We start from the raw sequence: 263,200 nt of genomic DNA, 5'->3' as shown, positions 1-263,200 counted from the left end.
TAGCCAGGATGGTCTCGATTTCCTGACCTCGTGATCCGCCAGTCTCGGCCTCCCAAAGTGCTGGGATTACAGGCTTGAGGCACCGCGCCCGGCCTCTTTTCACTTTCTTAATAGTGTCCTTTGAAGCACAAAAGTTTTCAATTTTGATGAAATCCAACTTATCTATTATTTCTTTTGTTACTTGTGTTTTGGGTGTCATATCTAAGAAGGCTTTGCCTAACTCAAGGTCACAAAATTTACATCTATATTTTTTATAAGGGTTTATAGTCTTAGCTTTTACATTTTGATCGGTTTTGAGTTAATTTTTAAATTTGGTGGAAGAAAGTGAATTCCACTTCATTCTTTAACATGTGGATATCTAATTATCCCAGTACTGTTTGTTGAAAAGACTACTCTTTCTTCATTGAATTGTCTTGGTACCCTTGTTGAATTGACTGTAAATTTGAAGGTTTATTTCTGGACTCTCAATTCTATTCTATTGATCTATATGGCTATGTTTACGCTTGTACTGTAGTTTCTCACTTATAGAAGCTTTGTGGTTTCAAAATGGGTAAACAAAAGTCCTCCAACTTCGTTCTTTTTTAAGATTGTTTTGGCTATGCTGGGTCCTTTGAATTTTAGTATGAATTTTAGGATCAGCTTGTCAATGTCTGCAAAAAAAAAAAAAAAAAAAAAAGCCAACTGGGATTTTGATAGCAATTACATTGAACCTTAAGATCAATTTGGGGAATATTGCCATATTAACAATATTAAGTCTTCCAATCTATGAATATGGGATATCTTTTGTTTATTTAGCTCTTCTTTAATTTTTTAAAATAATGTTTTAAAGTTTTCAGAGTATAAGTTGTACTCGTTTTATTAAATTTATTTCAAAGCATTTTGTTCTTTTTGATGCTATTGTAAATAGAATTATTTTAATTTCATTTTTGAATTATTCGTTACTGGCATATAAAAATAATTTGATTTTTGATTATTGATTTTTGGATATTGATATTGTACTCTTCAAATTTTAGAACTTGTTTATTAGTTTTAATACTTTTTTAGTGGATTCCTTAGCTTATATACAAGATCATGTCATACGCAAGCAGAAGTAAATTTTACTTTTTCCTTTCCAGTTTGAATACCGTTTATTTGTTTTTCTTGCCTAATTTGCCTGGCTAGAACTTCCTGTCTAACTCTTTCCTCCTAGCCTCCATTATCCTTATATGTCATTTACACATGTCAATGTTGAATAGACATAGGCAGAGTAGACATCCTTGTCTTGTGCCTGATCTTAAGGGGGCATGGCCCTTTAATGACCCACCTTTGGAAGTCACACAGTATCATTTCTATTGCACGCTGTTAGTCAAACAGTCACAAGCCCATGCAGATTCAAGGAAAGCAGATACAGACTCCACCTCTTGATCAAAGAAGTACAAATGAATCTCCACCCATATTTTAAAACCAGCACTATTTAGTTTCTTAGACACCAAGTGAATAATGTATTTCAGAGAGGAGAGAGTGATCTATGTCAAATGATACCATTAGATTATCTGAAATATGAGAATTAGCCATTGGATTCAGCAATGCAAAGGTCACGTGTAGCCTGGATAAGCCCAGTTTTGGTTATATCTGTGGTGAAAACCCATTTGGAATGAAGTCAAGTGAGTATGGGCAGAGAGGAATGGGAAGCAGAAGACAGAATCAACTCTTTTGAGAATTTTGTTATAAGGAGAAACACGGAAATAGTGTGGTAACTGTCAATATGGGTTTACCAGTGTTTAGTTTTAAGATGAGAGAAAATAGCAGCATGTTTGAATGCCCATGAGAACAAATCAGTGGAGAGGGAAAAAATGATAATGCTGGGATACTAGGAGCAATTGCAGGAGTGATGTCTTTGAGAGAACAAAAGAAACTAGCATATCTCCTTTCTCTTGTATCTTCAGTCTAACTTATTTCCTTCTGCCTCAAATTATGCTAGATATTACCAGTACTAAAGAACTCCCCCACCCCAACCCTGTTTCTTATTCCACCCTATAACTCCTATTTAGCTTCCATCCTATTACTGTTTCTCTTAGTTCCAGACATCTTGAGAAATTCTGCAACAATGATTCCCCAGTGCTGGTAATTAGCAGAATCACAACTCAGATCTTAGACATACTGAGTCAGAAGTTCCCCAGGTAATTCTAATACTACTGACTCTGGGACCCTCTGAATCCTACACTATGGTCGTTTTTGTTTTCTTGTTTCTTATTCACAATTATGCCCCCTCTTTTATATTCTGATTATTTGACTTAAAGTGATTCCCAAGGGTGCCCAGTAAGCTCCTGTTTACCCCATGCCATGACCTTTCCTTGCTCCTCATTCTTCATGGCCCCTCTTTGAAAGATTCTACACATAACTATTTTTCTCCTCCTAGAAAGTTACTTTTCCTGGCTTCTGAGTCACCATGTTCCACTGCATTTCAATGGTACTTAAGAGCTGCTTTTAGGGGAGAGGTAAAAGTGCAGATCCCCAGATCTATCTGTCTTAAAATTCTGATTTAGTAGGTCTAGGATCTCGCCCAGGAATCACCCCTCTAACAAGCCTTCAGATGATTTTTTTTTTTTGTACATGGAGTTTCACTCTTGTTGCCCAGGCTGGAGTGCAACGGCGCGATCTTGGCTCACTGCAACCACCACCTCCCAGGTTCAAGCGATTCTTCTGCCTCAGCCTCCTGAGTAGAGTAGCTGGGATTACAGGCGTGCACTACCATGCCAGCTAATTTTGTATTTTTAGTAGAGACAGGGTTTCTCCATGTTGGTCAGGCTGGTCTCGAACTCCCAACCTCAGGTGATCTACCTGCCTTGGCCTCCCAAAGTGCTGGGATTACAAGTGTGAGCCACCACCCGAAGCAGGTGGTCCACAGATATCACTGCCATGAATTGAATCTTTCCCTAGGTCTCTACAGGCCTCCCCTCATGCATCATTCATGGGACCAATGCCTTGTTAAGGACCATTTCCACAGAGTGGCAGTGCATGGAATAGACACTGAGGAGTCAAGCAAAAACCTGCTATTCTCAAAGAGTGCACTGTCTATGCTGTCTCTTATTTATTGCAATCAGCCCTTACTTCTAGACTGATTCTTCTCAAATCAATTTATCTATTTTTGGTCTTTCTGCTGAGTTTGAAACTTTCATTGCTAAGTGGCTAGTGGATGTTTCCACTCATGTTTCCCACAGGCCCCTCCACCATGTCCAAAGTAGAACACATCTTCCTACAAAACCTGTGTATCTCTCACTTTCCCCTCCTGAGTTAGTGATATTGCTATCTTCCCAAAATCCCACATTCCCCTTCTTCTGGCCTCTCGTCTCTCCCCCAATATTCGATCAGTCAGCAAATCTTGATTCCACTCCTGTATTATTAGTTTCTTTGTCTGTCCCCTTTCCCTGCCTGCTAAACCTGACTTACCCCATGCTCCTAGACTCCATCATACCTTCCTCAGCCTGGTTCTTTAAAGGTAGGTGTACCTCAATGCTCAGGCCTCAGCAATATCTTTTTACCAGCCATCCTTTGGCTGATTCCATCCATTCCCATGTTGGCAATTCCTAAACTCTCTATCTTCAGGCTAGAACTTTCTTTTGAACCCTAGACCCATGTATCTCCACTCTGTCTTACAGGTTCCTCAACCCTCAACATGTCCAAAGCTCAACTCAGCACGTTCCCCATAACTCTGTTTTGCTTCCTGAGTTCTTCATCTTGATGAATGATACCATCCCCAACCCTGTTGGCCAAACCAGAAGCATGGCCATCATTTCTTATCACTCCTCTTTCATACCCTCTTCTAAATATCTTTCAAGTCTTATCTTCACCCCTGCCTCTCTCCCCACCTCCATGCTAGGCTTCTCACTACCACCATTAGATGACTTTGTAGCCATCTCCTAGCAGTCTCTTGGCCTCCTGTTTGAGTCTTCCCATCATACCCATTCATTCTCCACATCCAACCAGGTAGCTCTTTATAAAAAAACTAATCAAGTTACTTCTGATTAAAACCCTTCAGTGACTCCCATTTACTGTCAGGATAAAAGTTTAAATCTTATCAAGCCCTTTTCTGATTTTGCCTCAGTCTATATTTGCAGCCTCTGTACCTTTGTTTTCCCCTTTCACACTCCACACTCCAGCTAGTCTGTACCATTTCCATGTGCCATAACATACCATGGTTTTTATTTGTTTTTTTCTTTTTTTTAGAGACAGGGTCTTGCTCTATCACCCAGGCTGGAGTGCAGTGTCATAGTCATGGCTCACTGCAGCCCCGAATTCCTGGGCTCAGGTGATCATTCTGCCTCAGCCTCCCGAGTGGCTAGGACTACAGGCATGTGCTACCATGCTACCATGCCTGGCCTTTTTTTTTTTTTTTTTTTTTTTTGAGACAGAGTCTCACTTTGTTGCCTAGGCTGGAGTGCAATGGCGCAATCTTGGTTCACTGCAAGCTCCGCCTCCCAGGTTCAAGCGATTCTCCTGCCTCAGCCTCCTGAGTAGCCGGAATTACAGGCACGTGCTACCATGCCCGGCTAATTTTTGTATTTGTAGTAGAGACAGGGTTTCACCATGTTGGCCAAGCTGGTCTTGAACTCCTGACCTCAGGTGATCCACCTGCCTTGGCCTCCCAAAGTGCTGGGATTACAGGTGTGAGCTACCATGCCTGGTCACCTGGCTATTTTAATTTTTTTTTTTTTTTTTTTTTTTTAGTAGAGACAGAATCTCACTGTGTTGCTCAGGATGGTCTTAGACTCCTGGCCTCAAGTGATCCTCCTGCCTTGGCCTCCCTAAGTGCTGGGATTATAGGCATGAGCTACTGTGCCTGGCCAATATAACATGCTTAAACCCATCTTAGCACTTATCACATTGTGTGTTATTTGCTTGTTTAATTCTCTCTGTCTCTCAGTAGACTAGAAACTACTTAGGTTAGGAGTTGACTTGTTTCTCCATGTATTCCCATTGCTTTGTACAGAGTTTACCATTTAACAAATATTTGTGAAATGAATAAATGAATCTTAAAAGTATTGAGGAATCACTGCGGTAATTTTAAATACAGCAATATAATCAGATTTGTATTTTTAAAATATCAGTATGGGAAGTGGTTTGAAGTGTAACAGTCTACAAAGTGATGTGTGGGAAAAGTATTGGAACTCATATTTATTTTTAGCTACATAGAAAATTAAATTTTACTAATATTCAATTAGCTTTAGGACATGTCAATCATTTATCAATAAACGTACAAATTTGGAGGATTGTTTAGTATTTGAATTCGGGGACACTAGAGGTAGGAAAGTTAGGATCAAGATGCCACTACAGTAATACAGTTGAGGAACAGTAGGGCCAGAAGACTTGATTTTTGATAATGGAGAGGAGTGACTTAGGATAATTCTTATGCTTCTGACTTGGGTAAGGTGAATGATAACAGTCAGTGAACCTTGGAGCACATGTACACTTTTTCCATTAGAGTGTTGCTCCCTGGAGGCAAGACTGTCTTAGTCATATTTGTGCCTCTCTCCTGAGAACACCCTTCATTCATTCATTCAAGCACTCATTCATTCATTCAGAAAATACTTTGAAGGTCTACTTTGAATGAGCTGCTGTCCTTGGTGCTAGAGAGAGAATGAACAAGATACCAGAGGTCCCAGACCTCGAGCAACTCACATGGATGGGTAAGGGTGAGGGGAGACTAGCAATAAACAGTAAGCAAAAAATATCATGAAGACACCATGAAGGAAACAGACAAGTCAGGGAGTAGTTGTAGATAGGAGAGTGTCAGGGAAGGTATCTCTGAAAAGCCTTCAGTTGAGCTCAGCCCTCAGGATTAACAGAAACCTAGCTTTGTCAAGAGCCTGTCTGTAGCATTTTGGGTGGAAGGAACATAAAGTACAGTGGTGCAAAGTGGAAAAGAGCTTGAGGTGTTAGAGGAACAGAAAAGAGGCCTGTGTGACTGGAACTGAATAAACAAGGAGGATCAATATGGATGGAGTTGGAGAGAGGACAGGTCTTACTGGCTGTGGGTAGGAGTCGACATTGTCTTCTATACAGTGGGAAGACATCGGAGAGTTGAAGCTGGGAAGTGACCTTTTCTGAATTCCACTTTTAAAAGACTGAGAAAGAAATGTATTTGGAGGAATCAAGTGTTCAGTTTCAGACATGTTAAATGTGAGATGCAATGTTGAGCCTACCTCGTTTATTTAACTAGTTGAACCTCCAGGCATTTAATTTCTTCTGTCTTTATCATAGCTAGGTCCTCTACAATTCTGCAGATACGTACCAGGTGTAAGACTGAGTTAATGAGTCAGACTAGGAGGAGGAGGGGGAACAGCCATCATGTTTTCTCTGCTCTAAGCACTTTGTGTTTGTGCCAGTGGTGCAGCTCCAAACCCACCTGTCAGCCCCAAACCCACCCTTCTATACTTTGCTTAGTGATGCTGGGACTAGGACTCTGCAAACCACATTTGTGCTTTCCCAGCTGCTCCTATGAAGCTTTACAAATCAGAGCAATGGAGGGAGACTGGAAGATAGATAGGAGGAAGGAGGGATTTGCTCTTTCCTGTTTGTTTCCCACGAGCTTCCTGTTTGCTTCTCATTCCTGTGAGCATCACCCCCCAGCCTCACTTCTGTACCTTGGCAGTTGTGGTTGATTCCAGGAGCAGCAGCTGAATCCAGGTTGCAGTTTTTCCAACATTTGCCAAACCTGCCTCCTCACCCCCTCCCAGGACCCAGCCCCAGGCCCAGCAGCACCCCCTCTTCAGAGGTTTCAGTGTTTCAGATCTGTCGGGCTCCTCCAAACTTCTACGTTTTTGTAATTCCAACTTCACTTTGTTTCCCCAGCTCTGTGGATGGTAGCCGCTTCCTGCAATTGCTACTAGTGTTATACCTTAGTGTTTTCCTTTTGATTTTTCAGTTAACAACTCTTTGTGTTAATCTCTGATAAAATAATTGGTGTGTTTTTTGTCTCCTGGCTGGATTTCAATTGATATAATTAGATATTATCTCCTATAATTCTGGCACAATTTCCTAAAGTAGACAGAAAATTGAAACCAAATTAGGTTAAATAATTAGCTCATATTACAAAGCTACAAGGTGGCAGAGTTGGGATTTGAATCCAGTTTTGTTTTGCCTGAAGCTTGTGCTCTAAAAACTAGTCACCTTCCTACATTGCCTGAAAAATACATGGTTTTTAAACATCAAACTGTAGGTATAATTTCCAAATTCTTTCATCATTTTTATTGCTTTTCTATAACCTATTATCAGACTCAGCATTTCCCAAAATATATCCCAAGTGACAATAGCACTACAAGAAGACCTGTGAAATGTAGATTCTGGACTCAAGTCAGCTTAAGAATGATCACACGGTGTACTCTTCAGAAGAGTCACAATGAACATTAGCATAAGAAAGCCTCCGAGAAATCTTGGAATAAAATTTAAATTTGCTCTCAGTTTCTTATAAATGTCCTGACTGGGAACATCCCAAGGATGTGGAAATGGGAGTTAAACAATATCAAATCTCATGTGTCCCGTCCAATAGTAGTGCCTGGTTAGGAGAAACCTGATGGTGCCAGCTATTGTGGGATGCTCTCATCATACAGAAGTTGCTTTTAAAAAAATCTCGGGGAAGGGGATTCTGGTCTTTGTTTAGGTTACAAAAACATGATGTTGGATTGGTACTTGTTTGCATTTAAATTATTTCAACCTGTGGATACATTTCCATTTCACCTTCAGTTGAAAAAGATATAAGCACTTCTTGGATCAATAACCAAGGTAAGAATAGGTATTTGATGACTTCCAGTCTAAGCAACTTTTATTTCATTTCTCTCATGTCAGCCTGGGAGCAGGTTATCTCTGCACAAGATCTGAAGTCCCACTTTTGTAATCCTGACCTGTATAAATCCTCTAAATAGGAGTGATTTTGCAATGCTTATATTTAACTTTCTGAATGTATTTACTTGAAAATTTATCTATGATACTTTGAGACATTCTACTGTAAAAACAAAAACCCTATAATTAATACTTCACACATTTGCTTATTTTTAAAAAGTGAGAACCCATCTGCATTTCTGTTTGAAATTGTGGTTCATTTTATATTTACATTGTATTTGAATAACTGTGTCAGTTAATTGGTTTGAGTTATTTTGATTATTTAAATTTTGATTTAAAAATCAGTCAAAAATACAGTGTCCCTGACTAAAGCAAGTCCAAAAAGTTAGTTAGCCCCTGTCATCTGGGGCCATTCCAGAGAAAGCTGCCTCGAAAGTTTTCTTCATGGAATATTACTCTGCCTTAAAAAGGACTGAGGTACTCCCTGCAGCCAGACACTGCTTATTACTGCATGGGGGGTGAGCACATCTTCATTTACTTAATTGAGTTTATTGAGTATCTTCTATGTGCCACTCACTGGGCCAAGTGCTACAGACAACAACAACAAAAGGAACCAGGTGTGGTGGCTCACACCTGTAATCCCAGTTACTTAGGAGGCTGAGGTGGGAGAATAACTTGAGTCCAGGAGTTGAGTCCAGTCTGGGCAACACAGTGAGAATCCATCTCTTTAAAAAAGGGGGGGAAAAAAAGATGGCCAGGCACAGTGGCTCACGCCTGTCATCCCAGAACTTTGGGAGGCTAAGGTAGGAGGATTTCTTGAGGCCAGGAGTTTGAGACAGACTGGGCAACATAGTGAGACCCTGTCTCTACAAAAAATAAAAATAAAAATAATTAGCTGAGTGTAGTAGTATGCACCTGTAGTCCCAGATTCTTGGGAGGCTGAGGTGGGAGGATCGCTTGAGCCAGGGAGGTCGAGGCTGCAGTGAACCATGATTGTACCACTGCACTCCAGTCTGGGTGACAGCAAGACCTTGCCTCAAAAAAACAAGAAAAAGAAATGAGGTACTGATACATGTTACAACGTAGATGAACCTTGAAGACTTTATGAGAAGTGAAATAAGAAGCCAGTCACAAAAGAACAAATATTATCTTTCATTTACATGAGGTACCTAGAGTATTCAAATTAATAGAGACGGAAAGTAGAATGGTGGTTGTCAGGGGCTGGGAGGAGGGAGAATGGGGAGGTACTGCTTAACGGATACAGAGTTTCAGTTTGGGATGATGAAAAAGTTCTGGAAGTGAATTGCGGTGATGATGGTACAACATTGTGAATGTACTTAATGCCACTGGAATGTATACTTAAGAATGGTGAAAAGGGTAAGTTTCATGTTATGTGTATTTGAACACAATGAAACATGTATTTTTCTTCATGGATTCAGCATGCTTGTCTAATTCACATTCCAATGTGACTCCTAAAGAATAAGAATCACAATTGCTCAGGGCTGGGTAGGGTGGCTCATACTTGTAATCCCAGCACTTTGGGAGGCCAAGGCAGATAGATTACCTGAGGTCAGGAGTTCAAGACCAAACTGAGCAACACAGTGAAACCCCATCTCTACTAAAAATATAAAATTAGATGGGCCTGGTGGTGCGCACCTGTAATCCCAGCTACACGGGAGGCTGAGGCAGGAGAATTGCTTGAATCCAGGAGGCGGAGATTGCAGTGAACTGAGATCATGCCATTGCACTCCAGCCTGGGCAAAAAAAGCGAAACTCCGTCTCAAAAAAACAAACCAGGCCGGGCGCGGTGGCTCAAGCCTGTAATCCCAGCACTTTGGGAGGCCGAGACGGGTGGATCACGAGGTCAGGAGATCGAGACCATCCTGGCGAACACGGTGAAACCCCCGTCTCTACTAAAAAATACAAAAAACTAGCCGGGCGAGGTGGCGGGCGCCTGTGGTCCCAGCTACTCGGGAGGCTGAGGCAGGAGAATGGCGTAAGCCCGGGAGGCGGAGCTTGCAGTGAGCCGAGATCGCGCCACTGCACTCCAGCCTGGGCGACAGAGCGAGACTCCGTCTCAAAAAAAAAAAAAAAAAAAAAAAAAAAACCAAAATTGCTCATGGCCTTTGGGTAGTGGCATTCTATTTACTTAAAACTGGGTTTAAGGAGTCTGTTTTTCTGGAAAAAATTCTCTAAATTGAGAAACTGAAGACAATTTGAAAACTATCCTCAGAATAGTAAGAACTTTAGTGAAAAATGAAAACAGATTCCCCAAGGGTCCCAAAGCTTCACCTGAGGCTCACTCTGGCCTGGCTTTGCCTGTGCTGGCCAGCAGCTGTGGTTTGGGTTTGGATTATTAGGCCATGACCCCACTAGTGTAAAAAGGTGATAGAGAATCAGAAAATTGGTGCAGGCAATTACTGCTCTGCCCTGGGCTAACAGAATGCTGGCTTGCTATTCAAATGTGTGCCCCTGCCGACGCCAAGATATTTCTGATCTCCTTATAATGAGATCTGAACTCAAGTTTAGTCCTCCTAAGCCACAGTCCTAGGCCTTCCCAGCTTGCCTTTCACTGTTGCTATCTTAGCAGACCTGACTCCTGATTTAGCCTTCCCACATACCATCTGTCACCAGTTCTGCAGTTCCTTCCTCCCCTCTCTCTCTTCATCCCCTTGAATCCTGATTCAAGCCCTGGCAATCTTCTCATAGGCCTTATGACATGGCTTTGAGAGACCACGTCTTCGAAGACTGAATAAAGCATCTCTCTGTGCGAGGCAGAGCCACATTGCACATTAGCCAAATCAACACACTTAAATTTGTGTCGAACAAGAAGGAAAATTAATGCTTATTAAGTACCTACTATGTTCCAAGTAATGTGCCAGTTACTTTCAAACCTCTTAACAAGCTTAAGAGAGCAGGCATTACAATTATTTAATATTTTAAATATAGACACTATGTTCCCACAGCTGGGCCCACTTTTCAGGAAACACACTAGATCTTAGTGGCAAATACAGAGAAAGAGGTCTAGCTGACGCAGATGCCACCTGGGCCTGCTTCCAATTGGTCTTCTGTCCTCAACTCTGGGCACTTCTGTTCCGTCACCCAAGTCCAACCTTTTACTAGTCAATTCCTTCTCCACGTCCAGATCTGAATAACCTGTGCTCACTTGCAAACTCTCATTTGTCAATGGTTCTGCACCTGTCCTGAATCGAGTCCAGAGAATCACCTGTGCTGGTCTCCTTCTAGGAAGGAAATGGTCTCCCTGCCTGCTGGCCATGATTCTAGCTCCCCTGAATCCCATTCCTCCCAGATTACTCCCTAGTCATCTGCTCCTTGGAAGGTAGACTTTGCACTAAAATTCATTTTACATTAGACTGTCTGATATCACACCCTGATAACCCTAAGAATCCTCCAGGTCCTTTAAAATATGCAATTAAAAATAAAATCTACACTTTTGGTCACTTTTTGTTTGAACATATAAAATGTACTTTTGTAGCTCAGAACAGCCTTTGAACAGTGTGGTTTTCTCATAATGGCAGCCAGCGGGGGACAGGCCTTTACCATTTAAAGAGCATCAGGCACCATTAGGCACTTCACATGTTATTCCCTTCAAGTATCCCAGCAACCCTATAGGTGAGTAGTAATATCCCCATCTTACAGATGGTGAAATAGATTAACTGTCCATAGTTGCACAGCTGATCAGATCACATTTGAAATACCTTGTCTAGTTCCTAGAGTCCCTGTAAGCCAAGGGATAAGTTAGTTCAGGAAGGTTCTTGAACTAGCAGATGCCAAGAAGAGATAGACATGCAAGCCATTTATTGGGGGAAATACCTGTGAATGTTGAACAAGAGAGAGCAAAAACAGGTGGGGAGAGCCGTCAGACAAGGATGCAGGTATGGTACATGTGAAAGGAGAGAGGAGGAGAATGATTGGGTAGCACTACAGCACCATTCTGAGAAAGTCTCTGCTAAGTGGATGGAGTGTCCCTCCTTTGATGCCCTTGGAGGAATTTCACGTTGGTCAGGGATGGCCAAGCCCTAGTACCCATGCTGTGCTCCATCACTGGCTAGAGGCAGCCCCAGGGAGGCATGGCCTTGACATGAAAACTATGGTTAACCCAAAGGGCAACAGCTGGAGCTGGCTACCACACAGTGGCAGACTCTCTGAGAGGAGAGCTGAGCAGTGCACCTCCATGCCACAGGTGGAAGTCACAGGGAGAACAAAAATTTAAAGAAAGCATAGACTGGGCACAGTGACTCCTGCCTGTAATCCCAGAACTTTGGGAGGCCGAGGTGGGCAGATCGCTTGAGCTCAGCAGTTTGAGACCAGCTGGACAACATGGCAAAACCCTTCTCTACAAAAAAAAAAAAAAAAATTTAGGCAGGCATGGTGGTGTATGTGCCTGTGGTTCCAGCTGCTCTGGCAGCTGAGGTGGGAAGATAGCATTGAGCCTGGGAGGATGAGAAACAGTGAGCTGTGATTGCACCACTGCATTCCAACCTGAGTGACAGTGAGACTCTGTCTTCTCAAAAAAAAAAAAAAAAAAAGCATGCTTTAATAATCAAAGGTAACCGGGGAGGCAATGGCCACTTCAGCATCATCGAAATAGTCATACAGAGGATGTGAGACCAGTGGCTTCAACATCATCTAAATAGTCACACAGATGGATGGATGTGAGACCAGTGGCTTCCAGTACTCTCAATGTCACAAGTCAGAGAGACCAGAAGACCAGTTAAAGTCACCAAGGTTTTATTTTTAGTTTTCCAAGTAAGGACATTAAACAGTTAAATACCACCTATTATCACCGCAATGTAATAGAAGATACTTTAATACCTCCCCAAAACAGGAAGAGCATAATCTTAGCATAAAGTCCTTTAAGTTGAATGAAGTTAGAACAATGAAAAAGCACTGTTCTTACTAGTTTTGTTTTGCTGCAGTTTAGGTAAAAACACCCTCATGAGCTGGGTACCAGTCCATGAAGCAGGTCTCAAAATTGTTCGAGGGCATTTCATTATAGGATGGGGATACACCCGGGCTCTTCTAAGATATTTTCCAGCCCTGAGACTCATTCATTCAATTCACAAGTATATACTGTGCACTTCTACATGGCAGGTCGTATGAACATATTGAGGATCCTAGGAATAAATAAGGTGCTTGTAATAAAGGTGTAAAATCTGGTAAGGGGAGAGAAATAATAAAGAGATAAGTGAATGAATAAGCAACATCATTTCTGTTTGTGGTAAGTGCTCCCATAAGAAAGGGGCCACTACTTTAGATAGTGTGGTCTAAAAAGTCTTCTTTAAGTAGGTGGCATTTGAGCTAAAACCTGAAGGAGTCGCTTTTTGAGGCTCAGGGTGAGGAGTAGGAGAGACACAATTCTCCAGGCATATCAGCGGAAAGACCTGGAGAAGGGAAGGAGCTGAATGCGCCTGAGGAACTGAATGCAGGCTAGGGTGGGGAGTGGGGGCCCTGTAGCCGGCTAGGGGAGGCAAGGCATGTTTCTAGCATGTCCAGCTAAAAACCCACTTTACTGCTCCAAAAACCTGACTTCGCCAACAGACACTTCTCTTCGTCTAAATATGCTGTAGAAGTCCAGAGGATAGTAGAGTGTGAAATTGCTTGGAAAGAAAGGGATGTCTGGGTGTTTTCCCAGAAATCTCCAAAGGGACACATTTACCTTAGCAAATTCGCCAGGGCCCTCCTTTGTGCAGGGAAAAAAAAAAAAAAAAAAAAAGGATCAGGCCAATTAGGCTATCTTTCAGGAGCTGACATACATTCAGCAAGATTGTGAGACTGTTGCATGCATCTGACATGAAAGAGAATTAATTTACAGTGAGAACTCTACTACTGAGGGCACCCAAATCCTGCACACTCCTGCCAGCACATTTTCTTCCTGTAGCTACTCCATATGGGACGACATCTTCTAATCAGGCTTTTGGGATTGGAATATGGGGACTAGGATGCCTTAAAGATGGGCCCAATGTGGTGGCTGGCACCTGTAATCCCTGGGCGACAAAGCGAGACTCCATCTCAAAAAAACAAAACAAAAAAAGACGGGCCTGAGTGGCAGCGAGATGGCTGGGATGCTGTCTTTCATGTAGAGAGGGCTTGTGTGGACACTGCATGGGCATCCCCTTTTCATTCCATCTGTTTGTAGCTGGCCCTATTGCTTCTCTGGGCCATCCTTTCAGATGGCTTTGCATAACTGTGCTCTGATGTTTCCCAAGCTGTCTGATGTCAAGAATCACCAGAGTCTCTTGATAAAAATACAGACTTCCATGCCCACTCCCAGAAGATTCTGTTTAGAAAGATTTTGTGAGGTCCGCAAATATGGGTGACTTCCATGAGCAGCCCAGGTGATTCTTATCAAGTGTGTTTAGGAAACTGCATTCAGTTTTCATTTATTAACTTCATTTATTTATTTAATTATTTTATTTTTGAGACAGAGTCTGGCTCTGTCGCTCAGGCTGGAGTGCGATGGCGCAATCTTGGCTCACTGCCACCTCTGCCCCACGGGTTCACGAGATCCTCCCACCTAAGCCTCCCAAGTAGCTGGGATTACAGGCGTGTGCCACCATGCCTGGCTAATTTTTGCATTTTCAGTAGAGACAAGGTTTTGCTATGTTGGCCAGGCTGGTCTTGGACTCCTGGCCTCAAGTGATCCACCCACTTTGGCCTACCAAGGGGTTGGGATTACAGGCATGAACCGCCACACTCGGCCTGCATTCAGTTTTTAAACAGTGTTTTCTAAACTTGCTGAATCATACAGTTGCCTAGAGCATTTGCTGCATATGCAGATGCTCAGCCCCAGCCCAAGTGAATCAAAATTACCAAGCCAGGGGCCTGGGAATCTGTATGTTTAGTGAATGCTTGAGGTGCATCTTGTAACAAGGAGGTTTGGTAAACACTGTAATTGAGACTCACCTGGAACCTCTAGAAAAACCCATTCACTGTAACTGCAGAGGAACTCAGGGATCTGCTTTTTTTCATTTGTTTGTTTTGAGTCAGAGTCTCACTCTGTCACCCAGGCTGGAGTGCAGTGGCATGCTCAGAGCTCACTGCAGCCTTGACTTCCCACGCTCAAGCCATTCTTCTGCCTCAGCCCCCAAAGTGGCTGGGACTACAGTCATGCACCACCATGCCCAGCTAAATTTTTTTTTGAATTTTAATGAAGACGAGAGCTCACTGTTGCCCAGGCTGGTCTGGAACTCCTGAGCTCAAGCAATCCTCCCTCTTCCGCCTCCCAAAGTGTAGGGATTGCAGGTGTGAGCCACCGTGCCCAGCAGGGATCTGCATTTTTAATGAGAGCCCAGGTGATTGTGATGCTCAAGGTTTGTGAACCCCTTTGAGAAACACTGCATTAAACTCTGATGTTGCTACAATTCATGTCTTTGTTCTTAATGCCAAAGCATTGACAGTGACAGTATTTACTAAGAATTTGCACATCTCCTGTGTTTGCAAATGTTGTTCACAACCCTCCATGTCTGTGTTTTAAAACTTTCTACTTAACTCTGTTTTTTAACTTTCTATTAAGAAAAATCTCAAACACACAGAAAATTAAAAATAATAGTTCAGGCCAGGTGTGGTGGCTCATGCCTGTAATCCCAGCACTTTGGGAGGCTGAGGGGGGAGGATCATTGGAAGTCAGGAGTTCGAGACCAGCCTGGCCAACATGGTGAAATCCTGTCTCTACTAAAAATACAAAAATTAGCTGGACGTGGTGACAGGCACCTGTAATCCCAGCTACTTGGGAGGCTGAGGCAGGAGAATCGCTTGAACCCAGGAGGTGGAAGTTGCAGTGAGCCGAGATCGCACCATTGCACCCCAGCCTGGGTGACAGAGTGAGTCTCAAAATTAACCAAACCAAAACAAAAAAATAATAATAGTTCAATGTAGACCTATTATATTCACCACCTGATGCAACATTTGCCACATTTATCTATGTGTTTATGTATGTGTTTTTTGCTGAATTATTTCTAAGTTGCAAACATCTTGACCACTTACCCAGACACCTCAGCATGAACATCTTTTTAAAAATGAAATGAAAAGGTACTCTGCTTCATAACCACAATACCATGGTCACACCTAACAAAACTAATAATAATTCCCTAATATCAGCTAATTTCCAGCTTATGTTCAATATTTCCTCAATAGTCTCCCAAATGTCTTTTATAGCTATTTTTTCAAACCTCAATGCAATGAAGGGTCATACATTGCTTACGACTGTGGTGTGCCCTATGTCTCTTTTAATCTGGAGCAGTCCTGCTGTCTTTTTCCAGGCCAGTTATCTTGGAGAATGTCTTTCTTTCTGGATTTCTCTGATTGTTTCCTTATGGGGTTGCATTACACTTAAAAACAAACAAAAAAAATAATGTCGTGTGTGTGTTTGTGTGTGTGTGTATATATATAACATATATACAAAGTTTAACATATATACACACACACATATGTGTGTGTGTATATGTGTGTGTGTGTATATATATAACATATATACAAAGTTTAACATATACACACACATATATGTGTGTGTATGTGTATATATGTGAGTGTGTGTATATATAACATATATACAGTTTAACATATATACACACACATATGTGTGTATGTGTGTATATGTGTGTGTATATATAACATATATACAGTTTAACATATACACACACATATATATGTGTGTATATGTGTGTGAATATATATGTGTGTATATATGTGTGTATATATAACATATATACAACGTTTAACATATATACACACATATATATCTGTGTGTATGTGTGTATATAACATATATACAGTTTAACATATATACACATATGTGTGTATGTGTGTATATGTGTATATATAAAACATATATACAAAGTTTAACATATATACACACATATATGTGTGTGTATGTGTGTATATGTGTGTGTATATGTGTGTGTATATGTGTGTGTGTATATACATAACATATATACAAAGTTTAACATATATACACACACACACATATGTGTGTGTGTGTGTGTGTATATATGTGTGTGTGTGTGTATAGAGAGAGAGAGAGAGAGACAGGTTTGCTCCTTCCCACCCGACATGTCCCCTTTTTTCCTCTCAATCACAGCTAATAATAGTATTTATTGAATACTTGCTACATGTCTGGTACTGTTTTAAGAAATCAAGTGTATTATTTATTTACTCCTCATAATAACGAGGTAGGTTAGTTTCCAGTAACACTAAACCAGAGTGGGAGTGGCGTGAGAAAGGTCACAGGGCTGGTAAATCACAGGGCGCTAGGCTTGAAGACTCAGAACTCTTGCTCTAGAGCCAGCCTTCTTAAACCATAAAAATAGAATTATACTAAAGACACTTTTAAAACTTATCTTTTTAGGCCAATATGTGGGAACTTGAATCATTCCTTTTTATCCCTAATAATTTATTATAAACATTTTCAAACATACAGAAAATTTGGAAGAATTAAACGGTGAACACCTATATCCTCACCACCAATATGCTACAATTAGCATTTTGTTGTGTTTTTTATCACATTATCACGTTAATTTATCTATTTCTCTATAATATCAGTCTATTATATTTTGATGCATTTTACTCAAGTATAACTTTTTTTTTTTTGACACGGAGTCTTGCTCTGTCGCCTAGGCTGGAGTGCAGTGGCGCAACCTCTGCCTCCCCGGTTCAAGCGATTCTCCTCCCTCAGCCTCCCGAGTAGCTGGGATTACAGGTTAATTTTTGTATTTTTAGTAGAGATGGGGTTTCACCATGTTGGCCAGGCTGGTCTCAAACTCCTGACCTCATGATTCGCCCACCTTGGCCTCCCAAAGTGCTGGGATTACAGGTGAAGTATAACTTATTTTTAAAAATAAGTGCATAAGGCTGGGTGAGGTGGCTTATGCTTATAATCTCAGCACTTTGGGAGGATTGCTTGTGCCCAGGAGTTTTGAGACCAGCCTGAGCAACATAGTGAACCCTGTCTCTAAAAATATATATATATATATCTAAAAAGTGCATAAAGTTCACAATATGGCAGTTTAATACTTTATTTGCTCATTACCCTGCAGATAGATATTCTAGCATTTTGCCATTACAAATTGCTAAAATTAACATTTTTGTATTTATACTTATATTTTAGTATACTTTATCTTATAGCAATGGTGCTTTTACTTCAGTGGGGTAGAGTCCTAAAAATTGCATTCTCCGGTAATGTGAAAAAGGACACATAATAGCTTATTTAGTAGATGGTGTTACTGGAGGATCACTTTCCACTAGCATACAGCAAAGACTGGGAGGACCTGCATTTCCTTCCCTTATTTTACTTATAACTGTTAGAAGAAATATGAACTTAAAATACACAAACATGCAGTCCTCAGGATGCTTTCTTGATACAAATAATATCTAGATATCCTGGTCCCCATAGGGTGTCATAAATGTTTAAAATTTTGCCTATCTGTGTTGAAACTATTTATCCAATGAACATCAGCTAAAAAGGCAACAGATCCACAGCATCTTCCTTAATTTTCTAGCAGAATTGCTGCCTCTTCTTGTCTCTCTCAACACTGTATGTTGCCTCCCCTCAGACCCACTTCACATTGTACGTTTTTGTGAAGTGTGGGTGCGTGTGCATGCACATGCCAAAAACATACTTTATGCTACCCACTGGAGGTTCAAGAGAGCACGGTTCTTCTTCTACCTTTGTCTCTTCTAATTATCCAGCACAGTGATTTATACTCAACAAATACTTTCTGTGAATGAATCAGTGAATGAAATGTAGAAGAGACGTGCAGAAGGGCAGATAGTATCTGAATCCTGGAGTCTTTGTATGCCAGCCCAAATAGCCTGGAATGTATTCAGTGTCTATTCAGAAACCACAGAAAATGTCTGAGCTAAAGAGTGGAGAGATGAGAACTGAGGAAGGGAGACGCAGTAATGAGTCAAGGACAAGACCTAGGTAGGAAGTGATACAGGCTCAAACAATTCTTGGGAGTTATAGACCTCAATTTTATAGTAGAGTTTTAGTTTCTTTTAAAATTAAGTTTTAGACAGTAGGCCTGAACTCATGTGGTGTTTTGGTTTTAGTTTTCCTACTCATAGTAGAAAAGTTAGAAAATATAGAGAAACAAGACAACAATCCTCAGAAATCCTACCATGCAGAGAAGTTCACCATTAGTTACCCTTTTGGTGTAAATCTCTTCACACATTTTCCTGTGGCACATATATACATTTAAAAATGTGTAATGAATATATGAAATTTTATTTATATATTTTCTTGATATATAATATAATCATATATATGTTTGTTATATGGGCTTTTGTGTTAGATAAAAAATACCAAATGTCTTAACATTTTATCTTGAGGACTTGGCACAGAACAAGTGTTCTATATATTTATCAAATGATTAAATGAATGGCAATTATCCATTGTCATTTCCCTTTATGTAGAGATTTTAATACTTTTGCTCATTTATAAAGCAAATAATTAAAGCTTATAGCTCTAATGTTTTTATATCTAATGCATTTCTTTTGTTTTAGATTATTCTAGAAGAAATATAAATTTAAAATAAACATGAAATCTTTGGGGTTTCTTATTGATGCAAATAATACCCAGGCATCCTCTTAAGCAGTGATTTATAAATATGTCAATGATTTATCTAGAATTAGTAATCTTTGGAACATCTGAACATTTGAATTATTTGATCAAAAGTTTTATTCACTCAGAAAACAATTTCTTCCCTTCCCAGATTCCAAGGAGGAGAAAAGCAAAATAATGTTGGGAATGTTAATTCATTTGACAATCTGATCTGTGTTTTATTCATACAGAGTATCTCTTGGTTAGTACCCCATTGTGTACTCAGTGCCTATACTTGGTACTCAGAATACTCAGGGCACTTATTGCCTAACCCAGTGCCTGGCACAAGGTGGCACAATAAGTATTTTTCAAATGAATAAATACGAATATAGTGAACATAGACATAGTAATATCTTTTAATGAAAGGATATTTTCATTCATTTTTCAAGTGATGTGAATATTTACTAAATGTTAGGCACTTATTTATCAATAATACTGGGTCCAGGTTGACATAGGAAAAATCCACACTTAATACAATAACTTATATTTAATGAATGGTATTTTTTTTTCCTTTAGAGTGATGACTTCACTCTGGGGAATAGCAAGGCCATATCCCTGGGTTTCATTTATACTGCCTTTCCTTTGCCCAGAGGAAAGGAATTGTTAACAAACAAATACAAGAGTACTGACAGCTCAGGTCATACTCAACTTTATATGTCTTACAGAGTGTCCTGAACAGTAAGAATTCAAAAATCAGATAAATTAATGTCTTTTCTTAGGTCAAAGGCTGTTGTAAGAACCACACTCTTCCAGTAGATGGCAGTATTTTCATTCGCCAACCTAAGTGTTTTGAGGTTTTTCTTTTTTTTTCTTTTGTTTTGTTTTTAGTTTTACTATACCTTTAGTAAGTTGCAGGTGAAAACACATGTTAATGAAATTTCTGTTTCTTTCACTTTCTCTTAAAAGAAATTCACTCTTGGGAGCTTCCAAAAGCCCTGTAAGAACATCTGCTTTTCCTACAATTTATAGCAAGATATATACTGAAGTTGACCATACTCTCTAATCCTCCCTATTTCCTGATATGTTATTACTAAGAATTAGCTAATTGATAGTAATCTCTTGGACAAAATCTATCAAGCCTTCCTGCCTCTACAGTAACAAAATAAAACAAAAATAAAACACTGACTCCAGGTTTCTTGTTTTCTAAATAGGGCAAAATATTCATTAAATTATGCGGATACTTTACCTGTATAGTTAATAATTAACTTTTTAAAAAATCCACATTTTTGCAGCTCGACAAGACCTTTCAAAAACCCTAACAGATGGTTAGGTGCTGTCACCTGTCTGAAACGACCTATACGCCGCAGAAACTAAATTTGAGGAGGAAGGGAAGAAAACATTGAAATTCCAGGGACATATGCTGGAGTTGGAAAACAAAAGCGTTAATTAGTGGAATAATATCTCAGATACTTTCTCTTCAAAACAGTGGATTAGCAGGAGTAGGAAAGGCTGGTCTGAAGCACACGTTTCATTGCCTTCTCAGAATTACTCCTGTATAAACAAAGCCTCAAGTTGCTGGAAGGAGCAGTGCTTCCTCTGAAATCACGGAGATAGACCAGATTTAGTCATCAAGTCCTCCTTGCGATTATTCAACGCATATCAGGAGGTACAGAGGTTTTTAGGGTTTAGGGTATTTTTAACCAAACCTTTACTTGCAAGACTATCAGGCACTTTCGCAGCCCACCCTGCACCACTCAGCCTCGGCGCCGCGCCGTCCTCGCCTCTCTCGCGGCAAGGACCTGAAGCCCCCGTGTGGCCGCTGCCCTGCGTACTCTCCAGATCCAGGTGAAGGTTGTGAGGCCTGGCGACGCCTGAGCGCCGACAGGTGGCCTCGCCCCGCCTCTTTGTCGCCCAGGGCGGCGCTCGCCTACGCTCCAGGCCCGAAGCCGCAGCCCGCGCGCCAGGCACGGCTCCAGCGACCGGTCTCAGGAGTTGGGCCGCCTCCCCGGGGAAGAGTGGGACTCAGCCAGGCACCGGGCCGGCCTCTAGGAGCCTGCGCCAGAGGAAAGGGCATCTGGCACCCGACCCGGGCCAGGCCCTTGGACTAGGGCGGCACGGAGCCCAGCGCCTGGGCACGTCCAACCCTGTGCATTGCCCCTCAGCCTCTTGAACCCTTCGCCTCCACGATCCCCGGAAACCATCCCAGCATCTGCTGCAGTGACCTCGGGTCTCACCGCCCGCGGGCCACACAGCTCGGCCACCCCCGGGCCCCAGAAGGGCCGAGGGTCACCCGAGCTGACGAACCACATTCCCAAGGACGAGCAGCGGGTGGCAGCACCGCCCCCGCACGAGCGCCCTCGGGTCCCTTTCTGTCGGGGCTCCAGTGGCTTGAGTGTCCCGGCCCCTCCAGAATACGCAGGCGGCCGCGGGAAGAAATTCACCCGGACCCGTCCTCTTCCCCGAACTTCTTCGCTCCTCTCCGAGGTTCCTTCTACCCGACCCCTCTGCGCCACCAGCTCCTCCCACTCCGCTCCCCTCCCCTTTTTCTGGTCCCCACTTAGGAATCCGTCCCCCCTCCCTGCGCCGGGTCCGGGGTTCTTCCCCCCGGCTCCCCCCGCGTGCCGTCGCCGCCGCCCGGGTTCCTCTCCCCCCGCTCGGGCGCTCCCTGCCAAGCCCATGATGTAATGGTGTATGTTAATCAGTAGCATGTGGGGAGCTCCGGCTCGGGCGACTCAGTCCTCCGCGAGCCGACACTGGAGGCAGCAGCAGCAGCGGCTGCGGCGGCCCCAACTCGAAGCGCCGCACTCTCCCCGCGCCGCCCGCCCCGACGGCATGGCCGGCGGCCCGCGCTCCGGGCGCCCCCAACCCCGCTGAGAGCCGCCGCGGTCCCGGACCCGCGCAAGGGCCCCCGTGCCGCCGGGATGAGCCGCGCCGAGGTGAGCGCTCCCTCCCTACGGCCCCCGGCGGGGGACCCGCCGGTCACTGGGGTCCCCTCCCCGGGGGCTTCCCCCTCCGCCCGAGAAGTTCTGGGAGTCGGAAGCAGCGTGTTGTTGGAAGCGAGTCGCCCCTTGAAGGCTGAGCCGCTGTGCTCTTCTCCCCGCCGGCGGCGGCCACCAGAACCGAGATGGGACTGGGGGAACCCCCGCAGCCGAACTTTCTTCTTTGCTGTCTTTGGGGGGCGTGTGCCTGCGGCGTCGATTCGCATTCCCCGCGAGGCCGCCCCGCCTGCCGAAGAGGGTAGCGCTGCGGACCCCGGCAGTCCCTGCGCGCGGCGTGTGCCCGGGGCTGTGCCACCCTCGGCCTGCGACGCGCGGGCGAGGCGCCGGGCCGGACAGACCCGCCCGTAGGCGGCGGCGGCAGGATGCCTGCCACACACGCGCGCACACACACGCACACGCGCGCGCACACTGACCACTCCGGCCGGAGCAGGCCCTGGGAGACCTCCCGGGTGGGCTGGTGCGGCGCGGTGCGGGGGAGCCGGGGCTCTGGGTTGCGCCGCCGCCCGCTGGGCGCGGAGCTTTGGGTGGGGAGAGTTTATTTTTGTCTCGAGCTGCTGCCGCGGCTGCTCACGGCCTAAATCCAGAGGGGCGCCTGGCGGTGGAGATGCTGGCTGTTGCTGTAGATGGAGCTGCAGCCACTCGGCTGCTTGTCTGGGAGGAGGAGGAGGAGGAGTAAGAGGAGGAGGAAGGAACTCGGGCTGCCGCTGCCTCCGCCTCTGCTTTGCATTAGCTCCCACCCCCACCCCCGCGCCCCTTCGCAGCCGCATTGCAAGTTTTCTGCGCGGGGAAGATCTGTTGCTGGTGCTGGCGTTCGCAGGCACGGAGCCCGAGGCCACCCCGGGCGGGGCGTGAGGGGAGCACCAGCCGTTGGCAGCGGCAGCAACAGGAAGACGCGGGGTCTCCCCCCGCACCTGGGAAGCAGGCTTTTCGCTATTCCCCAGCCGGGAATAGCCCATCTCCCGCATCGGGTGCGGAGGGGGCGGCCAGATTTCGGGGAACCCAACCTTCCGCGGGACGCCCCCACCCCCGGCCCCCTCTGATGCCCTCGTCCCCCAGGGCGCGCTCCTCCGCTGGCCAAGATCTCACTGCAGCTCTTTTTCTCCTTCCAGTGGTGATCGCCGCTCGGGAATGCGGGCGTGAAGGGTCCGAGCTGCCGCCCAGTGGGGAGGAGACCCCAGGACGCCGGAAATCACCATCCCGAAGCTGCAAGAAGGGGGGAGAAAGCATTCTTCATTCAGTTGTGTGCCTTGTGGGGGATTTTTAAAAAGTCGTTATTTTTTTTAAAGAAACATTTCCGTGCTACTGTCTGTCATCGTCTCTGGGGAAATCAGCCAGAACCACCGGAACGTAACTGAAACCAGACGAGAGAGGCAGGAGCCCAGGCAGTACCTGCAGCGTCCGGGCACCAGAGCCACCTTGGAACGGGAACGCGTCTCCGGCTGCGGGGCTGCGGCTCCGCCAAACTTTGGGGCGGGCGGGGCGGTCTGGGGCGCCCAGGGGGCTCTGTAGACCGAGGGCGGCCCCCTAACCATGATGTTTCGCGACCAGGTCGGGGTGCTGGCGGGCTGGTTTAAGGGCTGGAACGAGTGCGAGCAGACTGTTGCGCTGCTGTCGCTGCTCAAGCGCGTGAGCCAGACCCAGGCCCGCTTCCTCCAGCTCTGCCTGGAGCACTCGCTGGCCGACTGCGCCGAGCTGCACGTCCTCGAACGCGAGGCCAACAGCCCCGGTAAGTGCGCGGCCGCCACCGTCCCGCCCGCCCCTCGCTTCCCTGCTTCGGGCCAGGCCGGGGCCCGCCCCCGCCAGCCGTTCCGCCAGGACCCGGACCGCGCGGCCCCCGAGGCCCTCGCAATCCGCTCCCTCCTTTACCCCCCCCTCCCCTCCCACTTACCTCCGCCGGCCGCTTTGGGGTTTTGCCCACTGTGAACTCCATCAGCCCCTTCCGTGTGGTAGCTACGGTAGCATGAATGATTGATTTTTCTCTCATGCAGTTTCCTGGGAAATAAGTAAGTCAGGTCACGTAGAGTCTGGATTTTCTGGGTGTGTGTGTTTTTTCCTTCCTCCTTCTTCTTTTGGGCAACGTGGCTCGCTGGATTTCAGCAACACATGATAGATGCCCGGGACTGCCCTTCAGAAGCCAAGCTTGGATAAGGCTATATGGGGAGTACATGAAAATCCAATTTTATTATTCGGTTTTCCCCACGGATATTCTGGTTTTAGAGCTTCGTCTTCAGAATAATATGCAGGTGACGCTACAGACTAGTAAAATGACATTTGCAGTATGTGTATTATGGGGTTAAGCTTACCGCTCGTGACATTATCCATATTGATACAGATCTTGTAGAAAGGGTCTTGGAGAAAGGACAGGCATGAAGTGGGTTCCCTAATGCTTCTCGTCAGGAAACTTTACTGAATAGAACAGAATCGTTTCATATTACCCTGCTAGTATTTACAGACACCTCAACTAGTATGGAAAGTGAATATAGTCGAAAGGTCCAGCAGTTTCCTATTTGCTAGCGTGGGTGGTGACAGACTGAAATTATATCCTGGAGGGTAGGAGGAGGCTGGGGGATGGGGGAAAAGTCTGATGGTTGTGATTTTGGATAGGGGAAATTCTTTAGTTCATGCGGCTGCAGGAGGGTGAACAGAGCCCCCAGTGTTTATGCAGAGAAAAGAATGCAGGGTCCTCTTCCAGCTGTTCCATGTTGAAGCTGCGAGCCTGCAAAGCTCAGCAGAGGTCTGGGCTGCCATTTGATGACAAGGTCCAGTCCAGGGCAGTGGGGCCTGGGAGACACTAAAGTGAGTGTGCCTTCAGAGCAGCAAGAATCGAGCCGGCCTACTCATTCCTCCTCCCTAGTATGGTGCGCACGATGGTGAAAACACTAGAATGGGATGCTTCCATATATAGAATCATAGGGTGGAAGTGACCGCTGGAAATCTTCACAGTTCTTTTCCTGACCAGACAGGACTGCACCCGAAAGATCCTGCATGGCCAAGTATGGAGGGCCGTACTGAGGGAGATTCCATTGAGCCCGAGCCTCCCAGCTCACACCCAGACTCACTGGGGTGGCGATGACAGGGCCCCCTTTGGTTGAGCTCCACGTTTATAAATAGCTGGAGGGCCAGCCTCCTTCACTGGGGTGTGGAAGCATAACTAGGGTAATTGATGATCCACCCTCTTTGCTTGTGTTCTTAATTTCAGCGGGAAGCCTGGTTTACCTGCTCCGTTTTACTTTCTCAGGTTTGACAAACAGGGTTATATAAACTTTTGCATTTTATAGATTGCAGAGGATTTACGTAGAGCCATTTAGGTTGAATGCTTGATTTCAGTGCTGGTAGGGACTATTCAAACTCATCTTTAGGTTATTCAAATGTTGGAGCAGCACTTTTTCCCTTTGAGTAATGGAGATGACTTTTCCCAATATAGCAGCCACCAGGTTAGTAAGTAAAACAGTTAAATGTTAAAATGAGATGGCCTAATTGAAAAAATCTCATAGTTAAAAACACTGAACTGTGAGTTTTTTTAAGTCATTTGGTAATTTTTTCCCTTAAGAAATGTTTGGCCATACTTATTTGTATAAGATACCCACCTGTTCATGCTGCTAAATGATGTAGATATACAAAATATAGAACTGTTATGTAAGATAGGAACTCTTCTCCAGTTTCTGGATTAATCCTTCAACCTAGACATTTCGCCTGCACGGAAATCTTTGCACTTGTTTTGTTGTGTGGCCAGGACAGAAATTTCTTAGGTCATGTGATGATTTGGTTTACATTTGGAGTGTGGGGATCATAAAGAGCATCAGGAGTCATCATAGCATACCTGAGTCTGTAGTGTGGCTCTCTGCGTATCCGGAAACTAGCCAAGAACCAGGAAGGGGGCAAAAAGTCCACTCGCAACCAGAGTAGATAGTATGAAAGTCCAAGAGAATATTTCAGGCCCTCTCTCAGTACTTACTTTTATTCTAGACACAATCCTAACATTTAAAAAATTTGACAAATAATCCATAGTGTATTGGGGGTAACACTTTTAGAATGGGGTGAGGGGCTGCTGTAATCGGTAGTAAAAGGTGACCCCTGACAGCCTGACAACTAGGAAAAAGACAGAAAAACTGTAACTTTAGGCAAGAATTGGAGCAGAAACTTTGAAAGTTTGGGAATATTAGAGTAGGAACCCTCCATTGACCTTGCAGGCACCACTCTATAATAACATAAACCAGTAATTGCTATTTACTGTTGTTAACAGTGAACTATGGAAAGAATACATTTTTAGACACACTCTTTAAGAAGAGAAGGAAATGTTCAATATACTTTGGAAATATTTACACCCAGAATAATTAACCTCCGAGCTGTTTTCATGTGCAAGGCTCTTACCAATTCAGAAAACTAGGCTGTGCAGAATGACTCATTCATTGGATGGCTGAGATTTCCTGTACCGAAGTCATCTTGTATCACTTTATTTTGTAATCATCAATTAAAAAACCCTCACATTTCATCTAGTGTTTAGAGATTTTAAAACTTGGTGAATGGGAACCAAATTCATATCTGGGACTCGATCTCAGTATAATAAAGAAAAAAATAAATAGTGAGATATCCTGCACATTAAACATGATTCATTTGAGATCCACGGGATGTAATTTGGTGCTTTCATTCTTTTAAATTTACTGAGAATCTAGTGATTCACTGGTTCATCCTTTGCCTCAGGCTCGTGGTCATTGGAGATTCTGAGAAAATAATTGAATTGATCCCTATGGATTTATTTGTGGGTGTGTTTTTCTTTTAACAGATACAGTCATGATCAGCTCTCTCGTACAGTCTTGTTTCCAGAATCCTTATAACCTTAGATAAGTCTCTTCAGCTACTGCCCCAGTTGAACATTGAGACTTCTGGCCAGTCTCAATTCTGGGACTAGCAGGTCATTTGATACCTACAAGTGGCAAAAATGCAACCCACTGACTTTACCTGAAGTTTCCAAAAGAAAAATAGGTTTTGTGGCATTATTTATTTATGGCTTTTGTCACTTGGACTTGAAATATATTTTTCATAGAGATTTATAAGTTAATCCACAAAAACGTAACCCACAAAATATACACGATTTGTGTATGTTTGTGGTAAGTAAATGGCAATAAATTCCTATACTTATAGTTAAATACAAGAGAAAAGAGTATCCAAAATCGTGATGTTTGAGACAAAAAAAAAAATTGTGGAGATGGAAGACTACCTCTCAGAATGTACTTACTCTTATTCTAGACACAATTCTAACTTAAAAAAAAAATTTAATCACAGTGTATTGGGTGTAACACATTTAGAATGGGATGAGGGGCTGTCAATTTCACCCCATATTTGTGTAAACTTGCTGTCATTAGAGGGTAGGTATGTTGGTTCCATGATTTTTATGGTTTTGGTTTCTGAAGTACAAGTATGCCATCCTGTACCCTGCGTTACTTTTTTTTTTTTTTTTTTGAGAGGGTAATCTCACTCTGTTGCCCAGGCTGGAGTGCAGTGGCACGATCTCGGCTCCCTGCAAGCTGCAAGCTCCGCCTCCCGGGTTCACGCCATTCTCCTGCCTCGTCCTCCCGAGTAGGTGGGACTACAGGCGCCCGCCACCACGCCTAATTTTTGTATTTTTAGTAGAGATGGGGTTTCACCGTGTTAGCCAGGATGGTCTTGATCTCCTGACCTCGTAATCCGCCCGCCTCGGCCTCCCAAAGTGCTGGGATTACAGGCGTGAGCTACCGCGCCTGGCCCCTGCGTTACTTTTTAAGGTTACAAATGGAATAAAAAGAAAACAGCAGAAGTTGTTTTCCTGATGATATGGATAAGATCTTGTTTGTAGTTTTTTCATTCATGTATTCATTCAACAAACATTTTCTGACTGACTGCCTGCTATTTTCCTGAACCAGTGTTATACAATGGAAATACAAAAGTAACTTACTGTAGTCCAGTGCCTAGTACATGATAGATATTCTCAGTGTGGGGTAAATGACTAATATAAAATCATAGGTGCTGAAGCATAGATATGGGGATAAAAACTACCAGGAGAGGCATACCGGGAACATTGTGAACCTAGTTGCTTATTGCCTGGGGAGTCAGGGAAGACCTCCCTGAGGAGGAGATACGTTTGAGCTGAGTCCTGAGAGGTGAATAGGAGATGGTTCGATATATTAATGTAAAAAGGATTGTAAAGAGGGGGCAAGAAGGTATCTCCCATGCAGAATATAGTGTTATCCCCTTTAATGTATGGGCCTACATGCATGATCCTCTGAGAGGCATGAGTGGAAGAGCCAGTTTAGTTCAGACAGTTTCCATTTTGGCCACATGGTGGCATTATCTTCTGAGGGCAGCTTGGTTGCTGTCTGCATTCGCATATGCAGGGGAAGGAAGGATGGAAATAGAGAAAAAAGTATTCTCCAGGTGGCCACTTACTTATAGCCGTAGGAGGGCATAAGTTGTAGCAGATTTTTAGAGTATAGATTTTTAAATCAGCCTGGGCTAGTTAAATAATTTCTAAGCCTCAGTTTTCTTATCTGAGAAATGGTGATTATAAAACCTTGTTATTGTCCGAAAGTTACTTGTTAATGATCCAGCAAGGATCTATTCTATCCCTCAGGTTTAAATTTGCCTTTAATTACTATAGAATTGATATAAATAATATTATTCTAAATGATCAGAAATCTTATCAGAAAGGATTATGAAGAGGAGATTGAGAATGACTTGGAACCCTAAAAAGATATGAGTCTACTGGGACCCACCTTCTATGTTTTAGCTTTGTTTTTTCACTGTCTCTCCTAAAAATATGCAGCCCTGACCCAGTTTTCCCAAATAACTTATCAACACTTTTTCCTTCAGTTGGTGAATGTGAAAAGAAGAAATCGTTTTGCTGAATGAAATATATAGGGGCTTTATATACGAAGCACTTTTCACTTAGGGTTTTGTAATTTTCTTTGGGTCAGTCTGGGATGACCCTGCAGTTTACTGCTGATTGTAAGTTGTAGCAGGTCATACATATTTGTACTCTTTTTCGTGAATAATTTGGGTTTGGTTGTATCACCTGGGTGCTCACGGCCTTCAACAATTGAGTATACATTATAAACAGTCCCCGTCAAAGCAAGTAAAAGGCAGACAAACTTCACAGCAAATTGGCTTGTTTTTGTTTAAGTAAACAAATGAGGACACAAGATGACGGTTGAAGGGGCTGAGAAGTAACTGAAAACTTCCCAGACTGTCGTATAGAAGTCTAATTCTGAAGAGAATTGACAACACCAGAGAAGAGGGAAAATATTGCTTCTCCTTGACCCGAGGAGAAATTTGGGGTTTTCATCTGTGGGTGAAGTGCCTTGTGTAACTCATTTGCTAGGAAAGGTATGGTGCTCTTAGAAATCTTTTCTTTTCCTTTATAAAATATACAATCACTACTTTGAGATTTTAATGTGTTTCTTCCTTTTCATCTCTCCTGATCATTCCTTCCAAGGCCTCACTGAGCTCATCCAATTCACATAGATTAAGATGCAGAATCAGACATCTCTTCTGAGCTATTTTTGCTTCCATTGAAGCTGCCTGAGGCAGGATTTTCCCAAAGAAAGCAGAACTGTTAGAACAGGGGCCGAGAGTCCAGGCTTGGGCCTTGCTCTGCAGCCTGCATCCCAAGAGTCAGCTTGGAATTCAGAGGACCCGTCTGCTTTTATGTAGGAACATGGGACTCCCTGGAACCCGGAAGCTCATTCTAGGGTTTTGTTCCCATTCCACTTATCAACATTTTAAAATAGATTTCTTGTCTTAGTTTACTAGGAAAAAACAATCAAATGATTCAGTGGTTTCTTTTACACAGTAGATAATACAGTGCTATTATAATGGTACCTGACAAAGTGTAGCTGGTAAGAAAGTGGGACTGAGTTCCTCGGCACATATACATTTACCAAATACCCCAGCAGAGAGCCCAGGGCCCGTCAAAAGCTGAAATACACATTACTCCTCTCAAGTAGCTTATACTCCAGTTGCAGAGCTGAAACAAACATAGGAAAAGATGTAACAATTCGATCATACACAGTTGCTAAGTGCTGTGGTTCTGATTAGAGAACAAAACTGAAATTGAGTGAAAGGAGAGAACAGGGTGGATTGGGCAGTCGAAGAAGCTGAATGGAAGAAGTAAACTTGACTGTGTCACGTGAAGTAAGTGCTTTTAGGGCTCAGAAGATTCTTGCTGTTGTAGTACCTCAAATGCCAGTTTCATCAAGGAAACCACACATGCAGGGGACTCTGTGCATGTGCCATGGAAGGGGCAGGCTTCCTGGGCCTTTGAAGGATGAGTGTCAGTAGGCTAGAGAGAGGGGAGCATGAGGGATATTCACCATCATGAGTGATTGCTTGGTGAGTGGAGAATCAGTCCCAACACTCTATGATTTCCAGCATATTTAAAGATAGGGAAATGGAACATCTGGTCACCTAGTATTTTCATCCCACTTAAGTATGCATAACATTATAAGACTTAGTAATAGTTCTCTTGGCTTCTCCTAGTGGGATATTTTTGTAGGATGCTTTGACTATAACTAGTGTAGAGCAATAACATCTGAAACAGTTAGAGGAAAAGATAAAGAGTCGTAGACTAGTTCTCAAAATTTAGTTGCATGCATATCACTTTGGGATCTTGTACTGAAAACTCCGATTGAGGAGGCCTGGGGAGGTGGCGCTGAACACCTGGGGTTGTAACAGGCTCCCGGCTAATGTTGATGCTGCGTATCTGCAGACCATGCTTTGAGTGTGGACTGTTAGAAATGGAAGGTAATTTAGAGGTAATTTGGTGCAGTAGCTTTCAAGTTTTATGGCTATGTGTCAGAAGGTTTTTGTTTGCAAATGAGAACTTAGATGAAGGCTTATGGGAAGTGGATGTCCCCCCAATCCCCTACTCCCCAAACCTAACTGTCCTAGGAGAGCAGTTTGGAAATCTGACCAAGGGCAGTGGTTTTTCCCAGGCTCTGAGACAAGACATTGGTTGACAAGGCTATGGCCAGAAGATCTGGGATCAGAATCTGACTCTCCTCAGTCCAATGCTCTTTCTCCTGTCTCAGCCCCTATCAAATGGCAGTAACCTGTTAGAGCCCTTGAACTTGCTGCTATGAGGAAGGTCATTTTCTGAGTCTCTCTATAGTTTTCTGTTGACTTCACATGCAGAGCAAAGCAAATCTTTCTTAGCTCTGGTGGCGGGACCTCTTTGGAAGGCAGGGGAAGGAGAAAGACAGGACAAGGTGGACACTGTGGTCAGTCCTAACTAGTAATGTGCAAAAATGCATGCTAAGTGTCTACGGGCACTTTGAGGTCACTTTGCCCTGGAAAATCCCCATGGATTGCTTTAGTCAGAGAGTATCCTAGTGGTACAGGTGTGTTTCATATGATGGAATTATTGACTTAAAAATCTGTTCAAGTTTTACTTACGCATGTAAGCACTGAAATACGCTTTTTAGTTTGGTAATATGGTCACTCATTAAATTATTTGAGAATTTTATATACTGCTTTCAGCAATAATTCTCTCACTGGTTCTTTGAACTACCTCTCACAGCCTGCACTGAGTTTGGGTTTGAAGAAGGCTGGAGAATTTCCCTGAGCTTTTTGGATATGCTGAAATTTCCAGGCACTCTAGTGATCAGTGTCTTATGGAAAATGAGGCTCCGGGAAAGACTTCTTTCTTTCTTTCTTTCTTTTTTTTTCTTCTGATGCTATGGGCTGTAAAGTTGAGCTGGAAGGAGCAGGAATGTTCATTCCAGAGACTGAATGGGAGAGATCTCTTCCCCTGCTTCCCCAGAGCACTCCCGTAAAGTGCCATCATTGGAATTTCTGAAGCAGCTTATCCTGATCTGTCATAGAATCCAAGCATCTGTGTGTGCAGCATAAATACATACACAACATTGACTTTCATTGTATATGTTTCTATCTGTGTATGTGCACCAAACATGTGATTTAAACGCAGTTAAAATGCATGACTAAAATGTCAATGCTGAACCAGTTTTGAAATTTTGAAGAGTGGTAAATGAATGGGAGAAACAAACCGTCTGACTTCAGAACCACTCCATGTGCCTCAAGAGAAATAACCTTGTCTCCGTTTGAAAAAGGAAAAAGGAGGGAGAAACCAGGTTTTGTACATTGTAGGCATCTCAGAGGTTAATGTTGGGCCTGTGCAAGATACCAGAAGAATATTTAAAACATGATCTGTGAGCATATGGATGAAGAAATAGGAACCAGCATGGTTTTGCTAGGAGTGGGAGGATGGACCATGGAGAACTAATGCCGTTTCCTATCTGATGGGGCAGTGGGAAAGGAGGGGGGATAGCATTTGCTGAGAGACTTCTGTGTTCCAGGCAGATCACAGGGAATCCCATCTCTAAGTTTCAGCATAGGCTTTGACAAAGCCTCTTATTTCCTGATGAATTAATGAAGAAATAGCAGTAGGTGAGAATCTAGTTGTGTGGCTTTAGAGTGGTTTCAGTGACTGTTACAGGCCTGTCTCCAGCCACTGTCTGCCTGAAGGGAGATCTCTGGTGCTGTACATTGAAGCTCACGTGTTGGACATTATCACTAGTGTTGATGGAGTGTGACTTCGCCTGGGGTCCCCAAGAAGGCAGAGCCTGAGGCAAGGGCTGGTGTGCAGGTGGCTTATTTTGGGCACTGATCCCAGGCAACAGGAGAAGGGGCTAGAAAGAGAGAAACAGGAAGGAGGAAGAGTCAACACAAGCCTGCATTACCAAGCTGGTCACTGCTGTGGGCAGCGGGGGCTTAATCCCACAGGGATCCTCTGAGGAGCCACACAGAATGTGCCTGGGAAGTAGCTGAAGGACAGATGAGGTAGGCACGTATCCATTATTCCCCTCTTCCCTTGGCCAAGGGTTGTCCCGGAGGTACCGAGTCCCTGTACTTTCAGGTTTGTACATGTTTCTGCAGGTGTCTCAAAGATGCCCCAAGGCAGAAAGCTAGAAAGACATGGTGCAGCCAAGGCAGGGTGCTGTCAGGTTATACCTGTGTGAAACTGGGGGCCACAGCAAGGGCCTCAGTGTAATCCAAGCAGAGAAGGTGTTTGTCAAATCTATGGATGAACCTAGAAGGATAGCTGATGGCTTGATGACAGAATCATGATCAAAATATTTGAATGTAACAAGATGATATATAAAGCACTAAAGTGTAGCCCCTACATTGGCATCCCCTAAACCTAAGCTAGAGAAGGCCTGGTGCTTCAATAGCATGCATAAAAAGGGACTCTGGCTTTTAACGCACTTACAACTTCATATGAATAATGTCACAATGTGGTTGCCCCCAAAGCCACTAAACTCTGTAATACAGTCATTGTACTCAGAATAAGTCTGTGCTACCAGCCGTACTCTTCCTGGAGTCCAGGAGGCAGTTCTGGGTACACACTCTGAGGGAGATGGACAAATCAGGATGTGACCAGAGAAGACAGGATGGTGGGGGGCACTCGAAAGCCAGGGTGACCTGAGAAGAAGATGAGCAGAGAGCTGTCACTGCTTACTCGGAAAGCTGGCTTCGAGTTGAAGGGTTAAATTCTCTGTCCATGTAGAGGGCAGTGGGTGGAAGCTGCCGTTCATTTAGCTCAGAGCGGAGAAAAACTTTATCATAATTAGGGCTGCCCAAACAATGCAGTGGCCTGGGCTTCATCAGAGTTGGACGAGCCTTTAGCATTGAGCAGAATAATCCTTGCGAATAAGACTGGCTCCTGTTTATTGAGCACCTGCTCTGTGCCAATTGTTTGCATAACATGATCTCATTTATTCTTCCCAATAACCCTATGAGATGAGGGGGGAACTGCCATTATTCCATTTGTCAGGGAGGAAACAAGCACTCTGGCTTCGGAACCACCCCATGTGCCTCTCTACCGTAGGGATTTAGTGTCTATTTGCTTAGAAAAGAAGCTCTGATTTCTTGGATGACTTCCAAAGTCCCTTCTGACCTTAAGATTCTATGATTTCTATGAATCAGGAATGAAGATAGGAACACAAAACTATTGACAGCAGAGGAGAAAGAGAGAGAGAGAGACAAGATGAGTAAATGAATGAATGAGTGAATGAATAAGGGTGGTTTTTAAAGTTTTCTTGGTGGGCCCACTGGCTCACGCCTGTAATCCCAGCATTTTGCTAGGCCTAGGTGGGTAGATCATTTGAGGTCAGGAGTTCAAGACCAGCTTGGCCAACGTGGCGAAACCCCATCTCTACCAAAAATACAAAAAATTAGCTGGGCGTGGTGGTGTGTGCCTGTAGTCCCAACTACTCGGAAGGCTGAGGCAGGAGAATTGCTTGAACCCAGGGGACGGAGGTTGCGGTTGAGCCAAGATTGCACCACTCCTCTCTAGCCTGAGTGACAGAGTGAGATTTCATCTTAAAAAAATAAAAAATAAAAATAAAAGTCTTCCTGATTTCCGGTGTATTCCTCCCGCACTTCTTGGCCTGTTTGGACCACAGATTTGTGACTTTTTATGAAATATACCTGTAGATTAATTTTCAGTTCTTTTATGATAGTAGACAGTCAAAGGCTAGATCACTGTGATGAGTAGGGCTTCCACATTTAAGAAAAAGATGTCAGCCGGGCGCGGTGGCTCAAGCCTGTAATCCCAGCACTTTGGGAGGCCAAGGCGGGCGGATCACGAGGTCAGGAGATTGAGACCATCCTGGCTAACACGGGGAAACCCCTCTCTACTAAAAATACAAAAAAATCAGCCGGGCGTGGCGGCGGGCGCCTGTAGTCCCAGCTACGCGGGAGGCTGAGGCAGGAGAATGACGTGAACCCGGGAGGCAGAGCTTGCAGTGAGCCGAGATCGCACCACTGCGCTGCAGCCTGGGGCACAGAGCAAGACTCCGTCTCAAAAAAAAAAAAAAAGAAAGAAAGAAAGAAAGAAAGAAAAAGATGTAATGAAGTGAATTGAATCTTGCTTCTTTTGGGTCACGCAAAAACAGTGAAAAGTGCTGAGTGTGTTAGGCACTTATTAACAAAAGTAACTCAGAATTGCGGTCTAAATCTCTGTATCTTTTTTGTTCTCTCCGTGTAGATCTAAAAATGACCATATGCTCTTCCTTGAATGGTAAGAGCGTCCATTCTTTTTTCTTAGCATGTTCTGTATGTCGCACAGTGTGCAGACAGCAGCATACATACACAAACACTATCTCCTGTTATTGAATGGATGAATGATACAAAGAAGCAGAACAAGTGGTTGTGAAAATTAAATGCAATATATTTCAATAATTAGATAATGGGCTGACCTCTCAGAGTCAAGCACACTGTAAGTACTTAATCACTGGTTTCTAAGTTATATAAATCCCACAATGTAGATACTATCTCCATTTTCCAGATGACGAAACTTAGGTTTACAGTGGTTGGAAATGTGCCTAATGTCACCAACATCTTTCTGATCCCAAAACCTGTGTTGAATCCTTGCTATTGCATGAATGCTGAAGATAGATTCCAGTTCTTAGGTAAATGAAAATGTTGGCAATTGAGCGAAAAATATGTATTTTTAATGGTAGTTTTAATAATTCACAGTAACATCGTATATGTTTCATCTTGGAAAAATTCTTTTCAGCTTGTCCATTTAAATATTCCTCTTACTTATTACATTTTAACTCTCCATAGCTTGGTATGGCGTAGCTTTGTTTTTCCACTGGCTTTAAAAAAAATTAAGTGAAAGGCATTGATTTAACTATCTCTCATCCTTCAAGGAAGACTCATGGAATGGATGCTTCTCTGGCCTCTGCATGAATGGACTGGGCTTGGGGAGGGAAACAGGCCTTGCATGCTGCAGAAAGGAAAGCCTAAGGAATGTGTTATCTAATTGCTCATGACGTCCTTGACTTTGACAAACTAGGAATTGATGTGCTGGGTCAGGATCTCCATAGGATCTGGAATTAGACAAAGCACCAATCTGAGGGCTGTAAATTAAAATGAGCTCTCCTGTTGTTTGTAAGTGGTGGAAAATTTCAGAACATTAGTTTAGGAAAACATATTACAGTTGGTGTAAGAGTGAGTTATACTTATTTCATTTACTAGCAACATGCAATTAAGGAAGTGGAAGAGACCTGACGTACTGCAGCCCCTTTGTTGAAGACTTGAGAAGGCTGAGGTGTACTGGGGTCCACTAAGGTCACCTGTTAGTAGGGGAAGGGCTGGTGTTACATCCAGTCGCTTCCCGACCATCTATGACCTAGACTTTGGTATCACAACTTTCTCATGGCTGACTTGGCTGCCACAGTGAATGACTTTTTGTGCTGGAAATGAGAGAGGCTCTATTTACCTGAATTTCAAAGACTACATTCATTAAAATTGTCCCCTCAAAGTCATTTCCAGGCTCCCCCAGCCCTTTCTGTTTCTTTACTCACGATAAAGCACAGATTTGTTTGGATTGGAAAGTGATTAGCACTAATATTTTGAAATTGCAGAGTGTTACAATGTAGGAAACGTATTATAATCACTGTTCCAGCAATGTCCTCTTGGTTTATGCAGAATCTACTCTGGAGTTGCCCTAAACCCTAGTGGAGCACTGGGTGTCCTTCATGACTGCTCACTGCCTGTGGGGAGAAATTTCATTCATTTGTTGGTTAAACAGTTCCTTACTGGGTGTTAATGTGTATGGTGGTGTGGACCAACCAGGAGTCTCCTTGTCTATGACAGCTCTTCCTGAGGGTCTTCCCCAGTCTCTCAGGGCTTGCTGGTGCCCTGCTGATACCTTTGTATAGCACTAGTCACAGGCTACTGGTGTTGTTCACCATCTGATTACCCTGTGCCTTAGTCACTTTTATCCTCCAGTGCCTGATAGTGTGTCTAGCACATAGGTGATCTCAGAACGTTTTTGTTGAAAGAGCGGGTGAATGAATTAAAAAAAATTTAACGGACGTCCGTAATCCACAAGGGGTTTACCATCTAGGTTGTGAGATAAATCTAAGTGCATACAGATTGATTAACAAAACAGGTCAAGATGATAATCCTCACGCTGTTACCAAGATATATGTGATAAAGGCCAGAGGAAATAGATGCTCGTTTCCCCTCAGACCCTTACAGAAGACCTGGGTTAGGGTCTTGGTGTCATCACGTGTGTTACCTCGTAAAAATTATTTAAGCTCTCTGAGTCTCAGTTTCCTCATCTGTGAAATAGAGTTACCACTACAGAAATTACAAGGCTATTACCAGGATTATGGATGTGTAAAAGTACTTTGTAAACTGTATCGTATTATACAAAAGCAGAGTGACATTATTCTCAAAAGTACCAGTTGAAACAATGGGATACAAATTCAGGAATGTGGGTTTTAAAAGGTCCAGGAAAAGATGACCATGGTTTCTTTTTCAGAGCTTTTGCACTGTTAGCAAGAGCTGAAATAAACACATGGTTCTCTTGGCGAACAGCAGGCCCCTCTGGGCCTGAACGAAGGCCTGGATCCGATGATCCAATTCAATTGGGACTTTAAGCCTTGTGGCCCTGATTTCTGCAGGCTGGACTGTCTATAACATCAAAGTTAAGTTTGTGTTCACTTTCATCCTTTTAATTGATTAGATCATTGAATGTACTCTCTTCAAGTATGAAGGACTCAGGTGTCCATGCTAAATAATTCCTTTTGGAGAAAGTTACATAAAATCTTGTGTTGTGACCTCTGTATCCCTGCCTGTAAAGATTCCAGTATGAGTGGTCATGGAGCCATTCAAAGCGTGCCACAGGGATTCTATACCTATTTTGATAGTATGGATTCTTTAAAAATTTCTGATAATTTTTTAAAATTCTGTTTTTAAAGAGGTAACACTGGATAAAATTATTATTAAACTTAAACCCATTCAGTGCAAAACCTTTGAGTATTTTTGTATACCTCAGCTAAACAAGAAAATAATTATGCTTTGCTTTTTGCTCTTTAATATTATTTCCACTTTTACCTTTCACTGAACAAGCGTTAGTTGGAAAAAGAGAAGGCTTTCTTGTCATTGTTCTTTGTTGTTATTATTTTAACAAAACCTCCCTATTTTCACATTTTCTTTTTGTGGCAGAATGAGCTGTGTTAGCACATTTTCCAGATTATTGTGGTATTTGCAGATGATCTGAGCACAGTTAAAATATTGAAATTCTGAGCTATAAGGTCAAACTGGAGCCTCATGTGATTCTGATATTAAGCTGCTGGTAGGTTTTATGGAAATAATTGTGGCGTATGTATGTTTAGTTCACAACATTTTAGATAGGAATAATTTGGACAAGAATTGCTGCTGCTGGTTTGGTTTTTTTTTGTTTTTGTTTTTGTTTTTTTTTTAAAGACCTTCCTGCCTTCTCATTGAGAGAGAGAAAGATGCCCAGAGTTAAAATAGAAGGTGCTTGGGTATTTTGTTGAACTTCACAAGTTAAACTGGCAAATGGTGTCCATCAGCTGTTATTCAGTCCTTGAACAGAGCAGATATGTTTGTCCGAGGACAAAGAAGATGCCTCGAAGACAAAGAAGAAGATGCCTCATCATCCCCTAAGCTCCCACACGGCATCTGCATATCACCAGCTCAGCACTTAGCACACTGGATTGACACTGCCATGTTAGGTGAGGTGAGGACATGCCCCAGAGCGAAGGAATCTACAGCAATATGATAGCTAAACGCCACATGAAGTTCTGGATTGGATCCTGGATTGGGAAGAAAACATTGCTCTAAAGGACAGTATTGGGACAATTGGTGAAATTTAAATGTAGTCTATATATTAGGGGATAATGCTGTATCAATTATAAATTTCCTTCTGTTATAATTGTACCTTGGTCACACCAGGAAATGTCCTTATTAGGAGACGCATGCAGAAGTCTTTAGGGATGAGACTTACATCTTATTCTTGCATCTTGCAGCTTATTCTCAAATGTTTATATGTAAGGTGACACAAATTAAGAGTAGGTGAATCTTGGTGAAAAGTTTATGAGCATAAAGTGTGTTGCTAATTTAACTTTTGTATAGCTTAACTTTTTTCTTTTCTTTTTTTTTTTTTTTTTTGAGATGGAGTCTCTCTTTGTTGCCAGGCTGGAGTGCAGTGGCGCAATCTCGGCTTACTGCAACCTCCGCCTCCCAGGTTCAAGCGATTCTCCTGCCTCAGCCTCCTGAGTAGCTGGGACTACAGGCGTGTGCCACCACGCCTGGCTAATTTTTTGTATTTTAGTAGAGATGGGATAAAAAGATAAATTTTTTACCTTTTAACAAATCCTACACTGGAACATTGAGTCCAGAAGGAAGGGACTGTGCTTTATCTCCCTCATGTAGGGTTGCCAGAGAAATGACAGGAACCCCAGCTAAATTGAACTGCCAATGGGGCATACTTATACCACGTATACTAGAAAATTATTCATGGCGTATTTGCAATTCAAATGTAACTAGGGGTCCTATAGTTTTATTTGCTGAGTCTGGCAACCTTGTCCTGAATTAGCAGTGCCCCAAGAAGCAGCAGGGTGGCCTGTAGGAGGTGTTTATCTGTTATTTGGAATGATTGGTGCCTCTTCAGAATTCTGTTCTGCAGTCTTCTATTAGAGAAAACCCTTTGTATCTGAGTATGGAGTTGGGACATTACCTGTAGTTGGATATGATCTTCTCTTATCCTTCTCCCTTTGATTGGTCTTTTACTTTGAGCTGATTTGAGCTTTCCCCTTTTCTCTGTAGTTGGTGGAATCAGCTCAGTTACATTTTTACTAAGTTACCCACATTCTGACACTCCTTGACAGTTTTAAGATCTTCTTCTAACACACTTGAATAGAATGGATACTGGAATCTATTTTGACAGCTGTTGAACATCTATTCTGTTGTTATAGGAGGTTAAGGAGGTTATTTGTAACACTGGGATTATTTAATGAACCTTTTGAAAAGGTGTGCAGACTGTTCAAGCAAATAGTGTTTTTTAGAATTTAAATGATTTTGGTTTTCACAGTTAAATTATCAAATGTAATGCTCTTTAGAATTATACACCTAGTAATATTTTTCATTAATTTTCTTCACCAGTGTAGTAATAGTACATTACAATGTTCTCAATTACCAGTGCCTTCTAAAATGCAGGTGTAGAGTCTTTAAATACAACTAGTCTATTGCCAGCTGTCCCATAGATAACCTTCTCTTTAAAAGTGACCTTTCAGTAATTTCATAAAGAATGAATATCTCTAGTTTTTTGGTTGCTGAACTGCTAAAAGACGGTTCTATGCATGTAACAGGTGGCTTTAGTTGGCTTACTTTCACTGAAATTTGATTCAAATAAAGCATTGCATTATTTTACCTTTGGAATTATGATTATGTGCTAGACTGACTTCATTTTTGGCACATTGCATTTCAGTGTTGAGGTTTGGGTTGAGGATGGGGTGTCTTGCACGTGCAGGAGTAGGAGAGCTTTGCAGATAAGACATAGCAGCTGAGGCATAAAACATCCAGGGTCTTCTTTATGCATCAGAGGAATTTCTATTGGAGGAGCTGCTGCTCTACGGGGCTTTAGATTTAGGGACAACTGTTCAGATTAACCTCTTAGACTTGAATTTTCTTTGATCTCAAATCCAAAGCATTAAAGAAGACTCTGTCAAGTTAACCATCAGTACAGTGCTTAACACACAGTAGGTACACAAAGTAAAGTTTGTTCAATGGAATAAACTAGACAATTATTGTTTGGGTTATTGTTTAATATTAAATATGATTTAATTACTTGAAATAGACGATCTTTCAGTTCCTGCCCTTTACCGAATTGCTTGGCAACACAGTTGTTAACATGTTTTCTGACTAAAATAAATGTTCTTATCTAAGTTTATGCTAGATTATAGCATAAAGATTTAGAAGCATTAAATAGATGAAATAGAATTTTACACATAGGCTATTTCGGAGAAGTCTATTTTATTAAGTATACTTTCTCTTGTGCCTAAAAAAATTTATCAAATTGTCCAAATCAGGTTCTAGCAAAGCAGGTAGAAGAGTTTTTAAAAAGACAATGTTCTTAGAAGGATTGTATTTCTATTGTGGAAATATTTTAAAAACAGAAAGTTACATAAATAACACTTACAATCCTGTTTTTCATTTTGTTGGATATATTTAGTGTCTTCTACCATATACAAGTTTTTTTTTACACAAATATACAAAATTAGGTCCATTTGAACATATTGTACAGTAGGGTGTGTGTGTGTGTGTGTGTGTGTGTGTGTATATATATATATATATGCGCCACTTGGTGAAAAAAACCTGCCTTTTAAACTTAATGTGTCATTAATATTTTAATGCACCATCATAAATTCTTTTATAACAGTATTTTAAATGACCATGTAGTGTTCTACGTATGGCTGTGCCATAATTTATTAAACCAAACCCTTACACTTGTACATTTAGGTGATTTCCAGTTTCTTACAATGCCTTGGTAAACATCCTTTAAAGCACAGTTCTGACCTCAGGTTAAATGCCTGTAAGTGTAGTTTCTGGATCATGCTTCTCTAAAATTTAGCATATATAATACGTTAACTATGACATCATTCTTCTTAAAAATTTTTAAATTTTTTTATTTCAATAGGTTTTTGGGGAACAGGTGGTATTTGGTTACATGAATAAATTCTTTAGTGGTGATTTCTGAGATTTTGGTGTACCCATCACCTGAGCAGTGCACACTTTGCCCAATGTGTACTCTTTTATCCCTCATCACCCCAACTCCTTCCCCCGAGTCCCCAAAGTCCATTATATCATTCTTATGTCTTTGCATTCTCAGAGCTCGGCTCCCACATATGAGTGAGAACATATGATGTTTGGTTTTCCATTCCTACATTACTTCACTTAGAATAATAGTCTCCAATTCCATCCAGGTTGCTACACATGCCATTATTTAGTTCCTTTTCATGGCTTAGTAGTATTTCATGACGTATATATTACATTTTCTTTATTCACTCATTGATAGATGGGCATTTGGGCTCATTCCATATTTTTGCCATTGCAAATTGTGCTGTTATAAACATGCATGTGCAAGTATCTTTTTCCTATAATGACTTATTTTTTCTGGGTAGATACCTACCCGGAGATTGCCAGATCAAATGGTAGATCTACTTTTAGTTCTTTAAGGCACCTCCACACTGTTTTTCATAGTGGTTGTACTAGTTTACATTCCCAACAGCAGTGTAAAAGTGTTCCCTTTTCACCACATCCCCAACAACATCTATTTTTATTTTTTTATTATGGCTACTCTTGCAGGAGTGAGGTGGTATTACATTGTGGTTTTGCTTTGCACCTCCCTGGTAATTGGTGATGTTGAGCATTTTTCCGTATGCTTGTTGGCCATTTGTATGTCTTCTTTCAAGAATTCATGTTCTTAACCCACTTTTTGATGGGATTGTTTGTTTTCTTCTTGCTGAATTGTTTGAATTCTTTATAGATTCTGCAAATTAGTCCTTTGTCAGATGTATAGATTGTGAAGATTTTCTCCCACTCTGTGGGTTATCTGTTTACTCTGCTGATTATTTCTTTTGCTGTGCAGAAGCTTTTTAGTTTAATTAAGTCCCATCTTTTTATCTTTGTTTTTGTTAAATTTGCTTTTGGGTTCTTGATCATCAGGTCTTTACCTAAGCCAATATCTAGAAGGGTTTTTCCAATGTTATCTTCTAGAATTTTTATGGTTTCACATCTTATATTTGTCTTTGATCCATCTTGAGTTGATTTTTGTATAAAATGAAAGATGAGGATCCAGTTTCATTCTTCTACCTGTGGCTTGCCAATTATCCCAGCACCGTTTGTTGAATAGAGTATCCTTTCCCCACTTTATGTTTTTGTTTGCTTTGTCAAAGATCAGTTGGCTGTAAGTATTTGGCTTTATTTCTGGGTTCTCTATTCTGTTCCATTGGTCTAGTGCCTATTTTTATACCAGTACCATGCTGTTTTGGTGACTATGGCCTTGTAGTATAGTTTGAAGTCGGGTAATGTGATTCCTCCAGATTCGTGGTTCTTTTTGCTTAGTCTTGCTTTGGCTATGTGGGCTCTTTTTTTGTTCCATATGAATTTTAGGATTGTTTTTTCTGATTCTGTGAAGAATGATAGTGGTATTTTGATGGGAATTTCATTGAATTTGTAGATTGCTTTTGGCAGTATGGTCATTTTCATACTATTGATTCTACCTATCCATGAGAATGGGATGTGTTTCCATTTGTTTGTGTCATCTGTGATTTCTTTCAGCAGTGTTTTGTAGTTTTCCTTGTAGGGATCTTGCATGTCCTTGGTTAGGTATATTCCTAAGCATTTTATTTTGTTTGTGGCTATTGTGAAAGGGGTTGAGTTCTTGATTTGATTCTCAGCTTGATCACTGTTGGCATATAGCAGAACTACTGATCTGTGTACATTAATGTTGTATCTTGAAACTTTGCTGAATTCATTTACCAGTTCTAGGAGGTTTTTGGATGAGTGTTTAGGGTTTTCTAGGTATACAATCATATCATCAGCAAACAGTGACAGTTTGACTTCCTCTTTACTGATTTAGATGCCCTGATGTCTTTCTCTTGTTTGATTGCTCCAGCTGGGACTTCCAGTACTATGTTGAATAGAAGTGGTGAAAGTGGGTATCCTTGTCATGTTCCAGTTCTCAGGGGGAGTGCCTTCAACTTTTCCCCATTCAGTATAATGTTGTCTGTGGCTTCTATGCCAATTTTGCTGAGGGTTTTAATCATAAAGTGTAGCTGGATTTTGTCAAATGCTTTTTCTGCATCTATTGAGATGATCATGTGATTTTTGTTTTTAATTCTGCTTATGTAGTGTATCACATTTATTGACTTACATATGTTAAATCATCCCTGCATCCCTGGTATGAAACCCACTTGATTATGGTAGATTCTCTCTTTTTTTTTTTTGAGACGAATTCTTGCTCAGTCGCCCAGGCTGGAGTGCGGTGGCGCGATCTCGGCTGAATGCAAACTCCGCCTCCCGGATTCACCCATTCTCCTGCCTCAGCCTCACGAGTAGCTGGGACTACAGGCGCCTGCCGCCTCGCCCGGCTAGTTTTTTTTTTGGGGGGGTATTTTTGGTAGAGACGGGCTTCCACAGGGTTAGCCAGGATGGTCTCGATCTCCTGACCTTGTGATCTGCGTGTCTCGGCCTCCCAAAGTGCTGGGATTACAGGCGTGAGCCACCGTGCCCGGCCCAGATTCTCTTTTTGATATGCTGTTGGATTCAGTTCCCTAGTATTTTGTTGAGAATTTTTGCATCTATGTTCATCAGGGATATTGGTCTGTAGTTTTCTTTTTTTGTTATGCCCTTCCCTGGTTTTGGTATTAGGGTAATACTGGCTTCATAAAATGATTTAGGGAGGATTCCCTCTTTCTCTGTCTTTTGGAATAGTGGCAATAGGATTGGTACCAATTCTTCTTTGAAAGCCTGATAGAATTCAGCTGTGAATCTGTCTGGTCCTGGACTTTTTTTTTTTGTCGGCAATTTTTACAATTACCATTTAAATCTCGCTGCTTGTTATTGGTCTAGTCAGAGAGTCTGTGTCTTTCTGGCTTAATCTAAGACGGTTGTATATTTCCAGGAATTTATCTGTCTCCTCTAGGTTTTCTAGTTTAAGCCTGTAAAGGTATTCATAGCCTTGAATAATTTTTTGTTATTTCTGTGGTATCAGTTGTAATATCTCCCGTTTCATTTCTAAGTGAGCTTATTTGGATCTTCTCTCTTCTTGGTTAATCTCGCCAATGGTCTATCAATTTTATTGATCTTTTCAAGGAACCAGCTTTTCCTTTCATTTATCTTTTGTATTTTTGTTGTTGTTGTTTTAATTTTATTTAGTTCTGCTCTGATCTTTGTTATTCCTTTTTTTCTGCTGGGTTTGAGTTTGGATTGTTCTTGTTTCTCCAGTTCCATGAGGTGTGCCCGTACGTTGTCCATTTGTGCTCTTTCAGACTTTTTGATGTAGGCATTTAATGCTAACCATGACATCCTTCTGAAAGATTGGGCCAATGAATGCTCCTGTGAACATTTAAGTATTTTTTTTTGTACACTCTTTTCTACAATGGATATTGTTAAAAACAAACAAAAGAAACCCTTGTTGATTGAAGAGACTCTCATTATTTTCAGATGCATTTCTTTGGTGATAGTTTTTCATATATTTATGGTCTAGTCATTTTTATTTTTTCTTCTGTCTCCTTTTCCATGAGAACATTTGTTTTTTCTTATTAATTTATTAGCACTCTTTGTCATATATATGGATTTCCCCCCATTTTGTGTATTTGATATTTGGAAGTTTACATTTTTATGCAGTCGATTGACAGGGAAAGGAGTTTTAAGAGCAAATGATGTTTCTGTTAAAAGTGTATTTTCTTCCCTTGGGTGGTATTGTTAAGTTTAACAGAAGGAAGGAAGGAAGAGGAACTGCTCAATTTTAGTTTAATCCTGTCAGAAGAGTTTTAAGTTATTAAAATGTATATAACATATATATTAAGAATTATAACACTTTTGTACTTGCATTGTCTGTTTAAACAGTATGTCAAAAAGCTCAAATTAGTACTCTTAGAAAGTTTTACATTTGGATTTTGGTCTATTTTATTTCAACTTAAGACACATTTGAGGTGGGACAAGAGTTAAAATGGATAAACGATTCATTGTGGGTGAAATTTTCTGAAGATGGAGTAATTTACATGCTCATCTATCAGGAATGCCTAGAGATGAGGATGGAAACAGTGACTGCTGTGAGTTATTCAAAGCTGATAGTTCTCTGATTCACAGATACCTAATGGGTCAAAAAGCCTCATGATTTTACTCCCATGAGTCTAAATTTTATGGCCATGTGTGATATAGATATTTTGGTTGGATTTTCCATGTTGATTTTTTTTGGACCATTCTGCCTCAAGTTTATGTTAGCAATATAAGTAGCAAGACTCAACTATGAGCAAAATTATTTAATAAGCCTAGTGATATTAACATCTACTAGAGCCAGTGATTCTCTGTGTGGGAAACACATATGTCTTTTGGGGAAGGAACAAGGTGGCTTGTGTTATTCACTCATTCATTCTTTCACTAATTTTTATTTTGTGCCTATACGGAACTATGTTTTTCATAAGAACATATACTGTGTTAGAAGTTGAGAGTCCAGCTGTATACGTGACACAGTCCCTTCCCTAGTTTGAAAGTAAAGTCCATTGCCCTGATTTATCTTGCGTGATTTGTTAATCATGATATCTTTACTTTAATTTTCATATAAGGCAGGATTTCCTTCTGATCGACTGCCTCAATGTCTGCGTGGTTTACTTCACATCCTTCAGGTCTCTGCTTATGTGTCTCCTCAGAAAAGCATTACCAACTATCCCTCTAAACCTCTTGCCCTGAATTATTTTATTCATGCTGTTTATCACCACATGGCACATTACATTACATATCTGTTTATCATCCAAACCGTATGCTAGAATGTAAGGTCTGTGAGATGAGGGTGCTGTCGATTTTGTTGACTGCTTTTTCTCTAGCATAAAAAAATCGTTTGTGGGATATAGTAGGCACACAATAAATATTTGTTGAATGAGTTAATTCACTGAATATTTGCATGCTTGTGATGTGTCTGGCACTGTAGACGGTGATAAGTGCTATAAGAAAAATAAAGCAGGGGAAAGGACAGAAAGTTATCATGGTTCACGTCTCTAACCCCAGCATTTTGGGAGGCCAACATAGGAGGATCACTTGAGCCCAGGAGTTCAAGACCAGCCTAGGCAAAATCATGAGACTTCATCTCTATGGAAAACAAAACAAAATTTGCTGGGCATGGTGGCATGTGCCTGTAGTAGTCGCAGCTACTTGAGAGACTGCGGTGGGAGGATCTTCCTGAGCCCAGGAGGTCGAGTCAGCAGTGAGTCAAGATTATGCCACTGCACTCCAGCCTGGGTGACAGAATGAGGCCCTGTCTCAAAAAGTAAACAGAATATTTAAGGATGGCCTAGGTTATAAAAGGTGGGAAGATGCTATGTAGGCAGCTTTATCTTCCCTTTTCTCTTTCCTGAGTGTCTTTGAATCCCTCCCTCTCCTCTCTCTCCTAGCTGGTGGTAGTCTCTCTGTCAGCTGTGCTGAGTCCTTCTAAGGAGTGACATTGCATTCTTTTCATGACCTTCCCATGAGTGGCATGAAAACCCAAATGTGCTCCACACATGAGCTGTATATTCCCCAGACTACCAGGTAGCATGCTTTCCAGCACCTAGCTTTCTTCAGAAGTAGCCAAAGGCCACCTTTGGGTTTGAGAAATAGTCAAATGTTAGTAAATGTTCAAGGGTGCTTTTATTATAGCTTTCTTTTTCTGCTTTAACAATCACATGATACTGAAGCTTAGCTCTCTGAAAGCTGCATCATAGAGGGATTTAAAAGTTTTTAAAATCAGAGTTTCTTATCTCAGACTTTTACCCTCAATTGCTGAAGCAGCTTGTCATTCAAGCCTTCCAAGATCTTGGTCACCGTCTCTCAGAGGTAGCATGCAAAGAGGATGAATGAGGGGCTATTTTTCTGGCTGTCACCATGATTGGCTTTTAGCACGGAATGATAGGGATACATCGTGCAATACATGAGATCTGTCCTACCCAGAATGATAGTGGTACCCCTGGTGAGAAAGGCTGACTCTAGCTCTATCCCTGGGGTTCTCAGCAAGGGTGTTCCTAGCCTCTACGGGTACCTTAGAATTCTGTGGGTGTATTCGTGGTTTTCACAGTATTAAGGGGGTGATTTGCCATTGGCAATTAGTGGGTGGTGCCAAGGGTGCTAGAAATCAAGCAATGTATAGGGCAATTGCTCCACATCCCATTTGACTTTCAAATGCCCGCCAGGCAACAGAGAAATGAAAAATCTATTGGTAGTCATCAGAGCCTAAATGATCTCTATAAGCAAAAGGTGTTTTTTGCATAATTTAAATGGAGGGAATCCTGTATTTTTTTTTTCTTGAGACTTTACCAGGAGTTGTTTCCCATGTTGGTATAGTTACTTGTGGTTTTGAAATTGGCCTATCAGTCAGCATGTGTAACTGCCCCATTCATGGTGACTGTAGCCTAGGGGCAAGAAGCTGACCACCTCATTGTGTTTTCTACAGCTCCTATGCCTGAACATCTACATAGTGTAATGTATATTGTATCATTATAAGTTCTTTCCCTTTTATTTCTCCTTTATATTGCAACTAGGTCATAGCATTGATTTATTAAAATTATATGCAGATTAGGTTATATTGTCTGTGATTTCTCATTTCAGGATTGCAAAGGAGGCCTGGAGTCTGATGGGGCTGAAAGCCTTCGCTCTAACCTAGTTTTGCAGCCATATTTCTCACCACTCTTCTCCATGAATCCTGTTTCAGGCAAAGTGACTTGCTTTGTGTGCTGTTTTCCCTTTTCCTCCATGTGTGCGTGCCTTAAGCTTAAACTGCCCTTCCTCCTCAAAGCTCCCCCCATCTTTCCCCTCACCATGGGCATCCCAGCCATCCATCAGAGCCCTGTTCCCTGGCAGCTGGGTTCGGTCATCGTTCATTCTTCGTCGACCACCATAGCTCTGTGACTTTCTATTTTTTTGAACTACCCTAGCAATTGCAAGAACTCCTTCAACACTTATCTATATGCAGCCTGGTAGCATTGAGTACTGTATGTTTAAGTTGTCTCCTCAAATGGCTTGTAAGCTCCTTTCCTGTGGTAAACTTGTCTTAGTCTTCTTTTCATCCCATGCAGCGTCTACAAACACTTTGCATCTGGAAAGCTCACACACATGGTCTGCACTTTCTTCTCTTCTTTCCTTCCCCAAATATGTATCCTTTAATGTCTATCATTCTGCTTATTACCGAAGTGAAACAGTTTCTGTTTTTTTTTTTTTTTTTTTTTTTTTGGAGACGAAGTCTCGCTCTGTCGCCCAGGCTGGAGTGCAGCCGCGCGATCTCAGCTCACTGCCAGCTCCGCCTCCTGGGTTCACGCCATTCTCCTGCCTCAGCCACCCAAGTAGCTGGGACTACAGGCGCCACCACCACGCCTGGCTAATTTTTTATATTTTTAGTAGAGACGGGGTTTCCCCGTGTTAGCCAGGATGGTCTCGATCTCCTGACCTTGTGATCCGCGCATCTTGGCCTCCCAAAGTGTTGGGATTACAGGCGTGAGCCACCGCGCCCGGCTATTGTTAACACATTTTTAAATACAGAGAAGTAAAAGAAGAAAATCGTCATCATTGATCCTGCCACCCAGAGCCACTCATTGCCTCTTATTTTAGAGCATTTCCTTCTTGGCCGTCATCTTTATGTTTATGCGTGTTTTTAACAACGTAGGAATCATGTACTTTATACAGTTTGTATTTTGCTTTTCCTTCACATTTCGTTTAATGTTATATTATGAGCATTTTCTCATGTCACTAAATAGTCTTAGAAAACATGTTTTATGGGAAATTTTAGACATAGAAAAAATAGAATGATATAATAAACCCCTAAATACCCAACATTCAGCTTCAGTAATTATCAGCATTCTGCCATTCTGAATATGCTATTTGTAATGAATGCATGCCATTCATTGTTTGGAAAATATATAAGTTATTTAACCATTTCTCTGGTTACTGAAAATTTAGATGATTTCTAGTTTTTTATAATTACAGATGCTTATGTTTTTGTTTTTCTGGTCATAATTACTATTCTTGCTTCCTGGAGAACCTAATTAATTTCTTCATCATTAAGTAATTCTTGATTATTATTAGTTTTGTATTCTGGGGTTTTATTGTATTTCATATCTGTGGCTGGTTTCTTTGTCATTTTCTTTTCTCCACCCATCACCTGTTTCTTTTGTTAGCCAGAATGGGTCTCAGTGAATTACAACAACAGGTTTTTCTATTCATTTTTTAGATTAAACTGAAAACTGGCAATGTAAGAAGATGATATTTACTTCTAGGTGATTTAGGGGCAAGTACAAGAAGGAAAGAGGAAATGATTTCAGGAGAAATGAAATCCTATAAATTATCATCTGTGCCCTATGAAAAATGATTTTACAAATGCTTAGTTTCACTTAATTTTGATTGAAAAATGGCCCCCCTCTAAAGGCTGGAATAGTCACTCTCTAAGCTAAAGTGCACTTGAAACCAATAGGTACGAGTGTTTTTCTCAAGCTGATGTAAATGTATATTTTGATAAGTATATTTGGTATTTAAAAACACCCAGCAGCTCCTCTTTTAAGGAGGTGCATTCTCAGGCAATGGGGAGAGATGGCCTTCTTAGGTCTGGCCAGGAGAGAGGCATGGGAGGATGAGCCAAGTAGGGGAGAATCAGAGCGGTGGTATTACTGATGCCTTGTGAAAAGGAAGGAAGGATTGCTGTTGCCCTAGTTCTGATGGGATTTCTTCTGCAGTATTTGTTGAAATTTTCAGACCAGATCATATACAGGAAGATGACTCATGTGCCTACCTACCTACTCTAAGAAAAAGTCTTTGTTTCTTCTATTGCAGAAGCAAAATATGATTGCTATTTAAAAAGTAGATTTTCATAAATGTATGATAGAGGTAGATAACATAGACAGTAAAAGTCTTCCATAACCACAGCCCTCCCCACTAAATGAACACTGTTAACAGCTCTGTTTATGCTCTTCTTGGTTTTCTTTCTGCCTATTAAGTGTATGTTATCTGCATAAGGTACAGAACAAAAATGCCACTCTTTGGCTGAGTGCGGTAGCTTATGCCTATAATTGCAGCACTTTGGGAGGTCAAGGTAGGAGGATTGCTTGGGCCCAGGAGATCAAGGCTGCAGTGAGCCATGATCATGCCACTACACTCCAGTCTGGGTGACAGAGTAAGACTGTCTCAAAAAAAAAAAAAAAAAAGCTACTTTTAAAATTGCCAGTGTTAATTAGATAATCAGTGCATGTTCAGACCTTTGAAGTATACAGACCACATGCAGTTTCTCCTGGCTAGAAGTAAGATGATAAGTACAAACAGCAGGACAGAACTTGTTGGGTATGGAAATTGTAGTGGAAGGGAAAACTTAAGAAAAAGGAGGTGTAAAAGCCCAAATTTTTATTAGTATTCAGAGGTTAAATTTTTATCACTGAATCAGATTTAATTGGTGGTTGTACTTTTTCCCTTCAGAACACATTAAAACAGTCACTACTACAAGATGACTAAATCATGAATGAATTTAAAATGTTAAACTAGTCTCAGCCATACTAACATATCAGCAACTTATTGGTACGTAATTTTTGTGTTGGAATTTAAGTGACAGAAATATGCATGGCTGACATTAACATTTTTTTCTTTTGATTTTGGAACCACTTCAAATAATACATCTTACAAGGCCTTTTTCCAGTTTAGGGCCAACCATGAATGATTAATTATATTGCTACCCTAACAGGACTTTAACTAATGAAGACAGTGACATTTTTGCATGTGAAATCCCATTTTATTCATTCATTGAAAAAATACCATGAATATTAGGAGTACAAATTTGTAAAACTTGCCCCTGACATTGTTTGGTATTTCGCAAATGCTTTTCCATTCATCTGGAACACCTTCCTGTCTTCTATCTGACCACATCTCTCTCAGCTTTCATTTCCCAACACAAGGTCACATCTCAGGTATAGCCATTTTAGCTCTTTCTACAGACTGTCTTAGCAAATCTCATTGATATTCTTCTCACATTTGAAGACATCTTCACTAGAGTTTTATGTTACTATCTTATACGTATACAATAACATACATGTTGAATTCCTTGAGGTCAGAGTCCTCTTATCTTCATAGCTCCAGAGTCAAAATGGGTACAGGGCTGGTGCCATATATATGTGTGTATATATATGTATTTATTTATATATGTATATATATTATTATAATATATATAAATATATATAATATATACTTGCATGTATTTGTTGAATAAATGATTAAATGAACTAAAAAGTCTAGTAAGGCGAACTAATGTCCTTACACTCCTAACTACAATACAAGGAAAGAAGGAACAGCCTTCAGAGGGGAAGAGGTTCACTCTAGTGTCCCTCTTAATACAGAATTTTAGTTTACGATACTTACATGTTTAGATATACTTGGATTAAGCAGGGTACTGAAAGTGTTGAATGGGGTTAACTGAGAGGAAAAGCTTCAATATAACATATTTAAGTGGCATTTCTCATTCAAAAATTGTAAAAAAATTATTAACATTCTTATGTGGGCATTTTAGGAAAGCGTAAGAGAAAGATCTTTGTCCCATGGAGCATACATGGTTTCCAAATTTTATTTTTAATAGGATGATACTAGTTTTTTGCCTTTCATTTTAACTGTTCCAGAGTGGGACTGATAGTCTAAGAATCTTAGTAATACAGAACTGTGATTTGGAAATTAGAGTTCATGAAAGATTCAAGAAATAGTATCTTTTCAACCTAGAAAAATTAGAATTGAAGTGGCTTCACTAGTGGATCTCTTCCTCTGTGGAATTAGACTCCCAGGTCTGGAAGAGAAGGATCTCGGTCTTGTCTATTTAGTGTGGTAACTAGATCATGGTATGTGGTGTGGGAAGAGTATCAGTCAGGTCCTGGCAGGAAAGAGGTGGTATCCTCAAAGGAGGTAATTGAGAAGACCTAAATAAAGGAGCTACTAACAAAGATGTAGGCAGGAGTCAGGGAAATCAACAAGAGTTGGCAAAGCATACCAGAAATAACAACAACAGAAAGCCATCACCACTCCTAGTCCTAAAGAAACAAGGAAAGGGGCCGGGCGTGGTGGCTTATGCCTGTAATCCCAGTACTTTGAGAGGCTGAGGCAGGTGGATCACCTGAGGTCAGGACTTCGAGACCAGCCTGGCCAACATGGTGAAACCCTGTCTCTACTAAAAATACAAAAATTAGCCAGGCATGGTGGTGTGTGCCTGTGATCCCAGCTATTTGGGAAGCTGAGGCAGGAGAATCAGTTGAACCTGGGAGGGCAGGTTACAGTGAGCCAAGATCGTACCACTGCACTGTAGCCTGGGTGATATAGTGAGACTGCATCTCACAAAAAAGGAAACAATGAAAGAGCTGTAAAAAGGGCCTTCTTTCCTAGGAGCTGAGGCCTTAGGCAGAAGATCAGCTGTGACAAAGCACCCTGCCACGGAGGGAGCTGAGTGGGAGATGCCCCAGCCTTTCTCTCCTCAGGGTCTTGCTGGCCATCCCAAATGAACCCCAGGGAACCACGAGATGTAGTCTGAGAGGGCAGCCTTCCAGGGCACACATCAGGGTGAGAAGGGTGGAGAATGGTTCTTGGTGGGGGAGGGGGTAAATGCAGAATATCCAGCCGGGAGAGAAAAGCTTCAGGTTCTGAAAAGTAGCCTTCTCTGTTCATAGCCTTCCTGTGTTCATTTGTTAGGATTCTGTTGCTCGTAGCCAGACCTCTAAATCAGATCTCATGAAAGGGAGCCCATGAAGAAGTGTTTTTGTTTCATGCCCATTGCATTTTATTGAAAAAGAAAGCAAACAAAACACCATATATCTGTATTAGCTTTGGGGAGTGACACCTCAAAATCTGAGTTTCTTTTTGGCAGTACCAAATATGCATTCCTATGTGTGTACAATCTGCTTAACATGTAGGAGCTGTCCTGTCAGACAGGTAGGCATGCTTCAGTTTGCCTCAATCCCCACATCTCTCTATCTCTCTGTTGTGGTCTTTTTCTTTTTCTTTTCTTTCTTTCTTTTTTTTTTTTTCTTTTTTCTTTTTTTGAGACGGAGTTTTGCTCTTATTGCCCAGGCTGGAGTGCAATGGTGTGATCTCGGCTCACCGCAACCTCTGCCTCCCAGGTTCAAGCGATTCTCCTGCCTCAGCCTCCTGAGTAGTTGGGATTACAGGCATGCACCACCACACTCAGCTAATTTTGTATTTTTAGTAGAGACAGGGTTTCTCCATGTTGGTCAGGCTGGTCTTGAACTCCTGATCTCAAGTGATCCACCTATCTCAGCCTTCCAAACTGCTGGGATTATAGACGTGAGCCACTGTGCCCGGCCTTTCTTTCTTTCTATCTTTTTTTTTTTTCTTTTTTTGAGACAGAGTTTCACCCTGTTGCCCAGGCTGGAGTGTAGTGGCATGATCATGGCTCACTGCAGCCTCGACCTCCCAGGCTCAAGCGATCCTCCCATTTCAGCCTCCAGAGTAGCTGGGACTATAGGATGTGCCACCATGCCCGGCTAATTTTTGTATTTTTTGTAGAGACAGGGTTTTGCCGTGTTGCCCACGTCTCGAACTCCTGGGCTCAAGCAAACTGCCCACCTCTGTATTCCAAAATGTTGGGATTACAGGCGTGAGCCATCACACTAGTGCCCCCTGTTGTGGTCTTAAGCACACATTGCTTCTCCCTGGTCGTGATAGACATCTGAGTTTATGATCCTTGGTCTCCATAAAGCAGTTTAGAGAAGGAAGGACAGATGAGTCATGCTAATTTAGAAAGAGAGTGAGTTCTGTCTTGGAAAATGCACTTCTCTACAAAGGGAAGAAAGAGACAGGGAGACTAATCTTGTTGGGGACACAGTCTGAGCATTTGTTAGACTAACTAGAAGAAGGTTTTACAGAGATAAATAATGTGAAAACTGAGGCACAAACACAGTTAACATGGTCCTGATTAAATATCTAGAAAATGACACAGTCAGAGTTCAAACTTAGTGTGTTTGTGGGTCCTTGCGTAACATAGCTATTATGTTATACTATCCACCAAGCTAATCCCATATTGCCATAGCCTTCTAAATCTTTTTCCTCTACAAATATATTCATGTAGTTACATGCAGATACACAATGAGGTAATACTGTATGCATCCTATTTTATAATTGGCTGTCTTTATCTCAATAATAAAAGCAAGTATCACATTTTAAATAACTGTGTAATAGCTAATCCTATGGACACGTCACACTTGGTAGATATTATTCTGATTAAAGAATTTAGTTTTGTCCCAACTCTTCACTATTATAAAATATTGTATACATATTTTAAAACACTCATTGGACTCTCTTCCCTAAGAAAAAGTAGATTTGCTGTGTCAAGAGTTACTATTCCTTTCTCTCACCCCTTTAAAAAATTGCTTTATTTTTCTGGTTTTGAAGGAAACATAGGCTCACAGCAAAAAACAAAAGTCAGAAAATAAAGACAAAGTAGAAAATAAAATAGACAATCTGTTATTTATTGGTATAAACACCACTATCGGGAACATGTGTTATTTACATTTCTGTGGCCTCTCCCCTTCCCTCCTTCTCCTCTCTTCTGCAGGGTCTCACTCTGTCACCCAGGCGGGAGTACAGTGGTGTGATTTCAGCTCACTGCAGCCTCAACCTACCAGGTTCAAGTGATCCTCCCACCTCAGCTTCCTAAGTAGCTGGGATTATAGGCATCTACTACCACACCCAACCAATGTTTGTATTTTTGTAGAGACGGGGTCTCACCATGTTGCCCAGGCTGGTCTCGAACTCCTGGGCTCAAGCGATCCTCCTGCCTCAGCCTCCCAAAGTACTAGGATTACAGGCATGAGCCAGTGTGACTGGCCCTGTCCTTATTTCTTTAGCAAAAATTTCCCAAGAGAAGAATTGCTGGGATAATGCACATTTAAATTTTTGATAGACAGTCCCAAATATTATACCTGTTTTTAAGACCTTTAATTCCTGTTGTCAAATTCCCCTATATATGGAGTAATAAACACAATTTAAAGAAATTAGGACTAAAAAAAGATTATATGTAACCCAACATAAAGGCAACCTGTTAGGTGTTGACAGAGACTGACAACTTTTTATCTGTGGGTGCCATCCATTATAAGTAACCTGAGCACCTTACTTTTTCTTTTTAAACTCTAGGTAGGATACCCGAGGCCCACAAATTTTTCATGAGAAATATTTTTTTCTCTGCCCTATGAGAAGATTTTTAAAAATATTATACTGCTTCAATTGCATCAAAAGGAATGGACCCTAATATCTATAATGAAGGATTTGGAGTTAGAAGACCTGAGTTTCAATTTTGGCACAGCTGTTTGTCTAGCTCTGTGATCTTGGACAGGTCAGTTAACTTGTCTTAATCTTCTCATCCATTTAGTGGAGACAGCACCACTATTCACAGGACTGTTGTCAGAATTACATGAGACAATACCATAGGTGAAAATATAAAGTACTTTGTAAACTAAAATGTTACACAGATAAGCTGATATCATTGGTAGCAAGAGCAACCCTATTCCGAAGTTTTTGTAGTATAGTCCTGACTATTCTTCATACTGCAGGCTAATTAATTGGGTAGACATCCTCTTAAACCTCTGATCCTCTTTTCTTCTTAAAACACTGAGATCTCTTCATCTGAAATACAAATTTCGAGACAGTTTATAGATTTGTAGTCTTGGATCCTGGAGAGAAGAGACATGTATTCCTGTATACACCCAAATCATTAATCCTACTTTTAATTCTACCACATCATTTCCTACTGCCAGGCTGGAGTGAGTAATGACAACCTTTTGGCAGATCAAATTTCAGTTTTAGAATTCAGGAAGCAAAGCTGTGTCCTGGCCTTTCTTTCTTCTTTTTAAATTATAGCTAAATGTCCTTTTCTGTTTGGGGGCAAGTGAGATGCCTGGTTGTGCCAGAGCAAACGAAAACCAGGCACCTTCTCCTGAGCATGTCACTGTCATAAACCCAGGCAGTCTGGTGAGGCAGCTGCTGAAGAAATAATATTCCGCCATTAACTGCCCCACCCCTGAAATTAGCATCTTTGGAAGGCATTATCCAGGGTTTTGTTGCTGTTACTGTTTTTGTTTTTCTGTTTATTCCGAAAACAGATTTTTATTAAGTTCATCCAGTGCTTCCATTGACCCAGCTGCTTGGAATTCAGTGAACTGTCAACAGAATATAATTTCTTTCAGAATTTGTTATTCTACTGGAACTACACTGCAGTGTCTTTGTGATTGAGTTAGCCACCAGATAACCTTTGCCCTCAATTTTCTAGACTGAAATTGTTTTCTTTGTTGTCCAGAACTTTGAGTTGGCATCTCCCAAGTAACTGTTTAGGATGGAAAACATATTGAGAGCTTGCTATTGAAAAATAATATGGGTCTTGTCAGTAGGATCCATTGTTGAAGGTGAAAGCCCCTTTACCAGGAGGCTGGATCCTTTGATTTTCTGACAGAACATTGGCCAACAGTACTGACACACTGCACTTGAAATGCTCACCAACAACCTTAATCCCTTCTTGGGGAAGATAATCTGCAGGGCGGGTTAGTCATGAACTACTCTAGGTTCTCCAAGAGCTAGCATTTTATCATATTAGCACCAGCAAACAGCATGCTTAGACTACATCAACTCAGCTATGCATAGCTATGCCTTTACTGAGCTGCATTTCAGTATCTGGGTTTTGGCTTCTACCAACAATTAAAGGGAGAAATGGCCATCTGGCTTCAGCTGAAATTGCCATTCCTTGTTTCTTAGTGTATTTCATGGAGGGGACTAGACCATAAATTCCTCTTTGAGCTCAGCAGTAGAAAATGGACGGTCCCTCCTGACGAATCCATCTGCTTCCACATTTCAATTTCATTTATGAAATTGAGAATTCATAACCTATCCTGTTTCCTTTTTAGCTTTGGTTTCCGAAAGCTTGAAGCCAAAATTAGTGCTTCATTACAATAACTCTCATCTCTATTTCCTGGTAGTTGTTTCCCCTTTCTTCCGTGTGGATTAGCTCTTTTTTTTCTTTATTTCAACTATCCTGCCCGTGTGATTATTTTGAGCCATTTAAAATCCATTATGGAAGTAGGTAGAGTCCAGATTGTAAATAAAATGGTATCACTCGTATTATTGTCACAGTCACATTATTGGTTCATCTTTGGTGTTAGTCTCCTGCTTCCTTCTGGACTTCTCCTTTATCCTTTTTGATTCATTCATACTGGGTGGGGATGAAAAACAGGAATGAGTCTCAACAGAAACCCAGCGACATTTTAAAGCCTAAATTTTAATGCCTATGGTACAAATATTTTTATATTCATGTAAATCAAAGGGCCACCACTTGGCTTAGGTATGGTAGGGTTAGAGTAATCAGTGGAATTTGTTGCGGTTAAACAATGGACTCCATAGCCAGGACCTCCCCTGGAGGCTCCAGTGTGGGAATTTATAAAGAGCTTTTTAATTGAATCTTGCGTCTGTGTGTAAAGAATTGCTGTTTGAGGCAGAAACCAAGGCTGATGACTTGGACAGAATACTCTAACCCCTCAGACACTTTTATATCACTATCCTAAGAACTAATATGGGTATTAGGGTTGTAAAACTACAGTCTGGCTAGAATGACTTAAAGACTTTGGGATAAGTTGATGGTGCTAAGTCATTAGAGAAAGAAGAAAACTCCAAAGACATCTGGCAACCATGATGGAGAGAAAATTGAGGGAAGCAATGTAGAAACAAAGGAGAAAGCAGGACAGAAGCAGCAGGGTCCTAGGATCTGCCTAGTACCAAAAACAACAACTTTTCTTCCCTCACTTGGGCTAGCCCCAGAGACGGGGCTTCTGGTTTAGAAGAGGAATGTGGGACTGGCTGGCCATGGATTAGATAACTGTGAAATCAATGCCCTTTTACTTGGGACATCTTTCCAAGTCTGGATTATTTCCTTAGGATTAACTGGGAAATCACTGTACAAAGAGGAAGCATACCAATAGGCTGCTTCCTTATTTTCAACCCATAATAATGTATTTTCTCATTGCTAGAGGACTGCCTTAAAATACATACACACACACACACACACACACACACACACACACACACACATGCACTAGAAACACCAGGATAGCACAGACAATGGCTTTCAGGGATGAAGATACTTCCTTTCCTGTCTGTTCTAGTCTCTTCTGGTTGCATGGAACAGAAACTAGTACAAGCTAGCTTAAGGAGATGGAGCTTTATTGCAAGAATATAAAAATGTTCTTGTGTGAATGACATGAGTAGCCCCATGGACAGAAACCTCAGCCCCATGGGGGCTAGGATTGGGAAGCTTTGGCGACTTAAGACTTTCGCTTTCTTGCATTCTCTCAGTTCATGCCTGTCAGGCTAAATGTCTGGATCCTCATTACTTCAGGTGCACACTGGGGCCGGCATCATGGACATCACCTGAGATCTTGTTGGAAATGCAGCTTCTCGGGTCACACTGCAGACCTACTGAATCCCAGCCTACCTTTTAACAGAACCCCCTGGTGATTTGTTTGCACATTAGAGTTTGAGGAACACTGGTGTAGGTTTCTGGTTACTCGTAGAGTTGTTCCCCTTACTTATGTGCCCACCCCAGTGGTGGATGGGGGAGCGGGCCGGACCATGTGACTTGGCATGAACATGTTAGGGCCACAAGAGGTACATCTTATACATAATCTAAGACTGCTGGGTTTTCTTTTTTTTTTTTTTTTTTTTTTTTTGAGATGGAGTTTCACTCTTATTGCCCAGGCTGGAGTGCAATGGTGCGATCTCGGCTCACCGCAACCTCCGCCTCCCAGGTTCAAGCGATTCTTGTGCCTCAGCCTCCCTAGTAGCTGGGATTACAGGCATGTGCCACCACGCCCAGCTAATTTTGTATTTTTAGTAGAGACGGGGTTTCTCCATGTTGGTCAGGCTGGTCTCAAACTCCGACCTCAGGTGATCCGCCCGCCTCGGCCTCCCAAAGTGCTGGGATTACAGGCATGAGCCATTGCGCCCCGCCATGACTGCTGGGTTTTCTTTTAGCTCATAGCATTTCCATCAAGGGTGTTGGTAGTCTTCAGTTGTGGAGACAAAGTGAATAGATAATCTCATAATTTATTTAAAAACAAAACTAGTTGTAGTGCCATAACTATTTTAGTATGTCCCCATTTTATTTATATGTTACTTTTTATTAGCCCAAAGATAATTAAACCTGAAAATATGTAGACTCTGTATAATTTAGGCAGTTTTATGAATATGGATTTTAACTCTGACCTAAATGAGCTATCTAGTGACTTAACAATAGCTTCCTCTTGCTTCAAGCTAGTAGGAACTGATCGGCTTATAAAGCTTATGGTGCCGAGTTCTGTTCAGAGTCCAGTGTGCATAGCTCTGGCTCCCACCATGCCCATTAGCCTGTGAAATTGATTTTTTTAAATGGTTGTACAGGCATTTGGCCTATAGCCAAAGAAATGAGTGAGCAAGTGAGTCTTGTTTCGGTACTACTCTATGAATAAGTAGTTAGACCATTCAAGACTGCTGTACGTGGGTCATTCATTCCCAGGGACACTTATAGTTCTTTTACATTTGGTGCATTCAGCATCCTCGAAGGCCTTTTTAAAAAATAAAAATAAAAGAAGAACTTTTGTATATCCATTATTTTATTTATTTGTTTGTTTTTTTGAGATGGAGTCTTCACTCTGTCTCCAGGCTAGAGTGCAGTGGCACGGTCTTGGCTCACTGCAACCTCTGCCTCCTGGGTTCAAGCAATTTTCCTGCCTCAGCCTCCGAGTAGCTGGGACTACAGGTGTGCGCTACCACACCCGGTTAATTTTTATATTTTTAGTAGAGATGGAGTTTCACCATGTTGGCCAGGATGGTCTTGATCTCTTGACCTGATGATCCACCCACCTTGGCCTCCCAAAGTGCTGGGATTGCAGGCGTGAGCCACCACACTCGGCTCCATTATTTTATTGTATCCTTAATTCCCTTAGCTCGCCCTTGCTGAGCATAGTTGTCTGCGGTAGAATTAGCCATTGGCTCCTTGCTTTGCTCTTCCAGTTTTTGGTGTTTTAAGGTATTGGAATCCACCAGCAAGAATGGTGGCTTCCCACAATGCCTTTTAACAAGAATGTGTCTCTTCAATGCACATTGTAACTCTTGTTTGAATTTATTGAAGAAACACAAAATAAGTCTATACCTTTATTGAAGCAATTCAGGTGATGGGAAGAGGCTCTTGAATCAAGAAAGAAAAGAAGAACCAGGAGTGGTGGTATTAGGTATGGAGAGATTTAGGATCACTCTTCTGCCACACAAAATGAGCTTCCTGTGCTAAGAAAACTCACAGCCCTGAATAAGGAGTTGATGGCATGTCTATGCAAGGTAGAATTTTATTCCTGGGACGTCTTTGGAAAACCATTATATTAGATGATCTTCAATCTTTTGTAGTTCTGAAAATGTATGAATGCTTATATATGTTGCTTACAAATCCTAAATGAAGAAAAAAAGGGCTCCCTGCCTTAAATTTATGTTCTATCTAATATGCACTTTTAAAGTTTGAGTTTCCATTGCACTTCTGATCTTTTTAAAATTATAAAACCTATCATACATACAAAAGAGTATATAACTTATTAATATACATTGTTAAAGTTTAATAAGATGAATGCCCCTGTGCCTACCACCCAGCCTAAAAAAACAGAACATTACCAGTGTCTTTAAAGCTGTCTCTGTTACTGTGCATTTCTAGACTGCTTTAACGTATTGGATTTGTGCATTGCAGTGTTTTATTTGTGAGCAGTTATATCAGTGAATACCAAGTGAGAGTGGCTCAGCCATTTTTACCTTATGCTCAAACTCCTTTCAGATTTCCAATCTGTCTGATATTGGACTTAAGAACAGTTAAATCTTACTGCTTGGAAACTGATCTTTAACAAGCTGGTTTTCCTGCTTTAAAATAATAGTGTAGTTCGTGATGTTTATTTCCCTGTTTCACTTGACAATTATAGCAGTGGTAGCTTCCCTGAGCACAGGATGAGGATCAGTCAGCTTGAGTATCTGCTGTGCAGAAGGCAAGCTGCCTGTGCACCGAAAATCCACTCAGGCCCTGGAGAAAGCAAAAAAACCAGCAGAGCGTAACTAATGGAAACTATCTTTAAGTCATGAACATTAAATCTGGTTGAGGTAGCAGTATTTCCTGGGTACATGATTGGGGCGTTGAAGTACTATGCTTTCATTTCTGATGTGAATTATATGTTGCCATCTGAAGTTCCAGAGATCCAAGATTGGATGTATATATTTTTTAAAATATGTGCTTTGGTGAAAAGCGAAGTTTTGAAAGGGTAGAAGACTTTCAGTAGCCATCAAATGGCATTATTTTAGAATGAGCAGGGAAACCCCACAGGGATGAGAATACCTAAACTGACAATTCTTGGGAGGCCCTGTCAAATGCCCATCCTGCTAGGTTTGCGCTTATGGCCAAAGGCATTGTTTTTTTTTAAATATAATTTTAATGGCTATAATAATTTCTGTATTGTTCCATTGCTTGGTATTTAACTATTATAGTTAATGTTCTCATAAACATATTTGTGTGTAAAATTGTATTTTCTTAAAACATATTGGGGCATTAAACATACCTACATATATATATATATATGTGTGTGTGTGTATGTGTGTGTGTGTATATGACTTAAAAAATTATTTTACAGACTGATCACTTTCCATTACAGACATTTTAAGAAACTCATATATTTACAACATCCTTGTTAAATAGTCAATATTTATCCTTATTCCTCTGACTGCCCTGGTAGAGACAGACTGGAGCCTAACTTAGAATTAAACAATAATCAACCTGTTTCAACAGGTATTTATTAGGTGCCCATTTTTACCTTCAGATTGTTCTAAGTACTAGGAAAGTGAGGAAGTTGCAAAAAGAAGCTTAAGGGGCAGCCCTACCTTTTAGAAAATATGAAGCATGTTATTTCTGTTACAAGGAAAAGAGCTCAGACCTCTATGCCTTACTTCTGGGCTGTGTGTGTGTGTGTGTGTGTGTGTGTGTGTGTGTGTGTATGCGCGCGCACGCGTACACTCATTTTTGCAATGCTACTTCCTTGCCATGGGTCTGCCTCATCTGGTTTCCAATAACAAGAGTTCCAGATTGGGGAGCACCCTGCTATCCTGATTGGCCACCACAGATTCATATGGCATTGATGTTTACAAGCTGTTTGCAAAGTGTTGCTTGGTGCTGCCTAATCTGATATGCCTGCTTCCGACGCGTCCTTTGTGGGAGGCAGAGCTGAGATTGGGTGGGGTGGGAGGAGTTTGCCCCTGCCCTGTCAGGCTGCAGGCCACTTGTCTGAGGCAGGCACAGTAACCTCAGGAAGACGAAGGGCACAGGGGTCCTGTTTGGTCTCCATGTTCTAGAAATCATCACCGGGTCTCACCATGTTCATTCAGCACCTTTCTTTGGGGTTTTCTAGGAAATGTCTCTATATAGCGTATATTTCAAAAATTTAGTTTTCAAAGTCCAATGAGATTTGGTGACTCAGAGAGTTCTTAATTTAGCAAGCTACATGGTATGTGGCAGTTAAAAGTATTTTATACTCCCCTCCTTTAGTTTGGTGACTGAGAAGAATCTACAGATTGCCTGTCTTATTCACTGTGGAAATTTTGTGGTCAACACATGTTCACTTATTTGCCAACACAGTCTTCGGTGCTCCCTTTGGAGGGAAGATCTTCACTGGGCTGTGTCATGGCTCTTGGTTGGTGAGGAGGCAGAGGTGGAGTTTGGAGAGCAGGGTGCAGCCTGCCAGTGGAGATTCTCAGGGAGTGGCCTCACCAGAGCTGGGATTACCACTGGACTTGGAACAGGGCCTTGGCTGAACGGGGCATAAAGGAGAGACAGGAGTTCAGTGCTTTCAAGGTTATCAGGTTGGAAAGCAGTGACAGGGAGGGAAATAGGGAATACAGCTGAGGTCAGAGAATGGAGCAGAACAGCATGAGCTATGTCATTCCCATGGAGGGAGGACATTCCTGATGCGCTGCTGGGGAGAGATGGGAATGTGCCCTCTGAGGAATGAAGATCCAGAGATCATGGCAGGTAGATTTTGTTTTCATTTTAAAAGGGGAGTTAGTTAAGGCTGTGAGAAGACAGGAATGTATTGGAAAATGCCTCTAGTCAGGAGATAGTAAGAAGTATACAGGATGGAAGGGGAGTCAAAAATTAGGAAAAGTGGCACTTCGGGAGGCCGAAGCAGGTGGATCACTTGAGGTCAAGAGTTCAAGCTCTCATTTTAATGGCTACAATAATTTATGTGTTGCTCCATTATTTGGTATTTGACTATTATGTATGGGCAACATGGTGAAACCCCGTCTCTACTAAAAATAGAAAAAATAGCCAGGCATGGTGGTACAAACCTCTAATCACCGCTACTTGGGAGGCTGAGGCAGAAGAATCACTTGAACCCGGGAGGCAGAGGTTGCAGTGAGCCAAGATCACACCAGTACACTCCAGCCTGGGTGACTCCATTTCAAAAAAAGAAAAAAAAATCGGAAAAGTAGCGTGCCATCCCAGAAGCCAGAAAAGGAGAACCCTCAGCCACTAGTATTGAGAGGACAGAAGCCAAGAGAGCAAACTGTTTGGACTAAGAAGACCTGAATTTGAGTCCTGGGCTTTGCTACCTACTTTATGGCCTTAGCTGAGTTACTGGAGCTTTTTGGACTTGAATTTCACACCTGCATGTTGGGGATGATCATAATATTTTCCATACCTGGCCCAGTTGTAAGTGGATCAGGGAGGTGGTGTATTGGAAAGCTCTGTGGTGTCCTGTACAAAACATAGAAAATCTGCCTCCATTCTCTGTCTGAGTCCAGGTCCTCACCTGTCATAATAACAATTGCTTTTTATTATATACTGCCTAATTGTAAATATTCCTGTTGCATGTATGTTTTGGATCATGTGCTCTCACATATGTATTGAAAGGAAATGGAGCATAAATAATAGAAAATAGCTTGCCTCTGTATCCCCACAGGAAATATTGGAAAATGCCATGCTAAGCCCAATAAGAGCAGGAAGTATGCCACTTTTGTTCAATACTGGACATGCTGTGCTGGCACATAGTAGGTATTGAGTTAATATTTGGTGAATGAAGGTCTCGCCAAATTCAGCAATGGATTTTGCATTTACACTAGCTGGAGAAAGGGAGTTACATTCAGAGCAGCCCAAGTGTGTATTTTTAGTGGGAGAAGAAGGCTCTGACTTTCTTAGTAAGAATATAAAAAGAATCATAGATATAGAGGTGGAATGGACAGAAGAAGCAAGAGCATGGTCTCCATACTAATCCCACTTTAAAGGTGAGGGTGTGGAGAAACCATGGCTGGACAGTTAGCACCAAAGAGAGCTATGAGTCCAGATCTTTTAAGATGATGTTAAAGTCACTTAACAAGAATAAGTAAAAGGTGCTTTTCATGTGTCAGAATGTTTTTTGTTGAAAATTAATGAAGGCAAATGTTCATTTTATTCTTGGTGACTGTGGTAGGCAGAATAACAGCCTCTCAGAGATGTGTATGTCCTAATCTCCAGAACCTGTGAAAATGTTATGTTACATGGAGAAGGGGGATTTAGGTTGCAGATGAAATTAAGGTTCTTGGTTGAGTTTAAAATAGGAAGATTATCCCAGATTATCTTAGTGGGCTCAATGTAATTACAGCACCTTTATAAGTGGAAGTGGGAGGAGGAAGAGTCAATGAGAGAGATGTGATGTGAGAAATACTCAACCAGCCATTGCTGACTTCAAAGATGGAGAAAGGGGCTATGAGCCAAGGAATGCAGGCAGCCTGTAGAGGTTGGAAGAGACAAGGAAAGAGATTCTCCCCTAGAGCTTCCCAAAGATGTGAAGCCTTGCTGACACTTTGATCTTAGTCCAGTAAGACCCATTTCAGACTTCTGACCTTCAGAACTGTAAGATAATAAAAGTGTGTTATTTTAAGCCACTAAGATTGTGGTAATCTGTTACAGCAGCCAATTGGAAAGGAATACAATTCCAGCATAGCCTGCTCCTGATGGTCACCTTGTGAAGAATAATGTACTGTTTGGCATTCAGTTGCTTTAATGGAGGGCTAATTTATGACATCTGGAAAGGAAGGTACATTTAACAAGACAAGTTTGAAAGAAATAGCTGTAATTGACGAGTGCATCATTATAGGTTTCTCTTGGCCACATTGCCCTTTTTTCTCTGCCACACAATTCCACTGAGTGGACCCTTCTTGATTGTCGAAGAAAGTAATTAAGTCCTTTATGAGTCAGACTGACAGCAGAAGTTAGCAAAATCATTCAGAATATCTTGTTACAGTATTAAAACTTGCTTACAGGATGGTCTTTGAAATAAAAGTAAAATCACCATCTCTCTGTGGTTTTCTTTTCACAATGAGGCATTGATTTGCTTTTGGAGAGGTGGGAGCCCATTATGATTTTACTTTTCTTTGTTGGCACTGCTGATATTAAGTCAGCGTACCTCAGGTGATGAGGTTATTATATATGCCGTGTTTTTAACTTTCATCTGGTTAGTGAATTCCTTTTGTCTTTTGATGTCTCTGCAACCTGGTTTTTGTTTTTAATTCTAAATATGACGCCGCTTTTCCAGAACTAGATCACTTTCATTCTGTTTTGAATATTTAATAAAAGTTTCTAAAACAAACACAAGTTTTCGTAGCCTTTTTTCTTCCAAACAAGTGAGGGCTCATTTCTTCCAATTAGGATGAAACCAAAATGCAGCCAAGTCAGCATTTTCATTGGAAATGTCAAGAATGTATTTCTATAAAAATATAAACTGAACTTTACAATGTAAAGAAGGAACAAAGTCATCTGTCGAAAAGCAACTCCAGGCCCCGGAGCTCACAGAGTGCCCATTATAGTCGTCCCAGAAAAGCGTTTTCTTTACCAGAGACCTTACCAGCTAGCTCGGCCTGGCACCGCAATGGGCTGACACTAGCTCTTACTATTCTCTTTGCTCGGGGTCTGAAAAGTATTTTTTGGCACATCTCTCTGATCTTTGGTTCTCTGCCTCTACAGCTGGGGGTTGCTTACGACTAAATGTTTTCTGTGATAAAGTTAATTTCTGAAGCTTTTAATTTTTTATGAGCCTAGTCGCCTGTAACACTAAGTCACTGTTGATAAAGTCTTGCTACTATAAAAGTCCATGCTGAGTTTTTTAAAAAGTCAGACAGTTCAGTTCTCCTGTGAAATAGCAGATAGTCAATGATATAATCATTGGAATCTGACACATTCTTACAATAGCTCAGCTCCAGTGCATTTTTTAGGGGTGAGTGTGGAAAAAATAAGCTATGAAAAGCACTCATAGCCAGATGGAAAAAGAGAAGGTTTTGGTTTTCTCTCTCTGAACAGCCAATATGCCCAAATCTGTAGAATTAAAATAAAAAGCTGTTAGGACTCATGATAGGCTTAAATTTTTTTTAAGGTTTCACCTAATAATAATAATGATCAAAATCCTGCATGATGATCATTAGAGTTTATGGCATGTTTAATTTGTACATTAAAAATCATATTAATTGTGATTACTCAAGGCTATATATAATAATGACATAGAAATATTGTACTTTAGTTTATAAAAGGAAGCCTTTGAATCTTGGCTGGGCTTGTGTATCCTAAAGAAAAAAAAAAAACTAAAAAATTCAAAGATTAGTTAATGAAGAAGAATTAATGTTAATAATGTCATAGCTCTCTCCCCTTTTAATCCATAAAGCCATGTTTATTAATAGCAACAGCAATAACAAGAATGAGCATATTCCTTCTTTCCCCCCACCAGTGGCCTTCACAGCTTCACAGAGCGCTTCATTCTGGTGAATGAGCAACACTCTGGACACCAGTGGCCTTCCAAGTGGGCAGAAATTCCTCGGGCAACTCCAGGTCCCAGCAAACCACTTAATCAGTCTTTACATAAAAATTGTAGCCTAGAGAAGGCATTTGAAGAAACTCTTCCTTACGCTGGCCTTTTCCCCTCCATTGTGGCCTCTTGAATCAGTAAGGTTGAAAAGAGAACCTGACATACTAGATTCTGCCAGCACACTGAGTTTGATAGAAAATAAGTCAGTTGGGGCCAGGCGTCGTGGCTCATGCCTGTAATCCTAGCAGTTTGGGAGGCCGAGGCAGGCGGATGACTTGAGGTCAGGAGTTCGAGACCAGCCTGGCTAACATGGTGAAACCCCATCTCTACTAAAAATATAAGAATAAGCCGGGCTTGGTGGCAAATGCCTGTAATCCCAGCTACTCAGGAGGCTGAGGCATGAGAATCACTTGAATCCAGGAGGTGGAGGTTGCAGTGAGATGAAATTGTGCCACTGCATTTCAGCCTGGGTGACCTAGTGAGACTCTGTCTAAAAAAAAAAAAAAAGAGAAAAGAGAAGAAGCCAGTAATAACTGTTATCATTGCTACTGATTAGCATAGACAGATCTACTCAAACTGCAGATAGAAACCCTCTGATCATGCCATCACCCTGATTGACACCAGAGCCGCAGTTCTTTGCTGAAGGGGGCCAGATGGGCAGTGATGGGGGCCTTGCACCACTGGAATGGAGTTTCTGTTTGTTTCTGAATTGCATTTATTTATTGCAGTGGATTTGAGTTGCTACTTTAAAAGCTGGTTGTTGATGTTTGGAAAATAACAACTAAAAATTTACATGGGGAAATTTTTTTTTTCAAAGAAAAGCCTTTCCATTTTGGTTTAGGTTGTATATAGTTAGCCAGTTTCTTCTACTTTTTTGCTTTCCTTCAGTCTGTCCCTTAATGTCCTTATTTTCATGATAGGATACCATCATTTTTGTATTCACTTGAATATTATAGACTAATCTACATATGTCTCCAAGTCTTCTTTGAGTCATTAGAAGCTCTTTCCTGCTTGATAGAGTTTGGACTATTATTAATTTGATTTCTTATTTTAAAATCTCATCTTTTTTTGAATGTGAATGTCTTCATTTCCCCTAATGCCTATTCAGTCAATTCTAATTGCTGTTTCTTCAATCTAGGGTCATCTTCATTAGTTTAATTACTGTAGAAGCCTGTTTCCTAAATGTGCTAATAGCATGAAAATGACTTATTTCCATGTTCTCTGTTGTGCTATGCTAAGAAACAGGCAAAAAGAAAAATTCGTACAAGAAGACTGAAAAACATCTGTTTTTTTAAATGACCCATTCAAGGCAGTTGCACCCACCCTCATCCATCTGCGTGCTAGGGCTTGGGTGTAAGGGGCTAAAACTGGCATAGAGGATGGGTGGAAAGACTACCCAAAGCAGTCAGTAGCAGAAAGAGCCATGGTCCTCATAGAAAGTGAAAGCCGGTCGGGCGTGGTGGCTCATGCTTGTAATCCCAGCGCTTTGGGAGGCCGAGGCGGGCAGATCACCTGAGGTCAAGAGATCGAGACCATCCTGGCCAACATGGTGAAACCCTGTCTCTACTAAAAATACAAAAATTAGCAGGGCTTGGTGGCACACACCTGTAGACCCAGCTACTCGGGAGGCTGAGGCAGGAGAATCGCTTGAACCTGGGAGGTGGAGGTTGCAGTGAGCCGAGATCACGACACTGCACTCCAGCCTGGTGACAGAGTGAGACTCCATCAAGAAAGAAAAAGAGAGAGATTGAGAGAGAGAGAGAGAGGAAGGAAGGAAGGAAGGAAGGAAGGAAGGAAGGAAGGAAGGAGGAAGGGAGGGAGGGAGGGAGGGAGGGAGGAAGGGGGGAAGGGGAAGGGGAAGGAAGGGAAAGGGAAGGGAAAGGGAAGGGAAAGGAAGGGGAAGGAAAGGAAAGAAAAGAAAGTAAAGCCAAGGAGAGCAGAGATGCTCACTGATTCTGACAAGAACAGAAATGCATGCAGGATCAGAAGGCCTGGTGCAGGGGCCGGGTGGAGACCAGAGGGAGGTGGGAGCAGGTTAGGGTGAAATGAAATAGGTAGCAGGCATCACCTCTATTGGTAAATAGGTTCATTGTGCGTGATATGCCAGGCTGGTTTAAAGGGCTAGGGCTGGTTATGAACAGTCCTGATACAATAAAAGTATCTTGACAATTCACTTAAGGGTTCTCACATATTGTTGAAAAAGTTACCTTCTCTGAGATGTTTGAGCCATTATGGTGCAACCACTATTCCAAGACTCCAGCTAAGGCCATTTCTCTGCACTCCTGACATATAGTGTCTGTCTTCCAGTTCCCAGAATATGAAGATAGATGATGGGATGAATGATTTGTTTGCATTTGTTCTTTCTTCCATCCCTTGTTTGCAAGGTTATTTCACCTTGTTCCTTAAGTTTCACATGGTATTGCTTTTACTCCACCGATTACACATCATAAGACAATTTGTATCTTTAAAGTGAGGTTCTCAAAGTGTGATGTGGACTCAAAGGTCCCTAAGTTCCTTTCAGAGGATCTGCAAGGTCAAACCCATTTTCACAATAACGCTAAGACATTGTTTGTCCTTTTTTGCTCATGTTATCTCATGAATTTACAGAGTACAAGTTCACCCGTAAGATTTTAGATTCCATGCCACAAGTAACCTTTAAGAAGTGACCAGTTGTCAAGTTTTAGTGTCCATCAAAGAATATCAACAATTGTCTAAGAAGGCTATCGAAATACTGCTGCCTTTTCCAACTGCATTTCTGTGAGCCTGGATTTTCTTCATATACTTTAACCAAAGAGCATATCATAACAGATTGAATACAGAAGGAGATATGAGAATCTAGCTGACTGCAATTAACAGATATACGAAAGAGTTTTGTAAAAATTTAAAAACTGTAGCTCTTCTCACAGAGTTTTTTTCTGGAAAAGATAATTATTTTTCATAAAACATGTAATTTATGTTAACATTTAATAGGGTTATTGTTATTTTAAAATAAATTAATGAATACATATTTTTTAAGTTTCTTGGTTGTAACTTGTAATATGGTTAATCTCAGTTTTAATCCACATAAACAGAAACTCTTTGGTTTCTGTTTCAGTAATTTTTAAGAGTTTTGGTATCAGTAATTTTTAAGAGTGTAAATGGGTCTAAAGACTAAAAAGTTGGAGGACCATGGCTTTCAAGTAAGCATTTGTTTGGATAATGGAAAAATTCTGTTTGTTAAAGACAAATGCATACCATAAACTTGGGTATTAATAACAAAAGGGACTTTTAAGAAGCACTTATCTGGGCCTCTTCTTTCTTCTGTGCCAGTGGTGGGCACCTTTCCCTCCTCTTTCTATCAACATGAGAAACATTTAAATACTATCTATTTTCTTTTCATAAAATGTTTCAGGTTGCCTATAATAGTTTAATAAAAGCAAATGGTTTTGCCCTTTTTTGCCTAAGGAACGCAAAGCTTTACAACAAAAATCTCATTGATTCTCAGTTATTTATAAAATAAAGGCCAAAGTACCCGCTTCCTGAGAGGAAGACTGGAGAAGCCCGCTAGTTTCTCTCGATTTAAAGAGAGACCCGTGACATGGGCAATGGCTCTGTGATTGTCTAACGAAGTCCTCAAGTCAGAGGGGAGACCAGGATGGGATCTGGTTCTTTTGAGTTCAGCTTAATCATCTCAAAATGTGCCATTCTTAGTGCACCGTCTTTCTTTAGTAGTATGCCCAGTGTGTGTGCAATTAAGACTAACTACCAAAAGGGTAGTCAGATGCCATGTATCTAGTGAAGAGGAGATGGTTGAGAAGTTCAGTCCTGGCTCCTTCTCTTGGCTTCTCACAAGTTCACCTGGAACCTTGGGAATTTGCCCGGCCTCCCTGGTGCTCTTGGTCATCTGTCATTGAAGACTGACCCACCTGGAGAGATGGGATGCAGCTTTATAATTTACATGGCAATTTTTGGCTGCTTTACCTCATTTAATTCTCACAACAAACCTCTTGAAGTAAGTAGGGCAGATGTCATTACTTCCATTTTGCAGTTGAGGAAATACCTGAGATTATGTGATCATTAAGTGATGACACTTAATTCTATTCCTTTTCCTAACAATACAAAACCTCTGCCAATGTTTACATGAACCACAGTCTCTTGGTCCACGAAAAATACATGTTCAGAGCACAGGAGATGTATTTGACTCCTCAAGTTGCAACTCTGAATTATTTCACATGGAAATACCTGTGGTCCTTTAGAACTGATGGCACTGTAAGTACTATGTTTCAGGAACATCCTGGGCTACATAGGTATTTGTGGGTTGACCTAGGTCCCTGATCACCTCTTATAGCATGATTTCTTAAAAGAGTGTTCCAGGTTCCACACAACCTATTTGTAAATGAACTTTTAGAGCACAAATCATTCTATTGTTGAGTTTATTCTTTTTATTTTGTTAAATTAACTGCATTTACTCAATGTACTCTATTTTAATGTTTACCATTTTTGTTTTGTGACTTTCTTGAAATAGATGATATTACTAATATTTTAAGCATTAAAATATTACTTAAAGTGAAAACACGGGCTCTAAAAATATAATATTTAAAAATGCTTTACTTCATTATTTTATTACATATAGGAAGCCTCCCCTCCCCCAATAGAAGACAGATTTAATTATAAAATAGAAGTGAGTGGGAAAAATTCTCTTACCAGAAATTTCCTATGTAAAAATGAAATTTTGCTGTATTCCATCCCCTTTCAGGTAAAATTTACTTGTATTTATAAGTGGCTATCTAATTTGTGGTGTATCCCATGTGACTCTATAAAACCAGACACTATTTCTAGAGAAGATAACTATAGGCAAATAGCTTCCTCTATTTAAGTTTCATCTCAAGAATGGAAACATAAACCTTCCCATAGGAAAGATTATAAATTGCCTTGCTCCCTCTGCTCATGCACATTTTATACCTGTCTTTATTGTTCTCTTTAAAACTGTTCAGCGTTAACCCCACACTTTCTTATATTCTGGGGGAAATACTTTCTATAACTATTGAATTATTTGACAATGCCTTTTGTTTTTCTTTTTGATTCTTTAGAAGTTCTTAAAACTGTCAAAAACAGGCACATCTGCAGAAAAAATCACATACTAATACACGACTCTTATTTGCCTTTTCATTGCATTAGAAGCCTATTCTGCCAGTGAGGACTCCATGTCACTGTATATAGCTGTGTATGTCTTGATGGTTGTGCCTGTCAGTACTCTTAATTTAAAGCATGGGAACGTGGGAAGGCTCACTCCTGGTTGAGGCCCCAAGCTGGCAAGGTGGTATCCCACATAATCCCAAACAAATTGTTCTATCTTTAGATAACCAGATATAGTCATAATTGCCATTATTGGCTCACTCCATTACTTAATAATATGGGAACCTAATGGTTGTGAATTCCTTTGATTAAGCTATGTTTCTACAGAATTCAACTTATTGATTTATTAATAATTATTTTGTTTGGACAATTTAAAGTCTTTTAATGCCTATCTGGTCACCAAACTTGTAGTTTTTATTTTCACTCCAATTTTCTGAAGTAGCAATGTACATAACAGGAATTCTGAATTTAAAAACATGGAAAATTCCATTTTATGGGTAGTAATGAAGAAATACTGTCCTTTAATTACAAAATAAGAATTTTTTTTTTTTTTTTGTTGTTGTTTTTTTTTTTTTTTTTTTTGAGACGGAGTCTCGCGCTGTGTCACCCAGGCTGGAGTGCAGTGGCACGATCTCGGCTCACTGCAAGCTCCGCCTCCCAGGTTCAGGCCATTCTCCTGCCTCAGCCTCCGAGTAGCTGGGACTACAGGCGCCCGCCACCACGCCCGGCTAGTTTTTTGTATTTTTAGTAGAGACGGGGTTTCACCATGTTAGCCAGGATGGTCTCGATCTCCTGACCTCGTGATCCGCCCGCCTCGGCCTCCCAAAGTGCTGGGATTACAGGCTTGAGCCACCGTGCCCGGCCACAAAATAAGAATTTTGAATATGAACTAGTGAAAGCTGAAGAAGCCAGGACCTCAAATTATTTCCAGCCAATTTACCTTTGAGGGTAAAATTTATTCTTGTTTTACTTATGTGTTAAACAATTTATTCAAACACCGATGAATTACAAATATATATTTAAAAACCATGGGATTTTTAAAGGTTTCAAAATTAAATATTTAATTAGTGTGTTTGTTTTAAATATGGTAATATTCTTTACAATTCTATGAGAATAAAGGAAGGAAGATGGAAGGCTCTTTCATTTTCTTGAAATAATATATTCCATAGAATAAAATATGATATTTCTTTCTCAACTGTATATGGAAGGATCATGATTCCTCAAATACACTGGATTCTTTCAACAAAAGTAGATATAACTATGCATTAAAACATACAAATGATCAACAAATTATATTACAAGAACATGCATATGTGAATTCCTATTAATATTGAAAGCACTAAACCATTTTCTTCAGTCAAAGTTCAGGGTAGGTTTGCTAGAATTCTGTAAGAAAGAATCTGTAAGGAGGAGAGAATTCTTCCCTTTTTTTTCAGAGAAAAGTCGGGGAGCAAGGAAGATATTTTAGGTTGGCCAGGTCCCTAGTGGCTTCACATTTTTGTCTTCTTTGAAGTTCAGAAAATGAACAAATGTCTTGTATTCCATGTACTGATATTGCATGCAGTCAGTTTGATGAGTCATTAGATTTCATGATTAATTTTAAGAAATCTTTCGACCTCTTCCTCCATGGGAGTTCTCACTGCCACTACTCACACTACAGAATTAGTACTCAGGCCCTACTGATGACAACTTTAAAGTGAACCTGGATCGCCATTTAACAGGTGTTCCCACAACAATTCATTTCTCTGCACTCATAGCCATGCCTAGCTTGTGAATTTCTTGAAAGTTGGGTGCCTTCTTTTAGCCATGATATAAATTGTTTTCACAACTTTATTGATAACTACACTGGTTGGAAAAAAAACTCAAAGCCTTCCTGACATCAAAATGGATGATGCCTTTTAGGCCTGGCCCTGAGTTAGTGGAGATTAGTGTGATAGAATTTGTTCTTTAAGAAGCCATTCTATTTATTACCATGTTTTTGCCCCAAGGAGTTTGCAATTGATGGTGCCCAAAATTACCAATCTTTTGCTGACAGACTTTGTAAGAATAAAATATTAAATACTCTCAACTTGAGTAAGGTGGCTTCTGGTGCAACTCAGATTAAAATTGGCATAGAGTATATGGTATTGCTGATGTACTTTATTTCCAGTGGTGTGCTGGAGCCAGCTCCCGCCAGCTTCTGTGAGCTGATCATGCACAGCTTTTTCCAACTATGCTTTCATCATGTTAGGAGTATTTACACCAAGGAAATTGGCATATGCTACAAATCCATCCCTCTGCCCCATGAGAACCAGTTGTTAAAATATTTACCAACACACTACTGCTTAAAAACCAAGAGATAATAAATTTACAGTTTTTAGATGTTTCAGCAGTATCTACTGAGAAGCAATCACAAAGGAAATATCAAGTTAAGGTCTTCGACTTTAAGAAATCACAGGTTTAGCCAAACCATCTCCATCTAAGCATTTATCAAAATTGTCTTCAAACTTGAAAATCAACTGGAGAATTTAAGTCAAGTTCAGAATAGATAAATATGTCTTTGAGTATATTTTTAAATGTCTGTCTGATTTAGTAGATCCTTCTGGGGACAGGTCTTTCTAGAGTTTGGAGAGTTACTAAGTTACTAAGGTGTATTTCCTCAGGGCTGCTTCTTGCTTGTTCTCAGAGAAGTTGGCCAATCACTGACAAGATGCTTTTCTTTTTTACCCTTTTCCTGTCATTTGTTTTATTTTTAAGCTAACACTTGTATTTTGGAAAAATTACTTACTCAAAGATATCTTGGGCAGGAAAGAAAAATGTTTCACTTCAGATATTTATTGGATCTCTGAAAAAGGAATATACCTTCTCCTAAGGCTAACTATATAATAGGACTAGCATCATAAAAAATCATGTCTTTAAAAATGCCGAAATTTTGATTTTTTGTATAGAAAGAAAAAAAGAATCCCTTTATTAATCAAATATATGTCCCTTTAAATATGTTTTGAGGGTGGATTTATAGAATCATTTCCAATGTGTAGACAACTGCCATCAAATGCATTCTTAACAATGATTTAAAATAGAACGACCTGTAAATGGGAAAATTGCTAAGAATGATAATCTCCTGATACAACTAATAGGTCATTATTTTAAGTCAAAATGTTAATTAATCAAAATCAGTTTCTTAGTTCAGATATGGTTGTTATCAAGACTTTGAAAATGATAACTTTCTTTTCATCCTATCCAAAATTCTATTTAAAATTCTTTAAACCCTCAGGGGTAGGAGGGGTAATCTTGAACTCTTGCCTTCTCACCTACATTTTTCTTTTCTGACTGTGTCTATATGCTGTAACTTAGTGCTCAGTCCAGTTTACACAGCAGGTGTTCTTTCCCTGTGTAACATATACTCAGAGGGAATGACTATCACAAGTTTAACCAAGGACACCTTAAGAAATTGGGGAGGGGGCCAGGCGCGGTGGCTCACACCTATAATCCCAGCACTTTGGGAGGCCGAGGTGGGCAGATCGTGAGGTCAGGAGATCGAGACCATCTTGGCTAACACGGTGAAACCCCATCTCTACTAAAAATACAAAAAATTAGCCAGGCATGGTGGCAGGCGCCTGTAGTCCCAGCTACTCGGGAGGCTGAGGCAGGAGAATGGCGTGAACCCGGGAGGCGGAGCTTGCAGTGAGCTGAGATCGCCCCACTGCACTCCAGCCTGGGTGACAGAGGGGGACTCCATCTCAAAAAAAAAAAAAAAAAAAGAAAGAAAGAAAGAAAGAAATTGGGGAGGGGACTGTGCCTTGGCTAGGGATAACCTTTTTTGTTTTAATTATTTTTTTAATTTAATTTTTTAAACTTTTAAGTTCAGGGGTACACATGCAGGTTTTGTTATATAGGCCTAGTGTCCACTAGTTATTTTTCCTGATCTTCCCACCCTCTCCACTCTGATAGGCCCCAGTGTCTGTTGTTCCCCTCTGTGTGTCCAAGTGTTCTCAGCAGGTAGCTCCCACTTACAAGTGAGAACATGCGGTATTTGGTTTCTGTTCCTGCGTTAGTTTGCTAAGGATGATGGCCTCCAGCTCCATCCCTGTGCCTGTGAAGGACATGATCTTGTTCTTTTTCGTGGCTGCATGGTATTCCATGGTGTATATGTACTCAGCCTATTTTGTTTTAACTGAAAGACAAAAACAGAGTCAGGTAAGTCAGTTCATTTTTTAAAGTATTGTTTTCCTTTGGACTTGAAAGACTTTTTTTTTCTTTCTTTTAATTGATCCCAGGGGAACTGCTATCATCTAGATGACCTTAAATTTAGCATTTCTTCTACCAGGCATCCAACTAAAACTGATGGCTACTCTTGGGTGAGTGTTACATACATTCTAGGCCTGTGTGAGCCTTATATACATTATTTCATGAGGTTGGCATTATTATAACTCTTATTTGTTAGATGTTGAAACGGAGGGCTTGGGAGTTTAACTAACTTGCCCCAGGTCTCATAGTTAGCAGCTGTTGAGCCAAAACCCATCTGCAAAGGGGGCCTAGTGTCAGTACCCCCGTCATAGGGTTGTTTTGAGGATTGAAAGAAAAAGCAAACAGAAACTGTCCAGAACAGCATCACCAACAAAAATAGGCACCATGTTGGAGCCATCATCATCATCATCATCAAAAATAGGTCAGTATGATCCCCACAGCCATGCTGGTAAGGCCTGCATAAAATGCCAGGTGAACAGAATAGTTGTGGCATTCCTTCCCGCTCACATGGCTGTAGACCCAGATCTCCAAATGAGGCAAATGATAATAAATGCCACAGATTTCTATGGCTCTGGCCCTGCCTTGTCAGGTTAGGAACGGCTTCTCATGGTATAGGGCAGAGTGTTTTAGACTGTTTTTAGGTCTGAGATCCTTTTTTAAAATTAAAATTAAACCAGGCAGGAAAGAAGTCGTAAAGGACATGCGTTTGAAACTATGGTGTTTTCTGAGCAAACTTATCTGCAATTTAAAATTGAACCTAGAAAAAAAAAATCATTGCTCCATTTATTTATTTATTTATTTTAGAGACAGAGTCTCACTTTGTTTGCCAGTTTGGAGTGCGTAGCACAATCATAGCTCACTGTAAACTTGAACTCCTGGGTTCAAGCCATCCTCCTGCCTCAGCCTCCCAAATAGCTGGGACTGCAGGTATACACCACCATGCTGGCTGATTTTAAAATTTTTTTGTGGCCGGGCGCGGTGGCTCAAGCCTGTAATCCCAGCACTTTGGGAGGCCAAGACAGGCGGATCACGAGGTCAGGAGATCGAGACCATCCTGGCGAACATGGTGAAACCCCGTCTCTACTAAAAAAAATACAAAAAACTAGCCAGGCGAGGTGGCGGGTGCCTGTAGTCCCAGCTACTCGGGAGGCTGAGGCAGGAGAATGGCGTAAACCCGGGAGGCGGAGCTTGCAGTGAGCTGAGATCCGGCCACTGCACTCCAGCCTGGGCGACACAGCGAGACTCTGTCTCAAAAAAAAAAAAAAAAATTTTTTTTTGTAGAGATGAAACATTTTTTTGTCTTGCTGTGTTGCTCAGGCTGGTCTCTCAAACTCCTGGCCTCAAGTGATCCTCCATCCTTGGCCTCCCAAAGTTCTGGGATTATAGGCGTGAGAGCCACTGAAGTTTGCTTTCGAGCAGGCGGAGAAAGGAGAGAGGAAGGGCTGACATCTTAGGGCTGTTTGGTAGGCATGACCTTTAAGGCGAAGGTTTTGTACATTTCAACTCCCTGATTTCCTCTTTCAACTTTTCAAATAGCAACTCTTGAATTCAAACATGACAATCACAGAGTAGTCTTCCCTCACTAGTACTCACCACAGACAGTCCAGATGTCACAAAGCAAGACCCTCCTGGTTAAAAACGCCTGAAGACTGCTTTGTAAGTGTTTGTTCTCAGAACATATTTTGTTTGTTTTGTTTTGTTTTTTGAGACAGGGTCTTTCTGTGTCCCCCAGGCTGGAGTGCCATGGCATGATCTCAGCTCACTGCAACCTCCACCCGCTGGGCTGAAGTGATTCTCCCACCTCAGCTTCCTGTGTAGCTGGGACTATAGGCAGGCACCACCATGCCCGACTAATTTTTTTTTTTTTTTTTTAAATAGAGACAGGGTCTCACCATGTTGCCCAGGCTGGTCTCGAACTTCTGGGCTCAAGCCATCCACCCGCCTCAGCTTCCCACAGTGCTGGGATTATAGGGTGACCACTGTGCCCAGCTCAGAATGCAGTTTTGATGTACAGAATGCAGTTTTGATGTACATAAGCATTCCCATATTCTAGACCAGATCCTTTCTTTCCTGGTCTCCTTTACCCAAAGAAAATAAATCTGTCCCCTAATATTTACAGAACATTGATGCTTTCTTATGCATTATGTGAGAGATAAAAGGCAAAATCTTCTGGTTTTGGAAAGTGTGTCCAAGTTCAACTAGACGCATTTCTGTTATGCCAGCGAAGCAGGAGGGGGCAGTGTTTTGGGGAGAAACAACTCATCTTTTAAAAATATCCTTACTCATTGTGTATTTTGTGTTACTCAAATTATATGAAATTTAGGACTAGAATAATAAACATTTTTCTCTAGAGCAAAGGAAGTATTTTGCTGATTTTTCATGTATAAAAATGTCCTACCTACTCACAGTCTCGATGATTTTCACTCAAGAAACGAATTTTATTGAATGGGAATATTTTGTGGTAGTGACACTAGGATAAGGCTTGTTAATGGGTAGAAAAGCATTTTTCTTTATATTAATGTTATATTTTGTATAAATTAGAAATTAATCATTTAGAGTTTATTTTGTTACACCAATTTTGATGTTTTACTGGAAAGCAGTGGTTATAAATGTCTCTCTTCCATTTGTGTTCTTATTATGTGGTCATTCTTAGAGAAAAATCTTCTCGGATAACCAGGCAACGAATGGAAGGACTGTTCAGGGCCTATCTAGCGAAGCAGGATGTAGGATTATGATGGGCCTCAGAGGCAGGCATGTGATGTTATCTTCAAATGAGCTTATACATAAAGTTGTGCTTTGTGTTAAAGGCACTGACTTGATAAATGTGAACATTTAAAATATGCCACATTTGAGTAATTCTGCTTTAGCACTGAAGAACTTTGAAAAAGTAGAAATAGCCCAGGCCTCTGTAGAAAGAGCGTTGTTGATTTGTTCCTGAATGTGAAGAGCAGTGATTTGGGCTGAGAGAGGACTCCTGCCCCTGGATACGCATCTGGGCCTATGGATCTCAACTGTGGCTCCCCTAGGAATCCTCCTGGAGCTTTGACATCACTAATTTCTGGTTTCAGCCCTCATGGTTCTGATTTGACTCATCTGTCGTGCAGCATGGGCATGGGGAGTTTTGCTCCTCAAAGGGTGTCTCTGCATCAGCACGGGCATCACCTGGGAGGTGTTAGAAATACAGATTCTTAGGCCCCACCCTAGCCCTGCTGAATCAGAACCTTCATTTCAGCAGGAACCCCAGGTGTACACGTTAAAGTCTGAGAGGCACTTTTTATAGCCGTCTTAGGCTGATCGGTCTGAATGTCACCTGAAAATGAAAGTGTTCTGGCCAGGCGCAGTGGCTCACACCTGTAATCCCAGCGCTTTGGGAGGCTGAGGTGGGCAGATCACGAGGTCAGGAGATCGAGCCCATCCTGGTTAACACAGTGAAACCCCATCTCTACTAAAAAAAAATACAAAAAATTAGATGGGCGTGGTGGGGGGGTGCCTGTAGTCCCAGCTACTCAGGAGGCTGAGGCAGAATGGCGTGAACCTGGGAGGCGGAGCTTGAAGTGAGCCGAGATCGCACTACTGCACTCCAGCCTGGGAGACAGAGCAAGACTCCATCTCAAAAAAAAAAAAGAAAGAAAATTAAAGTGTTCTAGGATTGGTTGTTTTCCGTTGCCCTCACTAGGCTGTCAGCCCTGTGAGGGCAGGACCTGTTTGGTTTAGCACTCTTCTCCCAGCTCCCATGAGTGTACCAGCCCTGCCAGGGCTTATGTGGGTTCTGCCAATGTATCCCCCAAGGACTCTCCTCACTCTGTTCCCATGTCAGGCCAGCTCTCTTTCTTCTGGGACCCTGATGGCCTTGCTGCTCTGTGGTCCCATGAGGCATCTCTGCTGGTCTGCCCATCTATACATGGTATTTCTCCTATGTTTTTGCTCTCAGAGGGCCATCTTATTGCTCCCACTTCCAGCTTCTCAATAGAGCCTCAGTGTAATCCTCATGAACTTTCCAAATTGTTTTTAGTCTCACAAAGCCCACTTCCACTTATTAAAGACCCTGAGCAGGTTGGAGAGCATTCATAGTCACAGCTAAGTCTGTGACTATAACCAACAACTGTGATGACCCCTCTGTTAATAAATAACCTGGACATCAGCAAAAAAAAAAAAAAAAAAAAAAGGAGGAAAGGTATAAAAGATTATTTTAAAATTCTTGGCCACTGGAAAAATGATGGCCAATTCTGTTGGTGGAAATAAAGAAGCCAAGGTAGGGATCAGTTGGGGAGGGTGGGGACAAGGATGTGCCTAATTTGCACTTGCTGAATTCGAGGGAAGGACAGGTATCCATGTAGAAATGTTCTGAACGTAGCTGGCGGGGGGAGGGGGTAACAACATGGGCGGTCCCAGTTATTACTGCAAAACTTCTTTTAGAGTCTCTTGACCTAGAATGTTCTCATTCTTTCCACTCTTCCTGAAACATTAGAAGGAAGTGGACTATGGCTGCCCAGGGCCCCTTCTCCTCTAACTTAACCAGAAAGAAAAAAGAAGAATGGTTCTGTTTTCATAAGTTGGTGTGAGGGGACAATCTAACAGACAGTATCTGAGAGGAACTGGTTTGCTTTCATCCACTCTTATTGAATTCCTTTTTTGTTTTTTTTTGTGTTTTGTTTTTTGTTTTTTGTTTTTTGTTTTTTTTGAGATGGAGCCTTGCTCTGTTGCCCAGGCTGGAGTGCAGTGGTGCGATCTTGGCTCACTGCAAACTCCGCCTTCTGGGTTCAAGCGATTCCCTTGTCTCAGCCTCCGGAGTAGCTGGGAGCGCAGGCGCCTGCCACCGCGCCCAACTAATTTTTGTGTTTTTTGTAGACACGGGTTTTGCCATGTTGGCCAGGATGGTCTCGAATTCCTGACCTCGTGATCCACCCACCTTAGCCTCCCAAAGTGCTGGGATTACAAGCGCAAGCCACTGCGCCCAGTCCACTCTTATTTAATTTCTATTATTCCCTCTCCGGTCACGTGATAACTTATATGTCAGTGTGCGATGTGGGAAAGAAAAAGAAGGCATCAAACATCACGGAAGGGCTCTGTATTTCTCTTTCGGAACCACCTCCACTGACCCTTATTACACAAACCCTGACTGAGCCAAGGAGCCCAAACAGTGCTGATCTAAGAACTTTCGAAGACCACCTGCCCTGATATCTATTTCAATGCTAGCGGGGAATTTCAGCAACAACCAGTTTAACTGAGCACAAATGATGTGCTGACTGAGATTTGGTAAAAAGCATGTAGTTGAGACTCAAAAGTAAATGCTGTCTTCTCTCTGAGCTGCTTGTGATTGTTAATAGACTGAGAACTGACCAAATTGGCAAGAAAGCAAATAGTTTTACTTATATGGCTGTACAATTATCCTGAATTACTAAATTCAGTTGATGAGCACCATAATTACTTTGTAATATAAAGGGCAACCTGGGGAAAAGAGATTTTTTGTTTTGGAGGGAAGTGGCCATAAATAACTAAATCATGAAGGATACAGCACAGATATACAGTTTTTTTGTTTGTTTGTTTGTTTGTTTTAAGTATCAGAAAAATAAATACAACCTTTCAGGATGCTTTGCAAATGTAAAGGTTTTGTCACTAATAGAAGTCTTTGAAATATGTATCTGGAATGACAGCAATAGTCAGTCAGTTTGTGCTTTAGGATGAATTATGACCTGAATTTTGTTTCCCATGCTTTCTTTAACACTATACTACTGGTGGGGCATGGTGGCTCACGCCTGTAATCCCAGCACTTTGGGAGGCCGAGGCGGGCAGATCACGAGGTCAGGAGATTGAGACCATCCTGGCTAACACGGTGAAACCCTGTCTCTACTAAAAATACAAAAAAATTAGCCGGGCGTGGTGGCGGGCACCTGTAGTCCCAGCTACTCGGGAGACTGAGGCAGGAGAATGGCGTGAACCCGGGAGGCGGAGCTTGCAGTAAGCTGAGATCGCCGCGCCACTGCACTCCAGCCTGGGCGAAAGAGCCAGAGACTGTCTCAACAAACAAACAAACAAACAAACAAACAAAAAATAATATACTATATGGCAAAATGATCATTTTTTTTAACACCTAGCCTTTTTTTTTTTTTTTTTCCCTTTGGTGGATGGCTTCCTATGTCCCCCTCCCGCTAGCTCTCTCCCCACACCCCATAAAAGGTTCTCAGGAGATTAGGCAACCCCCAAAACTGCCAATGATAGTATTTTGCTAATTCTATAAATATTTCTGTAGACTTGACTCCAGTGAGACATAATTTCAGCAGTTGGAGTAATGGGCTTTCCTGCTGTTGCATGCCTTCAGATCGAAAGCTCTCTGACTTGCTGCACAATTACTCCCACGTTTCTGCATTTCTGCTTTGTGACATTCTGTCATTAGTCTTCCCTGCACTAGGTGTGAGGTTGTAGGGAATGAAATGTAAACACTGTCATTCTGAGATTAGCTGCCTGAAAATTCAGCAGTGAAAATAGCAAGAATAAGTTTCCTTCCAGAACCTGGCAAAGCCATTTCGATTCGTTTGTGAACCCAGGTGGGGCTTGTTTATTGACAAACTGTGATTCTTCGGATCTCCAGGTGATGTTTACAAAATGAAATGTTAAATCCCTCCACACCTCTTTAAAAACGTGTCCCCATATTTGCAAGTTTCTCGGAGAAAGGGCCACATAGTTAAGCAGTTGCTGGTTTGAAATGTAAAGTACTTAGAAAGTACCTAAGAAAAAGAGCTTTATAATAAAATTTTTAATCAAAAATTTGAACTTAGCTGTGCAGCTTTGCTCATGGGGCATGTTCAGCTCATGACTAATGGTCACTCTTACTTAACTTTGTCTATTTTCTTCCCCACTTCATCTCCCCCATGCATTGTACCTTTAAATTGTCCCACTCTAATTATCTCTTGACTTCTGCTTCAAAGCTTTTAGTTGTTTCCGAAGCACGCTAAGCAAAGTCTGTGCTTAGTGCCTGACCAAGGCTTGACATTGACTGTGGGACATACTTACGGAATAGCAGCTCTACTGCTAGTTGTGTGTGTGTGTGTGTACATGCGCGTGCGTGCGCGTGTGTGAGGGACAGAAAGAGAGAGAGATCTTGTTTTTTTCAGACTCTGGCTTCCAAGAGGTCAGGAAAAATAGTGGCTCTACTTTAACATCCTATTTTAGCACCAGTTACAGGGTCATTACCACACTAAATGTTAGATGTTAGAGTTTATCTCTTCTCCATCAGAATTTCACTTTCCACAGGATACTGTATTTCTTTCAGGCTAATCTATATTTTAATGACCTCTAAATTGTCAATTGACATGGTAATTAGTTCTAATTTAGTGACAATGCTGTGAACATGGAGTAAGAAGCTAATTGACATGGCGTGCTACCAACTAGAATTTTATGAACTAAAACTTCTTATCTCTTGCACAACAGTGAGTGTTCTCATTATGAAGGTGCCATTCAGGAAGGCAGAGTGGCTTTGCCCACAGGTGTTCTGTACCTTGTGAATCCATTGCTGATTGCTAGGTGATGGCCAGCTTTGACTTTCCAAGTTGAACAGGTCTCCCTTAAACCTGCTTTTGGAAACTTGTTCTAAAAACCCTTCCTATATGCATATTTAGTTAGCACATGTTTGTTTCCAGTTGCATTTGTTTTTCCCACTAGATATAAGGAACTCCTATGGAGGCTGAGGGATATACAAAGCAGGAGAACAGTGATTCTCTGTTCAACACATCTAGATTCTGGTAGAATAGCAATACATTCACTGAACAGTTCTTAATAGTTTACAGAAGACTTGCACATATGTGACTTCATTTGATCTCATAATTGAAGTCAGGGCAGGCATTATTATTATACCCATTTTAGAGTTGAAGAAACAGAAGTTCAGGGAAGTTAAACAGCTTGTCTGTGATTATTTGGGTAAGTGGGAGAGCCAAGCCAAGGACTGGAATCTTCTGACTCTTGCTTTAGGGTTTTTCTACCAATTACATCTTATTTCTCTGACCTGTTCATCCATATAATCTTATTCTATAATTCTAAGCAATTGCTATTTCCTTAAAAATTAGGAAAAATTACATAACTGTAACTCAACTAACTCATTACCTTTTTACCTCCAACCCCCAGACTCTGGAATTAAATTTTCCTTCAGTACTTACCCTACCCTAGCTCAAGCTCAGAAAAACTGTCTTGGAAAAAGAGGTAAAAAGGACAGAAAGTAAAGAGAATCAGGTTGAGGGGTGCTTCTGACTTTTTTTTAAAGGACATTTTGTCATACAACTCCCCTGAGATGTGAGTACTAAGGTTAACCAGAGTAGTTTTTCAAAGATGCAGCTTGTCCATTCCATTTGCTGCTCCCTGGCTGATCCTGTCCCGGACTAGCCTACCAGAACATTCTTTAGCCCATTCATTAGATGATCTAGCTCCTGAATATGTAGCACACAGACAGTCTTAATCCCTGATTTGTGTTTGTGTATGTGTTTGACTCTGATTTGCCTTTCAGCTAGATTCCTTAGAAGCTCTACCAGAATGTGGACAGGAAAACAGTGGTGTGAGACCCTAACAAGTCAGCTCAGCTTTGTGTCAGCGGCTGTTACTGCATGGGCAGGGTAGAAGTCATTGTTGAAGATGAGGTCTTTCAGTTACCAGGCAGTTTTTTTCATCCTTCCTTGCCCTCCTCCTGCTCCTTTAAACCAGTGGGAGATGAGAAAGCCGAAGCTTTATCTATGTCTCTCTGCTAGTTTATTTGTAAACTGCAGGTCAAAAAGTAATATTATGTATAAAATCCAGACCAGACAATTGCTCGTTTCATGCAGAGAGAGGGTTTTAAAGGAAATCAGCTGACTTCCTGACTTGCTGAATGAAGTGTGAGTTTTAGTTTCTGTCCTGTTAGGAAATGACATGTGAATAGAGTTCTTGTATAAGCAGGCTTTTATTTTTGTCAATGGTTGGAAATTTGGGAAAAAGAGAAGAGAGGTCTGTTTATTTTAGCATATCAAGAATCATTTCTGTGGCACACAGGCAGAAATGGGTATTTCTGAGTCTTGGTGGTCTCGGGCCCTGAAATTCCATTTCCTCTCCTCTCCTTCTCCCAGAGTTGTTGGATTGCCATAGCAACATGACTCCTCCCCCACAACCCTGTAAGAGTAACTGGTTACGGATTTAGCAGCAAGTCAGGCCGAGATCAAAATCCAAATATAGGGCCCTGATCACAGAAGGTGGGAGGACTGAGGCCGAAGACTGCTCTGTGTCCCTCCCTGGTGCTGCATGTGAAGTAACAGGCGCTTTGCCCGGATGGTCTAGGTGGTGCTGCTAGGAGACTCCGCTGGCCTTCATGAGCTTGACTGCCATGCTGCACAGGGGGCTGCACCCAGGAAGGGAATTGAATAACGGCATGAATGAAGAATATTTACTGCAGCAGTGTAACCCTGTATCAGATGAAATCGCTGATGCTCTGAAAGTCAAGCATGAGATTATTGGGGAAGCAACTATGGAAATAGGCCTTGAGTAGGTTCTATAAAAATAAAGGGTGCTCTGTCCCCAAGAATGCTTTCTAGGGGAGTCTTTGGGTTGCTGAAAATGGTGATAATCATAACAACAATTGCTCATGTTGATTGAGTACTTACTGCATTACCAGGCATTGTGCTAAGCACTTGATAACTCATTTAATCCTCCTGACAAGCCTTTGACCTATGTGCTGTTATTTTACAGATAAGGAAACTGAGGCACTGGGAAGTTAATGAACTGCCTCAAAGTTATGTAGCTTGTAAGTGGCTGAGCTGGGATCTGAACCTCTACAGTGTGGCTCCTTGATCCAGGTTCTTCATTCTCATAATACTGTCTGTATGGGCTCATAAATAGAGTGTTCAAGGAACCTTAACTGTAGTTTTGTTTTTGTTTTTTTTTTTTAACACAAATATTGTTATAGGTTGAATTGTGTCCTGCCTCCCCCAGAATGTCAAAGTTCTAACCTCCAGTATTTATGAATGTGACCTTCTTTGGAAATAGGGTCTTTGCAGATGTAGGCAAGTTAAGATGAAGTTATGACATGATGGTGGGCTCTAATCCAACGTGCCTAGTATCCCTGTAAGAAGCCGACAATGCCATGTGAAGAGACACACAGGAAGAGCGCCAGGTTTTAATAATCACAGAGGCAGAGGTTAGAGTGAGGCAGCTGCAAGCCAAGCAATGCCCAGGATTGACGGCCACCACCAGAAGCTTAGAAGAGGCGAGGACGGATTCTACTCAGTGTCTCAGGGAGAGCATGGCCCTGCCAACATATCTTGATTTCGGACAACCTGATTTGTTTTCAGAACTGTGAGAATAAATTTCCGTTGTTTTAAGTTACCCAGTTTGTGGTATTTTACAGTCACCCTAGGAAGCTAATATAGATATGTTTTTATTGTACCAGATTCAATCAATAAGCCTCAATATGGCACACAGAGTGATACATGAACATTTCGCTTTATCTGTCCCTTCCCATCTTATTGGTAACTGCTAGTGACAATTTGTCTCCTTTCTATGCATGTATATTTATGTTAGTTTTTATATACTGAACCTATATTATATGTGTTTTCTATTTTTTTTTGTTCAAAACTTACTGGTATATCCTGGAGATCGCTAAGTATTTGGCTTAAAAATTTTTTTCAATTGTGGTAAAATACAGTTTATCACCTTAGCCATTTGTAAGTGTGCAGTTCAGTGGCATGAAGTGCATTCACATTGCTGTACAGCCGTTACCACTATCCATCTTTAGAACTCTTTTAATCTTGCAAACATGAAACCATATGTGTATATTAAACAATTCACGCCCCATTACTTGCTTCCCTTGGCACCCACTGTTCTATTTTCTGTCTGTATGAATTTGACTCTTCTAGATACCTCATGTAAGTAGAATCATACAGGACTTATCCCTTTGTGTCTGGTTTATTTCATTAGCATAATGTCCTCAAGCGTCATCATGTTGTAGCTTGTGCGAGAATCTTTTTCCTTTTGGAGGTTGAATAATATTCCACTGCACGTATAGATGACATTTTGTTTACCCACTCATCTATCAGTGGACACTTGGGTTGTTGCCACCCTTTGGCTGTTGTGAATAATGCTGCTATGAACAGGGGTTTACAAAGATCTCTTTGAAATCCTACTTTCAATTATTTTGGGTATATAACGAGAAGTGGAATTGCTGGATCATATGGTGATTCTATTTTTAATATTTTGAGGAACTGCCATACTGTTTTCCATAGCAGCTGCATCATTTTACATTCCCACTAGCAATGCACAAGGGTTCCAATTTCTCCATATCCTTGCCAACCCTTGTTATTTTCTGTCTTGTTTTTTAATAGTAGCCATCCCAATGAATATGAGATGATATTGCATTGTGGTTTTAGTTTGCATTTCCTGAATGATGGGTGATGTTGGGCATCGTCTTATGTGCTTATTAGCCATTTGTGTATCTTCTCTGAATGTTCATTCAGGTCATTTCTCAATTTTTAAAATCAGATTGTATTTTGTTGTTGCATTGTAGGAGTTCTTTATATATTCTGGGTATTAACCCCTTATCAGATATACGTATAAGTCTTTAGCTTTTAAGCTGTTGTTTCTCTCTGCACCAGCTGAGAATGCTTTCATGGTGGTGGTCATGGGGATATTGTATTCTCATTATCAGGCTTCTAGTAATAGGTTGTATCAAGGAGTATTTCACTCTGGTGAGTTTTCTAACAGAGGAAGCAACATGTATTAGTCAGGGTTCTCCAGAGAAAGAGAGCCAATAGGATGTGTGTATGCATATATGTATATATTTTATAATAAATATAACTATATATTTATAATTACATAGCTATATTTATTACACATATAATAAATCTTGTGTGTGTTTATGTGTGTGTGTGTGTGTGTGTGTGTGTATATATATATATATATATATATAAAAAATGAGAAATCGGCTCACATGTATATGAAGGCTGACAAGAGCTCAGGCAGAGCCAGCAGGCTGGAGATCCAGGAGAGCTGATGGTGTAGTTCCAGTCCAAGGGCTGATGGGCTCAAAACATGGGGAAAGCTGATGTTTCCATTTGAGTCCAAAGCAGGAAAAGGCTAATGTCCCAGTTCAAGGGCAGCCAAGCAGGAGGAATTCTCCCATACTCAAGGGAGGATCAGCCTTTTTGTTCTGTTCAGGCCTTCAGCTGATTGGGTAAGGCCCACCCACATTATGGACAGCAGCTTGCTTTACTCAGGTCACTGATATAAATGTTAATCTCATCCCAAAACAACCTTATAGAAATGTTCAGAATAACATTTGGCCAAATATCTGGGCACTTCGTAGCTCAGCAAAGTTGACACATAAAACTAACAATCATGCAGCACTAACAAATGATGCTCTCCTCCTCTGCCTCTGCTAATTAGTTTGAAGATGAAGAACATTCTCAGGGTCATCATTTTCCTGTAGGTTTTATGGTTCAAGTCTGTTGTTGAGCTCTTCCTTTTCATGTGAAGGTATAACAAGACAAAGCAACTTTGGAGGGCTCCAGGTGGTCAGTTCTAGGGCAGATGTTTCCCTTAGCATGATATAGCCTCAAAGAAGGAGTTTTCCTTTTACCAAATCAACAATAATTTTTATAATCCCAAATTACTAAAATAGTAACTGAAACTTTGTACATGTCCATGTAGCTTTTCTAAATCTCTCCTGCTTTTTAAGCCTTGAGCTGTTTGCTTTTTCTTTCATAACCTCACTGCTTCTTGCCCATTATCAGCATTTTTCTGACCCTGTATAAGCCTAAGTGAAATCCCTTGGGACATATATCTTATCATTGTGAGTATCACTTATTCAGAATCTTGACTTTGAGTATTGGTGTTAATAGTATAGAAGTATTCTGGCCGGGCGCAGTGGCTCACACCTGTAATCCCAGCACTTTGGGAGGCCAACACGGGCAGATCACAAGGTCAGGAGATCGAGACCATCCTGGCTAATGTGGTGAAACCCCGTCTCTACTAAAAATACAAAAAATTAGCCGGGTGTAGTGGCGGGTGCCTGTAGTCCCACCTACTCGGGAGGCTGAGGCAGGAGAATGGTGTGAAGCCGGGAGGTGGAGCTTGCAGTGAGCTGAGATTGCGCTACTGCACTCCAGCCTGGGAAACAGAGTGAGACTCCATCTAAAAACAAAACAAAACAAAACAAAAAAGTATAGAAGTATTCTATAAACTAAGATCTTAATTTTTTATACTGAGAAACTTAAGTGTTGGTCTAAAGTATTAATAATTTTTGTGCATTTTTGGTAAAGAAAGTTCCTACAGTTTTACTCTCTGATTGTCACACCCCTAGATTTTTGGGCACTATCATTCATTCATTCAGAGTTACTGTACAGCAGGGAGGGTGCTAAATGTTGGGGCTATGGCACTGAACTGTACACACAGAGTCCTTGCCCTCATGGAGCGTACATTCTAGTGGGGTCTAGTGAGCTTACAAAGCTAGTACAATAAACATGCATTGCCTTCGCCACACTACCACAGCCCCACCACGAAGAAAAATCTAACCATTTTAGAGGATGACTCCACTAGAGTCAAGTTGCAGATGCACTAATAAACAAACCACTTACTATTAGATATACAAAGAAAATACAAACAGTTATATGGTAATGATTTGGCTGTATCCTTTTTCCTTTTGGGAATATCTCAATCTGGTAATCTTTTTGTTTTTCATTATTAAGTGTTTGAATAGTCAGTATGTGTAGGTTTGTGCATACACAACAAAACCAAAAGGGACAAAAAAGTACCCAGTAAAATGTAAATCTCCTACCCCTGCCCTGGCCACCTATAGTTTCCCTTTCCAGAGTAGCCACTGTTTTTACATAATTTCCCACTATTCCTTATATGTCTTTGCATAGAAGTATGCAAACATATACATTTGTATTCCTAGAAACACCCCAAAACTCCAAGAGATTAAGCTCTACCCACTTGTTCTGCACTTCACTTTTGTTTTTTTCACTTAACAGCATGCCTTGATGATCAGCCCATATCATTCTGTATATAATGCATCATTCCTTTTTTGGCTGTGTGGTATTCCACCACAGGAATGTGTACTGGGAGGCAGTATTGCATAGAGACCAAGAACCTGTGGTCTGAATCCTCAATTTACCACTTATTAGCTATGCATCTTGGGTAAGTTTAAGTAACACTCTGTTTTAGCTTTCTTATCTAAAATAGGACTTAATAACAGTCCTTAACTCATAAGGTTGTTGTTAGGCACATAGAAAGTACCTAATGTATTTTATCTGTCACTATGTACAATAATTTATTTAAGGAGGACCCACTGATGAATAGTGAAGTTTTTGTCAACATTTTGCTTTTAGAAGCATCACGGCAGTGAATAATCCTGTAATATATTTCATTTCACACATGTACAAGTTTATATTCAGAATAAATTCTTAGAAGTAGAATAGCTGGGTCAAACAGCTAGGTATGTGATTTAGGTTCTGATGGAAACTGCCAGCTGGCTGTCTGAAGAGGTTGTACCAACCTGCAGTCCTAACCATATTGTATAAGGGTGGGCATGGGGAGTGGAGGCTGGGAGATTATTTTAGTTTGGGTGGTCAAGGATATGACATTGGGATTAAATCCTAGATGGTGAAACCGAGCCAGCCATGTAAGATCTGGGATCACAACAGCTGGGGCTATGCTCCACAGCAGAAACAGCCCTGCTGTGTTCAAGGACTAGAAAGCAGGCCGGTTTGGCTGGAGACTGGTGGGTAAGGAGGAGAGTGCAGGGCTGTGAGTAGACAGGAAGGCAGGATTCATATAGACCCGATTTAGGATTGTGTTCTAGGTGAAATGGAAGCCATTAGGGGGTCTGAACATTGTAAGATCACTCTGGATGTGGGGTAGAGAGTAGTTGGGGACAAGTAGAGGGAGGCAGGGAGATTGGTCAGGAGCTAATGCCGTGCCAGTGTGCCAGGCCAGTGAGCCTGGTGCCTGGGGGGCAGTGGGGATGGAGGAGGTGGAGCATGCTGGTTTTGCTGATGGATACAAAGGATGGGGAGGGGGCGGGAGGAGACAGGGAGAGTTAGGACTCAAGGACTATGTGCCCTCTTGGCTCTGCCATTTACTAGAGGTACGACCTTGGGCAATAATCTCTCCTCTCTCTGCTTTACTATCCTTTATAAAATGAGGAGACTAATGTCACATTCTCATATGGTGGTTATGAATATATCACTTAACATATGTAAAATGCTTGGTACATGCTAAACAAATATCAGCTTTTATTACGTATTGAGATGGGGAAGACTGGAAATGTTGGAGGCGGGATCTTCTTGTCTGTCTTATTACTGTATCCTCAGCATTTGGAAGAGTATTTGGCACATAATAGATAGTCGCTAAGTATTGCTGAATAAAATTATGTATATTCAGCCGGTGCGGTGGCTCACGCCTGTAATTCCAGCACTTTGGGAGGATGAGTTGGGCAGATCATCTGAGGTCAGGAGTTGGAGACCAGCCTGGCCAAGATGGTGAAACCCTGTCTCTACTAAAAATACAAAAGTCAGCCAGGGGTGGTGCATGCCTGTAATCCCAGCCACTCAGGAGGCTGAGGCAGGACAATTGCTTGAACCCAGGAGGCAGAGGTTGCAGTGAGCCCAGATCGTGCCACTGCACTCCAGCCTGGGCGACAGAGCAAGACTCTGTCTTGGGGGCGTGGGGCGGGAGTTGGGGGAAGTATTGTTGAATAAAATGAGTGAATGAATAGAAGTAGGACCCACTGGAAGGGGAATGGGATTGGGTGATTGACAAGGATAGCTTTACATGATCTATATCAGCGGTCCCCAACATTTTTGGCATCAGGGACCGGTTTCATGGAAGACAAAGTTTCCACGGGCCAGGGTAGGGGCTGTGGGGATGGGGATGCTCATAAGGAGTGCACAACCTAGATCCCTCACATGCACAGTTCACAATAGGGTCCGCGCTTCTATGAGAATCTAATGCCACTGCTGCTTTGACAGGAGGCAGAGCTCAGGTGGTAATGCTCGCCCACCGCTCACCTAGTGCTGTGCGGCCAGGTTCCTAACAGGCTGTGGACCAGTACCAGTCTGTGGCCCAGGGGTTGGGCACCCCTTTATCTATCTATCTATCTATCTATCTATCTATCTATCTATCTATCTATCTATCTATCTGCCTACTTGGGGTTGGGGACCCCTTAACCTACCTATCTATCTATCTATCTATCTATCTATCTATCTATCTATCTATCTATCTATCATCCATCATCCATCTCTGAAATAGTGTGAATATACTCACACATTATTTATATAGTTAAAAATAAATTCTAAAAATCTACTAATGCTGTAATAAACTTAGCAGTATCAGCAAGACTTTTAAGTTAAAATGTGTCTTTGGGGTCTGATTCCCAGAACCACAAGTCAAGAACTAAAGTTTGGGGATCTGCAGGTCTTGGTCTCTGTGTCTTTTTGTACATCCAGGGCACATCAATTACATCGTTTTGAACCCAGGAACTTGTTTTTCAAGAACATTTGTAGATAAAAGTGAATCTCATTTCTTAATAGTTCACAAGTCACTTTTATAATTAAGAGCAGTGCCTGTGAGACATAAAACAATCTCAAAACTTATCCGGCTGGGCACGGTGGCTCACACTTGTAATCACAGTGCTTTGGGAGGCTGAGGCGGGTGGATCACTTGAGGACTGGAATTCAAGCCTGGCCAACATGGTGAAACCCCGTCTCTACTAAAAATACAAAAAAATTAGCTGGGCATGGTGGTGGGCGCCTGTAATCCCAGCTACTCAGGAGATTGAGGCAGGAGAATCACTCGAACCCAGGAGGCAGAGGTTGCAGTGAGCCGAGATCATGCCATTGCAATCCAGCCTGGACGACAAGAGTGAAACTCCATCTCAAAAAATAATAAAATAAAATAAAAAATTATCCAGTGGGCCAGGTGCGGTCACTCATGCCTGTAATCCCAGCACTTTGGGAGGCCGAGGTGGGCAGACCATCTGAGGTCAGGGGTTTGAGACCAGCCTGGCCAACATGGCGAAACCCTGTCTCTACTAAAAATACAAAAATTAGCTGAGTGTGGTGGGTCACACCTGTAATCCCAGCTACTTGGGAGGCTGAGGCAGGAGAATCGCTTGAACCCGGGAGGCGGAGGTTGCAGTGAGCCGAGATTGTACCACTACACTCCAGCCTGGGCAACACAGCAAGACTCCGTCTCAAAAAAAAAAAAAAATTATCCAAAAAATGAGAAAAATAACATCAGAACTGCAGGTTAAACCACCAGGACTTGAAATTTCAGTGATCCTATTTTTGCACACCACAGCCCAGCATTCGTTTATTCAATCCGGAAATAGTTATCAAGCAACTGCTATGTGCCAAACACAGGTCTAGACTCTTGGGACACATTGAATAACAAAACAAAGATCCTTACCCTCTTGGAGCTTACATTCTAATGGGGGGAGGTGGGGAGACAGACAATAAGAAGCAGTACGTAGCGTAAAATAAGTAAATCACAGAGTATGTTACAGCTGATAAGTCCTGTGGAAAAAATGAAAAGTCAGGCAAGCTATGGTTGCTTGGAGTTTTGCCAGGGGTTGTGATTTTATATAGTGTGGTGTGAGCCCCAGCTAGAAGGTGGCATTTGAAAAGAGATGTTAGGGAGGGAAGGCAGTTTTCATTTGCATTTGAGGGGAAGGTTTCATGCACTGGGAACAGCCATTACAAAAGCCCTTAGGTTGGGATATACGAGGAGGCTGGTGTGACTGGAGAGGAGTGATCAACAGGAAGGGTAGTGGGAGGCGAAACCTCAAGAGGTAAGTGGTGGTGGGGGAGTCGTGCACTGAGAATCACGCAGGGCCTTGTAGGCTAAGTGTAAGCCCTTTGGCTTCCACACTCGGAATGAATTTTGGAGACATCACAGGTTTTGAGCAGAAAAGTGGCATGATCTGACTTGTACTTTAAAAAGAGAACTCTGGCTTCTATGTTGAGAACAAACTTGAGGAGGGCAGATGTGGAAAGCAGGAAGACCTGTTGGAAGGCCGGTAGAGTAAGAGATGATGGTGGCTCACACTTAGCTGACAGCAGTGTAACTGGTGAAAGTGGTCATGCTCTGAATATATTTTGGGTACATCTTGAAGGTGGATTTCCTGACAACAGAATTTCCTGGCAGATTGGATACAGGGTGAGAAAGAAAGAGAGGAGTCAGGAATTATCCTAAGCTTTTTGACCTGGGCAACTGAAAAGATGGAGATGCCATCACAGAGATGGGGAGGGCATTGGACTTGGGGGGGAAGCTCAGGAATTCTGTTAAGAACATGCTGAAATGGAGATATTGATTATACCTCCAAGTCCCATTGTTGACTAGGTGGTTGGATATATAAGTCTGGAATTCAAGAGAGACTGATCAAGAGGGGAGACACACATTTGGGAGTTTACTTTAAATACCAACTATATGGCATGGAACTGCATGAGCTCACCAAGGGAGTGATGGCAAATAAAGAAGAGACATAGACTAAGAACTGAGTCATTTCAACATTAAGAGGCAAGAACAGGCTGGGCCTGGTGGCTCATGCCTGTAATCCCAGCACTTTGGGAAGCAGAGGCAGGTGGATCACCTGAGGTCAGGAGTTCGAGACCAGCCTGGCCAACATAATGAAACCTTGTCTCTACTAAAAATACAAAAGTTAGTCGGGCATGGTGGCAGGCACCTGTAATCCCAGCTACTTGGGTGGCTGTGGCAGGAGGATCACTTGAAACCCAGAGGTGGAGGTTGCAGTGAGCCGAGACTACGCCATTGTACTCCAGCCTGGGCAACAAGAGCGAAACTCCATCTCCAAAAAGAGGCAAGAAGAAGAGTAGGAATTAGCAGAAGAGATGAGAAGGAGACACCAGTAAGGTTGGCAGAAAGCCAGGAGAGGGTAGAGCTCTAGAAGCTAGGTGAAGAAGGAGTGTTAAGAAGGAGAAAGTGATGAAATGTGTCCAAAGTGTCTGAGAGGCCAAGCAAGAAAAGTCTGACCTCTTTCCATCTGGAGAAGAGACCTGGGAGTCCACACCATGTGTCAGCACAGGGAATACTGAGAAAGAGCCTCATGGACACAGAGCTTGCCAACAGCAGCCCCAGAAGGAAAGGAAAGCATCTTCCTCCATCAGGTCTGGCCTCACAAGACAGAAAGGAATGAGCAGGGGTGGAAGGTAGATTTTAAGTGACACAGTGATGTACCTCTGACCCTATTTTGATACTAGTTACATTAAATCAGTCCTAAATGACCTGTTAGAATCCCCAGTTGATGAAATTTATTTCTCCTTTGTTTCATGTGCCACTCAGGATCTCTTGAATTCTTGAAATTTTTATTAAGAAAGCCTCATACACCGATAAACAACTTGTGCACAGACTCCATAGCCTCTCTGCTAACACATTGCTCTTGTATATAAGGAAGGGCTCCAGCATCAAAGTAAGTCAATTATTGCACAGAGTCCCAACCTTGCCAGCTTTTTGCCAAATGGTCACCATCCTGTACATCCTTCCTTCCTATAAGTGATAGAAATCTCTATGACTATTTTTGCTACAAGGAGATTATGGCACAACATATGGAGTCCTCACTCTCCAGGAGCAGAAGAAAAGTCTTGTCTTTGCTTAAGCGAGTCACTCAGTAGATGCCACAGGCTTAGGGCAACTGTGTGGCTGCGTGATTCATGGGGGACTGCACGGGGGAGCCGCAGCACACAGAGCAGCTGGTCTTAGCAGCATACTAACCTGATGTTTCCCATAAATGTTGCACATGGAATTTCCCCCATTTGTCATGCTGAGTTGGCTCTGTCAATCCTATACAAATCCCTGCGTGCATTAATATTTTCCCTTGAGCCAGAGCAACGGAATTCTAGAATATTGGCATTCTGAGGGTGAATAGTGGTGGATATTGTAAACTTTTAGCATTATGGATATTGTCATCTTAAACAAAATAAACATGAAAGAGAAGTTATGATAAGTTATCAAAGAGGCTGTTTGTTAAATTCCCTAATTTGAAAGCATCTTCCTCTATAAGTCCTCAGTTTAAAAACAAGAATCAACAAGGAACGAGATTTGTCTATAAGTAAAACAGTTTCTGTTGCTATTTTTTGAGCAACAAGAGACATTTCTCTAGGAGATTAAGCCAGTCATTTATTATGTAGTTTCAGGAAAGAGAATACTCTGAGTTATAATGTAATACCCAAACTAATTTATCTTATCATGGAAACTATTTACAATAATTTCTGGTATAGCTAGAAATCGAAAAGTTCATTTTATTACCTGGATCCAGTGTATACCGATGTTCTAAGAGAGTGGACATTTGGCAGTTAGTACTATTTTAAATAGTGTTGTTGAAGAGAGTTTCCTACCTAAATTAAACAGGTTGGTTTTGCTTCTTGGCATTTATTATTTTTTTTGAAATCTGACTAAGTTTAGGTTTATTAACCTTAGGGCACAGAAACTTATTTGTCTCACTAGATGCCTGAGCAAGGTTGGCATGCTAGAGAGAAAGGACATGGTTTAGCAGATCCACGGACCGTGCCATTTGGTACTTATTGACCCCAGCAAATTACTTTAATCCCTCCAAGCTTCTATTTCTTCGTCTCTGTTGTGGGGAAAATAACCTGCATCACAGAGTTATATGAGAATCTATAAAATATTATATGTAAAGTTCTGAGCACAGTGCCTGTTGCATGGGGGCATGAAATAACCGGCAGCTGTTATTGTTGCTGCTGCTGCTGTTGTTATGATCTCTTCTAGTCTGCAATCATGGAGATGTAAGAAATGTGGTGACTGAGCTTGGTGAAGTTTCTCAGCATCTCTGTTTCTTGTATGTGTCTCACACCCCTGTCTAAAATGCCTTGCCCTCATCTAACCCAGCGTTCTCCCTCAACTAAGGCAGCAGGGTTGGAGTGAAGGGGGCAAAGGAGGGAGGAGGAAGGGAACCAGCCTCACAAGTGGGGGCCACTCCTCACAGCCGCCAGCAGCTGGGCCACACGCAGCATTGGCAGCCCAGGTGGCCTGTTAGAGCGGGCAGCATTTCCCTTTGCCTCCCTTCGGAATCTCTCAGCACTTTTATGTGGAGCCTTCATCCCATGTTCAACCCTGGGGTTTTAAGGTGTTTCTCCTTTGCTTCGGGATTTCAAACATGGCAGCTCATAGCACTGTACTTTCATTTCTAGGGATGCCTGCTACTTGCCTACCTCGAGCAGATGTTCTGAATGTCAAGTCAGTGTTGCTTGAAACACACACACACACACCCCTACAGGCCACCAGTTACTAGTTCTGCTATGTCTGGCTCATAGACAAGGATATAAAGAAGCAGTCTAACATTCTGCCATTGACAAACTACTCCTTTTTAAAATGCCAAATCCTTGTAATTCTGCTTATTTTCAATAGGATATGTCTAGCCAAAATGTCTGCTTTAATTGGCTAATTATGTTTGATTAAAAAAAAATAGCTTTGGAATTTTGTTTGCAGTGTGCCCTCAAATCACCATCTGCAAGTCTGTTACTCCAAGCAAGTCAAGGAAGAGTAGCTTCTGTTGCCTTCTCCGAAAAAACAAAACCAAACCAATAACCAGGCCTTTACTCTTTCCCCAGAAATGGTTTTCCCTCGTCCTTCAACTCCCAGCCCCCTCATGTCTCTCTCCCAACAGTACCTGGAAGTTTCATGCTATAAGATTTCTATGTTTTACTCTGGGTTTGTAAATCTGTTTCGTAACTGTGAAGATCTGTAGCTTATCTCTAAAATCTCTTATCTGTGTTTGGGATATAAGAGGTCCCTATTGACACAGAATCAATTATTTATTGATTTAGAAGAAGAAAAATGCAGAATCGCAGAGACATTGTCAGGATTTATAGATCTCATTTTGGTTGATGGGACTCACCGCGGGGGAAACCTGTACCCAGTGGAAAGGGCTCCTTTTCCAAATTGATACCATTCTGGTTCGATTCTGGAGAAGCCGGCAGTTTTGTTTGCAGACTTTCTGGTTTTCATTAGCAGTCTGGTGGTAACAGCTAGCTTTAGCTGCTTCTGCCTGTCACTGCTCACGGGAATGGCGCTGAATGCTCAGAGGTGGCACGAGGCTGTGGGGATGGCAGCAGCTTCATCAGCATGCCTTCACTCCAGCCCTCGATTGTCACAGCAGCAGGTTCTGCCTCCGAGAATGAGAACATTGCTGATTAGTGTGCCTGGTGCATGGGGCAGGCCGTGGGGAGAGAGAATGCCGTGGTATATCTCCACTGATTTCCCAACAATTACATTCTCTCTGCTTCCTACTGGCCTTCCCCTTACACACAGGCTGCGTTTTGTCTTCCATTATCAAGAGTTTCCTTTTGGTCTTTCACACTAGGAGTCTCACAGGTTTCTTCTCAGTGTCTGTAACTTCATTCCACCTCCTGCTCTTGAGCTTCACCTCTCTCCGATTCACCCTTTCAGTCTTGTGGAATAAAAGCTCGGCTGTTCCTCCTTAATGCTTTTATCCTCTCATTCAGCAGTCTGTTGAAAAGTGTGCGCTCAGAGGGAATTCCACTTAATGATGACTTGAACTCTCTAGACTTTAACTTGTTTTCTCATCTGTAAAATGGGGATAATGGTATTGCACACCTCTCAGGGCTATTGTCAGGTTGAACAAGATAATACACATAAAGTGCTCAGATTAATGCCAGATACATAGTTATCACTTAGTAAAGGCATTACCATCAGTTTCTTCTTCATCACCAACATCTCTAGGCATACGTTGGGTCTATAAGCAGGGACCACCTGTACTTGCGGTGTTATGAGTGTGTGTTTACCCCTACAGATCACAACCTAGTCTTCTCTGAAACTCATTTAATGTGATGCCAATTTCCTCTCCTATCTTAATTCTGGATTCTCAAAGAATAATCTCCTTGTGTCTTTTTTCTTTACTGCTTCACTATACTCATGCATTCACTACATTAGATTTCACAAAGCAGTATTAAAAACCTTGTTACATTTGGTCCACATAGCAACATATGAGACATGGAGCATTTTACATATGATAGCATTATAGACCCAGAGAGTACATATTTTGCTTAAGACAACCCACCATTAAGAGGCAAACCCAATATTCACACTCAAGTCTTCTGACTCCAAGTCCAGTATAGTTTTTTTCTATGTGGAACAATTTTTCTGTGGAGAATCAGTGACCTTTAATTTTCTACGTAGGCTTTTATCAAGAAGTCAGTAAGGTTGTTGTTGTTTGAGATAGAGTCTTGCTCTGTTGCCCAGGCTGGAGTATAGTGGTGCAATCTTGGGTCACTGCAACCTCCACCTCCAAGGTTCAAGCAATTCTCTTACCTTAGCCTCCTGAGTAGCTGGGATTACAGGTGCACGCCCCCACGCCCAGCTAATTTTTGTATTTTTAGTAGAGACTGGGTTTCACTATGTTGGCCAGGCTGGTCTTGAACTCCTGACCTCAAGTGATCTACCTGTCTCGGCCTCCCAAAGCACTGGGATTACAGGCGTGAGCCACTATGCTGGGCCAGAAGTCAGTAAGTTTTAAGTTCTTGGAAGGTAGATATTAGTTCTAAGTCTCTCACTAAAATGCTTATATCTAGTCATGTACTAGCATGATGGCTTGAACTGATTTACTGGATTTCTTTCCTGACATCTCACTGAGGGCGGGAGACTGAGGTCATGATAATATGGAGGAGGCTTTCTCTAGACTGGGAAAGTGGTCCTAGGGGAGCATGGACTACTGTGTTCACTGAAGGGGACTTTGTTCAATGAAGGGTTACAATGTATACTCTGGGAATTGGTGGGTGGGTAGAGGAGACACAAAAGTGGAAGCTGGTGTTGCAAACCTGAAGTAAACTGCTGCTATCGACTCTCCATAGAATTATTTTGAATTCATCCTGACCTGCAACTTGTTGTCCCTGACTCTGCCCTCAAATCTCCAGGCAAATCCTTGCCTTTTAATGTGGTTTGGATAGCAGTGGGCACTGAGTTCATTTATCAATTCATTTACCCATTCATTTACTGATTTATGGAGATTCATTCAGTACCAGCTATGTGCCTGGTACTGTGTTCATCACTGAGATAACAGGAATGAAAGATCCTGTTGAGTGGATGATCCAGCTTCCTGGTATCAGGTTGAGGGGATTGGGGGAAGCAGAAGGGATAGAGAGTCAGACGAAGAGAAAAGCGTTCTTAGTCAAGAGGAAGCAAGTCTGCTATAACCCAACCTGCAGACCCTGCAAGCGTGAACACGGTGTGATCAGCCTGTGAACATTTATAAACGCTGAGAGCTGTGTTACACAGTGTTCCTGGTTCACCAGAACCCCTGGATGACAGAGAACTCAGCAGTGAGCCCAATATGTGGGGTAATGGTGCTTGGAAAGCCCTGGACTTTGTGGGAAACAAACTCCCTTTCCTCAAAGGTCTCAAGGCAATTTGCTGATTCAGCTCCGTCTTTGCTTCCTCTAACATTTGGATAGAAAAGCAGATATTCAATAAGAATAAAGAGTTGAATCAACAAGGAACGAGGGGGAAAGTCTTTAAGACAACAGGCAGGGGCTGGGAAGTTAGAACCTGACTTCAAGCACGCCATCTGCTGTTTACTCGATTTACTTCTCTTCAAAAACATCTTGGTTTGAAAAAGAACTCTGAGGGGGACAGAAAAAGCATATACCTTTCAGAATGGTCTTCCCTGATATGGAGCTCACTGAGTAGCCTCATGATGGGCCTAACTCAATACAAACAAACTGCCTGGGAAGCTTCTCCTCCACCCAGTTGTTGGTGACAGCAAATGCATACCTCCCATCTTTGATGCTTCGGTTTCAAAAATCCAAAGCTGTTCTTTTGACTTTGTCGCTAAACCACATTGGCAAATGTCAGTCCTTTTATGGAAGTACCAGCCTCGAGCTAGGAGGTCTCCTAGGCCGGGAGATTCACAGCAGCCCGCTCTCAATAGGTGGTTGTTAACAGTTCCAGTAAACATTTTTAAATATCCCGGAAATGCCTCAACAATGGGCCTAGATATTTCCATTTAAGCCGGTAGGCAAGAGTTGGTATGCTCTTTGAAGTTTTGCCGATGTTATAAGACACTCAAGAAATATGTGTGGTAAAGTATTCTAGGTATGTTTAAATTGTCAGTTATTGCTTATTCTGTTTGTGCCTTCAAAGAATGTTTTTGTTAAGGAAGTCACAGGGATTCGACTTACCTCTCCCTGCCTGAGGAGAATAGTGGAAGACTGCCTTCAGATTTGAAAAGAAATTAGTCACAGGTTTTCTATGTGTGCTTTCAGCCTGCAGAAGAGACGCCTTTCCACCAAAGAAAGAAGAAAAGAGGGGCTCTACTATAGGGCAGGCGGGGGAGAAGGGCTTCACACTGGTAGGGAAGACTGGAGGTCCAGGAGGGACTTGGTAGAACAAATGCTCTTTGCGGACACCTGGGAGAAACAGTCAAAGGTCATTTGGGTGATCTGGAAATTTCAGGGCAAACCACTGAGAAGGCCTCTTGACTACCGGCTGTGATTCAGGGTAAGCTAAAAACAAAGTCTACCTTTTGTTTAGGTAACTCTGCCATTTTCCAGCGTTTTCACACACATTTCTTGAATCTGAGCATCTCAGCCCTTACTGCTAAGGAGAATGGGACAGAAAGGTGTATCTTGTCTAAGGTTACTAACTTGTGGTAAATGTAAATCTTCTCAAAGATGGGCACTTCTCATCAAATTTGGGGGTTAAATACCATACTTGTAATAGATTTAAAATAGAAATGAGAGAGATTCTAAATTGCACCTAGTTTATTAATTTAAATGTTGATGGGTAATAGCTGACTTTTATTGGGCACTTGTTGTGTACCAGGCACCTGGCTATGTACTTGACAGAAATTAGTTCATTTCACCTTCACAACACTAGTAAGTAGGCAGATGTTTTTAATCGCCACAGCACAGGTGAGAAAAGAAGACATAAAGAGGCCACACGCAATTAGTCACACAGTTAGTAATCAGAGGAGTCAGATTCAGGTAGAAAGTCCCAAGTCCAAGACCCTTCCATCACTGCCTCTGTGCGGAGCCTCTACATGGCCCTTGGTAAGGGAAGGGTTTGATTCTAGTGTTCAGCTTTAATTCTAATGGAGTTATGTTTTTGTAAAACCTGTAGTAAGTTAGTAAGTATGATTCAGATCTTAAACGTAAGTGGTGTTGCAGGACATGTGACGGCAACATGATATGATATTTTTAAAAAGCATAAATTGAGACGTCAAAGGACTGAGGGCAAGCCTTGCCTTCAGTATCAGTAAACTGCATGGTGTGGGAAGATCCCTTAATCTCTCTGGGCCTCCATTTCTTCATTTGCAATGTGGCTAACTTCTACCACTACCAGATGAGAATCTACTAGTATCTGGTGATAGTGTACTCAAACTGTTAAAAAAAAAAAAAAAAAAAAAGTTATCTGAAATGGCAACCTGAAGTCTTTAAGTGACATTCAGCGTAATGTGTACCAAAGGTTGATGGTGTAATAATATGGATTTATTATGTTTAACTTATTTCTAACTGATGTAGTTTTTAAAATTATACAAAATATGTACAAAAATAAATTTGAATAGGACCCAAGGACTTAAAGTGAAAAAGGTAAAGTTTGGCCAGGCACAGTGGCTCATGCCTATAATCCCAGGACTTTGGGAGGTTGAGGCAGGAGGACTGCTTGAGCCCAGGAGTTTGAAACCAGCCTGGACAACAGGGTAAGATCCTATCTCTACAAAAAACTACTTTTTAAAAGTAGTCTTACTTCTCTACCATGCCTATCTCTATCCCACTGTTCAGACATAACTACTGTTAAGGTTCTCCTTTCAGAAATTGGAGCCATATATAACTATGCAGTATCTTTTACATTAATTTATGAAAGACTGTTCGTTTCTCTAAATTATCTTAATTACAAAAATATGTGACGGATGCTTGTTTAAAAAATACTTCAAAGCCTGTTTTTTAAAAAGCATAAGACCTTAAATTTATGCATATTGAATTTTATTTCCTTCCACTAAAAAATGAATAAGGCACTCTGCTGGAGAATATATTTGAATTGTGAAAATATAACTGTCAACATTATGGAAGCATCAAAATATTAAAATGAGCTTTCATTTTGTTTTGGATCTTTTAAAACATGACAACAAAAGTCATTTAAGGCATTGTTGCTTATAAGTCATTTTGCGTGATTATTCACGTTTTGAGATCCAGAATACTTCTCTGTTTCCCTCTGAGTTTTGACTGTTAAGAAATGTTATGTCTTGAAAAACATCTGAAGAGGGTTGCCTGTATGTCTTTCCTTGTCGTTTTTTATATAGTCAGTGGGAATTTGTTATATAATTCTGTGATTCTTTTGCTTTGCAAAATTTTTTTTTTTCAAGAAAGGAAGTGTTAGAGGCTTTCCTAAACTAACTGCGATACTCCATCTTTTATGTAGTTATTCCATCTCTCATTGTAGATCAATAACTCTTCCTACAGAGGCGAAGAAATTAAACCATACGATTTTGGGCCAGGAGTTTTCTTTGGCCAGTTTTCTTTGTGATTGACAAAATGAATTAATTAGGGTTTGCTTTCTCCACATGGCCCAGGTTTGTCACAGAGGCCCTACTTCCTAGGCGCTGCTGAACATTATAAGTGATTCCATTAATTTTCATATCAGAGAACTGAGTTATAGTGAGGAAGGCTGAGTCCATATTATGTGTCAGTGCGAATGAGAGCCAGTGGAAGCTTTCTCATTACTACCTAAGAAGAGTCCTAATGGCTTCTCTGCGGAAGCTGCCCCCAAACAGAGGGCATAAATGCAGCCCAGGTGTACTTCCCATGCTCTGGCACCAGAACATCTGTAGGGATTGTTCAAACACATTGGTGGGCCCCACCCTCCGAGTTTCTGATGCAGTAGATTGGGAGGTCCAAGCATTTGCAAGTTCCCAGGTAGATACTGCTGCTATTGATCCACGGTGCACACATTAAGAACCACTGGCCCATTTAGAAGCCATAGCAAGAGAAAAATGCATGGCCAGTTAGGCAGAATTAAGTACTGGCTTTGGCTTTTGAGTCCGTGTAGCCACTTCTGAATTTCAGCTATTGAAGGTAGGGAGAAAGATCTCATGCTCCAAATGCGTGGACTGTTTGTGCCTATTTTATCAGTACACTGGGAGAATGGGCCTTTAAGCACTAATGCAAAATAATGCCCACATGTGCTTTGAATTAGACATCTTCTTGTTTTGTTTTTCAAATTTTTAAAAAGACTAGTATGATTAGTTGTATCCTGCCTGTTTAACCACTTTCACATTTCACTTTTAAAATGAAATCATCCTGCTTGCATTTAACTAATGGAAACTTATTCAACCTGCCAAGCAAAGTTCCACTATCCCTGAGACAAATTTTCCAAAAGACTGGAAACTCAATGCAGCTTTTATACAAGAAACAGAATGGAAATGTTCAAATTTATGTTACTTTGATACCTATTTTCCAAGGTTTGATATTTAAGTAATATCTGTTACATTGTATCTGAAGACATTCATTTGATTCTATAAGACAAGTACTTACATTTGGGATATCTTTTCATGTTGCTTTTAACTTCCACAAGTATTATTTAAGTTTATCTTGTTTATAATGATTTTAAATGATTGATACATTATTATCATCAACTAATATTAATGAGTGGTCATTATGATTTGCAGGCATGATCACGTTTGATTGTCACTTCTCTATAAGGAGGACAGTTACCATTTTCTCTTTTACCAATACTTAAACTGAGGATGATGAGGAATTAAATAACTTGTCCAAGGTCCCTGGCTAGTAAGTGGCAGAACAGTTCTAGACCTGGGTAACTCCAAAGTCTAACTGCTTCCCCACTATGTCATCACCCTTATGAAAACACACTTTTTAAAGAGCTTTCTGTGCTTGGCACCATTCAATATTGATTCTGCCCCCAAAACCATTCCGTCTAAAATAGTCAACATGTTGAGCACATTTACTATGTACTCACACATAACAGCTGAGTAGAATTGGAAAAGGTATACATTGACTATTAATATGTAAATATTTACTCTGCATAGAAGAGAAGTTTTATGAAAGGGAAGTCATGTTTATGAGGGAAAGGGAGATGGGTGTGTAATATACCTTTCCTTTAAAATTGGACGGATCTCAGGGAGGAACATTTTAGGACCTCCTTAAAATTGAAACATGAGGTCTTAGTAAAAAATCAGGTTCAAAGGGCTGATTGGGTATGGGATCTATTCTCAAAGATTTTGTTGTGGGACTTGAATAGGTTTGCCAGAGGGGATAGGTTCTGTACTATCCAGTAGAACTTCCTGTGCCCTACAGCTGCACTGTTGATAAAAGTGTTGGGTTGATAAATGTATAAAATGTTGAGTTGATAAACGTATGGGGGATAAATGCATTAAAGTGGAATGCCCTGCAGCTGCACTGTTCAGTAGGGTGACCACCAGCCACTTATGGCCCTTGAGCACTCAAAATATGCTTAGTGCAGCTGAGGAACTGGATTTTTAATTAATTGCAGTAGCCACATGTGGACAGTAGAAGACAATAGGAGGATTAAGTGGGAGGGGAATGGAGGCTGACTCCCTGGCACCTGAACACGGATATAGACAGAATCTTTTGTGAGACTTCTGGAAGGATACTTGTTATAGCCGTAGGAGGAAACTAAGGGCAACTGGAAGAGGTGTGGGGTTTCAGTGAGGAGATGACCAGGATAAGCACAGGACTCTGAATAGAGGAAGGAAGAGGAAAGGGCAAAATGAGACTTCGCGCTGGGGAACCCGGGAGGATTTGGCAGCCAACTTATTGTGGGTTGAAGTACAGTGAAGGTTGGCAGCTACTTCAAGGCTTCCAGCCTCCTGATGGGGGAGCAGCTCCTTTTTGCATTGTCTGATTTGTGCTGGCATAGGAACATCTAGCTTGAGACACCTTGTAGACAGAATGTGTATCCTGAGGCTGTATCAGAGAAGCAGGTTGGTAGATGGATCAATTTAATGTTTGCAGAGAGGTAGTATTTAATTCATGTGCACCAATGATATTCAGAGTTGTGTGTTTGAAAAATAGTAAGAAAGTCAATGTGACTGGAATGGATTGAACAAGGCAGAGTGTGGTAGGAAATGAAGTTGGAGATGACCTTGTAGGCTCTGGGGCTTCTAGGAACTGTGTGGGTCATGTAAAACTTTGGGTTATGTTCTAGATGTGATGGGAAGCCTTTGGAAAAATTGAGAAGGCAAATGAAAGAGCTTTGTAGACCTTTGAAAATGACCCCTCTGAATGCGGCACAGAGAGTAATGAAAGAGTAAGAGAGGAGGTGGGAGTTCATTTAGGTTGTTTCAGTATGCCAGGTGGGAGAGGTGGTGGCTCAGACAGGATAGCAGTGGCAGCTGTGGAGACAAGTGGTTGGATTCTGGATAAATTGTGAAAGCAGAGTCGCCTGAATTTGTTGTTGAATGAGATGTGTGGTGTGAGAGAAAGAGGGGAATTGAGGATGATTCCAAAGTTTTGTCCTGAGCCATTTGAGTGGTATCATTGATTGAGATGGGAACACTGAATGAGTATCAGGTTTCCAAACAAGATCAAGTTTTGGACATAAGCTAGACATGCCCTTTAGATGGCCTAGTGAGGCTGTCAAGTAAGATTTGAGCATGTGATCCTGGAGTTGTCTCATGATTTGGTGAGTTGTGACTTATTAAGGTTTTTAAAGGAAGGAAGGAGCCAGAAGAGAAAGAGAAGCTAAATGACAAAAGTATTCAAGAGTGAGATGGAGATTTTAGGGAGTGGGAAGTTGCAGGATCCTGTTGTGGAATGGAGGAGTTGACCCAGGAGAGGAACACGCCATTCTGCTATACTGTCGTTGAAGCTGCAAAGCTGTCTTTCGAAGGGATGTGCATAGTGTGGGGTGGTGATCACTGCAAAGAATCCCGCACTTAGAGGCTTTGTGATAGTCCTCAAAGGAAGGAGAAGGAGAGAAGGAGTGGGCCACAGAGAATTTGAGGTTTAGTACCTGATGACATAGCAACTGGGTAGAAGTCAACCTGTAGGATGACTTTGTCATGTTGCAAGTCAATTGATGCCTGCTTCTTGTGCATGAACGTATTTTGGGACCATTTAAGAAAAATTGCATTCCTTGGGGTTGAATAACAGAGTGGGAAGTGTTGACTGAAATTGTTTTTTCAAGCAGGCATAAGTGTCAGAATTTAAGAGAATTGTATGCTGTAAAAAGATTATTTTAGAAGGAGGAACTTTTTCTACTTTTTCTCATTTGCCTGTAAGTATTTGTCACACATTATCATTTGCCTGCTTTTATAAATGTGGGATTTCTATTTACATGTCATATTTCATATTTTTCCCATTAAAATGGCACATCTTGGTTTATTTGGCATTTGTTCTTCGTCTGTTTAGACTTTTAGGCATTGGAATGTTTAGTTTTAAAAAAACAAGATTTTCTGTTACTGTTACTGACTTATGATCTACCACTAGGGCAAGATAAGGGCTTTTGAAGAACTCTAAGGGAATACATATTCCAGAGAGTATTCTCTTGAATTCCACTTACCTCCTCTAATTCACTGATCCTTACCTGCCAAAGTCAACAGAAAGGAAGTGAATGAAAGAAATTAAATCAGACTCACAACTTGTTAGCAATTCTGATAAAAGACTTGAGATAGAGGATTTACATATAGTTGATAAACCTTTACATCATTTATCAACTCATAGTCCCCTCTGTTTCTGAACCTGCATGAGTAACCAATAGTTGCTTAAATGGATAAAATTAGAATTCCTTCCATGGGATTCCTTGCTGTTTATAGGAGAGGATCCCCATGTTATTGGCTAGTGATTTTTCCTTTCTTGCATTTGTTGGAATGGCCCATTGTTGAAGATCAACAGGCATTAATCAATAGTGGCTCAGTCTTGCCTCCTTGTCGTCTTGTTATAGCAGCTCCTGTGACTGGATTGTGGTCATGCCTCGTGGGTTGGCAGTAGGGAACAGGACTTCCTTCCGACACTCGTGCTTAAACAGCTGTTTCTCTTTCTCCAAAAAACACTGGTTTCCCCAGCCCCCAACTGGTTCTTCCCTGCTGAGAAGCCAAAATATGCCAAAGTCACTGCTAGACCAGTTCCATCCCGTGACAGTGCAAATGACTCCAATGCCTTTCCCTCCCACCCAGATGTTCCCAACATAAGCTTTTCTCCTCTTTGTCAAGAGCTTATTCTGTCATCTTGTTTCCCTTTCCCTATAAATAATCTATTTTTTCCCACCAGACTCACGGAACAGAGGCGTGCCCCGCGTTGTATGCTTGCACTGAACATTCTTTCAGTGTTCTTTACTTGCTTGACCTTTTAGTTATTTTCTTTCATCCCTACCGAGGTCTCCAAACTCAGGTCGTGGAAGGTCAGAGTTTTAAAAATATATATCAACTGAATGCTTTTCTTCAGAAAACTGAGCACTTCGCTTTCTAGATACTCGCAGAGGTTCCCCAATCTGCAGTGACCCTTGCCACACATTTCTTCACTATTTTCACTTCATAGTTTAGATACCCTGGTGATAGTGAGGAACTGTAAATAAGCATGGTCTGAAAATGTTAGGAGGAGCTCAGATGATCCTGAACCCTTTGGCCTTTTTCTTGGTTTAGAATTCCTCAAGACCTATTGTAGTGACTTTTTTTACTTCACTCAGAATTCCAGGGGTTTGGTGCTCCTTAAGTCACAGAAGGAACCCATGGTTATGGTGTCTGTCAACTTGCTGTTTATTGAAATACCTTTTATTGTAATGCACCAAGTAAAGAGGAGGTGATGTGGGCACTAACTTAATGATATTACACAAACACACTTAATTGCACTTAGGGAGTTCAGCATGACATTAGTGATTTCATACAGTGAGTAAGTCTCCTGCTTCTCTTTTGTTTGACAAGTTCTGTTGTCGTTTAACAGATTTGCTTCATGGGAGGTAAACTTATACTTTCTATGGATGAATGAATGCTTTGCAACTAATGGGTCATATGTTGGAATTTAAACATATTAAAGAGTTAATTCATTTCCAGAACTTACTAGTAAATACGCATTATCCACAAGAGATTTTTAGAATAATCTCTTGAATGATTAATATTTATATGTAATCATGTGCATATTTTATTTGAGATTTTTGGGGTATAAATGTCAATGCAATTTCCTCTAATAAAGGAATAATATATATGAGCCAAAGTAGTGATATACTCATCGTAGATAATGTCTCACTATTTCCATTTGCCCCCAAAGGCATCCCAAATTTGGAAGGGCCATTGATGTTTCATAGACTCCTTGGCTATGACTCTTATATAGACATTTGAGGAAATGCTATGGCAACTTTCTTGTACCTACTTTGGTAATTGTAAAGCATCCGGAACCGTATCCTTTAGGTGTAATTTATCTTGCTCCTTTTTGCTCCTCTTTTCCAAGGGAGGATTTAGAAGTGAATTACACTCAAGAGTTAGGTTTCTCCAGATCAGACCACAGGCTGTAGAAAGCACACCAGAACCTTGCACTTCTACCCTTTATCTTAATTCCTAGCCTGTACTTAAAGCCTTTTAGGATCTGTCTACATCCACCCCACATAATCATCTAGAATTCTCCCAAAATCTTTTGTTTCAATAGCCTGGGAATCATGGCAGTTATAGCTGCATTTGTGTGTTTCCTGGCCATATAGTAAAAATGGTAAAAAGAGATTTATATGGTCAAATCCCTAACCTTTCCATTCCTTTGCTTTATAAATGAATAACAGTGATCTAAAAGTGAAAGAATGTAGCTAACCAGTGTCATTTGGGATCTTCTGAAGTAGTACGGAAACTCCGCATTCTTCAGACCAACTTGCGGCATGCCAGCACATTCCTCTCCGATGAGATGGAGGAATACTGGTGGCTGGCCTGGGACTTGTAGGACTGGGGCGGGGAGCTGCTGTTTAAAAATACATTTAATTATATTCCTTCTCTGCAGTAACATTGATACCATTTTTAGCCCATTACAAATACTGTGATTTTCATTTAAATCATGTCCATTATCTTATTGACCTAGTTTTTATTTTGTAATCAAAATGTTCTATTTCTGGATAGCCTAGCCCAGAATCATTTTTTTTTTAAAGGTTACGGACCCTTTGTGCAGTTTTTTTCCTTTCGTATCTGCGTGCAGATGGGTTGCATCTGCTTTCACACAGCAGAAAATGGTACTACATTGTTCTCTTAAAGAGTGTGGGTTTTCTCTACTTAATCTCGGACTCTTCATGGAGACACAGCTGGCAGGATGCCACGAGACCTCGCATTTGGTAACTGTTTTGGTGAATGGATATTGGGAGAGTTAAGTAATCCTGTTTCTATTTGAAATGAGAATCTTGATTCTCTTTTCTTCTTCCATTTTTGCTCTTTCTCTGTTCGTCTGCTCGTTCCCTCTGTGAGCCTTCTCTTTCCTCCCCGCCTCTCCAGCCGTCTGCTATGAACCTTACGTAGCCCTGTCTTCATTCATGCCCTCTCACATGCTCCCTGCTGCTTGTCAGATCCCACTTATTTTTGGCCTTTGCTTTTTCTACATTTCTTTCTCTCCTGTTTCCTTCTTTCCCTCTTACCTTCTCTTCCTTGCTCTCAGCAGTGTAGGCCCAGTTCTTCATTTCCGCACTCTGTTAGGAAGCTCACCCTGCAGAGAACCCCCCTGGAGATGTTTCCAGGGCTCAGCTGTTTTTCACTCATGTCTAGGCAGGGCCTTGAGGCCTCTGAGGAACTTTCAACTTTGCTCTCAAGACTTCCTCTTAATAGTATTATTATTATTATTATTATTATTATTTTGAGGCAGAGTCTCGCCCTGTCACCCAGGGTGGAGTGCAGTGGCGTGATGATCTCTGCTCACTGCAACCTCCGCCTCCCGGGTTCAAGCAATTCTTCTGCCTCAGCTTCCCGAGTAGCTGGGATTACAGGCATGCGTCCTGACGCTCAGCTAATTTTTGTATTTTTAGTAAAGACAAGATTTCACAATGTTGGCCAGGTGGGTCTTGAACTCCTGACCTCAAGTGATCCACCCACCTCAACCTCCCAAAGTTGTGGGATTATACGCGTGAGCCACCACACCTGGCCTCTCTTAATATTATTTTTCACCATCCTTCTTGACACATGAAAGTAGCCTGTGATTCTCTCAAGGCAATAATTGGATCAGAATTTTAGGATTTTTGCATGACCAGCCATCTTATTTTGTAGGCGAGGAAGCAGAAGACCTGAAAATGACGTCCCCTAGGATTCTAAGGCAATGGAGTGGCAGGACCAAGTCAGCCACCACATCTTCCCCCTCCCACTGTGCGGTTCTCCTCTTACTACCCTCTGTCTTAGCCAGGGAGTCTTACAGATGTTGCATCTGGTGCTTCCTAGTGTTCATTTCTTCCAACCACCGTTTGTCCTTGCAAATACCGTTCAGTATAAAAGTATTTTAGAGTAACTGAGTCTTCAGCGTGTCGCTTTATTGCCAAAAGAAGACACAAACGAAGGAGTCCAATGGTAAGCGTCTCTGGCTGGGCTGTCAGGGATTTTCTCAGGAATTATGTTTTGCTCCAAGTCATTTCAGTTGACGTATTCATTCCTCAGAACCGGTAGATGACTATGACATATAATACCCAAGCTTGAGCTCCTTCCTGTCTAACTGGAGTCTCCCTTTTAATCAGGAAACCACATTTAAAGCTGTGTCCTGAACTCTGCCCAGCATGTCAGCTTGGCCAGGAAGGACAGGGAATTCCTACTGGTAGTAGCCACTGGGGACTGTGGGAGTGACTGGAGGTCAGATGGGAGCTTATCAAGGAAGACAGCAGCAGCACAGAGTACATTCAGGCTGTTAGGGTTCTCTTTTTGTTTGGGGAAACTCCCTCCCTGGTTGAGCTCAGGAAAAATCTAGCATAGCAACCCCCTGGGCCAGTGACCCCACACTAGGATTTTTTGATTTAACCTTTAAAAATAAAATTGTTTCTAATGGAGGAGGTTTAACATAGTGTTTAGCTTTGATCTTGAGAAGTAAGGATATTAAAAACAGCAATGTTGAAATTGTCATGTAATGTTACAGTCCTTTCATGAAAGAACAGGCACTTCAGCATCAGAAGTAGGAAGAATAACATCTCAGAATGAAGGCTAGTCCTCTATCCTGTACACATGTAGCTTCAGGAAAAACTTGTACTGTGTTATCCAGATTTTTCCTATTTAGCCACAGGTCAGCAAAAGTTCTATCACAGAAGCAGTGATACTTGGGAACCACCAGCCTTCACTCCGTGGTTGGTGCATCCCTGCCCCTCTCCAGGAGCAGTGTGCATGAGGAAGAGGGCATGACAGCCCATCAGTGCCTGGCTCATATGTCATCAGTGCTCAGGAAATGGTGTTGATTTTTATTCTCTTAGATGGTCCATATAGCAGAGACATTAATTAGGCTGCTTGACCATTTCTGGTTGGATTTCAAGGGACACAGCTCTTCCTTGGCATTTTTCATGGGAGACTAGGATCTGAGCCTCAGCTGTGCAGATCTGAAGCTGGATTTTTATCACGTATTTTATGGATGACCTAGAAATACTTACACATCCAAGCTCACAGGAGGCTACCCCATAAACGAAAATATCAGCTCATTATTTTGTGGATGAAAGATAGACTTTTTCAGAGACCACACTGATGGATCAGTCTGCCTCCAATCCCATGTCCTTCCCACAGCTGGGAATAGGGAGTGGATGCGAGGGCAGTGGTTATGGTGCACACTTTCCTTGAAGAACACAGAATCAGTGCAATGGCAATTGGTTGACTGAGTTTATTCCAGTTAAGTTAAGGAAGAGCCCATTCTACTTCTTTGACATTGTTTTCTCTTTGTTGAAAGACATTAAAACATAGTGGTTAAGAATATAGATCCGGGAGTCAGAATGCTTGGATACAAATTCAAGCCTTGCCTCTTACTAGTTTTGTGGTATTGGGCAACTTATTTCACCACTCTGTGCCACCATTTTATCATCTGTAAATGGGGATAATAATATTTGCCTCATAGGTTTGTTTTGGTGAGGAAAGGAGTTAATACATGGAAAGTGCTTTAAAGAGTGTTTGGCATATAATGGCAATAAATATTAAATATTAACACATAATATTAATATTTAATATTATTATTAATATTACCAAGGAAGCTAGTTTTGTGGTGGATATAGAAAAACGAACACAAATCAGACAGGCAGAATTGGTTTGAGTCTTACCCTTTAACTTTCCTTATTGTAGAATTCACTCTCCACTAACCTATGGTTTCCATTTGTTATTCTTCATTGTTTCAGTGGATTTTCCAACTGCGTCACTCTGTCTAGATTGTTCTTTAATGATTACATTTACAGTTGACTATTCCTTGTCGACATATGGAGAGATGCTCTGATCTGAAACCATCAGAGGTTTCTCTCTCCACCTCACATCTTTGGAGAGGCTTCTAGTCATGGTATGTGGACCCATGTCAGCTTCTCTTTCTAGGTCACCACCTTTTTTGGCCTTTACCCCTTGAGTTTGAACTTTTACTTATTTTGTAGTGGCAAGAGAAGCCCCATGGCTCTTGATATACCAAGTACCAACCTGTCTGCCAGATACTGAGAGATGCCGAGATACTTACACAGGTGTTCTTTAAAATAATAAGCTGCACAAATAATAGTAAAGCTGATTCTGAAACTAGTTTTTTTGTTTGTTTGTTTTTTGAGATGGAGTCTCACTGTGTTGTCCAGGCTGGAGTGCAGTGGCACGATCTCGGCTCACTGCAAGCTCCACCTCCCGGGTTCACGCCATTCTCCTGCCTCAGCCTCCCAAGCAGCTGGGACTACAGGCACCAGCCACCACACCCTGCTAATTTTTTGTATTTTTAGTGGAGACAGGATGGTCTTGATCTCCTGACCTTGTGATCCGCCCACCATGGCCTCCCAAAATGCTGGGATTACAGGTGTGAGCCACAAAACTAGCTTTTTATGTGATTTCTCATATTTTGCCAAACCTATAGGGCAAAGAAACCACTGACGTGATTTTTTTTTTTTTTTTTAATTTCCCCCCTCCACCCCGCCGGAGAAACTTAACAACTATTTTACAGTGGAAGCCAATGGCAAATTGACTGGTACTCAGGATGCCTTTTATAGGAAGGCATGCATTCCATCTTATCTGTAGATATGTCTAACACCTGTAATATCATTTTTCAATTTCCTCACTAAACTTGCAGTGATAAATTACAGTTAATATTGGCCATTAAAATATTCTACTGTAAAATATTCCAGGTACCTTGGCCACTGAAGCAAATTAATCCACCTACCACCTATCTGTGGCATAATGAGAAATTTAAAATGATAGTCAGCTGAAACTTTCCTTCTGTAAGTGACACTGTCAATTCCTACATCGAAGAATTTTTCCTTAAAGCTCCATTGCCTTCCCATCTCTTCAAGGACAGGTGTTTCTTCCTTGACTCCTGTCTCACTTTCCAGGACAGCTAGAATTAATGATGTAATTGGGCTGTTTAGTTTTTTGTTGTTGTTGTTGTTCATCACCAGATGAGAAGTCAGAGATGCTAAGTTTCTGAGAAGAGAAGAGGTAGTAGGCTAGAAGCACTGACTGTTTCCAGCTTTGCAGTCACAGTTTTCTACTAAAGAGTATTGCAGCCTGTTGTCAAGACTGTGTTGGGTTTTCTGCTTGAGGTGTGGACATCTCTCCAGTCTTCTGCAGTGATGTGGTCCATGTAAAATGACCAGCAGTCTCCTTTCTAGGGGTCAGCTGTGCTGTGTAAGTGGAAATTAAGATTCTAATATAGGGGCTGTCCACATCAGCCAATGAAGAGCCAGTCACCCTTCCACTAATCCCCTGGAGGTGAGACTGGCCTCCTTGGGTTCTACTTTGCATTTGTTGGGCCTGGATAGTCTAAAGACTACTTGTTTGTGAGATCCCATCCATCCCAGGAGCTGAGGTGCTGGAGGTGTAAAAATACCTTTAACAGCCACAGAGCAGCTCAACTTTAGGTTCTAGGACCTTGTAGTCAAGAATATTCATGAATTGAACTCCATGAAGTAGATGTTAGAGAAGTTTTAAAAGAGAATGTGGCCGGGTGTGGTGGCTGACGCCTGTAATTCCAACACTTTGGGAAGCCGAGGCAGGCGAATCACTTGAGGGCAGGAGTTTGAGACGGGCCTGGCCAACATGGTAAAACCCTGTCTCCACAAAAGAAAAAAAAATATAAAAATTAGCCAGGTGTGGTGTCGGGTGTCCGTAATCCCAGCTACTCGGGAGGCTGAGACATGAGAATTGCTTGAACCCAGGAGGTGGAGGTTGCATTGAGCCAAGATCGTGCCACTGCACTCCAGCCTGAGTGACAGAGCAGGACCTTGTCTCAAAAAATAGAAAGAGAATGTAACTATTTGGCTTTCCAAATAATTGTGTTAGGCCAAGGTATCAGACCACCCAGACCTCCTCACGCTGGCTCAGTGACCCCCTTGTGAGACAGGTGCTGTGCTATATTCTCCTGCAGTGCCTCAGTCAGCCTCAAAATTTTGACCTTCTTTTCTGAACAAATGACCACTGAGTCCCACCTCTAGCTAGGCCCCCATCCTAAGGGGGATGTATGTCACCCTTTGGAGTATATCCCATCCTTTGGGACCTGTATGTCCAAAAGCTTGTCTGACATCCTGCTCCGAGTAGCCCTCTGGCCTCATCACAGTCAACCTGTACAAGAGCCTCTTCCTTACTCAGCCACTTCATTGACTTCTCTGTGCCACTTGGGCTATTCCCACAGTCACTCTGGCTGAGCACCTTGGAACTTCTCCGAGTACTGTGTCCACTCAGTCTCCAAATGAGGGTCACTCCATCTCCCCAGTGTTCCTCCAAGCCTCTCTACTCATATCCCATCCTAACGTCCTTACTCTTGACGCTCTTGCATAGCCTCATATTATTATTGTCACTCATTAGAAGTCAGGCTGAGGATTCAAGCATGCCCCTGGCTCGGCACCTTCTCCACCCTTTGTGGGGGGCAGAGGAATCAGGGCCAGGCTTGTACTTAGGCAGGATAACCTGGCCAAGTCACTTGGCCTCTCTGAGACTCAGTTTGCACCCCTGTAAACCAAGAATGCCTGGCTCACAGGACACTTCAGAGCTTGACGTCATAAGGAAGAAATCAGGCAAGGAAGGAAATAGACAAAACCTGGAATCCAGTACTACATCCTGTTTCTGACTGTTGGTAATATTAAAAGGATATGTGTTTTCTTGGTCCCTTACAGAGGTTTCTCCCAGCCTTTTTTATGCCCAGACACAGGCTAACATGTGTTCAACACACTGGGGTTACCCGGCTATCCTGGGCCCTGCTCGGCTGCATGAGGACTGATGAGATCAAAATCTCTGTGGGTGTGGAATGCATTTGAAATATGTCATAGTTGGGGACTCAGTGTAACAGTTCCTGAGAGATATGCCATCTTCCCTTGGTGGCATCCATTCATTCTTATCAGAGCTCTGTCTCTGTGTGTGTGCTGTGTGTGCATGTGTGTGCGCGCACGCACATGTCCGTCTCTCTCTCTCTCTTTGGTTTGTTTGGTTTCGCAGTGTGGGTTTTTCGTTTTTGGTTTCTGAGGGATTTTGATTGTTTATTGCTCTTATATAACCTTCTTTTACCTGGAGCATGAATAATCAGTCATCAGATGACTCCTCATCCTGTGTCTCATTCTTCAGCAAATATTTACTGTGGTTATTCTACTTGGTGCTTTGGGGGAACAAAGGTAGATGAATATCCCTCCTCCCCAACCTCGGGTGCTGATAGTCATGAGGCATAATGTGAAACCTAAAAATGAGGGGAAAAAGGCCAAGGAGTCCAGCTGTTAGAGTGTGGGATGTCTCTGAACTCTGGAAATTTAGTTTGGAAACTACCCGTGCTGCAACATTACCTGACCAACCTCAGAACTCTGTACAATGGCACACGCGGAGACAGAGTTTTGGTGGCCTATGGCCTGATGTCCTCACTGCAGGTCAGCGGGGCTTGGTGCTGGGTGGTGAGGGAGAAGTCAAACAGACCTTTTGATTACCTGGGCATGGTGGCGCATGCCTGAAATCCCAGCTACTCAGGAGGCGGAGGCAGGAGAATCGCTTGAACCCGGAGGCGGAGGTTGCAGTGAGCTGAGATGGCACCACTGCACTCCAACTTGGCAACAGAGCGAGACTCCATCTCAAAAAAAAAAAAAAAAAAAGCAAAAAACAAAACAAAAAAAGGGCCTTTTGTCTCTCGTCATTCTCTTGTTCCAGGGGCTTGATGTATCTAACCTCCCGGACATCAATGATACCTAAAGCCTTCTTTCTACGGTGCTGTGTTGTTCACAACTTGCCTTATTTCCTTTCATCCTCATAGGAACGTGGAAAGTAGGCATTATTTTTATTTTCTCCATATTTGAATTGATGAAACCAAGAGTCCTCTGAGAAACTAGGTAGGGTAGCTTGTCCCAGAGAGTAATGGGCCAGGGACATAAGCCAGCCCAGGCAGTTGCCACTCAACCATCTGCTTTTCTGGAGGTCCATTTGCCCCAGCATAAAGTTTTGTCACAAAGTCACTTCAGTGTGCAAAGAGAAAGGTTCCCCTAATACTGAGGAGTATCCCCTTGTGGGGAGCAGGAGTCCAGGGAGCTTTGAGTTTCCAGAACAGGAGGATGAGCGGTCACGAAAGACTGGAGACAGACTTTCTTGATGCTACCAGTGGTGAAGAATCCAGTTATCACAACTCATTTTCCAGCTTGGCTGACTTTGATATTTGCTGTGCTCTGGATGGAAGGACTGGAGAAGACATCAACTTGAAAGTTTAAAAAAAAAAAAAAAAGAGAGAGAGAGACTGTTTAGAATCTGATTATGTCTTTTAACTGCAGTCCCCTTGAACCACATTTATACAGCTATTTTACAAAGTGAGATCCATGCATAATTTTCCACCACCAACTTTGGATGGCTTCCATTAGACTTGGTATCCAAGCATATATCCCTGCAGTCCTGTCAGCCACAGAATTGTTTGCCTGTTAACATCTGAATTTCTGTGTGTAATCATTGAGAGCTCAGGGAAGCCAGTTAATCATACACTATTCAGGCATCTTTTTAGTTCTCTGGAGGGTATTTCCACCTATGGACTTGATCAGCAAAGTCCTGTTTCATGAATGGTGTGAACATAACAGAGTGACAGGCACTGCAGACTTTGAGTTCTTGACCTCGGGCAAATCACTTGTTTTTTCCAAGCCTCAATTTCCTTATCTGTCAAACAAGATCATAATGTAGCTTTAAGAATTTTGGGGCCGGGCGCGGTGGCTCAAGCCTGTAATCCCTGCACTTTGGGAGGCCGAGACGGGCGGATCACAAGGTCAGGAGATCGAGACCATCCTGGCTAACCCGGTGAAACCCCGTCTCTACTAAAAAATACAAAAAACTAGCCGGGCGAGGTGGCGGGCGCCTGTAGTCCCAGCTACTCTGGAGGCTGAGGCAGGAGAATGGCGTGAACCCGGGAGGCGGAGCTTGCAGTGAGCCAAGATCCGGCCACTGCACTCCAGCCTGGGCGACAGAGCGAGACTCCGTCTCAAAAAAAAAAAAAAAAAAAGAATTTTGGAAGTGCTTTATAAATAGAAAAGTGTGATTCAAATGTCATCTTTTGGTCCACATGCATTTTTATATCTAGGACAATGATATAACTTTACTTACCTTGACCTATTAGATTAAAATAATGTAGAACAAAAATTCTTTTTCATACCTATATTTTAGATATATAATGTGGATTCTATAGATTTCTTTGATGCCTTTTTATTCCCAAAGAGTTCGAAGCTGTGCCTCTAGTGCACCTGCTGTATTTATAAGTCTGTGACTGGTTAGTCAGGTGGTTAGAACAGAGGGCTAATTAGCTAGATGAAAGCTAGCCCCTAAAGTAGACCATTGAGGAATCTGCTATTCCAGAGTCTCCTATTCTGTGAAGATAGTTCCCATCCTAGTTAATGCCAGCATTTGGATCTGTGGTCTATGCATTAACCTCCATCCTTATTGAACCTTCTAGTGTGGGTTATGGATTCCTTCTTTGTGCATGCAAATTGGCTTTGTGACTATTCCACAGTCACAGATCACACCCAGGGATTCAACCAACTATTCCCAGATGTCTGATGTTGGTTGCAAAAAGGTTGGTGAGAAGGTGTGGATGACTTGCCCCAAACCCATCGCCACTACTAGAGAAACACCTCTACATGGTCTGAAGCACCTCTGTTCTGAAGACAGCGCTTTACATTAATAATTGTTTATCAGGTGCTGCATGTTTATCCTCTGAGAGAGCAGAACTTACAGGTGTGTAGGCTAGGTAACAGGAATATATGCTTGAAAGCAGTGCTTTATCCACTATCTGGAAAAAAAAAAAAAAAAAAAAAAAAAAAAACACATGTTGAGCAGGTATTGAGATTGGCAGCTTCCATTCACACAAAGAAGAGCCAAGAGCAAGGGGCTGGGAGCCAGAGAAGGTGATCAGATTTGGCAGATAGAAGTGACTCTCGGACACAAGGACATTCAGGGCCTTTTTACAGCAGCTACATGTGGGAGCTCTCACCTGACGTTCTTCAAACATGTCTCTCTCTGGAAGGGGTTTTCATCACTGAGTTACAGATGGAAAACTCTAGCATGGTTAAGTTAGGTGACCTAGTCAGCCCAGAGATCAATGGCAGATTGAAATAACACCTGTGGATATTTTGCTCCATTTAGATGAGACTTGAAGGGATAGAGGTCCACAAGGAGCTGAGATTGAGGCTGTGCCTTTCTCTTGTTTCACATGAAAGAGCGTATGATTATTGTACTTATTGGCAAAGACTCCTACTGGATGAGATGCTTATTTTTTTCTTTTCTTTTTTTTTTTTCCTGAGATGGAATCTTGCTTTGCTGCCCAGGCTGGAGTGCAGTGACACGATCTCAGCTCACTGCAACCTCCACCTCCTAAGTTCAAGCGATTCTCATGCCTCAGCCTCCCAAGTAACTGGGACTACGGGTGCATGCCCCCACACCTGGGTAACTTTTGTATGGTTTTTTTTTGTTTTGTTTTGTTTTTGTTTTAGTAGAGACAGAGTTTCACCATGTTGACCAGGCTGTTCTTGAACTCCTGACGTCAAGTGATCTACTTGCCTCGGCCTCCCAAAGTGCTGGGATTACTGCATGAGCCACTGCACCTGACCTGGGTGGGACACTTATTGATGTCTTACATCCCTCACAAGGGAGGGTCCTTGTGGCCACCTTTGGCTCCCTCAGCACAGGGTGTGGGGCTGCTGTGGCGCTGTGAATCCTACATGGTCTGCACACCCCACATTGTCCCCCAGAGAGGTCTTGGGCATCAAAGGGGATGCCCTGGGAAGTTCTGCCAGGGTTTCCTGTGCTGCTGGGCCGCTCCCTGCACTGGGCAGTAAACCAAAGGTCACAGACTCTGCAGACGCACAGCCTTTGTTGCACAGTGGAAGTCCCAGACCACAGGGGTCCAAGTTAATTAATCACACTGGGGACACTACTCCATTGAAGTTGGACGTAGCAGGATGAGAGAGAAGTGACTGAAACTGATTAAGAATGGGCTTCACTGAAGAGCTAAGCTGCCTCAAATCCTTCATGGAAGTTGACAGGATGTAAATAATAAATTATAAATAAACAAAATGTAAGAGCTAAATAAAGGTCCTTTAAATATACCATCCCTCACAGATGCAAATGTTTCAAGGTGGAATTAGCCAACTTGTGCTTGACATTGAGAGTGGATCCAGCCTCAGATACTTTTCATCCTAATATTTTTATCCAAGCCCTGTAGAGTAGCAATAGTGAGTAAAATGATAGACTGCGGTCTAAAGTACTGAACCAAGGCAACTAGGCTGATTTTTCAACCTAGCCTGAACTTGAGGGATTAAAGTTTTTGGTCAAAAGATCTTAGACACAACGTGAACCTTCACGCCACATGAGGCATGAGTTCCATCAGGTAAGCATACATTCTGCCTCATAGTTTTTCTCTGCTTAGCTTGACTACTTTTTTTTTTCCTGTCCTATTTATAGCATTATTACTGAACCTTAGGAGGGGATTTATCCAATAGTCAAGGAGACAAAAACTTAGCAGACAAAATTACTCTTCCAATCCCTAGAAAGGCATCAGGTTAGAGACTGTTAGGTCTCACGTGGTCATTCTTTCCCCTACAGTATTGGAATAGATCATTAGCTGTTTCTTTGGTTGAACCTAGGGGAGGTACTGTGGGAGCTCACTTAGTCCATCTGCCAGTTAACCTGTTCTTTGTCTCTCCTGTGAATGAACGCGCCAACCTCTATCTATGGCAGTCAGTTAGTGGGCTGCTTTCCAGTGAGCCATCCCACCCATTCTATCAGCTCAACTGGGGGCCTGGTGAGAGCATGTGCTCCCAAACCTATGTATGCTAGTTGTACTTATTCTAAGACATGTAGCTAAGTTTAAGTATTTAAACAGATTAAATATGTGTGTGAAAAGGAGAGCTGTCTCGAAAATTACATCGTTGCCTTGAAAAGACTTGTTAATGATGAATTTGATAAAAAATAAATTGAGGCCAAATTAAATACAAACAAGACAACTCTAAAAGATTAAGGAGAAAGTAAAAAATCTAGGCAGATTCTGTGGTCAGATGGCTTTTCAGTTGCCTTTGGTTGTTTTTTTGTTTGTTTGTTTGTTTGTTTGTTTTTTAATCTTCTTTAAAGAAAGAGAACCTGAAAATCATAGCAAATTTCCTGGTTTATACAGGAAAGATAATTGGGAATTCCAGACAGTGGACCCATCTTCAAAGATAAGGCATGGCCCCTATACCTCTACCAAGTTTGAGATGAGTATACACTCATAGTTTGGATTAAAGGATGTCTTTTGTAGTGGCAGCAACCGGCTGTGTTGTATAAAGTATACCTGTCTAGTGAGCATATAAAGATGCTGTCACTCAACAGGTTACCAGAGAACTGAGCCAGGCTGGGGAGAGCACAGACACACATCGCCCTCGACGTGCTCATGGGGGACACAGACCAATTGAGGGAAACTGGGCAGAACCATCTTTATACTTTCTCACAAATGTACTTCCTCCCTCTCTCCCCGCTTCCTTCTCTTCTTCCTCTCCCCCACGCCCCCCTTCTTCTCTCTCCTTCTTACTCCCTAAACAATGTAGTTGAGTTCAAAGAACTTAATGCTCCTATGATATGGCTCTGAAATAAACAGGGAGAAACCATTTGGAGTTGACCAACAGAGTATATTTCAAAGTACTTGTTCCATGAAAGATCTGATCTTTGGCTTTAAAAGGTTTTGAATATGTTTAATTATGTGAATCCAACACACACACACACACACACACACACACACACTCTCTCTCTCTCTCACACTCACACTTCTTAAAATAATAAGCTTTAATTTTTTAATGTGTGACTTAACATTAGATAGTTCAGGAAAATACTTATTTCTCCTAAAGTGAGATCAGGTTGTAGTGAAACAAATCTTATTTGAAGTGTCCTAAAATACAGTGTGTTTTAAGTTGTCCTCTGTTCTCTTTGGTCCAAAAACGTTTTGGAAAGACCTTCCTCTGTCTCTGTGTCGTGTCTAGATTCTATAGCGGAGCACAAACAACTGCAGGAAAAAATGTGAGCGTGCCTGTAGATACTGGAACATGTTAACAGAGGTATTTGAGAACCCTCAGGAAGAATAATATTTTACAGTGAGGTGATTGTTATCTTTAACAATAAAAGCCATATGAATGTGCTATAATTTAGGCTAACATAGAATGCTTAAAATCATAAAACAGGTATGATCATTGGATTCCTAGTCACCCAGGAAATGCAGATCCCAAAGATAAGTATGCTGGAACATGAACTTCGTGGGAAAACAAGAATCCACCCACCTCCAATAAATAAGAGACTGTCCTTCATTTCAGTTATAGCTCTTCAGGGTTTGATTTGGATAGATGTGAGGTGTTTTATTCTAGAGCATAAACTAGATGCTTCTCTCAAGTTAATGGGGAACAACTGATGGCTGCCGGATTAACTGGAAAAGAAATGTTCCTCTCTGCAGTTCTGGACAATACCACAATTTAAATGGCATTTTACCTGAGTGGACTTTTAAGAAGGATAGATTTGTCTTTTGCCTGTCAGGGCATAGATCCAAATTCAGAGCTGCTGGTGGGAAAGATGGATGGCCACAGAGATCTCCAGGTAGAATTGGTTGGATTTCCTCAATCCTCATTAATTCCTGATTGATAGTCATCCATTTCCATCTTCCCTAACCATCCCTAATGAACCCTGATTTCTGAGGATTTTCTGGGTCTAGAATAACCAAGATGTGCTGACTAAACTCAGAACAGATAAAATAACTACCTGCCTGATGTTTCAGGCCTTTGGAAGAAAAGGGCTTGTCTCAACCTGAAACCCCATTTTCCTTACATTTAGCAATACAGTCATAGATTTTCTGTTCTGATAATAAGGAGACACAAATGGGCAGGATGTGAACCCCAAAGCTCAGGGAGAGTGTTTAAGAGACAAATTGCTTCTACGTTGTTCAGGTAAAACCTAGTAAAAGAGAGACTTTCTGGTTCTTAGATTGTCTGGCAAGAGACTCTAAGCCATCCTTGACCAAGCAAGAGTGACAGTTAGGGGGTCACCCCAGCTATGGGAATGAGGCATAAGAAGAAGCTCATGATTGTGGGGAAACCCCAGAAGTGTTCTGGGCCACTGAGGTGAAGAGAGGGCCCCAAGATCACTGGAAGGAGGGACCCACAGGAAGTACTGGATATAGCAAAGCTCCATGGATTTAAAACAATGCCTGTGTGGGCGTCTTGATTAGTGGCTTGATATTCCTCATTTATTTCCATATTAGGGCAGCCTTAGTGACATACAGTTGTCCCTCCATATACGCCAGGGTATCGGCTCTGGGACCCCCTGGATACCCATATCCATACACACTGAAGTCCCTTAGTTGACCGTGCAGAACCCACCTATAGGAAAAGTCGGCCCTCCATCTGTATGGATTTCACGTCCTGCAAACACTGTATTTTCAATCTGTGTTTGATTGAATAAATCCGAGTATAAGTGGCCCCGCGCATTTCAAACCCTTGTTCAAGAGTCAACTGTAATTGTTTTTGCTTATCCTGGCCATTCTGCTGCTAACCAATTTATATTATTATTTTGATTATAATTGTATTAGCTCCCATTCTGAGCCAGATGCCATCAGCTTATAAATAGCATGTATTGTCAGAAACACTTAACTAAGAAGACAAATCATTCCCATTTAGGATGGGAATTTTTGTGCAATTGACAGGGAGCATTAACCCTTTGATTACCATAAGCCTATAGACACATAGGTACCCCCAAATGTTGGAGGAATGGCACAAGCTACCAGACCAAACACTGTCAAATCACGGGAGCTTAAGACCCTAGAAGAAAGTGCCCAGGAGATGGACTCTTAGTTTTAAGAAAAGTTAAGTAAGTGTAACATTTTTGATGGTCCTTTTCTTCACTTGAGCAGAATGACAATATTTTACTAGTCTACCAAGAGATAAATCGAGATTTAAACCAACTCCTCACCTTTTGTGCAAGGCCTAACCTCAGTAGTTATTAAAAATAAATGGGATTTAAATAGATATAGAAGCACCTATTTAATTTTTAATTTCATGCTCTTGTATTTTGCAGAGCAATTTTAGGTCAGCTTGTGAGTTGAGGGCTGGTTGAGGGGAAAACGGCCCTAAGAGACAGCTGGGAGGGGAACAGGTTTTCAAGTGCAAGACAAAGTCCTCAGCTCAGGGTTCAGCTGTTACCAACTCTGCAAGTGACCTTAGCTCAATGTCCTTATCTTGAAAATGGAAATGATAATGCTTACTGTGTCTTTATGAGATGTGACAGTATCTATGATTGGTGGCTTTGAGCTGAAAGTTTGAGGGTGGAACTTCTCTTTTCTTCCACAGGGGTCTCCGTGTTTGTAGGTCAAAGTTCCAGGTACAGGGAAGGCATTGGTTTTGCTCTCTCCTGTGTCTGTGCCTTTGTTATACGTGATGACCAGGACAGTCAGCCACAGTGTCCAGTTACCCTGGGTCATCTCATTGAAGAGCCAAGGAGAGGCAAATGTCATTCCTTCACATCCTGCTATTTACCTGGGATCACCAGCCCTCTCTGTTGTCTTCTCCCTGTCACCCAGGGCCAGTGACTTATGGGGATGGCTCTTTGGAACCCCTCTCTCTCTTGCTGTCACGTGCGATTTGTTTCACCAGTAACTCAGGTGAATGGTAATTTTTCAATCACAGCTTGTCTCACACCCATTACTTTATTTTCTGGGTCCTGCTTACTGAGTCTGTACCATGCACCACGCATTCATGCTTAGCCTTTGCTTATGTTGTCTTCTTTTTAAATGGAGAGAACTGTGGACAAGAGAGGTTATGTGAGCGCCCCAGACTGGACAGCTGTTCAGTAGTGGGCCCGCCTGCCTCGGGAGCCCTGAGGGCTCTGCCCTCACCCTCTGTTTCTCATGCCTTCCTGGCGCAGTTGTCTTCCAACTGTTCTCTCCACCCCGGCCCTCCCTCAGGCTGCCACCAGATGCATCTCCACACACTGCCATTCTGATCAGATTTCCACCTCAAAAACTGCCCATTGTTTTATAACTCACCAGCCTTCTACAAGTTGACCTTGTGAGTTTTTGTCCCTCCTGCTTTCCCAAAACCAGTTCTCAGATACAGCCCCATGTTCTGTGGCCTCATTCCTACATACAACTTGTGCCTTTGCACAGTATCTTTCCTTCACTTGAAACAGCCTCTCTTCACCTCCGTCTTCCAATCTCCAAGCCATCCTCGAGGGCCGAGCACAAATTCTGGGTCTCTGATGCCTTCCAGGACTGGCCCAACTTGAAATCGTTTCTCTCCTCTTGGAGTTTAGGGGTGGTTGTCATAGAATCACTCCGATGGCATGGTATGTGAGGCCTGGCAGTGAATTCATTTTCTATTTGTCTAGATCCTCTAAAAGGATCTTGGAGTTTCCAGGTGAGAAAGCCACAGAGGGGTTAATGACAGTATTGGGACCAGCATCCAGTGTCCCCAAATGCCAGACTGGTGATTTTCTTCTACTGTAGCTTTCTATCTCTGTCCTTACTTGGAGGGCAAGGACTGCATCTTGCCTGTATTTATTTGTATTAGCTAGTGGATATTCAATAAACATTTGTAGAAACCAAGGAAAAGAAAGAAGATAGGAAGGAAAAAAAAATACTAGTTAATACCTATGTGGCACTTATTGTTTTAATTTAATCCTCCTCCTGGTTTTCTCCCTATAACATCCTTATGAGATAGATACTATTCTCATCATCTCCATTTTACAGGTGAGGAGACTGAGGCAAGAGAGGTTCAGTAACTTGCCCAAAGTCACAAAGCTGGTGAGTGACACAGTCAGGTGTGAAGCCAGGGAGTCTGACTCCTGAGTCCGTGCTCTTCTCTCTCCACCATATCACGCTGCAGGGTCAAGAAGGAATGACAGACAGGAATTCTGAAATGTTCACAAAGAAGGTTGAACCTCCAATCAGTGCCGGAGGCCATAGAGCAGAAGACATTTAGGTTAGGCTACCATGCTTTATCTTTAATTTAAATTGAGGAGAAATACCACCGTTAAGCCATCCATGGGAGAAGGAGGTGCAGCCGCAGGGCTGTGGAGTCAGTGGCTACAGCCTGGATCATCATGAAGCTCTCTGAACACTTGACCCACATTTTCTCCCTTACATCCTACTCATTAGAGGAGACATAGCTAAGGTACTGTTCAGTGGTTCACATGCCCCAGCCTGGAGCCCATTAGAAAAGGGGAGGCTGCTGCTGTCCTCCTTGGAGGCTCTCCTTGAGCACCTGCTTTCCACGGAATGCTCAGGAAACAAAAAAGTCACAGGGCTGAAATGTGTACCAAATGTGTCCAGTTTGGCTGAAACAAGCTGATAAAGAATATTTAAGGAGAGCTTTATTTTTAGAAGTACCACTTCTTTCTTTCTTCCTTTCTTTTCTTTTCTTTTTTTTTTTTTTTTGAAGACAGAGAGACACAGGATCGCACTCTGTTGCCCAGGCTGGCTGGAGTGCAGTGGTCCAATCATCGCTCACTGCAGCCCTGAACTCCTAGGCTCAAGCAGTCCTCCCGCCTCAGCTTCCCAAGTTGCTAGGAGTACAGGCATGCACCACTATGCCTGGCTAGCACTCCTTTCTTTAGTCCACTGATAGTGTTGGTTTTTAACTAGGCCCCCACTAGGTATTGCTGTTTCTGCTTATAATTAGCACCTCTTTTCTCTTACACGCGGTAGAGTCTGTCTTAAACATATTGTGAGCTTCAGAGCATGTTAAAGAAAGTTGTCTATCACTTAGTAGCATGGAAAGATGACGTTGCCAGCATGCAGGGGACGCTTTGCACCAAGAATCCCGGAGTGAATCGAATAATATTCCAGATTCGATGAATCAGAGCTGAATCATGTTTAAGTGTGTGCTGCATTTTGAGGGATTCCCTTCTGTACCCACACCACCACCCCACCCGCCCCCGCCACCACCACCCAGGGTGAAAAGCACTGCTTTTCCTGTGTGAAGAAAAAACGTTTACACCCAGACCAGTAAAATGTTTTTGTGACCACGTTGTGAACGCACTGAGGGTTTGTTGTGGCCCGACTAAGACAACTTTATAGATTAATGAAGAGTGATGTATCCTTTCTTCTGAACAGAACATTTAGTTCTCACTCTGCCTGTCTGACTCCAAGCAAGTCTGTCTGGCCCCATCCTTCATTCCCCGCCCCCATCTGCACCACCCTCTTGTAAATCTCTTGGTACATTTTTGTGATTGTCGTCCAGTCTGTTCCTAGTCATTAAGGACTCTCTGAGCTTTGTGAAAGTAGGTTACCGTTCATCTGGTTTCTTGGAAGAAATGTGCATGTGTAAGGGTAGCTTTTCACATAAAAGACCAAAACCACAGAAAATCCAGGAAGCCAAGAATGAATGGGCCCAGGTGACTTGCCTTTCTTAACTCCTACAGAAAGCTAAGCTCCTTCAGGGTTAAGAAAGGCATTGCTGTGTAGAGAATGGAGCCAGACCAAGCCTGGGGGAGGCGGAACTGGGTTCAAGCCTCACCGTTATGTTTTACCAGCTTTTGACTTTAACGAAATGACTTAACCTTTCTGAATCACAATTCCTATCTGTAAAATAAGGATAATAAAGCCTAACTTGCAGGCTTATTGAAAGAATTACAAATGTAGGATATGAAGTGCCTAGCACATGGTATGTGATTGATGGTAGCTGTTGTTATTGCTGCAATTGTTGTCTTCATATCATTGTTACCACCTCCACAAGTAGCTCTTGTATGTGGGAGGAACAGAGGAGAACTTGACTGCTGTTGCCTCCCATGCTCATAAGACATAGCTTTCACCTTCAAGACTACCTGCTTTCCTTACCAAGAGCAGCTAAAATTCCTCCTAAAACAACAAAAGTAAATATAAACATTGCACCCACATAGAGATGAACACAAAGAAGGAAGTGTTCCTCACTCCAGCAGGAGATCCCTTAGCTGAGTGAATTCTTTTTCCCCTCCTTCCACCCACAAATATTGACAGGCACCCACCGAGCATGTGCAGAGCTCAGGCGTGGCTGAGGGGACCCAAGTTGAATCAGACATGGATTCTGTCTTCAAGAAACTTACCATCTGCCAGGAAAGATGAAAAATGAAAGATACGTATGGCAAAAGTTAGGCAGAAAATGGTTAGACTGTAAGAGAGAGATCACTGAAGGGCTCTGGAACTTGGAAGGAAAAATTAATTTTAGCTGGAGTTAGACATGGGAGTTTTATGGAAGAGGCAGCTCAGCCCAGCAGCATCACTGTTAGGGACACAGATTCTGGGGTTTGAACCTTGGCTTTACTACTTATTTGTCCTGGCTTCTTGAGCAAGCTAGGTCCCATCTCCATGCTTCTGCTTCCTCATCTTTAAAATTTGGTTAATAATAGTACCTAGGGTTGTTGTAAGGATTAAGTGAGATATGGAAAGTGCTTAGAACAGCACCTAGTGAGTGCAGTGGGAGTGGTGGTTAAATGAGTTTGTTAAAGGACGGGTATAGATTTGCCTTTCAAGAAGAGGAGGGCAATGTTTGTCCAGGAGGAAGCACAGCCAAGGAAGAGGCTGGGCTGAGTGAGGCACAGGGTTAGAGAAGGTGAGAGGTACAGAGGGCAGCTTGGGACAAGAGTGTGGCCGGTCTTGAGTGTCAGGCCTCAAATCTTGGACTTTACTGAACACATGGAATGAACTCAGTCTTCTAGAATGCTGTAGTCGGTGTGTGTGAAGCCTGAATCTGAACCTGTCTCAGAGCAGGTTTCTACATCTCAGTGCCAGTGAATGTGGCAATGAACCAGTTGCCAGCAGGCATGAAATCAAAGCTTGGATTATCGGGGCTCAATGCATAGGCCTGAATTGACACCTCAGGGAAGAGGTGTGACAGGGCCCTAGCAGGAAGCTGAACTTTGGGGCAAGAGAAGGGGATGTGCTGCAGAGGCATCGGAGTGGGGACAGGAATGGGGAGTAGTGTTATGGGGAGATGGAGAGATGAGGAGAAGGAAAATGTCACACCATTACCCCCATCTACTGCTTCCTTTTCTGATTATAGTTTTTTTTTTTCTTCAGGGTATAGTCAGCTGTTCTGTTTTGGAATTTGTTTTTGTTTTTAATTTAAATTTATTTTTTTAGAGATGGAGTCTTGCCATGTTGCCCAGCCTGGCCTGGAACTCCTAGGTTCAAGCAATTCAGCGTTTGGAGTAGCTGACACTACAGGCGTATGCCACCACATCCAGCTGTTTTTTTTGTTTTTTTTTTCTTTTAATTTTTTTTCGATCCCTGTGATGCCTGTCAGTCACTTAAATGCAGTCATCTTTACTCTTCCTAAGCGCAGAGGGTGTATGAGGGTGGAGGGAAGGTGGGATGATTAAAACCAACCGTGGGAGACTATTTTCAGTCATCTGCAGACGTCTCACTTTGTCATGATGTGGAATCTGTCACTCTCTGCCTCCTCTTCTACCCATCTATAGCTGGAATTCTGTAGGACTTCAGAAAGGGCTGACCAAGGTTCACAGGTCCCCTGAGAGGGTGCCCTGTCATCCTGGGACTTGTTTTCCAAAGTAAAAATTGGAGGATTTGAACACTAGGTTTGATCTGCTTTTAATTTTAGCTGCATAAAGGTTATGATGAATTTCTGTAAAATCTAACTTATTAGACAAGAAGAGTATTATTTTTTAAGGGTTATAAGGATGTAGGGAAATTTCTAAGGCCACATGTAAGTCATTTAAAATTCTTTTTGGAACAAGGCAGCGCATAAATAAGTCTGTATATGTACTAAATCAAGATCAATTACCATAAAACGTCTGTCTGTAACATGGGAACAATGAATGATGAAGTGCAACTATAAAGTAATTTGTTGCTCTGAAACCAGCTATGCATCTTCCCACGAAGTGGCTAAGAGCGAAATATCACCGTATTAAGTTAGGAGAGTGATCTTCTGCCCAAGCTACATTTTGCCAGCATTAGAGGCTCACCGGAAGAGATCTTGAATGATCTCCAGAGAGGTACCTGGGGCCCTTTCTCAAAGGTTACCTTGCAGGCTTGGAAGGTAGACAAGCCTATCTGTAAATGATGGGAAGTATTTGCTGATTTGGGCTTTAAAGGGATTTGTTTTCATATTCCTCCTGTGGCTCTTTTCCAGAACACTGTATTCCATGCTTGGAAACAATTCTTTATCCATCATATCCTTGCTGAAGAGTAAAGTTTGCCCCACAGCTGTCTGACAGCGAAGTCACCCCAATTTCAATGGGAGCAGCACATGTTTGTCCAGAGGCATAATTTGGCTCTTTCACACTCAGACCTAAAGGGCCTGTTTAATATATTATGTAAGAAAGAATGAGATCATATAAATAGTCCTGGCTCCTACCTTGCACCAAAAGTCATCCTTATTTGGTGCTTCCAAAGTTAGAAAACAATACAGGCAATAAAAACATTCTCAGGATCACAAATAAATAATGGCTGCCTTGTACTCAACCATGGGTTTTGTGACGGCAGCGTCAACATAGCGGGCTGCCTGCTGCTTTTAGCACTGGAAATTTGGACTGGTTTCATTTAACCTCTCAGCTACTTAGAAGGAACACTCTGGAAGTCCAGTGAATTCTCACCTGCTATCAGGATGCCCAGGCATCACTGGGACAAAGCTGTACACCGAGACCCTTGGGTCCTGTGGGCAGGGGTGGGAGGGCCCTGCAGCCCTTAGGAGGGAGCAGCAGCCCAGCCCCAGCAGGCCGTCCACAGAGCCTTAGGCAGCTGAATCTAAGGAGAGGTAGCCTAGCACTTCTCCCAGTCATCTTATTGGCTGAGCTGAAGGGAGATCAAATTTCGGTCTTCTGTCTGTGTAAACAGTAATGGCCATCGGTCTTAAACTTCAGACCTTAGCTGATGGATCTGGTTTGGTTTATTTTTGAGAGGTGAGCTCTGGAGGCCACTCTTCCCTACTTTCTGAAGCGTTTGATGCCTCTATCTGAGCATGGAACCTGCTCTGAGTCATCAGATGCCACGCTTGGGGCACATACAATTAAGTCGGGGGAGAGATGAAAATTCATTCACTTCTCTCCTCTGGGACCTAATTCCATTTTAGCATTCCACTTGAATCCAACAAGGAATGCCAAAATATTAAAGTGTGGCGTTCTCATTCTTTTCTCTGGAAAGAAGTGTTTATGCAAAGGAGGCCTAGGTCCCTGCAGAGTCGGCAAGAAGCCTGGCAAGAGGTTTGTCTCATTTAAGAAGTAAATATATTCAGTGGCAGCAGAGATACTGCCAAGTAAGTTTATTCCATTTTTAGGGAGAGAAGGGCAGGAGTGTTGCTGCTCCTTTAAGTTGCTTTTTGCTTTTACATTTTTTGCATGAGGTTCCCTAAAAAAGTAAGACTGTAAAAGCAGCTTGTTCAAAACTTGACCTCTTCAGCTGCCCAATAATTTGTGAAACAAAAGAGAAAGGCAATAGATAATTGATTCTGTTCTCTAAAGGCCCTTCTGACACTGAGTAGTTACTGGTGTGGTTTCTACCGTGCAGGTGTTTAGTCTCTGCCAGCAGGAGGACACAGATGGTGTCTACCTTTCTGCAGGTGTCTTTAAATGTCAAAGACTTGAGAAGAGAATCTATTGACATTCTTATCATTGTGACAATATAGTAGATCCCTTAGCATTACCTATGCCCTAAATGATACTCAAATAAGTGGGTTAGGGGAAGATTCTATTTTATTTTTGAGACAGGGTCTCACTCTGTCACCCAGGCTGTAGTGCAGTACCATGATCACGGCTCACTGCAGCCTCAACCTCCCAGGAATCAAGTGATCCTCCCACCTCAGCCTCTTGAGTTCTGGGACTATTAGGCCCGTGCCATGATGCCCAGCGAATTTTGAAATTTATTTTTTGTAGAGATGAGGTCTCACTGTGTTGGCCAGGCTGCTTTCGAACTCCCAGGTTCAAGCGATCATCCCACCTCAGCCTCCCAAAATCCTGGGATTACAGATGTGAGCCACTGTGGCTGGCCCAGTAGGGAGAGATTTTTTTTAAAAAGGCAGAAGGCCAGGCCTCGTGCCTGTAATCCCAGCATTTTGGGAGGCTGAGGCGGGTGGATCACCTGAGGTCAGGAGTTCGAGACCAGCTTGGCCAACTTGGTGGAACCCCGTCTCTACTAAAAATACAAAAATTAGCCGGGTGTGGTGGCAGGCACCTATAATCCCAGCTACTCAGGAGGCTGAGGCAGGAGAATTGCTTGAACCCAGAAGGTAGAGGTTGCAGTGAGCCGAGATTGCGCCATTGCACTCTATCCTGGGCAACAAGAGTGAAACTCCGTCTCAAAAAAAAAAAAGGCAGAGAATCCCCTGCCGTGGAGAGCAGCTTATTTGATGACCAACAAGTCACAGAATCTTTGAAATTTTTGCTTGAGAGTCAAACTTTAAACTTATTCCTTAGCCATGCTTTAGGTCTGACTAAGCAATAGTTATAAGAACATGAGAACCAATGTTTCAGCAGTGGAGAGCTTCAAAGTCTTTAATTTGTTACTAAATGTGAGATTTAGGAACTGTGTGATTTAATTGAAATGATTGCTTCTGGTGGAATTCAATAGAGTTGTCATATCAAATTAAGTTTTATCAAATTTCACCAGATAGGGATATTCACCAGCTTGGATATCAACACGGTATGTGCTTACCACATTTTTGAAAGTGAGGCGAGAGTCACCCTGCAGTACAAATGAGATTGCCTTAATTGGCCTGTTTTAATACTCTCTGGTTATGGTGACATCAGAGCTCCCGCGAACAAGTGAGTAGTTTGTTAGGAAGATCTCATGGTAGAGAATCCTTGCTCGTGAGGTTTGGAAAACTCAGTTCTTCAGTCAGTGTCTTGCACAGGCATAAACCTTAGCCTAAATATAGAAGGCTAAAAAAGAATCCTTCCATGGGAGGGCTCCCTTAAATTAGCTCAGTTAATCTATTCATCTGTGTGTGCTGACTCGTGCCTAAACATTAGAGGCCAAATCCAAAAAAAGAAAAAGCAAGGCCGCAGCTCGATACTAGGAAAGATGGAGAGCAACTGAGTATGATCCTGAACAACTGAGTATTCAGGAGCCCCTGAATACCACGGCAGCTCCATGTTAGATCTGAGATATACTGGCTCCTGACAGTCACCCTAGGTACTTTGCCTCTCATTTTGGTATTAAAAGTGCCTTTGGCATATTCAGATATCTCCATTTTTCATGGTTGCATTCAGTTTTCAAATGTTGTATGGTATTGGTTTCAAATAAGATCAGAAGTTCTAAAAAGATGTTAACCATTTGATGCTTTTAGTACTTTCTTTTCTTTTCTTTTCTTTTTTTTTTTTTTTTTTGAGACAGAGTCTTGCTGTATCGCCCAGGCTGGAGCGCAGTGGCACAATCTTGCTTGGCTCACTGTGACCTCCGCCTCCCAAGTTCAAGCGATTCTCCTGCCTCAGTCTCCCAAGTAGCTGGGGCTACAGGCATGAGCCACCACACCCAGCTAATTGTTTTTGTATTTCCAGTAGAGACAGGGTTTCACCATGTTGGCCAGGCTGGTCTCAAACTCCTGACCTCAGATGATCCGCCTGTCTCAGCCTCCCAGAGTGCTGGGATTACAGGTGTGAACCACTGTGCCTAGCCTGCTTTTAGTACTTTCAATCTTTCCCCTTTGCCAGGAAATTGCTAGCCTTCTAATATTGCTGATTTCTTTATTTAGTAGGTGGTCCAGGATGACACTGCTTTAGGCCTTCATCTCGTAAACACAGTAAGCAATTCTCGAGAACGTGTAGGGTTAAAGAGATTTGGACTCCAATTTCCAAAACCGAAATGGCAGCAGGGAACATGACAGGATGCAGAAGAGATCCCCACAGTCTGGAGCCTTGCATTATGCATTTTGCTTCCCACTGAAGCCAGAGATCCATTTTTATAGTCAGGTTTGTTGTTCCTGCTGAAACACGGCACATGCTCTGCCTGAATTCTGGCCATGTGTTTCCCTCGTTTCGTTATCTAACTTGTTATCTCCTAACTTCCCATTTCTCTATGAAAGTCAGGTGGTGTAAGACATCCAAAGAAGAAAATCAGAAAAGGAGAAGGTGTTTGGAAGTGGTTCAGAGGTAGTGTTCTGTGTGTTAAGGGGGCTGTGGAACTGTCCTTGAAAAGCTATTTTTGATCCTAGCAGTTTTACTACACTTTGTAATGTTTGGGCAACCAAATTGGTCATGGTGTTAGAATCCTTATAATTGGATGGATCTAAGTTATTTTGCTATCTTCAGAGAAATGAATTTTATGAATATTTCTATTTTAAAAGAACAAAACAACAGCAAAAAACAATCCCTATTACCCTAACTCCTCCACGGACATAGTATTCTAATGTGGTTTATTCCTGAAACTGACTCATTCAGCTTTTCTCCTGGAAGTTGTCAGAATGTACGCCTGGTTAATGGAGAAAATCAGTGCACTGCCCAGGCTGCACAATGCCATGACTCATTCCTGGCATTTCAGAGGCTTTGTAATGGAAATCGTAGTTCCAAGCTACAGTTCTTACCAAGTGGATATGTGAATGTTAATGAAACAAAGCCAAAGTCTCCGAGGATCCTGCAGAACTCTCACCATAGATGCGGTGTTTGCTTGATGAAACAAAGATTTTTGTGGGGCAGATTGTTCCTCTCCATAACCCACACATGCTCAAATAGCGCAATATTGTTTTAATTAGCCTTATGAAGCATAGTAAAATATTTGGCTTTGAAGAAAGAGGAAAATTCTCTCCTATGTTGGAATTGTTTTGTTAAAAGGGCATTTTTGTCTGTTGAATTAGTCTTTTGGGGTTTACACTAGTATCTGAATCCTTTCTAAATAGCTTCTAATGTTCTTCAGCAATTTGCATTCATTCTTTCTGTCTATCAATCGTAAAGGAAAAGAAATATCTTTCTTTCCCAACACTAGGTTCATGGCTGAGGCTCCTACAACAAAAGACAGATTTTAACAAGAGAAAAGCATACAAATTAATTTAAATATAAGTTTTGCATGACATGGGACACTTCAGAAAAGAAGACCCAAAGAAACAGAGAAATCTGCATATTTTTATGCTTAGGTTTGATAAAGAATGCACAGTTGTGCAGAAGTATGATTGGGGGACAAAAGGATGTGATCTAATGGTAATAAACTGAGGGGAACTTAGCAAGGCCTGTTTGTTCAGATTCTTCTTGGCATCTCTGTGTCTTTAAAAATAAGGATGTTCCTTTCCTCCAGGTATAGGGAGGGTACCTCTAGAATGAAGGTTTTAGGACCTGCCTCAGGGGAGAAGGGAGGAGAGTTTAAAAATGACCTTCCTAATTCTGCTGTTTTCTCCAATACCAGTGTGTCGTATTTTGGGTAATCACCATTTATCATTGCGTGTGTGTGTGTAGGTCAGGTGGGGAGGGATGTGGAATATATGATCTTTAGGGAAAACATGGATAATTGAAACCCTGCTTCATCGCAGCCTTTTATGCTACCTTCTTCTGGACTCGCTCTTGTCTCCAAACTTCATTCAAATGCCATTCCTCTTTCTCTGTGCTGTGTAAGGTTTAAAAATAGTAAATAGCCAAGAGATAGACAGCAGGGAGAAGTGGGGGAAACAAGGAAGACAGACAGTTCGAACACTTATGTTTTATTGACTCGGATTTGGATTTTTGTGTATGACAGACTGGTAGGACTTTGGGGAAACTTGCAGATACGCTGGGGTTTTTTTTTCTATCATTTTTGGAGATTGGAGCAGGAGGTCAAATATTTAAAGTTGTTTTGGGTGATTCTAATGTGTCTACAATGCATTGGACCAGGAATATTCTGGAGCTGCTATAAAGCAGACATTTAGAAGCAAGAGAAGAGCATGAGCAGTGTCCCTTATCACTTAGCCACTTGATTCTGATCCTGGCTTCTCTAACAATAGCTCCTTGCTATGTGCTCTTAAAACACAAGTGCTAATATGAGAAATGAATTATATGAAAAACAGTTTAGTCTTTTCTAAAAATGCTGAAAATACCAATCTGCAACCAAGAATGTGTAAGCACCTTCTCCCCTTTCCAGATGATGCGGGATGCCAGGCAAAGACCAACTTTCCGTCGCTACCCTGACACCTGCATGGGAGTGAAGGCCTTAGCTTATAGGAGTGAAGGTCTTTAAACAAGGGCATCTAAAGTGAATGTCTCTTGTTGTACCAGTGCTAAGTCTTTAGATGTTTTCCATGTCATTCTTTGGAAGTGGCGGGTGATGGAAGAGCATTATGTGTATTTTTTAATATGAGGAAACTGAGGCATAAGAGATTACATTCCCAGAGCTAGAGCCTAGTGCTTGTGTCCCTGAGGTCCTGACTGTAGTTGGGAAACAACTCTGAACTGACCCCTTTTGCATTCCTGGTCTCTGCGCAGTAACCCTTCCCTCTGCTCATCAAATCCATTTCAGAATGTGTATACAGTAATACTTCTGTTTGAAAGTCTTCAAGATTTGACAAGAGGATTCTGTCTGGGCCTAAGATAGGACATGATGGGATAGTGACCTCGAGGATTTGGAAGCAATATGATCGTGGGACAGGTGTGTGCATCAAGAAAAGATGGAGCATGTGTGCTCACAGTCCTACTGGGTCTCCACTCCCTCATCTTCAGATCATGGGTGGCTCATGCCCTGTTCCCCCCACCATTTATTCCCTTGTTGTGTCTGTTGGAAAAATCTCGCCAGCTTGCCTGAGGTCACTACATTTTTCTTTATACAGAAATCTTTTCTTAGGTTTCATGTAGTTGTAGACTAAGAACTATACAAGTGAAAATTAACAGTATTGGTTTTAATACAACTGCCAGATTTTCTATTTGAAAAAAGTCACTGCTCAGAAAATAAAAATTATTAAAACAATCCATGGTGAATTGGGCCTTAATTGCCACTCATCTTTTAACGCATCTGCAGCGGAGTTGCTTCTTGTCAATGTGGTGTAATTTTCAGGTCTGCTACTGAAAAACAGATTGCGTATGTTTCTGGACTGTGAATAGATGATGTTTACAGTTGCAATATGGGTATTGGGACTGTTCTTTTCCTGTGTCATTACTTTTTGATATGTTTGTTTTAAGGGAAAATTAATGAAATTTAAGTTACTTAAGTTTGGCCATATTTGTTAAATATCCTTTTCTGAGAAATTGAAAAGTGACTATTAGTTGAAACAAGATCAAGAAACTTCCAGCATATTTCAGCACATTCCTCAGTTTATAATGTTAAGGTTTTAAGAAAGCTTAAAGTAACCAGCATCACTGGTGGTTAATAAAGCAGTTTATATTTTTACTTTATTTTCTTCAGAAGCTTGTTGCCATGTAGAGTAAAAGAAACCTCATGTTGTTAATCTTTTCAGAGGACACTGCCAGTAAGAGTGTTGTTATTGTTAGATAATCATAATGGTATGTTCTGGAGTCTCTTCTCCCCTCACCCGACACACCCAATTCACTCCCACCCTGCCAGCGGAGCCAGAGAGAGAAGAATAAAGCAGTATCTTATTTGCTTTCAGAATTTGATTCTGTATTGCTTTGGAGACTTGCTGGGATTTGCTCTTAAACTATTATTAAATTTCTAATGTCCGTCAAGGTTTAGATTCCTTTGTAAGAGAACCAAGAACATAAGGGAAACTGTCAGGCTTCGCTGTGCAACCCTTCCTTCCAGCAAGCATCAGCTCAGCCTCAGCAGTGAGCCGACGGGGGACCAGCTGTTGGGCTGGGAACCAGGAGTTAGGCTACAGAAAGGCCTCCCCCAGGCCCCCTAACCTCCCAACCACCATGTGTCACTTAACCACGAGGAACCTCAATTTCCTCACCACAGTCCCACTTGTCTTGCATTTGAGATGTGATAATGTTTAGAAAGAGATTTTGCCACCTTTTAAAAAAAGTACTCCACAGATGATAGATACTAATAAATCAGATGTGAAAGCAGAGATTAAGTAGGTAAATGTGATTGTGTATGTATGCATTGATCATTATGCTCATGAGACACTGATTATTTTACTTTATTTATTTTTCTTTTTGGAGATGGGGACTCACTCTGTCACCCAGACTGGAGTATAGTAGCGTGATCATGGCTCATAGCAGCCTTGAACTCCCTGACTCGAGCAATTCTCGCACCTTGGCCTCCTGAGTAACTGGGACTACAGGCACGCACTACTATGCCTAGCTAATTTTAAAAAATTTTCTGTAGAGATGCAGTCTCCCTATGTTACCCAGGCTGGTCTCAAACTCCTGGGCTTAAGTGATCCTCCCACTTTGGCCTCCTAAAGTACTGGTATTACAGGTGTGAGCCACCAAGCCCTGCCTTTTAGAAAACTTTTTAATTTTAATTAGTTTTTTGATAGAGCCCCAAATGAAAAATATGCAGGGAGATGAGTTTAGCAGGGCTTAAGTTTAAACACAATAAGAGTTGGAACGCTCCCAAAAGATAAGCAGTGTAAGTAAGCAGTGACAGACCACTGCTCCGGAGGATGGAAAGATTTATGACTGCTGCAATATCCCACTTTAGGAGGAAACACAGAGCCATTGAAGACAGACCACAAAATAATTACGCTATCCTAACATGCAGTACCTGGGTCCAGGACTGGCCTTACAGACAGAGTGTAAGGATGAATATTATGAACATGTGCCTGAAGTAGGTATGTCATTAAAGTAGTGTGTGATTCAGAAATCTCTGGATGAAGAAGCAGCCCTGTTCTTATCCCATAATGTTTGGGTTGTGGCCTTTAATGTTTGGGATTGTGGGGAGTCTGCTGTGTGCATGGAAGAATCTTGAGGTATGAGTTTATAGGGGAAGAGTCCATACGTCACATTCCCCTGAATCAAAAAGCAACAGAAGTAGCCAGAACTAGCTCAGTTCCATGTTGGCCTCCCGTCTCTACTGTTTCATTCCATTTTCACTCCTCTGAGACCTTTCTATCTTCCCTGAACCATGCCTATGTAGGAGGCAGTCACAGAATAATAAGGTTTCCCTGTGGCCGTTGAACACTGGTACCAATGGTAGCCACGTGACAAGCACACCACCCCATCTGGGTCCCAAACTCTCAACCAGTGCCCCTCTTTGCACACATCCCATTGAAGGCTCATTTTGTGAATCTGATATTTCCCAGTTCCTGATAACCCCATTGATAATAATGGTTGCTAATCCTTGTCCCTACCATATTTGAAGCATTTACTTATGCATACCTCAGCTTGTTCCAAAAAATATTTAAGAGGGGAGTTTCTGAGCACATAATCAAGTCTCCAAGGTGTTCTGCTCTGGATCTGCACTCTGACTATGGCTGTGTCCTCAAAACAGTAAAAAGATAATGCAATGGAAGATAAACATGTACCAAATTAAAGCATAAAAGGAAATAGAGGCCAAATTCCTACACTATCAACATAGGCCAGTCCTGTTTTTCAGGCATTCAGTGACTTATGCAATGCTGTATGTAATAGGCCTGCTGAAAGAAAGGAAATGAATGAACAAGGATAAACACTGATTTTGGTGTTGCTGGTACCTGAATAACCAACCCTGTGTTCCCCCTAGCCAGCATATTGTTCTCTCCCATTGCTGGCTGCCGTGCAGTGCTTCCGTCACGTGCTCCCGGAGGGGGCCCTCCCTGGAAAGCTGTGTGCCCCAAGGGTGCCCTGCCTGGTTCTTGAGGGACAGAGTGTGTACTGGCACTCTGGGTTTCGTGGGCTCGGGCTCCATTATGTACAAGTCTGTAGGATACCAAGGGAGGGCCATCATCTCGCAGTTGTCTCCTTTCCAGGTACCCCTGAAGGGGATGAAATAAGGGGTGGCATTGGATCTCAGGATGATCCTTGTAGGGATGGCTGAAAATGCAGGTGCAAGTCATTGTGAGACAGGATAGTGTCTGAGCCACAGGACCATGCCAAGGTTAGTAAGAGTCATGAAGACTCTCGTGTCTGTCTCAGAAGACCCAAGTGGTTGGCAGTGATGCCTGGAGCCCAAGGCAGTCACATAGGATTTCTAAGATCATGACTAAAAGGGCTAGTTCCAAGAAGGGTTGAGGAAAAATGCTGGTCATGAGATCAGGAGTCCAGAATGACTTTTTTCTATCAGATCTCTAACCATCCATTCGTGGAGAATCACTCCTGAGCTTGATGTATCCCTACATCAGAACCTCCACACACACAAACTCATCCCCTTACTGGCAGCGCTCTGAGTATACTCCTCTGTCTCCGTATTTTGGATCAGAAAATGTAGATTCCTTCATGACGACCGCCTGTCTCATGAAGGAGCAGAAGGTGGCACAGGAGTCTTTTTAAGAGGATTTTAAAGTGATCGTTTGAACCATAAAGAAACCAAGTTTTTATTCCTCAAGGCAAAAGGCTTTTTCAAGCCAGGTGATGAAAGTCTAAATTGCCCTACACAGAAGAACAGGAGGCATGTCTCCAGATAGATCCAGGTGGGCACAGTCTTAGTGAGGGGTGGATATATGAGATCATCCGTATGGGATCCCAGAAGCCAAAAGACTCACATGAAAGGGAGTTTTCAAACTCCATCATTTCAAACTCCCAGCAAAATATTGCCATAGAAAAGAGTTTTCCAAAGTCAATCCATTACTGGCTCAGATATTAATAGAAAATCAGGAGTCAAGAAAAGGAAGAAGGTAGGGATTTTAAAGTCAGGCCTGGTTTTAATTTATTTGTGGTTATTCTAACTAGTAAGTGAAAACACTCCCCGTCTGGTGCCCTGTCCCAGGCATAAACTGCTCACCCATCAGAAAGGAATTAATTTTTTTCAAGGGTGCTACCTTAAAGCCATCAGTTTAGCAAATTAACTGATATTCCTAGAAAAGCTCCATGCTTGTGCCAATAAATATTTACTGAGCTAGTGACACCTCTAACAGCACCCCCAAAACGCTGGGCCACTTCCAAAGGGGGAGCAGCTTACTTTCAGGAAATGGATTACTCACTTGTGGAATGAGACCAACACCCAGGCTACTCAGTTTCAACACACTTTAAAATGCAAAAGGGAACTTTCCTGCCTCAAGCTTTCAAACCTTTTCCAGATGGACCGAGGGAAGCGGGTGAGCCCATTGTGGTACCCAACAGGCCTGGCTTAGGCTGGGGCTGCACACATCTAGCTGCGCCTCCCATCCCTGCCCTGCACACCATACCATGAAGGGAGTTACAGACTTGTGGTGAGTTGCTGATAAGAGGCATCCCTGAGGGCCTGCCCTGTTTCCATTGGCCAGATGCCCCCAAGAAACGGGAAATCTACGGAAAGGGCGTAGTGTGCTCAGCTGGCTGCCGCCCCCTCCCCCAGATGCTGTCGCTAGTTTCACTTCTCAGCTGCAGCTGCCCACAGCTGTCTGGGGGTGGAGCAGCAGCTGGGTAGTAGGGTGGTGGCATGCTTTTTATTCTTCTAGAGCGGGCAGGCAGCAGGTCTGCTCTGTGCTGCGTTTGACTTGGGGGTTAAGCCAGGTGCCTCAGGGCAGGACCTGGAAGGAGAAACTGAGCTCAGTCCACCATTCAGTTCTGGGTATCAGGTTTTCAAAGAGGCATTAAGTGTAGCAGAGGAGGATGGCCATGAAGCTGCAGGGGGCTGGAAATCATACCACCTAAAGATTATTAGAAAAAACTGGGGACTGTTAGCCTGAAAAAGATTTAGGTGAATGGCTATCTTCCCCTAAAGGGAAAGTAGATTTATCTTCTTGTATTTTTTTATCATAGTAAAATATATATAACATGAAATCTGCCATTTTAATCATTTTTAAATATACAGTCCTGTGGCATTAATTACATTCACAATGTTGTGTGACCATCACAGCTATCCATTTCTAGAACTTTATCATCTTATTAACTTAGCACAGTGTCCTTGTGGTCCATCTATGTTATAGCATGTGCTGAAATTTCCTTCCTTGTTGAGGCTGAAGAGAGTTCCATTGGATGTATATTCCACATGTTGTTGACCTATTAATCTGCTGATGGACGTTTGGGTTGTTTCCACCTTATGACTTCTGAATAACGCTACTGTGAACATGGGTATGCTAGTACTTGTTCATAGATTTTTTTCTTTGTGGTTTCAGAAAAACTGATCTTAGCCAAATGGTTAGAAGTTGCAGAGAAGCTGATTGTGGCTTCAGTAACCCCAGCTCTCTTCAGTGGTGGAAAGGCTTCCTATGGTTGGGAGTGGTGTGTGGTGAGAACACTTACCACCAGAACAGAGAGAACCAGAAAATCTCTGAGGTCCCTTCCATCTCCAGAATTCTATGATTTTCAGGCAGATTAAGGTATGCATCCGAAGGGTAACATCTGGAGAAAAAGGAAGTGGTGTCAGATCAGCTTCAGTTTCCTGAGGGAGACAGGAGGGAAGTGGGATGGTAAATTATCTACCAGTCAGGAGAGGTTACTTGCTAAACTATCTCTGGCCTGGACTTGAGATCAGAAACTGATGCTGTTGTGAAGCTCATACAAAGGTCCTGTGTCGTCTCAGGGAGATCTTTTCAGAGCTCCAGTGAAAGCTTTCTTGTACTCTAGCTTCCTGGTGGGTAGGGTGGTGAGTCCAGATTTCTCAGCACAAATCCCTCATGTCTGCCTAGAAAGAAGGGATGCCTTTAGGGGACCCGAGCCCTGTCTCCATGCAGGTTACTCTGAATGCAGGTGAGGGGGTAGGTAAAGATGGGGAGTGCTGGGTTGGGAAGTTTCAGGAGTGAATGTCAGCTGAGGTGGGGATGCCCTGGCTCCCAACACAATTAGCTTCATTCTGCTACAGTTGGGGGTTTTCTTATCATTAGTCGGGAAGGCCTAGCCAGAGAATTCCAGTATTCCAGAGCAAGTTTAATTGTGGGTGATTTCATTCTGCCCTTTTTATGTTGAAGCCAGGGCCTTGCGTCATATAACAGTGAATTCAGGGAGATTTTTATTTGCATGTGAATCATAGCTTTTCCAGCTGAATGTCACTTACTTGGAATTTTTGTCTGATTTTGTTTTTGTTTTTGTCTCTTGGTGTTTTTCCATCGGGCTCTTTGGCTAACCAGAAAAAAAAAAAAAAAAAAAAAAGAGGAAGGGCTCAATCTGACTGAAACAGGGTTTGAGTTGGCAACTCAAAAGGAGAGTATTATGAATGTGAAAAAAAGAAAACGGATGCTTTATTTTGCTTTGAGGGAGGGACCGAAGCCAAGTCCAATTGAGAGCTCTAATTTGGGAATAGTGTTATTACAGGTCATTGGGAGTTGGTTACGCGCTAAATTGGGAGGCCAGTCACATGAGGAGGCAGCAGAGGCAGATCACATGGGGGATGGTTGGGGCCCTTTTACAATGAAATTTTATTTTATTTACTACACAGTTGAAATGTACTTATGTCATTTTGAGAAACCAAGTCAACTTATTGGCTGGGAGTTGCTCCCTGCCCGACCCATCAGTTGTTTGATAAATGAGCCAGTTCTTCCCATCTTTGTGCTTTCCAGGGCTTGATTTTGGCAGTGGGATCTGTGCAATGATTCATGGAGCTGACCCGGTGATAGGGGTTATACATCTGCCCTTCACCTGACTGACCCCAAGGGGCTTGCTCTCTTCTCCAAAGGCTCTACCCATTTTAGACCTCAAGGTCAAGACATCCAGAAAACTTCTAACATTATATAAAGAAGTGATGATCTTTGTTTTTTAGATTATCTTCCATTTTCTCAGCACTGTTCCTCTTAATGTCATCTTGCAAAATAAGAACGAGAAAAGATGGATCCTGCCCCTCCATGGGCAGTTATGAACCAAGTATTTCTTCTTACCCCAAAACTGCAGACTTCGGATGTTTGGGGCATCTTGGGGAGGACCAGGAAGGGTGGTGTGTGGTCAGCTGCTGATTTTCCTTGAAGAATCAAAGTTGGCCTTCTCGGTGTCCATAGCCTTGATGAGTTAGCTGTGTTTGAAATAAAAAAACAAACAAAAAAAGAATATCTAGAATTCAGTTAATTCATTCCCAGTGCAAACAAGTTGTGCTCATGCTCCTAAATGGGGTATGTTACTAAGCCGGTGACACAGAGCATCTGGGCCGGCACTGCTTGTGATCGAGGTTAGGAATAGAAGGTGTATGGAAACTTTCTATAAAAGGCAGCCAGGTCCCCTGGACAAGGGGTCAGGAAGCTCCAGCACTCTTCACGGTGGCACCAGGGCATTACTGCGTGATTTGGGACAAGTTTCTCTGTGCCTTGGTGTCCCCTAAGTGCCATATTGATTTGGGGGATCGGGAAGGTAAGGACCTCAAGAAATGTTTGAGATGTAAGATGTTAAATGTTTGAGATGTGAGATGTAAGATAACTGGAGGGAGTGTGATGTCACAAGAGCTCAAATCAGGGCCATGTGTCCCTGAACCGGGCTGGGCTGCTGTCCCTTCTCAGGCATCGCCCTCTGTAGCTGATGCCTCTGACATCACAATGCCCAGCCAGACACTCAATAATGATGAGCTGTGCCCAGTGGACACCAGAGGAGGGAAGAAAAGGAAAAGGACAAAGTGGAGAGGGAGGAGATGGAGCAATCTTTTATGTGATCATTCCATCAACTCACACATTTTTCACCTAACACCTGGTTCAACTGTAATGTGCTCAGCTCCATATAACCTGGACAGCAGCTGTGCCCTCACCCCCAAACTCAGCAAAATACTATGGTCCTCTAATCAAGAGAATTTTGCTCCTGTTACTGCATATCTTGTGAGTTCATCGTCAGACCAGTGAGTTGATACCAAACTTCACCAAACGGCTCTCCGGAGCAACCATTTAGAGGTAACGTACTGGCTCTCACGCCCAGGCTTCTCTGGGCTTCTGCAGACTCAACTCTCCTCCTTGGAGCAGCACAGAACTCTGGGGATTGTGTGGGGGTGGTTTGTGAGGGTGTGAGCCTGTGGTAAAGATGCGTTAAAACTGAAATTCTCACCTTCATTCGATTCATGAGCCAGCACAGGCTTGGCCAGACTTTGTTTATTCTTATGGCACTCTTCAAACCCAAACGGGCCAAATCGTGGCTTCCCTGTCTATCCTTAGATGCAGCGATTGCTGCTTTTAACTGGTTAGATTGCTATGAATAGAAAACTTGAGAGATCAGCCCTGTCTTAGAAATATTATGACATTTTGCTTATTTATTGTTGACTTAAAAAAAAAAAAAAAAATCCAACAACTTCCTCTAAAAACAGGTCCTTGCCACTCTTTGAACCTCTTCCTCCTAGCCTTTCTCCTGGTAAGAAATCATGTTTCCTACCTGGTTTCACATCAGCCTTACTCGATCCTCCAAATGCTATCAATTGGAGGCCATGATTTTCTTGGGTTCTCAAATGTGAACCTGGATCAGAATCATCTGGGGGCTTGTTAAACACAGTTTTTGATTCAGTAGATCTATAGACAGCGTCCCAAAAGTAGTTGTAGTTTTTTGTTGTTGTTGTTTTTTGGTTTTGTTTTTTTTTTTTTTTGAGATGGAGTTTTGCTCTTATTTTCCAGGCTAGAGTCCAATGGCACGATCTTGGCTCATTGCAACCTCCTTCTCCCGAGTTCAAACAATTCTTCTGCCTCAATCTCCCTAGTAGCTGGGATCAAAGGTGCCTGCCACCACAACTGGCTAATTTTTGTATTTTTAATAGAGACAGGTTTCACCATATTGGCCAGGCTGGTCTCAAACTCCTGACCTCAGGTGATCCACCCACCTCGGCCTCCCAAAGTACTGGGATTACAGGCGTGAGCCACCGCGCCCGGCCCAGAAGTTGTATTTCTAACAATTTTCTGGGCATGCCCCTCCCCCACACTTTGTGAACCAGTGCCTTAGGGCTTTTGGGTCTCCTTCTCCTATCCCCATCCTGTAGGAGAGAGCCCCATGGAGCATGATCCTGGTCCCTTAGATTGATGGTGAGCAGCTAACAACTACATAGTACTCACTATGGGCCAGATGATGGTCCCATGCTTTACAAAGATTAAGTAACTCAAACATCACCAATCTTAGGAGGTAGCCCATTTTTCAGATGAAGGAACTGAAGCACAGTGTGGTTAGGTGAATTGCCCAAGTTCACACAGCTCACTCAGTGGAAGCTCAGACAACATGGCTAGCATCTGTGCTGTCATTCCCCACGCCGTATTGTCTTTCTGTTTTCCCCAAGTCACTTAGAGCACCTGATATTCCTACAGTTCTTGGGAGTGAATACCTCAGAAAGGAGCCCCCAAGACAACTGAACCCGTCTTAGGCACTAACAACCAGCACCTTGGGCTCCAAGTGTCCAGGTGACTCGGCTACCCTGCCTGTGTCTGTGACTGAGTAGAGACAAGAGGAGGGGGCTCTTAGCAGAAAGACACTGGACATGTGACCTGGTGAAGGCCAAGGGAGGGGTGTTGATGTGAAGATGCTGGGGACATCATCTGTGAAGAGAGGCCAGCCTTCCCCTTCTGCTGGAGCCTCAGTGTCCCCTCACCATTCTACCCTGGTCCAGAGATTTCTGCTGTTGATACTTATCAGAGAGACACAAAGGTGAGGAGGAACAGATGTGCCGTGTCATCAGCCATAATAGAAAAAGGACATGTATCTTTTTTTGACCAGGTTGGTCTAACAAGGCTGTGTGATCGGCACTGACCTGGGTGAGGGAGTAGGAGACACAGAACTGGAAGGACTGTCCCCACCCTCAGGGAGGGTGAAGGGAAGGAGAGTCATACAGATGTGCGGGTCACTGAGCTCAATTGTGGTAGAGAAAAGGCAATGAGAGCCCAAGTGGGTAAATGGCATTTGGGGAGAGAGGTGGATTCTTAAACTACATCACAGATGATGATAGGAGCAGGAGGGGGAGGGTTCAGATGTGTCCAAGACATATCTACAGCAGAGAGTATTTAATGATAAATAATAGTGATCTCATGTGAGATTCAAACAGCCGGAGGTTAAGTCTCCACTGGTATAGTGATAATAGACTAAGCTCTTTTTTTTTTTTCCTGCCAAATAATGTGTTGGGTGCTGGCTGGAGGGCCTAGGAGTACTTTCGAAGATGGATTCTACTCCTTACAGTGTTGCCTGTTGGTTCCAGAAATGGAGCCCTTCTCCAAGTATTTCTCTACCCCATTGGTCTGATTCTCCCCCACGTTCTTTGTGTTACAGACATTTCTATGGGAAAAAGAACTTTCCCTATGGCTCTCTCTGACACCACAGATGTCATTGAAAAGGACAGATCCTAGCACTAGGCCATATACATTGATAGGAACCAAAGATAGATATCTGATGGATTAATAAATACAACCACCTCCAAAGGTGATGGTATGAAGCTAGATTAAAATGACACAGTAGGCCACTGCTGTCACTCCCAGCTCATAACCAGTGTGGCTAGAAGTTAGCTTTGTCTTTCTGCTCACTGGGCCATGTGTCTCAGACCCCGGGGTAGAGTTGAGGGAGGGCAGACAATGGTTAGTTTCCAAACTCCCCGGACATAGGGGCCCCTTGCTGCCTCCTGCCTTCCTCTGTAGAGTTTAGAAGGTCTGTTTCCAGGAAGGAGCTCCTTCCTGCCAGGTTGGTCCTCTCTCCAGCTTCCCAGCAGTGCAAGGTGCTTACAACACAGCCCGCAGGCCTGCCTGCGCCAGGCTGTGTGGGTCTGTAGACAAGGCTTGAACCGGTCCTCAACTCTGTCTCTGCGTCTGCTCCTCTCTGTCCTAGTGGGCCTTTCTCCTCCCCCTTACCTTTCCCTGCCTGAGCCCTCTTGCTGTTTTTGTGCCTGCCTTTGTTGTAGAATTCTAGATGATGACATGCTTGCAACTTGGAAAGGATGAGGCCCTTGTCTGGAGATGCTATCCCTATGAGCTCTGAGCTCTTATCTCCTTCTATAGCATCCCTACCAATTTGGCCAAAGCCAAGGGCCCTCATCTAATCAGTCCTCCTAGTTCTCGTCCAGCCCCTGAGCCCTGGCTCTACTCAATTTCATGGCAGGATGCTGAGAAGGAGGGAAATGGCCGCAGCCATTCTTATTCCTATGTAGAGAACTGCTTTCTTCACCATCGTCCTTCCTATCTGTTCTTACCCACTCACTGCCCAAGGACTTCAGCAATGAAAAAGTAGCTTCCCTTCTCAAAGAAAAAAAAAAAAAGAAAAAAGAAAAATCTGAAAAATCTTATTCTGATTGCATCAGTAGACCTACTAACCTGAAAACGAGTTTGGTGCACAAGTAACAGGTGAAAATCAGCTGCCTTTTACTGCTTACTGTTGCAGAAATTCCCTGGGTTGGCTGGCAGCTGGAGGGGAAGCAGGAAGGGAGGTGTGTCTCTAGCTCCCTCTACAGGGCCATGCCCCAGGAGGACAGGAGAGCCGGGCTGAATATGTTCCAGGGTCACCCAACTCTGTCCTTGCACAGTTAGCCAAGCCTTTCTTTCCAAAAAGAGTATCAGTTAATTTGTGACTATGGACTCGAATATCCTGCCTCCACAAAATTGTTCATCCTCTCCCCCATTGGATGACTCGTGCATGTAAGTATTTTATTTCATATTTCATACCTAAATGAGTGATATATACATTTCACTATCAACATTGCTAACATGCATATTTTGGGAATATCTATATGCTGTTCCTTGGTGACAATATTTACATGGTTACACACCACACCACAGGGCTCTTACATTCACACTTACACTTTGGATCCCATCTCTTGAGTTGGGAAACTTTGTCTATAAGTTGTTGAGCAACTTCCTTGTTATCTGAGAAAGCATGGGACCCAGTAACTTCACAGTCATGTAAAGATATAGAATGGCTCCCTGGTGTCAGGGGTGGGATGTGTGCACTCCAGCCCTTCCCATATTTCCTGAGGTGTATAAACCTGTTGTGTGGCATGGCTGTTGTTCCATTTGCTCCACTGAATTAAGCATGAAATATTCTTTCGTGATTCGATCTGTTTATACTCCTCCCAAGATACTCCTCTGTTGACTGTCTGGACATTGCCAAGGATGCTGACCTGGGAGTTCTTTGTAAAGTATTATTGCAGTTAGGCTACGTGGACAATGGTGTGTTTCTTTTGGGACCCTCATGTCTAGAACCTCTTGTGCAACAAGGCCTAAATCTAAGCGTAGAAGCAGAAAGCACACTTTTCTCCTTTGCAAGGTCGGCATAAGGATTGCTAATTCATTATTTTAAGATACTATTGGAGTGTCACTCTGTGGTGTGTGGGGTTTTGGCAGTGGTGGTCTGGAGTGTGAGGGCGGCGCTGAAGATTAGAGAGTGGGAAAGCTTCCTGCATTTAGAACACTTCCAGCCTCTCCTCTGAGGGGTTTTTGGTGTAAAAAACTAGTCAAGTGTGGTTTACAAGAATGTGTCTTGTGTTTGTCGAGTGAAGTAACATTTTTTTCACCTCTGATTTATATAACTTTTAGGAGACCCACTCCTATGAGGCTTTATTAAAACATAATCACTTAATGTCCCCCCCTCCCGCTGCAAAAAATCAGACATATAACAGTCTTAAACCCTGTTGACATTGCTTTTCTTTCCTTCTTCAACAGATGTTTGCAAGAGTTGTATTAAATACATTTCATTCTGCTGTCTCAGCCTCTCAAATCTTTTTCATGAAGATTACTTTAATTGGTGTCAGTTACAATCACAAAAAGCACCCATTTTGCTTTTGTTTTCTAGCAAAAAACAATGGGGAAACTTTCCATCTTAAACAGAATATTGAAAAGGGGGAGGTAGTGAAGATTTTGAAAATTGAGCTAATCATTTTATTTTCCTGTTTTTCATGTTCCTGTTTTTATTTGATGTTAAAACTAAAAATAATCAGAATACAACAAAGTTGAATGAGAAAGGGGTGATTGAACAGTTTGTGTGTGACAGTTGGTACCTACTATTGTTTATAGGTCATAGTCATCTATTCTATCTTAAGCCTTCCATTTAAAGGAAACTTCTAGGAAACAACTAACATTTTGAAGAAATCCAAAAGACTATTAAAACACTATCAAACAAAAGGCCATAATTAGCTGGGCGCAGTGGCTCATGCCTGTAATCCTAGTACTTTGGGAGGCTAAGGCAGGAGGATCATTTGAAACTAACCTGGGCAACAAAGCAAGACTCCATCTCTACAGAAAATACAAAAATTAGCCAGATGTGGTGGTACATGCCTGTAGTCTGAGCTACTCAGGATGCTGAGGTGGGAGGATGGCTTGAGCCTAAGAGGTTAAGGTTGCAGTGAGCCATGGTTGTGCCACTGCTCTCTAGCCTGGGCAACAGAGCAAGACCCTGTCTCAAAAAAAAAACCAAAAAACTGTAATTAATAAGGAATATTAATGCATGAAAAAAAATGGAGACACTCTCATTACCCTTATGGAGCTTGCATTCTAATGGAGAGGGGCCAGAAATAAGCATACTGTACAGCAGGTCACATGGTGGTAAGTGCTATGGAAAAAACAAAGCATGACCTGGGAATAAGAGAGTGTAAACTGAGAGAAGTGGGGTGGGCAATTTAAAATAGTGTAGACAGATAAGGTCTGTCTAAAGGTAGGAAGGTGACATTTGAGCAAAGACAGAGCTGAGAGAGGCTAAACACGGGTGTGGGGGGAAAGTGTTACAGGCAGAGGAAGCAGCAAGTGTGAAGGTTCTGAGGCAGGCACACGGCTGATATGTTGAAGGAACATCACAGCAGCCAAGATGGACTGAAACAGGAGAGGGTCAGTAGTAAGGGTGGAGGCTAGATCATAGAGGGACTAACAGGCCATCATAAGGACTTTGGCTTTTACTCTGAGATGGGAAGCCATTGACATATTTGATCAGGGGAGTGATATAACCTATCTTCTAGTTTTAAAAGATCCTTTTAGAAATGATTGTTATGAGGCCGGGCGCGGTGGCTCACGCCTGTAATCCCAGCACTTTGGGAGGCCGAGGCGGGCGGATCACAAGGTCAGGAGATCGAGACCACAGTGAAACCCCGTCTCTACTAAAAATACAAAAAATTAGCCGGGCGCGGTGGTGGGCGCCTGTAGTCCCAGCTACTCAGGAGGCTGAGGCAGGAGAATGGCGTGAACCCGGGAGGCGGAGCTTGCAGTGAGCCGAGATCGCGCCACTGCACTCCAGCCTGGGCGACAGCGCGAGACTCCGCCTCAAAAAAAAAAAAAAAAAAAAGAAATGATTGTTATGGTTGATAATAGACTACTGGAGAGGGTGGGGATATGAAGAAACATGGTGAGAAGTAGTCACATTCCAGATGTATTTTGAAAATTCAGCCCATAGGATTGATGGAGAGGTTAGATGCAGGATATGAGAGAAGGGAGTCAAGGATACTCCAAGGTTTTGACCTGAGCACCTGGAAAGATGGAAAGCCATCTGCTGAGATAGGAAAGAAGAACAAAGAAGCAGATGTGGTGAGAGTAAGAGCAAGAGTTGGGTTGTAGACATGTTGACTTTGAGATCATCTGAGTGAGCATGGAGAGGATGCAGTTGGAATGTGAATCTGGGGCTCAGGGGAGAAACCTGGGCTGGAGATACAAACATGGAGTTGTCTGCATACTCATGGGCCAGAGGTCAGAACCGAGGCAGGTGGCTGGGGGAGCTGGCCTGGTTTTTGTGCCCTCTGGGAATGGCCAGCCTTAGACCTCCTGACTGGTCATGGCCAGGAGGAGGTCAGAAACCTGAAGGTGAATCCTAACCCTAATTTGAGTCCTTGGCCGAGATCTCAGGACTAGTTTCCAGCTGGCCTGGGTCCTTAAGGAGTAAAGGAGCACTCCTGGAGCACCCAGCTCTGCCGGTACCTGGGGAAAAAGTAACTACAGATGGAAAGTCTCCATGAAAGAGATGACCAGATCTCTCCTCTGGAGAGGTGAAGGGTTCATTGGAAGTATCTGCTAGGGCAAGAGGTACCTGGTTCTTGCCTTTTGAGGATGGTCAGATGCCTTTGAATGACCAGCACCTGACCTTCCTGTTGTCAGAAAAGACTAAAATGATCATAGTGGTCTATACAGTCCGCTACATAGATCCCAGCCTTTTCTAGTGAATCCAAGGGACAGTAACATGTTGAAGTGATTTTTACCAAGTAACCAAAAGCTCTCTGTATTTGTTAACTATTGCTGTGTAACAAACTACTCTAAAACCTAAAGACTTAACAAGAAGTTATCTCTGTTTTCTGAGGGTCAGCAATTTAGAACAGCCTGGCTGGGTAGCTCCGGCTCAAGGTCTCCAACAAAGTTGTAGTCAAGAAATAAACTAGATCTGGAGGAGCCACTTCCAAGTTCACTCACATGGCTGGCAAGTTGATTCTGGCTGTTGGCAGGAGGCCTGAACTCCTCCCCGTACAGGTCTCTCCCTGGGGTGCCTGAGCATCTTCATAATTGGTGTGACTGGCTTCTCCCAGAACAAATGAACCAAGACAGCAAGGTAGAAGCTGCAATGCTTTTTGTGACCTAAGGTCAGAATGCCTCCACTGCACACTGTTGGTCACATAGACCAACTCTCATTCAGTGTGGGAGAAAAGCACACAGGTGAATACCAGTAGTCTAGGATCAATGGAGGCCACCCTGGAAGCCCGCAATCACCTTCCTTGAAAGTAGGGGGAGGGTTTATGTCTTTTCAATCCTTTGTACCTTTTCAAAGCACCACTTGCAGCTGTAAGGGCTCATAACTCCAGACTGGGTTCCCCATCACAACTGGTCGAATCCATACCACTAGCAGGGCTCCCACCAAATTATGGGGATTCTTCTCTGGTCACCTCTAGCTCAAGAGGGTACCTTGGGAGACAAATTCAAGTGCCATGCCAACACAGGAATCCCACCATTTGCCATGTTGGTATTTTTGCCCTGATTTTTCAGGTGCCCTGGGCTCAGCTCACATCCCTACCAAATAAATACATGGTGTGTGTTGTTATCCACTTTTGAGTTGTGCAGAGTTGCACTATATTTAGAAGCCTTTAGTACATGATGTGTCTAGGATTGACTTTGTAACATATATTCTTCCAAGGAGCCTTTGACCATGTAAAACCCACCAATATTCCTTCCTTTTTAGCACATTCATTTCACTAGTACTTCTTCTGTGTGTGCATTTAATTCCTAGCCATTTCTTGCATGAGCAAATTGCCTAAATGCGCTTGTGAGAAACCCTTTTATGGTAAACGTTATTAAACTGAAAACAAGGGTATAATAAAATAGCAATTTAAGGGTAATTTACTAACAACTAGAGCCCTTAAGCATTGACATACCATTGTGTAGTAATAACACCAGACTTGGTATTTAAACACACTCTTTGTCACTCCAAAAATCATTGGGACAGTTTCCTAATCCTCATGGTCTTTAATTATAGCTCCTTTAATTTTTTTTTTTTTACTACATCTATGTCACTGGCTTACAAATTATAAATCATTAACTTCTATCCACATAAAACATCCAGCAAACTGTTACATCTCTGCTCCTTATACAGAGAAATAACAAAGAAGATATTCAGAAAACATACTAGAGGTGAGCTGACATCTCTAAACCTTGAAGTTCTCGCACTTAAGTTTTCCACTGTGTCCTGAATCAGGTGATATTGGGGTGAGTAATGGTAGAGCCTGGATCTCAGAAGTGATCAATTAATTGAAAATTCTGAGGCTTCCTGAATCTTCCCCAGGGAGAAGAATTTGTTAAATACAAATCTCAGCAAAGATTCTTTGCTCTCTAGAGGGTAGTGTGGATGCCACAAAGGCCAGTGGGCAGTTGGACAGGACCTAGCCAGTATGACCAAGTCCCTGCATGTAGGGTCTGGCTTCCATTTGAAGGTGGAGATGTTCACACTTGTCAGCACTCTGAGGATACTCTCCTGAAAGACTGACTCATGCTAACTAGAAAGTAGGGAGGTAGGCACTGCAATGCTGGCTGGTTAATTTGCCACGAGGAGCCATCATCAGAGAGACCAGACGTACTCAAAGTCCATATAATCAGCACACATTGTCCCTGTCGGCAGGCCTCCACAGGAAGCCAAATCGTAATCAGAAACTCTGTATTAAGTTGCCCTGAAAAATCATTATCACAGATTTTGGAAATACCTCAAGTCTCTATGATCAGTTCATTCTCTACCTGAGGGTAACTGGGGAGCTAAATCATGGTCCAAAGGTTGTTTGGTGAGTGGATACTCAGGACAGGGGAGGCTGAGGGAGGGAAATGTTTAGTGGCAACAGGAACTTCATGGGTCCGTGCCAGAATGGGAATGACTTTGCCAGAAAGACTGATCTATTCAAAACCAAGTGGCTAAAACTTCCTTTTACCTAGAGGGGCAGTTGGATAGTGTACTAATTAATTTAGCAGCTTAAAACAATACACATGTTGCACAGTTTCTGTGGGTCAGAAATATGAGAGATTCTGGCTTAGGATTCCTCAAAATGGTATGTGGGCTGCAGTCGTCGAAAGGCTTACCTGGGCTAGGAGAACTGCTTCCAAGATGGCTCCCTCATATGGCTGGCAACTTGGTGCTAGGTATTGGCACGAGGCCTCAGTTCCTCACTACAAGGACCTCCCCATTGGGTTGCTTGAATGATGTCACGACATGGCAGCTGGCTTTCCCTAGAGTGAGTACTCGGAGACAGCAAGGTGAGGCCACAGTGTCTTTTATAACCTAATCCATAAAGTCACATGCCGCCATTTCCCCTACATTCTATTTGCTGAAAGTGACTCACTGAATCCATCCTGCACTCAAAAGGAAGGGAATTAGGCTCTGCCTTTCAAAGAGAGGTTTGTCAAATAAATAGTTAACATATTTTAAACCATAATAGGTATCACTTACATTGTCTCTGTAGCTCCTTTTTATTATACTTCCGTTGCTCACCAACTCCTCTGATGATCTATGTACTCTATTAATACATTTATATGATGTTTATAACTATTACATATTTATATGTAATTCTATATCATATATAACTATAGAACATCTAATTATGTTATAAATATCAATATATTTGGCTTATGGCCACACCATTGTAGCAGGACAGCCATTATGTACCTAATATCAAACCTGCCTACCTCCATTTTGCCACTTCACTAGCAGGGGGCCAGGGCAAGTAACTTGGCCCATCTGTGCCCCGGTGCCTTCGTCTGTAAAAGAAGGCTAGTAATAGGACCTACCTCATAAGTTTCTTGGGAGGATTAAGTGAGTAATTAAATGCACAGGGCTTAGAAGAGTGCCTGGCACTTTGAAAACATTCAATACTGTTGGCTCTCAGCGGTGGCAGCTGGAGTGGTAGCAGAAATAGTTTGATCCAGTAGGTGTAGTTAGCCCTCAGAGAGCAATCTGATTTCCATGTTCCCAGTGGTAGTAAACAAAAGCCATACTTGTCTTCCTGGTCCCACCATCCAAGCCATGTTCTGAGGATAAAGGGACCGGGGCCAGCAGCCTCTCATTTTCCTTCCTCTTTGCTGCACTTGTTCCTCCTCTGAATCCCAGGTTAATCCACAACAGAGAGTGGTTACATGGAGATAACATGTTTAGTTTGTGCTCTGACTCCTATTTATGTTTTGTTGTTGTTGCTGATTTTTTTTTTTTTTTTTTAGGCTGACATTTTGTGGAAGGGTAGCATATCCAAACAGGGAAATGACCTCGCAGAAAGCTAGGGAGTTCCTCAGCCTCATGAATTTTTTATTAGAGGCCATTCCTAATTTTTATCTTTAAATGTCCATTTTCAAGGATGTATGCTAGCCACCTCTGATTACAGTAGGCTTACAACATAACCGCGTTTGCTTCTTGACCCCTTTTGCTTCTTTCCAGTGCCTCTTGGGCTTAATGAATAGTTTTTATCTTCATGCTAAGCACATTCATCATTTAAAACATGCCTGGTATTTGCTGAAGATGAATTGAGGGGAAAGTTAGAAATGGAATTTTCTTCACCTCTCAGTGCTACTTTAAAAGGGAGGCTATACCTAGTGGAATGTGTGAGAGTTGTCTTGTGTCAGGTGGCAGTTAGCTAAATATAGAGTCAGGGAGCTGGGAGGGACCTGCTGAGGTCATCTGTGCCCTCCCGCCAGCCTTCCCCATCTGAATGTCTCCAGCCCTGTGCTCGCCAGCTCAGTAGTCATCAGCCACATAAGGCTTCTAAGCTCTTCAACTGTGGCTGGTCCAAGTTGAGATGTACTGTCCATGATAAAATACATTGACATTTTAAGACTTTTAAAAGATTTTTAAAGACTTAATTCAAAAAACAGGAAAAATGCCTCATTGATAATTTTATGAAATTATTAATGATGATTGATAATGAAGTAATATTTTGATTATTTAAATAAAATATATCATTAAAATTTACATTACCTGTTTGTTTTGTCTCTTCTTTAATATGGCTACTAGAAAGTTTAGCATATTATATGTGGCGTATATTTTATTAGTGTTGGACAGTGCTCTCAAGATTATCTCACTCTGTTATTCAGACCCCCAGGGCAGAGACTCTAAAGCCTTCCTTGGTGATTTTGAGTCTTTCATTATTCTGGCAATTCTGTTCTTCTCCACGTCCTATCTTAATCTCTCCTGCTTTTGGTTTGGAGACTTCTACTTCAAATAGTTGACTCTTTGGCATCTCCTTATGAAATCCCCACTTGAAGTGAGTCAAGCATCTCTTCATATTGTTGTAAGCAGAGTAAACGCATTTTCTTGTCACCTTTTGACTTTCTACCTCCTTGATCATTTTTAATGACTTCTTTTGGGTCATCTTCTCTATATTGTTTTTAAAAACTTGGTATCCCAAACCACCCACATTGCTCTAACATGAGTCCGACTATGCAGAGACAAGCGGAAGGAATTATCTCCATCATCAAGTACTTGACTGGCCCTTTTGCTACTTTACGTTATTTAATCCCACAGCACATGGAGGGGCAGATGCTATTTGTACCACTCTTGATAAGGTGGTTGGGGCTCAGAGAGGTTAAGTAACTTACCAAGGTTCTACCACAAATTAAGTGGCATGCCTGGGATTTGTGCCCAGCTTTGCCTGACTCCAAAGCTTACGCTCTTTCGTTATATACCATGCCTCTTTCTTTGCTGGTATTTTTCTTGAGATATTCTTTCCTGTAGTCTTGATAGGCATTGCAGTACAGGGTGATGCATTTGTAGCTTATGGTCAACAGTGATAACTGGGCTTGTTATGTTTGCACCTAGCTAGAATTGCTAAGCCCTTCTGCTAAATTCCAGAAACCCCTTCCAACCCTCCAGATACGGCATAAAAGCCAGCAGGACTGTCCAGCCCTAGCCCTTGTAGGGTCATCAGTGGGCCAGTGTTGAGATCTCCAGGTGTCAGGAATGATTTCTCTGAAAATAAGCTTTCTTTCCTCTGGCCCAGAGCCTGTGAATAACTATCAATCCCAAGACAGGCTATTTCTCAAAGGCTAATCAAGGCAAAGTGCATTGTTTGTGTTTTGAGTGAGAGGGGACAGAAGGGATACTTCTGAGTGTGTTAAAAATAGATCTTCCCATAGCTCGAAACTTGGGGACATTATGCTCAGTGAAGTAAGGCAGTCACAAAAGGACAAGTACTGAAATACCGTATGATTCTACTTCTCTGTGGTACCTAGAGTAGTTAGAGTTTCAGTTTGAGAAGATGAAAGGGTTCTAGAGATGGATGGTAGTGATAGTTGAACACTGTTATGAAATGGTGAATTTTTTTTTTTTTTTTTTTGAGACTGGGTCTCCTCTGTCACCCAAGCCAGGATACAGTGGTGCAATCACAGCTCACTGCAGCCTCGACCTCCCAGGCTCAAGCAATCCTCCAACCTCAGCCTCTAGAGTAGCTGGATCTACAGGCACACACCATCCCACGTGGCTATTTTTTTTTTTTTAATTATTTGTAGAGATGAGGACCAACTCATTGCCTAGGTTGATCCCTAACTCCTCGGCTCAAGCGATGCTCCTGCCTCAGCCTCCCAAAGTGCTGGGATTACAGGCGTAAGCCACCACCCCCAGCCTGTGAATTTTCCTAATGCCACTGAACATACACTTAAATATGATTAAAATGGTAAATGTTATGTGTATTTACCACAATAAAAACAAGCTGATCTCTACATAAAGAAAAACAGCGATTAGAGGTGCCCCAGGAGCCAAGTCTTGAGTCCATTGCTTATTCTAGCTTTGAGCCCATAGTTGTTCTGAGTTAGCGTCTCATGAGAAAGGTGCAGGCTCACTGCACAGAGATGAGTGGAGCTCTTTTTTTCCCTGACAAATTTCTCCATCTAGGAAGTTTTTCCAATTTCACACAGATGCCTTTGCCAGGATTTAAATCACTTTCAACAGATGTCTGGGGAGCTGTCTGGGGGAGGGGAAGCAGCCTCACCCCTGGGACTCTGGAATAGGACCTTTGTTCATACTCACTTGTCTATGGAGAGCTTCTTAGTCTTAGCCCCATGTCTATCAGGGGGTGGGCTAGACCTTTCTCAGAAAGAAAACAGCTGTACATTCTATTCAATTGTACCAAAGTAGTTGTAGCTTCTTTGGAAACATGAATGAGAATTTGATTGAGTACTCAATATCTAAGAATGTTTGATCTGTGTTTCACTGGAGTCTCTGGCCCTTGAAAACCTGGGGCCAGTTAACCAATCTGATACACAGGCTCTTTGGAGAAAATATAGCCAGGGTATGTAGATTGGGACCCTAATCTATAAAAATTCTCTTTAGAGTATCTGTTTAGAGTCATTGTGGGTGTATTTACTTATTTGCCCTGTATATTTTCCTTTTCAGGAATCATTAACCAATGGCAACAGGAATCCAAGGATAAAGTGATTTCCCTCCTGTTAACTCATCTGCCTTTGCTGAAGCCAGGAAACCTCGACGCAAAAGTAGAATATATGAAACTGCTGCCCAAAATCCTGGCTCACTCTATTGAACACAACCAGCACATTGAGGAGAGCAGGCAGCTGCTGTCCTATGCTTTGATACATCCAGCCACTTCGTTGGAAGACCGTAGTGCTTTAGCCATGTGGCTGAATCACTTGGAGGACCGCACGTCGACCAGCTTTGGTGGCCAGAACCGAGGCCGCTCAGACTCTGTGGATTATGGACAGACACACTACTATCACCAAAGACAGAACTCCGACGACAAGCTCAATGGGTGGCAGAACTCTCGGGATTCTGGGATTTGCATCAATGCCTCCAACTGGCAGGACAAAAGCATGGGGTGTGAGAATGGTCATGTGCCCCTCTACTCCTCCTCATCTGTCCCCACCACAATCAATACGATTGGAACCAGCACAAGTACAAGTAAGTTCCCCGGAAGCCCTGTCATGTAGTCTGGTTTGGCGATTTGCTGTGTATGTGGCATGCCCGCTGACAGTGTCTGCTCCATGCACCCTGTGACCCTGGGAGAGAAGGGCTGATTGGAATTGGCTGTGGAAAAGGTCCTTTGGACCCCATATTTGTTGCTCTTTGACTCTGCAAAGATGAAAATACTGGGATGGTAAAAGTGATTGATGGTCCAAATTTGGGTTATAAACAGACCAAAAATAAATAGAGAATAAAGGAAAGAAGGAAACTTCCCGTTTCCACAAACAGAGATGCATTTCACCCATGTCTTTCACCCTGGGGTTTTGGATTTGCCGAGGCACTGAGTTACTGTGTGATTCTCTAAACCTAATTCTAACCCATGGTTAACCAGGCAGCCTCATGGGCTTTGTGCTTTTTCTTTATTTTATTTTTTCCTCTTTCTTTCTTTCTCTCTCTCTCTTTTTTTTTTTTTTTTTTTTCTTGAATTTCACCCTGGAATGTTTCCTCCCTTTGCATTTTCTGGTTTTAATCCCCAATTGTCGGGGCACTTTTTTCCTGACCAGTGGGAGCAGGTTTGCTAACTGAGAATGCTGCTGTGTGCTGTGGCCTGGTGAGAATGCTGTGGACTTCCTCTCGTTCAGTCCAACACCTTAGGATAGGTGGGTCAGGAACTGCTTTGTGGGTGGGGAGAGCGGAGAACAGCCCTCTGCTCTTTTGACCACTAAAGCAAAGTACTGCACCCTCAGCTGGGCACTGGGGCTGGGAGTCCTCTCTCTGTCTCCCCACTGAGGCCGAGTAAAGTGACAAACACACCATTGGTGCCTATATAAAGTAGCGATGTGGAAATGCACCCTGTCTTCAAACAGTGTTCCTTAGTGCTAGTTTACACCTGTCCGTGAACACAGTGGCAGTGCCAAGATAACTTTCTTGAAGGAATGCTTTTGCAGTTAGACCTGATGTGCCTGTCTTCATGCAGGAACCCCCAATTAAAAGATACGAGAGGATTAATAATTGGGGCCCTGGCACAGAGACTCAGGCCTGTAATCCCAGCACTTTGGGAGGCCTAGGCGGGCAGATCACTTGAGGTCAGGAGTTCAAGACCAGCCTGGCCAACATGGTGAAACCCTGTCTCTACCAAAAAATACAAAAATTATCCAGACATGATAGTGTATGCCTGTAATCCCAGCTACTCAGGAGGCTGAGGTTAAGGAATCACTTGAACCCAGGAGGCAGAGGTTGCAGTGAGATGAGATCATGCCACTGCACTCCAGCCTGGGCAACAGAGTGGGTCTCAGAAGAAAAAAAAAAGAAAAAGAATTGGCAGTGATGCTTTCTTGGCATCTGTCCCTACTTGGATCTTTGGTTACCAGGCCTCTTTAAATGGCTTTCTCAAATAGGTAGGATTGTTGAATTACAGCTACATGAACTGAAACAGTACCTCAGTGGAATAACCAAGCAAACACTGAAGACACTGCACTGATACTGCTACAACATGGGATTTTTTAAAATTCTTGTTTCTGCTTTTACATTTAGATATGGGTCCCTTGCACATTTTGGGAATTAGGTGATTACGGCATCTTAATTTATTATATAAGAGGTTCTGATGACAGTATCTTTCATAGACTATAATCCAGCAGGAACTGTTCACTCGTCTCTGTATGATAGGGAGTGATGGCTGTGACTTCTAAAGCAGACACATGCAGGCAGATGACAGTCTCTTGGTCTAAGTTTTCTGCATTGGCAACAGAATCTAGCTATTGTTACAAAACTCTTCAATAGCTGGGAGAGATGCGAGCTGTAAGCTGCCTGCCTTCTTAAAATGTGGTCTTTTGTGTTTTAAAGGGTTGAGTGTTATGTCATGTGTCTCGAAATTAGGCTTGGGTCATTATATATTTCTGTCCACTGATTTATACATTCAGGATCAGGTCTTGACATTTAGTACATTTAAGATAGTTATCAGGTCGTAGTCAACAAGCACTTGTTTCTGGCTGTGGCCACCCAGCCAGCCCCATAGAGGGTAGAAAATTTGTAGATGACTGTCATGGCCTTACTGACCTCTGAAGCCCTGTGTAATACTTGAGTGAAAAGGACTTGGAGGCTTAACCAGATGACTAGACGACATACCTTTGGAAGAAGGCAGGCATTGGAGCCCTCTTCCAGAGCATCAGAGAAGATCAAAGGGCTCAGATCTCCCCTCCAGAAAGTTTCATTCAAACACTCATGGCCATATCAACACTTGTATGTCAATAATATCTCTTTAAGAAAATGTGAATGTCATTGCTGTACTCTTCTGTATTGCCTATGGTGGTTCAATTGTGTGAGTCAAAACCACAAGCCTTTGGGTCACTTGTTAACTCGTGCCTCTATCAATAAACCCTGAGCACCTGGGAGGCGGCCTGACTGAGGGAAGAACAAGGACTTTGGCACCAACGCCTCCTGGGTCCAAATCCCAGACCTGCAATTTGCTAACTACAGCTTGGCCAAGTAATTTAACCTCTCCCATCAAGGTGCCCACTTGTAAAACTGGAACATTCATATTATCTACCTTTGAGGGCTGTAGTGAAGGTAAATACGATTATGTAAATGCCCAGCCTGGTTAGAGCAGCAACAGTAAGCACTCCAGGGGTGCCTGTTAGATAAATAAATGAAAGAAACTGGGAAAGACGGTGAGGAGCTAAGTGTTAACACTGATATGCAGAGTCTGTGCCCTCATTTTCAGTTCTGATGGGTGCCTGACATAAGCACCTTACCCTAAGCCCAGAGCCATGCAGAGTATTCTAAGGGGCCTTGAATATGCTGTGATTTTTGGCCATTCCACTGCAATAGAAATTGGGTTGGACTTAAGGCTTCTTCTACTGCACTGACGAGCTACACTTCTTACCTCTTTCCAAGTGGAAAAACAATCTGCATAAGATAACATGGTGATAAAAACAGAAATCAATTAGTACTACACATTTTCAAATTATCAGCTACATTAATGATGGTGAATGAAAAGTAACCAGAAAGCCACCTCCTTAGTTTTTGTTTTTATTTTTAACCTTGGTTTATTCCACTGCTGTTTTACGCCTCAGTCATTGTGCCTTCAACAGAGTGCCTTAACATTTGTGCCTTCCTCCTTGTATGGATTCCCAGTCATTTACCCTGCAAATGCTTCCTGTCTATCTTCTGTGTGCCTAGCACTGTGTTTAGGTCCATGGGAAATACCAGGAAGCTGCAGACCCAGTTAACACTTCCAAGGAGCCTGTAATTGGAGAGATATGACATATGAATCAGTATCACAATTAAAAATTAAATATTCCTTTTTGCTGGACTTATCCATAGAAATTTCATATAACAATTCATGAGTTATATAAAAGTGCAGTAAAATCATACTCTTAAGAGCTGCCACAAGGCATATAGGATGAAGTGCCAGCTGACTGTAGGTCTATCCTGTAAGTGCTGTGAATGTGCAGAATGGAGAGATCCTTGTGAACTGGAGCGTCAAGAAAGCCTTTGGGCCAGGTGCCGTGGCTCACGCCTGTAATCCCAGCACTTTGAGAGGCCAACACAGGAGGATCGCTTGAGGCCAGAAATTCAAGAACAATCTGAACAACATAGCTAGACCCCATCTCTTAAAAAAAAAAAAAAAAAAAAAACATATTAGCTTGATGAGTTGGCTGCAGTGAGCTGTGATCATGTGACTGCACTCCAGCTTGGGTGACAGAGCAAGACAGTCTCAAAAAAAAAAAAGGGAAAAGACCAGGCATTGGTGGCTCACGCCTGTAACCCCAGTACTTTGGGAGGCCGAGGTGGGCGAATCACTTGAGGTCAGGAGTTCAAGACCGGCCTGGCCAACATGGTAAAACCCTGTCTTTACTAAATATACAAAAACTAGCTGGGCATGGTGGCACATGCCTGTAATCCCAGCTACTCAGGAGGCTGAGGCAGGAGAATCACTTGAACCTGGGAGACAGAGGTTGCAGTGAGCCAAGATCGTGCCACTGTACTCCAGCCTGGGTGACAGAGCAAGAGTGTCTCAAAAAAGAAAAGAAACAGAAAAGAAAAAGCAAGCTGTTGCAGGGGAAATGGAAAGTGAGCTAAGATGGAAAGAGGAAGGAGAATCTGGAGGGGAGGGGGCCCCTGGGTAGGAATATGCACTGAGAGCAAAGGGACGGGAGTTACAATGTACAGGCAGGATGAAAGACAGGGAAGAGGAAGGGTAGGCTCACAAAGGGAGAGGTAGTGAAGGCAGGTGGTAAAAGTAGGCTGAGGGAAGGGATCTGAGTGTCCCGAAGAGGCCAAGCATTGACACCCTAGGCATAGGAGTGACATGCTGTATGGGGAAATGGATTGTCTGTGAGCAAACCAGATGAGTGGCATTGACAAGTGCAGAGTCAGCAGGTTTCAACGTTGTGAAGTAATAAAAGTATCATTAGGACAGCAGCACCTATGGAACAGAAGGAATGGATACTAGAAATGTTCCTAGGTGGAATTATTAGGATTAGGATTCAGTATTGGTATGGACAATTTTTTTTTTTTTTTTTTTTTTTGAGAGAGAGTCTTGCTCTGTTGCCCAGGCTGGAGTACAGTAGTGTGATCATGGCTCACAGCAGCCTCAACCTCCTGGGCTCAAGCAATCCTCCCATCTCAGCCTCTTGAGTATCTGGGACTACAGGCATGCACCACCACACCCAGATAATTTTTGTATATTTTGTGGAGACAGGATCTCCCTCTGTTGCCCAGGCTGGTCTCAAACTCCTGTGCTCAAGTAATCCTCCTGCATAAGCCTCCTGAAGTGCTGGGATTATAGGTATGAGCCACCACACCCAGCCTGACATACATTATTGAGTTACTTATTCATTCACCTAGAAAATGTTTATTGCGTGCCTACTGTTGTGTCTTGCCTGCTCAAGGCACTTGAGATGCATAGTGGATAAGACAAAGTTGCCTTCCCTCGGGGCGCTGGCAGTCTAGTGTATACAAATTGTGGTATATAAGTAAAGTATATGTGTGGTAGAAGATGGTAGGTGATATGGAAATAGGAACAAGGGTAGGATCAGGCCTACGTAGTGAGGTAATTAGAGCATGAAACGGGGTGGTCAGGGTAGACCCCATTGACAAAGTGGGGTGTGAGCAGAGACTTGAAGGAGGAGTGGGAGTTAACCAAGTGGACATCTGGAGCAGAGTATTCCAAGCAGAGATAAAGCTGGAGCAAAGATCCCAAGACAAAACAGTGCCTGACTTGGTAGGGGAAAAACAAGAAGTCTGGTGTCTGAAAGGGAGTGAGCGAGGTAGACAGTGGTCAGAGAGGCTAGAGACCGAATGGGCATCGTAGGTCATTGCAAGGACTTGGACTTTTGCTCTCAGTAAACCAGAAAGCTATTGGAGGATTTCCAACAGGAGAGTGACATGATCCAACTCATATTTTAAAAGGTTCTCTTTGGCTGCTGTCTTAAGAATAGATAGGGCAAGGACAGAAACAGGAAAACCTCAGCTAAGAGGCTGTTGCAGTAATCCAGCAAGAGAAGATGGCTCACACCAGGATGGCTACAGTAGAAGGGTGAGAAGCAGTCAGGCTCTAGATATATTTTGAAAGTAGAGCCAACAGGATTTCCTGACAGAATAAATGAAGGGTGTGAAGGAGAGGATCGAAGGAGGACTCCAGTGTTTTTTGCCTAGGCAACTGGGTGTTGCTGTCAGTTGAGACAGGGAAAGTCTTTATCAGATAGAGTAGGATTTGGAGTAAGCTCAGGAGTTCAGTGTCATATATGATGAGTTTGGCATGTCTGTTGGAGATACTGAGTAGGCAGTGGGATATATGAGTGTGCAGTTTGGGAGAGTGAAGTGGTCTAAAATAGACATTTGGGAGTTAGTAGCACATGGGTGGTATTTAATGCTGGGACTAAATGAAATTGCCAGAGACTGGCAGAGAGAAAAGGCTGAGACTGTAGATAAAGAAGGCCAAGGCCCCCAGGCCTGGGCACCTCAACCTGAAAGCTGGAGAAAAGCAGAGGAAGCAGTAAAATAAACTAAGGAGAAACCCTTGAGGTTGAAGAAAACTGAAGTGCGTGTGTCTTACAAGGCACATAAAGAAAATGTTTCCAGGAGAGAAGAGTGATCGGCTGAGTAAAATGTTACAGATAAGCTAATGAGATGAAGACCAAGGATTGACCACTGGATTTATCAAAGAGGGATAGCAGAGGTAAAAGTGAGAGCACTTAGCACATGGTAGGTATTTGAGGGATGAGAAAAGTTAATGGCTCCGAAGAGATTGGAGGTAAGAGGGAGACAAACGGTCACATGCTAGATTTTGGATGTATGTTGATGTTGAGATGTTGGAGCGCTGAGATGGAGAAAAGTGATGTTTAGAAGGCATTAAAAATAGGTGATGGAGGCTGGGTGCAGTGGCTCACTGTAATCCCAGCACTTTGGGAGGCCGAGGCAGGTGGATCACTTACGCTCAGGAGTTCCAGACCAGCCTGAGCAACATGGTGAAACCACATCTCTATAAAAAATACAAAAATTAGCCGGATGTGGTAGTGTGTGTCTATAGTCCCAGCTACTCAGGAAGCTGAGGAGGGAGGATCACTTGAGCCTGGGAGGCAGAGGTTGCAGCGACCCGAGATGACACCACTATACTTCAGTCCAGGTGACAGAACGACAGAATTTTTAAGGCCCTGTCTCAAAAAAAAAAAAAACAGAAAAAAAGGAAAAAAAAAATAGATGCTATAGAGTTTTGAAGGACGGGATTAGGATAAGGCTGAGTAGGAGCCAAAAACTAAGTCCTAATCTAATGAGAATCTACCTATTTTCATTAATCAAGAGGCAAGAGTATCTTTTATTGGTTGCAGAGGTTAAATCAAGTGACATCTCAAGGACCTTTTCTACCATGAGATAAGGGAAGAGTGGGTTGGGATAGGCTGAAAAATGTTATGCAGCCTTTTGGATCGCATCAGAGCGCTTCAGAAGAAAGAGAAGAATGTATTTATTAGTACCTTGTTCTAGTAAGGCCGCTCAAGGGTATGCTAACTAAGAGCAAGAATGTGCACGTTCTTCACCACAAGCCTGTAGGACCAGATAGGACCAAGGTATTGGTCTAGGCTGTGACCAACCTTACACAAGGCTTGATCAACTTTGTTTCACCCATCAAGGGCAATTCCAAATATAGGCACATAGAACCCGGATTAGCATATCTAGGTTTGCTTCCTGTCTAAGGTCTGCTATAGAAAAAAAGTAAACCATTCAGACAAAGAATAAGTATTTCCTGGCTTTCTTAAGAGCCTACAGAATTCCCCTGTGTGGTGGTCAGTGCTACCTCACTTGCCCCAGACTGCCTTTCTGACCCTTGTCTGTTCTTCACTGGTGGACCTGGACCTGGAAGAAATCTCTGTGCTACAGCTACGAATGAAACTTGTTTTTATTCAAATAATTGCAACACTTGACTTTTCTTTGCATTATTGACATTTGGATTTGAAAGCTTGCTGGCCTTTGTTAGCCCAACATGAGGTAAGAACTCAGAAACTTTGGATACCTAAATTATGCCAGAATGCTCCATTTAAGCTGTCCACTTCTACAGATTCATGGTACATTTTGGAATCTTAGTATTTTATTAATATTGTTTTTTTCTGATGATAAAAATAATGTGTTTGGTACCATAGAACATAAAAAGTAAGTTAACAATGATAGCAAATACCTACATAGTGTTTACTATATATTGGGTACTGTTTAAAACCCTTTACATAAATATTAACTCATTGAATCCTCATACCCTCATGAAGGTGGATATTATTGTTATCCCCATTTAACAACTAAGGGAACTGGAGCACAGAAAGGTTAGGTAATGTGACCAACATCACAGACCTACTTAGTAGTTGAGCTGGGATATGAACCTAGGCAGTGAGGCCTCTGGAAATCTATGTTATTACTTGCCTCTCCCTCCTAATCCTATCCTCAGAGTTTGATTGCATGAGTAGCTAGTGGACTCTTGCTTTTCTCTGACCCTGGATTTGGCCCCATACAGACCCTCCAGCTTCCGTGGTCTCCACAGCCCACAGGTGTAAGACCCTGCCTGAATTGCCCCATTTCTGTGACTCTCTGAAGCAGGGAGCAGTCTTTGCATCAACCCACACACCTCGGTGTCGGCTCTTAGCATTTTGTGTCAGTTTTTGGTCACCATGTTCACCTATCCTTCCTGACTGTGAGCTCCTTGGCGATAGGGGTTGTATCTTCTTTATCCCTATTTCCCAGCACCTGGCATAATGTGTGGCTCAAAAAGTCACAGAAAGTTTGGAAATGTCAAATTCCTGGCACAGATTCAGCTGCAGTGGCAGAGCACCTTGTTGGATGAAGGCCGTCGCTTGCTAAGCCCAGATGTGGCCTCTGAATCCTCCTCAATATGCCCCTCTAGGCAACCACTATAATTCAATAAGAGATGGCATGTGAGCTGAAGCTTGTCTGCTCACCCTGCCATAAATGTTTGCTGATCAGTAGGGACTTAATAAATTCCTGAGCTCACTAGGCAGATGTTCATGAAAATAATGAATTTCCAAAATAAACAAGAAAATGTCCTTAGGATTTCACTAAATATTTGGTGATAATATTCATCATTTAGCCTTCTGTCATAATCATCTTAGTGACATTTATTGTTACTCTTGCTCCTTTTGTGACTTATTTGACCAAATCAGTTTCAATACTAAGACTTTTAAAAACATACCTTGATTATAGAGGTAGTTATATGAATTTATACATGTGATGAACTGCCATAGTTACAAATGTATTCCCAAAAACATTAGTGACCACAAAAACAGCTGAGATTTGAATAAGGCCTGTAGTCTAGTTAGTTGTATTGCATTAATGTCAAGCTTCTGATTTTGATAATGCACTATTGATACGTAAGATGTCACCTTGGGGGAAGCTGGGTGATGGGTACATGAGACCTCTCTGGGTAGTATTTCTGCAATTTCTTGTAAATCTATAATTACTTCAAAATTAAAAGTTAAAAAACAAAAATTACTTGGGATATTCAGTGCCTGGATTTTGGAGGGGGTTGGGGGAGGACATTGGTTTGGTCCTTGTTCTTGGTCTTCCTGAGGGGTAGAGGAAGTCCTTGCATTTATGGAAAGGATGGCTGCTAGGCCTCATACAGCCAACATCTGAAACTAAACAACTTCCGCAAGCAAAGTGGAGGACAAGAGTGGGAGTGAATCTCAGGGAAAGTGGCTCCCTTAGGAGCCCCTGATCTGCAACTGGAAAAAAACCTCCTTTCTCTCAGCCCCTAATGCGGCAAGAGCCAGCGATTTCAAAGGTACTTGTTTTGCTCATGAAGTCCTTCCTCTTCCTTCTGCCCTTAACCTTTTTTCACAAGGCCACAAGCCACTTCAAATGCATTTCAGTCAGCCTGTAAGAACCATCAGAACACAGATATTCAAAAGAGGGAGAGATACCAGGCAGCTCAAGCTCTAGATGGGTCTGGCAAGGAAAGAGGCCTTTGCATATGGCCTCTTGGAACCTGAAAAGGAAGAGTGAAGCATGGAGACCCTGATTCTATCTTGCAGGCTGCAGGTCATCCGCACCCGAAGCCTTTGGAGCCACTGATGTAGCCTGGAGTTCCTTTGAAATTTTCATGGAATTATTTTGACTTTTACCAGCAGACTTTCTTTCTCGGTGGAAAATTTTCCTCTCCCAAAAATCTAGCCAACCTGGCATGTAACTGAAAAATTCCATTATTTCCTTAACCCCTCATTTGCTCTTCAAAGAGGTAACTAATGAAAGAGTTGGTTTGCTTTCTTTGAGAAGCATTTATAACAGCTGGCATGATATATTTTTAGCTTTAGCTTCCTTCCCCTTTGGGGGAAACTTTTTTTAGTATGGCACTGGCCTTCCTAATACATACTACATTGTAAACATGACTCAATATATCTCAGAGGACTCGATGTTGCCACTGGCTGATCCTTCTCCTGTTTCTAAGAGTCCAGAGTTTTTACAGGACTGTGTTTTTCCTTGTCATGCCTAGTGTCTGTTTTCCAGGGCTTGGGGAAGAATGGTCAGAAAAATGCTGTAGTGGGTGAGAAGCCTGCTAGTTGATCGTGCGTTAGAGATCCCTCTGCCTGGAAAAAGGCAGAGACCTCCATGGGCTGCGTGCACCTTGGGTCATGAGGCTGTGCTCTCCATCCCCCATCCAGGAAGATTTTTTTAGACTTCAATGACAGTGAGGGTTATTAAACACTAGATGAGCCACAGAGGAAGACAGTTGTGTTCTCATTCCCCACCAGACTTTAAAAATAGGATGGATTCTGGCTGGAATAAATGGCTTAAGTTGGACTAGCCTGGAAGAGGGGAGGAGGAAAGAGGAGTTGAACAGGATGTCTTCTGTAAGACCCTTTTTGAGCCCTGTAGTCTTATGATTTCTATTATTTCACAAGATTTAGAGTAATAGACTAACTATAGCTGTTCTACAAACAAATAGATAAGAAAACTTTTAAATTTGCATTTACTGATTTTTTTTTCCTCTGAAGATATCCTGGGTAAACTCAGGTTACACTAAAGAAAGATGTCTCATGACTGTAGCTTACACATGTCTTTGATATCTTTAATTTCAAAAAATTAAACCCTTGAATTTCATGGTCTCAGGTGAGGGTGAATCTTAGTGACATCAACTATTGTCAATCTAGGGTGTATTTTCTAACTCTTAAACACTAAATCTCATTCCAGCCATCCCCCATCCCCACCCCAGCTGTCAACATTCTGTTAGGTAAAATATATTCTCAGGAAATCTCAGTTATCAGTCAGTTAAGAGCAGGGTGTGGAGATGGGGAAGCCAGGTGAGCAGGGGGCTCCCAAATCTGGAAAATGCTATGAAGTGGGTTGGAGGAAGGCTAAAACTCCCAACATACTCCAGAGTAGTCATTCCTTGCTAAAACTTTGGACCATTTCCACAGACAAATTCCATGGCTAGAGCTAGACGGTGAAGCCAATGGGAGCACAGGGTTTGCTTTAGAGATTTGTTTCACAGCCAGCCTTTCTGAGATGCATCCTTTTGGAAAAGCCCAGCAAAACCCATATGGAGCTAAAAGATTTATAATGGATTACTTTATGCTTTAGTCTTCTGCTTTGCACAGTAAGACATTGCTGTTTAAAAGGAATTAATTATAAGGCTGTGAATGGTGTTTTAGAGATTCAAGTTGGGACATAAACAATGAGGCAGTCTTGATCAAGAATAGCTTTGAAGTCAGACAAGTTGGTTTTAAAGTCCAGTTTTTGCAATAACTAGATGTATGGTTATGGACAGGTTACTTGACCTCTAAGCCTCCTTTCCTCATCTATAAAATGAGAATAAATTTCAGCAGAAGGCTTCTTCATTGACTTGATCCAGATAGGTAGTTGATGCATTCATTGTAAGGGAATCATAACAAGTAAGACTTTAAATGCATAATTTTATCTTAAAACATAAATATCTATATCCATTTTCAGTCTTTTGTATAGCATGATAGCCTTTTCTCTGAGAAGAGGGTACCTGACAGGTTGCTCTATGTCTTTCCTGCATAAATCACACCCTTAATATGTTATCGTCTTTGATTTCTTTAAAATGGAGCTGGAATTTAAAGGCATTTGCAAAAACATCAGAGCATAGACTCTCTCTAGATTCTAGTTTTTCTTTTTACAATTTAGCTTATAGTTTTCTCACACTGAATTCAACAGTAGATTTTTAAGCAAAAATAATGGATATTTCTAAAGCATTTAAGTTTTTTTGCAGTTAACTTTATAACTTGTGTGTCATTGTTTCTGTGATGTGTTTTAAAATTACATATTTACAATAAGCACATCTGACATAAACAGGCTTGGGAACAACCTGTTTGATCCTTGGTGCACCTACAAGTCAGCTGGTGGGAGCAGAAGGGCACAAGTAAACTAAAGTGCTAGGGGAGTCAGTGAGCAGTAAGCATCGATAAGTAGTTTAGAGGGAATGGAGAGTAGTGGTTGGTCCAGCAAGTTGGTTAAGTGAAGATGAGTTAAGAGAGCCTGTAAGGGTGGTTGTGAGGATTACATGAGAAATGTGTGTACAGCACTTGCCAGTAAGATAGCCCTTATTGTTGTTGTTATTACTGCTGGTGATAGTAAGTGCTTCTTCCACCAGCCCAGCCTCTGCAGTAAACTGTGATGGAATAGGATCCCTGGGGAAGCCCTATGACAAAGCTATCCCATTATGCTAAATTGAAATCAAGATACTTTGAATCTGTTCTACAAAGAGCCAGCCTTCCACAAATACCATTATTCCCTTAAGGATTGTTCTAGTGATATATATTCCTAAATACTTTAAAATGGACCAGGTTTTAAAAGAATAAAGAGTAAGGTAAAATTGTGCTTCTTTGGGATCCCTTATGAACAGGAATAATTTTTTAAATTAGTTATAATGATAAGAATGTTATTCACACTTTTAAAAATTATCCTTAAGTAACAGAATAGGATTTAATAGGAATAAATGAGGCTGTGCACCCACATTCAGGCCAGAGAAGTGTGGCCAGTCCCAAGAGGACAGAGTGTTTGAAAGAAAAAAAAAAAAAATGTGCCATAGTGAATTCACTTCCAACTCAGTGTATGATCTTAAATTCACGGGGATTCTCACTTCTTTATGAAGGCGTGGGGTTGGATGACCCCTAAGGATCCTTCTTAGCACTTTTATTCTTTGCTTCCAAAGTAGAAGAATCTTCAACTCAGAAAGTGCTGCTGATGAGTCTATAGCACTTATTTTGGGGTGGGTGGGGGAGGAGGATGAAATGTCTAGGAGAAGTGGGATGCGTCAAAGCCAGGAAGACAGCCTCCCGCTATATTCAGCATTAACTACATACTACCTGAAAAATCTAATGTGGTTTTGGTCCCCCTAATTTTAAAAAGGAGTGTGAAAAAAATCAGTAACTGCTCCCTGGAGTGTGAAGGGAAGTCTGGTGGACAGGGGTGGGTGGGGGAATTATTTCTCATCCTACTGTTTGAAGTAAGCACCGTATTAATGTCATGTATTGCCTATTAAAAATGTATAAAATGAGAAATATGTGAAGATGTTAGTGAAGAAAGAGGGGAAAAAGAGGATAGCCTAAAATAAAAAAACAGGATGATTCAGCCTGGAATAATAATGCTAAATAAGGAGTGATCTGATAATTTAGAAATGTATTAGAGTTTATTAATAGGAAACACAGTATCATGAGTTCCTTAGTCTCTGCCATAGAGAAAGAAAAGAAAATTGGCAAAAATAATACTGTTTAAGGTCATGGTGATGAAGAAAGTTCAGAGCATGCTACAATTATAAATGTGGATTCTTTATCCTTTCTTATCTTAAAGAAAAAAAAAAAATCAGAGGATCACCAAGTTCTGTTGCTTGGCACCTGAATCACAGGCCACTTTAAAGCCATTCTTGCTTGATGATTGTAGTTTCATCAAGACGGATTCTTTTATAAGAAAAGTGTACTCTTTGAAGGCTCTTTGTTTTAAGAGGTCTGATAAATATTTAGCATGTTACTGGTCTTATTCAAGTACCACTAAATCAAATATTTTCACAGTGGAAGCAGGGACACTCAGCTTTTGCCCTGTCTCAAAAACTACCCATTTTCGGTTAAAAAAAACAAACAACTTTTGCTAAACCCAAGTCAAAACAAAGTCAGACATATATTCCTCAGCTCCAGTTTCTTGAGAGGCCAGCATCAATCAATAGGTAAAGCACCCAACGCTGTCCTACAGAGCCTAGAAATTAAACTTTCTCAGAAGACAAGGGCTGACGAGAGGGTAAGTAGTATTAAGAAACTGAATATACTCTCCTTATCTCTTGTTAGTATCCAGGTGAAACATAGGAGACAAAACACGTATTACAGAGATGTCTCATTTTACACAGTGTATATATTTCCAAAAAGTTGTTGAAACAACCTTTTTTTAAATCAAATTATTTTCCCATTGAGTAAAACTGTGATTCAGAATGTGAATTTTCTTAGTTGCTTGCTAATCTTCATTTGCAGAAACTCTTAAATGGGGGTAAGGTCCTCAGTTCCTGGGAGTCTCTAACAAAGTGAATATAAAGTATTTAAAACAATAAATACTGAAAAAATTTCTATAGATGATTTTTTTGGCAATGTGTCTAACAGTCTTCTCTGATTGTATGTTGGGATTATTAAGTATTAAGTATTTATGTTTTCTTCTTCTCTGATTGTATGTTGGGATTATTTAAGTGGCTTTTGTTGTTTTTAACAAGTCACATTTATATGAAGTTGGGGGGCAGGACAGGTGGCAACTACAATGCCCCTCTCAGTGGTGCTTCTAAATGCACAGGATATAGGCTTCCCAAATACATCAGGAGTTAGAGAACTTGCTGAGGAGAGACATTGACATGAGGATTTGGCCTGGGTCTACATCCAATGCATGTATTGGGAGAATGCTCAAGATTGCAGCATGGTTGCAAAGTTGGGAAAATTTGGGTGTAGTCATGAGGCCTTAGGGAGCTACATTGTGAGAAAGGGTATTGTTCACATATGTTCATCGTTATTCAAGAAATTATTTTGGCAATGGCTCACACCTGTCATCCCAACATTTTGGGAGGCCGAGCAGGGAGGATTGCCTGTCCAGGAGTTCAAGACCAGCCTGGGCAACATAACTAGACCCCTATCTCTACAAAAAAATATAAAACATTAGCCAGGTGTGGTGGCTTACACCTGTGGTCCCAGCTACATGGGAGGCTGAGGCAGGAGGATCTCTTGAGTTCAGGAATTTGAGCTGCAGTGAGCTATGATTGCACCACTGCACTCCAGCCTGGGCTACAGAGCAAGACCCTGTCTCTAAAAAAAAAAAAAAAGAAAAAAGAAAGAAAGAAAAGAAATTATTTCGTGCCTACAGTGTTGTTATTTATTCTGCTAGATTTAGCAGCATAATGTTAATACCCCAACACAATGTTGCATATAAGTATAAATCTAAAAGTCCATAATGGCATCTTTGGGTAAAAATGACCACATTTATAGATTTGTTTACTTTTGGCAATGTAGCTCCAAATTCACCTGGAATCTCAAAATATTGTGTGCTAAATTTCAAAGTCTGAGAGTCCTTGATGCCCAAGAGTTTCTCTACTTTGGGTGTCAGACTGACAATGTAATTGAGGCTAGGCAGTCCCTGAAAGTAGATCTGAACTGCAGATCCTAAATTCAAGGTAAGCATCTTTGCAGATCTCACTGTTGTTCAGGAATGAGTATTGTCAATACTCAGAAAAAGGAGATGTCTTGCAAGCAAATGTGTTGCTTGAAGGTTTTTTTTTGTTTTGTTTTGTTTTTTGGCTCAATCTATGATATTTGTGAAAGAGAATTTAAAACTGTATGGTCACAGTTCTTTCCCAATTTTCTGTTGGTGATCCTCTCTCTCTCTCTCTCTCTCTCTCTCTCTTTCTCTTGCTAGGGACAGCTGCATAATTTTTATTTGCCTCTAGAGCTATTCTCTTGCTCCTCTTCCCCCAGCTATTCAATCTATATGCAATTCAGAGGCCAGGCTAATTATGGGGTGCTAGAGAAGCAGTTGCCCAGAGAAAAGCTCTTTAAGCACTCAACTGGGATAGAGCTGGGGTCACGCTCGTGACCATCTCCCCATTCACAACTGCATATCTGCATGTGAGCTGCCTTCCATTATTTTGCAGTTGCATAAACAAACTTTTTAGAAAGGTCAACACAAGGAATGAATGCTTTTTCTTAAAGAACAGAGCAAGGAAAGGATTTCATGTTTACTTCTTGAGGCTTCACTACTGGAAGAATAGCCACAAAGTGGCCATGAAAGAAAGGATGTGTTCCTCTCCTTAACCAGGGCTTTGTGTTTTTGGCTGCTCCAGCAATGGCTTAGGAGCAAGAAGCTTTATACACTCAAGAGTTGGACTCTCAAAATAGTATGACTCTTAGTAAAAGGCCTGCTGAAACTCTTTGACCTAGATTGCTTTTGCCTGCAGGCTAGTTGTTTTTTTTGTTTTTTTGTTTTGTTTTGTTTTTTGTTTTGTTTTGTTTTTAACTCCACTATATCATATTGGGTAAATGGTTTACTTCCAGAGATGTTAACCCTGTGAGACCATACTCCCTAAATGACACAGACTGAGAGAAACAAAGCATGTCCTGGAGAGTTCCCTTAAGAATCCTGACTTTGGGCCAGGCACTGTGGCTCACGCCTGTAATCCCAGCACTTTGGGAGGCTGAGGCAGGTGGACCACCTGAGGTCGCGAGTTCGAGACCAGCCTGGCCAACATGGTGAAACCCCATCTCTACTAAAACTACAAAAATCAACTGGGCATATGGCGGGCACCTGTAATCCTAGCTACTTGGAAAGTTGAGCAGGAAAATCGCTTAAACCCGGGAGGCAGAGGTTGCAGTGAGCTGAGATCGCACTATTGCACTCCAGCCTGGGTGACAGAGCAAAACTCCATCTCAAAAAAAAAAAAAAAAAAAAAAAAGAATCCTGACTTTGGGAAAGAAGGGTTCAAAGGAACACCTTTTCCCATTTCCACTTCCTTCTTTTAGAACAGTCAGCTTAGACTCAGCCTCTTGGAATCCTCCAGTCTGACAAAGATTTGAATGGGGCTTTGGCTGGGCTGTCAGAACTCTAGAGGAAAGGAAGCCTGCTTGACATCCAGATTTATCTTCAACTTAACCCCACTGCCAAGTCTACACAATTGGTGTAGACCCCACTGCCAAGTCTATACAATGAATGTAAAATGGGTCCATGATGGTCATGAGGGTCCCACTGGGAATCATAGCCCTAAGCCCATGACGAATAGACTTGAAGGCTTCCTTTGATGCTGGAGAAGTTTGCTTTTCTTCAAGTCCTATCATTCAAAGTTGAGTCTGACTTTCCCAAATTGTTCCAGCTCTGATTCACAACTCCCAAATCTAGCAATGGGGGTGGCCTGGTTTCTAGGATTGAAGGGAGAATTAGGACAAATGACCCCTTATTTCTCAACATTCCCTTCTTTGTGACACACTGTTTCATTCCAGAACATGTGTTGATGACACATATCTGGCAGGGTTGCTAGTATACTGAACGGCAGAATCAGAGTCCAGAAAGGTCTTGGGCAATATCAAGTTGTGGTTCAGAGCACACATATTGGCGTGAGACTGACCTGGGTTTGAGTCCCAGTTCCACTGATTACTACCTGTGTGACCTTGGAGAAATACCTTAACCTCTCTTGGCCTTGATTTCCTCAAATTAAAAAGGAGTACTAAATGCCACCCATAAGTGGTTGTGAAAGTCCTCTCTGGGTCTACATACAATCTTTTTCTTGAAGACGTCCTTCTATTCTCCTACTCCCAGCTGTGTCAGTTACCCTCAGTCTAGCTCTCCTAGTCTAAAATATTTGCTTCTTCAGCTCTAGAAAATTTTCTTGAATTTTCAAAATAATTTCCTCTCATTAATTTTCTTCCTTGCTCTTTAAAGAATTTCAAATTAGATAATAACTCTTCTCTATTGATCTTCTAATCTCCTTAATGTTTCTTCTCCTGTCAATTTTGTTCTACTTTTAATCTTTCTGTTCTACTCTCTAGGTGATTCATATAACTTGATCTTTAAAACATACTATGTAATTTTAAATCTCTGCTATCATATTTTCAAATTCCAAGAGTTCTTTTTTGTCTTTTTAAGGTTCCTTTTTGTATTGCATTCTGTTCTTGTTTCATGGCTGCCAAATCTTTTCTAATGTCTCTGAAGATATCACATTTGATTTTTGGAGTTCTCTTCTGCTCCCAATATTGTCTGTGTTTCTTGGAGTTTTTTTCTCTTCTGTTTGTTTTGGACTCTTTCTCAAGTGAGAAGCATTCCTCAGTTATCTGTTGATTCTTGGCTTTCCTTTTATTTAAGAGGAAGGGACTAGAACCTTGTGTGTGTAGATTTCACCAAGAGAGATCAGATAGGAACCTAACCTGCCTGTTTTTATGAAACTCACATATATCACCATCTGCAATTCTTTTCTCATGGACTAGTCCATTACCATTAAAGAAACCCATTACCAGCCTCCTCCTGAGGGATATAAGCCTTACTGTGAGGGTCCTAGGGCCTGTTAGGAGTAAAGTGCTAAGATGACAGTTGCCTTGCTGAGCAGGGTAGAAGGGAGAATCTGAGGGTCTCTCTGTACCTTAAACATAAATTCTAACAAACCAGTTTTTTTTTGCCTGCACATGAAACCCAAGCAAAAACAGGTTGTCTATGAATGGCTTAGCACCAGGTTCCCTAAACCACCATTTTCCAGTCCCTCCCTGCACCCCTGCCTTCAGAGGTACCTGCTCTCCAAGTCCTGGGCTTCTTGGAAGTTCTGCCACATAAACTGCCATGCTTTCCCTTGCTGTGGGCACACACACCACCTTTCTCAGGTCTTCTGAGTCAGTTCCCTCATGTCCTTCAGTCTCCCAGCTTACAACACTTTGTTGACTTCAAGTGATCTGATAACCTGATCATTTCCTATCATCTTCTCTCCTGCATTCTTTGTCCTTGTGAGCTTGTGCCTTTGCTGTCATCTTTGTGAATTTTCAGAAGGAACAGAACGTTCGCATAAATAGGCTATTTTAATTGTCTACTTGTTTATTATCTATCTCCCCCACTAGAATATAAATTCTAAGAGGTCAGGAACCTGGTCTTGTTCACCACAACATTCCATTGTCTAAAACTCTGGCTGGCATATGGTAGATGTTCAATAAATGCTTGTTGAATGAATAAATGAGTGAATGTGCGCATCAATGAATGGCATGTATTTAGATCTCTTTGTGTAGTCCCTACATCCCAATAAATAATAACTATCTTATCCATAATTATTTCAATTTTGAGGATTAGATAATGAAACCAAACTTTATGCTACTCAGAGCCATTTATTTTAAATAGGGATAAACCTGTCTCTCTTAAATAGAAATCTTTACTGGGGAGTGTTTGAAATGCCTTTACCTCTCAAGAGCTTCCTCTTTAAGCTCTTACTTTTCTTGATAGTAATCTTCCCCCATAACTCTCATTATTAATAGGATGTTGCCTATTTCTGATAGTTAAATGAAGGCTGCATTTGGAAGGTAAGGAGCTGCCCGAAGATCACGTTTCCACATGGAAGAAGATTAGATCTAGAGTTCAGTTCTTCTCATTGGCAACGGTACCTTTAGCCTGTCACTTTCCTTCTCTCGGTTTGCATTGTCTTATCCAGAAACTGGGCTGCAGAGAATGGAAAGATTAATTGAATGATCCCCGAAGTTTTTTTCAGGCTCTAAAGTAAGAGATTCTACTGTTGTGCTTAGTTGTAAAGTGCCAGCAAATAATAAATAACTATCCCTAGGGCCTAGGTCTTAGAAATAGTGACATCCTTGTGAAAATGCCCAGTCTTTTTAAATGACAAATTGGACGGTTTATTATAGAATTTTGTAGATGAATGATGGCTTCTAGCAGTCTACATATAAATATCCCATTTGTAAACCTCTGCATAAATGTATTTTCATAATAAAAATCACACAAATAAATACAACCTAAACTGATTAAAAAGATTAAGTATTAATGGGGAAATAAGTCTTCCATGGTGACTTCAGCTTTGGCTGAAGAAGGTGTTGCTTTTTCCAGTCCACAAACAATACTTCACATCAACGGTGGCAGTCCCTCTGACCGGTTAGGCAAAAACGAGAAGGTCCCATAATACGTCTCGTGTGGTGGACAGCTAATATGAGAAGATAGGTATTCAGAGTGCCCAGACCTGGAAAATCCCAGCCCAGAGTGAAGATGTGACAGCTCTGGTTCTGGAACAACCTCACTGGCATACAATTGTTTATTTGATGTCCTACTTCCTGCTGTGTTTATGCTGTTCAAGCTGTTGTACAAATCTATAGGCCTCAACATTTGGGCCCTGCAATGTATAGCTCTGGTGTTAAATAAGGAATTATCTGCTTTAGATCACCGACTTTATTTTTTTACCCTTCTTTGTCAAAAAGATATTGATATGAAAACTAATGACCATTGATGTGCTATGAAAGATGAAGACCGAAAACATTAGGGTTCTAAGTCTTAGCGTCAACATCAACTTTGTTGAGTGATCTTGGGCAATTGCCATATTTCTCTAGGTCTTTGATTCCTTAACTGCAAGGGGAGTGGATTAGATGATATTCATATAATCATATATGTAATGTTTCTTCCTGTTTTAAAGTTCTGGGATTTTGAGTTAATTCGGAGGTAAATACATGAGGGAGACAAATTGTAGTGTTACTTATACCTTCCAGTCTTCTGAAAATAATGTTCTTGGAGGAAGGGATCAAGAAATGTAGCACCATCATTTAAGTTCCCTCAGGGCCAACTCTATTGGACACATACACAATAGCAACAACTTCTACTTTCAATAAAATGTTGGCATTGCTCTCTGCCAATTACCTTGAGAGCCTGACTCAGGAATGTAAAGCTCTATACCGACCCCATCTGGCACCTTGTGAGTCAGTGTTCATTTCTGGGAGAACCATTCTTGAAGCACAGCTTTTCGTTCAGAGAGACATTATGGTTATCTTATATTTTTAAAGAGGGAAAAAACCCATCTAGGTGTTTCTCTTAGGTCTGCTGCTCCTCCAGCATTTAATTTGAATTAAAAAGATTCTGGTTTGATTTTTTGTGTAGATGCTTGCCTACCCTGCCCTCAGAACACCCACAGAAGAGCAGAACCATAAGCTTTGTGCACCATTTGGGGAAAGTCCAAATGAAAAAGAGATGCTTTCCATGTGGTTGGACAGGTGATTTCTAATTCAGTTATAGGGAATCTTTATGCTGCTCAGAGCCATGAATTGTAAATGACTGCATGGAATAGCCAACTTGCAGACAGGGAAACAGTATGTTTACCACAGAAGCAAGAATGGTTTTTTTGACTTTCTTATAGATCCCCTGATACTGTCCCTCTAAAATGGAGAATTCGGAGAGGCATCTTGGTCCTGGTACGTTACCACCTCCTCAAAAACTCTCATTAGTCCTGGAGATACTGTGGCAAATTAATTGAAATTGAAATCACTTAAAATTTTTACATCCTTCAGCAATTCTTCACCTTCATGTTACTTAGAATATTAACACTGCCTTGTGGCTTCTAGCTGCTGCGTGTTTCTGAATGATAGAAGGTGATGGCTTAATAAATGATAGAAAATACTGTTTGCATCTGTGCAGCCTTGTTTTTTATTAATACTCTTTTTGGCATCAGTATCCTTAGTGACTAGTACAGTATCTATGCAGAGAGATGCTCACTGTTCGTTGCATGAGTGAATGAGGTTAACTTAACTCTCCAGGAAGATAACAATTATCATTTTTTCATTCCAAAAAACATCTTCCCATACATCATCTTAGTTGGCCTTCATTATCATCCTTCCTAGTGCTTAGTATATGCCCAACACCAGGCAGTGCTCAGCAAATATTGGATGGATGGATGGATGGATGGAAGGAAAGGAAGGAAAGGAAGGAAGGAAAGGAAGGGAGGGAGGGAAGGAGGGAGGGAGGGAAGAATGCAGGACGCATCCATTCATAGGACCCCCACAGCAACCCCAGGAGGTAGATGGAATAAGGTATTACCATTATTGTAATTATTTTCCAGGTGAGCATACTGAGGCCCTGAAAAGCTAGTGGACTTGTTCAGGGTTTTGAATATCGATTGTTGAGAGTCAGGGTCAGTAGCTAAGCCCAGAGTTCTTTCTGCCATGAGAAGCAGCACGGTGTCAGGCTAAGAACATAGGCTTGCAAGTGAGAGAACCTTGGATTTTGAACTCTGGGTCTTTCCACTGCTCAGCTCTCTGAGCTTTGACAAGTCAGCTATCCTCTCTGCACCTCAGCTTACTATCTGTGAAATGGGGGTGGGAGGAGGGTAATGATAGGATCTGCTTCAGAGAGCATTAAATGAAGATCAAATGGAACAACGTGTATACACATTTAGCCAAGAAGCTGATACATAGTCGGTATTGGCAAATGGTAGCTGATGCTATTGTGTGCACTCTCCTGCAGCCTCTTCTTTGGAGGCCAAAGGACTGGGAACACTGGGCCTCATGGGTGGGTCTTTGGGTTGCATTTGGGAAAATAGCAGTACAGTATCCCCAGCCCAGGGCACGTAAGGAGGAAACAGCAAAAAGAGAGTTCATTCATTCAGTTACCCTTCCATGAGAGCCTAAATACATAGGAAAAACAAGAGCATTAGGAGAGCTGGGAACAGGGAAGAATAGTATAATTTGGTGCATTCCCTTCTCCAGAATCCAGCCCTTGTGAACAGCTAGCTCCTTTACCCTGACACGCTGGCTGGCTGTTCCATTGGTATCATAAGGCAGACTTTAAAATATGGAGAAATAATGTGGGGACAATAATATCTCATCCAAATGAGCTGGGGTGTGAGAGAGAACTGCAGTGCATAAATAGGCTAACAGTATCACAGGAGACTGGCTCTGGGAGGGGCTGAGAGACCAGCCACTGGGCTGTAATGCCTTTTTCAACATTGTGCCCTCAGCTTTTAGGGCATGTCACATGGTGGGCACTCCACAAATATCTGATGAATGAATGAATTCATCTGCTCCAACCTCTTGCTTTGCATATGAGGAACCCAATGTCACCGAGCTACGTAATAGGTTCTCAGCCTGAATTTCTTAATATAATGGAGGTACTTAGAATCTTTAATAAGGATTTCAGTCAATCTGTATTGCTTACAAATGTCAGGACAAAGACAAGCTCTCATGAAGAGTTCTGGGCACTGAAATTTAGTGGAAAAGGAGGTGATTCACATCCCCTGACCCTCCATAAAATACACGAAATGTGGACACTTAAAATGTGTGAGAGGAAAGGAAAAACCAAGTTGAATCTGAATGAAAGGAAAAAGATTCTTACCAGGAAAAGCAGAAGTTTGTCAGTATAGGTAAAGATTTTGAAAGAGCGAGGTGACTTTCTCTTCAGTATGACAGACCATGATGGAGAATTACCTCTTGTAAATCTGTGAAACACTATCAAGTAATCAGAGATATTTTTTTCATGCCACATGTAATAGGCTGAAAATGCTGCATGAATGTCATTAGATTAGCTAGTACTTTGAGATGCTTTTTCCATTAGCAGTGTTGGTTTATACCAAGATATTCTTACTCTAACAGCTAACAACTAATATTTCTAGAGCACTTTACAATATGCAAAACATTTTAATGTGCATTAAATGATTAGATTTTTTTCCAATAATCACATAATGTAGCCTTTGTTATCTACTACTGGAGAAAACTTTAGGTACGGAAGTACAGAAGGGTCACATGACTTCCAACTCAAATCCCAAATTCTTCTCCCTTCAGCAGTCCGTTTTTGTTTTGGTTGATGCCTACCCCAACATCAACAGAACAAGTATCAGCCAGCAAGAGCTGCATATGTAGTTAGTGCATCTTAACCTTGAATGTACACACAAATCTCCTGAGGTCTTGTTAAAATGCAGATCCTGGTTCAGGAGGTCTGGGGTGAAGCCCAAGAGTCAACCCTTCTAACAAGATCCCAGGTGATGCCAATGCTACTGGTCCATGGATCTAGAATGTAATTTTTTACTATTTGTGAGTTGGTTATGCTCTCACCAGCTGAATTTCCAGACTAAGAGAAAATGTGCCTGGAGCTTTCTGTAGCTGATTCACATTCAAACGGGGCCTGAGGCTGACCCCTGACCCTCTCTTTCCTACTTACAAGGGTGAAAATGACCACAAGAGGCAAACACTATTGCCCAGGAGTCAAAATATTTGTCTAGGGAGTCTTTAGGCATTCCTGCCCAGCTATCATTTGGATTGGAACACTGATTCAAAATATCATTTACTTTATCTAGAGAGCAGGGCAAGAGTGATAAACCCTGAGCTAAAGAACCTGAGCAGAATTTTGCATGGGAATCCAAAGCAAATAAGATAATCATTGATGGGAAAAGTGAGGATATGAATTTTGTCTTTTAAAAGCTCCATGAAAACAAAACAAGATGCCCATTCTTTTGAGGCATCTTATTAAGACCAGGCAGAAGTACCAGCCAATATGGGGAGGTTTGGACTGTCCAAGATGTGGGACAAAGTTTGGGGGAAAGTACTGAGGCAGGAAGGCAGCCCAGTGCAGTGGTTCTTGACCCTGGCTATCCACTAAAGCCACCAAGCACAATCTTGTGCATCTAAAAGTACAAATGCTCTGACCCTGCTGCGGGGATTCTCAGTGACTTATTCTGGAATGAGGCCTGGGCATCTGGGTTTTTTTTTTTAAAGGCCCAAAGGAAGTTAAAATGTACAGCCAAGGTTGAGAACCACAAGTCTAGGAGAAAAATGTGGTGGGTCACAAGATGGAGGGTAAAGTGAAGAGTTTGTATTTATGTGTACAGATAGTCTATTACTCATTCAGGGTAATTGCATTCTATAGAGTTGCTGTGAACACTGAATTATTGAATATTGAATGATTGCTCCTAGGGGAAAAACAGGGCTGGGTTCCTTCAAGCCTTTGGTCGCAATATTTTTGTCAACTTATCAGTACATAATGTTGTTTTATGTGTGTTTCTGTTTAAAGATCATTTATTTAATGTATATTATTGATTAATTAATGTTGAACTCACAACCAAGAACACTATAATTCATACCTAAATGAAGCTTATCACAACAGCCCTTTTTTCCTTTTTTTTTTTTTTGTCTTGAGATGGGGTCTCACTCTGCTGCACAGGCTGGAATACTGTGGCACAGTCTCGGCTCACTGCAACCTCCGTCTCCTGGGCTCAAGCAATTCTCCTGCCTCAGCCTCCCGAGTAGCTGGGACTACAGACATGCAACACCACGCCTGGCTAATTTTTGTATTTTTAGTAGAGACGGGGTTTCCCCATGTTAGCCAGGCGGGTCTCCAACTCCTGACCTTAGGTGACCCACCTGCCTCGGCCTCCCAAAGTGCCAGGATTACAGGTGTGATCCACCACGCCCAGCCCCAACAGCCCTCTTTTCTTGCTCTCAGGAACACTAGGCATCCCTGCAGCACCATGCTTGGGGGTCATTTTTTTTTTTTAGACGGAGTTTTGCTCTTGTCATCCAGGCTGGAGTGCAATGGCACAATCTCGGTTCACTGCAACCTCTGCCTCCTGGGTTCAAGTGATTCTCCTGCCTCAGCCTCCCGTGTAGCTGGGATTACAAGTGCCTGCCACCACGCCCAGCTAATTTTTTGTATTTTCAGTAGAGACAGGGTTTCACCATGTTGGTCAGGCTGGTCTCGAACTCCTGACCTCAGGTGATCCACCCACCTCAGCCTCCCAAAGTGCTGGGATTACAGGGGTGAACTACCACGCCCCGCCTTGGGGTCATTTTATACTGAAATTGTCAACAGAAAGTACAACAATGTGAAAAATATGGCACTAAATAGACCACAAAAGGACACTTGTTTATGGTAGAGAGCTGAAACAAGAAAGCAGTGCTTCACTTTGCTCCACCTCAGCTGGGAGCAAGTGTGTGGGGAGACTCGGATTTTTGGCTGCTGTATTTGTGTCTATGTATGATCCTGAAAAGGCTACTAGTATTGATTTGGGTTCCAAATGAATTTTAGCAATACGTGAGTTTACAAATATAGAATCCATGAATAATGAAGGTCAATGGTATATAGACATGTAGATGAACATGCACACACACACACACACACACACACACACACACACACACACCACCTAGTTTGTATAACAGGTGAGGGAGAACCAGCAGTAAACAAGAGCAAAGGGAGCCCAGCCTCTGGATATGAGCTGGCATCTGGGCTCAGCCCAGCCCTCCTGTTCGCCCTCACAGCCTGTTCTTTTTGCTGCCGGGGTCTGTAGCTCCAGACAACCCTCTCAATTTCGTATCCAGTAAGAAATGAATGCTGTTCAATTCCTGTCCTTAAGCTGGAACGGTCCTGGGCGTTGAATTATGTGAGGAACCTCGAGCTTGCTGTGTCTCTGGAAGTCTTTTATTGCACGACTGATTTATAATACCCAAGTAGATGAGTTGAGAGCAATTACGTAAATGCTGTTTCTCTGGGGCAGAGAAGAACGGTACGGTTTAAATGAAAAATGCAGTGCCAAGTCAAAAATTCAAATCGTTATGTGTAATTACAGACCACAGTAAATCAATTTTACAAACACAGTACCAATCTCACCATGTTCCAACACCCACAGGGTAAGGCTGTGATGATTTAGAATTTGGTAAGAGGCTGAAGGTGAAGTGAAAGTGGGAATTGGGGTGTTGTGGAGCCTCCAGAGCTTGTCTGAATCACATGGCGATTCAATCAAATATAATTAAGGAGCCAGGAGAGCCTAAACCATCCAATTTCTCCTAATTAACAACAAAAAAAATCATCTAATTAGTAGTGTAAACTCAAATTGTGTGTTTTTTTTTGAATGGTCATTTATGTGTATTGTTGCATTTGACATGTAGATTGAATGCTTTAATGAAAACAAGAACCAATTCCCTAATCAGTAAATTGCCCTGCTCGCTGCCATGCTGAGAATCTGCTGTTCTCCTTTTATCAAGGAGCTAAGTTAAGAATTAGTCAGGGCTACATAATACATTTTTAATTATTTACAGCCCTTCTCCTAAAACTAGAAAGAAAAGAAAAAAATGCTGTTTGATCAAGGCAGACTTTAGGGTTTCATACTCAGAAATCCTGGTCATGCATGTGGCTGCAAGGCCCTGCTGGCCATAGGATTTAGGCATCCTCTGATGATGCCTGTCCTTACCTGATCAGTGAGAGCCACTGTTCCATGTTATCTGTGATCCTTTAAGCTCACAGATAACGGCCGTGAAGGAAGACCTGGCCTGTGGTTCAGCTCAAGACAGGAGTTAGTAGACATGGTTTTAAAATATCCTTTGGTACCTCCATTCAAGCAATTGACTCACTGCTCTTCTTGACAAGTGCTGGTGGTAACAAGGTGAAAAAGGACACCCTGATGATGTGTTCAGTGACTCTGGCCATCTCCTTGGGACTGATGCTCTGAGAGGCTCTTGGTGGCTCAGTCATGAAATCCTGGCTATTTGAAGTTCCAAACTGGGATGGTCTTGCTGATTCCCACACTCAGTAGCAGTCTGGGTGGTGCTGTTAAGCGCGGGATGGGTGCTGTGTTGCATAAACCTCAGAAGCACCTTCTGCATAGGCATGTGAGCTGATGAAACAGCACTTACAATTTGAGAGTTATCTTTTGAGAAAAGGATAGGAGGCAAGTTTTTGTCATCAAACATCTCGCTTCTGAGTTTCTCTACTACCTCGCTTCTCTACACACAGTGACTGGAGCATTTTTACAGATACATGGGAACATTAAAAAAGAAATATCTGCTTAAATTCACTCCTGGCCACTTGCTTAACTCTATTTTCCCTACTTGGTGAAATAATAAAATTCTACAGTTCTGTCTAAACTCATTTCTAGAAATCTCTTCATTTTATGTGAATAGAAATTCATGGATAAACTTAAGGGTTTAGTATAATGGTAGATACAAAAAGAAGCAGTACAGAAAAGTAGAAGTTAACCCGTATGAAGGAAACTTCAAAGTAGCCTAGTTGATCCCATCGTTTCTTGAATTAGCCTACACATCTGCTTCAAAGGTGTAAAATTGCTTTCATAGATGATGAAAGGTGTCATTGGTTTTGATAGGATGGAATGAAAGGATTGAGGTAGTGTCCTTTTAGGATTGCTTGATTTGAAGTTAAGTGTGAGTGAAATTTACTGATTTCTATTTAAAGTATATACATATTGGCTTCTTATCTAAGGTATTTCATAAATAATGACAATGTAAAGTCAAACAGCCGTTATCTAAAATAGATTTTCTACTGGATGACACCCAGTTTTGCCATTATAGAAGCTGACAAAAGAGGACAGATGAAATGTACCAAAGATTAATGCGGTAATAAAAGTCTGCCAGAAACATTCTAATTTATTTCTTAAAAGCTCAAATGTTTAAGTGATAATGTGAAGGCAGAAACATACATCTTTGCTCTGTCCGAAAACTGAGCCATCTGTAGAGTAGTAAGAGCTGACACCAGTGACAAGGACTCATGGTACTGAGAAAGCCTCCCCAGTTGCTTTTCCCTGCATCAGAATGCTTTCATTTCAGTGCTGTATAAAAACGAGACGTCATGGGGGAAAGAGAAAGTTAGCTGTGTGTATTTGTCATCCCTGTTGTGATGTTCTTTGCAGCTTTTTCTTCTTCTAGAGTCTCCTTTTGGTTTGATTTGCATAGGCAAGTATACACTTTCTTTTCACAGAAAGTGTGTGGCTTCCTCCTTGGGCTTGTCAGGAACATCCTGTCCACCAACCACATCTTTGCTTTGTAGCATGTTCTCTCTTCTTCCCCTGGAATGAGGTGGAGTCCAAAGTCTTTTTAGGAGAATCATCTTCTGGTGTCCAGATGTTCTAAGCACTGGTTTTTCAAACCTTTGGTCAAGAAGCAGAGAGCAAGCATGCAGAGTTGAGGCTTTTAACCTTTCAGATTGGCTTTTAATCTATTCCCTGAAGCAGTGATGACAGAGCATGTTATTTTTAACCTTAGTGATTAATATTCCCCTCTCTTCCTCTCCCTTCTACCCCACTTACACAAATCTGGTGTTATTTATTTATTTTTTTGCATGATGTCACTGATCAAACACTCTGGTTTTGTATGTTTCACAATGTATTCTTGAAGTACTATTAATCTTTTCTTCTCCAAAGATTCCTATCACAGGGCTTCAGATTACTGGTTGTGACACCACAAAACCAACTAAAGAAGAGGAATCCAGGGTGTAATGTCATTTCACCATTGAGCCTTGCTTAAAATGTTGGCTTTTTTTAAGCAAACGCCTGGAATTATTTATACAAGTGGTGTTAGCAGAACATTCTTTGAAAATTGAAAGCCTTTAGTAGTTCTTAGATGCTCTGAAACTGGTGTTATCCAAAAAATTTGTGGGACGGGAACTGAAATATCCCTGAGAAGCAGGCTGAAACCTAACAAAATGAACAGAAACTCCCAACCCCTCCCAATTCCTTTGAAACAATCACCTTTTTGTAGCTGGCAGTGGGCTGACCTTTTTATTCTTTAGACTTGATAAGTATCAAACAATCTCCTGCAGCAAAACTTAAGAATTGTATGCTGTGAAGCCTCAAATTTTTGTTTACAGCGAAGATTCTACTGATACTTCTGAATTTCTTTTGGGAATGAGCCTAGAAAATATTGTTAAAGTAACAGATGAGTAAAATTAGCAACATAGAAGTAAAATTCTGCCCTGCTTTGTCCTAAGTATGTGGACACACAGCATACATCACCTGAGTCACAGGGGATTGGCCAGGACCTCTTAATTCAAGGAGAATATGATAAGATACTTTAAAATAATGTGCAAACATTTGGCATCCTCATTCTACCTTTTAAAACCCCTAAATTGGAATGACTTATTTTTATAAGGTTTAGTTGTGCTAACTATTTGGATTGAATTCTATCATGTGAGCATCTAGAAATTTGAAAATTTAATGAAAAGTATGTTTTTCTATGAGAAAGGCAGCTTCTTGAATTAAAAATGAAGAGAGACTAGTTTAGAAGGAAAAAAGATTAAAGTTGCAAATCATCTCTATGTGGCTGGACTCACAGGGCATGATGAGAGCACAGAACCCAACCTTGGGTTGAGAACCCAGGGAATCTGGTTTGGTATAGAGAATGATATTAGGAGTGTAGGGATATTTAATGCCCTTATTCAAAAGGAAGTCAAATTTCTGGCAGTTTCAGCAGCTTCAGCTTCTAGACTCTAAAACAAAATGCTAAGCCTGGAAATAGTTCGAAACACATAGTGACAGCAAAAAAGAAAGTAATGGCTGGCTTGAATTTGAGGAGATAGTTGACCAATTGAAGGTAATACAGCACACAAGTTCCTGAGGCTACCCAGACTGCCCATTGAAGGCTCACTCAACAAAGACAGCATAAAGCAACAAATCATCTCTGTCAAATGAGTGTGCTAGATCAAGAGTACATATGAACTGTGTAAGTTAATAACTAATATTTAAAAATCGGGGTCCCCATTAAAACCACAATTGTATTTCAAATCTGATTTTTTTAAAAAGACAAAAGGTCTATGTACTCAGCATATGTTTAAATTACGTTACATTAATTTATCTTGTATTAATTCCAACAACCTCTCTATATGTAGAAAAGTCATACATGACATAGTATTTCATCCACTAACAAGACTTGGTGTATGTGGGGATTTGGGGGTCTTTCTACTGCCCAGGGACCCATAGCTCCCAGATTAGGCATTACTGAATTATATTCTTTCAGAAGACTTCCAGTTCTAAAATGCTAGGAATATATGTTCCTAACATTTTTTAAACATGCTTTAAATAATTTTTAAATCATTTAATTTATTATAAATTATTTAAAATTATGCTTTAAATAATTTTTAAAGCATATATGGATCACTTTTCTCCTTGACAGTGAGGTATGTATTTAACCTAACAATGAACCAAGGAGATAGTCGGGCCAGTATCCCAAACTTTCTTCCATCCATAAACCCCCTTATTTCTCATATTAGAAGGCAGAAAAAGGTAGTTACAGTTAATTTTCCTTAAAGAGTACTAAATATTCTGAAACATCTTTTTCTGACTCTTATTTCAATAAATAAAATCGAGATGGAGTCAAAGTTAGTCAAAGGAAATAGGAAAGAAATCTGAATCCCAGGGTTTAAAGAAATTACTTAAATGAACAGAATGCAGAGCCAGGTATCATATTTTCCCCTTCAAAGGTGCTAAAAGGGGTCTCATTAAAGATGCTAGCAGATGAAAAATCATAAGGTTAGATGAGGTCAGAAAAGTTGACTGGTCCTGATAGTATGACCAAGTTTATAACAAGATTATAAGACCCTCTGGACTCCCATCACACTGCCCGACTGCTGTAGCAAGATTACTTTTAACTGCTGTTTCTATATTTCAACTAGACTTAGTTAATACTTATTATTTACTTTTAATTCATTTGAATTTAAAAAGTTTCAAAAATTACAGTGTCCTAATGATGTATGCATGCATGCATACTGGCATACATATGTGTATATTACAGACCTAAAATTTTTATAGAGGTTTTTAAAAATACAAACAATTTTGGATCCATACTATATACAATTATTACATTTTGGTTTCCATGTTTTAAGAGTAAGAAGGCACAGGCCGGGCGCGGTGGCTCACGCCTGTAATCCCAGCACTTTGGGAGGCCGAGGCGGGCAGATCACAAGGTCAGGAGATCGAGACCACAGTGAAACCCCGTCTCTACTAAAAAAAAAACAAATACAAAAAATTAGCCGGGTGCGGTGGTGGGCGCCTGTAGTCCCAGCTACTTGGGAGGCTGAGGCAGGAGAATGGCAGGAACCCAGGAGGCGGAGCTTGCAGTGAGCCGAGATCGCGCCACTGCACTCCAGCCAAGGGGACAGAGCGAGACTCCGTCTCAAAAAAAAAAAAAAAAAAAAAAAGGCACAATTTTGTTACCCTGAGTAATTTTCAGTATGCTTTTCAATATAATGAATCCATCCTGAAATATGCTGTCCCTCTACCCGCACTATTATGAAAGTCACAAATGCAGGATAAATTGAGGACCTCAGTTCTGCTGGACTTGCCAATTTCTAATCTAGGTTGAGATTTTTTTTTTTTAAGGTATACTTAATTCGGCAGCATTTGAATAGGACTTCTGGGTAGCTGAGGTCTGAGTGAATCGTTAGCCATTGTCTACTGCACAGCAGTCCACAAACAAGAACATCTAGAAGCCTCTGGCTAGAGACATGCTGGGGCAGCTAGCACCACGCTGAAAAGCTTCGCAGAAGTCTGTATTTACTGCTCTTCCCGCCCTACTCATAGGGGAAAATAAATAAATAAATCTGCCCGAATGTCCCTATCACCCTCTGTTGTCACTTCAAATGAGATCTCTTAGTTAAGAAAGGGTAGGGGCTGGGGATGAAACAACCACTGGTACTCTGCCACTGGCCCCATCATCAATTCCACAACTGCACGGCCTATTTTCTTGTAGCCTCTTTCTGCCCATGACAGCATTTCCTCTGCCACTTTATGCCAAACAAAGTGCTCCAGTGCAAGAGGTAACACCAAAATCGGCTTTGTGGTCACCATTGCCTAAACCTGAATATCTGTCTTCACCCCAAAGTGGCACTGTTGCCAAGGCACCTGTCACCTGCTTTCGTCTCCTTCCCACAAGAAGACAAGCCTGTACTGCCACCGGGCCTCGGTTCTTTTTGGAGAACAGAGACATTTACCCAGTACGACTTTTGATTGAGGTGTGGCATTCAGCCTGGCTCTAAACCCACGGCCCTGTCTGCAAATCAGAAGCTTAGTGTGAGACACTGTGCTTGGTTACCACAGCACATTGGCTCCTACAGAGATATTCCTGAATTTGGTGGCAGCTGTGGGAACCAAGCAGTGTTTGTTCAGATATAAAGGGTATGAGCCCTTTGTAGAAAGTCATCAGGAAAAGACCCTGGCACCTCAGGTATAATTGATGTTTCCTTAGAGGCACAGGCCAAGTTCATATCATATCCCTTATGACTGCAGTTAAACTCAGAAAAGTGTGAAGAAGTGGGTGTGGGTTTCTATGTACAAATCCCTGTAAGTCCATTAAGTTAGGTTAACATTTAGCTCTGATCTCAATAGCCAGTGAAGTCCTTGGATAACTGACAGCTTCCCCAAGGATGCCCCTCAGTGGAGGAGATAGCATGGATTAAAAAATAGATTAAAATGGAAAGAAGCAAATTGGCTCCATGCAATAATGGAATTCAACTACAGTGTATGTATTGTATTGTTCTCAGCATCCATACGAAAGATGAGGACTGTCCTAGCAGTAACCTCCCATGGTTAGCGATTAGTTACCTATTCAGTTATGGCCTCCAACCAGCCCAGGTACTAAGGGTTCCACTGTCTCTGAGCTGTGTGCCCCTCTTTGGCAAGCCCGGTTTCTGTGGCTTCAGACTGACTACTCCTGGCTATGCGGAGGAACCCCCACTTCCACTTGGGATACACCTGGCAGGCACCAGTCAAAGCATCCACCAGATATTCTGCAATGGTTGCAGAAGTACCAGAAAGTGAAGATGTCTAAGCTGGAATGTCCCAGCACTCAGGGCAGCCCTAAACAAGTCTGCCCAATTTTATATAAATACTTAGACAGGCATGAAATGGATTTTCTGGATGTCTGGTTTTTCTTCCTATTGGCTTCTCTCTTCATTTTTGCTGCTGCTTCGTTTTATTTTTTTTCTTTCTCTGCTTCTCCCCTACCCACCCCCCCGCCCCACCTTTTTCTCTTGCTAATTCTGGTCCAACCAGGTAGCAATGCATTTTCCAGGGAGCCTTTTTAAATAGTTTCTTCCTTAGTCTATTTAGTAGCAATGCAAGCCATTTAAGCCTGTTAGGGTCAATATTTTTTAAACAATGTTCCCTTTGCATATTTTTAAGTTAGATGATATTTCCTTGCCTTTGATAGAGTCTACCCAAATTGGAAATTCCTCAGGTTACAAATACTAAACTCGGCGGCCCTCTTTTGTCCTCCCTTTTCATTCATAAAGAAGTTTCTAGCCCTTCCGATTGTTCCCACTTCACATACAAGGCTGCCCTTCTGGCCACACAAGGCCAAATGGAAACACTGACCACAGAGGCCTGAGCTCCATGACTCTCAGGCTTGGTGACTGCCAGCTGCCTGGCAGCAGCTTACCCAGCCCACTACTGCCCCAAACACACTTCTGGAAACATCCAGCCTTTTGACTCTGGTCTTTATCTTTTGAAGTAGGGAACACAGTAATCTGCCCAGGCCTTTATGTCAGGACTGCCCTACCAGAAACGCAGTTTAACCAAAAGCAGGACCTCTCACCATTGAGATGCCTGGTCTGCTTACTGAAAAACATAGATTAACACCCACAAAGAAGTGCTCATCTAAATTTGGGAGAGCAAATGCCTCATTGAGGGGATAGAGCCTGAGATGGAATTTAATGGCTTCCCTGAAAAATGTTTAAAAATGCATGTGGCTCAATTCCATGTTAGTACAGCAGCAGTCAAAATAAACCGGACCTGTCAGGAACTGGTGCTGAGAGAATGTTATGAATAGACTTATTTTGTAAAGTTGTCACTTTACACACCCAGAAAAACCAACCAAGGGTAACATCGACTCCCTCAGCGTTGGTTTTTGTTAAATCCCTCCCTTGAATGACTTCAATTTAATTTGGCTAGTTATATGAGTTATGTTGCTTTTTCCTAGTTTTCTGGAAAAGAAATTAAAGATGGGGGCTGCGCGGATGTTGTCCACTGTGCAGAAGGGCTGAACATGCTGGTAAAAACCATTCCCAGCTTCCTGAGAGGACCCCACTGGCTTCTGAATGAAAGCCTTGTTACCTGGAAGTGTTTGCAATACAAAGTTTGGCATTAACCTGTGAGGCCAAGGGAAAGAATCAGCCCTAGAAGAAGCAGCCCTTTCACCCACAGCTAGCTGCAGTGCCCCATACCCTGAGGTCATGTTAGTACCGGGGCCCCTGCTGAGCCATACCACCCTTCAGAGGCCATAGTTCCCTGAATCCTGGTTGGAAAGACTAGTCTACCTTCTTCTGGTTCAGCCCTGCAAAGATGCCAAACAATGGCCAGCCTGGCTGCCCTTCAAGATGTCCTCCTGAACAACATGGGTAATGTCAGAATTTCTGTTTAAAAAACAACAGCAACATACTTGTCCAGCACATGTTCTTTTTGCTTTTGGCAGATGGCTATCAAGCCTTGCCTGATTTATGGGCCCACTCCTATGAATCCTGATTTCTAGAGTTAGAACCCAAACCAGATCCAGACCCACAAAGGCTAAGGATCAATGTGTGGACACTATAGGTTTGGCCTCCTCGGAGAAGCCTAACCCACTGAGAGGTGCAGACAGCATCCTTTTAAACTGTCTGAAGAAAACAACCATGCCAGGCCTGTATTCAACCTGCTGTGACCATGGATGGAGTTGTAAGACAGTTAGTGGTATCTCTCAGGGTTAAGAGGTATTGTGGGTTCTTCGGCGTCCCAGGATAAAGGGGGGGGGAATAACCTATTTCATTTTATTTTTTTTTTTCCAGTTCTCTCAGGCCAGGCACACCACAGCCCTTTGAAACGATCTGTGTCCCTTACCCCACCCATGAATGTGCCAAACCAGCCTCTAGGACATGGATGGATGTCTCATGAGGACTTACGAGCTAGAGGACCCCAGTGCCTCCCATCCGATCATGCCCCCCTGTCTCCACAAAGCAGTGTAGCCTCTTCAGGAAGTGGTGGGAGTGAACACTTAGAAGATCAGACCACTGCTCGTAACACATTCCAAGAAGAAGGTAGTGGTATGAAAGGTGAGTGACTGAACGAGAAACCACTGGGGACAGAGCCCCTCCCTTTATTGGAGACCAGAGGGTAAAAAAAGAGAGGTAGTCAGCAAGAGAGAAGGACCCCACCCCTTCCCCAGGCTTACGCATTTGATCTGTCCCTTCAAGAACTCCAGGTTGACCATGGCAGAAAGAGCTCAGATTCCCCTTCCAGTGCTTCTTGCCAAAATCTGGCAAATAGGAACCAGAGTAAGAGAAGTCAACACTCTTTTTTTGTTTTGTTTTGTTTTGCATTGCAGTGACTTGCAGACCATTAAATGAGTCACAGCTAACAGTGATAGGATCTTCTGTTTGTAAAGCCACTGAGCTGCTCCAACCTTCCACCTCGTTGCTGTGGCCAGGGACCTGTCAATAATTCAGAAAAACAAACCACGGGATTTTTCTTTTCCTTTTTAAATATATCTTAGTGCAGAATTGCAGTAGTGCTTCCTTTCTCTCTCCTCTTCTCTTTGATATCCAAAGAAACCTTTAAACCCTTTCCTCTGCATCTATTTAAGGGACATGAAAATACCACTGAGAATCTCTAACAGCGTTTTAATCCTGATAACAGATTTGCATACAGGTGATAAAGACCTTTTGTGCAGCATAAATAAATTCCTCCATTGCCTTGTGAGTCTATCCTCTTCTAAAGATATTCATCAGGAGATAGATTCCCAAATTACTTATGATAGGTACAAAGAGGATACGTGCATGCTATATTTTTAAACTCCACTTGTACAAGGGCTGGGAAACCCTTAGGCAAAGGTGCGCATCAGAGACACACTAATGACAATTTTAGATGGTGAAACAGTAACCACTCATGCTTTGGGGACTAGCATGCTGAGGGGAGGCTCTGAGAACAGCCTGTTTGCTGGCATTAGTAGAGTAGTCCTGAGGTTTTGCTGTTTCCGATCTTCCCCTTGTAAATGATCAGTGTTGACATAGGAAGCCCTGTACTGATTCCCCTCTCTTCATGGAAGCCTGGCACAGAAAGTATGCCCATGACTGCCCAACTACCGGTTATAAGGGAGCACCAGGCTGAAAAATGGAGCTTGTCAACTCTGAGAATGAGGCTGACAAGAAGCTGCTGCCCTGGCACATTCCTTGAATCTTCCTCCTGCTTAGGCCTGCGCCCTCTCCATCCCACGCCCGTTTCATTGATGGTTCCAGTGCTGAGTGCCCAGAGTAAGGGGATGTGTCTTAATGGTGATACAAATGGGTCTTTAAAGGTGTATAACAGGCAGCTAAAGCCATGTGTCACTTGGGTACAAAGGGGATGTGTGTCTTCTTTCTACTTCAGAGTTTTCAGGGGACTGTATCACAATTTTGGAGCACTAGCAAAACTCATTTCTGAGTTTATGCTGCATGGTTATGTGTTAAAGCAGCTGAGCCACAGGTGGTGCATAGCAAGTGAGGCTCAACCCTGCTCTAGGTAAGCCTGGCTTGGCATCTGTCAATCGGCATCAAAATAGCTGAAAGACCAAGGGAGGCTGAGACAGCCGTTGCTTTTAACTAGCTTCTTTCCAGGTGAAGTTCAGTGTCTGGACGGTTTCCAAGAAAGCCCACGTTGCGGTTCTAGTTGGTAACTGTGGGGATGAAGCATTGGCCTTTGTGTTTGAAAAGCAAGGAGGATCCCAGAGAAGGGCCATTCACCAGGAGAAAGATCTCGCCCAAAGAAGAATGCTGATTCCACTGTCTTGTTTTTGGATATATATTCTTCTCCTTTCTACTTTGTTTTCTTTCCTTTTTTTTTTTTTTTTTTTTTTTTTGAGGCCCTTATGCACACTTTTGACATTCTCCCAAAGTAGGTCAAGGTATGCTCATTGAGTGCTGCCATTTTGAGGTGAGAAATAAAGATAACAGGTTTTTAAAGAGGAATGAGAGAAAAGTTGAATAAATGCCCTATCCCCATTTTAGGACAAAAGCCAAAATATTGCAAAGGTTAAGGAATATACCATATCTAAGCCTATTCAAGTCCTTTCGTTAGAATTGGTGAGAACTGTCTCTTCAGAGCCAATTCAGTCAGAAAAATGACACAGACAAGATCTCATATCCAGGATTTTCTTTATAGGCCCAAGGGGTGCAGGCAGAAAACAGGCTATTTGATGGCCTGATGTATTTCCACCTTCTCTGACCTACTGAACTTCCCTTCTTCCAAGAACTGGACTGGGATTCCAAGTATAAAGTCAATAGCAAGTTAAATGGGAAAAAAAAAGTTTGAAGGAAGAAACATTGTAGATGATGAAGGATTCTATTTGTGGGAAAAGTATATTTGCAGTTTAGCTGACAGGTCAGACAGAAAAAATGTCCACACCCAAAAACACTAGCATTCCGAGGTGTCACGGGCCAGTATTTGTTCAATACAAATGTCCCTCCCCAGCCCTGCTGCAAGATGCCACTGCCGCAAGGACCCTGAGGACTCTTCTGCCACCAGATATTATTCAAAATGGCTTCCTAGGAGTGCACCCAAGAAGCAGCCCGGCTTATAACCCAAGGCTTTGTCATTTGATCTCCATGTCTAAGAGCAGGTGCTGGTTTAAATTTTCAAAATAACTCACACTTTTAAAGACATGAGATATGGCCGGGTGTGGTGGCTCACGCCTGTAATCCCAACACTTTGGAAGGCTGAGGCAGGTGGATTGCTTGAGGTCAGGAGTTCAAGACCAGCCTGGCCAACATGGCAAAACCCCACCTCTACTAAAAATACAAAAATTAGTCAGGTGTGGTGGCGCATACCTGTAATCTCAGCTACTCTGGAGGCTGAAGCTGGAGAATCACTTGAACCCGGGAGATAGAGGTTGCAGTGAGCCAAGATCACACCACTGCACCCCAGCCGGGGCAACAGAATGAGCGAGACTCCATCTCAAATAAAAAAATAAAAAATAAAAATAAAGAAATGAGATATAAAACCAAGTGAGGTGCTTTGAAAAAGAGCTGACTCTTCCTCTTGGCTCTACAATCTTTCTTTTCTATGACCCAGGCCCTTTGGCAGGAGTCACAGCTGTTTTAAAGTACTTGCTGGTCCACTTTGGGGTGCCATCATCTAATGCTATTTTTCTAATAGTTAAACATCCAGTTTAGAAGAACAACAAGAAAGCTTAGTAGAATTTGGAAGAGTTTTCAAATCCATATGGAATGTGTCTTGCCCTCACCTTGCACCTTGGGAAAAGAATAAAAAGTTATTATAGTTGAACTTGATTTAGTGTGAATTCCTCTTTACGGCCAACAGCTGTGAATCTCTCTCTGAAACACTGTGGTATTCATCCATTCTTTCCTTTCATCTAGTTAGACTGGCCAGGTCTGGCTACATATCCTCCCTTAGGAGTGTACCTCCTGGGTCAAGGGTATGGAATAAATCTCATGGTCCAGCATTCTTGCTCTTTGCATTTTTCACATGCATGGATCAAGCCCCCATCTCGTCTTGGTGTTAGCACTCCCTACCAGGGACTGTCACTAAGTTCTCTTCCGAGCAGACCAGCTCCTGCTCTGAAAGGATTAACAACATCTGCCCACAGTGCTTTGGTTTTCCTTCTTTAGTAAATGTCCATCCTTATGGTTTAAGTAGACTTCGAAGTACAGATTAAATGTCTCTTGAGGTAAAGATCTCACGCTAATATCTCTAGCTAAAGAAGAAATGAGATCCGCCATTTAACTTGAAACTAACCCAAGAGAAGTGGGAAACAATTGAAATATGAACTTTCTTCCCTTTACCCTTCCCTGTGGAGGCTACTGGTTATACATGTTTGGACTAAGGAGGCTGGTTTGGTTTCTACATCCAGGCGTCTTTGTTCATTTCAAAAACTTCACTATGACTCATCTCAGGGGAAAGATTCTTGATTGTGAGTTGGTACTCAACTGCAATACCATTCTTTCCCTGGGCAACTCATGAGTGGAATGTGCTCTGTTGCCTCTTGTCTCATACAAGGCTTTCAGAGAGAGAAAAGACATTCTCTTAGTTCCTGGAGAGAAAGTATAGAAGTCAATTGGCAGAAGACTCACGTTCTTTGAGACTCATGTTCTCAAAGATGGTGCATAAACCCAACACCCTATGACTTAACAAAATGCCACAGCTGTGATGAATGATGTGGCTGCATTATATGGGAGCAAAGAGAGGGGAAAATGACTGATTCACAGGTTACTTTTGTCCTCATTCAAGTCAATTGACTTTTTTGAGCACCTGCTGAGAGAAACTTTGGACTAACTAGTTTCTGGGGAGACAGGAGTGAGAGATACTGTTCCTGCCTGAAGCAAATCACTATCAGATAAGCAAAAAAAAAAAAAAAAGAAAAAGAAAAAAAGCAAGTGTCCTGCTGTGAAAACATGCTGTCTTAAAGGCTTGCCCTGGGGGTCAGGGCAGGCTCCATGAATGACCCTCATTCAAAGTAGTGGAGGTAAGTCAAGGAAAGTTCCTAGAGGAGGAGAGGCCTAGAGCTGAGTCTCCCAGCACGACTACAGGTCAGCCAAATAGTAAGTGAAGGAAGGGCATTCTACGCAGAGGGAACAGCATTCATGAAATCACAGTGACAAGGGCACTTGACCAAGTGGATCCCATGGCTTGAGTGTTAAGGGCACATGGGAAAAAGGGGTCTGGAGAGGGAAAAACCAGACCCTGGGCCTTGCAAAGGACATTCTCTTTTATCCCAAAGCTATTGAAGGAACTTCTGTAGCAGAATGACCTGCTTAGGTCTACATATTAGAAATATGACCTTCAAAGCAGAGTGGAATATACATCCAAGTGTGGAAGGGACAGGGGCTTCCAGATTTGAAGGCCAGCAGAGAGGTGGAGGACGTTTCAGTAATTGAGAGGGGAAAGGAAGTGGGACCGAGGCAAGCAGCAGTGAGAATAGAGACAAAGGAGTATTCAGGGTTCTTCATGAGATAGAGCTGAGAGGGCTTGGTAACCAATTGAATAGACAGTCATGGAGCAGGAGAAATTTAGAACGATGCCCAGGTGTCTGCCTGGAACATCTGGATAAGCCACAGTGTTGTCTAAGGCAAAGGGCATAGAGGAGGAGAAACAGAAATGGGGGATGGGGGGGGCAGCATGGGGCCTGGTGAGTGTGGGAACTGTAGAACATTCCAGTGGAGGTGTGCAACCCCCTTAATGGGCCCCACAGTGCACCATGCTCTTGGTTGGCTCAGCCTCGCTAATAGCCCCGACTTCCTCTCCTCACCTGCAGTTTCAGCATAATATTACACTTACCTGAAACCAAGTTCATCTGAGGGACTTCATTCCAGATAGCTGGGTAGAAAAAACCATAAATGTGGGCTCCTAGGAAGCAAGGAGCTCTGTGACTTTCTTGCTGTACTTGCCTGTGTGAAGAGGGGTAGAGACTGGCACTCTGTTTCTCATGCTGTGAGCTTCAGCCTCACCTTTACGAAGCAACACCAACCGGGTATGCTTATGATGTGTGGCATTACGTTAGCACACGAATATAGAAGTCATTGAAACTGATGCATCGTTTGTATGTAGACATGATAAAACTAGAAAAAGAAACAACTGGCTCCAGGAACCTTGCTGGAAATACAGCAATTAGGAGTGGAGGGGCCATTGACTGTGAAAATATGTTGTTTGCCTTTTCTAAGGAGACTTTTGTTAGATGAAACTTAGATAAACTTCTTCTCTCTGTAGTAAAGGAAATATGTTGTCTACTCTGAAATAGCCGGTTTGGGGTTTTCAGTTGTTTTTGAAATGCAGACCTTTGAACCTCTGCTTCTCCAGAATGAGAATGGAAAAGTTATGGAGAGGTGAGATCCTCTTTAAGAAAAAGGAACCTGTCAGAAACCTTTGTAAGAAGGGTTGAAAATACAGCAGTTCCGAGGGTCATAGAGGTCTGAGTGATGGAGTGGGAGTGGCACAGCCCCATGAGTGGCTGGGACATGTTTGTTTCAGCATGGCTGCCATTGAAACTGGTCATTATTTTCTTGATGTTGACTTTCTAGCTGCCTGCTTGAATTCACTTAAAGGAAGGCCAGTATTGAATAAATGTGCTTTATTTTTGTTTTTAATTTCCAAACGCCAAGACATGGCCCACAGGCATGAGTGCTCCTGGGCCAGGAGTTGTGCTAACTCTTCTCAGATAGGCCGACAGCCCTGAGGTCTTTGAGAAGCAAATCCTCAGGATCCCCCCAAATTCGAAAAGTCGTGAGACTTTTAACCTTCACTCCTTACCAAGCATATATTTTCCTCTGAAGTGTTAAGGACTGTGCAGGCACATGGAGGGCAGCCTTTGATATGGACACAGCCACTGTTTAATGACACAAAGCAGGCTGCTTTAAAACAGCACTTTCACCTGTCATCTCTAATGGAAACTGCAGGGAGAAAATTAGGCCCTCTTTGTATCTAACATGTCAAAGTGGGTATTTTCCTCCAAAATAGGCCACCTCTCGCCTTGCAGGACCCATATATGCTTCCCGCAAGCCTGGAGACTCCCCGGAGGCCTCCATGGACACTTCCCGGCATCAAGGAGCACACTGAGGAGGATCCAGCTCCAACGAGGCCTGAGACCAATCCTGCTCTCTTTTGTACAGAGGCTGGAACAGAGCTGAGCTGCTTGTTCTGCTCTGGCCAGAAATAAAGACAAGCTTCTGTAACCTTGATGGTGCTGCTAAACTTCTCTTCATTTTTTAAAGGAACGTGAAGAGTGGGTACCTTCTTACCCCTCAGTTGGTTTTCCTCTTCTCCCCCTCAGAGACCAATGGTGCAGTTGTATCTTGGAGGGAAAGAGCTTTTGAGAGTAGCCTGGCTTGCTGTGGTAAATGGGAGTTGATCTTCCATCTGCAGTTAGCAGGACCACCCCTACGTGAGCCCTTGCATGGGAACAAGGCTGTTCATGTTTCTCTCTGCCAGGGATGCCTTTCTCCCTGCCCTTCATGCTGCATTCGATATTGGGCTCTTCAGCAATACTGATTCCATCTTTCTCTCTTCTGGGGTTTCCCTGTTTGTGGGTCAGGTGCTGCATGGTCTGTTGATCTGAGTCAAATTTGCAGCCATTTCTGCAGCATGCATTAGAGACAAGCAGTCCCAGTTCTAACTGGAGCCCCGCTTCTGTGTAAACTGTTGTACACACCACACAGCCTCCCTGTGGCTGATTTATCTGAATTCTAAAAAGGAAATAGAAATCAGCATGATTTAAAACTGGATCCCACTGGTAAAGACCAGCAGGCAAATATAGAGCATATACAAGATGGGTGCAGCACTATTATCAAGAATGACCATGAGAAGATAAATCAGTGTGGACTGCAGCAAGGTCTAGAAGGAGCTTTCTGAAGGATGAAGACTGTGGGATGAGACCCACTGATGTGCACATACATGGTGGTGCTTTGTCCCAGAAACCTCCTACCTGTTGGCATTCTCTCCTTGCACTTCCCCCTGAAAGTCTGTTACTCCCAGAGCTCTACCGTGGCTCTCACCCCATGCTCTTCGCCAGAGAGATTCACCCACTTCTGTGGCTAAAACAACCACCATGAGCTACTGACAAGGAAATTTATTCTCCAGCTCAGACCTTTCTTCCAAGACCTGGACTTGTTGACTTCTCCCCTTGTATGACCCAAAGGCATTGACAGCCAGCTGATCTCAAATCGAGTTTACCCTCTCTCTCTTCTCACCCCACACCTGCTGCTGCCCTGTTTTCTCTGTCGCACCAAACCTGAATCAAAGGAGTCATCTCCAGCTACTTTGTCTCTGTCACCCCCTGCTCTTCCCTGAGCTTCAAGTACTGTCAATTTCCATTCTTTCTTTCTCCTCTGTCATGCATCCCAAGCCACCATCAGGATCTTCCTAAGTTCATGTCCTGGCCTCCACCGTCACCATCCGCCAGGCCAGCCTTTACGTTGACAGCCATTGCCTTTCTAGCACACTCATCTGATTGTGTTCTGCTACTCAGGTTTCAGCAGTTTCTCGCCACCCACAAGATGAAGTCTACTCTCTTTGTTCAGTATTGCATATCTCAGCCATTTGACCCCCTGCCTATTTGACCCACCTTGTCTCTAGCCATTCCCCCCATCCACCCATGTGTCTGCTCTACCCTGCTCTGCCCTCTTGACTCTGCGTTTCCTTCCTGCTTCCTGAAATGGCTTCCTCACTGTGGCCATCCTAGTGGAGACTCCAAGTTATTGTACTTTGAAGCTGCCCCTCACTCCCTATGGCAAACCAAAAGGCTCATCGTTCTGTGCTCCCCTAGAACACTGTGTATACTCAGCGCTTGTCCTATTGCTATTATAATTTTGGTGTAAGTCAGCCATTCTCTCTAGATTAGAAGTTCCTTAATGGAAGGGTCACGTCTTCACAGAGCTTGGACCCCAAGCATTCAATATTGTTGAATATTGAATATTGAATATTGTTCAGTATTCAATATTGAATAATAGGCATTCAATAAATGTTGAATGAGCAAATATCAGGATTCCCACACTTGGCAAAGAAGTCAGCCCAGCATATAGCAAAAGCATCTTTATCTTTCTCACACTGCATAAAGAGAATGACTTTCTAGTTTGAGACCCCCAGTGGCATGTCCATCAGGAGCATCCAAGAAAGCTAAACAGCTGTGTGCCAGCCAGAGGCATGCATGCCTTCAATCACATATCAGCTTCTGCAGGACACAGCTCTGCTTCTCCCTGTTTGTCTGTATTTTCCAACCATAGCCACAGCCCACAGCTTCACAGAATGTAAAAGGTAGATGGGAAGTTACAGTAGGTGGTTCTTAGCATTGCATCCAACAATGTGGCATCTGGACCACGGGAAAGGACTTGAGCTTTTAGTTTGAGTCTATCCCTGGCCAACAGCTTACAGAACCCAGCATCCAAGTCATTAGAATTCCTGACTTCAGGGGAATGAAATGGTCAAGGCTCTTGCTTCTCTGGTTTGTTTCTCTTTTAACAGTTTTGTTCTAATCCTTGGCAAGGAAAGGTGCCTCACCACAATCCAGAGGGTGAAAGGTTAGTAGGCTATGTTCTTAAGAACTGGGATTTCCTCTTCTTTGTTTATCTGTTCTCCTTACAGGAGGGAGTGCTCTTTGAGCACATGGCACTGAGACAGGACAATGCTTGCTCTAAAAACAGTGTCCATGTATACCTGCCTCAAGAAACACAGGGCCAAAAGGCACTTACGTTGCCCAGGAATGCATCTAGAAGTAACTCTTCAGGAAGGCCTAACTCATCATGTTTTGAAGTTGGATAGGAGCCTTTTTTAGGAAACCTACTCCCAATGGACCCCCATTTTGACTAAATGAGTGAGGCCGGCTTTTCCACTCCTGTAACCAGGGCAATTCTAACTTGTCAAAATAGTTTTATAGAAAAGGAGCTAGTACTGATTGAGCTGGGATTTGCACCCCACCCCACAATTTCTGACTCTTAAAACACCACATTATCACCTTGGCTTATAAAGCACCATGTTTACAACACGATTCAATAGCTCAGGATTCTGTTCATCATCAGTGGATTTTTCACGGTTCAGCTGTAGGGCACCCAGTGAAAATTTGCTCCAAGAGACTGCTCCCTTCTCTTTTGTGATGAATTGTGCCCAAGAGCAGCACTGGGTTACCCAGGCTTCTCTGAATCATGATCATTGAGTTTTCTGAGCAGTGACTTGGGACTTTCAGGATGTAAATAGCAAACGTGAAACCTGGTGACAGAGTGGTAACATGCTGTTGGCCTGAAAGCCAAAGTCGTAATTAAAATCAGTGCCGCTCACTCTGCAGAAGCATTAGCGTTATTTCAGCAGAAATAAAAGCATGGTGGAAAATGAAGTCTGGTAAAATAGCTCCAGGATGTTGCAGGATGGAAGGTTCCAGACTCCTTAGCTGCCATGTCCCAGACTCTTGATCCAACTGCAATTTGAGTTGAGGATGACGTAAGGGGTTAGTATGATGTGTTGGGGAAGCCTTGTCTGTTTGTGGTTATTAGTGGTAACAGAGGGACTCTTGATTGTCATAGTAGAGTGAAGGGCTTTCAAGCACAGAATGGAGTGATTTTTAGCCTGAGATAACTGAGTCTGTTCTTAAGATGCCATTGACTGTCCAATTTCAATTCTCCAGAAATTCCCCTTCATTGACCTTTTCCTTACTGCAAATCAACAAGTAATCTCACCAGGCCCATCATCCCCACCTAAGTCTTTTGAGTTCAGGAGATTATCCCACACCTGCATTCCTTAAACCTAGAGGTGTTTCACTCAGGAAGCAGGACCTGATTTCAGAATAGTCCAGGCCTCTTTCATCAACCTCAACATTTATCAACTCTAAACGTTGAAAAATTGGAAGGTTCTCGCTTGTTTTGAAATATGTGTGGTCAGTGCCTCAGAATAAAGCATTTAGCAATTGATAGAATCCTGCAGTCAACATGGTTGGTGATGGATAATACTTCATGAAAAACAAGAATAACATTTACCCGATGCTTTAGCATTTCAGAGTACTTTACTGTCACTGTTTTTCAGCTACTGATAGGCTGTTTGGTCCTTATTTTGTAAGAATTGGTACATTGTAGGAAAGAGCTAGGATCAGGAGATCTGGGTTCTGGTTCCCATTTCACCATACACTTGCTCTCTGATCTAGGATTCATGACTTCTTTTCGCCATTTTTAGAATGATCCAGGGATGAGGGAAGATGATTCTGGAAACTTTCCAAAGATCCTATCAGCTCAAAAACTCTGACTAAAAGAATATGGGCAAATACTTTGTTTTGGTTTTATTTAACAAGGTAATAGTTCTCCTGTGGATTTTCAATACAGTTACCATTTACTTTTCTTAACTTTGGAATCTCAGACTTGGAGGTTATTTCAGATGCACTTTAGAACTTCCATTATCCTATGGCCTAGCCAGTCTTTGGGCCTTTCAAGTCCTGATATATTTTTGGTTGACAATCAAGTAAAAAGTCAAAGATACATCTGGATACATTTCATGGCTTGGAGAAATGGTCAGTGGACACACCCCCACAACAGAAACAGTTTTGGGAATCAGGATGCCCTTTTTCCCATTCAGGTATATATAGGGAGGCATTTTTCTTGGGGAAAGATCAGGCTAGGAATGGGTGACTCCACCATTTTTCTATCACTGTGGGAGTGGCTGAAACAGTGTATGAAAATCTACATTGAATATACAAAAATTATCTTGAGGTCGTAGTCTGCTCATGTAGCTCTAACATTCGAAGCCAGCTCTTTCCAACTCAATGAAGAAGCGGTCCAGCTAATGCAGTTGTTCCCTGCCATCTTTTTGCTCATGAACCCCTTTGGGAATCTTATAGAAGCTATGGATGGCCCTCTGCCCAGAAAACTTCCCATCTACTCACAAATTGGGATATAATTGTAGGGGATTTGTGAATGCCCTGAATCTCATGGACCCCAAGTTAGTTCTCCTGGTCTAAGTAGAGTAAAGGAGCCCACCAGTAGGAATGTCAGGGCTGGCCTGAGACTTCTGCATCTTAGCTAAAATTAAATACATAGTAACATAAAGATTTTTTTTTCCTTTTTTTCCTCTGACCATCACCCTCTTTTCCTTTCTCTGTTCCTACATCTCTTGTCATCTCTTCTCATTCCCTCTCATTTCTCCCCCCATCTCTTGCACATCTTGCACCACAGATGTTCCAGCCTGGCTAAAAAGCCTCCGCCTGCACAAATATGCTGCGCTTTTCTCCCAGATGACCTATGAGGAGATGATGGCCCTCACCGAGTGCCAGCTGGAGGCGCAGGTATGTGCTTGAGGTGACCGTTCCCTGAGAGGGTGCCCCAGGCGGGACCTGAAGTTCAAGGCCTGGACAACCTTGTCTGGACCCATACCTATGCCCACACAGTAACCCGCCCTGTCATGGGAACTGTGGGGTGCTGGCCAGGATTCCATGGTGAGCAAAACTGAGTGAATTCTTGCCTTCAGAGTCCAATAGGAGATGGAAGACAAGCAGATAACCCCAGGGTCGTGAGGGTGAGATCAAGTGGTGTGAAAAGGCATAATCTCGGCACACTCGAAAGTTCCAGGTGCTAGGGAGGAATCGGTGGAATTTCCTAGGAGAAGTAACATTTGACCATGCCACAAAGAATCTACATCCCTGCCTTTGCTTTTCTCACTCTCTCCCTCCCTCTGCCCGAGCAGGGCTTGGCTTGTTTGGGAAGTGACAGATCCATTGTCTGTTGTCTAGTCCAGTTACAAATCAGCCAGCTTCTAACTGGACTGCTGAGTAGAAGCACCAGGTCATGCCTCAGACCCACCCCAACATTTTTAAAAAGCCATGTCCAGGCCGGGCGCGGTGGCTCAAGCCTGTAATCCCAGCACTTTGGGAGGCCGAGACGGGTGGATCACGAGGTCAGGAAATCAAGACCATCCTGGCTAACACGGTGAAACCCTGTCTCTACTAAAAAATACAAAAAAACTAGCTGGGCGAGGTGGTGGGCGCCTGTAGTCCTAGCTACTCGGGAGGCTGAGGCAGGAGAATGGCGTGAACCTGGGAGGCGGAGCTTGCAGTGAGCCGAGATCTGGCCACTGCACTCCAGCCTGGGCGACAGAGCAAGACTCTGTCCCAAAAAAAAAAAAAAAAAAAAAAAGCCATGTCCATGCCAGTCTTTGTTGAGATTGGAGAAAATTATGCAAACTTTTTTTCTTCTAACCTGAGACAATCATTGAGAATGAGATTTCCATAGGTCTCAAATTTCATTTCCCCTAAGGCATCTTTCCCCAATGTGGATGCCACAGGCCAGTCAACAGAACCCCTGAAACTAAGCATGTTTCCTGCTACGCTGTGCTCGGGTGAATGGATCTGACCAATGTCTTTGTTTCCCTTGTTTAAAATGCTATTTGTATGTTTCACATTGGCCTCAGTTTCCTTTCAGCAATGATTTAAAAGAATCGATGGTCTGAATAGGCTAAAAATATTTCCTTTGCAGGAAGAGGAGATTGTACCATTTGGGCATGGCTGGTCTGGATGCACACCTCCCCGCAGATCACCGGTTCCCCAGTGCTTATTCGGTATCCTCATTTAACCCTGCAGGCCTGGCGGACTCCCAATATGGAGACACAACACAAAGCCCAAAGTCACTGCACATTCTCAGAGAATGAAAGGCACTCATTTCAACTTCCTAACATTTCTCCCACCTCTTTTTGAATCTTGATTGCTCCTTGAAATCCCAGAGATTGATGAGAACTGTTTCTAAGAGCATTTTTGTGTTTGGGTCAGAGTTGAAAAAAATCTAAGTCATCAGTTGTTCAACTTGAGGAAAAAAACAAGAAATAATTGAGGGCAAAGCCAGAGGCCAGCACAAACTTTTCAGAGTAATTTAATTCACTAGAACCCAAAGTTAAGGGTAAACAGAAATATACCCCTAGTGTTTCATCTTAGAGACTGGGTTCACTTGTCATTTGAGTCTTTATTTTTCTAGTAAAGATGTTGTTGATATTCCTATCTTTTCCTTCTTTAAGAAGAATTCTATGGAATAGTTGCTAGACATTTGAGTTAGAGACCTTATTTGAGAAAGGGCTGTCTATCAGGAAATTTGCAGTATCTATTATCAACAACTGTTTAAATCCTTAGGCTCACCACTGCTACCCAGTTAAGAAGATAAAATCCACAACTCTTACTGTGAATCCTAATCATTTACCGGAAGAGATGACTGAATTATGAATTTAAGTAATTTTCTATTCTAGTTTTCCTTAGAGTAACAAAAGACAGGCTGCAACCTAGCAGAAATTCCCCGTGTTTTATGACACTCCATGTGGACTCTACTGGGCTGCTCATCTTTTCAAGATGGGTAAAAACACAGGGAGGGTTTGAGAAAGCCATGAATGTCTGTATGGGGTTGGGACCTTCAGGGAAACTGAGGGGGACTGAAATTATAAAGCCTGGAGAAAAGGAAGAGTGCATGACTTAAAAATTATCTTCTAAGACTGTGAAGAAATTTCATGCTGAGTGGAATAATTGGCCGTTCCGCATCTCTCTCTAAGATACAGAAAGATACAAATACAGATAAAAAGTGTGGTCAAAAGACGCAGGCAAATGTGTAGCCAGATGGATTTAGAATTAAGAAGATGGCCAGGCACAGTGGCTCACACCTATAATTCTAGCACTTTGGGAGGCTGAGGTGGGAAGATCGCTTGAGTCCAGGAGTTTGAGACCAGCCTGGGCAACATGGCGAAACCCCCTCTCTACAAAAAATACAAAAATTAGCCAGGTGTGGCGGCCTGTAGTCCCAGCTACTTGGGAGACTGAGGTTAGAGAATCACCTGAGCCCAGGAGGTGAAGGTTGCAATGAGCTAAGTGGCGCCACTGCACTCTAGCCTGAGCAACTAGAGTGAGACTCTGTCTCAACAAATAATAATAATATTTAGTAAGAAGAGGTTTATGACGATGGGTACTAATGCAAGAGGTAAGTGGATATTGATGAGCCCGTGAAAACAGAGGAACAAAGAAGACAGTAAAAGCCTCCAAGAACCTGTAAGCTGATTCTTAAAAATATGTTTTTAAATATACATTTAAATGTAACTTGTTGTTTAATTACAGAATGTTACCAAAGGTGCAAGACACAAAATTGTCATCAGTATTCAGAAGCTCAAAGAAAGACAAAATCTCCTGAAGTCTTTGGAAAGGGTAAGTTACTGGATGAGGGAACATTTCCACTTTTGTTATGGGAAAGTAGACTAAGTGTTAGAACCGAACTCTCGATTCCCTCCTGGGCAGGGGTCGCCGCGAAGGATCACCGACACGAGGTTCACAGCAGAGAGTTATTTATTACTAGCGCGCTAGGGTCCCAAGCTCTAAGTTGGCCCTGGGACCCTGACTGCTTGTTACAGGCTGTTTATATAGGCAAACACAAGTTCAAACACAGCTTATGGCGCGAAATTCAAACAAAGCTTAAGGCGCAAAATAATTGGGTCTAGCTATGGCCTGAGCAAGGTGTCTTGTTCTAATTGGTTAGAGCAGGACCTTATGAGGTTCTTTCCTGGAGTTGTTGATTCTGGGAACTTCGAGGCAGGGTGGGACCCCCGGAATTGGCAGGGTGGGACCCCATGAGGTTGTTTCCCAGAATTGGCAGGGTGGGACCCTATCAGGGTGGGACCCTATCGAGGCAGGGTGGGACCCTATCTAGGGCCACCTGGTGCTAATTTTTTAAGTTTTATGAGGCCTAGTTTCATAAGGAAAATTCTCCATTGGAAGTGTCATCGACAGACCTGCTAGAGCATATCATGCGGTTTCCTTCCCAAAGTCAGAGAAAACAGAATGATTTTGAAGTGAAACCTCCCGGTTGCACGTGCTTCTTTGGAAGCCGATGCCTCAGTGCGCTTATTCCCTGGGCCCAGGCTGCCTTGCCCAGCTGTCCCAGAGCCCTGATGAAGTGCTTTCAAATGCACCCTTTTTATATGCATTTGTGTCTCTGCCTCATATACATTTGTAGAGATCAGTGAGGTGACCAGTTCACAATCAGACGCTGAAATCTTGGCAAAACAGGGCAGGGCATGCGCAGTGTGCTTTGGTCTCACTGTCCTCCCAGGGGAGGGTCTGTTTTGAGAAAAGCTGCCCCCGAGTGGTGATACTAACAGGTACGCTGCAGATAGAGGCGGTCAGAAGCATTTGGCAGGCAGACATAGTTGGCTCTCAAGAGAATCATTTCAGGCTTTAACTTAACAACAGAGTTGGTCCCTGTGACTCTGATAGGAACCATCTCAAAAATGCTAAATGCTGAAAAAAGTTTATTCCAACGTTAAAAGCAGTGCTCAGCTGCCTACTGTCCCATTTTGTTTGCTGCCTACACAGGTCCTCTTCTTACCTTTGTGTCTGGATGCTGCCCTGGTAACAATGTCATTTTTAGGACTTAATGACGACATGATTTCATCTAAGATCCCAAGGAGGGCAGGCCCCGTGCCTCACACAAGTGAACCAGCATTGCCTCTGCCTCAGGGCTGGCATTCTTATGCATGAGTACTGGGAGGCAGGAGTGGTGGGTGGGAAGTTCTGTGGCTATTTGCAGCCTGCAGAGCTTTAGAGGTAACCTCTTCTAGTAATTCTAGGGAGCTTTTGGATTTTGGAAGGGGACAGAGTATTGAGGGAGGTAGGGATAAAGCAAATTTTGTGAGCACATAAACATTTAATGGAGTGGTAATTTTTCAGCACAAAGATGTGTGTGTATAATTTCATATAGACTATATAAAGTTATATTCAATGCATATATGTTATATATATATATATATATAGAATATACATATATAACTTCGTAAGGAACGTTTCTTTTTAAACCTCTGGCCAGATAGACAGACAGAGGCTTCTCACGTGCACATCCGTGATTAAAGACCTCTTCTTACTTAAAGTGAATTACAGATTACAAGTGAGATATCCAATAGAACCTGAGGTTTATTTGTTGTTGTTTTTAATTGTATACTACTTTAGAAAGCAGTTTGTCTAAGTGACTATTGCCATTTTTAAATTGAGAAACCATTCTCTTCGGGGGAACATTCAAAAGGCCAATTTACTCTTCCTTTGTTAGAAAGTGCAGAAAACATTTTGCATAAGGATTTGATTGCTAAGTGTTATGGTAAAAGAGTGATTTTTTCCCTTCTTTCTGGAGCAGCCTTGAGGATTCATTCATATCCTCCATCACTGGGGAAGCGCACCCACCTGGGAGACAAATTCCTGTTAGCTTTATTCCCTGCAGCCTGGCAGAAGTCAGCACGGGGAACACTCTGGCAGCCCAGTAGCAAGGGTGACCCCGACATGCCATTGACTTTCCATCTAGCCTTTGATAAGTCAGTGATGTTTTCTGTGTCCCAGATTTTGCACCTAGAATAATAGTGACTCCCCTGTTCGCTGGAATGGGAAAGTTAAAAGGTGCCACCTACAGAGCAGAGTGTGATGGCAGCCAGTGGAAAGAAATGGAGTTTATCGAGTCTGACTTCTTTGAGAGAGGAGAGCTGATGTGTGTCAGATGACTGGGTTGAGCCTGAGTCAGAATACCCGAATGTTTGGACATCCGGTGTGTTGTCCCTGCCTAAGCTGATGAGCTGGGGCGGGAGGGAATCTCTCTCAGGCATCCACTGAGGACTCATCCCCTGGCCCTCCTCTCTTCTCTGGAACCCCTAACTCCTGCTTTGCAAGGGAGTGAGTTGTTTGTAACCTGTTACCACTGACGGCACCAGTGGCAGACTCAAATCAGCCATTTCCCAGGCATTCCCAGACACCGCTGGGCTGATGATGCTGTTGGGAAAAGAGTCATCTGCCCCTGCCTGCCTCCCATATTCTTACCTCACATAGATTTCTAAGGAGATAGCTGGGGCCCCGCCCATAGTTAGTTCATAATCAGTGGTGGCTGTCTGAGCTCTGTGTGCAGAGCTCTTTTGTTCAGTTACTGAACCCTTATCAAGCAGCCGCCTGGGACACAATTTGCCCCATCCACTGGAGGTTAACCGTGAGTCATACATGGCTCCTGCCATGGGGAGCTGGGGACGTGCATTGGGACAGTTAGATATGGCACCATATTATCTCATAACCCAGTCTGATCGACGTCATCACCATAGCAGGTGGGGAAGCTTCCTGAGGTGAAATAGACCGCTGTGCAGTGATGAGGTGGGAAGCCTTCAGAAGAGCAGGACGCTGGCCGGGAAACTCATTAGGAAACTATAGCAAGTCTTGATGGGACCTTGAACCACAATAGAGGCAGTGAAGATGGAGGAGGAGGATAGAGATCATTTAGAGGGAGTCCAGTGATTGTGACGAGGCTTGGGTTTGAGTGTCACAGCATTTGGGGACAGAAAAGATAGGAGAAGTAGGGGCAGGAAATGGAGGTCCATGGGAAGGGTTGAGTGTGAGGTGCCTGTGAGACACCCAAGTAGAAGTGGCAAGTCAGTGGCCAGAGAGCAGGCCTACAGTCCAGGAGGCCCACAAGGTTTGAAAGGACCGATTGTGCGTCGTCTGAGTGTAACTGATAATAGGTGCTCCCGGGAAGTGTGTGTCAAGAGCATGGACAGGCCCTTAGGAGCACTGTAAGATATGGAGGGGCTGAGCAATAATACGGGCTGTGCTCGCCCAGAGGGTCGGGAGGGCTTGAAGGAAGGAATCCCGCCAGGTGCCATGGAAGTGTCACATACAATGGAGACGAAACACTGTCCTCTGAAACTGGCCCTCAGCAGGTCACTGTGCCATGATGTTACAGGTTTCAGGGGAATGGGAGGAAACAGAAGCAGAAGCCTGTGAACCAGTTGGTGTGAACGGGTGAGGGGCCATGGGGTACAGAATTGTAGACTTCTCAAGGTATATGGTGGAAAAGGGAAATTAGAATGGTCACTGGAGCAGATTTTTCAACATTTATCTTGAGTAATGAAAATGTTTCCACGTGGTTTTATTCACCATCCTGCCTTTTCAATTCACTCTCAAACTGTGAAGCTAAGCCATGTTCTGAGCCTGGGTCCCTGGCATGGAGGAAGGAAATACACACACACACTCACGCATTCACCTCACTTCCATGTATTGCTGCTTACAGCAGGAGAAAATGCTTCTCTGTAAGCCTGTGCCTTTCCTTCAGACACATCCAGATCTTGTCCTCTTGGGTTGAGGTCTGAGACCCCCGATTCCATCAAGTGCTGCAGAGAAGCAGCAGAGAAACTTAATATTAAATGCTAAATATTTCCGAGGTAATAATGCCTTATACTAGTAAGGTACATTGTATACTTTTTAAAAATGTTTCACCCCTATCGGTGGATTTGGCCCATACAGCAAACTTCCTAAGGTAATCAGGAGAGCTGCTGGTATCCTGATTTTAAGAAAAAGAAACTCGAGTGAGTCCAAACTCCTTAGCAAGTTGGTTCCTAAGGACTTGGAAAAGCTCTTGAGCTTCATCTCAATGAGCCCTGCTCGGCCATGTACAGCGTCCTTTCATCCTTTGTTCCTTTCCTGCTGTTTCTCCTTTCCTGAAACATACAGTGGTGGTCAGGGGTCCCTCTTATATGTTCCCACAGCTCCCTGCCCTGATGCCCATCATACTATGTGGGTCCCAGAAACTGTAAGCACCTTAGAGCAAAGATTATGACTTAATTTGCTTTCATATCCCCAGTGTATAACAGTGCCTGGTTGATGACAGGGCTCAGCAGCTGATGGGTGCATGAGAGGAGGAAAGAACAAATGCGCTAGATACAGGAGTCCTGTCTATTATGTGAGAATCCCAATTCTTCTTACACAAAGGGAAGGATGGAGTTAGAGACACCACATGAGTGCTGGGGACACTTCGGCTGCTCAAGACTCTCTTTTCCAGATGGTTTGCAGCTTGTTGTTGTCATATGCCCAGGAAAGGCACTGAACCAACCTTCCTCCAAGACCCAAGTTAGCCACACCAGGGCTGGTATAAGTCAGGAAGTAATTGCCTTCCTGCTCGTCTCCTGAGTGATGGCTGTGGTCAGTGGTGGACCAGACTTCCCGCTCTCTGATCTCAAAGGAGCTCCTCAGCTTTGTAACAGCACGTTAGTTAATGAACAGCTTCACTGTGCCTCTTTGTGTTTATCATGTGGGATTATATTTTCTGTATGAAGGATCAGTAAAGACTTGGGTGGATTCCCCGTTTTTTTGGTCAACATGGAGAATTAATTCTCACAGTTAGTCAAAGGTGCTAGATTGATTTCCATTCTGGCCATTTCCCTGTTCCTTCTCAATTTGGGCACTCTGTTTTGAGTTCAGGAATTCATTTTTAAGTGTCAGGAACATGACCTGAGTCACAGTGCCATGCTACTGATGCCAGCTTGATCAGGGGATGAGCTAACTGGTTGTAAGCCAAGTGTTATCTTTGAGACAATGGCTTGATGTCTATGAGGGAAAAACAAAATTCTACATGATTCCTGGGAAGTTATATTTTATAGAAAGTGTCCAACATTATTCATTATGTCTTTGGTTTCTTTTTTGATTTTTGTTTTCATTTATTGATTGATTTTTGGTGTGGTTGCCTCCAATAGAAGAATCAGATAAGATTTGAGTGGAGCATGCATATGTTTCCTGTTTGAAGTCTCTTCACATATCCAAAATCTCCTCTCACCACTAGCTGGAGAAACCTTCTTGCCATGTGACAAGAACAGGCAGGGGTTTGGTGCAGTTGACAGAGTGTCCCAAGCATGCATTTGCTCATCCCATTGACAGCAGCTGCATGGGATGGCACGGCAGGGATCCATGTGATCACCCCAGCGTGGCTTTCCTAGCCCCTCTTCATAGGGAAGCTTCATCCCTCTTTTCCCTTCCCCTCCTCAGTCAGGGGCTGGACAAGGAGGTCAGTGTCCCCCGCAACCCAGGGGCTGGTTGGGCCACTGGCAGGACCTCAAGGTAGGATCCAGGGGTCCCCTAGTTAGCATGCAGTCTGATCAGAAAAGGTGGTAGGTGCTCTCCTGGCGTGGGTCAGCTAGCTCACCTCCCTGTGCCTGCCCTGGTCACATCACCAGGTCAAGTCAAGGAAGCCGATCACATGATGGTGTCTAGATGCTGGGAAAGGGCCGGGTCTACTGTGGGCAGCAGGGAAGGAGTGATCAGGAGCATGCCTGACTGCTGCAGAGACATCTGTCATGTGTAGAAGGAAGGTGGCAGACGCGAAACTCTCCAAAGAGAAAAAGGGACTTTCTCCCCTAAAATAGGCTGAACAGTGGCCCTGGCCAGGTTTGAGAGACAATTCTGGTGGCTAATTAAAATTTCACTTCCTTCATAAATCCTTCGTGCCAACTAGGCTAAGGCATAATCCAGGCTCCACTTCCCACCCCTCCCCGCCAAACAAAGCAGGTTCCTGCCAACGACAGGGTGTGGCTGTTGGTGTTCTTCACTGCCCACAGTTGAAACAGGCACATTCAAGGCTGCCGTCCTCAGCTTTCCTTTTTCTGATGGATTGATTGGAAATGTTTGGGTGCAGAAATTATCACATTTCATATGTTTGCATTCCCTGACACCATCGAGCAAGTGTAAGAGAGGACCCCAGGAATGGATTGGATACTCATGCATCAGGCTTTTTTAAATGTCCTTGCTATTCTGAGCTCTCAGAAAATTAAATACTTTGGGCCGGGTGCGATGGCTCACGCCTGTATTCCCAGCACTTTGGGAAGCTGAGGCAGGCGGATCACCTGGGGTCAGAAGCTCAAGACCAGCCTGACCAACATGGTAAAACCCCGTCTCTGCTGAAAATACAAAAATGAGTTAGGCATGGTGGCACGTGCCCATAATTGCAGCTATTCAGGAGGCTGAGGCAGGCAAATCACTTCAACCTAGGAGGCAGAGGTTGCAGTGAGCCGAGATCATGCCACTGCACTCCAGCCTGGGCAACAGAGTAAGATTCTGTCTCAAAAAGAAAAAAAAAAAAAGAAAAATTAAATACTTCATAAATAATTGGGGCCCTGATTGTCAATGTCCTTTCCAGGTCCTAGGAAGACCTTGATGTGCACAAACACAGGGGGAGCAGCTTTGTTGCAGAGGGTCCACCCCAGCCACCATGCCAGGCAGGGTCCCAGGCTCCCGAGCCCCAGCCACGCTCCAAGCCACAGTGTTTGGGCCTCTGTGAGCATCTGGCACAGAGAGAAATACCTATCAGAATCAACTTTTATTTCTGTTTTTAATAAGTAGTGCCCAGTATATCAAACTATATGTGCAGAATGATCCAATGTTATTACACAACACATAAAGACATGTATATATTATATTACAGTTCTATACATATTCCTCTCCAGAATGATTCTTGTAAAACTTGGCACTCCCTTGCTCGAAACCTTCCCTGGTTTCCCATCTTAGACTAGATTCCAGCATCCCTGCCCCGGCCCAAGGCCTCCAGGCTCAGGCCTAGGTGGCTGACGGGACACCATGGCCCACCTGCTCCATCGCAGGCGCCCTTGCTGTTCCTCACACTCCCCGCTCAGAGCCTTTGCCCTTGCTGTGCCCTCCACCTGGAGCGTTTCTCCCCAGGATCCTCATGCCCATGCTCATTTGGGTCCTTGCACCAGTGTCACCCTCTCCAGGAGCTTCCCCTCACAGCAGCCCCGGCCCATACCACAGCCCCTGGCGTGGTATAGTTATCTCGTGGCTGGATGTCAACTCCCTGGGGAACCCTAAAGACAATGAGGCAGCTACGATATGCTCATTTTGTACACAGGGAAACTGAGGCACAAAGTGGTTAAGCCATTTGCCCAGGGTCATATGGGAGTGCAAGAATCCAAACCCTAGCCTCTGACCCAGAGTCTCTGCTCTTAATCGCTACCCTGTGCTGCTTGTGCCATGGACTGAGTGAAGGTGTGAACGGGCTATTTCATCCAGAACAAAGCATACACAGGACACAAAGCCATCATGTCACCCAACTTTGTTGTACAGCTTCCAAAGCGTGTGACTATAAAATGTATAACCACATTTTACAGAAATGCACCGAGGAAGGCAGAAAAAGAAATGCACCAAACTGTTTTAGTGGTCATCTCTAGAGAGTGGGATTTTCTGATGGTGTGTATTTTCCTCACTACACCTGTCTGTATTTTCCAATTTTCTACCTGGGCCAATATTAGAATGATGAAACGAAAGTGGTCCCTTTTCCCAAAAACATCCTGATGAGGGTACCAGCAGCCACGAATCCTGAGCTCAGGGCAGGGGAGGACAGGTACAGGGGTGGACGACCCTTATTCCTGAGCCTAACGGAGGTCTTCCTGCTCTCCTCGTCCAGGACATCATCGAGGGGGGCAGCCTGCGCGTCCCGCTCCAGGAACTACACCAGATGATCCTGACTCCCATCAAGGCCTACGGCTCCCCCAGCACCACGCCCGAGGCTCGCCCCCGGGAGCCCCAGGCCCCGCGCCAGCCCTCACTGATGGGCCCCGAGAGCCAGAGCCCCGACTGCAAAGATGGGGCCACAGCCACTGGCGCCACGGCCACCCCCTCGGCCGGGGCCAGTGGGGGGCTCCAGCCGCACCAGCTGAGCAGCTGCGATGGGGAGCTGGCCGTCGCCCCCCTGCCGGAGGGGGACCTCCCCGGGCAGTTCACACGCGTCATGGGGAAAGGTAGAGCCCGATGTGCCCATTTCTTTTTTCTTCTCGGATCCCACTAACCAGAGCGACAGGCTCCTGGGGGCTTCCCCTGGGTGCTGGATAAATTCCCTGTCCAAGTAGACATCATTAGCTCCATCTTACAGATAGGGAACGTGCAGCTCAGAGAGGTTAAGCCTTTTGTGACCCCCGGACACCTACTCCTTAATCCCAGCTCCTTTCTCTCCCAAATCCCTCAGACCAGGGGATGCCAGCCCTTTTATGACAGTGCTCATTGGGCCAGTGGGCCCTTGCGGGAGGAAAGTGGGAAGGACTCCGAAAAAGATGATTTCGGGAACAAACCATTCACTCAGCATCTCACCCTCTCCCCAAAGCAAAAGTGGCAGAAAATGAGTGACAAACTGAAGGGGCACAGACGCCTTTAGCCAGAGCCCAAAGATCTCCCTGTGCAGAAAGATGCCAGCCTTAGCAGTGGCCTCTCCTCACCACTGAAAGTGTTCTCAGATGTGGCCAGGGTTTGGAGAATTCCCAGCATGGAACTCGTTTTGTTCTCATTCTCCCGTGTCTGTGTTTATATTCTCTCTTCACGGCTGGCCTGCCGTGCGAAATGCTCTAGTACGAATAGCTTGCATTTATTTAACTTTTCCTCTGTAGCAGACACATGCTTTACCTATAGAGCTTACTTAATCCCCAAGTTATCTCATTTTACAGAGGAGGAAACTGAGGCACACAGGCTAATTAGCCCACCTGAGCTTACACAGCTGATGGCAGGGCTGGAATTTGAACCCTGCAGTCTCTCCATCATGCACATAGTTACCACTGTGCCTTCTTATCAGCTCAAGATAGAACAAGGTAGAGTTTCATGTGATGGTTCTCTCTGCTCTTAGGTGACAAAATCCAAACCTAAAGAGTCACATGTCATCTGGTGTCTCCTTGTTACCTCCACAGCCCTTACCACTTCCATTCTATACTCTTTATATCTTTGAGTTCTATGTCTTTGAGTTCTCAAAGATATAGACTTTATATCTTTCAGACTTTATATCTTTGAGTTCTCAAAAGTTTGCATATTTTCTTGGCTTCTGAGCCTTTGTACATATCTCCCCTCTGCCTAGAACCTAGGTTCCTACTAGTTTATACAAAGCCTTCATCCTTCATGTGAATTACAAGATGGTGCCCTGTCTGGGTGGACACGGCACTGCTAGCACTCACCTTGGCATGCACTTGTGTAGTGCACAGCCTGCACATCCACATGGGACAGCCTTGCCTATAACACTCTTTTCCTCACCCCATTCCCTTCACCTGGGTCAAGCCTCCTTCTCCAGGTCTTAGCCAAGTCCTTACATGCTCCAGGAAGCCTGCTGATCCACTGGGCTGGGTGAGGTACCCCCTCTCACCTGCCCCACATCCCCCTTTACTTTCCTTGTCTTAGCCCAGTTCACATTAGACTGTAATTGCCTGTTTGCTTGACTGTATCTTCATTAGTCTGCAGCACAGTCAGACCACTTTTAATAGCTACTCAATACCCTGCTTGTAGCACAGTGCTTACAGTAGATGCCTCATAAGTAGGTGGTGCAAAACTTGAGCGATGACACCAGTATCTAAAGTTAGGCCTTCCCACAGACCATCCAAGCATACATGCTGGGTGCACGCCTGTCGGGGAGGGTAGAATCCACAGCGTGGTCCTTTGGGTAAGAGTGCCCCTTTCTACCTGGGCTACCCTCTGCCTTTTCTGGGGCAGACCCTTATTTCCATATCCTCGAAAATATCCACCATTAGAATAATTGATGCTTGATTTTCTAACATGTGGTAATGCCAGCACTTTTCCTTTGGAAGGGGAAAGCAATTTTTTCTCTGTTATTGTCCAATATTTCAGACCATTTTAAAAAACCCAGTTTGCAGTAAGAGCAACTCCCACCCTTCCACCACCCACCTTAAGGCCTGTCCTAAAAAAAGACTTAAATTCATAGTAATCTGGTGGAAGAGATGACTCACAGCTTCCCTTGGAGCTTGATGGCCAGGGTGGGCCCTCACTCTCCCCCACCCACCCCTTAGCTGTGTTGGATTAGAACAGATTTCCCCATGGGTGAAGACACAGCTCCGCCAAGCCCAAGTGGAGCAGCTACTGAACACGCGGTACATTGCCCTACTTCTTAAGAGACCCACACTGCTATGGCACTGCTTCTTTATATTTTAACTACTTTAAAGGAAACGGTAACCCCAATTCACACTCAGCGTACACAATTCCAATGAACAAAACGGTGGAAAGTGGAAACCACCCTGCCCCCACCCCAAACCCTGCCATCCTCATTCCCAGGGATAGTCACTATTAAGTTTTGGGATATCCTTTCAGAAACTTCATCATCATACATAAGCACGTGAATATTCACTTTTATACACACGCAGACCTTATTTACATTCTTTTCTACAGGCTGATGGGTTTTTAAAAAATACGATAGCCGGGCACGGTGGCTCATGCCTGTAATCCCAGCACTTTGGGAGGCTGAAGTGAATCACTTGAGCCCGGGAGTTCAAGATCAGCCTGGGCAACATAGTGAGACCCTGTCTCTCAAAAACAAACAAAAAAAAAGAATAACATTTTAAAAGTATATATACTTACAATATTTCTATCAATACAAATAGCACCATCTCAAAGTTTTTTTAAAGGTGGCATACTATTCCTCTGTATGCATAAACCGTAATGTATTTAACAAAGTCCCAATGACTAGGCAGTGAGGTGGTTTACAAGGTTTTGTTATGACAAACATTGTTATACTGAAAGTCTACGTGCAAAGGCAAGAAATAAATGGGATTGTGTGACCGAACGGCCATGCAGGGTTAGGGACAGGGAGGAATGAAGTATGATGCCAGGTTTGAAGCTTGGTCTTCTTGAGTGTCAGGCATTTTTTACTCTCTGGTTGACTCCTTTTGTCCACCCATCTCCACCCTGGCCCTGTAAACACGACTAAGAAAGTTGGGGAATCGTCACCTCTATGATGAGACCAGAATGGGCCACAGTAACGTAGCGGTGAGAAAGCCAGTGCGTGTGTGTACTCTACCCGCAGACTAACTCTGCTCCATCCTCATTAGCACTGACTTGAGTGTGTAGGTGAGCCTGCGCCTATGTGTGCATAAATGTGCATATCACTCTGAGAAAGCAACCCTCCGAGGAGTGAGTAGCAGGCCTCCTGCACATGTGCACACCCACACACCTCCCCGTCTCCAGGAGGTGCCAGCTCGTTCCTCCAAACACAAACGCCACTGCCTCTGCACCTGGCGAAGGGTGCGCACTCATTCATAAAATCACGGAGGCTGCTCTCTCTGACAGTGTCAGGATCTTGGATGCTTTTGAAGCCCCTCACACAGAGCCACTTTCAAAGACGGAGCTCAGGACGCCACTATTCACTGCTGTGTTCTTCCTCTCACGAAGTGTCTTATTGCAGAAGGCTTCACATAGAATGGCACGACTGGAATTAACCCAAGGGGCTTCTCAAGGCAAGGGCTCCCACGGTGTCTGAGCCTTTGACTTCTGTGGAATGAGGAGCCTCTTGGCCTTTTTTGTGAGCCTTACATAAAGCTGCAGACACACATACCTCTCAGAGTGTTGGTCCTGAAGGGAAATGAGAGTCAGGTCCCAGAGATTAGAAAGGGGTGCATTTTTCTAATTCATCTTTTCTTTTTAATTACAGTGTGCACACAGCTCTTGGTCTCCAGACCCGATGAGGAAAATATAAGTTCCTATTTACAGCTCATAGACAAGTGTCTAATTCATGAGGTGAGTAGTGACAGGTTTTACAAAACCAATTTTTTGTTTTTATTGCTTAGAAAAGGTTCTCAGAGTTTCTGTGATGTGATCATTTTAGTCTCCAACAACTTGTTTTTGAGTGGTGGACAGTTATTAATAATACGTTGGGCAGAACTAGGCTATGACAGCCTCAAACCCAAACACAGCTTGAACATTACTTTGGTGTCCAAAGATTTGCCCAGACGGAGTGCTCTGATGTGCAGCGAACGCCTGAGACGACTTCTGGCTGGGGAAGCAGCCCCGGGTGGCCAAGCCTCGCAGGATAACACACGAGCCCTGCTGCTTAGCCCTGGGCGTTTTCAAGTCTTTTAAAAATCTTGTGTTGAACTCTTGGCTTTTAGCTCAGGGAACTGGAGAGAGGAAGGGAGAGAGAAAGCCCATAAAAGAAATAATGAGTGTGTGTGTGTGTGTGTGTGTGTGTGTGTGTGTGTGTGTGTGTGGGCTTGCGATTGTTATAGGAATAATATTTGCTATATATCCTTTTGGAGGAGGCCTGAGGCGGGCTGCAGGTGTGCCTACTGGACTCTCAGGCATAGTCTTCATATACAGAGTGAGACAGACACTTGGGCATGACGGGGCTAGGCAGCCATCTGCACTGGTGGCTGTCCCTGAGGGGCATGTAGGGAGAGGGAGTTGCACCTCAGACCTAAAATTCCAGTGGCTCCTTGGGCACCCCTCCCTCCCCACAAAGAGCTACAGAGGCAAGGCCTAGACTAGAGAAAACTTGGGACCAGATAAACCTACGGTGGCAAAGTCTTTTTGTAGGATTTCAATGTGAGAATAAGATGGTAAAGGAGCTGGGGCGGTGGCTCACGCCCGTAATCCCCACACTTTGGGAGGCCAAGGTGGGAAGATCACTTGAGGCCAGGAGCTTGAGACCAGCCTAGACAACATATCAAGACCCTGTCACTGCAAAAAAAAAAAAAAAATAGCCAGGTGTGGTGGTGCACACCTGTAATCCCAGCTACTCGGGAAGCCAATGTGGGAGGATGGATGGTTTGAGCCCAGGTGGCCAAGGCTACAGTGAGCTATGATCCTATTACTGCATTCCAGCGAGAGCAACAGAGTGAGACTTGTCTGGGAGGGAAAAAAAAAAAGATAATAAAGGCCCCAGGCCTCCTCACCTTTGCCGCATTGGCAGCCAGTACTCCAGGAGTCCAGTGGGCTCCGGTGAAGGGAGATGCCCAGCACAGCAGCCAGGCCCCTTCTCCACTTCCCTCTCACATTCTCACCCTCCCAGCTGCCGCATGGGCCCTGGGCTATTGAAGGTCTCACTCAGTTCTCAGGGCCCTCATCTGCTACCCACACTTCACATACAAGGGTACAGTTGTCCTCTGGGATTCCATCCCAGCTCCCCCTTCCCCACTTCCCCAGACCCGCAGTTTCTCCTCTTGGCCATATGGATTCTTACGTGCCCAAGCGGCTCTGGCCAAAGCTGTCAGTGTGACGACGGTGACCAGCCGCCTAGGTTGGGGGCTCAGACATGCCATCCTCTGAAATGTTCAACTATACCAAAGTACTAGACTTTTCACTGAAAATAAAAATATTTTTTCCCTCTTTAATGGTTTCCCTAGAGCACCCAGGCACTGTCAAAAGCCTGTATTGAAGGCTTATCTGTGACTTTGTTTCAGGGACAAGGCCTTCTCCCCACAAGCTTGAGTAATCCTTTTCTATTTCCAGTCCTGACACTGGACTTGTTTTGGCCAGGAAAAAGCAACGAAGGAAGAGAAGGCAAGAACACAGTGAAGAATGTTATCTCATTCATTCCATAGATACTTACTGAGCACCTAGTCCCTGTCCCGAACTAGGCAGATTACAGTAGTGAGAGAAGGGGTGAGACAGAAAGAAACAGGCCATCACAGCCGTGATGAGAAGGCCTCTGATAAGGTCATCCCTGCGTTCACGGGAGCAGCAGTGGGCACCAAACCTGGAGCCAGAACAGGGCATTTCCATGGAGGAATCCTCTCCACATTCAAACCTGGAAGGCAAGCGAGAGTCCTGGTGGTAGAGACTCGGTTCGTAAGGAGGCAGAAGAGAGCGATGTCTGCAGGGCTCCATGTTTTGTTGGGAAGTAGGACATTTGTGGGTGGGTTGGGGCAGACAGCATGGGGAGGATTTCAGCCTCGGATAAAAGCGAACCGGAACTCTGCTTCCTCTCCCACGCCCGCTCTCAGCATTGATATTGGAGGACAAGGTACTGCCCACCTTGCCTCAAGACAGCTGAGCCCCTGAGACAGAAATAATGAGTCCTCCAGCTGCCCGTGCCCAACAATCCACAGGCTTCCTAACTGTCCCTCGCCAGCCCTGAAACTTTGGCCTGACGCTTCTCGCTTTCCCGCCGTCCTACGTGTCCTCCCTGGGTATCCTGGCTCTGGTTTTGTTTTTTCCCCTTTACCTCCGCGCAGCCCCAAGTGATCTCCTCTGATTGCCCAGAGGGGCCTCTCATGGCTGGGGGCCCCAGGCGGGAAGCTGCTGGTGAGGTGTCTGCTTGCTAAGTTCAAGTCAGGATGGAGGGGCCTGCGTGCCGCTTTGGAAGGGAAAATGTTGTTCAGGGCTTTTTATGATTTTAGTTTGAGAGAGAGGAAAAGCGTCTGAATAATTTTCCATAGCCTCTGGTTATTCTGTGTGGGCAGAACACGCCCTGCCTGTGAGGCCCCGTGGAGGCGCACAGCCTCCATCCTGGAAGAGGGTTCACCCGGGCGCAGAGAGACAGGACGCCCTTTCATAGCCCGGACATGCTGTTCCTTAGCTGGCTTGGAGCAGGGAAGGTATTAACTGGGCCAGGACACCTCCCTTCCTCCCCAGGATGGAGGGACCGAGTCCCCAGAGTCATGAAAGGAAGGAGAGGGAAGTTCTGAATTTTATTTCTGAGACCAGTCACTTTGACTCCTGAGTGATCATCCCAGGCTTCTGGGCACTTCAGTGTGTCTTGAGGTGGCTCTGGGAAGAATGGCTCTTGCCTCTTTATGAGCCTTTTCATCCAGCCACGTACACTGGGATACCATAGCCATCTTCCTCCAGACAGATGCATTGGTCTAGGCCTGAGAGGGCCAGAACTCTGGAGTGGCGACTAGGGGTGCCTGGGCAGTTGTTGGGCATGAAGCCTTCCCTTCCCCTCCAGGCCCCTCAGGAAGCTGCTCCCCAGCCCAGCCTGGGGCTGCAGTGAGATATTGGGCATCATAGCCAATGCCGATTGCCTGTAACTGAGCACTCCTCTGTAGGTCAGGAACCAGTGTTCAGAAACTCCTGGAGCCAGCCACGACCAAGCACCACAGCCCCAACTGAGAACCACCCCCACTCTCATTCAGCACTGCTAAGGGGCTGGCTGTCATCTGCAGCTCTGAAGGAAAGGAACCCCACCGCCCACTGAGGTGCTCAGGGAATGAGCTGCCCTCCCCGTGGAGGCACCAACATTCCCATCTTCTCGGGTGCTGTTTCCCACCAGGGAAGATGTCATGTCTATCATGGTGTCTTAGGAAGCGCATCCATGAAATGAGCCCTTTACTCCTTTGTCACTTGGAAACTCAGGCCAGTTGTCCTTCAGGCTGGCTCCAGATCAGCTCAGTATCATAGTTTAGAGACCGTGAAGTCATTTGCTGTGTGCTGTTGTTGGAGTGCAAGGTCATATTGAATGTCTAATGTGATGAACAGCTGTCTACCACCACCAAACGGCCGGTCTGTGCAGTCCAAAACCAAACCCCAGTGTGACACCTGTGAGTGGCATCTATTGAATCATTAAGAGTGAGGCACATTCCAGGTATTCTAAGTGTTTTTCATGTGTTATTTCATTCTCACAACATCCTTTTGAGAGAGAGGTTATCCTCAGTTTCTAGGAGGCACTGAGTCTTGGGTAGAGGGGCGTGCATAAAGGCGTGCAGGGATTCGAGCCCTGCCCGTCTGCATCCACAGCCTTCCTCTGGCCCACAACTCTCCTCCCCAGGTCACCCTGACCAGCATGCCCACGTATGCTCACACAACATGTGGCTGAATAAGCCAGTCAAAAGCAGAAATGATCCCCTCTCGGTGTGAGTCCAGCAGAAACGCTCGCCTTTCGCCCGGTTTCAGAGGTCCTCATGTGTAGCAGGACACGCAGAGGGAGCATCACCAACCAATGGGCAGGACTGTGGAGGAGAGCCACGCCCTCGCCTCCTAGCCTGCCTTGATGCGTATTCTTAGTGGCATCTGGCTAAGGTCACCCGGGAAGAAGGGGTTTGTAAGTCCTCAATGACGTTTCTGCCACATGATTAACATTCTTCTGCTTTTGTCCACAGAGCTCTCCTGGTATTTAGGTCCTTAAAGATTAAGCATCACTGGGGGACAATTAAGCTGTCATTTCTTTTTCTCCATTTAAGGAATCTGTTTCCTTTATGGGAACTAGTCATTTAGTCTGTTACTGAGTAATATTTTATGACTACTTAAAGGAATTCATGCCTTATTGACAAAACTACTTCGGAATCTTCTCTCCATCCTTGTTACTGCGAATCAATCAAATCACATGGATTTCCAACAGCACGTGTTCTAAGTTACAGTTCTAGGCACTTGGCAGGGGATTCATATGTGACGTGGTGTCCTCACCACCTAGAACACCCCATGTTCATGCTTTACCTGCAGCAGCATTACCAGGGCACTTGCTACAAACACAAACTCTCTAGACACCCCTTCAGATCTACTAAATCAGGCTCTGGGCCTGTGGAAGGGAGCCTATGTATCTGAATTTTGACTGTCCCTTGGCTAATTCTAATATATCGTGAATCTGAGAGTTCCTGCCTTGGAGACCCCTAACCCACGTAAAGTCCTTTCCTAGTCTGTGGCAAGTACAAAGGCTAAACGCAAAAGGAACTATAACATAGATAAGAGTTTGTTACAGGGCAGTAGGCAAAACACACACACCAGTTTTACTAGAAAAGAGTTCTGAAGGTATCAGACCTACATATTTTCCTAAACTTTAGAGAAGGTTTAAGTCAGGACTGGCACACTGGGATTTTTGTAAGGCAAGAGACCCATTAACTGGAGATTTCTCAACAAAGTCCTGAAACACAGAGAATAGAGTCCATTCTCTGACACCCTGGAGACCACTCTAGGGTGGCCACACACCATCAAGCAGATTGATTTTTGGAGTGGTTGAGAATTTTCATTGATTATGAACATGCAGGGGGGCCTGCAAAACCCAGAGTATTCACCAATCAATTTTGCAATTCATTCTTGGTTAATAGAGTCCGGAGTAGAGTCAGGAGGGAGGGGGAGTGTGGGTATGGATCTGCCAGAAATATAACCAAAACTAAGGGTTATCAACAGTTTGATGCATGTACCTTACCAAGCACCTCCAATGTCAGATAATTTAAATTTTCAAAGTAGGCAGCTCCCAAATTAAACTGACTACTGTTTGGACCAGGTTAGAAACAGGTGAAGAAAAGGCAACTGCAGAGACTCCAATGTTTTCCCCTATTAATTGCATGTTTCTCCCTCTAATGCCAGGCTGTGTCACCCATTTAAAAGTCCTGTTTGTTTTTGCAGGCATTTACAGAGACACAGAAAAAAAGATTGTTGTCATGGAAACAGCAGGTGCAGAAGCTCTTTCGGTCTTTCCCTCGGAAAACCCTTCTAGACATATCAGGATATCGACAGCAAAGAAAGTATGTTGGGATTTCATTCTTTGTAATGCACGGTGGTTCCCCTGGCACCTTCTTGCCTACCTCAGTTCCTGGGGCAGGAATATGGCAGGGCACCATTCCTTGAAGATTCCATGAAGATGCCCTGTGGCGAGTTCCAAATTGCGTTACTTAAACAGGTGGGGCTGGGAAAAGGCTGTGAGAGTGAGCACTCCCAGGGGAAGAGCTGAATGTGAGCTTTTGTAACTCCGTTTGCATTGTCAAAATGATGGTAATAGTCCGGCTGGGTATCAGAGGGGAGAGTGGGTATGATTTAACAAATGCAGGCAAAACACAGGATGGCTTACCCACAAAAGGGGGATCTGAAAGGATAAAAATGGGTTGTTCTATCAGCACCTTAAGTGGTAATTTTTTTCCCCCTTCTAGCTGTAGACAAGCTAATTATAGTTGGTGGCAGGGTGAAGAGCCCAGGGCTAGTCTATTTTGGTCTGCAGTCTCACAGTGGAGCAGTACAATTCTTGATTTTTTTCATAGTACTTCAGCTTCTTGCACGCAGATAAAAATAAGCCTGGTTGTACTTTAGAACCCATTACCTTAATATAGTTTTAAATTGAGGAATCCAAATGCATATTAAAGATGAACTACAGTGACAATTTGTGGGAGAAATTAAGGGTAGAGGAAAGGTTAAGCCTTAAACAATGATAGGGAATTTTGGGGACATATGGGAATGAGAATGTAAACATCCTGAAAAATTAACATTCTATTTTACACTTTTAAAACACGAGCAGATAATGTCTTCACTTGCACCTGAAAGGTTCTGAATTTGTTTCATTTCTTGGTGCATGTATAGAAGCTCTTTGCCCGTGATGTTAAAATTTGGGGCATTTATTTGCATAAGTGTGCCTTAAAACATCACTGTTTTGTATTTAAGGGAGATGAGGCCAGTTGGAGTTTGTGAAAAGACTTCATGAAAGATTAATTTTAAAATTGAAGTGTGATCACATTCCAGCATATATAACGCTTATTTATTAAACAAACATTTATTTAGCACTTACATATGCCAAGTGGTATCCAAGCACTTTAAGAATATTAATACATTTAATCCTTGTGACAACCATGTGAGGTAGAGCTGCTGTTGTTGACCCCAGTTTACAGACAAGTTCGTAGGCAGCAGCATCGGGGATTTGAACCAGGCAGGCTGGCACCAGCTCCAGCTCCATGCTCTTAACCCTGTGGAAGCCAGACAACTCTCATGGTCTCAGGCTGATGAGTGGAAAAGATGGTTCAGGCAAAGCGACACTTCAGGACCAGTTCCCTGAGCCCAAGCTCTTGGACTAGACTATCTCTGCCCTGAGGATTCCCAATGGCCCAGATGAAAGGCAAGGTCTGCTTCCTTGGCCTCCTGCCCTGGGGCCTACCCCCATCCCAAGTGGCTTTTCTCTAAGAGCAGCAATACTTTTCCCAGGTGAAAAGGTTCCAGACTCCTCTTGCAACACCGGGCCCTTGGGAGACAAGTTCCAAGAGGAAGAAGGCATTTGGAGGTTGGAGATGAAGATGGGGCTTTTAAGCTCTTTGCTGCTCCTCCAAAAGTCCCACCCTGGCCTCTGTCAGCCCTGTGTTGTCATTGGTCCACATCTGAGAGCCTTTTGGAGGTGGAGCAGGGGGCATGAACCTTGACCTCTCCAGGGTGTTAGTAACACTTGGATTGGGCTAACCCAAGGTTTGCCAGGTTGGAGTCCTAATGGACGTCTTTTTATTGATTAGATAAGAATGAATCGCTTGTGGATATTCAATTGGAATTGGAATTCAATTCAAAATGCTGGAAGATGTTTTATACTCACAAGTATTTCCTCTGGGATCTTTTTGTGCTATTAATTTGCTTTGAAGACCTCTTTCTCCAATAATACAAAGTTTACTGCAACCCAGCCCCTGCTTGGATTATCATAAATCCCAAATTAATTGATTCTTATTAATGTTACTTTCTCAAAGACTTTTCATGCATTTCAACATTTCAATGTAATGAAATCAGATTTAGAAATGTAAGGCAAGAGAATGAGAAAGGAAAACTTGCTTTTGTCACTTTGTTCTCTCCCCAGAAAGCATCGATGATTTCATTAAACCTAGCAATCTTAAGTAATCCAAGCATTCACTCTGATTGCCAGCAGTGGCAACCCTCTGCAAAGCTGGCTTTGTAACAACCCTCGAAGGGTCCTACCATCAGGAGAAAGATGGCCTAGCCAATCTAGTAAAGCGTGAGAGTAGGACATGATGGGTCCTACTCTCTCGCTTTACTCCCCTCCCCTATACAGCCGAGTCCTAAGAGTCCCTGGATCCCTCCTTTCTCCAGTGACTAAGTATCCCATAACAGAGTCCTCTGCCCAGATTATATTGCTTAAGAATACAGTCTTGCCTTTCTGGAAGCACATATCATTTTAGCATCACTCATTGACTCTGTATTTTGCATATGAAATAACTTTTTAAAAATCCATCCAAAAAGGAAAGTGAGAAAATGCTATCCACACTAAATAAGGAAAGATCATAGCAGAATACTGAATCATCTACCAGGTGGCCAAAATTCCGACTTCAGAACTCAAAGGACTAGTTTTCATCGTTAAAAACAAACAAACAAAAAAAACACTCGGCCCTTGTGTCTACCTCACATAGTCAGATTGTCCTTCCACCAAAGGAGGTCTCTCATCATGTGAAATTTCTTCTACCCCTCCTGGCCCTGAGTTCTTCTTTCAAACCAAAAAGTCTTAAGCCTTAGTAAAAATAAAAACGAAATTTTTAAAAGGGAAAATAGGAGAAAGAAGGAAGAAAGGCCAAGATAAAGATACCAAGAACCCGTGAGTGTCCTCCTCACCACCTTTAGATGAACTTCTGACCAGAATCTAGAACTCTTTCCATGGCCACCAAAGCCTGGAAGTAGAAAGGCACAAGCCCAGAATTCTGCCCCCTGCCCCTTCTCCCCCTAGGAAATTTAGGAATTCTGGGGAAAAGAGAAACTTATTTTCTGAGATCTGCACTGCTGGCTCAGATGCCCCTCCCCCTACACACAGGCACAGCTCTGCTTCTCAGGAAATGACTGTTCGCAGGCCCCTATCACCCTCAACTGGTTAAACTACGTCAGCCCAGCTTCCCGGAGTCTCCCCATAGGCTTGGTATAAACCTCCCCTGTGTCGCTGGAAAAGTAGATCTCTTCCATCTTGTGGCCGCTGGAGGTAATGCATTTCGACTTCATCCGTGAATGACTAAAGCTGACTCTTCTTGGAAAGAATGTGCTGGTTCCTGAAACCCTGCCGGCTGCTGTGTAACCTCCCAGACCCGAGGCGTGTCGGAGAGGATGCATTCTTCAGTGCTGAGGTCAACCAACCCAACGGGAGCCCCGGCATCTGCATGTGATGCTAGGGGCTCTGGTAGCCTCCCTGCGCGGACCCAGGAGAAGCATGGACCTGCCCTGGCCTTTATGCGGCCCACTCTGCAGGGAGGGCCTGTGGAGTGAAGGCAGTTTGTGTCCTAGGTCCAGAACATTCGCAAACATCATCTCCGACCTTATATCCCTCGCCCCACAGGTGGCATCGGCTCTCCCATTCGAGGATGCATCATGATGGCAGAGACTCATTGGTTCCTTCATTTAACTGCATTCCCTGTGCAGAAACTGATTCAGGCACCGGACATGCAGGATGGATGAGGACAGACATGGAGCTTACATCCTGGTGGGCCTCACAGGCTTCTCCAAGTCTGCCACACAGGCTGAGGAGAAACAATGATAGGATTAAAGAAGGGAGCACTGGGACAGGAGTCAGACCCAGTTCTGACCCTGGCTCTGCTGTTTTCTTGCTATGTGGCCTCTCGAGAGCATGTGAGTGTTCAAGACCTGTGTCCTCATCTGCAGCAGGATGGGTTGGAGAAGATGCGGCGGGGAGGCGGAAGAAGGCAGAGTGCTGGTGAACCTGCTGGGCCTGCGTGCCAGTGCTGCCCCCTGCTGGCTGTGTGGCCTGTGCACAAGGATTACACACAGTTTTACTTCTCCAGCTACAAAGGAGAGAGCACCTACTTCATAGGGTTGTTGCAAGGATCGAAAAATAATGTCCAAGTCCCAGGAAGTTACATGTGATATAGCCTCTCAGATGTTAGCTGCTGTTTTAATTATAGTTGTTCGCTGGCACAGAGCCCCCTGTAGGCCTTACAACTGTCAAAGTATGAGCAGAGGCGGGGCGCAGTAGGCTCATGTCTGTAATCCCAGAACTTTCAGAGGCCAAGGCAGGAGGATCATTTGAGCTCAGGAGTTCCAGACCAACCTGGGCAACATGGTAGACCCTGTCTCCAACAAAAATATAAAAATCTGTAGTCCCAGCTACTCAAGAGGCTGAGTTGGGAGGATCGCTTGAGCCTGAAAAGTCAAGACCAGCCTGGGCAACGTAGTGAGACTTCATCTCTACCCAAAAAAAAAAAAAAAAAAAATTAAGTTATCTGGGCATGGTGGCACATGCCTGTAGTCCCAGCTACTCCAGAGGCTGAGATAGGAGGATCACCTGAGCCCAGGAGGTCAAGGCTGCAGTGAGCCAAGATCTCAGTGCTGCACTCCAGCCTGGGTGACAGAGTGAGACCCTGCCTCAAAAAAAAAAAAAAAAAAAAAAAATGTGAAGAGACCCCCCCAAGGCAACATCCCATGGGAATCCTGTGGCTTGAAAAGGGCTGAATAATAACTGATCGTCTCTTCCTTCTCTCTTGGCTCTCACAGTCGAGGCTTTGGGCAGTCCAACTCCCTCCCGACGGCTGGCTCTATGGGCAGTGGCATGGGCAGACGGAACCCGCGCCAGTACCAGATCCCCTCTCGGAACGTCCCTTCCGCCCGCCTGGGCCTCTTGGGCACCAGTGGATTCGTCAGCTCCAACCAGCGCAACACCACAGCTGCCCCCACCATCATGAAACAAGGAAGACAGGTTTGTTCTGCTCCAAGGAGGGAGGAGGATGGCCAAGCCAAGGCCTGAGGCTGCAGATGTCCCCCCAGGTGACCCCAGGGTGGGGAGAGAGGCCAAGGGGGACTATGCTGGGGGCAGTTGCCACCATTCCTCAGAGGTAACAGCATTGTTTGCGTTGTTCTCTGGGAGACACAGCAACCCCATAGCTGTGCTTAGGATGCCCAGAGGACCACTTTAACCTTGGGGACCCTGCACAAGAGGATCTTTGGAAAGAAATGCAAGACATATTTCTTCCTTGCCCCATGCTTGACCTTCTACCGCCCAAATCTGGGCTCCGGGAGAGCCTGGTACTTAGAGAACTTTCCTTCCCTTTTTATCTGTGGCAAAAAGCTCCCTTGTATTAGTCCCAGCTCTGGTGGAGCATCCACAGGACATAGTCTGAGAGTGTGCGCCAGGGGGAAAGTTAACACATTCTCAGCCTGCCCAGAGGTTCTTGCTGTGCAATTTAGAGCTGACTTCTCTGGCCCGTCGCCCATACCCCTCTAGCCCCAGGCCTCACCCCTGCCTAGTGCCTTCTGCCTGCGTGTCCAGAGCTTCTCAAAGCTCTGTGGGTGGGGATTAGCATCGGAGGGACACAAGTAGGTCTGAGGTTCTGGGGTCTCAGGAGAAACTAAGGGATGACAGATCAGCTTAAAAACAGGAAAAGGGCTTCAGGCAAGATGGGCAGGATTCACTCCCCTGGGTACCAGAAAGCCCTGTCTTCTGACCATTTTCCCCAGCCCCCAGATCAGTTCAAGAAGACGTCACTGCTGGGACACACAAGCTAAGCTGTGCCAGCTCATTGCCAGCTGAGAGGTTCTTTTCTCTCCCCCTCGCTTTGAAGTACATTGTAAGAATCTTAAAAAAAAAAAAAAAAAAAAAATGAGAACCCTGAAATAGTTTGTGCTCTTCATTGCATACATTTATAGAACTCCCCCATTTCCTAGAAGAGTGGCAGGGAAAAAGCAAAAGCAACAACTGGGATAAAAAGAGTTTTGCAGACAGGGAGAGCGGTGTCCAGATGAAGCTGAGGCTTACAGCAAGGCCAGCGCTGAGGAGGTGAAGAGAAATTACAGTGAATGGAATCTAAACCCTTCTCTGTAAATATGCAGATGCTAGCGCTGGCCTGCAAGCCCCTTTTCTAGAAGTTAGAGTTCTCCTGGGATCTTTGCCTCCCAAATTCTTGCTGGTGGCTCTGCTGTCCACCCCAGCGGGGCTGAACTAACGAGTTCCCCTTTTGCTTTTCTCACTAGAACCTGTGGTTTGCCAACCCCGGGGGCAGCAATAGCATGCCAAGCCGCACCCACAGCTCAGTCCAGAGGACCCGCTCGCTGCCCGTGCACACTTCCCCACAGAATATGCTGATGTTCCAGCAGCCAGGTAGGGCCCGGCGCTTCACGTCCCCTTGACACAGAGGGGAGGCCAAAATAGATGCCCCAGCGAACCCAGCCGGAAAGTGCTTAGCCTTGACTGTCACCGTGCATTCTTTGGAGCTTATAGAAGCCTTTCCTTTTTTAAACTGTGCCTTGCCAGCATGAATAGCGGCGGCTTGGCTGAGAGCCAGCACGTGGAGCCCCAGAGTTGCTTGCAATCTGATGGGGATATTTTTGATACTAGTCATATTTCTAGATTGATTAAACCAGAGATAGCACAAGAGGGCTTTGGTGGTGGGGAGGTGGGAGGGCTCCATGTGTAGTGTGTGTGTGTGGAAAGAGAAAGTGAGAGTGAGACAGAGAAAGAGAAAACTGTTGATGCTGAGACCTTCCCCCTGGTTTGGGCTTTTTCTTGCGAAGTGATGACTGTTGTACCAGCCATCTTTCCTTTACTTGGTTAAAGCGCAATTTAGCACACTTCAAGTCAATTTCAGCTTTCATCATGCTTCCTAAAACAGAGTGGTTGGAATTATGCACAGCTAATGAATACTTGAACCCTTTCTCTATGCAGGCAGTGATCTTGTAGACTTTGTAGACTCCAAGGGTAATAACAAGCCACTCAGGCAATTATACTGCACCTATCTGGATGGACCCCCCACCCAAGGCAGGCAAACCGGAGATGTGTTATACCTGTAGGAAAATGCCCTGGACAGTAGAAACGCTCTGTCTAGTAAGTCCTATCTATAGGAGTTTAAGGAAGGGAAGTGTCACTGTGGCCTGCAATAGGCAAGGAAGCTTCTTGAAATTGGAGCTGAGCTTCAGGGCACAGCAGAGGGTAGAGAGAGGGAAGGCAGAGTTACAGGCAGAAAGAATGCAGGAGCAAGACCACAAAGGTCCAGAATACCACAGCATGGCCCAGAAGCCATGGCTGGCTGAAGGGTCTGGCTGAGGTAGCAGAAAGTGGACCCAGGGAGCTGTAAAGGTTGTGGCCCATGGTGGGGGACTTGGAATCCAAAGCTGAGGAGCTTGGACTCTGGCCACTCTCCCTGGGGGGATTCCTCCATGTGGGGGATTCCGAGTAGAAGTCAGGCAGGAGGATGCAGGATGGAAGGAGGTAGGCTGAAATTGGGAGGCCAGGGAGGAGGAGGACGCTGAAGGAGAGGACCCGCCGCTGGGAACGGCATGTGAGGGAGGGGAGCGACAGCCACCCAGTGCAGAAGCCTGCTCACATTGCTTCTTGACTTCCAAAACTCTTATTTGCTCACTTTTGTTTTAAAGCTCCTTTTCTCCATTTCTATACATGTAGCTATTGTTTTTCCTGGGAAGAAACATGACAACATTTGGGGGTTGTGAAGGCTTTTTCCCGGGGTCCTTTCATCCCATCCTCTGTTTTCACACAGAATTATGTAGAATCCATTCCCAATAAAAGAGATTCTGGACAAGATTTGAAGAGGCCCTGCACACAAGGAGATCTTTCACCTTGAATGGGTCTTTCACCCTGGCCTCAGTGTCACCAGCAGAGTGACTGCTGTCTTCAATTCTTTATACCTTCTCAAGGCCTTCTTGATTTTTTCTCTTCCTGCCACTTTTGCCAGTTCTCAGCCTTTCTCTTTGTTCATACGGAATCTTCCCTGAGCTTTCTCCATCTTAATTGGGAAAACTAGGTCCAGACAGTCCCCCTTCTAAGAGCTGGGTCGTCCCGGAGCACTTTGGGTTTGTTGATAGAATCTTCCACCTATACCTTTGTTTCCGCTCCACTGTTTCACAGCAGTGCCAAGTGGCTGGCTTGTGCTCAGGGCAACTATGAACCTAATATCATTTTCACTCTTCATATGAAGCCTCTTGTTCCTGTGGCTAAAGAATCAAATAATACAGAAGGGCCCTAAGCAAAAGTGACTGTCCCTCTCCCCTCCCCTTCCTAGCCCACAGGCACAACCCCTTTAAGCAGACTGTAGTTACCTACAAGTCTCTAAATAATGTGCTTCACATACTGGACTTAAAACTCTGGAACCCTTTGAGTGTTCTTTTTAATCTCTCAAGTATTACAAACCCACTTCCAGCAAGGCCTTAAAGGTCCTCACACAGCATTTTTAATAACAGCCAAAGCACAGGAAAAAGCCCGCTCTAAATTTCCTGATTGCAAATAAACCATTGAGCGCTGGACAGGAGCCACTCCTAGGGCCTGCCCAGCACACTCAGCACCATGCTGGGTGGCTCTTCCAGGACATGCATAAAGGGCATGACAGGGCAGGGCCTGGCCAGGACCCAGGACCCAGGATCCCTCGCTGAAGGGGAAGGAGGCTGCAGAAGGTCCCTGCTTAAGGGCACAGGGTTGTGGTTCTCCAGCCCTTGCCAATCAAATGCTGGTTGTCAAGGCCACGCGTCACTGTAGTGACTTTTCCTTCCCCCCAAGGAGGCAGCCTCCTACCCAGGGACAACACCTCTGACCTCCAAGCAGGTCCAAACGAAGGCTCATCCTAGAGTCAGGGTCCTCATCTTGGATTCAGAGCCTCTTCTGCAGATGGGCCTTTCCACACGAAGCAGTGCAATCTGGTTCGCTATGGAGACTTCCCGGGGCTTGTGGCCAGGCGTTAAAACTAGACTACAAATATCATGTCAGGACAGCAAAAGTCAGGAAGTCAGAAAGTGGCTTTCATCTGTACATGAACAGGAGTAATAGCGAACACAAAATGAAATTGAGATGTGTAACCAGCCCAAAAGTAAATACTCAGAAAACTGTTATCATGCAATGAATGCAATGTTTTCCTCCTGGCTGTTAGATGTCTTCAGAGAATCCATTGTAAACTGGGTAAATCTTGAAGACTACAATGCATTTGAAGGATGCTTTGATTCTGTAAACCTAAAATAACTCTACTGATGGGAGACTTTAAACATCTCATACAGAGAAGACAGAGGGCTAGAACCCACCTCCAAGTTGCGGATCAGTTCATCAGTCACCTTGCTCGGGTTTACAGGACACTTCCCTTGTTCCTGGTTCTACACAATTCACGGGCACTTGGAGGCCCCTCGGGAGTGGTGTTTCATGTTATTCCCACATGGACAAGTTTTCTTATTTTTTTTTTTCTTTTTGAGACAGAGTCTCACTCTTTCGCTCAGGCTGGAGTACAGTGGCGCGATCTCAGCTCACTGCAAACTCCACCTCCACATGGACAAGTTTTAGCTGTTTCCTGGGACCAGCCAGGAGAGCCTTCAGGTGGCTATTGCCAGAGATGAATAGGAAACACTACGAGGTATAATACGCTCACCAGAAAACTAGTGTGGCGCCTGTGCAAATGGTCACGTTCCTCATGGAGGCAGGGTGTGTTCTCAACTAGATAATTGGTTTGGAAATTGCTTGGAGAGGGATCCTTTATTTTGGAAGCAATTAATTCCTACTGACCCGGGCTTAGTTGTCCTTGGGATCCAGTCGGAGAGGATCCTGGAGTGGCTCTGGCTCAACAGTAGGAGATCATGGAGGTTCTTTACCCTCTGGAGGGCCTAACAGAAAAGGGCAGGGAACCCCATAGCAGTCTTCAAAGGAAAACCTTCAGAAGGGTAGGCTGCACAGCCTTCTGGAAACCTCGTCCTTCCCTTGCCCAAAGCCACATGCAAACTACCCTTGGTAGTGAACCAGCTGGATGTGAGCTGGGTCCAGTGGCGCCTCACGTGGCAGCATTTCATGGTGTGACTTACCTGTTCACCACAGCAAACCTCCTCTAAGCACCAGCTCACAATTGGGATTCTTCTACCGTAAGCACTCGGCATATATCTGGGAGCACAGTACTCCAGGCTGTTATTTTTCATTTCCTTCCAGAGAACTGCCTTTAGAAAGAATAGAGAGTTAGTTATTGGTGCACTGGGTCCATTAGGGAGTGGAAGGGGCTGCCATGCAGAGGCAGAAACCAGAACAGGGACCCACATACAGTACTGGATAAATATTTCCTCCATGTCTTCCAATAAATCAAGGCAGACATCCCTCTTCAGGACTGGCAGACAATGGGTAGGGAGATTGATAAATCAATTCTGTCATAGCCAAGAACCCAGCTGGGCCCACAGCCTCCTCCCTCTGAGCATCAACTTGGGGCAAGATGGTACAATATCATCTTATACCATGTACCCATCACTTTTTGTGAAAGCTCTGGTCCCAGAGGACCTCCACAGGCACTGACCTTCTTCTGCAGGCTTAGGAATGTTAGGAGGCCACCAGAGAAAAGGTGTGTTCCCATAGCCAACTCAGGGATGCCATTTATTACTCATACCCTCCTGCCACCCTCCATGGCCGTCTCTGCCATCCTCAGCTTGCCTGCTGCCCCACCCCTCTGTTTCCCTACCCATGCCATTTCTTTCCCTTTTGTTACCATCCTCCCCCTTTCTTCTTAGTTCCCTTGTCTTCCTTTCTTCTTTACTCATCTCATCACAGTGGTCCAGGTCCCACTTCTCTGTCCCTTTTTGTCTTCCCTGCTTTCTCTCCTCCTAGAAGCCCTGCTCCTCAGTGAACCAGACTTCACACTTTTCTAGTTATCCAACAGAGTTGCCTCAGCTGTCATTGGCAAAATGGGATTCTACAGATTTTTCCTGGAATTCCCCAGCCTGTTTCTTATTCTAAAGTCCTAAAGAAATTGGCTCCTTACCCTCAGTGCCTTGGAGAAAGAGCACTGCAGAATTGTACCAAGGGTGCCACACATGAGACCCAGTAGGGATGGACGGTTACTGCCAAGGACAAGCCCTGTGGGCTCCTCAGGGGGGTGCTACAGCAACACCTCATTAGGGATGGGTAGCGTTCTCTTCCGGAATCTTCTTGACCCTGGGCCTGAGCACAGGACTACTCCATACATGTGAGACTTCTGAAAAGATACAATTAATGTTTCAAGTCAGCCGAGACCTTGGGGATTCCAAAACTGGGGGTCCTTACTGAATACTGGAACGGTCCTCAGAGATGCCATCTGAGCTGAAGAACCATGCCCCCTTTGGGAAACAGCAGAGGAGGCTCAGTTAAAAAGGGGTCTTAACTTTTGCCTTCCTAGGACTCAGATCTCCATCTGCCTGGTGTGTGGCTGGTAGGGGCAGGGGCCTGGGATAAATGAGACGGGCCCTCAGGGTTAACAGGAGCCACAGCAAGGGTTGGCCTGGTGGTTTACGTTGGTCTGTGGGGCAAGAGCTGCCCGAATGCCCCTCTGGGGCACCAAGCCCCATGCGGCTGAGGGTTCCTAGCCTGAGATGGAAGCTGTTTTCCACCCAACTGGTCTGTCTTATACGTGCGGCGAGATGGCATGGATCTGTTTTTATCAAATACACAATTAAAAAGTCACACTATTAGGAAACTCTGCAGTGTGAACATATGGGCTTCTCCCAAGACTTAGAATTTTTCAGAGCCACTCAGAGTGGTGGGGGTCATGGCTCCCCAGCGCCTGGAAGCAAAGAGCTGGGGAGAAGGAGCGAACACCCCCACTTCCCACCTAAAAGAGCAGCCACGAAGGTTTGGGGATTCTGGAGCGGAGAGCCCTGCGTTTCTCAGCCCCCTTTTTGGAACACGCAATCCCAGGCTTGGAAAATGGCATTTTGCTGCGTGTTGGCAAGAAATCCTGCAGCTGAAACACTTCTCTCCAAATGTCGAGCATCTTTATTTATCCAAATCTCTCCACAGTGTTTGTTTAAAGGGGAGCGCTGGAGAGTAAACTAAATCTTACAATGAGCATATGGATGGCTATAATTGCTGAGGTTTGTTTTTTTTCATATTTGCTAACTCGCTATATATAAAATTGTGTTTCTATTTTATAGATTTCACACCCTGAAGACTGCTAATTTTTGCATGCATATGATTTTCACATGAATGGATGAAAATACTAAAATCTCTTCCCCTGGAATTGTCTAATTGCCCCGACCCTACTCTAACAGCAACTAGTGGGTGGGGGCGGTGGAGACTCCTGCCATTCTCTGCGGCACCCCACTTCCCTGGAAGCTCAGTCAGCCTCCGTCTGCTCACGAACTGGCACGGTTGTCTTCCAAACCCATCGACGCCGGAACATGGGTCAGGAAGAACACAGTCAGCTCTCTGGTGCTTTCCATAGCGTTCCATTTTGCCAGCCTTCTCTTTGCAATTTTTAAATAACGGAAGCAACATCTGCCTCTGAATTAGCGGACAATGGGAACACACATTGCAGAGATTTATCTTGATGTATAGCAAATCAAGGAAAACAAAACTTTGGTTTAACCACTGGTTTCAGTTTCCTATCCCGCCAAGCCACCAACCTCGTTTCACTTCTCTTTCTGGCCCATGTGCTCCCTTGGTGGAGACATGAAGGAGCAGGCAGGTGGCCTGCAGTGGGACCCCAGAATGCTTTCCCCACTTGACAAGTAGAAGAGCTAAGGCCCTCAGCAGGGAACAGCTTCCCAGGCTCACGGAGGAAGGTGGTGGCAACACGGAGACTTCTCGGTCACCTGGAACACACCCTGCTCTGGACACGGCCTCTGGGACTTTTTTTCTGCCTCTCCCTGTAGGATTTTGCAATTCTTTTCAAACTAGTGTCACAAAATGTTTTTTTAAAAAAAAAGGGGGATTTCACAACTCTTAGCTGTCAGAGTTTCCTTCTACTTCTTTCGCTTTTTCTTCACTCAGTAGACATGTATGAGGCAGAAGGCCAGGGCCGGGCGCTGAGGGAGATTCAGAGAGATAGGGAAGCATCATCACTGTCCGCAAGGCACTTCTAGATAGTTGAGGACATTTAAAGTCGCCACCGGATGAGGCCTGTGGAGGTGTTGACAGCGAGAGCTCCAGCAGGGGAGACGAGGCGGCTCCCAGGGGCTGCCTCCTGCTCACGACAGGCGACACTGGAACCTGGGGAGATAGAGGGGAGATTGCGGTGAGAATGTGCACAGCACTGTCGGGCAGTGGGAGCTGAGCCCCTACTGCCTGCAGAGTGGGCGTCTCAGCCCTTGGTTCTAGAGGCCCTCAAGGCTGAGGGTGTTGACCATCACCTGCCCTTGCTGTGGCAGGTGGCAGAGCCTGGCTCTGGAGTCAGAGGTGGCCTGGCCCCAGCTCCATGTGAACTGGGTAACTGATGCGTGGCTTCACCTCTCCCAACCCCACTTGGGCTTGTTGGGTGGATTAAGGAGCCCACACACCTAAAGCCCCCTACGTGGTCTCGCACTCAGAAGAGGTGTGCGCCGGGCCCTGGCCTTCCGCCCCCGCTCTAGATGCGGGCCAGGCCCTGCTCTAGGCACAGGAGGCAGAGCTAAGTTCTGCTCCAATGAGGTGAGCACTTGAGCACTCAGCGGGGTCAGGGGAGGGGGACAGTAGAAAGTGAATACAAATATCAAATATGATAGCTGCGGGCGAAGGCTATGAAGAAAAATAAAGCACGGGAAAGGGATAGTGTGGGGGCATGGCTCATACAAGGAACAAAGTCCTTTCTGAGGAGACGATAGAGCCAGAAATGTAAAGGCAGGGAGAGCCATGGAAACCACTCCAGGGAACAGCGGTGCAAAGGCCCTGAGGTAGGAGGGGGCCTGGGGCGGAGTAATGAAAGGAGAGAGCTGTGTGAGGGCACAGAGATAACAAGGGCCTGGATCACACGGGGCCTTGCAGGATGGGAGGCCGCTGGAGGGTTCTGAGCAGAGGAAGCACAGACTGTGACATGACCAGCTATTTTTAGTCTCTGTTTTGTTTCAGGTTCCCAAGTTCACAGTGGACTGTGTTTAACAGACCTTAGAGGCTGGTTGAGCCTGAGCGGAGCCCCTTCCATGCCAGCGCTGACAGTCCCCAAGTCCTCCCGGGGAGGCACACCAGACCCTTCTCTTGCAGGTGGAACCAGGTGGCACCCTGCTTATCTCCTCCTTGTCACCAACATAACCCTTTATCCCCTGCAGAATTCCAGCTTCCCGTGACCGAACCTGACATCAACAACAGGCTGGAGTCGTTGTGCCTCAGTATGACCGAACACGCCCTGGGAGGTGAGTGTGTTCTTCCTGCACGTCCCCATGTCCCTGTTACCACGTGCCTGGGAGAACTTCTGGCCATCTGCTGTCTACACTGTGGCAGGAGCTCAGGAGAACTGGGGGAGGACAAGGAGGGATAGGCAGGGGACAGGGAGAAAGAGTGGCCTTAGGGTACTATTGGACCCTTTTCCAGCAGCACCATGCCAATGGCCAGTGCCCTGTTCCTTCTCCTTTTCTGGGAGGTGAGTCAGGGACCTGGAGATCAGAGCTGTCCCTCTGTCCCCAGAAGCTCCACCTCCCGGTACACGTGGGAATCACACCACAGCAGTTGTCCCAGCCAAGTGCCAGTCCTGGAGGAGTCAGGGACACGAGACATGGCTTTTAGTGGGAATATCCCGTACAACATTGGATGCTTCCCTTCTGTGCACTAGATCCCCCAGCCTGGTCCAAGCATAGCCCAGCTGCCCTAAAAATAGAATTTTTGAAAAACAGAAAACCCAGCTTGTTTGTGTATCTCCCAGTTGCAAACAGCTTTCTTGACACCTGGAGCCCAAAGCAGGCTGAGGTGTCCTTTCCTGTGTGACAGGGACAGGTTGCGTTAACAGGGGCCTGCACATCCACTGCCCAAGCCAGGAATGGGGGCTGTGCCGTGCAGGGCTGCAGCTCCACACGCAGCTCACAGAAGCAGCCGTGCTCCCGCGTGTGTTTGGTTGGAAGCCATGCTTGGGAGCAGCCCTGGGAGGCCTTCAGCTCCCTCCTGGTACTAGGCGGGTACCTTTCTCTGGGCCTGGATATTTACAATGCTTGGCAGGCCGAGGAGAGAAGAGATGCCTGCCATTTCCTGCCAGCTTCCTGGGAGGCTCTATGCCACAGAGACACAGAGACACAGAGAGGCCTCCTATGAGCCTTTCCAATAGCCCTATCCAGTCTGCACACACTTACCCACCCAGAGAAGGGCTGTCTGCACACCTAGAGCCAAGATGTGCACCACCCCTGGCAGTGTGAGGAAAAGACTGCCATCCTCTGCGCTTCAGAGAGCCTTGTCCTCCAGACCTAAGGTTGTTAGATGTTTAGTCTCTGCAAACACAATCTTATCCTGAAACCAAATGTGAAATAGATCAATGCTCTGCATGGAGCAGAGAGGTGGGCCAGGAGCACACCCACCTGACCTCCGTACCAGGGGGAGCTGAAGGCCTTCCAAGGGCATCACAGGGCTTCACCAAACAGATGGTGGGAAGACACAGCCCCTTCTATGACTTCCCCCAGGGCTCTATAAAGAGCCTCATTTGCGAACCACTGCTCTCTGCCTTGGCCATTCAGATCTCAGGAACATCACTGGGCCATCCCTGGCACCTCCGGCAGGAGGTGCCACCAGCTCATCTTTACCTCATAGAGGAGACTGGGTCAGCAGCCCCCTAATGAGTAATGGGAGACAACTCAAATGTCCACCAAAGGATGAATATGGCTTAAGAAAATGTGTAGCCGTACAGTGAAACAGCATTCAGCCTTTAAAAAGCAAACAAGTACTGCCTATGCAACGCAGTGGATGAATCTTGACATGCTGAGTGAAACAAGCCAGGCATGAAAGACCACAGAGCATTATGATTCCATTTATGTGAGATGTCCAGGATAGACTAATCTACTGGGACAGAAAGTAGATGAGTGGTTGCCAGGGGCTGAAGGGAGGAGGATGAAAATATTCTGGAATTAGATAGTGGTGAGGGTTGCACAGCTTTGCAAATGTACTAAAAACCACTGAATTGTGTATTTTCAAAGGGTGAAATTTATGATATGCAAATATCTCAATTAAAAGTAGTAATGAGAGTCTCCCTGGGACCAGAGTTAGGATGGCAGCTGGTGAGTGAGTCCCCTGAGCTGGCGCCTGCCAGCATTCTGACATGGGGAGGGAAGTCCCTGTGCTCCCCTGCTCTACAGCTGGGTGGAGGACTGATTCAGTCTTTCACTGGTTTTGACCAGAGAAGAAGGAGAACTGATAGAACTGACCTTTTCTCCCAGGGCTTGATACATCTCAGACAATTGGCATTTTGGAGGCTCATATCAAACTGCTAAGTACTAACATTATCATTATTAGCAGCAAGAATACCAAACGCTCTTTATTAAAGGAAGGTTTTCATTGAAAAAGACTTCATTTTTTTCAGTCTGTTCTATTTTTACAGAAAACCTCTCTGAACTGATGGGTTTTTTGCTAATGTTTTCATCGTGTTAATCTCCTAAGCCTTTTTATTGCTGTGTTTTTTCCCAATAATCCCCTCTGGTGGGAAGCCTCGTAAGCAGTTTCCTGAGCAGAGAATGCAAATTAAGTTCAGGGTGGCCTAGTTGGGCACAGTGGCAGTGTGCCCTCCCAATATGACAGAGCCTCTCTCCTGGCCGACCCCTTCCAGATGCCAGGAAAGATGACCTTGCTGGAGACAGTATGCCAATGAATTAAGTCATTTTATGGGAAGAGGAATGGGCAGGGAGAGGAAAGCACAGTAAAAGAGGTTCGGATGCTTGCGACTCAGGGATGGAGGAAGAGAGGCTCACATCTGTTGGCCTCTAGGATTGGTGATCTGACACCACTGACACACGCAGGGACCATTGCTTCCTTTCTTTAAAGTCTCCCCTAAAATCATACAGAACTTATATACAAGTACACTGGGTCTGTTTGGACTATTTCTTACAACTGCATGTGAACCTACAGTTATCTGAGAAGTTTTGACTGAAGAAGTGCTTCTCCTCCAAGGCCCCACTGGCAGAGTTGCCAGCCTGGCTGCATCCACAAGGAGGCCAGGAACCCCCTGTGGTGGCCTCAGCATGCCCCCTCTATCACTTGGGTCCTCCAGCTTTCCCTGGAACACACTGCCACTCCCTTCTCACACCCGAGTTCTGCCAAGCAGAGATGCTGCATCTGGTGGACCAGTTCTATGATACTGGGGCTTGGACTGGGACATCAGCAAAGCCAGGGAGGCACCCCGCAGCCCTGTCTCACCCACATCTAGTGGTCACTGAATGCCGTTATTTCTACCGCCTGTGATGGCTAATCCATGCCTCTCTTTGCTCACTGGAAAAGACCCTTGTCAGTTCTGGCACAGACCATTATAGGGGCCTCTTAACTGGTCTACCCGCCACCAGCCTTATCCTTCTTCAGGTTATCTGATGCAACTACCAGATAAACCATTCTCAAATGAAATCTGATTACTCTACTGCTTATAATTCCCCAACTACCTACCTCTAAGCTCTTGTTCATGGTATGTAAGACCCTATGGTCTGCTCCTGGGGACCCTCCTAGAATCCATGTGTAAGCAGATAGCCAAAAAGGGGCCGGGCAGGCCTCACACCTCTGATGGGCGTATCGCCTGCCTTCTCTGTAGCTTGGGTTTTCCACTTCTCCAAAATGTAGATGTGGCAGATTCTGGGCGGCCTCAGCACTCTCCCACCTCCCAGAGACTGTTCAGTTCTAAGTGCCCACAGCACCTACCTCAGACATCTCTGCCTTTGATCAGATTCTCGAGACAGAGAATCTGGATTTGTTTGGATCAGATGTATCCATCCTTCATGGTCTGCTCAGCTGTGGACAGGGTCACAGCTAGCTTGTCCCCAGTCTCTCATCAGAGACATGGGGTGAGAAGGAGAGGCTGCCAAAGGGATGTGAGCTAGACAGGTCCACCTGCGTGTCTGTCGCAGCCCCTGCCTGGCTCTTCACCCGATCTCCTCTACTCCATTCCCCACCCTTCATCCTAAACCTCCAACGCACCCTCAGCTCCACCACTGGATGACCTACCATCCTGCCTATGTGTGCACCGCACGCCATCCCCACCCTCCTCCTTCTCCTGCCAGCACCAGCTACAAAAGTCACTTTGTATCTCTCTGAAACTCCTTGACTTCCCAGACCAACTGGGCAGCCATCATTCCTTCCTCCATGTTCCTGCTATCTTGGATCGTTATAGCAATGATCACATACAGCATTATTGTCTGGCTACATGTCTGTGTCTACCCTCAAATATAAGTACTTGGGAGGTGAGGATTAGATATTTTCATCTTGGTTCTCAGGTTCAATATGGTTCCTGGCAAAAATAGCTATTTCCCAGATGTTGTGTGGGTGGGCATATAAATGCATCAACACATGAACACAGGAGCCCTTCTCTGCCCTCAGAGGCTGGGAGGCCCACCATGCATGGCGTTGGCATAGGTGGGCACGAACAGGATTGTTTTGCTCACCTGTGCCCATTGTTTGCTGCTTTCTCTCCCAGACGGGGTTGACCGGACCTCCACAATCTAGAAGCTGAAGATGAGAGTGACCGCGCTGGCCGTGAAATCGACTGCTGCGGGTCCAGTGTCCGCCATCTTCAGGGTTGCACAGAATCCTCCAAGATACTTTGCAGCCTTTCTTTCCCCTGGTCCCTCTCCCGTTTTGATTTTGTGAGAGCGTAGGTCATCCTCGTAAACATATCAGTAGACCTGGGGTTGGTTATTTTGTCATTTGTTTCTGTCATGGGATGGTTTGGTGTGTGGGGTGGGGAGGGGTCTCTAGGGAATTATGAGACTGGGAGGGGGGCGGAGGGAGTGGAGGGAATGCAGGTAGCTCCCTGGATGGAAAGGGGGCAGGGGAAAGAGTACTGCCATGAAAGAGATAGGAGACACACAAGAGGACGGCAGAAGCCCTGGCCCTGGGGAGGCTTCTCGGAAGGCCTGGCTTTACAGGCAGGCCACAGAAGGATATTGTGGGCATGTGCACCCAAAGCAAGATAGTGGCTTGCCTTTTATATCCAATCCAATCCTGATTAGATTTCCCTGAGGCCCCTGCTGGAAGCAGCCATAGGAGAGGGCCCATGGCAACGGGGGAAAGAAGGAAGAAATTCCCTCCAACAAAACTTCAGCTAAACTTTGATTTGTGTATTGTTTACATAATAATTTTAAAGGGTACATAATGTGTAAAGAGTTTGGATAGAACCTCTCTTCATACTATGGTTTTTGTAAAGGATCTGTTGTTGTTATGGATTCATTTTTTTCCTCTATTTTTGTAAGAGCAGCAGAGTGTCTTTTTAAAACGGCTGCTGAGCTCTGTTTCTTGGGAAGATGGATGCAGTCACGTAGGCCTGAGCTGTCCGTCTTTCACCGTTAGGCGGGAGGAGCGTGGGGGTGGACTTGAAGGACATGGACGTGGCCAGAATGAGCACAGCATTGGGTGAGTGCACAAGGATGAGGACATCATGTGATCAGTTATGGGTTTGCTCGCAGGGCACCCAGAGATTCTCAAAGAATCCTGCAGCCTCTTTCTGTGCTGGATTTGCATGTCATGGAGAGGCCTCCCTCCCTTTCCTCCCCACCCATGGGGCATTATCCTGTCACTCCCAGCCTTGCCCCCCACACACACAGGTGGGTACAAGTTCCCCTGGAGGAGAAGAGGCAAGGATGGACTTTTTCCCCTTGTGAGAGGTTTGATACCCAGATAACGAGCTCAAAACCTTTACATTAGGATCGCTTGTAGGAACTCGAGCCTGGAGGCTGCATCCACTTCACCCATCACTGCTGAGGAAAAGGAGGGAAGAAAGGCCCAGCAACAGTGTACAGAGGGTCCGTCAGCAAGTGCCAGAGAGTGCAGGAAGGGAGATGTTTGGCCCACACGGCGCAGCCCCACCATCCTCGGTGGGCGATGAAAGATGTAGGAAAGGTTGATTTCACGATGGAAATGACAGCGCTATCCGCACAGTATGAATTAGGGATTTGCTGTGTTGGTTGATTTATCCATCCACACAGAGGGGAGGGAAAAGACACTGGTTACTTGGTGGGAGATTGAGAAACTATGGTACCTACCACAAAGTAATAGCTCTGTCTATGAAGGGCAAGAAAGGCTGCATTTCAGAATTTGACGCAGTGGAGGGTATTAGAGGAAATCAAAGAGGAGTTAACTGTGTGGAAAATCAGGTTGTGTAAATGAAGGTATGAATGCTGGGCCGGAGGCAAGATCAGGGAGATGGTACAAGACCTGTTTGTTACATGGATGAGTCGGGTGCCTTTCTTTTTTTTTTTTTTTTTTGTGTGTGTGTATGTATGTATGTGTGTGTGTGTATGTGAAGTCAGAGTTGAAATTCAGAAGATCAGACTATGGAAATCACTGTCTTTTTTTTTTTTTTTTTTTTTTTAAAGCTAATGAACTACATACAGACCTAAAAGGCCTTAATGAAATCTGAACAATTTTCTTTTACTTTCAAGATCAAAAACATACACCCAACCCAGTCTTGGATGCTGCCACCAGGTTTTTGAAGTCAATTTGAGTCTAAGAAGGTGAGAACAATGTAACCATAGAAAACCTTTCGTGAGCATAGAAGGCTTGAAGCCACAATTTCATGCAATGAATTAAAAAAAAAAAGTTTGAGACCTCTCCTTGGGTGACTAAGTTCTAAAGATGCAAATCCATGTGCAGAAAAAGATGGCATTTTTTAGTTGATTATTTTTAACCAAGTGCCATTAACATTCATCCCCCACATCCCTTTTCTAAACAAGCTTAGTGTTACTTGGGGAATGTGTTGGGATGGATGATCACATGTAAGGCAGGAAGAATAGGTCAAAGGTTGAAGGCCAAAGGTAAGACCAGAGGGTTTGCGAATGTGGGTTTGTAGGATACTGAGAAAGCGAATAAAGAGGAGAAAAAACCATGGTGTTACACATCTCGCTGAGAAAGGAAAGCATTCGGATCTGCTGCAAAAACACATATATCCATAAAGACTCATGTTATTCAGAAAACAGATTGTGAACACAATCACATTCGCATGAATCCTTTAAAAGGAAGAAGACCTTAAAGTATTTGCAAATCTGAATTTCTATTTATTCCTTCACTGAATATAGAAACAATGGTTATCTGATTATTAGAGATATTATTTTGGATATGTTACTTATTAACTTGCTATGGCTGGTAACCATGATAAAGTCTGTTATTAATAACAACATAATTCTTTTTTTAAAGAAGAAAAGCTTATTTTTCATTGACAGTGTATAGATTTATCTACTTAGTTGTGTTTTGCTATTAGTGTTTTAATTTTTTTTTTAAGTTGAGTGTTTGATAAATTTTGAGAGCCTGTCCCCACCTTGTTTTGAGTCCTGTGTTGACTACAGGTATACAGCTCAATTTAAAAATCCTAAAGCAAAAGAATTTTATTTATAAAAGAATCAAACAGTTGCATGCATAAGGCTGTGAAGTCAGATATTTAGTAATAAAAGCAGCAGTGCCTTTTTTTGTATTTACCCATTGACCCCCACCAAATGCAACTGTTTTATATTAAGAAAATAGTAACAATTTTAAAATCTCAGAGTAAAATCTATTTCACTACATGTTTTCCCCCTTGTTCTGATTTAAGCAGTGTGTACTTGGCATCTCTACATTGTCCTAGGGACAGTGGTATTCTACAATATTGTTATCATGTATGATGTTTTATTGGTGCTTTTTATTCATAGTGGCTTCTTACCAGAAACAGTAGGAAGAAACACATGAACTGTGTACAAGACATTAAACATTGCTGCTGATATGTTGTTGTTTTTTCACATGCTTTTGAGTTTTCACTTTTTAAACGAGAGCCAGCAAGCAAAATAGACGTGGCTGGGTCTGCCTGTCGGGGCGGCTCTTTGCACCGAGCTCTCAAATCCTGTGTATTGAGGGTTCCTTTTTGGTACTCAGGATTGGAGCTACAGCTGGACCCCCCTCTCTCCCATTCGTTTGAAGAGACACTGAGGGAAACAAGGGTTTCTTTTGAGGTGTCCTTGGCTGCCTTTTATGGGATGGGAGCCTTCTCCGGGTCTTTTGTTCTTCTGCACCTCTTGTAGCTACTGCCGGTGCAAGGTTGTAGATGTGTGTTCCCCAGGAGCCTGGGCTGGGGGGATGAGCTGGGCTGAATGCAAAGGCATGCAACCAGAAGGCGGGCGAGGGGACAAAAAGCAGGCCCGGTCTCATTGGTCCCTGGAGATGTCTATAGCAGTTAGCTCCAGCTTGGGCCTCGGGAAGCAGCCTGACCAAGGCGCTTGGGTGTGCCTGTTACAAGAAGAACCTGCAGAAGGATAATTTGCACATGGAGCTGTGATAACACTAATGTTGATTTTTTTTTTTTTTTTACAAGTCATCAGAGATGTTTGCAAAGTGAGTTTTATTTTTTTGTAATTCCTTTATCTTTACTTAAAGGTGAATGTGTATTCCTCTGGGAGGAATAGGAAGAAAACAGGAATGTTAATAATGTCGAACAGAAAACTTCCTCCCTTATTAATATATAATCCTCATGTATTTATGCCTAATGTAAGCTGACTTTTAAAAAGCTTTCTTTTGTTGCATGCCCTGTGCAGGCATCTGTATTGTACATGCATGCCTTTCGTCCTGTTTTCCTGTATAAAGTTAGTGAACAAAGAAATATTTTTGCCTAGTTCATGTTGCCAAGCAATGCATATTTTTTAAATTTGTCATATATGGAAAGAGCATGTTTGTTACATGTAAAAGCTTTACTGATATACAGATATACTAATGTTTGAAGATGCTGTTCTTTGCAAGTGTACAGTTTTCAAATGTTGTTACCAGTGAAACACCCTTGTGGTTTAAACTTGCTACAATGTATTTATTATTCATTTCCTCCCATGTAACTAAGAATCATGGCTATATTTCATATCAACGTTATATTGAAAGTGAAGGGAAATGATTAATACAAGGTTTTGTAACACTGGTGTGTGTCTGGTTTTTTTTTCAACATACATGATTGAATAGAAAATAAGAACTGAGGCCTGGTGCGGTGGCTCATGCCTGTAATCCCAGCACTTTGGGAGGCCGAGGCAGGTTGGTCACTTGAGGTCAGGAGTTCGAGACTAGCCTGGCCAACATGGTGAAACCCTGTCTCTACTAAAAATACAAATAAAAATACAAAAAAAAAAAAAAAAAATTAGCCAGGCATGGTGGTGCACGCCTGTAATCCCAGCTACAAGGGAAACTGAGGCAGGAGAATCACTTAAACCCAGAAGGCAGAGGTTGCAGTGAGCCAAGATGGCGCCACTGTACTCCAGCCTGGGCAACAGAGGGAAATTCTGTCTCAAAAAAAAAAAAAGACAAGACCAGAAAAAGAAGAAGAAAAGAAGATCTGAGTCAAATAGCCCCCTCAAGGAAAAACCAGAATGGGATCTCCATTAACTATTCCTACACCTTGCCATTCTGCACATGCCACATCTTCAGCTATGAGCTTTTTTTTTTTTTTTTTAACAAAAATATGGAGAGAGGGGTTTATTTATGCAGTTTCATCTGTGCCCATAATAGCCAATAAATGTGTCACCAGACTTAGGGGCATGTCTCTAAATACAAACTCTAATTTTGCAGACATTGCTATTTATAGCTTGTTCCCCTCATTGCCTTTGAAATATTTCACACCTTAATCATGGCATCAAGAAACAGCAGCCTCTTTGGAGCTTACCTATCCATGACTTAAATCTCATTCTAATATTTCTAATTCCAGTATGATATGTATTCTAACTATTGTGTCAGTTAAGCATATGAGTGGAGAGATGCACCTGGTTTTGAATTCTGGCTCAAGCATTCTCTAGCTGTGTGATCTTAGACAAGTTATTTGACATCTCTGAGCCTTGGGTTTGTTTTTTGGCTTATGATACTCAAAGTTTATATAATTAAACCTCTAATAAAAGGTGAAAACAAAAACCGTATTAATAGAGAGGTTACTGCCACCTAACAACCCGAGTTCTGAGAGGCAGCCACAGCTTGACATTATGACAGTGACCACACAGTGACTCCCTTTTCATCAGGCTCAGCTGCTCAACTGACATGTAAAATCGAAATTGGTCCCTGGAAACAAAATTCCTCACAAAGTTGAATCCTTGTAACCCAGATGAGCTATATCTCAGTATGACTGCAGTATTATAAAGGAAGGAGAGAGAAGTGTGCAAGAGAAAATGTGAGCCTCATTTTGAAATGTGTGGAATGAGGGTAAATGTAAGAGTTGTGAGATTAAAGGAGAGGGACCATGAAGAGCTCAGCATGGTGTCTGAAGTGGGGTTGCTTAGTGATTTTCATCAGCAAAGCTGTAGCTCTTTGCCAGTGATCTTTGTTATAAAATGTTCATTCCTGGAGAAAACATTACCCACACAGTAAAGCAGTTGGGATGCCCCTCAACAGCCCCATTCCAAAGTGAGATTTAATGCAACTTGTTAGAGGGGAATGAACATGTATATAGCACAATGGTTTGGAAGAGGCTGCAGGGGGTTTAATCCAGGAGTCCAGAGCTGGGTCTTATCCACACATACTACATGTGCTAACACAGACAGGAGCTGAAGAGACAACACAAGCCAGGAATTCAAATTCTCATGAAAGTTTCTTGTTCCCTTGGACAGTCCATACATCTATCACTGGCCCTGACTCATAATCAGCCCAAGACCTTCTGTCCCCAATGGTTGTAGGGAAGGTTGGGGGACAGCGCCTTCATCAGTGAAAATGTCATCCCTAACCAGCACTTAATCCTTCTCTAGGAAAATATGGAGCCTTTAGGGTGGCTCTGGCCAACCCAGGAGCACCATTGTGGCAGCCCACACTTTGCCATTTTCCCCCACAGTGGACCCCAGCACCGATCTCACAGATGTCATTCCACAGGCTTCTGTAAGCACTTCCACGTTTCCTATTTTCCATCCATACTTCTTAACACTTGAAAGCCACCCCTTCTCTGGGCCCTTCAACCTCTGGACCCTTAGCAGTAGCTCTAGGTCCTCCTAGCTTATCCAGTGAGTCTCAAACCATCTGTGAATTCTAGCTGTGACACTGATTGGTTTTTTTTTCCAATTTACGTAGTCCAATTCTTTTGTAAAATACAATAAAAATAAACTCCCTCCCCTACTATCTTATTTAACAGACAAAAGTATTCTGTCCAATTGCTATAAAGTAGCTCTATTCTGGCTCCCTAAGTTCTGAGGTCAACCTGCAAAATTCAGTGTGGGAGATTGCTCTCAGGATGAGATGATGGAAATCTTGATGCCAACATACCCCTAACCAGGCCAAGAATGCCCTCAATACAATAGAGAGGGACCCATCAGGTCAGAGGGGTGCCTCAAAGTTGGCCCAAGAATGGTGACTGATTTCTTCACTCATCATTTCTAAAAGCTGAAAGCAACATAGTTGGGAAAGGGCACATGGGGAAGGAAGAGGAAGGTCCAGGAGGTAATAGGACTGGTGGTGGGAGGTTAGAGCCTGAACTGGAAGTCTTTGGAAATGGGTCAATCGTTAGAGGTGGTTTCCAGAGCCACCCTTAGACTGTGGCCTTTAGACCTCCCACTATCAGTTTCTGGCTGGATTAAGAACAGAGAATGACTCTGTGTGTGTGTGTGTGTGTGTGTACATTCGGGAGACATGACTGGGAAACTGGGAAACTTTGGCAAAACTTAAGCATGACATCTCAGTCATCACTGAGGAACCTGGAGCCCCACTGGAGCAAATGATTATTCACAGTACACAGTGTCCTCCCAAACTTCAACCCAGCCCACTGGCTTCCCACAACCTGCCTTGACCATGGGGCTCTTGTCCACAGACATTGACTTCTCTGTGACATAAACCTGGGAATTCAGTGTCCAAGAATTTCCTCCATGGAATATTTTTCACTCTTAAGTGGTTTCTACTTCAATTTTTGAAACCAACAGAGAAACATTCTGGCAGCCTTATAAAACTTGTGCTTTATAAAATATCCCTTTTTGTTTACGTTTGACTTGGAGTGCATGTTTTTAAATAGTGTGTTGCACAGTTTTTTGAGGTTTTGTTTTTTAAGTCTAATCCAGGAGAAACAAAATTGGAGCTTTGGTGAGTGAAATGGTCCTACCAGAGCTGTTGGAACTTGGGACTGCCAAAAGGATCCAGTTAAATCTTCCTGTGGGAACCACAGCCAGGCCTGGGTGTCCCTCGGCTTTCTCCAGTGTCCTTGGGACATATTTCTGGTTGTCCATGTCAGAAAATTTTTTTGACAGGGTCTCTGTCACCCAGGCTGGAGTGCAGTGGCACAATCACAGCTTACTGTAGCCTCAGTCTCCCCAGGCTCAGGTGATCCTCCCGCCTCAGCCTCCTGAGTAGCTTGGACTACAAGCACGCACCATTACACCTGGCTAATTTTTTTATTTTTTGTAGAGACAAGGTTTTTCCATGTTGCCCAGGTTGGTCTCCAACTCTTGAGCTCAAGAGAGCCCCCTACCTCAGCTTTTCAAAGTGCTGAGATTACAGGTGTAAGTCACCACACCAAGCCCTGTAAAACAGCCTCAGTTAAGTGAGGTCAGGAGAACCTACAAACTCAAATCAAATCTGTCCAATTGGACCTCAATAATTTGCTTTCTGTTATATTTATCCCAGATCTCTTCACTGAGAAGAGGCTAAACATTGATTTCCTATGATTGTTACTCATCCAAGATGGATGAGTATAAAGACAGCAAATTGTGGATGAGAGAAAATGCATGTGTGATGAATCATTCCCCTCCATCCATTGTCAGTTGTGCCAATCCAATTCCAGGGCAGTGAGCACATTCTACATACTTTCTCTTGTTCCTGTGCTCTGGGGTCTGGACTACTTCATCTTTTAGCCATTTTGCTCTTGTAAGACACAGAATCCAAGCCCTCATTCACCTGAAGTTCACTGAGTTTACCCAGTGTGTACCTTTTTAAGAGAAAAAAAGAGATGAGGGTCTATGTTCCCAGGCTAGTCTTGAACCCCCAGGCTCAAGCAATCCTCGTGGTTTAGCCTCCTGAGTAGCTGGGATTACAGGAGTGAGCCATCACACCTGACCAGATGTGCATCTTAAGTGTTTATATCCAACCCATCCTCCAAAACACAAAGATTTAAGGGGACAGGCTATCTTCCTTGTACACAGGGCTTGATGAGGACAGGGTGCTAACCAACTGGATGTCTGGAAATAGAAGATACCTTGCAGGACACAAGCACCAATTTCCTTCTGCAAATGGGAGGTGAAGTTCAGAGTTCCAGTGAGGCATCTTCCCTAAGGCCACTTGAGAAAGCATGAGATGCCCCCACAGGCCCCTGGGGCCCTTTCAGTCTCTTAGCCCGAATGATATGAGCCCAGGAGTCAGCATGCCTAGAAGAAGGTGGGAGGGAGAATAAAGCCTGCTACGCTCCTCCCCAGGCAGGAGGTGGGCACCCCCCACAGTGGGCAGGGCTCTGCCCTGGTTCTCGGGTTCCCTGGGGAAGCCTCGTCGCCCATGGCTCACTGCCTGGAAGGTAGACACCACCCAAGCCACCCAGGTCCTTCGGAAGAAAGGAAGCAACACCAGAAGGACTAAAAGCAGGAATTCCTGGAGACGGCCTCAGGGAAAGTCCAGATTAAGGGGCAAGAAAGAACATGTGAACTGGAAGAACTGAAATAAGTAAATACCCAGCTGGAATTCTGAATGCAGAGAATGTAGAGTTGGAGGTGTTGGGTGGGTAGGAGTGGGGACTGGGGATGGAGGCAGGGCCGGTACTAAAGGGCCATGGCAAAAAGTATAGGCTGTCCCTGAAGGACAATAGCTGTGCTGCTGGCAAGTGGCATCATCAGCTGGAAGGTTTTTTGTTGTCTTGTGGAAGAGAAGGGCATAAGTGAACAGTCTCCCTTCTGTCCCATGTCCCAGTCACTCAGTTTCCCTCACTAGAGGCCCCCAGTGTAGGCTTCCTGTGTACCCGCCAAGAGATTTTCTCTCCATTCGCAAACATGGATCTATATTTTGTTCCCCCTTTGTACACACACAAGAGCATACCACACACTCTGTTCATCATGGTGTGGCATTTTTCTTTTTTCACTAAATCAGTTTTGGAGACCATTCTATATTAGTTGACGGCGACACAGTGTTCCATGCTGTGGATGAACAGAACTCCTTTAACTGGCTCTTTACTGATGGACACTCAGGTTTCCTTTACCCTATTACAGACAAGGCTCTGATGAATAAATTATGTGTGTGTCATGCAAGGGTTCTCACTGTGAGAAAGCAGGATTGCTGGATTAAAGGAGATTATATCAGCCAGGGTTCTCTGTAGAAACAGATCCAGTCTCAGGGAGGGGTAGAAGGGAGAGGGAGGGGGAGAGATACTTATTTTAAGGAAAGACTCAATTGTGAGGGCTGGCGAGTTTGAAATTTGTACAACAGGCTTGAAACTCAGCCAGGAGTTGATGTTTCAGCCTTGAGATAGAACTTCTTTCAGAAACGTCAGTTCTTGGTCTGAAAGCCTTTAACTGATTGGATGAGGCCCACCTAGGTTATCAAGGGTAATCTCCTTAATGTCAAATGGTTGTGGATATTAAACAGATCTACAAAATACCTTCACAGCAACATCAATTAGTGTGTGATTAAATAACAGTATTATAGCCTAGCCAAGGTGATGCATGTAACTAATCATCACAAGTATCATTGGTCATCCTGCTAGTTATTGCCAAGTCATCTTCCATAGATTTATCCTTCCAGCAGCAGTTGGTGAGAGTGCTTTATTTCCTATACTTTCAGCAATTCGTAAACCAAACTTTTGTATATTCTCCAATCTAATACATGAAAAAATGTTATCAGCACCCTTTATTTCTCAAATTGAGCTTGAGCATTTTTATATGCTTAATAGTCTTTTATATTTTCCTTTGAACTAAGTGTTCATATATTTGCCCATTTTATCATTGAGCTGTGGGTCCTCTTCTTATTTTTGTAGCCGCTCTTTGTATATTGTAGAAACTGACCTTTGGTCTGTGATATGAGTTACAAATATTTTTCCCAGCTGGTCTTTTGTCATAAGGAACTTATTTTTATTTTTATGTGGTTGAATTTCTTCATCTTTTATGTCTTCTGGATTTCAAATCATATTTTAAAAGACCCTTTCCACTTTGAGATAGCTATATTTTCCACTAGTACTTTCATGGATTCATTTTATATTTATATATATTTGAACCATTTTTAGTATAAAATATGAAGTTTGGAACCAATTGTATTTCTATGTAAAGGTGGGTACCCAGTTGTGCCTACACTATTTATTGACTAATATATTTTTCCTCCAATGATCTGATATGCCACCCCTTTAACATAGCAACTTCCTCTATGTATTTAGATCTATCTCCACACTTCCTATTTTTCTTTTCATCAATACATTTGTCTACTCATGTACTAGCACTCCCACTATTTTAATTATTAATTTTAAATTTTGGGTTAATATCTAACAGGGAGATTTATATTTTGGAAAGGTCACTCTGACTGCATTTTGGGAAATGGATTAGAGGAGAGCCCAAGTGGAGGAGTGAGGATGCCCCAGGGGACAGATGATCCAGACAGTTCACAAGCTCAAGGGTGTGGCAGCAGGGACAGAGAGAACTAGACAGATCTGTGAGATTCATAAGATGTAGCCTCTCCTATTCAACATAGTATTGGAGATTCTTGCCAGGGCAATCAGGCAAGAGAAACAAATAAAGGGCATTTAAATAGCAAGAGAGGAAATCAAACTATCCCTGTTTGTAGATGACATGATCCTGTATCTAGAAAACCTCATTGTCTCAGCCCAAAAGCTTCTTAAGCTGATAAGCAACTTTAGCAAAGTCTTGGGATACAACAGTCAACGTGCAAAACCCACTAGCATTCCTATACACCAACAACAGTCAAGATGAGAGCCAAATCACAGATGAACTCCCATTCACAATTGCCAGAAAAAGAACACCTAGGAATACAGATAACTAGAGAGGTGAAAGATCTCTACAAGTAGAACTATAAACCACTGCTCAAAGAAATCAGAGATGACACAAACAAAAGCATTCCATACTCATATATAGGAAGAATCAATATTGGTAAAATGACCACACTGCCCAAAGCAATTTATAGATTCAATGTTATTCCCATTAAACTACCACTGACATTCTTTACAGAACTAAAGAAAACTATTTTAAAACATATGGAACCAAAATAGCCAAGACAATCCTAAGCAAATATAACAAAGCTGAAGACATCACCTTACCCAACTTCAAACTATACTACAGGGATACAGTAACCAAAACAGCATGGTACTGGTACAAGAACAGACACAAAGACCAATGGAACAGAATAGAGAACCCAGAAATAAGACCACACACCTACAACTATCTGATCTTTGACAAACCTGACAAAACAAGCAATGGGGAAAGGATTCCCTATTCAATAAATGGTGCTAGGATAACTGGCTAGCCATATGCAGATTGAAACTGGACCCCTTCTTTATACTATATACAAAAATTAACTCCAGATGGATTAAAGACTTAAATGTAAAACCCAAAACTATAAAAACCCTGGAAGACAACATAGGCAATACCATTCAGGACATAGGCACAGGCAAAGCTTTCATGACAAAGATGCCAAAAGCAACTGCAACAAAAGCAAAAATTGCCAAATGGGATCTAATTAAACTAAAGAACTTCTGCATGGCAAAAGAAACTATCAGAGTAAACAGACAACCTACAGAATGGGAGAAAATTTCTTCAAATTCTGCATTTGACAAAGGTCTAATATCCAGCATCTGTAAGGAACTTAAGCAAATTTACAAGAAAAAAAAGCATTAAAAAGTGGGCAAAGGACATGAACAGACACTTCTCAAAAGAAGACATACTATGCGACCAACATTTATATGAAAAAAAAGCTCATCACTGATCATTACAGAAATGCCAATCAAAACCACAATGAGATACCATCTCACATCAATCAAAATAGTTATTAAAAAGTCAAAAATAACAAATGTTGGTGAGGTAGTGGAGAAAAAGGAGCGCTTATACACTGTTGATGGAGGTGTCAATTAGTTCAACCATTGTGAAACACAGTGTGGCAATTCCTCAAAAACCTAAAGACAGAAATGCCATTCAACCCAGCAATCCCATTTCTGGGTATATCCCCAAAGGAATATAAATTGCTCTATCACAAAGACACACTCACGTGAAAGTTCATTGCAATGCTATTCACAATAGTAAATATGTGGAATCAACCTAAATGTCCATTAATGATAGACTGGAAAAAGAAAAAATAGTACATATACACCATGGAATACTATGCAGCCATAAAAAAGAACAAGATCATGTCTTTTGCAGGAACATGGAGCTGAAGGCCATTACCCTTAGCAAACTAATGCAGGAACAGAAAACCAAATACCACATGTTCTCACTTATAAGTGGGAGCTAAATGATGAGAACACATGGACACATAGAGGGGAACAACACACACTGGGGCCTATGGGAGGGTGGAGGGTAGGAGGAAGGAGAGGATGGGGAAAAATAACTAATGGGTACTAGACTTAATAACTTGATAATGAAATAATCTGTTCAACAAATCCCCATGACACACAATTACCTATGTAACAAACCTGCACATGTACCCCTAGACTTAAAAGTTAAAAAACACAGTGGACTTTGGGGACTCAGGGGAAAGGGTGGGAGGGGGGTGAGGGATAAAATGCTACAAATTAAATTCAGTGTATACTGCTCGGATGATGGATGCACCAAAATCTCACAAATCACCACTAAAGAACTTACTCATGTAACCAAACAACACCTGTTCCCCAAAATCTATGGAAACAAAAAATTTTAAAAAAATAAAGCCAGATATCAACAAGGAAAAAAAAAGACATAGCCTCATTGTGCTTGCTGATGGATCAGACCTGGGCTGTAGGGAAGAAACTAATGAGTCCAGGACGCCTCCAAAAGTGTCTTGCTTGGCCAGCTGAGGTGCTGGGGAAGGATAGGGCTAGGGGTAAGGGCATGAAATTCGTTATGTTACATAACCCACCTCCTCATCCAGACTAAACACTGTTTTGCTAAGCTGATACATTTGTTGTTAGATTATCCCCCACTTTGCAGATGGAAAAACTGAGGCTCAGAGATGTTAAGCAACTTGTCCAAGATCACAGAATTGTTATGGAATGAGGCTCCACAAGAAGACTCAAACCCAGGTCTGTCTACCCTAAATATTGCTAGGAGATGACAACGGCCGGTTGTCTTAGGCTCTGGAGACCCCATATGAGCACACACAGTAAGGAGACTGTGATGAACCTCCAGGACTTCCCTTTCCAACATCTGTTGCAGCCTGAGACATGAGGTTACTTGTAGGCAGCAGAATTCTGCAAAATGACCATCCTGAGATATTTGTTTAAATATAGCCCCTAATTGAAAGAGCCGACATGGCTGTGGTTCTCAACCTGACTCCATATGGGAATCACCTGGGGAGCTTTACCAACTACTGATACCTGGGGTCCATCCCGAGAGACTCTGACTTAGTTGTTCTGGGGCGTGACTGGGCATGAGGTTATTAAGCTCCCAGGTGATTCTAATGGGCAGCCAAGTGGGAAAACTGCACATCAAGGGAAACTGCTTCTCCTCACTTACTGGTGTACGAGGCTAAGTGCATCTGCAGCCTTGGTAGGTGAGGGCAAAAGGCAGCTGTTTCCACAGACTCATTACAGAACTAAGAGCAAGCACCTGACCCATCCAGTTCCTTGGGTACTCTACCTGTGGGAATCCTCTAAGCCAGGCAGCATTAGCAGTGGGGTTTCAGCACCCTCCCAGTCACTTCTCAAATTTCTTCCCCATTGGCTTCAATGATGCTTGCAATGCCTACCGCAAAGACTCAGTTTTGTAAGCTACGTGTACTTTAATTAGGTTGATGAATTGTTCCCTGGGATACTGTCATGCCAGACACCTATCACCTCTAATAGGGATGGCACCAGGCTTGAGAGGCTGAAGAAGAGACCCACAGCCAGCAGACGAGACGTGGGGCTTACTGAGGGGAACTTACAGACAGAGCAGCCCAGTGGTGGGGGCTGGACAGGAGAACCACCACTTATCAAAGCATGCAGTTTATACAACGTTTTCACTTAACACATTCCTCCTAGCAACCATCACCTGGCAACCTTCATTTAACCCAAAACAAAGGGCCTCAGTACTCTGTATGGCCCACATTTTATGGGACAGGGCAGGATGGGGCGTCAGATACGCCTCACAGATAAGGAATGAATCTCCAGGTTGGCCACGCTGGAACGCTGAACACACATTCAGGTGCATCTGCCATACAGGGTGAGTCTCAGGGACTGCTTACGTTATCGCTGTCAGGTGTGTCTGCCGTGCACAGGTGCATCTACCATACAGTTGCATAGCATTATCAGCTGAGTGATCTATTAACCAGAATTCAGCAGCCTGATTATCCAGGTATCTGCCAGCATAGTTTTGGGTTGTTTGTTAATGCAGATTAGGTTACACCCCATTAACGGATACTCCCCAAAACTTCAATGCCTTAAAACCACAAAGACTGGCCTGCATGTCCATCACAGGTCATCACGGACATCTGCTCTCTACAGCTTCCTCCGGAACCCAGCCTCTGGCACAGCTGCCACCTACTGGAGTACTGATATTTGCCACAGCAGAGGGAAAAAAGGACATGCCTTCCACCAGAAATGAAATGTGTCACTTCCACTCACACTTCATCAGCCGAAGCCAGTCACATGGCCACATCTAACTTCAGCGGAGCTGGGAAGTACAACCCTACCCTGCCACAAAGGACTCACAGACAGGGTTGGACCACAGCGCCAATGTCTCCCACCCTGTCACCGCATGCTGCCCCCCCAGCAGAGCACAAACGAATGTTCAAGACGGCTAAGGTCTTAGGGTCCCCATCCGGCCAATGCCCCTCCCCATTTTTGAGGAATGTGGGCCTGTTGCAAAGACAAACTCTGGTCACTTTACCTGGGTTTGCTGCTTCTCTTCAGGCCCTCAAAGTCTGGAGGAGCTTAAAGTGGCATCATCAGATGAGGTCATGTCCTGGATGGCTGGGTGACCTCCTGTTCCGCTCCCATTGTGCTGCAGGATCACCAGGGTCCCAGGGCCAAGCCCAGCCGTGTCTCCATCAAACTCTCCTTCTCTGTTAGCTCCCACCTGACTCTGAGCGGGCCAATTTCTTTCATCATCCACCTCCAGCTGGGCTGCAACCTGTGGATCACTCCTGGTTCAAAGACTCAGAAGCAGGGAAATGTAATGCTCTGAAATGTGCTTTCATGCACAGCGGCTCTCGCCTTCAGGGGATGTTGGAGGCTGCTCTGACTCAGTCTCCCATTCAAAGGCTGGGTTCAGTGGAGAGCCCGCAGGAAGCTAACAAACTGGACTGTCTGAGGGACTGACTTAAAAAAAGAAAACAAAAAGAAATAGGTGATAGAGTAGCAGAAGTGCCCACAGCGGCCTACCGCCTGCGGTGCGCCAGGAGTGAAGCAGCCTCAGCTCCGCCCTCCCTGCAGCCGGTGGAGCTGAATGGGCTGAGGACTCCCCTTTCCTGGCCCTGCCTCCGCGGTCTCACTGCACCTGTATGGAAAGGGGCTGGGCCCTGGCTCCCCAGCAGAAAAGACCCTCCCCGCTTTGCCACTCCTGCAGCCTTCGTTTTTAATATTTATACTGAACAGAGCATTCCTTGCCCAGGAGGCTGGGGAAGAACCTCAAAACTG

At 43.3% G+C, this 263,200-nt stretch overlaps 1 protein-coding gene and 1 long non-coding RNA gene across 11 annotated transcripts; one reads left to right on the top strand and one right to left on the bottom strand.

The window, feature by feature from the left end:
* The first annotated feature begins 22,207 nt into the window (after window positions 1–22,207).
* Window positions 22,208–250,855, top strand: SAMD4A (sterile alpha motif domain containing 4A). Of its 9 annotated transcripts, none has more exons than XM_009211564.4 (13): window positions 22,208–22,314; window positions 23,487–24,103; window positions 160,309–160,827; window positions 195,850–196,113; window positions 207,691–207,800; window positions 210,597–210,683; window positions 218,740–219,073; window positions 222,745–222,830; window positions 228,375–228,493; window positions 233,214–233,415; window positions 234,687–234,813; window positions 242,673–242,756; window positions 246,992–248,889. In XM_009211564.4, exons 2-13 carry the CDS (start codon window positions 23,908–23,910, stop codon window positions 247,018–247,020), a joined length of 2,157 nt encoding a protein of 718 aa, XP_009209828.1. In that variant the 5' UTR covers window positions 22,208–22,314; window positions 23,487–23,907; the 3' UTR covers window positions 247,021–248,889. The 9 variants fall into 9 exon arrangements, with proteins under 9 accessions (XP_009209828.1, XP_009209827.1, XP_009209830.1 ...); XM_009211563.4 differs by lacking the exon at window positions 22,208–22,314 and adding an exon at window positions 23,135–23,345; XM_009211568.4 differs by lacking the exons at window positions 22,208–22,314; window positions 23,487–24,103 and adding exons at window positions 146,043–146,438; window positions 155,044–155,156.
* On the bottom strand, window positions 118,881–146,044 carry LOC116275721. Of its 2 annotated transcripts, XR_004184910.1 has the most exons (4): window positions 145,920–146,044; window positions 145,449–145,579; window positions 143,881–143,979; window positions 118,881–118,951 (listed from the first exon to the last, which is right to left on the bottom strand). It is a non-coding gene; the product is annotated as an uncharacterized LOC116275721 (long non-coding RNA). The 2 variants fall into 2 exon arrangements; XR_004184909.1 differs by lacking the exon at window positions 118,881–118,951 and having other exon boundaries at window positions 143,494–143,979.
* Window positions 250,856–263,200: the final 12,345 nt, after the last annotated feature.

The sequence above is a fragment of the Papio anubis genome, chromosome 7, assembly GCF_008728515.1.
Source record: "Papio anubis isolate 15944 chromosome 7, Panubis1.0, whole genome shotgun sequence".
Classification (NCBI taxonomy): domain Eukaryota; kingdom Metazoa; phylum Chordata; class Mammalia; order Primates; family Cercopithecidae; genus Papio; species Papio anubis.
The sequence above is the reverse complement of the archived record's forward strand: the minus strand, read 5'-3'. Positions and strand labels throughout refer to the sequence as shown.

Excerpts from the sequence above, each read along its gene's own strand:
- SAMD4A (XM_009211564.4), top strand. The coding sequence starts at position 23,908 with ATGATGTTTCGCGACCAGGTCGGGGTGCTGGCGGGCTGGTTTAAGGGC. Across the intron at positions 196,114-207,690 it reads AGAAGGTAGTGGTATGAAAG|ATGTTCCAGCCTGGCTAAAA; the intron begins GTGAGTGACTGA and ends CTTGCACCACAG. Across the intron at positions 242,757-246,991 it reads GACCGAACACGCCCTGGGAG|ACGGGGTTGACCGGACCTCC; the intron begins GTGAGTGTGTTC and ends TTTCTCTCCCAG.